Source organism: Podarcis liolepis (genome assembly GCF_965112155.1).
Source record: "Podarcis liolepis genome assembly, chromosome: 9".
Taxonomy (NCBI): domain Eukaryota; kingdom Metazoa; phylum Chordata; class Lepidosauria; order Squamata; family Lacertidae; genus Podarcis; species Podarcis liolepis.
Genome location: NC_139564.1, coordinates 72,465,943 through 72,748,317, shown reverse-complemented (window position 1 = coordinate 72,748,317; position 282,375 = coordinate 72,465,943). Strand labels below are relative to the sequence as shown.

At 47.2% G+C, this 282,375-nt stretch overlaps 12 protein-coding genes and 1 long non-coding RNA gene across 25 annotated transcripts; 6 read left to right on the top strand and 7 right to left on the bottom strand.

Annotated features, from left to right (window-relative positions):
- Positions 1-3,320: 3,320 nt before the first annotated feature.
- On the bottom strand, positions 3,321-14,878 carry LOC310686631 (cytochrome P450 1A5-like). Its single transcript, XM_083460524.1, has 8 exons — positions 14,708-14,878; positions 11,411-12,281; positions 10,623-10,734; positions 9,762-9,851; positions 9,294-9,417; positions 6,694-6,780; positions 3,961-4,564; positions 3,321-3,573 (listed from the first exon to the last, which is right to left on the bottom strand). The coding sequence occupies exons 2-7, from the start codon at positions 12,242-12,244 to the stop codon at positions 4,258-4,260; spliced, it is 1,554 nt and encodes a 517-aa protein (XP_083316650.1). The 5' UTR covers positions 12,245-12,281; positions 14,708-14,878; the 3' UTR covers positions 3,321-3,573; positions 3,961-4,257.
- A 7,852-nt stretch (positions 14,879-22,730) lies between these two features.
- Positions 22,731-29,329, bottom strand: LOC310686666 (uncharacterized protein; the record flags this gene model as incomplete). The annotated part of the gene is made up of 3 exons (XM_083460656.1): positions 29,217-29,329; positions 27,005-27,062; positions 22,731-22,948 (listed from the first exon to the last, which is right to left on the bottom strand). Exons 1-3 carry the CDS (start codon positions 29,262-29,264, stop codon positions 22,731-22,733), a joined length of 324 nt encoding a protein of 107 aa, XP_083316782.1. The 5' UTR covers positions 29,265-29,329.
- An 18,010-nt stretch (positions 29,330-47,339) lies between these two features.
- On the top strand, positions 47,340-59,132 carry LOC310686633 (cytochrome P450 1A5-like). Its single transcript, XM_083460535.1, has 7 exons — positions 47,340-50,405; positions 52,932-53,787; positions 54,807-54,933; positions 55,703-55,792; positions 55,892-56,015; positions 56,517-56,603; positions 57,653-59,132. The coding sequence occupies exons 2-7, from the start codon at positions 52,951-52,953 to the stop codon at positions 57,939-57,941; spliced, it is 1,554 nt and encodes a 517-aa protein (XP_083316661.1). The 5' UTR covers positions 47,340-50,405; positions 52,932-52,950; the 3' UTR covers positions 57,942-59,132.
- An 87-nt stretch (positions 59,133-59,219) lies between these two features.
- EDC3 (enhancer of mRNA decapping 3) lies at positions 59,220-83,628 on the top strand. Of its 4 annotated transcripts, none has more exons than XM_083460536.1 (7): positions 59,220-60,475; positions 62,596-62,773; positions 67,371-67,690; positions 73,656-73,988; positions 79,179-79,332; positions 80,826-81,043; positions 81,857-83,628. In XM_083460536.1, coding segments are annotated over exons 1-7 (1,539 nt in total). In that variant the 5' UTR covers positions 59,220-60,474; the 3' UTR covers positions 82,192-83,628. The 4 variants fall into 4 exon arrangements, with proteins under 4 accessions (XP_083316662.1, XP_083316664.1, XP_083316663.1 ...); XM_083460538.1 differs by having other exon boundaries at positions 60,381-60,479; XM_083460537.1 differs by having other exon boundaries at positions 60,384-60,483.
- Positions 83,629-84,375: 747 nt separating this feature from the next.
- On the bottom strand, positions 84,376-104,195 carry CLK3 (CDC like kinase 3; the record flags this gene model as incomplete). Of its 4 annotated transcripts, none has more annotated exons than XM_083460512.1 (14): positions 84,376-84,890; positions 86,121-86,211; positions 86,524-86,603; positions 87,438-87,520; positions 88,934-89,063; positions 89,408-89,502; positions 89,854-90,020; positions 90,372-90,419; positions 92,755-92,871; positions 93,933-93,999; positions 94,266-94,359; positions 97,309-97,525; positions 98,332-98,483; positions 103,897-104,195. In XM_083460512.1, 13 exons carry the CDS (start codon positions 98,481-98,483, stop codon positions 84,705-84,707), a joined length of 1,527 nt encoding a protein of 508 aa, XP_083316638.1. In that variant the 3' UTR covers positions 84,376-84,704. The 4 variants fall into 4 exon arrangements, with proteins under 4 accessions (XP_083316638.1, XP_083316636.1, XP_083316639.1 ...); XM_083460510.1 differs by lacking the exon at positions 103,897-104,195 and adding an exon at positions 103,399-103,607; XM_083460513.1 differs by lacking the exon at positions 90,372-90,419 and having other exon boundaries at positions 103,897-104,051.
- Positions 104,196-107,495: 3,300 nt separating this feature from the next.
- On the top strand, positions 107,496-141,540 carry LOC310686603 (uncharacterized protein). Of its 2 annotated transcripts, none has more exons than XM_083460442.1 (16): positions 107,496-107,829; positions 108,944-109,286; positions 109,398-109,549; positions 111,152-111,416; positions 112,311-112,408; positions 114,753-114,855; positions 116,809-116,916; positions 117,344-117,427; positions 119,322-119,510; positions 121,089-121,324; positions 124,553-124,775; positions 128,096-128,188; positions 134,240-134,341; positions 136,066-136,182; positions 136,700-136,760; positions 139,483-141,540. In XM_083460442.1, the coding sequence occupies exons 2-16, from the start codon at positions 109,071-109,073 to the stop codon at positions 140,037-140,039; spliced, it is 2,604 nt and encodes an 867-aa protein (XP_083316568.1). In that variant the 5' UTR covers positions 107,496-107,829; positions 108,944-109,070; the 3' UTR covers positions 140,040-141,540. The 2 variants fall into 2 exon arrangements, with proteins under 2 accessions (XP_083316568.1, XP_083316567.1); XM_083460441.1 differs by having other exon boundaries at positions 107,496-107,834.
- A 1,668-nt stretch (positions 141,541-143,208) lies between these two features.
- LOC310686638 (synaptotagmin-5-like) lies at positions 143,209-161,843 on the bottom strand. The gene is made up of 5 exons (XM_083460550.1): positions 161,388-161,843; positions 148,875-149,722; positions 147,243-147,408; positions 146,004-146,170; positions 143,209-144,385 (listed from the first exon to the last, which is right to left on the bottom strand). Exons 1-5 carry the CDS (start codon positions 161,461-161,463, stop codon positions 144,224-144,226), a joined length of 1,419 nt encoding a protein of 472 aa, XP_083316676.1. The 5' UTR covers positions 161,464-161,843; the 3' UTR covers positions 143,209-144,223.
- Positions 154,446-158,002, top strand: LOC310686678. The gene is made up of 2 exons (XR_014516040.1): positions 154,446-156,871; positions 157,037-158,002. It is a non-coding gene; the product is annotated as an uncharacterized lncRNA (long non-coding RNA).
- Positions 161,844-169,242: 7,399 nt separating the features above from the next.
- Positions 169,243-226,638, bottom strand: ARID3B (AT-rich interaction domain 3B). Of its 3 annotated transcripts, XR_014516008.1 has the most exons (10): positions 226,219-226,381; positions 219,492-220,150; positions 204,182-204,253; positions 203,666-203,738; positions 182,382-182,565; positions 181,292-181,551; positions 178,158-178,418; positions 176,525-176,629; positions 175,703-175,999; positions 169,243-174,151 (listed from the first exon to the last, which is right to left on the bottom strand). XR_014516008.1 is itself a non-coding variant. In XM_083460506.1 (9 exons), the coding sequence occupies exons 2-9, from the start codon at positions 220,068-220,070 to the stop codon at positions 175,842-175,844; spliced, it is 1,692 nt and encodes a 563-aa protein (XP_083316632.1). In that variant the 5' UTR covers positions 220,071-220,150; positions 226,219-226,638; the 3' UTR covers positions 169,243-175,841. The 3 variants fall into 3 exon arrangements, 2 of the variants coding, with proteins under 2 accessions (XP_083316632.1, XP_083316633.1); XM_083460506.1 differs by having other exon boundaries at positions 169,243-175,999; positions 226,219-226,638; XM_083460507.1 differs by lacking the exon at positions 226,219-226,381 and adding an exon at positions 226,064-226,084 and having other exon boundaries at positions 169,243-175,999.
- Positions 226,639-230,829: 4,191 nt separating this feature from the next.
- LOC310686651 (actin, cytoplasmic 3) lies at positions 230,830-237,389 on the bottom strand. The gene is made up of 2 exons (XM_083460613.1): positions 237,248-237,389; positions 230,830-231,989 (listed from the first exon to the last, which is right to left on the bottom strand). Exon 2 carries the CDS (start codon positions 231,976-231,978, stop codon positions 230,848-230,850), a length of 1,131 nt encoding a protein of 376 aa, XP_083316739.1. The 5' UTR covers positions 231,979-231,989; positions 237,248-237,389; the 3' UTR covers positions 230,830-230,847.
- Positions 237,390-241,051: 3,662 nt separating this feature from the next.
- On the bottom strand, positions 241,052-243,610 carry LOC310686216 (actin, cytoplasmic 3-like). Of its 2 annotated transcripts, none has more exons than XM_083459409.1 (2): positions 243,489-243,610; positions 241,052-242,555 (listed from the first exon to the last, which is right to left on the bottom strand). In XM_083459409.1, exon 2 carries the CDS (start codon positions 242,542-242,544, stop codon positions 241,414-241,416), a length of 1,131 nt encoding a protein of 376 aa, XP_083315535.1. In that variant the 5' UTR covers positions 242,545-242,555; positions 243,489-243,610; the 3' UTR covers positions 241,052-241,413. The 2 variants fall into 2 exon arrangements, with proteins under 2 accessions (XP_083315535.1, XP_083315534.1); XM_083459408.1 differs by lacking the exon at positions 243,489-243,610 and adding an exon at positions 243,264-243,445.
- An 8,528-nt stretch (positions 243,611-252,138) lies between these two features.
- LOC310686487 (actin, cytoplasmic type 5-like) lies at positions 252,139-260,547 on the top strand. Of its 2 annotated transcripts, none has more exons than XM_083460232.1 (2): positions 252,139-252,211; positions 259,054-260,547. In XM_083460232.1, the coding sequence occupies exon 2, from the start codon at positions 259,065-259,067 to the stop codon at positions 260,190-260,192; it is 1,128 nt and encodes a 375-aa protein (XP_083316358.1). In that variant the 5' UTR covers positions 252,139-252,211; positions 259,054-259,064; the 3' UTR covers positions 260,193-260,547. The 2 variants fall into 2 exon arrangements, with proteins under 2 accessions (XP_083316358.1, XP_083316359.1); XM_083460233.1 differs by lacking the exon at positions 252,139-252,211 and adding an exon at positions 258,174-258,342.
- A 5,680-nt stretch (positions 260,548-266,227) lies between these two features.
- On the top strand, positions 266,228-282,137 carry UBL7 (ubiquitin like 7). Of its 2 annotated transcripts, none has more exons than XM_083460610.1 (11): positions 266,228-266,373; positions 272,328-272,573; positions 273,421-273,540; positions 273,775-273,857; positions 274,007-274,091; positions 275,777-275,834; positions 276,034-276,167; positions 277,195-277,244; positions 279,196-279,363; positions 279,990-280,112; positions 281,518-282,137. In XM_083460610.1, exons 1-11 carry the CDS (start codon positions 266,310-266,312, stop codon positions 281,653-281,655), a joined length of 1,269 nt encoding a protein of 422 aa, XP_083316736.1. In that variant the 5' UTR covers positions 266,228-266,309; the 3' UTR covers positions 281,656-282,137. The 2 variants fall into 2 exon arrangements, with proteins under 2 accessions (XP_083316736.1, XP_083316737.1); XM_083460611.1 differs by lacking the exon at positions 266,228-266,373 and adding an exon at positions 266,443-266,542.
- The last annotated feature ends 238 nt before the right edge of the window (positions 282,138-282,375 follow it).

The following is a 282,375-nucleotide window of genomic DNA, read 5'->3' as shown; positions in this document are numbered from 1 at the left end:
TCCGCTGTACAAGTTTAAAAAGGGAAATGTTGCTCTGCTAAATTATAGAACTTGTTAACACAAGTTGGGAAGGATATAATTAAACAATATATCTCCTGCCTCCCTGAACATTCCCACAACCAACATTTTAAAAATAAATCTGTTGGCCCGATATGTGAATCTTTCTTTCTTTCACCTTAAAATGGATGGGCTTCCTCGGTCGTAAATGTGTGCAGCCTGCACCGCCTACCCTGTTCATACAGTGGTCATGTGTCCTATTTTACAGAGGGCAGTCCTCTGCTTGAAGGTCTGTTACAGGAGAGTCCTCTCTTGGGAAGATTTCTCTCTTTGAAGTCCATGTCCAGTTTCAATATCCAGGGGAAGGGCTACTGCTCAGGGGCAGAGCATCTGCTGTATCCCTGGCATCTCCAGGTAGAGCTGGGAATGTCTGTGGGAATGTTCAGGGATGCAGGAGAGGATATATTGTCTGATTATATCCCTTCCAACTTGTGCTAACAAGTTTTACAATTTAGCAGAGCAACATCCCCCTTTTTAAACTTGCACAGCGGATGCGTTTGCTCAGGCTCACTAAAGCCTCTGTAATGTTATTTGGTAATTTCCCCTTTAGTCCCTCATAAAAGAAATAGACACGGCACAGTCTTCTATAAAAGTATAAAAGAGTTTACTCACTAACATTCTGTTTACAGATGGATCCCAGAAGGCAGACTTAAGTTACAAAAGTAATATACCTGGAATCTATCCCATAAAGAGATAGACCCTTTGTCCTCTTTTGGCTGGAAGCCAAGAGAGCATCTTAGGCTAAGCAGATGTTGCTTCTTCGATGAATATAGTCAGAGAGAGAGAGAGATGCGGCTAGTCCTATGCTTTTGTTACCTGCACAGGTGAGGCCACGAATACATGGCCATCCCTGGTCACGTGTAGAGAAGAAGAAGAAGAAGAAGAAGAAGAAGAAGAAGAAGAAGAAGAAGAAGAAGAAGAGGAGGAGGAGGAGTTTGGATTTGATATCCCGCCTTTCACTCCCCTTCAGGAATCTCAAAGCGGCTAACATTCTCCTTTCCCTTCCTCCCCCACAACAAACACTCTGTGAGGTGAGTGGGGCTGAGAGACTTCAAAGAAGTGTGACTGGCCCAAGGTCACCCAGCAGCTGCATGTGGAGGAGCGGAGACGCGAACCCGGTTCCCCAGATTACGAGACTACCGCTCTTAACCACTACACCACACTGGCTCTCCAAGCCTAGGCCTTCCTTCCAGCCTTCCTTCTGCTGAGACACACCTGTGAGACACTAATCAGTGTGTTGCACCACAGTGATGCTCATGCAGAACCAAAGATGATGTTTCACATCCTCAAAATACCACCTGCCCTCTGGGACTCTGTGGACCATTTGCATGCTCTCCAGACACAATATTGAGAGTGAGTGGCCTCCTGATTTATCCCTCCCTCCACCTTCTCCTGCACTGCATCCTGAAGCTTTTGTCTCTTTGGGACAATCTGTGTGCAAAGACTGGTGGGAAAGACTGGTTTGGTGGTCCTCACCCAGAGGTCTTCTCCAAACTTTGCATGCAGGAAGAAGTTTCCTCTCTGGATCTTCCCAGTCTTATTTCCCAGCCCTAGTCAAAAAAACCAAGCAATCCTACTCTTTTGTTTTCACTCTCTATTATTTTGCACCAGATTAATGCCCTCTGATTACTTGGTTGACCTAGCAAAGGGCTGTATCCTCCAGAAGGGAGCAAGCTGAGGAAGGGAGTGGGTTGGGGCAGACACGTGTTTGTTTTCGTTTAAGAAATGTTTAATTTGCACCGTGATGAGTCATTTGGCTCTGAGCCTGGACAGCTTGCAGTGCTTGCAATGGGACAGACCGTGGCACTGTTGCTTCAGCTTGGGAAATCTCACTCTGCAGGAGGCTGGGAGACAGTTTGGTGGCAATGCTCTATTTCTGGATTTCCTGCATCGAGCAGTGTGTTGGACAAGACGTGATTTTTGTCTCCTCTTACTTAAAAGATAAATGCTCCAACATTTTTTTGGCTCAGGGATGGAGAAACTCACACACTCCATATTTAAATATCTATTTTATTGCAACGTACACATTGTTTCTAAAGTACTTCATTCTAAAATATATATTTTGTAATGCTCTTTGTTACGTCTCCCAAGCTGAGACCTAAGCTGAGACCTCATAATATTCAGAGGGGAAAATTGAATTTTGATCTATTACAGCAGCTACTGGAGTTGCAAAACAGGCCATTTTGCATTGGAACTCACAGAAGTCAACTTTTCTCACTCCCAAGTAAGTGCACATCGGATTGCTGCTTATAATGGGTGTGCTGGACAGACAATATATCTGTTTATTCAGTATAATGGGAAGTTATGATCTATGCCAGGGGTAGGGAATGGGTCAGTGGCGTAGCGTGGGGGGTGCCAAGGGTGCCGGCTGCACCGGGCGCAACATTCGGGGGGGGGCGCGAGTCCAGAGGGAAGGGACAAGTTCCTTCCTCCGCCGGGCTCCCCGCAGTCACCGCCAGCCTTGCGCTCTAGCGCGCGCGCCCCCCGCCGCCGCTGCGGCTGCGCTCCGCTCACTGCTCGCAGGAGGAGCAGCCGCTGCAGCAGCGCCGACGCCGCCACCGACGCCTGACCGGCACGGGCAGCCTCCGCACCCCGACGCGCCACCGGGCCTCGCTGCGCCCTGCGCCCTGCGCTCCCGAAAAACCTCCGAGAGGAAGCCAGTGGGCGGGCGAGGCCCGGCTAAGCCTCTCGCCAGCGGGTTAAGAGGCTTTCGGTTTCGTCAGCAAGTTTGGCGGGCTTGCTCACGAGTAAATGAGTGGTGGATCATCCCCCTAAGGGTGTGTGTGTGTGCTAAAGAAAGGCTTCCGGTTTAAGTTCTTTGTTACGCTGAATGTTTATCTTTTAAAGATACATAGTAATAATAAAAATAAATGTGAAAAACGAAAGGCGTTGGATTTTGCTGTGCATGGTGCCCTTTGGGAACTGGCAAGGTGGGGTTTGAAGCTACTGCTGCAGAGTGGCGTAGCGTGGGGGGTGCAGGGGGGCCCGGTCGCACCGGCCGCACTGGCCGCAACATCTGGGGGTTAGGGTTAGGGGCGCAAATCCACTGGTTAGGGGGCGCAAATTACTTGCCTTGCCCCGGGTGCTGATAACCCACGCTACGCCACTGGAATGGGTAGACCTGTCCATTTAAGTTTCTCTGAGTTTCTTAATTTCCAACCTGAATTTCCATTCTTCCTATTTCGACATTATATTGTGAACCGCCCTGTGATCATCAGGTGAAGGATAGTATAGAAATTTAATAAATAAAATAAGTAAATCAGTTTGAGATTAGATATACATTTAATTCCTTGTGAAAACTCACCAACATTCTTGGGTGAATTTCTCCTGAAATGAACATTCCAGTGCACTTTTCCCCAGCATAATTAATCTTTGCTTGCTTGCTTTTTTTTTTAGTAATAGATGCAAGATGCTTCTGCCCAGGCATGAACACTAGGGCGGTTCATAAAAAAACTTTTTTTTTTTTAATGCCTGCTCCAAAGGTCTTATCTTACTACACTAGGGATTATATAGCTACTGTTAGGATATTTCCGTTCCACCTTAAAAGGGAGCAGGCTTTGTGAGTCAGAGTCTGCGCATGTCCTGTTCACAGGATGTTTATGTTTGCTGTTGCTTTCGTTTCTCTCTCTCTCTCTGTCGGAGACACTGACGCAGAACAGTCATGTCTTTCTTTGTTCTGATCAACGCTGAATAAAAGCTTGTAAATAATGCTCTCCTGGGTGCGACTTTTGCTGTGCATTATCTGCTGATAAGAGTGTGCATGAGCCCTGGAATGTGGCAAGGTATTTCCAGGAAACTCGTGTCGCTAATAGCTCATACTGCATGACTACCAGAGATCGATGGATCGTCCGGCAGCCGGCTTGGGGGCCATGATGGACTTTATCTCCCTGGCAGTATCCCAACAGTATACCTGAAATTTCATGCATATCAGTTAATGTCTTGACCCTGCTCTGCTGAATTGAAATTTCAGCCTTCACGACATAGGAAAACGGCCAAGTAAACAGCTATATTCATGGAGGAGGGTCAAGATATTGACTGATATGCATAAAATTTCAGATATAGATATATAATCCCTAGTGTAGTGTGATAAGATATTTGGAGCAGGCATTTTCAGAAAAAGGTTTTTTATGAACTGCCCTAATGCACACATAGACAGATGTGTTCCTCCCCACCCCTTGCACGGAGTTGTGTCTTTGCCGCTCACTCGTGGCTACTCTGTGGGAAGCGCTGTTTTACTTGGAAGTGCTCGCATCGCTTGTACTTCATGGAGAGGCCATAGCGAGGGGTCATGTCCACCTTCACCCCGTCCGGGATACTGAACTGCAGTTGCTGGAGCAAAGTGGCCAAGAAGAGGAAGACCTGCCACCGGGCAATAGGCTCTCCAATGCACCTCCTCTTCCCCAGGCCAAAGGCCAGGACCTTCTCGCTCTCATCCCGGTTGATGCCCTTCCCGTTGGCAGTCAGGAATCGCTCTGGCTTAAAGGAGGAAGGGGATTCCCAAAGGGTTCTGGAAAAGGAGCATTTTTTGAATGAATGAATGAGCATGCAAACTCCTTGCCTCAAGCAGAGATGAGAGAAAAATATCGATTCGGTTTGCAGAAGGACACTCTGAAACAATACACTAGCTGAAACACAGCCATCCTTTAAACTCACACTTTCCGGAATTTTGTAACACAGTTCTCTGGCCAAGTAGAAAAATGCTTAAACTGGGGTAAAACCTGCCTAGGAATGCATATATTGGTGAGAATGATATAAGCATGCGTTATATCGGGAGGGTTTAGCAAAAATGGGTAGATCAGGCAAGATTTCATACAGATATGTGTCTACAAGGAGAAATTTGTTGAATTATTTTCATGAGGGCATTTTTTAAAAGAAGATTTTAAAAAGAATATAACTGAAAGAAACTAAAATTGGCCAATTCATCAATCCCTAATCTCATGTGCATCTATTTAATATTTCTCTGAACTGGGGTGTGGCGTGGCAGGGCAGGGTGATATGGCCCCGGGCACACACTTTTGAGGGGGTGTCCCCCCCCCAGGGATCCTCATCCTGCCCTGCCTACCACTGGGGGGTCTCTGGGCCCCAGAGCCCAGCCAGGCCATGCCGCCAAGAGCCTAGGCCCCTCGCTCAGATGGCAAGCAGCTACAGGTGGAAGGAGGCAGGCAAGGGATGACTCCAGTGTAGCCTGGCGCTCCTCTCCGCAGGCACTGGGGGGATTCACCTGCCAAGGGCTGTGTCGACTGGCTGGGCTCCGCTGTACGTAGGCAGGCAGGCAGCACAGCTCAGCCCAACTTCTGTCTGGTGGTGAGGGCTGGGCTGGTACAGCAGACTTTGTTCAACTTCCATGCCCGGGTGCCAGCAAACTCCACTACGCCACTGATCTGATGCGGCCAATGTGGTGCCCTCACCTTACCCTTGACCATTAGCTATGTTGGCTGGGACTAAATGGACATTGAATTCAGCAACACCTTGAGTACAACACAAGCCTTATTTTTTGTTTTAAAAAGCTACTTGTTGTTGTTGTTTTTGTTGTTGTTGTTGTTGATAATAATAATAATAAATAACATTCCTTGAGCCAGGGACTAGCTTCACGACTGCCAGAGGGAGCAGCTAACCAGGACTCTCTCTTCTAGACTGGAAACAGGGAGAAGCCCTTGAACTCAACATTTTGAGGAAGGTTGTGATGTCTGTTCAAAAAGGCATAATGGTGAACCCAAAGCTGGTTCGCTGTTCAAGATACATTCTCTTACACACTGCCTCATCTCCACAGCAGTGTGAGATTTCGGGGGTCCAGGCTTACCCAGGGTCTGAGAACCCTTTGGAAATGAGGCACAGAGGAGACTGTGGCGTCTTTAGGGTATATGGTTTCATTTACACATATATACAACCTGCCCCTGGGTGGTGAGACTGCAGAGCAGTCACATCTCAAGAGGGCCTTGTTTCGCCCACGACTGCAGCCTCAGATTCCAAGAGACCCCAAACATCATGTGTGACCCTCTCTACAGGATAAAACAGCCTTGTGCTTTGCCTCACCCCTCCAGCTTGCAAAATGGACCCTTTTTTCTTTTTCGCTTAGCTCATCTCCCACTTCAATCCTGAATGCTTCCTCTCCCATCTCTGGTATGGTCTCAGCAGAGAGTGTTTTGCCTTGAGTTGTTTGCCTTTCCTTGAGGGTTAATAACTGGCCATCATCTTCTTCTGTCTTCCTAATGACCCTCCTTCAGGGAGCTGGTCTGGCTTGTAAACATAAACTAAGCCCAGGGATTTCCATCTTTGGCACAGTTTACTTAAACTTTGATCAATTCTAACTTTTACTGAATCCAAGAATTTTGGGTGACTTGCACTCACAAACTCTGGCACCCAGAACCTATACCAGTATGTCTGTAACATATTCACACTTAAAATCAGGGATGGGGAACCTGCAGCCCTCCAGATGTTGTTGGACTCCAACTCACATTATCTCTGACCACTGGCTACACACGCTGGGACTTACGGGAGCTGGAGCCCTACAATATCTAGAGAGTACCCAATTCCCCATCCCTGCTTAAGTGAGTGCTAAGGAATATAACTGATTGGTACAGTGTGCATGCACAAGGTGTGGGGAACATGTCTTCCCAAGGGCTGAGATACACTTACTCATCATGGTTGACTTGCCACTGGTTGACAAAGACACAGAGGTCCCTTGGGATGTAGTAGCCATTCAAAACGGTGTCTTTGGTTGTACTGAAATGGGAAATAAATGTATTTATTGGGGAAACCCCACAAAGCACCTGAAGGGATGGAAGAGTGGAAGGAAAATCAAATGGAATTTGGGAGGCTGTAGGAATGAAATGAATGCCATGCCATGGGGAAAGGGATGGAGAGCAATAGGGCAGTTTCAGTTTTGGTCTTCTCCAACCCTGCCCATTCCCCCTCTGATCCCATCTGTTTGGTTCCCAGATCTGCCCCCACAGGCTGAAAAAACCCCTGCCCCCTGCTGCAGTGGCCAAGGTCAAGTTATATTAGCCACCTGTAAAGACAAAACAAGAAGGAAGGCGCTCCAATCATCCTAGGTTGCCATGCATTGTCCTTAAAGATTGACCAGTCTCAGACTAAGGTTACCAGATTTTTTTCAATGAATCTGGGGACACAATAAATGAATGAATGAATGAATGAATGAATGAATGAATGTTCAGGACATTGATGCTGCAGCAATAGCGGTGGCAGAGGGGCAGCCACCGCCTTGACCTCAACCACCACGTTCCCCCTTCCTCTGAGGCTTCTTTCTCCTTTCTCCTTTCTCCATGAGCCTGGGCAGCCCCTGAGTTGTTGGTTCTTCGGTGGTGGTGGTGGGGAAGCGGTGTGCGGTGGGTCAGGCATGGAAGGCGGGCAGGGGGCAGGGATCTTTCAGGCAGCGCGTTGCCTCCTTTCCCCAATCCCATTCCTACTTTCGTGCAAGCAGGAGGGGGCGGGGATCCCTCAGCTGGGAAGGAAGGCTTCCCATTGCCTAACTGAGAGATCCCTGTCCCCTCCTGTTTGCACGCAAGCTCTGATAGGCAGCGTGAAGCCTCGCTTCACAGCTGAGAGATCCCTGCCCCCTCCTGATGCACGCAAGTAGGAGTTGGGGGGCTGCTCCAATAGGCAGCATGAAGCCTCCCTTCACAGCTGAGTTGCTGGGGTCAGGGAGAGTGGAGGCAGCCCGGAAGCTGCATCTTAGAGCCCCTGCACCACCATCATATGGGGACTTCCAAGCAGCTCCTGAAGCCAGCCAGAGCCAACTGCTCTGGGCTGCTGAGACTGCAGCTGCTGCATTTCCCAGGGACATCAGATGAAATCCGGGGACATTTCGGGGATGGAATTTGTCCGGGACTTATTCGCAAATCCGGGGACTGTCCCTGGGAAATGGGGACATCTGGTAACTCTATCTCAGACGTTTCTCTCCCTGATCATGAAGACCTGGAGTTTTCTTCATTTTTGAAAGGTGAAAACCCTGAAAATGCTGCTAATTCCACACCAGATGGCCCACCCCATGTAGACGCAAGGAAGGCACAGGCTGAGGGTGAGGCCCCTCATGGACATGAGCTGGGGAATTGGGATGGGTTTGTGTGGCGATCACACAGGGTCCCCGGACGTTTAATGGTCTATTGATCCCTGTGCCACCACTGTGCTCACTTCCCCACTGCCACCAACCCGTTACTCTCTCGTAAAACACTGATTCCAGTCAGTTGTTAAAAGTGAACCAAAAAAACACAAGTTCATTTTACAAACATTAACAAGTTTATGGTTTCTCAGATAATATTCCTGTCAGTATCTTAACTTCAGTTTCTTTACCGGCCTATACCTTCTGACTGATTATCTCAACTGTTTGACTGACTCCTCTTAACAAATTCTGTTTGACTGACAAATTCTCTCACTCTCTCCCACCAGACTAGCCCAACCCACAGACTTATCTTCTCTGTCTCTTCTAACTCCAGACTGTCTTCTGAACAACTCTAACTCACTAAAAACCCTCTGTGCTTAAACCTTATACAGTGGTGCTCCGCAAGACGAACGCCTCGCAAGACGGAAAACCCGCTAGATGAAAGGGTTTTCCGTTTTGGAGGCGCTTCGCAAAACGAATTTCCCTATGGGCTTCCTTCGCAAGACGAAAGCCCATAGGGAAATCTCCGGGACAGCGGGGAAGCGCAGCGCGTCTTCCCCACTGTCCTCGGACCTCCTCCGAAGGCTGGCGGTGGGGCGGAGAGACCTCCTCCCCGCGCCAGCCTTCGGATGGCTGTCCTGAAGACTTGGGGTGGGAGGAGGGTTTTCCTTCCCACCGCCAACATTCAGAATGCTGTTCTGAATGTTGGCGGTGGGGAGGAAAAACCCTCCTCCCACCGCAAGCCCCGGGAACAGAGGAGAAGCACTGCGCCCCTTCCCCTCTGTTCCCGTACCTGTCCTGAAGGCTTGTGGTGGGGAGAAAAGCCCTTCTCCACACCGCCAGCCTGGCAAGCGGTTTCCATAGGAACGCATTAATTGATTTTCAATGCATTCCTATGGGAAACCGTGCTTCGCAAGACGAAAAACTCGCAAGAAGAAAAAACTTGCGGAACGAATTAATTTCGTCTTGCGAGGCACCACTGTACACAGTTAACTCCTCCCCCTGGGTTCCCATTGGTTAGTCATTTTACAATTAGCTACCCCTTTCCCTATGAACCCAGTATGAGGTCACACAAATGCCACAGTTTGCTTGTCTCTTTGGAAGGCTCAGGACTTACCAGTGAGGGATTGTGAAGGGCAGGAAGGAGGAGTGCCTGAACACCTCCAGGATGAAGGCTTCGGTGTAAGGCATCAGGGGACGGTCCGACAGCCGGGGCTTGCGCTCTCGGCCAATGCTCTCATCTACAGGTTAAGCATAAGAACATCAGAAGACTCCACTGGATCAGGCCAGTGGCCCGTCTAGTCCAGCCTCCTGTTCTCTCAGGGCCCAACCAGATGCCCATTCCGCGAAACCGGCAAGCAGGACCCCAGCACAGGAGCCTTCCCCCCTCCTCTGGTTTCCAGCAACTGGTATTCAGAAGTATTGCTGGCTCTGTCTGTGGAGGCAGCCATTGCAGCTAGCAGCCACTGAGAGTCCTTTCCTCCATGAATTTGTCTTTTAAAGCCATCCAGGTGAAAGAGGAGAGAAAGAAACTGGGATCCAGTCTGCCAAAGAGACGTGTGAATTATTATAAACAGAGTTTTACCTATCTCTTCCTGAATCTTTTTTTGGATTTCTGGATAGACAACAAGATACATGAGGCACCAGGACAAGGCTGTGGTCACTGTGTCAAACCCTGGGGGGGAAACAGAGCGGTGGTTTTTAAAAACAAAACAAAACAAAACAAAACACAAAAGCCTTTTTTTAAAAAAAGTGAACCTCCTTTTTTAAAGGTGAATATAATTTTAGTCTGCATCAATTAAATAGTATCCAAGTCTCAATAGTTCCCATCTGAGTGAGTGTGTATATAATTAGACATGTTGTTGAGAATGGGGACACATATCTGTACGTCTCCCAGATGTTCATAATACCAGAGCTCAGGTTCATCCAAAGAAACGGACTGTGGGGAGATTCAAGACAGACCAAAGAGAATTGGGGAGCTACCTTACAATTACAGTGGTACCTCAGGTTAAGAACTTAATTCCTTCTGGAGGTCCGTTCTTAACCTGAAACTGTTCTTAACCTGAGGTACCACTTTAGCTAATAGGGCCTCCCGCTGCTGGCACGCGATTTCTGTTCTCATCCTGAAGCAAAGTTCTTAACCCGAGGTACTATTTCTGGGTTAGCAGAGTCTGTAACCTGAAGCGTCTGTAACCCGAGGTACCACTGTACTTGGTACTGGGAAACCAATTCATCACAGCTCAAGAATCCCTGACAGATGGTCATGCAACCTTCAAAGGAAACCTGTTCAATGGGTCTTATCATCAGAAAGATCTTCTGAATGTTTAGTTGGAACTTCCTTTCATGTCATTAGAATCCATTGGTTCTGCAATGCAAAGCACAAGAAACGAGCTTGCGCCATCTTCCATGGGGAAGCCCTTCAGATATTTTCTCGAAACCTCCTTACCTGCCCCAAATAGGTCATTGACGAGGTTCACTACTTTTTCAGATGAGAGTTGAAGCTTTGCATTTTCTTGGCTTTGGTCGATGAGGGAGTCTGTGATGTCCCGGATGCTGTCCTGGGAAGGAATAGAGACTCAGTTCACAATTATGGTGGTTAGAAGCCAGTTCTTGACTTCCCAGCTTTTTTTCTGGTGCTGCTCTTATGATTTGACAGCAAGGACAGCCTGTATTGTTAAAGCAAGCATGCATTTTCATTGGATTTTAATGGGTACACACTCTTAAAATGAAACTTCATTGAGGTTTTTCTAGTGTTGACTCTGGTTTTGTTTTGTTTTTTAACAACAACCAACCATGTGGTGGCCATCACATACAAGATGAAATGCAATCAGAAGGTGGAAGAGAAGTAACATGGAGGGCATAACGTTTCATGGCCTATCTGGGAAGTCCTTATTTCAGGCATAGGCAAACTCGGCCCTCCAGATGTTTTGGGACTACAACTCCCATCATCCCTAGCTAGCAGGACCAGTCTGTCAGGAATGATGGGAGTTGTAGTCCCAAAACATCTGGAGGGCCGAGTTTGCCTATGCCTGCCTTAGTCCATTATATAGGGAAGAGTCATAGCTCAGTGGTAGAAGATCTCCGGTTCAGTCCCCACTGGCATTGCAGGGAAGGGCTGGAAATATTTCCTGCCTGGAACCATGGAGAACCACTGCTGCCAGTCAGAATGGACAATGGTGAGCCTGAAGGACTTATAGCCCAACCTGGCATGAAGCAGTTCCCTGCATCCCTTACCTTGCTGAAGCTCTCATAGTGCTCTTTGACGATCTTCTGAAGGAAGGTAGTGAAGCGTTGGTTGATGGCCTTAAACTTCTGTATGTTGTTGCTCGGGAGGTACTGGAGGGCAGGGATGTAGTCAGCCGGGTTGCCGGAGGATGCAAACTCCACAAAGTCCTCGCTCACATTCACTATGCTGAGCAGCTCCTCATCTTCATGTCTGTAGCGCTTGCCAAAGCAAATGGCACTGATGACATTGGCCACAGAGACCACCAGGTACCGGTAAGGGTCGAGACTCTTCTTCTCCAGCATCACCTGCTGCAGTTTCATCACCAGGTAGGTGGCCTCTTTGGAGACGTGCTCTTCCAATAGGCAGGTGGAGGAGGAGTCAGGGCTGGGGGAAGCAGCGAAGCTTTTGAGGGCACTCTGGGCCAGTTTCCGGCGCATCTGCCACACCTCCCCAGAGTCTGTGCTGAAAACCAGGCTGTTGCCTCCTGACACGAAGCGGGAGCTGAACAGGTCAGGACGGCCCATGAAGTCTCCTCCTTGCCTCACCAAGGCCTGCTTGATGGTCTCGAGGCCACTTAGCACTACCACTGGCCTCATGCCAATATGGATCTTCATCACATCTCCGTACTTCTGGCTCATTTGCGTCAGACTCAAGTGGGGGTTCTGCCCCAGATCCAACATGTTGCCAATGAATGGGTAGCCCCATGGCCCTGGGAGACTCTTTAGGCCCTGTGGCACCTGCGTCCGGAGGGATTTGATAGCGATGAAGATCAGGCAGAAAACAGCAATGGCGATGAGGGCTTCTGCAGCCGAGATGGTGCCCAGGATTCCCATCAGCGACATGGCAAATGGGGGCAGGGTGGACGGGTAAGAAACCCTCCTGAAATAAGCCAAAGGACAGCCCAGGAGGCAGGGTTAGCAGGCGAAAGTCTGTGTTTGGCTTTGCTGAACTCAGAGAGTTGCAAGCAAAGAACCAAATACTTGCAGATTAAGTTACATCGTGCAAGAGAGTGTGTTCAGAAAGGACTCATTCAGGTGTCCTACATGTCAGGAAATGAAATTCCTGCAGCTCTGTTGTCTAAGGTTGTTAACAGAGAACAACTTAAGGTTTATGTACAGCAGTTGCAATTGGGTTGAACCACAGGTGAAACAGGTTACACGGAAAGGGGGAGGATGTTAGAACATTCCGTTCCACCTTAAAAGGAACAGGCATGATTGTTGTGTGTCACATGCATGTTTACCTTCCAGCACAGCTTGCTGGGAACTTCCGTTGTGTATAGCTTTTGCTTATGCTTCTTGCTTGGACATGAAAGAGGGAAGACATGTTTTTTCCTTTGTCCTGATGTATGCTGACTAAACTGCTTGTAAATACGCTTTACATATGCCTCTATCTGCTCTTCCATTGTGAAGTTTATTTGCTGGCTTGCGTGCTCAGCTTCTGAAAGGCTTCTGAAGCTCTGAGTCACAGTTTTGATGCAGAACCAAGGACTGGAGTTCGGCCGGCAACTGGCCGGTGGGCTGGAGCCAGCTGGGGGCCTGGCCATTGACCAGTCTGACTGAGGCTGATAGGACATGGAGTCCAAACACTCCTGGAGGGCCACAGTTTCCCCAGCTCTAGTCTATAGGGACATCGCTCTATGAGTAATACCAGTTTTCATGCCTGTTAAATCAAACTACCACTCCCTTGGAAGGTGATGAACTCTCCCTCCTTGGAGGTTTTTAAGCAGAGATCGGGTGGCCATCTGTCAGTGATGCTTTAGTTGAGATTCCTGCATTGCAGGGGCTGGACTAGATGACCATCGGGTCCCTTCCAGCTCTACAGTTCTATTATTCTAAAACATCTAGATACCATGTATATGGAGGCAATGCATGACCTTCCTTAGTTGGGGCTGATTCATACGACTATTAAAAATGCATTTGCTATTATTTTTAATTTAACCGCTGCTCCTTTCACAAAGCCCTCCATCTGCTTCTTACTTGCCTTGCTGTTTTCAGTGTCTTTCTGCTTCTCTCTGTTCTCAGAGCTGATTGCCAATGACCTTTCATTACTGGTTGTCAATGAACTTGCAATAGTCAATAAAAACACATTCTCCATCTGCTATATATTTTGGAAAGTTTGAGGAAGTTGTTTGTTTGTTCTGCATCTGGACACTTCTTAAAGTATCATAATTGAATTTTGCATATTGGCTATTCAGATCAAGGAACAGGTTTTTGCCTGTTTGGAGACAAGTAGATGCCAATTTGAATCAAGATTGTGGGCTGAACCTTTCACAACAGAGGTGGGTTTTTTATTTTGGGTTTGTTTGTTTTTTTGGTGTCTCAGAATTGCTGAGCAATGCCAGGTATGAGGCTGCTAGCCTATAATAAATATTCTACATCATAGGAATAGAAATCTATTCTTTGACATTTTCGTGGAGAAGCAGCAGAGACTGTACCACCGTCGCTAACATTAACCAGTTGTAGAAACTTTTCAAATGCCTGTCATAATCTTCCAATCTTCCAAACTGCTTCCTTCTTTCCCCTTGTGGAGAGCGGGGAAACCTTCCCAGATCGCCCCCACCAGCAAAAGTGTGCTATAACTTATGGACAATCTTCTTAAACTTATTTTCTGGGGGATAGGCAGAGGAGTTCTCCTCCAGATTATTTTCTTACATGTATATCTCTACCTTCAGGTAGCCCTGAAGTTTTAAATGTTTGACGTTTTACTTTGTTTTTATATACACTGTAAGCTGCCCAGAGCAGCTGGGGAAACCCAGCCAGATGGGCGGGATATAAATAATGATAATGATAATGATAATGATAATGATAATGATAATGATAATGATAATGATAATGATAATGATAATGATAATGATAACAATAATTCTGCCATACGACACGACTCTGCAGTAAACTTCCGGGCTCTGGCCAGATCCAGTGTCAGCCCAACAATGGCCCCAGGTGCCTTCAGACTACATTTGGGAAAGATAACAGAGTCCACCCAGGCCCCATCTCTGCTTCTGCAGGTTTCCCCATATCCCATCCCTGCTACTTATGGTCAAAATCCCCTTCCCTGCCTGGGAAGGATACACTTTCCCAGCTGGGACCATCTCTATCCTATATCCCCTATACAACAACTAGCACACAGCAGACTTATAGTAAACAGGTAAAATGATACATTGCTATGCTACCTTATAATAGGACGATGCAGAAAAAGGCCTGCAGTGGAAATCTAGGCATGTTGACTTGGAGGTAAATCCCAGCATGTTTTCTGGGGCTTGCCAGCAGGCAATCATGCAAACATTTACAGCTTAGCACACTACAGACCTGTGTCGCTCAGATGGGCGAAGGAACTGGAGTCTTGACCAGTACTGTAGCTAATCCAGTCAGGATTTTCTGTCTAGATCTCTCTCTTCCCCCTGTGGACATGCTGTGCTGAGCAGTTCCAGAGGTCATTTTATGCACTGCCCTCAGATTGGCCAATCCACGCCCTCTTCCGCTGGCCAAATCCGCATCTTCCCAGCCAAGGCTGGACTAACAAACAGCTAGTATTGGAGGAAGCCCAATAAAAACACCCCACTCCATTACACTCCAGATTGTGGTGGAAGCAAAGAACATGTCCCACATCAGCCAGCCACAGCCTTGTTGATTGCCACAAGCACATTCCAAGTGTTCTTGAGCTGTTGCGGTTTTTGCCTTGTCTTGAGTTGTAATGCTGCATTGAATAAAATTGGATTTCATTTTTTTTATCAAAGCAAGCTCTTGGTCATTGCAAGAGAAATTCACCAAACTAAAAAGACTTCTGCTTGTTGAAATGTATAGCTTGCACCAGCTCAGCTCAGCAAGTTGGAACAAAACAATGAGTGGTATTAAACCAGGTTTTACTCAGAGTAAACCCATCGAAATTAATGGGCCGAAATTAGTCATGTTTATTGATTTCTGTGGGTCTACACTTAGCTGAATATCACCCAAATGCAACTGATTGACCTTTCTCCAGTCTTCCTGCCTGAGCCCCAAAGTCCAACTACAAAGGGCAGAGGTTTCCCAGGAGTAAAGCTGTCCAGTTTGAAGACGAAGAATCATATAAAGGAAGGTTAGGGGCCTTGAAGTTGCCCACTGTCCCCAGTTAGCACTTCGACAGCAGACTGAGCAGACATGCAGGGGACTTGGCCAAAGCCCACCCCACCAGGAGAAAGAAGAGGTCTTGTGTTTCTGTTTGAATGGGGGTGATTATGCATTTAATTTAGCATATGCACATCTTATGCAAGGCGAGAAGAGATAGGAGAGCAATCCAAACACCGGAAGGTCTGTTGCCTGGAAGATGGGGCAAGCTTGTCTTCTACTGCTCTGGTGGGGCGGACCCAAACCAGCTGATTCAAAAGGCAAGAAATGTGATTCCAGCTAAAGGCTTGGAAGAACATTTGAGGGTAAGAGTGATCGCTCTGACCTATAAAACCTTAAATGGCTCAGGAGCACAATACCTCAGGGACCGCCTCTCTCTTTATGAACCTACCTGGACCCTGAAATCATCTTCTGAGTCCCTTCTTCATGGGCCTCCTCCACGAGAGGTCCAGAGGGTGGCAACAGAAGAAAAGGCCTTTTCTGCAGTGGCTCCCGGTTTGTGGAATGCTCTCCCCAGGAAGGCTGATCTGGAATCTTTGTTACACCAGGTGAAAATGTTCCTCTTTAACCAGGCCTTTGGCTGCTCGACATCTGATGCCCTTTTAAAATGTCTTATGGAAGGGGGGATAATTGGGTTGGTTTTGTTTTTATAGTGGTACCTCGGGTTAAGAAGTTAATTCGTTCCAGAGGTCCATTCTTAACCTGAAACAGTTCTTAACCTGAGGTGCACTTTCGCTAATGGGGCCTCCTGCTGCCACTGCGCCGCTGATGCATGATTTCTGTTCTTATCCTGGGGCAAAGTTCTTAACCTGGAGCAACCAGTTCCGGGTTAGCGGAGTTTGTAACCCAAAGGGAACCCCGGGAAACGGGGACGTCTGGTAACCTTATGTGGTTGGGTAACCACGAAGGCCTGACCTGAGGCAAGGAGGAAGAAAGGGAAAGGAAGGCCAGTGTTGGTTCAATCAGGTGATCAAACTCCAAAGTCCCTGGTCAGGAGCAGCGCTGCAGCTTGCGACAGGTCAGGCCAAACTGTGGTTAAAGATTGTCCAGCTTTGCGTGAGAAGCCTTTTGGCTGAGCTTCCCATTGTGCCCTGGAGTCCAGCAGGCAAGAGGAATGTGGTGAAAGAAGAGGTCAAGGCAGAGGAGGCTGGGCTGGAAAGAGGGAGCAGCCTTTGGGGTGAATCATAGAATCACGGAACTGTAGAACTGGAAGGGATCCCAAGGGATCAACTAGCCCAACCCTCTGCAATGCAGGAATCACAAGTGAAAGAACCCCTGACAGACAGTGGCATCACATAGGGAGGGCCAGAGGGGTAGTGGCGCAGGGAGCATTTGCTGGGGGGGGCATTTTATTTCTTGATGCCCTGCCAGCCCCAGCCCCTGCACCCCTGCCCACCCATGGCCCTTGGCGGGCACAGCAGCCACGCACCTGAGGAGTGCACTCATGCTGTTTTGACAGCCTGTGTGAGAAGGATGAAACAGACATGGACCCTTCCTTTTCAGGGCGCATGCATGTTGCATTTTTCCATCTCCGCCAAGCTAAGCAGTTGGCTCCTTACCCCTCTCGCCCTGACCTAACCACTGTGATCCACACGACGGTCACCTCTAGGCTTGATTATTGTAACTCGCTCTACGTGGGGCTGCCCTTGAGACTGACCCAGAAACCCCAGCGGGTGCAGAATGCTGCAGCGAGACTCCTTATGGGGTCCTCGCTGCAAGATCACATTCACCCAGTACTATACCGGCTGCACTGGCTCCCGGTGGAGTACAGGATCAGGTTTAAGGTGCTGGTTTTAACCTTTAAAGCCCTATACGGCCTAGGACCCTCGCACCTACGGGACCACCTCTCCTGGTATGTCCCACAGAGGACCTTACGGTCTTCAAACAAAAACATCTTGGAGGTCCCGGGCCACAGAGAGGTTAGGCTGGCCTCAACCAGAGCCAGGGCTTTTTCGGCTGTGGCTCTGAACTGGTGGAACGCTCTGTCACAAGAGACTAGGGCCCTGCGGGACTTGACATCTTTCTGCAGGGCCTGCAAGACAGAGCTGTTCCACCAGGCCTTTGGCCAGGGCACAACCTGACCCCCTCCTTTGGCAATCCTCACAGAGCCCAATGGTTGCCATTAATCTGATTTGAACTGATTTTAGAATGAAATGATTTTAGAATGTTGTATCATTTTACTGTTGTTAGCCGCTTGGAGCCTGGCTTCGGCTGGGGAGGGCGGGATATAAATAAATTATTATTATTATTATTATTATTATTATTATTATTATTATTATTATTATTAATTATTTATTGCTACGTCCTCCTCATGCAGCTTTGCAGCATCACGAAGTGGCACAGGACTGGAAGGCAGTTTGAGTGCGCCCTTTGGGCACATGCTTGTTGCATTCACCAAGGGCCACAGGCAGGCAGGCAGGGACACAGCACAGTCTTACTTAGCGGCGGCAGCAGGGGCTGGGCATGGGCTCCATTCACCTTCTGCGCCTCTGGGCCCGCACCATCCCAGGGGCACAAGCACCTGCCATGTGCGGTGTGCAGCTGCTTACAGTGTGTGGTGTGGTGCAGCATGGCGTGCCAGGCGTGCCATTGTCCCGGCGCAAAAATTTTCAAGGGCACAAGTTGGGTGAGGGATGCTTCCCCACCTCTGAATGTGTTTATTACATTGACGACCCAAACTACAACCCCTGTTTACCTAAAACGGCCATTCGTGTATGCGCAAGGAGGACGACCCAGATGCAAGAGCTCTGTGGGAAGGTGAGGTGAGGCACCTTCTTTGGGGGGCACCCCCTTGCCAGGCTGTTGCCACCTCTGCCTCCTCCTTTGTCCCAGTGTCCTGTGCTGCCCAGTCCTGGAGCCCTGCAAGCTCCACCCAGGCTCCAGAGCTCAAGGCAACGACCAAGGCGACTCTCAAGGGGCGTGCTAGCCTAGGCTCAGTGGGGAAGCCCTTGCTGCATGCAGACGAGCAGGGTCTTCTCCTAAGACAGGCCTGTGTGTGTGTGTGTGAGAGAGAGAGAGAGAGAGAGGGCGCAGCCTGCAGCTGCCAACCCATGATATGCCACTGCTGACACATAGTTGTCTAACCTCTGCTTAAAAACCTCCTCTTTTTTGGTAAACAAAAGAATAATAAATAAATAATAGTTGCAATTGCATGCAAAAATGTGGATATTAGGAGACATGCATGAAAAAAAGGCATACAAATTTATATACAATTAAAAAAAATGAATTGGGGTGAACTGAGCTAAAGATTTGAAAAATGAGAAACGAGTTTGAGAGATGCATTGATTCATCCCTATTTTTCCCGGTGCTGTTCCCATCGCCTTCCAATTAAGAACATAAGAAGAGCCTCCTGTGTCAGGCCAACAGTCTAGCTAGTCCCACATCTTCTTCCCACAGGGGCCAAGCAGATGACCCCAAGGAAATCCTGAAAGCAGGACCTGAGCAGAAGAGGACTTCCAGTGACTGGGATTCAGAAGCACGGCTGCCTACAACCATTGATAGCCCTCACCTCCTCCATGAATTTGCCCAGTCCTCTTTTTTTTATATATATAAAATATTTATTGAGATTTTAAACAATAAAACCAACTTTCCAATCAAACCAAAAAGGAAACAACATTATCACACATAAAGCAAAACAGATAAATACAATAAAAACATATAAAAAGTAAGAAGCAAAGAGAAAAAACATAAAAAAGACATAAAAAAGACATAAAAATCCAAATTTTTACTTATTGTTTTCATAACCCTACTTCCTGACTTCCTCACATCTCCCTTTTCTGTGTTCCTTTTTACACAAATCATATTCAGCAATATCTTACCCTCTTTCAAATCTTAGTCTATATTATGCATTTCAACCCATTGTGTCTCCAATTTTTCCCTTTATATCCTTTTGATTACGTTTGACACAGTGTATTCTAATTTTTTCACCCTTATCTTTTGATACATTTGTTACATACTCCTTTTACTTATATCACTAATGCCACCTTGTCTTTATATCTTGCATCATTTTAGCATTCCAACATTTTAACTTTCCCATATTTTACAATGTTTTTGCAAATAGTCTTTAAACTTCTTCCAATCCTCTTCCACTAACTCTTCTCCCAGGTCTCGGATTCTGCCAGTCATTTCTGCCAACTCCATGTAGTCTATCACTTGCATCTGCCATTCTTCCAAGGTGGGCAAATCTTGTGTCTTCCAGTATTTTTCAATCAGTATTCTTGCTGCTTTTGTCGCGTACATAAAGAAAGTTCTGTCCTTCTTTGGCACCATTTGGCCGACAATGCCCAAAAGGAAGGCCTCTGGTTTCTTAAGGAAAGTATATTTAAATACCTTTTTTAGTTCATTATAGATCATTTCCCAGAAGGCCTTAACCTTTGTTGCCCAGTCCTCTTTTAAAGCCATCCAAGTTGATTGCTATCACTGCCTCCTGTGGTAACAAGTTCTATAGTTTGTGCTGCATGAAGAACTTCATTTTATCTGTTCTGAATCTCCCAATACTGAATCTTCCACTGAATTCATGGAAAAGGCAACTGTTTGAAGCAGGAAGTGTGCAGAGAAAATCCATGCTTGCTTGTTTAGTACCCAGAATTCCGCCATGATTTCGTGCCAGACTCTCCTCTGCTTTCCTCCCAGCATGGGATGTTGACACTCCTCAGATGACAAGGCAGAATCTGCCCTCTCCAGCCCAGGTTAACCATTGCCCAGGTTTGTGTGAGGAGCTTGTTGGATCACTTTCAGCCTCTTCTGCCATCACAAGCAGGGAGAGGGGAAACACAGGCAGATTTTGGGCACCACAACTAGTTTGGCCACACTGGGTGCTGAACTTTGGGCAGGGGTCAGCAAACTTTTTCAGCAGAGGGCCAGTCCACTGTCCCTCAAACCTTGTGGGGGGCCGGACTATATTTTTTTTGGGGGGGTGAACGAATTCCTATGCCCCACAAATAACCCAGAGATGCATTTTAAATAAAAGAACTGTTAACGGAAAAATCTGAGGGCTCTCTTGGACAAAAACAAAGACACCAACCAGGATAACTTGGAGCAAAACAGCAGCCTGTAGGCTTGGCCTTTATTGAACTGTTGCAACAGGGTATTCCCCTCACTCGCAGGAGAGAGGAAAGACCCAGAACAATGGGCTGCAAGACCTTATAAAAACTTTTGAAATTCCCCTCCTCTAGGTCAAGCCCACCCCCAGAAACATCATGCATACATTACAGAAAGGAGGGGTTGACATCATGCATACATTACAGAAGGGGTTGACATCATGCATACATTACAGAAAGGAGGGGTTGAGGGAGGAGTTGTGGTGGTAACCTGAGTGTCCTGTCACCTGGCTGGTTCTTCCTTTCCCCCTGCCCATGAGTCACTTCCAGGAGACAAAGGAGAGTTTGCAGTTTCCTGCCCCCAGAGGGAAGATCTGATCATTGTCCTTTGTTTCAGTCTGTTCTGAATCCACTACCATATGCAAGTTCTTTGTCATTATGATTGTCTTCTGTCTGGGGTTATCAGGGCTCCTGTGGATGTGCTGGTATGCTGAAGAGATTATGGCTGACCAGAAACCAAGCCACCCTTCCTTTGATAGTAAAATAAAAATGGAACAGTGCAAATCTGATGTATGGTTGATTTTCTATGAATTTATAACAGAAATGTGGCGTATGTAGTGTGTGAGTGTGAGTGTGTGTGAAGTTTGTGCAAACAGAATGATTGGGGTGGGGGGGTTCCTGCTACAGAACACATTCTCCTCATGTAAAAACACACTGATTCCTGGACCATCCGCAGGCCAGATTTTGAAGGCGATTCAGCTGCATCCGGCCCCTGGGCCTTAGTTTGCATACCTAGCAGGTGCTGCAGAAAGTCACAACTATGACATAGTGAATTGAGCAGAACAGAAGGTGAGAAGTGTTACCGGAAAAATCTGAGAGCTCCCTTGGACAAAAACAAAGATACCAACCAGGATAACTTGGAGCAAAACAGCAGCCTGTAGGCTTGGCCTTTATTGAACTGTTGCAACAGGGTGTTCCCCTCACTTGCAGGAGAGAGGAAAGACCCAGAAAGATGGTGTGCAAGACCTTATAAAAACTTTTGAAATTCCCATCCTCTAGGTCAAGCCCACCCCCAGAAACATCATGCATACATTATAGAAAGGAGGGGTTGACATCATGCATACATTACAGAAAGGAGGGGTTGAGGGAGGAGTTGTGGTGGTTACCTGAGTGTCTTGTCATCTGGCTGGTTCCTCCTTTCCCCCTCCCCATGAGTCACTTCCAGGAGACAAAGGGGAGTTGGCAGTTTCCTGCCCCCAGAGGGAAGATCTGATCATTGTCCTTTGTTTCAGTCCCTGCTGAATCCACTCCCATATGCAAGTTCTTTGTGATCTTGATGGTCTTCTGTCTAGGACCATCAGGGTTGGCACAGCAACTGGGCAGGGCTCCTGTGGATGTGCTGGGATGGTGAAGGGATTATGGCTGACCAGAACCAAGCCACCCCCCTTTGATAGTCCTTGTCATATGGAGTAAAACGAAAATGGAACAGTGCAAATCCGATGTATGGTTGATTTTTCGATGAATTTATAACAGAAGTGTGGCATATGTAGTGTGTGAGTGTGAGTGTGTGAAGTTTGTACAAACTGAATGATTGGGGGGGTACCTGCTACAGAAGGCAGGTGGAGCCAGATTCTGCATCTTGCACATGGCGCTGCTGAAGTTTGAAAGAGCAAAGCCTGCCCCTGAGGGCACTGGTGGAGGAAGAGGAGTGGGGGGGGAGCGCACCGCCCCCGGCAGCGTGATCCCAATAGGGTGCCATCACGGCTGCCCCCCCCCGCCACCCATGCTTGGTGCCACGCCCCTGCAGGCGGTGTGCCCCGCCCCCAGGACGCATGCCAGCCCCGCCCCTGCCTGCTCTCCAGTGGCGTAGCGTGGGGGGTGCAGGGGGGGCCGGCCGCACCGGGCGCAACATCTGGGGGTTAGGGTTAGGGGGTGCAAATCCACGGGTTAGGGGGCACAAATCCACGGGTTGGGGGCGCAAATTACTTGCCTTGCCCCGGGTGCTGACAACCCACGCTACGCCACTGCTGCTCTCCGCCCCCCAGTGGTGGAGCATGAAGCTCTGCCACTGCCTGATGGAAGGAGCTGAGAAGGCATGGAGGCCCCACTTTCTGGAACCATGTGAAGTGTTGGCACCAGGGTTTGGGAGGCCTTTGTTTAATTATTTAATAAATTTATCTAGCGCCCCTTCATCCAAAGCTCTCAGGGTGGTCTTGCCTGTGAGGCAAGACTTGCTTCGCTGGGCCCACCTCCCTCAGTGGGTCCACCACCACACTGCCGTTGCCAGCTGCCAAACTCCTTATTCTGTTCCATCTTCCTCGTCCCTTGCTTGCTTGGCAGGAAGCCCACAAGCCACTGGGCGTCACCATCTCTTCCTCCTCCTCTGCACCCTTGTCTTGGATTGAGTCTGAAGTGGGGAAATGATTATGTCCATGATGATACACACAATCTAAATCCACATCCAGTGTTGAACAGAATAGGGTTAGTACATAGAATCCTAAAATTGTAGACTTGGGAGGTACGCCCAAGGATCATCTAGTCCAATCCCCTGCAGTGCAGGAATTTCAACTAAAGCAGGCATCCCCAACCTTCGGCCCTCCAGATGTTTTGGACTACAGTTCCCATCATGCCTGATCACTGGCCCTGTTAGCTAGGGATCATGGGAGTTGTAGGCCAAAACATCTGGAGGGCCACAGGTTGGGGATGCCCTGACAGATGGCCACCTGATCTCTGCTTAAAAACCTCCACCATCTTCCGAGGGAGTCTGTTCCACCTGCAGGTTCTTCCTAATGTTTTACCAGAATCTCCTTTCTTGCAACTTGAAGCCATTGGTTTGGGTTCTCCCCTTCAGAGCAGGAGAAAACAAGCTTGCTCCGTCTTCCACGTGGTAGCCCTTAACGTATCTGAAGATGGCTATCATATCTCCTCTCAGTCTCCTCTTTCCCAGGTTAAACATACCTAACTCCCTCAATCATTCCACATAGGGCTTAGTTTCCAGACCCTCGATCATCTTGGTTGCCCTTCTCAGCACATGTTCCAGCTTGTCAACATCCTTCTTAAATTGTGGTGCCCAGAACTGAACACAGGACTCCAGCTGTGGTCTGACCAAGGCAGAATAGAGTGGTACCATGACTTCCCTTGATCTGGACACTATACGTCTGTGGATGCAGCCTAAAATAACATTAGCTTTTTTGCTGCTGCATCACAGTGTTGACTCACATTCAACTTGTGGTCTGCTAAGATCCCTAGATCCTTTTCACATGTACTCCTGGCAAGCCAAGTTTCCCCCATTCTATATTGGTGCATCTGGTTCTTCCTGCCTAAGTGTAGAGGCTTACATTTGTCCCTAATGAAATTCATTCTGTTGGTTTGGGCACGGTTCTCCTATCTTTTAAGGTCATTTTGAATCCTGATTCTGTCTTCTGTGGCGTTAGCTACCCTTGCCAGTTTGGTGTCATCTGCAAATTGGTTGAGCATCCCCTCAATTCCTTCATCCGAGTCATTTATAAAGATGTTTTTTTTAAAAAAAATATTTATTAAAGGTTTTAAACAATATAATACCGTACACATACACAACCCAAAAACAATATCAAAAACACCCTCACCAAAGTAAAAAAGAAAACACACACAGAACATGAAAATCATATTAAAAACATATAAAATAGTTAAGTTTCATATACCCAGTTTCCATAACCCTCTTTTCAGACTCCCTCACGTCTCCCTTTCCTGTGTTCCCATTTACAAAATCATGTTCAGCAGTACTTCACCTTCTCTCAAATCTTGTTTTAGTTTGTACCTTTCCGCTATTATGTCTCCAGTTTTAGCCTTTATTATCAAATATTTAAGTATTTAGACTTGACATAACGTTATTCAAGTTTCACCTTTGTTCTTATAATTCAGTTATTTTCATACTCTTTTCCACTAATTTACTAATGCCGTATTGCTTTTTTAACCTGCATCGTTCTAACATTCATACAATTTGCAGTACTTTTGCAGATAGTCCTTAAATTTCTTCCAGTCCTCTTCCACTGTCTCTTCTCCCAGGTCTCGGATTCTGCCAGTCATTTCTGCCAGTTCCATATAGTCCATCAGCTTCATCTGCCATTCTTCCAAGGTGGGCTAATCTTGTGTCTTCCAATATTTCGCGATGAGTATTCTTGCTGCTGTTACTGCGTACATAAAGAAAGTTCTGTCCTTCTTTAACACCATTTGGCCAACAATGCCCAAAAGAAAGGCCTCTGGTTTCTTAGGGAAGGTATATTTAAATACCTTTTTCAATTCATTATAGATCATTTCCCAGAAAGCCTTAACCTTTGGACACGAGTCATTTATAAAGACGTTGAGGAGCAACAGGCCCCAGATAGAACCATGTGGCAGCGACTTGTCATCTTTTTCCAGGATGATGAGGAACCTTTAGTGAGCCCTCCTTGTAGCTGGTCAGTCAACCAGTTACAAATCCACCTCACAGTTACCTCAGCAGTGAGGAAGTGCTCTGGCGTGAATGAAGAAGGGTCCTTCCAGAGCTTCCTGGAAGAGGAAAGAGAGACGGACTGTGATGGAAGGAACCTAGTTGGGGTTGAATTATCGATCCAAGAGAATCACAGAAATGTAGAGTTGGAAAGAACCCAGGGGTCATCTAGTCCAACCCCATGCAATGCAAGAATCTCAACTAGACCATACATGACAGATGGTCAGTTACAATCAATGACCCTTGGGCTGGAGAGCTGAAGGGCAGCACACTCTGGCTTGTGCCGTTGGCCATGAAAATATATCTCAGTGGCTTACAACAGCATAAAAACCAAACAATAAATCACAAAAAGTTAAAAACAAGTTAACTATCAAAATTAAAATTAAAAACAAGCATTAATAGAGAATTGCAGGAGGCTTTCAGCAGGCATTTAAATGTTGGTGCGGATGGTGCCCACTGAATCTCTAGTGGCAGAGGGTTCCACAGGACTGAGCCAGGGGCACTAAAGGCTCCATTTCTTGTTGTTGTCAAATGAGCCTCGCCAACTCAGGGAACGACCAAAGATATCAAGCAGGCACCTTTGTGGTGCTCCTTTTGGTGCCTGCTAAAAACATTCTTCTCGCGCAGAGAGGTCTGTCCAGATGCTTAGAGAGTCGGTGTGAGTTTTCTTCTTAGCATTTTAACTTTTTGTATGTTTTAAACAGTTACTGTAATTTTTTCTTAATAATTTTGTTGTCTTATCCTTTTTGTTAACTGCTTTGAGTGGTTGTAAATTTTATTTAAATATCTATATAATAGCAAGAATAATAATGAAGAATTGATGCTTTTGAATTATGGTGCTGGAGGAGACTCTTGAGAGTCCCATGGACTGCAAGAAGATCAAACCTCTCCATTCTGAAGGAAATCAGCCCTGAGTGCTGACTGGAAGGACAGGTCCTGAAGCTGAGGCTCCAATACTTTGGCCACCTCATGAGAAGAGAAGACTCCCTGGAAAAGACCCTGATGTTGGGAAAGATGCAGGGCACAAGGAGAAGGGGATGACAGAGGACGAGATGGTTGGACAGTGTTCTCGAAGCTACCAGCATGAGTTTGACCAAACTGCGGGAGGCAGTGGAAGACAGGAGGGCCTGGCGTGCTCTGGTCCAGGGGGTTACGAAGAGTCGGACACGATTAAACAACTAAACAACAACAACAATGCTTGGAGGAGCGTCAATCTGGATGATACCTGTGGGCTCCTTCTAAATCTGGGATCCTGTGCATGTGAGGAAACTTGCTGAAACAGTCAGATCAGGTCCTTTGAAGAAGAAGAGGAGGAGTTTGGATTTGATATTCCGCTTTATCACCACCCGAAGGAGTCTCAAAGCGGCTAATAATCTCCTTTCCCTTCCTCCCCCACAACAAACACTCTGGGAGGTGAGTAGGGCTGAGAGACTTCAGAGAAGTGTGACTGGCCCAAGGTCACCCAGCAGCTGCATGTGGAGGAGCGGAGACGCGAACCCGGTTCACCAGATTACAAGTCTACCGCTCTTAACCACTACACCACGCTGGCTCTCAAATAATGGCCCAGCAAAGTAAAGGGTGAGCCCTGTTGCCTTTCTCCACCTTACCTGGCCGGGTCCTGTGTGGGTTTTGGCTGTTGCTGGAAGCTGGAGACACAGAGACCTGCCTGCTCTGTGCTGGACCCAGAGCTGTGCCTCAGAGTTTCCCCCTGGTGCTATGAGCCCCTCCATCTTCTGCTCAGGAGGTCCATATGTGAAAATAAGAGCATATACCCCAAAGACACCACACTGTCCACTGACCTTCCAAGGAAACTCAACCCTGGCTAAGCACCTGGAACATCTTTCACTGCTCAGAACAATCATAGTCATCACCATCTCCAGCGCCAATCACCTTGCAACTCTCTCATAAGGTTTGCTTGAGATGCCCACTAGGGGGCACTACTGTCAGCAGGACTCACCAGTGAGGAATTCTGAAATGCAGGTAAGAGGAACTTACCATCTGAGAGGCTTCCCATCTGACAGACTGGGCATCCTCTCTCTGCCAATGGCTTGATCTGCGGGGCAGAGAGGAGGAAGGAGATGGGGTTGGAACCAAGCCTTGTAAGAATGGCTTTTCAAACAGTGATAGACGATCTCCTCAAGAGCCACAAGGGCTCTCCAGCTTCTCCCGCCATTTGCAGGTGTAAATTGAATTATTTAATTATTTCCCAGCACAGCACGTATACGTGGTCACATGTGAGTAGAATGCGTGTAAGGGTGTGTGTGTTTGTCATGTGTGCAAAAATGTAGGTGCTGTGGGGGGTGTTGTAAAGTGTGCATAGAAGTTTATATATTAGTGCAAAAGGACGGACAAAAAAACCCCACATTCTTTTACATTGCATTATATACGGCCCTTCATCAAAAGTTCTCGGGGCGATTCGCAAGATAAAAATGCAAGATAAAAGCACAAATATTTAAACCGGAAGCAACAAAACAATGACCCCCCCCCCAGGCACATTTAAAATGTGTTGTTGTAACCTGCCTGGGGGGCTTCTGAAGAGCATATACTAAATTTAAAACAGTATAGAAATATATACAAATGCTCAAAAAGTGGACTCTAGCATTGGCTTACGGGTAATCTACATTTACCAGCCAATGTTTGGGGAGGGTTAGAGAGCTTCCTTTCAGAGTAGCGTACTGACAGCTTCCAAAATCAGTGGTAACTCTTTTGCTCCAATTTCCCCTTCCTGGAATGGCATGAGTTTGATATAATGGAGCACACCAGGAAGGGAAGGGAGCCTCTTGCTGGCAAGACATGTTTATATATATATATATATATATATATATATATATATATATAAATTTTATGTGTATAAATTTTATGAAATAAAGTAAACAATGTAAATTGCTTTGGAGGTAATAGTTGCATGATACCTTACTCTTGAAATAAAAAAGGTAAAAGGTAAAGGAGCCCTGGATGGTTAAGTCCAGTCAAAGGTGACTATGGAGTGTGGCACTCATCTCACTTTCAGGCCAAGGGAGCCGGCATTTGTCCGCAGACAGCTTTTTGGGTCGTGTGGCCAGCAGGACTAAACCACTTCTGGCGCTTGGAAGACTGTGAAACTGGAAGAAGCTGAAACGGACACATTGGCCCATTCCTGGTAGGGAGGCTATTGCCCTCCCTGCAGCTGCTCTGGCTGATGAATGGCTCCAGGCTGGCCTTCCCCTGGCCACAAGGCCCTTCCCCTGGCCACAAGGCCCTTCCTGGTAGGCAGAAGGGTCCCCTTCGCAGGGGCACATGGGCCTCTGGACAACGGGTGGGGCCGGAGTGTGCTTCCCTTCAGCCCAGCTCTTTGGCAGGTAGCCTTTTTTTAAAAAAAGTGTAACAAATGCACCCATCGTGGTATTGTACTGTTATTCAAATAAATAAATAAAAAACACACATTTGTCTTAACATATTGTGTTAAGAGCTTCCATGTCCACTAAGTCTCCAACATGCCAGGGAACTGTAGCTGTTTATCCTCCTAAATTTAGAGCCCAGAAGCTCCAATCAAGCTTAGTAAAGTAAAGGTAAGGTAAAGGGTAAAGGGACCCCTGACCATTAGGTCCAGTCGCGGACAACTCTGGGCTTGCGGCGCTCATCTCGCTTTATTGACCAAGGGAGCCGGTGTACAGCTTCCGGGTCATGTGGCCGGCATGACTAAGCCGCTTCTGGCAAACCAGAGCCGCGCATGGAAACGCCGTTTACCTTCCTGCCAGAGCGGTACCTATTTATCTACTTGCACTTTGACGTGCTTTTGAACTGCTAGGTGGGCAGGAGCAGGGACCGAGCAATGGGAGCTCACCCCGTCACAGGGATTCGAACCGCTGACCTTCTGATCAGCAAGTCCTAGGCTCTGTAGTTTAACCCACAGTGCCACCCACGTCTCTAAGGTAAGGTAAAGGGCAAATCACAGCCTGGAGGGCCACATGGCTCTCCATCTTCTTAAGTGTGCCCCCCAAAACCCAGAGAGAGAGAGAGAGAGAGAGAGAGAGAGAGAGAGAGAGAGAGAGAGAATGGGTGATGTGTGAATGAATAGAAAAATGCTTCTGTGTTTTGTGAATGGGTATGCGAGTGAAAGAGAGGAAAAGGCTGGCTCAATGGATGGCAGATAAATTAAAGGGAGACAGAGGGGGAAAGAAAGCACCTCACCCACTCTTTTGGTTTGGACACTAAAAGGAAGCCAAACCTGGGTCGCTGTGTCTCGCCGCTCAGAGAAGGGGCCTGAATGAGACATGCTGTCACAGTCTGGGAAATTGAGGCTGTAGAAGAGGTGCCTCCAGCACCCAGAGTCAAGAGAGTGAAGGCATGCCGCTGAGAAGTCATGCCCAAGCAATTGCAGGAATGCTTCCTCACACACAAGTCCAGCATGTGCGTGACAACAAGAATTTGGAACAAAGCGCCTTGCCTATGCCAGGCAGGGCTGGGTACCTGCCGTGCCTCCTCCTGCCTGCTGGGTATCAGGTACCATCCTTGCGTGCCAGGAAGCTGTAGCTCTGCCTTACCCACTTGAACACACCCTGCTGATCTCCACCTGGGACTCTGGGCTCTTGAAGATAATTCTCTGCCACGCAAAACGTGCGCCACACTCCTCTCGCAGCAAGAGCAAGTAAACAACATTGAGGGCTCCACTTGGAGTTGACTTGTTTTCTCATGGGTAGTCACTGCAGTCCAGCTGGAACAAACAACCCCTTTCGTGTTCAGTCTAGTAAATCAGGGCCAAAACAGGCATGACAGATTTGTGATCGTATCTCTCTATTCATTAACATGATAGAGTTTCCAAGCTATGGTGAATATTGGATGGCATGCAGTGATGTTTTACTCAGAGTGGGCCCAATGAAATGCATAAGCATGGCTAAGTTGTCCCTTTAATTTCAATAGGTCTACTCTGAGTAAAACTTTGTTAAACACCATCTTTTTTTTTTTTTTTTTGCATGTGCAATCATGTGTTAATTGTTTTCTTATCTGCTGCAAGCTATGACTGAAACATTCAAGGCTGACTGTTCCTGAATGTAACTAAGCCCACAAAAGTGCCTGGCCTCTGGCAACTTCCAGAGAAGGGCCGGGGAGAGGATTCCACGTGCAAGAACCTGTGGCATCTTCACTGGGGCAGAGAAGCCCTCTGCCACTCCCCTGCCAGTCCAGCTATATGGGGGGCTCCCCTCGCGCCTGACCCAGAAGCTGCAGTCAGTGCAGAATGCTGCAGCACGATTGCTGACAGGAGTGAGGCCTCTCCAGCATATCACACCTGTGCCTTCTCCACTGGCTTCCAGTTTGCTACTGGGCCAAGTTCAAGGTGCTACTATTAGTATATAAAACCCTTAACAACTTAAGACCAGTTTCCCTACAAGATCGCCCTATCCCGCCTGTGGCCGCTGGACTGCTTTGATCAGTGGAATTGGCAGAGTTTCAGGTCCCGCACAATACCCTCTCTGCATTTGTAAGAACTCAGCTGGCCATTTAGCATGGCGGCACCTACACTTTGGAACTCCCTGCCACTTGATACGAGGCATTGGCATCTTTGTGACATTCTTTGGATTGGACAACCCTACCCAGACATGTAGAAGGGATGTGAGTTCCAATCTGTTTTTTTTTTAGTTTATTGCTGATGTTATCCTTTGAATGTTGAATCCTTTGAGAAGGGTTGTTTTTTCCTGGCAGTTTTATTCTCTTGGCAAACCGCTTTTGTAGCTATCAAGCGGTTTATAAATTTTAGGATTTATTTTTTTAAGGGCATTTTCAGAAAAAGCTGCTGCTGGCTCTCAGCTGTTCCCTCTCAGCTGCTCGCTCCTAGTTTGTGGGAGGGTGGATTTAAGGCGTGAAGCGGGGGGGGGTTGCGTGCGAAGAAGGGCAACCTCTCCCCACTCCGCCGCTTTGCTCCACCCTGGCAGGCAGGCTGGCAGGCTGGCTACACGCGACGCGCTCGGAGAGGGCCTCCGGATCGTCCCCCGGGCTGGGCAAGGGCTCGTTCTCACGCAGCGGCTGTTGCGCAGCCTCGCCGCCGCCGCCGCCCTTGCTCCTTCGCGTGCAGGGAAAGGCCGCCGGCAGCCCTGGGAGCGCCTCCCTCCGCGCCTTCACACGCAGCTGTGCCAGCCCAGCAGGCGGCTCCCATCCTCCCCGAGCCCCGGCCGGGCTAGCCGGGGTTGTGAGCCACCTGCAGGCAGCCGGGGGTCCTAGCAGGCTCCCTCGGAAGGTGGAGGTTGGATGGCCAGCTGCGAGGAATTCTTAAACTGCGATTCTTGCCTTGTAGCGGGTTGGACTAGATGACCCTTGGAGTCCCTTCCAAATCTAGGGTCCTATGGTAATCCGTGCTCTGGATGATGATGTTCATCTGTTTGCCAGTTTTCTTAGCCTCCTTTCTTTAGAAGAGTCCAGCGTATATGAACAACAGCAATACGACAAAATGCAATCCTTCATAAAACTATAAGAATAAATTTTTAAGCATTTTTGTAAAAAATAGAGAGAGAGAGAAATAATATAGCCTCTTTAAAATTAATCTGAAAAGAGAGAAGTCTTAATCTGGTGCAGAGAAAGATTGGCATGTGGACTCCAGTGGCACATCTCTTCCAAAGTTATTGGTTGGTTTGGCTTCACTCCAAAAGTAACAGGAGGATAATAAAAACCTTTTATCAGGACCTATTAAAAATGGGATAGGCAACCTCAGACCCAGGGCCCTTTGTGGCCCTCCCAGCTTCTATGCCTGGCCCTCAGGACTCTCCTTAGCCACACGCCATCTCACGTGTTGATCAGTTTATTCTGCAAGAGAGATCATTGGTCCTCTTGATGCATTGCAATTCCGAAGTCTCAAGTTGCAGTTTCCCTTTGAAGTCCCCCCCCCGCCCCGCCCCCCCCCCCCCGCTGGCTTTTGAATCATGATGTCAGATTTGTGTCCTTTGGTGTAGAGACTGGCCTGTTTGTCATACAGAGAATGCCAAAGAACACCTGTTGACAGTTGATGCCACCTTGAAGAATGGGCAGCGGGATGACATTGTGGGTGACATTATTAAGTCCCGTCAAAGTGTTGTTGGAAAGAACGTGGAAACAGAGTTGGCCTCTGGAACTCCCTGCAGGGGCCAGCTCCTGCACCCACACCTCTTAGGCATTCTGGTGTTGCTGGTGAGCAATGAGGGGGTCGTTCACAAGCAAAAAATTACTCAAATGAAATAAACAGTACAGGCCTATCGCATTCCTAAAGGCCTGCGAGAGAGAAGGTTCATGGTGTAGGACACGCAGCGGGGAGCCTTTTCCAGTCAGAGGTCCGCATTCCCCTCTGGGACAGCCTTCGAAGGGCCACATGCCAGTCACACACTCCTCTCTGTACTCCCCATCCAGGCAAGCAAGAGACATTATCAAAGATCAAGGACACATTTCCAGCCATGCAAAAGTAATCAAGGAGGGGGCCAAGCAGGGCCACTGGGAGGTTTGGCTTAGAGAAAGGCCTTTACCCCCACCCCTGAAATGTCAGTCCCTCACCCCTGATCTAGGATGGCCCATGAATCACTGGTGATACATTTGAGGAACTGGGTCTGGGAACCGCAAGTGACAACGAGTGATGGCCAGTCATATTCTCTTCCAGGTGTGCTCTGTAATAGATCACTCCTGAGCATCAGTCTAGCCTTGTTCATCTGCTCTTGTTGCTTTCACTTTGTTGGGTAGTTTATTTACTTACTTATTTCATAAAATTAGGATACAGTGGTACCTCAGGTTAAGTACTTAACCGGCCGCCTGCTGAAAAAGTTTGCTGAGCCCTGTTTTATTCCATTTAACCTTGGCAAAGCATGCAATCCTGAACGAAACATGTTATTTGAACTGGTCATGTTGTTCCTCGACTGATGCCTCTCCTCCCACCCTGACTCTGATAGCAGTGTGAGAAAGAAAAACACATCCCACTACAATCCAATGTGATTCAGTCTCTTCATGTTCCTATGAGAAAGAACTATGGGATATACAACATTAGTTCTATTCAAGACAGACTGACTTAGGCTCATTGATTTAATTTTTTTTATTAATTTTCTGTATAAATATTACATACATGCCAAAAAAAGAGTACAGTTATAGAAATAATACAACTTACCGAATACCAAAAAGCTACTAATAAGAAAAAAAAAGTGATACACAGTGAAAAGAAAATAAAAAGAAAGAGAGGAAAAAAATTAAAAAGGAAAAGGAAAATAGAAAAAGTTGACTTCCTTTGACCACTATACAGTTTCTATGATCTCATATCTTTAGTTGTCTGTAATCATTTTGCATTAATGGAGAGACTATTTTTGTTGTTTAGTCATTTAGTCGTGTCCGACTCTTCGTGACCCCATGGACCAGAGCATGCCAGGCCCTCCTGTCTTCCACTGCCTCCCGCAGTTTGGTCAAACTCATGCTGGTAGCTTCGAGAACACTGTCCAACCATCTCGTCCTCTGTCGTCCCCTTCTCCTTGTGCCCTCCATCTTTCCCAACATCAGGGTCTTTTCCATGGAGTCTTCTCTTCTCATGAGGTGGCCAAAGTATTGGAGCCTCAGCTTCAGGATCTGTCCTTCCAGTGATCACTCAGGGCTGATTTCCTTAAGAATGGAGAGGTTTGATCTTATTGCAGTCCATGGGACTCTCAAGAGTCTCCTCCAACACCATAAACTATTTGTTTGGCTGTGGAATTTTTAGTCAAGACCATGCCAATTATAATTTTGAGAACCGACTTTCTTCATATAATTTGTAAAGACATCCCATTCTCTCCTGATTTTTTCACTTGGATGGTTTCTTACTATTTCCGTTAATTTCACCAGTTCGAGGTATTCGCTTAATTTTAATAACCATTCTTCTTTTGTTGGGATTATGTTGTGTTTCCAATATTTTGCAGTCACTATCCTGGTGGCCGTTATTGCATATAGAAAAAATCCTTTATTATCTTTTGGGGTGTCTGTTGTGAATAAACCTAAGAAGAATAGTTCTGGGTTTTTGGTTTTTGTAAAGGTGTATCTTAACATCTTTTTTAATTCTTCATATATCATGTCCCAAAATACTTCTATTCTGGGACATGTCCATCACATGTGGAATATATTCCCATCCTTGTGGTTGCACCTCCAGCACTTACTACTGTGTTTTTTATTCATTTTCGTCAATTTTGATGGAGTGAGGTACCACCTATACATCATTTAAAAAAAAAAATAAATTAAATAGCAGGCTGTGAACTTGATGTCATATTTCCAAAGATTTTCCCATTTCTCTAAATCTATTTTATATCCAAAGTCCCGGGCCCATTTTACCATTACATCTTTTAAATGCCAATTTAATAATAACTTGTACATTTTGGATAAGTTTTGGATAACTGTTGTTTGAGATATTTCATTGTCGAATCCTTTTGTTGTTTTTTTATCATCCTCAAAGATGCCATTTAATTGATGATACTGTAGCCAACTTAGCCCGGTATGTTTGAGTATACAGTGGTACCTCTGGTTAAGTACTTAATTTGTTCCGGAGGTCCGTTCTTAACCTGAAACTGTTCTTAACCTGAAGCACCACTTTAGTTAATGGGGCCTCCTGTTCTCATCCTGAAGCAAATTTCTTAACCCGAGGTACTATTTCTGGGTAAGCGGAGTCTGTAACCTGAAGCATATGTAACCTGAAGCATATGTAACCCGAAGTACCACTGTATCATATTTTTTCAATTTTAATTGGTTATTTTCTTTTATCTCTACATCTGCCAGTTGGTATCTATATTCTTCCTTTTCACCGTCACCTCCTCCATTGGTGATAACAAATAGGGTGTTTTCAGTTCCAGCAGCAATCTATTTCTGTCCCAAACTTTGTATAGTGCTTTTCTGATGATATGGTTGAGAAATCCTTTGTGTATTTTGATTTTATTGTATCCCAAATATCCATGCCATCCTATTCTATTATTGCACCCCTCTATATCAAATATCTTAGTATTTTTTAGGATCATCCATTCTTTCAACCAAACCAGGCAGGCAGCTTCATAGTACAATTTTAGATCAGGGAGTGCAAAACCACCTCTATCCTTAGAATCTGTCAATAATTTAAATTTTATTCTGGGTTTTTTGCCTTGCCAAATTCTTTGAAACAATTGAGTTCATTAATTATTGGAATAGATTGAAAAAGAAACATCATTTTTGGGAGGACAACCATTTTAATTGTTGAAATTCTTCCCCATAGTGACAAGTTTAAGTCTGTTCCTGGATTCCAACTCTTTTTTTAATCTCACCCCAGACCCTTACATAGTTGTCTTTGTAAAGATTAATATTTTTCATGGTGATCCAGATACCCAGATACTTGGCCTTATTGGTCACTTTTAACCCTGTCGCTTTTTCTAGCTCTGCTTTTTCTTGTGTGTCCAGATTTTTACCATTAGTTTAGTCTTCTCTATATTAATTTTGAAACCAGATATGTGACCATATTCGTTCATTTTCTCCAATGTTCCTAAAATATGGGTTTTCGGTTTTTATTATTAAATAATCTGCAAAGGCTTTAACTTTGTAGGCTCTTTGTCCCAGTTTTATTCCTTCTATATAGGCTCATTAATTTCAATGGGTCTACTCCAAGTAGAACATAGCTGGCTACAGCCCTTCATTTTGGCAGCTACCTTGTTGATGCAGATCAGTCCACTCCTGGCATCAGAGAAACCTCCAGGCTGTCAGTGTTTTTAGGGCAGGATTAAATCGCTTTCCAGAACTCTCAGTTTGTGTGCTGAAAGAGGATTAAAGCACACTGTCACCCTAGCACAACATTCCCGCTTCTTGTGGTTTGGAAAATGACAGAGAAATTCTCTGGAAAGTGTGGGGTGAATGAATGGCATGCAAGCAGCTATGTAAAAGAAATCTGAATGAATGGTCACCAAACTGATTGAGGGGATGGAGCAACTCCCCCATGAGGAAGGTTGCAACTTTGGGTGGCTTTTCAGTTCTGAGGAAAGGCGAGTAAGATGGAAGTGTGTAAAAGAAGTATATAAAATCATGCATGACATGGAGAAGGTCCATAGAGAACAGTTTCTCTCCCTCTTGCATAACAACTGGAGCTCAGGCATCCAATGGCTGAAGATTTAGGACACACACACACACACACACACACACACACACACACAGCTGAACGCTGGAATTCCCTTTCCAGGCAATGATGACCACCAATTTGTTTTTGTTTTTTTTAAAATATTTTTTATTACATTTTTTCCAGATAAAGACACCAAGTCAGGTATACAAAGAAACAAGAATAGAAAAAACAGAAAAGAAGAAAGATTCATCATTTCAGAACTTTTTTCAATCTTCCACCGGACTTCCCCACATCCCCCTCACCGTGCATTCTTAACAATAAAAATGTCAGCAAATTATAACCTGGTTTCATGCATTCTTTTGTACTTTCAGATAGTTGCATTTAAGTTTAAATTACTTATTATCCATTTACTCCAAAAACCAATATAATATTATATTTAAACGTTAGTCCTTTCATTAATATAACTTAGTTTCATATACACCCAATCTCGTTGCTGGAGCTAACCTTTCCAAATCCTGCGAATTCTTATGATTCGTATAACTTATAAAGTTTTTGTAAATAGTCCTTGAATTTTTTCCAATCCTCCTCCATTGCTTCTTCTCCCAAATCTCGGATCCTGGCAGTCATCTCAGCCAATTCCATATAGTCCATCAGTTGCGTCTGCCACTCTTCCAGTGTGGGTAAATCTTGAGTCTTCCAATGTTTTGCGATGAGAATTCTTGCTGCTGTAGTTGCATACATAAAAAACGTTCTATCCTTCTTTAACACCTTTTGGCTCAATTTGGAGGGCTTTAAAAGAGGATCAGATCAAAGATGGTGGAAGGCTGTTAGCCATGATGGCTAAGAAATGCTTGTGAAAAGGACATCCGGTGGAACTAAAGACACTATGCCTGTGGCTGAGGATAATTGTTTGAACCCTTCCAATGGATATTGGAAGGGGGGGGGGAGGAAAAATTGTATGGGAAATTTCAAAAAATTGGAAAGAGGTAATATAATGTATGTAAAAATCCCGAAATACAAATTTAAAAAAGAAAGAAATGCTTGTGAATAGCAGCTGCTGGAATGAGGGGAGAACATCACGGGCGTAGCCAGGATTTGTGTTGGGGGCAGGCCTTATGTTAGGGGAGGGGCAGAACTGAGCTGTTAGTTAAGTATTTCTATTTATTTACCGTATTTTTCGCTCTATAAGACGCACCAGACCACAAGACGCACCTAGTTTTTGGAGGAGGAAAACAAGGAAAAAAATATTCTGAATCTCAGAAGCCAGAACAGCAAGAGGGATCGCTGCGCAGTGAAAGCAGCAATCCCTCTTGCTGTTCTGGCTTCTGGGATAGCTGCGCAGCCTGCATTCGCTCCATAAGACGCACACACATTTCCCCTTACTTTTTAGGATGGAAAAAGTGAGTCTTATAGAGCAAAAAATACGGTATTTGATTTAGGGTGGGCAGCTGCCCCTCCTGCCTATCCTTGGCTACGCCCATGGAGCGCACTCCTGTGCTTGAATCCTGCTTGTGAGTTTCCCACTGAGGCATCTGGTCATCCACTGTGAGAACAGAATGCTGGACTAGATGGGCCATTGGTCTGATCCTGCAGGGTTCTCCTTATCCTCTTATGGTCCAATCAGTACAGTTCTGGGAGCCACAATTTAAGAAGGATATTGACAAGCTGGAATGTATGCAGACAAGGGCAACCAAGATGATCAAGGGCATAGAAACCAAGCCTTGTGAGGAATGGTTGAGAAAGTTGGGTACGTTTAGCCTGGAAAGGAGGAGAGTGAGAGGAGATACGATAACAATCTTCAAATATCTGAAGGGCTGTCACATGGAAGATGGAGCAAGATTGTTTTCCGCTGCTCCAGAGGAGAGGAACTGAACCAATGGCTTCAAGTTACAAGAAAGGGACCCCTGACCATTAGGTCCAGTCGTGACCGACTCTGGGGTTACGGCACTCATCTCACTTTACTAGCCAAGGGAGCTTCTGGGTCATGTGGCCAGCATGACTAAGCTGCTTCTGGCAGTACATAGAAACACCGTTTACCTTCCCGCCAGAGCGGTTCCTATTTATCTACTTGCACTTCAAACTGCTAGGTTGGCAGGAGCTGGGACCGAGCAATGGGAGCTCACCCTGTCACGGGGATTCGAACCACCGACCTTCTGATCGGCAAGCCCTAGGCTCTGTGGTTTAACCCACAGCGCCACCCGCGTCCCAAGCTTACAAGGAGGTTAAACAGTATCTTGGTTTTATTGAGCATTTGCCCTGTTTATTTAAAGTGTGGTTGTATCACGTGCATTCATAGACTCATAGTTGGAAGGTACCCTGAGGTTCCTCTATTCCAACCCCTGGCAATGTAGGAATCTCGACTAAAGCATCCATGACAGATGGCCATCCAACCTTCTGATGGAGTCTGTTCCACTGTCGAACAGCTCTTACTCTCAGAAAGTTCTTCCCAATGTTTAGCTGGAATCTCCTTTCTTGTAAAGGGACGTGGGTGGTGCTGTGGGTTAAACCACAGAGCCTAGGACTTGCTGATCAGAAGGTCGGTGGTTCGAATCCCCACAACGGGGTGAGCTGCCGTTGCTTGGTCCCTGCTCCTGCCAACCTAGCAGTTCGAAAGCACATCAGAGTGCAAGTAGACAGTTCTTCTGTCCCTTTCATCTGGTGCTAACATGAACAGGTTCTGGAAGCAGGGTGTGTTCAGGTGTGTGAGACTCAGTCGCTGCCTGGCACGCAAGGCTGATATCTTGACCTCATTAACCCTGGGAACAAGCAGCCTCTCTCGCTTTGGCAGAGATCATGAGATAGACACAAGGGAGCCACTTACAAACAGCTGGCATGTTTGCTCAGAAAGGAATCCCCACTGTTCAGCGAGGCCTGCTCCGAACCAGTTAAGTGTGTGCAGGATTGTAGCCACTGAAGCTAGCCATTAAATGAGGCTGAATGGAGAAAGAGTCCAAAGAGACAAAGTGCTTAACACAGCACACCATGGAACGATGGAACTCACTTCTGCAAGATGTCCTGATGCCTGCCAAGAATGACTTTGAAGAGGGGTTAGATCAGGCATACGCAAACTTCAGCCCTCCGGGTATTTGGGACTACAATTCCCATCATCCCTAGCTAACAGGACCAGTGGTCAGGGATGATGGGAATTGTAGTCCCAAACATCTGGAGGGCTGGAGTTTGCCTATGCCTGTGTTAGATAAATTCATGGCAGGCAAGGCTATTCATTGCTACCTGACATCCTATTAACTGTGTGCTACTTGCAGTGTCAGAGGCAGTATGCTGGAGAACACAAGCAGGAGAATGCTGCTGTACTCCTGTCTCACTTGTGGGTTTCCCCAGAGGCAGCTGAACCAGTGTGGCGTAGGGGTCTGAGTGTTCAACTAGGACCTGGGAGACCAGGGTTCAAATCTGCACTCAGCCATGGGACCAGACAACTGATTCTCAGCCTAACCTACCTGTAGGGATTAAATAAGGAAAGGGGAAGCCATGGAGAAAAATGCGATGAAATAATAAAATTTTAAAACCTGGCTGGCCACAGTGAGAACAGGACCCTGGACCTGGCCGGATCCAGCAGGGCTCTGTTTATGCTCTTCTGCTTTAGAAGCATGGGAGGACTGAGTTCACAGGAATGCCTACTGGCTGCAATGGCTGTATTTGACCTCCACTGTCGGAGGCAGTATGCCCTTGAGTGTTGAATGGTTTCTTTAAATGTAAAGGTTCATCATTGTTCCACTCCATGTGTATGTCTTTAAGGGGCCAGAGCAAGGGCCAGAGCAAGATAACGAGACCCAGCTTTACAGCTGTGTAACATAGCAGGTGCTGCTGAGTTGTATTTGATTAAGGTGTGTCAGCATCTGGGTAGAGTATATAAGGAGCAGCACCTAGCTCTCCCATTACCCTGGAGGATGGGTTGGTGGTTGGGTCATGTTTGTTTTGTTAATATATTTAGTGTAAATGGAGTTTTTGTTTTTCTTATTAAAACCTTTAAGTTACTTTGAGTCCTTTCTTTTTAATGCATGATCTCCCCAGCAAGCTCTCTGCAGCGTCACTATACTGCAAAAAGCCAACATCTTTGGTTATGGGCCCAGCTGCTGAGTGGATGACTGCATATTTTTGGACTCTGAGAAAGGTTTGAAAACTCCTTCTCCTGTTAGCGTAGTTTTTGTGGGACTGGAAGAGTTCCAGAATGGTTGACCGGGTTCCTGAAGCTGAGAAGGCTCTGGTCTTCCCACAGCTGACAGATGAGAACTATAGTTTATGGTCTTTTCGGGTGGAGGCGCTTTTGACCTCTAGAGAAGTATGGACCTATGTAACTGATGACCCTCCTGACCCTGTAACTAATGCTTGGTCGAAAGGAGATGCAAAAGCCAGGGCGATAATTAATTTGGCAGTCAGCGACCAGCAAGTAGTCTATATAAGAAATAAGAAAACTGCCAAAGAAATGTGGGACAGTCTTGCAGCAGTGCATGTTAGAAAAGAGTCAGCGTCTGCATTGACCTTTTTCAAGCAGTTGTACCAGACGAAGTTGCAGCCTGGTGGAGATTTGGCAGCACACTTGAGACGTCTGGAGGCAATACGCGGCGAATTAATTCGAAGGGACATGGAGGTACCTGATATTCAGTATGTTTTTATCATCCTTTGTTCCCTTAATGAGGACTTTGATGGTATAGCTAGCCAGATATCTGCTGTTCCACCAGCACAATTAACTGTGGAAGGGGTAACGGCAAGATTAATGGGCGAGTTGGATAGAAGGGAGGCTTGTGCCATAAGCACTCCTGTTTCCAGAAAGAATGAGGAACGCCATATGCAAACCTGTGGTGATACAACTGCATTTAAAGCTGCAAAGAGTTGTTGGTTCTGCAATAAGCAAGGACATTTTGCAAGGGACTGCAGATCCAAAAGAAAGCAAAGTTCTCCCAAGCCTGTTTCTGTTCGACAATCACGGTCGTCAGCCCAGCAGCCGGCATCGTATAGTAGGGACAGAAACGAGCCGCGAGCTTTTCACGCTCGGACTACAGATCGTAAAAGAATTAAAGGTGCCAAGTGGAATTCTTTTATTGTCGACTCAGGTGCATCCCAGCACGTCTGCAACGATCGAAGCTTGTTTATTTCTTTCGAAGAGGAAATTGGTAATGTACATTTAACCAATTCACAAGTCCTGCAGTCGCTTGGCAGGGGTACCATTAAACTTGACTCTTTAAACATTACAATAGCGAACTGCATTTACTGCCCGTCAGTGGACAATTTATTGTCAGTAAGGTGCTTTGCCCGTCAAGGCATAACTGTGCGTTTCTTAAAGTCTATGTGTGAGTTTTTCGAGGGGAACAAACGTCTATTGTATGCCCAGGAATCTGATGGTTTATATAGACTGTATTTTCGCACCTACTCCCAATCGCCTATAAATTGCAGAGCAGCACAGTTAAGCCAGGGGTTGAGGAATGTAAGGCCACATTCTGGGTGTGTCCACGAGGCGCACAGAATTCTGGGACACCTGAATTTTGCTGATGTAATTAAGACAAAGAATATTGTCAATGGCCTCAACTTAAAACCATGCAAATTCTTTATGCAGTGTCTACCCTGTTGCAAGAATAAGATTAAGGTTGCACGCAAGGGTAGGTGCTCAGATAGGAAAGTAACTGAGCCATTTGAGCGTGTACATTGTGATTTAGTTGGGCCACTCCCACCATCATTAGGAGGTTCTAAGTACTGGCTTACTCTCATAGACCAGTATAGTAGATATTGTTGGACTTATGCAATAGCTGAGAAGTCCCAAGCATTTGAGAAGTACAAGGTTTTTTGCAACTGGGTAAAAACACACTTTAACAAACCAATTAAGAACCTGTTTTCTGACCGGGGTGGGGAATTTGTTTCTGAAGATTTTGAGAAATTCCTGGAAGCGCAGGGGACTACTCATGAGTTATCTTGCCCCCGAAGTCCCTGGCAAAATGGGCTTGTTGAAGTTGTGCAGCGTGACCTGCAGGCAGGGGTTAAAACTTATCTGCACGATGCTAATCTGCCCAAAGACTTTTGGGCTGAAGCACTCCATGCTTTTTGTTATGTTAGAAATCGCAGTTATCATTCTGGTTTAGATGTCACCCCCTATGAGAAGTTGTTTAAAAAACGCCCTAATCTGAAATACCTACGCATTTGGGGTTCAGATGTAATTATGCATTATCCCGCTAAGCAGAAATTGGGTGAACGTAGTGTTCAGGGAAAATTAATGGGCTACCAGCAGGGGGCGTACAGAATTTACATACCAGCAACTGGCAAATTTCATATTACCAGAAGCATGATACAAACTGTAAATTGGAATGGGGTTGCTGTTTTCCAAGATACTGATGGTATAAATGATACTGAGGAAGAAGAGGAAGCAGCAGCAGCAGGAGGAGGAAATGGTGATTCTGAACTAATAGAAAAAGACAAAAAGCCTGTTGAATCTGATAATTTGTTTGATTTAAAGTCACAGGCACCTGAGGGGAGGTTAGATTCTCTTGAGTTTTCTGACCGTGAGCTTAGCCTACAGGCACCTCTTCAGTCTGACAATGATGATTTACAACCTGAAACTAGTAGTTCACTCAGTCCCATTAAGTCTGAGGAGTCTGACTCTCCTTCCGGACTGAGACGTTCAGATAGAAAGAGGCAGAAACCACAACGTTTCGCAGATGAACATTTTAATACTGTGTATGCTAATAAGGTGGTTTTTGAGCCAAAAAGCTACAATGATGTTCAGAATTTACCTAAGCACCATGCTGTAAATTGGTATAAAGCTATGAACTCTGAGATAGCTTCTTTAAAAGAACATAACACTTGGTCTCTTGTACCACAAACCCCAGATATGAGACTTATTGATTCAAAATGGGTTTATAGAGTTAAAATGAATGACAAAAATGAAGTTGTAAGGTACAAGGCTAGTTTAGTTGCTAGGGGCTTTCAACAAATTCCAGGCGAAGATTATGATTTGTGTTATTCACCAAGTGTAAAATATGAAACAGTTAAGTTTTTGTTAAAAGATGCATCACAATGTGGAAAAGCCCACTATGCAATGTTTCTCTGCTCTTAGGAGAGTGGTAATGTACCTTAAACATACCAAACATTATAGGTTGCAGTTTACATCACACATGAAAAACATGTACAAAGTATGCTTTATGTTTTTGTTCCACAATGATGAACCGCAGGGGAAATGTTGAATGGTTTCTTTAAATGTAAAGGTTCATCATTGTTCCACTCCATGTGTATGTCTTTAAGGGGCCAGAGCAAGGGCCAGAGCAAGATAACGAGACCCAGCTTTACAGCTGTGTAACATAGCAGGTGCTGCTGAGTTGTATTTGATTAAGGTGTGTCAGCATCTGGGTAGAGTATATAAGGAGCAGCACCTAGCTCTCCCATTACCCTGGAGGATGGGTTGGTGGTTGGGTCATGTTTGTTTTGTTAATATATTTAGTGTAAATGGAGTTTTTGTTTTTCTTATTAAAACCTTTAAGTTACTTTGAGTCCTTTCTTTTTAATGCATGATCTCCCCAGCAAGCTCTCTGCAGCGTCACTATACTGCAAAAAGCCAACAGCTGGAGGGGGCCACAAGTGGGCAGAGTGCTCTTGCTCTTGTGGACTCCCCTTTGGCGCAACTGGTTGGCCACTGTGAGAAGAAGGGGCTGGACTGCATGGGCCTTTAATTCTTCTGTCCTTATTGGCTGTGCTGATGGGAGCTGGGGGCCAGCAAACTGGGAGGGGGGGTCACAGGTTCCCTATTCCTGTTGTGGTATCATTTAAAGGTATATCATCAATGATAACCAACAGTATATTTAATCAAAATCATATTTATCGAGAATTGCTGACGGTCCTCAGGAAGCCCAAATAATATACTTATTAAACGACAAAGATACAAGTAGATCCCTTGCAGTCGCTAGATACCTGATTAATGTTTTATTTCAGAAGAGGAGAAATGGATCACTGTATGTCTCTGACAGCTTAGCTAAACTTAAGAACCATCAATAAGTGCCAGAACTAAGACGCATACCCCCCAAAATCTGATGGATCTGAATTGTGCTTTACATAGAGGGAGCTTATTGTGTATAGTGTTTACTTAATTGAAGTAAAATTGGTTTTATATGGGTGTTTTAACTTGGAACTGTTTAAATTGTATTGTTTATGGATAAATTCTGATGTATTGTTGTCGATATGGGCCAATGGCCGTAATAAATCTAGCTATCTAATCAAAACTATGTTTGTTTGTTTTTAATTACTTCATCAAAAAAACTATTTCCACCCTAGCAGAAAGGCATTGATCTCTGATGGTGGTTTGGGGGCTGTAGAATCAGAAGAATGCAGCCCGAGCAGTTTGGGACCTGGAGGAGAGAGCCGAGCCTCTAGGTCTGCCAGGGCTGGCCCAGGGGTCAAAGTTTATCAGGCAGCATCCCAGTTCTTAGAGGCCACAGTCCGCCCCCCTCACCCTCGGGTTAAAGTTTGCCCTGGTTTGCGTGAGAAGGCGTTTGGCTGCCGTTCATCAGGTTTCCCGTGCAAACACAAACAGGGACTGGGGGGAAGGGGGAATGGTCCTTGGGGCCGGGGAGGTCACGTTCGGGACAGGACATCGCGTGAGAGGAGTGGAGCAGGAGGCAGGACCAGGGAGGGGCTGTCGGCCTTAGGGAGAACCAAGGCGGGCAAAGTGCTCCCCGCATCAAGGCCACCCAGCACAACAGCCTTCAGCACCAGGACTGGGCTAGAGGTGACGACTTCATGCTTTCTTAGATACATCCTGTAGGCTGCTGCAGATTCTTATTGCAGAGCCAAGCAATATCCTCCAGTTCATTCATTCATTTATTCATTCATTCATTCATTTTCAAATCAATTCTACACCTGCAGTGGCGTAGCGTGGGGGGTGCAGGGGGGGCCGGCCGCACTGGGCGCAACATCTGGGGGTTAGGGGGCGCAAATCCATGGGTTAGGGGGCGCAAATCCACGGGTTAGGGGGCGCAAATTACTTGCCTTGCCCCGGGTGCTGACAACCCACGCTACGCCACTGCACACCTGCGGAGATCAAATGGGCTTTACCAAACAGCACGTTGATGTCAGCTATCCAAACTACTGACTTGGGCTAGTCAGGCTGCAACTCTATGCATGCTTTTCTGGGAGCAAGTCCCACTGAATTCAGCCTGACTTACTCCCGAGTATGAATGGGCAGATAGACAGGTGGATAGACAGGGCTGAGGTGTACAGCATAGCACTTAGAAGTCCCAACGGTTTTGATGAGAGAGTCCTACATGTGCTTAAATCTCTCCTGTTGAGATTAATATCTTTTTTAAAAAATTAACAATTTCAACATAGCAAATTATCAAAACAAATCATCTTCATTATCCCCCCATTTTTTCCCTCCCACTTCCCCAACAAACCCTCCCCCCTACGACTCCTCTCTCTGATTTCTCATCCAATGTTAACTTCTGCATATTATAAAACTGTATACATCCTTATATTATTCTATGTTATCCCTCAATGAATTTGTGTATGTTTATTCAAAACCTGCCAAGGAGTCCAATTCATTTTGTTGTCTTTTTAAAAAAATTGTGAAGCTACAGTTGTCCTTGTCTCGTAATTTGCATGTCAGTTTCACCAGTTCTGCATAGTTCATCAACTTCTCTTGCCACTGTTCTTTTGTCGGGGTTTCCTCATTCTTCCATCCTTGTGCAATCAAGACTCTTGCCGCTGTTGTAGCATACATAAATAAATTCTTTCTTTTCCTTGGTAGGTCTTGTCCTACAATCCCTAACAAAAATGCCTCTGGTTTTTTAAATAAATGTTATTTTTAACATCTTCTTCAACTCATTATATATCATGTCCCAGAATTTTTAAATTTCTTTGCATTCCCACCACATATGGTAAAAGGTCCCTTCCTTTTCTTTACATTTCCAACATATGTTTGACCCCTGTTGAGATTAATATTGAGCAATTACAGGTGCTCTCACACAGAAGCAAGTTCCAGTAAGTTTACCGGCTCTTACCAACAAGTAAGCAGGTTTAGGGCAGCAATCCCGTGTAGTTTTCCCTGCCAGCAAATGCCTCTGAACTCAGGGCACCCCTGGGAAGACATGCGCTTTTAAGATGGGCAGGGTTACTCAAAAAAATGTTCGATTTCGTGACCCCCCCCCCCAAAAAATGCTTTTATTTTTCTCGTGCTTCTTTTTCTTTCATTTTAGAAGGACAATCTCCAAAAGGCAATATTATTATTTCTATTTTTCTTTATCACTAGAGGCATAACAACGGTGGCATGGTTCTGTGGTGTTTTTTTAAAATGTTCCACATTTTGAACTAGTAAAACAAAATGCAATTATTTGAAAGGAGGTTAAAATAATAAAAAAGCCATAAAACTGTAGAGCTGGAAGGAACTCCTAGTGTCAAACCCCCTGCGATGTAGAAATCTTTCACCCACGGTGGGGCTTGAACCCACAACCCTGAAATTGAGACAAAAATCGCATAAGTGATGGAAGCTGCTTTTAGGAAGGGGGAGGGGAACCTAATGTGGTGCTTTCAGAAATTTATGCCTTCGGTTCTTAGTAAAGGCAGGATTGACATCTATGACATCTAGGAACTCTCTGCCAGTTGACACCAGGCAGGCAGGCGCCATTACTGTCCTCTTTTTGGTACCTGCCTGAAACATTTTTGTTTAGGGAAGCCAATTCAGACATGTAGGGTGTTGACAGGCGTTTTTAATCTGGCCATTCGCTTTACTGCTGCTTTCAAACTATTTTTTTACTATTTCAAACCAGGGGTTCCCAAAGTGGGAGGTAGCACCCGCTGGGACGGGGTTACTCCAGGGTGGGCGCCAAGAGGCCATGGCTGCCAACGTTTCCCATTTTTTAAAGGGAAATTCCCTTATTCCGAATAGGATTCCTCGCAAGAAAAGGGAAAAGTTGACAGCTATGCAAGAGGCGGGGGGCGGGCAGGGGCGCTGGAGGTGGATGGACTGACGGGCGTTGCGCAGCTGATTACCCTGGGTCGAGTTCATGACTGTGGTTGAATTAATTCACGTGAATAGTTTTAATTGGGCTTGGAATAAATGTGCAATTAATTGCCGCTCTCTTGAATTTCATCGAGCTATCACCTTCGTTCAAGCCGCTATGCTGAATGCTTCTTATGTGGGTGGGGGCTGGATTTGTGGGGACTAAGGGGTTCCCCCCCCCCCACGAAAAGTTGCGCCTGGGCGCTTCGCTCCGGGCGCCGCTGCCTCCTCCCCGGGGTTGCTTATCTCCGCGCGCGATCTGCCTGCCGTGCCACTTGCGCGCCCCTTGTCACGCCAGCCGGAGCCGCCCCTTTCCCGGATCGCTTCCCGAGTTTGTTTCCAAGGAAAGGGAGCGAGGCCGAGGCGCGCCCGCCTGCCGCGCCGCCTTCTCACGCGAGGCCGGGCGCGCTCCCGGGACACTTCCGCGCTCGCCGCCGCGTCCCCGATCCGCCAGGCTTGCTTAGCGCGCACGTGGCTCTTTGCGCACCGCCAGCCCGCGATCTTCTCCAAGGAGCTCAAGGGGGGGGGGCGCGGTTCTCCCCCTTTCATCCTGCAACGACAACCCCGCGAAGTAGGCGAGGCCAGGTGCCCGTCCACCTTTTCAGACCCAGGACCCACTTGACCCTTTCTCAAGATCTCCCTGTGCTTTCGCATGGCGGTGTGGCCCTGCTGCGTCCCGTCTTGGATCGGGCCACTGTCCACGAGTGGGTCCCGACCCACCAGTTGAAGACCCCTGAGTTAGGCTACCGGTCAGTGGCCGGTCCAAGGCCACAGGCAGGCAAGCCATCAGGGATTTGAACCCAGGTCTCTCCCAGGTCTTAGCCCTATGCTCTAACCACTATACCACACTGTCTTTTCCACTGGCTTAGGTTCCCATTGCAGGGTTGTGGCAGGCATAGCTCTGCTCTCCAACAGTAGGAAATGACCAGGGTGGTGAGATGACTTGGGAGGAGGGCAGGCTTGCCTAAGGCAGGGCCAGCCCTGGAAATGGCCAACTCTGTTTGGAAGGCCAAACTGTTCCACAGCCTGGGTGTAGTCACCAAGAAGGCTCTGTCTCTTGTTCCACTCAGCCATGCCCCCCAGCCATGGCCCTGCCCTCGTACTACCACCCTTGCTGTGTGCTTGTGAAACATGGACCACTTATAAACGCCATCTCCAACTCCTCGAAAGATTCCATCAATGGTGTCTCCGAAAAAATTTACACATCACTTGGGAAGAGAGGCGAACTAATGCCAGTGTACTGGAAGAGGCAAAGATCACCAGTGTCGAAGCAATGATTCTTCAACATCAACTTGATTGGACTGGTCATGTTGTTTGGATGCCTGATTATCGTCTTCCAAAGCAACTACTCTATTCTGAACATAACAATGGAAAGCGTAATGCTGGTGGTCAACAAAAGAGGTTTAAAGACTGTCTCAAGGCAAATCTAAAAAAATGTAGTATAAACACTGACAACTGGGAAACACTGGCCTGTGAGCGCTCCAGTTGGAGAACAGCCTTTACCAAAGGTGTCATGGGCTTAGAAGACGCTTGAACTCAGGATGAAAGGGGAAAACATGTTAAGAGGAAGGCACGTTTGGCACATTTGATCACCCTCACCGTGATCAGCTCCCACCTGGAAACCTATGTCCCCACTATGGAAAGACATGTGGATCCAGAATTGGCTTCCACAGTCACTTACGGACTCACAGTTAAGACCATTTTCATGGAAGACCATCTTACTTGGCTACAAGTGATTGCCAAAGAAGACGAAGAATGCAGAGAAGGGCCTTCTGATGAGTAAAGAGTGGAGAAGATGGTAGGGGAAGAAGCAGTCCCTGAGGTGTCCTGGGCCCTAAGACAGGTAGGTCTTTAGTAGCTAATCACCTATGCTTTGAATTCTGCCTGGAAGCAAAGTGGCCACCAGTGCAACTCTTGAAGGATCCTTGGGACATCCAAGTGATTTATCAGCTCTAGACCATTGTCCACTAGAGGAGGGGCAGCTGAATGCGTGAACTTTCTTGACACCACAAAGAAACAAGACAATATGGATACAGGTAGGTAGCCGTGTTGGTCTGCTGTAGTCCAAACAAACCAACAAACAAAAATTCATTCCAGTAGCACTTTAGAGACCAACTAAGTTAGTAATTGGTATGAGATTTCATGTGCATGCACACTTCTTCGTGAAAGCTCATACCAATAACTAACTTAGTTGGTCTCTAAGGTGCTACTGGAAGTAATTTTTTATTTTTATTTTATTTTGTTAAGACAATATGGAAGTTCTGCCCATGCCTTCATATCAGCGACAGGAGCTCAATCACGCACATAAAAAGTCTTGTCAACAGATAAAAGAACTGCATAGGATGTGCAGAAGTGTGGTGTTTGCGGTGTGTGTGTCAAAGACCCATTACTATTTCTGCAGTGGGGTCTCTGTCTCAAGCATCCTAGAGCCACCCAGCCAGCATGAAAATGGAGCTTTTTATCCACTGTATGCTCGGAGACCTGTGCAGCAAGGCCCGTTCCAGCTGGAGCTCTGCATTCTGGCCTCCATCCAGGAGAAACCGGAGCTGCTCCTCAGATGGGGAGTAAAGTTTGCGGAGTGTGGGGGACTCCTTTGGAGGGGAGGCATAGAATAAAACTTAGTTGGCCATCTTCCAGTTAGCCAGCAGCGCCGCCTCCCTGCTCCTTTCTTTCCCCACAATAAACGTATAAAAAGATCTTGGAATCCTGCCTTATTGCCTCGTTTGCACAAGTTTCTTTTAATATTTCCCTTTATCCCTTTCGTCTCCTTACTTTCCACTTGACCATATCTCCTCAATTGCTTCCTTCCTTTGCCTGGAATACTTGGTTAGTCTTTTTTTAAAATATGCATTTAATAATGAAATCATAAAACTGAGCGCGTGGAATGCTCTAAGGGACATTCCGACGACCGGCATTCACTGAGCGCGCGAACAAGGCTAAGGCAGGATTTGATAAACTTGGAGGCGAATGGGGGAATTTCTTTGCTGTGTTCCCAATATGTTGAAAAGCAATAAAATAAATCATCAATGGTTCCTTTTAGCTTATTCCCATTGTCTGCAGCCGGGGCCAGGGGGCTCGGGACTTAAGCCCACGCCGTCGGGGCGCAACTCCTGGGCAGCGAGTGTCGGAGCGCAGCGACCCGCTTCCCTGCCGCGAGCGCGCAAAGGGTTGCGAGAACCGGGCAAAACAAAGTTTTTCGCTGCGTCCACGTGACCCGAGGGCTGCCGGCCAATCAGAGCCCGAGGAGGCGCTTATAAAGCGAGCCGAAAGCGGTGCTTCGGGGAGCGTGTTCGGAGGAGGAGGCGAGTGAAGGCATCCCATCCGGAGCCAAAGTGGGCATCGCGGGCAAAGCTGGTCTGGACGGAGCGGTGGAGACAGGCTGAAACTTCTGATCGGTGAGCTGAGCACTCCAAGGGGGCTTCTCCTCCTCTTCCAGCCCCAGTGCTTGACCTGGAAAACGGGTCAGATCTTCCTTGCACGTATGAATGTGTGCATGCACGCTTGCCTGCGGATGGGAAGGACCTTTTTTTGCCTGTGGCCAATTTACCTTTTCTCTGGGTCGTCTTTCTAGGGAAAACAATTGCTATGAGAACTTTTTGTTTAAGAGGGAGCTGGTTATTCCTAACCCTCAATGATTATATGTTCCACTCACATTTTTTTTTTTGCTGCAGAACTGAAACCATAGAATCATAGCATTGTAGAGTTGGAAGGGATCTCAAAGGGTCATGTAGTCTAACGCCCTGCAAACGTTGGCTGTGTGCGTGTGTAAGCCCTTATTGATTTAGAGGAGGTTTGACAAAAAATGCCTCTGAGCATGCACAGAATGCCTTCTAGATGCCACTCAAACAAGCCTGGTGGATGCCTCAGATCAGCTGTGAGCCTGTCCCTGCTGCAGTGGCGTAGCGTGGGGGGTACAGGGGGGGGCCCGGCCGTACCGGGCGCAACATCTGGGGGTTAGGGTTAGGGGGCGCAAATCCACGGATTAGGGGGCGCAAATTACTTGCCTTGCCCCGGGTGCTGGCAACCCACACTACGCCACTGCCCTGCTGCACCCCTATTTTAAAAAAGACCTACCACATGCTATGTAATCATTTTTAAGAGAGATTTTTTTTTTTTAGATGGTGCCTTTCCTCAGGGAATGTGTGAATGGTTTTCCATGTATGCGTGATCTGGATGTTCTGTCCTTGCTACAGCCTGCAAGCCTGGTCTTGGGGGAAATCACATTTCCCCAGCACAAAATGAATTGCTGGTGGGAAGATGTGGCTGTTGAAGTTATGAAATTTTGTGTTCTTTTTTTGTGTGTGTCATGGGCACATGTTGGATGGTGACACAACACAGTCTTCAGGTGAGCACCAAAGTCCTCCTTCCCCCTCCCTGGGTCATTTTGAATCCTGGGACATTTTGTTATTCTGTGTGTGCCTCCTCCCAGTGCCTTATGGTTTCCCAGTACTTGTCAGCGCTGAAACAAAAAACCTTGCTTGTACACACACAAGATTATTTCTCACCACTGCAAGACAAGGGGAGATGTGGGGATATAAAAAATGTGGATCAGGGCCTATAGAACTCTTGTGCTGCAATAAAAAGAGATTAAACATATAGAGACGTATAGAAAAGCCATCACAGGCTGTTCCCATTTTAAATACAGAATCATAGAACTGAAGGGTTGGAAGAGGCCCCAAAAGTCATCTCCTCCAAGCCCGTGCAATGCAGGAATCACAGCTAAGTAAGCCAAAATAAAAAAATTTCTTCCAGTAGCACCTTAAAGACCAACTAAGTCTTTAAGGTGCTACTGGAAGGAATTTTTTTATTTTGACTATGGCAGACCAACACGGCTACCTATCTACAGCTAAGTAAGCCGTGATAGATGGCCATCTGAGCTCCCTTTAGAAACCTCCAAGGAAGAAGAGTCCACTACCTTCCAGTTTGTTCTGCTGTCTAACTGCTCTTACCTTCAGCAGGTTCTTCCTAAGGTTTAGCTGGAATCTCCTTCCTTGCAATTTAGATCGGTCAGTTCAGGTCCTACCCTCTGGGGCAGCTGAGAATGAGCTTCTCCACTTTCCCATCAGATATATGTAGAACAGAAGCTGATCATGCGTGCCTCCTCTGAGTTTACTTTATTTCATTGCGTTTCCAGCCCACCCTTTTCTCCAAGGACCTCAAGATGGCACACATGTCCCGCCCCCATTTAATCCCTACAACCCCCCTGCGATGTAGGTTAGGCTGAGGAGCAGTGACTGATCCCCGAGGTCACGTTCAGTGAGCTTCAGGGCCAAGTGAGGATTTGAACCCTGATTTCTCAGGTCCTAGTCCAGCGCTAACCACTGTACCATGCTGGCTCTCAGAGCACGTTTAGCTTGAGCTTGGCTCTGGCAATGAGTGTGGGCAGTCTAAGGAGGGGCAGGGTGAGGGTACCCTGCATAACTTCTCGAGGTTGGTTTCACACCAGTTGGGAATAGGGTGCCCTTGAGATGTTGTTGGGACTCCAGCCGGCTTTGGCCCCAGCCAGCTTGGCCAACGGTCAAGGGTGATGGCAGCCATCTTTCAGCACTGTCTGGAGGGACGCAGGTTCCCTACCCTGCAAAAGAGCCCAAGGCTGCAGTCCTAAGGATGCCCCAGGAGAGGAATTATCCTCTGGCCCTCCAGGTGCTCAGAGAATTGCAGCACCGGAGGGTACCCTGAGGGCCATCTAGTCCAGCCCCCTTGCAGTGCAGGCATCACAACTGAAGCATCCATGACAGATGGCCATCCGTTATTCAGCTTGAAAGTTGAGTTTGGAGGAATTTCAGTCCTGAAAACACTCCTGATGTCGAAAAGCAAGTGCAGTTCAGTGTTAAGATGGCGCTATAACCATCGGATAGTTGGTCCCTGCACTTACAATGTTGTTTCTCTCCCGCTCTTCTCTTTCTCTCTGCTTTTATTAGGACACTTAAATCTAGGAAGATGAAGGCAGTGTTGCTGGGTAGCCAAAGCATTATGTCTCCTTCAGAAATCCTCCTGGCCATTGCGCTTTTCTGCCTGCTCCTGGTTGTCATCAAATCCTTCCGGCAGCGGATCCCTCAGGGGCTGAAGCAGCTCCCGGGGCCAAGGGCATACCCGCTGATCGGCAACGTCCTAGAACTTCAGAAGAACCCTCACCTGGCCTTGACCCAGATGAGCCAGAGATATGGAGATGTGATGCAGATCCATATCGGCACAAGGCCGGTGCTGGTCCTGAGTGGGCTTGAAACTATCAAGCAAGCCCTGGTGAAGCAAGGAGAAGACTTCTCGGGGCGCCCTGACCTCTACAGCTTCCAGTACATTGGGGATGGCCAGAGCTTGACCTTCGGCAGGGATTCAGGGGAAATGTGGCGAGCGCGCAGGAAGCTGGCCCAGAATGCCCTGAAGGCCTTCTCAGCTTCTGCCAGCCCAACCTCCTCCACTTGTCTGTTGGAGGAGCACGTCTCCAAAGAGGCAGACTACCTTGTCATGAAGTTCCAGGAGTTGATGGATGAGAAAAAGAGCTTTGACCCCTACCGGTACCTTGTGGTCTCTGTGGCCAACGTAATCTGTGCCATGTGCTTCGGGAAGCGTTATAACCATGAAGACCAGGAACTGCTCAGTCTGGTGAACCTGAACAATGAGTTTGGGGCGGCGGCTGCTTCCGGGAACCCGGCAGACTTCATCCCTGTCCTCCAGTATCTTCCCAGCCGTGCCATGAAGGCCTTCAAGGACCTCAACCAGCGCTTCACTGCATTTGTACTGAAGATAGTTAAGGACCATTACACGAGCTTTGACAAGGTATGTTTGTGTGTGTGAACCATTCAGTTTGGAAAGTTTCATCCTTGATTTCTGGCATGTATTCCTGGACCGTCACCAACATGGTAGAAGACCGACCAGGGCATTGCAATGACTTGCTTGCCCATAACCTGCTGCAGGGATAGGCAACAGGGTGCCCTTCACCTGCCATGGTCCAACAACATCTGAACAAGTACCATGCTGCCCACCCAGACTTTAAAAGATTGTATTTGTTGACGGAGCCATAGATCTCCACACAGTAGATACACCAGATTGCATGTCAATGTGCAAAGGAAGCTATATGATGCCTGGGAAATGGGCTCATGCAGAATAGAAACCACAACATGAAATTTAGCCCATATTCTGACATCTGAATTACATCCCATGTATCAGCTATGGAACAGGGTGGTGTCTACAGGGTTGCAGATGGTCTCCCATACAGGCAGTGTCTAGACCTCGACCTGCTTAGCTTTAGGAAGATTGGTATGCCTTGAAGCATCCTGCAGCCAGGAGAGCTACAATGAGCTCTTGTACTTGTAGCTTATTCTGTAACAGCTCATGTTAGATCATACGCTTTGCTTGCAGAAGGGTCGTTCCCTGGCAAACCTAGCAAGAGGATCAGGAAGCAGGTGATGGGAGAGACATCTGCCAAAGTGCTGACAGTCAACAGTGGGCTATTTGTTTATTTATTAAATTTATATACCAGCCTTCATCCAAGGACCACAGGGCACTTTACAGTAAAAAAACACAAAAATACACAGCATAATAACAATCGAAACAACATCCCCCATAGTTTAAAAGACCACAGATTGTTTAATTAGCTAAAGGCCTGTGAGAAGAGGCCTTTTTTTTTGCCTAGTGCCTGAAGGTATGTAGGGAAGATACCAGGTGAGTCTCAATAGACAGGTAGCCTGACCTGATATAAGGGAGTTTTATATGTCTGTCTTCTAACTGACCGGGATTGGCTCTGCAGTAAGAGACTTGAGGACTGGCACGAGTTATCCTCTGGACTTGTATTTCAGGAGAACATCCGAGACATTACTGACTCCCTGATCAACCACTGCGAAGAGAAAAAACTGGATGAGAATGCAAACATCCTGCTTTCGGATCAGAAGATTGTCAATATCGTCAGCGATCTTTTTGGAGCTGGTAAGAATCTGCTAATCTAGAGTCTAGAGAGAACCTTTCAACTGTCTTCTCCCTCCTCCACCTCCCATTGAAGTTATCGTGCATGCTGCTTAGCATAAGAGATTTGCTGGATCAGGCCAAAAGCCTATCTAGTTACAACCATTGGTCATTATCATTTGATACGATGTTCACACCAATTCACCAAATACAAGAACAGTAAACCGGGTGGCGCTGTGGGCTAAACCACAGAGCCTAGGACTTGCCAATCAGAAGGTCGGTGGTTTGAATCCCCACAACGGGGTGAGCTCCCGTTGCTCGGTCCCTGCTCCTGCCAACCTAGCAGTTCGAAAGCACATCAAAGTGCAAGTAGATAAATAGGTACTGCTCCGGTGGGAAGGTAAATGGCGTTTCTGTGCACTGCTCTGGTTCACCAGAAGTGGCTTAGTCATGCTGGCCACATGACCCGGAAGCTGTCTGCGGACAAACGCCGGTTCCCTTGGCCTATAGAGCGAGATGAACGTGCAACCCCAGAGTCGGTCACGACTGGACCTAATGGTCAGGGGTCCCTTTACCTTTTTTTAAACCGTAGCTTCAGATCTCTGATCCATTTTGTGAAGTAGCGCATTGGCTCTCCTGTCTCTGTATCTTAACAACTAATTCAGAGTCTGCATGGTTTTGATACCTCAGTACAGAGAATGGAATCTTGGAATTGGGCTCCTAGACATGTTGCATTAATGTTCAATAGTTTTGCACCTGATGCTGAATATTTCCCCACTTGATCCCTGTCTAGGTTTTGACACAGTCACCACTGCTCTCTCCTGGTCCCTCATGTATTTGGTGACGTTTCCAGAAATCCAGAAGAAAATGCAGGAAGAAATAGGTAAATCCTGGCACTCCTAATTCAAGCGTTTCAAAACTGTGTTTGCCCAAAGCTAAATTTGAATCCATCTTACTTTCTGCCTCTTTCTGGAAACTGCAGACCAAACCATTGGCAGAGAAAGGAAGCCCAGGCTGTCAGATCGTTCCGCGTTGCCCTACACAGAAGCTTTCATCCTGGAAATGTTTAGGCATTCCTCCTTCCTGCCTTTCACAATCCCTCACTGGTAAGGCTTGCACAATGCAGGATTGGCAAGGGAACAGTTTTGGCCTGGTATATTTTATTATTATTATTACTATTTCCCATCTTTCCTCCAAGGAGATCAAGGTGGTGTACATAGCACTCCCTGCTCCATTTTATCCTTGCAATCCTGTACCCACTTACCTGGGACTGGGAATGAAGTTGATAGAATATACAGTACTTCCAGACAGGCATATGTATAGGATTGTACCATTAGCAGCTGAAAAGATGATCCATCAATAGTGTCAACCTGTAAATCTGCCCTGTCTCCTAACTTACTGCTTGACTTCCTCCATGCTTGTCTGAACTCTGCTTTCCTAAATCATCTTACTTTGAATTAAGTTTAATTATACTTTATTCCAGAGATACATGCTTTAGGACTGCAGTCATTTTAACATTCAGCCCATGCCACCTTTATCACATAAGAACTAAACACCTGCAGCTTCTTGTGTATGTATAAATTGTGTTCTGGTTTCTCTCCTTGTAGCACAACCAGGGACACAGCACTGAATGGCTTCTACATCCCGAAGGATCTCTGCGTCTTCGTCAACCAGTGGCAAGTCAACCATGATCCGTAAGCATCTCTGGAACCCACTTTGTAATGCATGGAGTAGAGCTACCATATTCCAGTTTGCCCCAAATAAATGGTTTTGATTCTCAGTGCAAACCCTGCATCCCTGAGATACTTGGCTCTGGATGGAAAGGCTGAGGCTGTAACCCAATGGTGTCAAACCTCAGCCCTCCCAGCCTGGCCCTCTGCACCCCCCATCCGAGTTCTCCTTGGCTGGATCGTGTCATTGTGTGCAGAAACTAGCCTACTTATAAATGTTACATTCATTATTCTTCCCACTTTTGTCCTAGCCATCAGTGGCATGAAGCCCTGGAAGGCTGTCCACGAGGAAATATAGCTCACAGGCCAAAAAGAGAGGCTTCCATTCCCCTGCTATAACTCTTCCCAGTTTCAAGCAGCTGGATTTACTATTGGAGACACCAAAATGGGTGCTTTCTCCAAACCTCATATGAAATGAGAGTCTAACCCAGGGATGTCCAAAGTCCGTTTTGGGAGCCTAATCTGGCCTACTGGTCAGTTTAAACTGGCCATTGTGGCAGTTTATTTCTTGGGGTAAACTCCTTAAAAAACCTCAACATCTTCAGTCCTAAAAAAAAAAGGTCAACAACAACTTTGGTTGGCTCTCACGGCCCTTCACTTCATCAATTCTGGCCCTCTTTGAAAAAAGTTTGGACGCCAATGGTTCCCAAAATGGGGCAGTGGAACTCTAACCCAGTGGTTCCTTGGGGAATTACCTGGGGGGGCACCAAGAGGCAAATGGGGGCACCGGAGGTATAAATGACAGAGTTGGAAAAACTGGCGTCACTGGATCAAGTTCATTTTTGTTGAATTAATGAAACTGGACAGTTTTAATTGTATTTTGAATAAATGTGCAGTTAATTGTTACTGCTCTGAATTTTATTGTGTGGCTTGTGCATACCACTATTCCGAATGCTGCTTTTTGGAGGGTAGGGCAGGGGCCACTGGGGAAGTGTTTCTGGAACCAAGGGGGTGGGGCCCCACGAAAAGTTTGGAAACCGCTGGTCTAAAACACCTGCTCTTTGTTTCTTCAGGAAGCTTTGGCGAGATCCTTCTGCCTTCAACCCAGAACGGTTTCTCACAGCTGACGGGACGGGAGTAAACCGAGCAGAGAGCGAAAAGGTTCTGACGTTTGGTCTGGGCAAGAGGAGGTGCATTGGAGAGAACGTTGGCAAGGGCGAAGTCTTCCTTTTCTTGACGACCATCGTTCAGAAGCTGGAGCTGAGTGTGTGCAGCGGGAAGACAGTGGACTTAACCCCTCAGTATGGACTCACAATGAAACACAAGGAGTGTGAGCATTTCCAGATTAGGCAGCGTTTCTAAGAACCAGTGGTGGCATCTGGGAGCAAAGGAAGATTGGGACGACCGGGGAGGAGGGATTCCTACCCTGCCGTATCTGTAGCTTGACTTAGGAGTGGGTTGGTCACCCAGGCTGTACCATGGATTGAGGCTGTATCCAAATAACAAAAGTGGGCAAATTATATAGGTTGGGTAATGGCATGAGGCACTGTAATCATTTTCATTTAAGTGACTTGAAACCAAGTATGCCCTAGGTGGGCTTGTATGGCATGGAATGACTTCTCCGATTTGACCATAATACTGTGGTGGCTTTGGTCATACACTAAGACTTCACTGGAAGAGTCTTTCTAGGATGCAGACAAGTAACTGAGAGGTTATCATGCTTGTTGTACAAACATACATTTAAGAGGAAGTGGCTAGGCATGTATGTACCCATCAAATGTTGCTTCCTGAAGGCCTTGTTAAAAGGGGCAGTGGACTCACACTTTTATAAACCTTTACTACTAACAGAACATTGTAACCAGATAATCACACTTATATATACTAATAGCAAACTCAGCTTCACACTGTGAGTCCTTACATAGCAAAATGGCACCAGCCATGCCTAAGATGAGAAGAACTAGCAAGCTTGGGTTTGGGATCAAGAGTTTAAAAAATTAAAACAAACTTTAGGAAAATCCTTGATGAATCCACAGACAGACAAACGAGAACAGTGTCTGATCAGTAGTCACAGAACTTTGACAGCACGTTGAAAAACTAGGAAGGAGAAACAAAGGAAATATCATTGAAAACTTCAGGAATATACTTTAAAGTGCAACATTTTGTTGTGGGTCTCACTTGTGTTTACTAAATGCAAGTTGTGCTTCATGAATCATTCTCATATAGTTAAGTATTATGATGCTGTACACTGAGAAACTCAATAGTAAAGAAATTAAATGTAATGGTGGTATATACAGGAAATCTGTTTATGGGGCTATCTATAGAGACATAAGGGACAGAAAGGGGGCTTGGTCCCAGAACATCTCTTGTCTTCCTTGAAATCCCTTTTCCTCTGCAGGCACTTTTGATGTGAAAACGGTAGTCTGATCTGACTTCCCTTCAGTTGGGGGTGAGGACTAACTATGTGTGGCTGCCAAACTCTAGGCGGGGACTATATGTGTACAGTGCTGTTTATATTGATGATGATGTATAAATAAAAATAGCTTTCTACAAGAATTTCAGGCTTGCAGTTATCTTTGCTTGATCAGCTTAAATGAAAATGTGCTTAAATAATTTTAAAGGAATTAAAAATCAACTAGAAAACTCTCAAAAATATGTTATTAAATGTATATCTCACACCAAGAAATCTTCCAGTTTATCTAAAACTGTTTTACAAACATATATATATATAAAGCCGATAGAAGACATTTAATGTTTTGCTCAAAATTGAAATTCAGTGATCAATGGCACAAACCCCTCTATATAGAATGAAGACGTGCCTCATCTGGCGCGTAGTCCTTTTAAACATGGTGACAAGGTATTGCACAGAACCAGACCCACCTTGACCTAAACTATTTGTAATCCTAAGGAAACGATCCTATACACAAGAAGTTGGTGTAAAGCAGGCTGGCATGAATTTACACCAGATCCAAATTCCGTTCAGCAGCGGGGCTACTGCTGGCTCAGTCGGCCAAAGCCTGGCAGAGGAAAACAAGCTTTTTAAATAGTGTTTGAGTTACACCATCCTTTCTGCAGGCAGAACTTCTGCCAGGTTGCCAGGTCACAATACTAGGTTGAACGGACTTCGAATCCAACCCAAGTAAAACTCTGCTTTTTCAGGGTTTAGGCCACTTTAAGATCAATATCACCTGCATTTAATATGAGTTATGTTTACACGAAGCAGCTTTTAATTAATTAACTAATTAAGCAGTGTATGAATACTATGGAATAATTGAGTGTAAAAAGCCTCAAATCAGTTTACAAAACAGTAAAAACAAGAAAAAGTCACAACCCTACTTTAAAACATACAAAAGTTTAAAATACCTAAAACAGATTAGAATTACCTCGGTGCACAACGCTGGCATTTTACTGAGAACTGTCCGGATGGATTTTTAACTCCGCTTCTAGTTCCGCGCGAGAACTGTCACGTGATGAAGCGAAGGAACCCCGCCTCCCGCCCTCGCAGGGACCGTGGCGCCGCGCTTAGAGCGCCCGACGGCCACCCGGGAGCCCGGGGTTCGGATCCCGCGCTGGACGAGGCTCGCTCGGCGGTGCCCTCGGGGCCAGTGGCCGCCTCGCTCAGCCTAGCCTGCCTCGCAGCGAGGGCTCCTCGGCGGGGAGGGAGAAATGAACGAGCGAGAGAAGAGACAGCAGGGCCGCCGTCGCCAGAGCGGAGCAGCTGCTCCCCCGCGGCACGCTCTGCGCATGCCTGGATGAAAAGCCCCGCGTGCGCAGCGGCGCAGGCGCATTCCCCACGGACGCTGCCTCAGAAGTGCAGCAGCAGCGGACGGAAGTGACGTCGGGACGCCTGGCGCTTCCGGTGTGAAGAAGAAGAAGAAGCTCTGAGGGGGCAGAAGCGAGTGAGTGAGTGAGTGGCCGACCGACCCGCCGAGTGGCCTCCCTACCTTCTCGCTTCTCGCCTCTCGCCTCGTTACCGGGAAAGGCCGAGGGAGGGAAGCCGGGGGGGGGCGTGACTCTGGCTCTGCGGGTGGGGGGAGAGGAGCGCCGGGGCCTCTTTTGGGGCCCTTCGAGAGCAACTGACGGGGGGCGCGTGAAGGGGAGGGGCCGCCGTCCCCTGCCCCCTCCCTCCCTCCCCCCCGCGCGAGCGGCCCCTGCAAGCCAGCACAGGGGGGTTAAAGGGAGTAGGTGACGTCACTTCCCCTCCCCCCTCAGCCCCTGGAGGGATTCATCCTGTCAGTTCTTTCATTTCCTTGTTTGCCCTCAGTCTAACGTGGGCGCCGTGGGTGTCCCTGAAGCCTGGCAGCAGTTAGGGAGGCGCGCGAGAAAGCTGAGAAAGAGGAGTTCCCTGCCCCGAGGAGCTTACAAAACGAGCGAACTTGGTGACGTTCCCTTTCTTCAGGTTGAGGGTTAGCTGTTTTTTGTTGTCGTTTTTGACCATGTTCATGGTGTTTCAGAGGGAGAGTGATGTAGGCGAAGCGTACAGGTAAGCTCGTGCCGCTATGGAGCTCTGCCCCAAGGAGCTAACATTGAAACAAAAAGTGGTTGGTCCTTTGGCTGCTCCTGGGGGAGAGGGCTATCGCCACAGTGGCTCTGCTCTGCCTGCACGTTCAGAGGCAGTAATGCTTCTGAATCCCAGTTGGGGCTTGTGGGTTTCCCACAAGAAGGATCTGGTTGGCCACTCTGAGAACAGGTTGCTAAATTAGATGCCTCCCCCTCCAATTGGCCTGATCCAGCAGGGCTCTTCTTATGTTTTTATAGAAACTGGGAGGGGAAGGTGCCGTTATGCTCAGGTCTCGTCTGTGGGCCTCCCATTGTGACATCTGGTTGGTCATTGTAAACACATAATACTGGACAAGACGGGCCTTTGGACTGATCCAGCAAGGCTCTTAAGTTCATTCAGGTCAAAGGATTCATAATACAGTGGTGCCTCGCAAGACGAAATTAATTCGTTCTGCGAGTTTTGTCGTCTTGCGATTTTTTTTGTCTTGCGAAGCATGGTGTCGGGAAAGTTTTGGAAAAGCTTCAAAAATCACCAAAGTCTTTAAAAACCTCAAAAAAGGCTACCACACCGCGTTCTATGAGTTGCTCCTCGAAGTCAAGTCGCAACTGTATTAACGGTGTTAAGAAAAAGGAAACAAACTTGCAAGACGTTTTCATCTTGCGAAGCAAGCCCATAGGGAAAATCGTCTTACGAAGCAGCTCAAAAAACAAAAAACCCTTTCGTCTAGCAAGTTTTTTGTTTTGCGAGGCATTCGTCTTGCGAGGTACCACTGTAATAATAGTAATAATTAATTATTGATAGCAGGGTATGATGTTAAAACAACTTAATAATAATAATTTTATTATTTATACCCTGCCCATCTGGCTGGGTTTCCCCAGCCACTTTTATGTGCAGCTTACAGCACATAAAAAAATTCCTGATACAGGAGTTAAAAGTGTTTCAGAGCAGGAATGACTTGACTGTTTGGCCCTGAAGGCTAAAAAAAAAGGAGCCCCTTGAGTTTTCAGCCACAAGCCTGGCCTCTGCAACTGAAAAACCCTTGTCCTCTGTCCCAGCCAGCCACACTCCTGAAGGTAACAGGACAATGAGGAAGACCTCTGATCATCATTAATGGCCAGCAAACTCATGTGGGAGAAGATGATCCTGCTAATAACCTGACCCCAAACCACTTACAGGTTTACAGTTAATCACCAGAGTCTGGAAACTAATTGGAAACCAGCAGAGATCACATAAGATGCCTGAAGAACTGAATAAAATGTGAAGGAGGAAAAAAAATAATTTTAACTTTTATTTTTAACTTGACTAGTTGGTATTGTATCCATTCTGGTTGCTCAGTTTACATATATTGTATTCATTCATTGTAGTGATATTTAATGTTCTAAAGTACTGAGAAAGTACAAAGGAGTGAAAGCCAAGCCTAGGAGTGGTGGTCAGTGTTATGATGCCAAAAAAAAAAAAAAAAAAAAATCAGACTACAACAGCAAACTTTATCCCATCTTTTTGACTTTCATTTTGCAGTGATCAGGGAAAATATGGCTGCAGATTGGCTTGGAAGCATTGTCTCAATCAACTGTGGAGAGAGCCTGGGAGTCTATCAGGGAAGAGTGTCTGCTGTGGATCAGGTCAGCCAGACCATCTCCTTAAAGCGGCCTTTCCATAATGGTGTTAAATGTTTGGTACCAGAGGTCACCTTCAGGTAAATGGCCCATCTGTATGCTTTTTCTAGACTCTGACCATTTAAGTGTTTGAGTGTTCGGAACCAACCATGAAAAACTGCCATGAGCTGGTGGGGGGGGGGCACTGCTGATATGTTGTTCACAACCAAATTTTCTTATTCCCAGGATTCTGGCTGATGATGCCAAATCAGTACATAAACCAGGAGCTGAGGTGTTCTCAACCTCCAGGCCAGATTAGGCTCATCGCTGCCATGGTGCAGTTTCTCCACTGTATCTGCAATACCTCTGCCTTGCTGTCTTTTCTGTCTGCCTGTCTGCCTCCCTTTCATATTCTCCACATTGCAATCCAGCTGTCACAAGAAGAAAATGAGAGGGAGAGAGACCTGGAGCCTGGCAGGTGCACACGCATGTAGGTCAGAAACCCAACCATGGAGCACAGTATCCTTGGAAAAACCCTTTTAAGTGCTGTTGTCCATGCTCTGGCCCCAAGTCCACATGTTTTCTGCCTGGCTATCAGTCTCTCTCATTCTCTTTGCAACAACTGGATTGTAAGTTGGGTGGGGGAAGAAACAACAACTTCTGATGCCTCTATAAACAGTGAAGACTTGCAGGGATTGTAGGGAATGATATGGGACCAGGAGGATTGTTACCAACCCCTTTCATATGATTGGATGTAAGAGAGAATGAATGGATTATGTAGCAGCGGATGGGTGAAGTAAGTAACAGGGAAGGATTGGCTAAGACGCTGCCCACTTTGGCTTCAGCCCTGCCCATCACTGTCATGCAGCCCCCGAAAGATACCGTATTTTTCGCTCTATAGGACACACTTTTTCCCCTTCAAAAATGAAGGGGAAATGTGTGTGCGTCCTATGGAGCGAAGACGCCATAGCCCGGTGACCCTCTCCCGGCTGGAGAGGTGACGTGCGCCTATGGCAGGAGCCTCCATAGGCGCGCGTCACCTCTCCAGCCGGGAGAGCGCGCGCGGGGCTAAAGCAGCCCCCTGCGACCCTCTCCAGCCGGGAGAGCGCGCACGGGGCTAAAGCAGCCCCCTGCGACCCTCTCCTGGCTGGAGAGGTGACACGCGCCTATGGCAGGAGCCTCCATAGGCGCGCGTCACCTCTCCAGCCGGGAGAGCGCGCGCGGGGCTAAAGCAGCCCCCTGCGACCCTCTCCAGCCGGGAGAGCGCGCACGGGGCTAAAGCAGCCCCCTGCGACCCTCTCCTGGCTGGAGAGGTGACGTGCGCCTATGGCAGGAGCCTCCATAGGCGCGAGTCACCTCTCCAACTGGGAGAGCGCGCGCGGGGCTAAAGCAGCCCCCCCCCCGGCGACCCTCTCCCAGCTGGAGAGGTGACGCGCGCCTATGGCAGGAGCCTCCATAGGCGCGCGTCACCTCTCCAGCCGGGAGAGCGCGCGCAGGGCGAAAGAAACCCCCCGCGACCCTCTCCCAGGTGACGCACGCCTATGGCAGGAGCCTCCATAGCCGAGCGTCACCTCTCCAGCCGGGAGAGCGAGCACGGGGCTAAAGCAGCCCCCCGCGACCCTCTCCCGGGTGGAGAGGTGATGCACGCCTATGGCAGGAGCCTCCATAGGTGCGCGTCACCTCTCCAGCCGGTAGAGCGCACGCGGGGCTAAAGAAGCCATAGCCCCGCAACACTCTTCCAGCTGGAGAAGTGACGCGTGACTATGGCAGCAGCCTCTCTGCTGCGCCTTTCCGCTGCTCCCTGACCTGCTCTTTGGGGCTGGTGGTGGGCTTCCCCCCGCCAGCCCCAAAGAGCAGGTCGAAAGGAACCTGAAGCCTGGAGAGCGAGGGGGGTCGGTGCGCACCGACCCCTCTCGCTCTCCAGGCTTCCAAGGTAGCCGCCTGAACGCACCTTAAACGGCACCTTGTTTTAGAGGGGGGGAACAAGAGGGGGGAAATTCTCCCACTCTCTGCGCAGCGCCTCCTGCCGCTTCACTGAAGGGGCGCTGGGCAGAGAGCGGAAGAATTTTTTTCCCTTGTTCTCCCCCCTCTAAAACAAGGTGCGTCCTATTGTCCGGTGCGTCCTATGGTGTGAAAAATACGGTAATCCCCAAGGAGCTTTGCTCCTACTCCAATGTAAAAAACATTTTGTTTTATTGGAATATTTTTTTCTGAAATGGGTACATATCACATTTGAAAAACTGGAGCCATCTCTTAAAAGATCTTGATATACTGGCTGGTAACTGGCTAGACAGTTAAAAACAAATCTTGGTGATGATACTTGCATGCCTTCTTGTTCATAGTAGTTGTTTTTCCCCTTTTTAGCAAACTCTTTTAAAAAATCCACCCCAAACATACTGAATTTCCTTCGCACTAACAAGTGTGATGGTTGGGGGTGCAAAGATGTTCAATGAGCCAGATGCTTCTGGCTGATTCCTTGGATACTGGTATCTACAGTTCCTCCTGGCAGCCCCCTGTGCTTGCTAGAGATCTTGAGTGAATTTTATCTCTCTTTCGTAACACTATGAATGTCACCCAATGCACCTGAATGTTGGAAGATTCCAACTCTACAATTTTATAAGTCTTTTCTTAAATTGTGGCATCCAGAGCTGGACACAGGACTCCAGGTGTGGTCTGACCAACGCGGAACAGAGTGGGACTGTTATAGTGGTACCTCTAGATACGAACATGATCCGTTCCGGAGCCCCGTTTGCATCTAGAATTAAACGTAACTAGCAACGGCGCGTCTGTGCACGCGCGCGTCGCTTTTCACCGCTTCTGCGCATGCGCATTACATCATTTTGAGCGTCTGCGCATGCGCAAGCAGCGAAACCCAGAAATAACGCGCTCCGTTACTTCCGGGTTGCCGAGGAGCGCAACTCGAACGCGCTCAACTCGAAGTGTATTCAACCCGAGGTATGACTGTACTTCCCTTTTTTGCTGCTGCATCACACTGTTGACTCATGTTTAGCTTCTGATCTACAAAGGCCCCTAGATGTTTTTCACATGTACTACCAGCAAGCCAAGTGTCGTCCTATCGTATATTTCTGCAGCGGGTTCTGCCTGCTTAAGTGTAGAGACTGACATTTGTCCCTACTGAAATTCATTTTGTTAGTTTTGGCCCAGTTCTCCCATCTTTTAAGGTCATATTGAATCCGGATCCTGTCTTCTCCGGCATTAGCAACCCCTTCCAGTTTGGTGTCATCTGCAAGCTGGTTGAGCATCCTCCTCCTTCCTTCATCTAAGTTATTTATAAAGACATTGAACAACATTGGGCCCAGAACAGAATTTGTATTTGTATACAGTGGTACCTCGGGTTACAGATGCTTCAGGTTACAGACTCCGCCAACTCAGAAATAGTACCTCGGGTTAATGACTTTGCTTCAGGATGAGAACAGAAATTGCAGAATGGCGGCACATCTAATACATGTTAAATTTACAAAAGGCCACAATAACAAGTGTTCCGTGGTGAAATGAAATTTTTGTACCAAGAAGCAAAATTCTGTGGCAAGGTTTCTAAACTATTGTCATCAGAATGCTACAACTTGCTTAGCGTTTAGACAGTTATGTCTGCTTTGCCTGCATCTTGATTTTTTTTACCCCTATCTTTGCTCTCCTAAGGACTGCAAACTTAGTAATATTAGAGAAAAGGAAAAAAGAAAGCTAATATACTGTGAATGATGAATTGGTTTCCCAGTACCAAGTACCTGTGCTGAGTGCCAGCACGAAATTCACACAACCCTTGTAATGCTCCACCACCAATAATACCGAGCTGAAGATACCAGTGTGATAGTCTGAAAGCTGAATTTTTAGACTGAAATGGGAGAAGTTGTTATACTTTTCGTTATTTTCCTCCACCCACTTGGATTTCTTCCTAATGTTTCATTTTTTACTTCCAATCTAATGAATGTGTCTAAAATTTCAGCTGTGAAACTTCTATGATGATAGGCAATATCCCACTGAATGCCAGTCACTGGGTGGAAACAACCAGCTCAGTTATTGCCTTCACACCTTGTTTCTGAGCTTCTCATGAGCCTCCTGTTCATCTCTGTGGGAAATGTGTGCTAGGCTGGATGGGCCTTTGGCTAGCAGGGCTCTTGTATACTCTTTCTCCTTCCCTTCCTTCTTGTCCCCAAATATTAGAGTAGTTCTACCAGGGGGTATTGACTGTATGGTATGATGCATTGATGTGCATTAAAAAATTGCTAATAATTTTTCAGCATTTATAATATAACTGATGGCTTGATGAAGCCTGCTTATGTTTCATGATGTGATCAATTTGAAAAACTGGCTCTTTTCTCATATCTGCTTAGCACATGCCAATTCCTGAAAATTTGATGGTACTTAGTTTTTTGCGGTTATTGCCTCTTGTGTAACTGAAGTATCTGTTCTTACTGGCACAGCTTCTAACACATTTTTACACCTGCTAAACTTGTCAGCTAGCTGGTTTTGTGGTGCAATAGATTAGGGCTGGGGAAGATGTCCAAGATGATGTTGGACCCTTATCTCCCATCAGTGTTGGTTAACATGGCCGTAGGTCTGGAATGATGGGAATTGGAGTATCTTGGTATCTGGAGGATCACAGCTTCCCTATGCCTGATGTAGAGGTAAGCACTATTGCAAAATCACACCTTGTTTGGGCCTCTTCCTTTCGTTTAGGGCAGGTGACATTACTGAACTGAAGATCCTGGAGATTCCAGGCCCTGGTGATAATGGGCAATGTGGAGACTTTCAGCACACTGACCTTTGTATTCCTGGCATTGGATGTCCAGGGGGTACCAGCCAGAATGGCCCCGGCAAATTGCTGAAGAAACCTGGTGCTTCTAGTAGTGCCCCACAGAATATTCCCAGGCGAACAGACGTTAAAAACCAGGAGGTTGCCATTTCTCCCCAGCAGCAGCAGTGCTCCAAGAGCTATATGGACCGGCACATGGAGTCCTTGAACCAATCCAAAGGCTTTCGCCGGAGGCACAACTCATGTGAGTACATTGGCCACATAATACTCTTCTTTCTCTTTGTCCTGAGCATGGATTGTTACTGCCATTCTTGTACCCATTTCCCTATCTGGGAGCTGAGATGGGGCCTGTAAGCTGGAAGTACATTTAGAAATCAGGGTATGAAGCTTTGTTGCTTAAACTGTTTTTAATTCTGAATCTTAAATTGTTTATTTATTTTATTTGTTAGGTTTATATACCACCCTTCATCAAAAGTTCTCAGGGCGATTCGCAAGATAAAAATGCAAGATAAAAAGCACAAATATTTAAACCAGAAGCAACAAAACAATGACCCCCCCAAGCACATTTAAAATGTGTTGTTGTAACCTGCCTGGGGGTCTTCTGAATAGCATATACTAAATTTAAAACAGTATAGAAATATATACAAATGCTCAAAAGGTGGGCTCTAGCATTGGCTTACGGGTAATCTACTTTTACCTGCCAATGTTTGGGGAGGGTTACAGAGCTTCCTTTCAGAGTAGCGTACTGACAGCTTCCAAAATTAGTGGTAACTCTTGCGCTCCCATTTCCCCTTCCTGGAATGGCATGAGTTTGATGTAATGGAGCACACCAGGAAGGGAAGGGAGCCTCTTGCTGGCAAGACATGTTTTGACTTACCTGCCAGATTCCAAAGATGTGTGCAGCTGTCCTGAGGCTGGGCATGTTAGCAAGGAAACAGGACCACATCATTCCCATGCCCACTAGTCCCTCTTTATTGTCTAGCCTTCCATCAAGAGAAGACTTGGGATTGCAGTACTCGGATAGGAAAAGGGAGCCTTCCCTTTGCTAGTGCCCACCCGTCTTCCAAAGGTGACTGAGCAGCTGTACCAAGACACATTTAAAACATAATGTCTGCCATTCTCTTTTGTGTCATGCCCCACGCCACCAACATAAAAACCCCCACCCTGTTCCAAGTGCAGAGAGAAGGATTTAACAGCTGTGGGATGGAATAAGAGAAGGCAGTTCTGTGATAGATTTGCCCATTCTGGCTGTAATGAAATGCCATTTGTGAAGCTAGGCCTGTTTTCTTTGCAGATGTCCTAGGACTCTTCCTGACATACTTGATGAGGCTTTTATGATGTCATCAACTTGACCATAAAGGCTCATTAACATTTGCCTTGTGGGCAAATAGTCATGCTCATAGTATTCCTGCTTGCAGGAGTGTTTGGTCTGCAGTGGCTTAAGTGAGAAATGCCAGGTATCAGCTATTCATGTTTCATGCTCCTGTAAACGGCCATGACCGTAATGCCTTCAGAGCAATGGCTTTCATTACTTTAGTAACTGCCTTTTTGTTAATCCTTCACTTTGAAACTGCTCTTCCCTTTAACTTGAATCTTACTTCTAGTCAATGCTTGAATGTTCCTTAACTGCAGCCAGCCACTGCAGATTATAACCACCAATGTGTGTCTGTACCTACCTCTGCAAATGCGCCAAGCTGTGAAAACCAGATCTCGCTTCTTTAGTTTAAACTTGTTTGTCCCAGTCTTTCTAACTTGAATCATTTGCTTACTCTAGTTTCCTAATAAGTTCTATAAAACTGAGTTTGAAGGGAAGAAAATCTGGATCCCTTTATATGTTCTCTAAAAACCTCTCATCCATAGTTACTGTCAGCCAAATCAGAAAGGAAAGTTTAACTTAACATTAAGTTTAGTTTAGCAAGATTACCTAGTGAGTTGGAGTGCAAATGCTTCACTGACAATTTCCCTATGTTCTGCCATTGCTGCAACTTAACCACTTGTGGTAAAAAAAACCTTTTGATCAAAGATAACTCAGGAATGACTCTCATATTGAGCACCAAAGAAATGTGTTTATTCATGTGGGGGCTGTAACATGACTGCCTTGAGATGGCGCAAACATTAAGCCTAAACTATAACCTTGTAAATTAGATTGCTCTAAGAACAGGTGAGGGACAGTTAGGACAATGCAGGAAGGGACATAATTCACAGGGAGAATGTGTGCCTTAACCGCAAAGAATAAACAGATTTATTCCTTGGCATCTTTAGATAAAAGGATCTTTGGTAATAGACAGCTATCTAAGACCCCATAAAGCTGTTGCCAGTTAGAACAGCAGATGCTGCGCTAGGTGGAACAGTGACCTGGCTAATCTATGGCAGCTTCTTATACTTATTCACTTCTCTTTGGTCCTGTGGTGAAAATAAGCAGTGTTTCTAGATCATCACCAGTCAGTGTTGGATGGATGGATCCTGTCTAGTTTCCCGACTATATCGCCCAGTCAGGGTTGCCTAGCTTTCAAGGGAGAAAAACATTTAACAGGTTGGGGAGAGCACAAGCTATGCAAATATCCAAAGACTGGTTCAGCTGTTTTATTTGCCACCTGTACCTGCACTGTGTATCCTCGTTCTAGGCTAGAATCTTGGGCATGAGGTTAAATAGATTAGAAGATGCTGGCTGTGAAAACCCAAGGAAGGTGATGGTGCAGTGTGGCTGAGTGTTATTATTGTTGGAGGTGGTGCCTTGCATTGAGTGAGCAGCTGTTGACCTTTAGATGCCCTGTAGCGTGCATACTGAAGGCAGGGGCAAAGTTACCTCTTTATAATGCTTGTGCAAAAGGAATCAATAAATAATAGCATTGGGGTTACACAACAATGAGTTGCGTGCAGGGCTGGTCCTGCCTGCCTCAGACTGGGGTTGGCAGGGCAGCCTTGGAAAGGGTTTTGCAGGAAGGCAGACGGCTTGCCAGAAGCTTCATGTGCTCGGCTTGTTGTCTGTAATGACTGAATCTGTCTGGGAGCCCTTGTTTACCTTTTCCAAGGGAGGGACTCCTTGGCTGCTGGCAGGTGGCCAAACTGAATTCTCAGCTGTGCAACATCTGACATTACAACCAACTGTTCTAGAGGCAAGCTAGTCCACAGAGGAAATGCAAAAGGCCCACTGAAGGCAAGCCCCTGTGAAGTCTGCTTATCAGCCCATCTACTGTTTTGACTGTGTTTAGCTTGGCTTAGAGGTTTTTTGTTGTCCCAGCATTTTGACTGATTGCATTGTGCTGTGTGGAAGAGGCCCAGCTTTACCCACTCTTAGTGGTAGGCCTGCTGAGCGTGCGCAGGCTACACTTGGAGTAGTGTAACATAGCCTTGGTTGGAACACCACATCACACACCTCTTGAAGTCCTGAGTGGTGTAGGAAGGTTGTAAGTGCTTGCTCAGAGCAGCCATTCCTTTTTCTGCCCACTGGATATAATAGTATTGGTAGGGCACTTCATTGCTAGCTACTCACAGTGGATCCCTTGGTTTTGTGGCATAGCTTCCAGTTGAGAAAAGAGCATGCATCCTGTTTATTAGATTACTCACTCCAATTGCTTTTCCTTATGTAGACCCAAAAGCTTCATGCAACCACCATCCCTGTCCACCTATGTCAAAAATATAAGCCCTTTCAGAGCTCGACTGGTCCTTCAGGGACGTAACAACATATTTATGGTGGCCAAGTTATGCAAGTGATGTCACTTTTGGTTGCAGCTGTCAGCAGGTTTTCAGAACTGGCTGTCAGGAGGGTGGATTACATGGCTGACCTCCACAATCACTGTGTATTTAACTGGTGGAGCTGGAGCTTGGCCTTCATTCAGGATGTCTCATGGGAGCCCATAGAGAGTGTTCTGACTATTGTTTTTCCTGCTTTTGTGGCTTGTTTTGTTCTGTCAGCATTTAGACTCCTGGCAGGCTGTCCACCCATACCCTTTGGAATTAGCCACTGTGGGTGTTTTTATGTCCTTGTTTTTTGAGGGGGTGACGGAGCTGTGAAGTAGAACACAGTTTATTTGCAGATGAGTCTGGAAATATCTAAACACTCAGTTTGGAGCTGGCAGCAGCAGAGTATACAGGCAGCCCCCCATTTACACAGGTGTTAAGTTCCGAGGCACCGCATGCGTCTGAAATCATGTATTGAAACCCATTGAAAATGCCTGCAAACATCCCACCCTGCTCTTTTAGTGATGTTTCAGTGTCACCTTTATGATGTTTCTGGGTCACTTCTGGGTTCAGTGCGATGCATGTATACAGGCCTAGGCAAACTCAGCCCTCCAGATGTTTTGGGACTACAACTCCCATCATCTGTAGCTAACAGGACCAGTGGTCAGAGATGATGGGAGTTGTAGTCCCAAAACATCTGGAGGGCCGAGTTTGCCTATGCCTGCACGTATACATAGTTGCACACATTTTGAATGCACGTAAACAGGGGGGCTGCATGATTGAGCTGACCTCTTTCTATCAGGTGCCTCCATGGGTGACTGTGCTTTGCTTTTCTGAACTCATGCTGTTGGATGAGGTAAGGGTGGAAATTTAGGGGCTGGAGAGACCAGGCAAGGTCTTCCTGGAAAACAAGTGTCAAACCGTTTCCTAGATGTCCATAACTTTTGGTTGGCCTTGGTAGCCAAGCCAAAACTTGAGTTTGCTAAGATCTTTCCCTGTGCCATTCCCCCATGTGATAATCCCCTGCTCTTTTCCCATTTGAAAATTGGTACTAGAAAGAGTGGCAGTGGGCTTCTTGGTTTAGCTGTGTGCCATCCATATGCTCTAAATGTCTCTGGCAGTGACTCCCAGAGAGCCACTGGAAGAGCAAGACAATACAGAGCAAGATCAACAGTTTTTCATTGATAGTGTTTGAGTCATTGAGGCATAGTGAACTATGTTCTGAAAGAAACAAGAATAGGCTGGTCAGACAGACAAGTCTCATGCAGTGTTAGAAACTCGGATGTATAAGCTAGGCGTCAAATAGCATCCTAAACCTAGGTTACGGTCCCCAGGAAGTTAGACTAGATGACCCTCAAGGCCCTTCCAACGCTACAATTCTATGATTTTGTGATGCCAACTACATTGCCTGACTGTAGTTTGCTCTTACAACAATTCACATGTCCATTGTATGCAAGGAGAAACACACACCGTGGAAATGGAAATGGTGTAAGCTATAGACTAAGGCAGAGGTTTTTAAAATGTTGTCTGAGTTCCACTTGGGTGTCCTTTGGAAAGGTTGCAGAACAGTCAAATATCTTTGCACTCAGCCCTGCACTTACTTTCCTTGATGTGATGATAGAGGACTGAATTGTCAAAAGCTTAACAAGGCTCTAGCCCAGGCCTCATAAGGCAGTGCTGGTTTTGATCATGATAGGAAAAAAGGGGAAGGGGCAGCTCTTCCTCAAGGAAGAAGGGTAGGGGGGTGCAGGGTGGCACCCACATGAAAAGTGGGTGGGGCCACCCTCACACTACAGTTAAGTGGACCTGGGGAAGCCGAGCCAAACCTGTGGCAGAGGCGTCTGTCCTCCAGTGCACCTCGAAAGAATGTGCCACAGCTGCCCTGATGTACTGCCAGAGCCCAGCCTGGCCCTGCAATGGAGAAGCGATTCTCAGGGTGGCCTGGGTGGCCCAGCGTGGCTGTTTTGAGGCACCGAGAAACTGCCTCATGAGAGATAGGTACGCAGGGCTGAGGAAGCTCGGCAATGTAGGCCCAAGGAGAAACATGCTTTGCCCTCTTTCCTCCTAGGCATGTTTTCTTGGAAGTAATCCCCTCCATGTCCAGGGGAGCTTTCTTACCCTCAAGAAAGTGTGCCTAGGATTGCAGCTTGTGCAGTAGCACAGAAGCAAAGTTTGCTACCATGCGAGCTAGTTAATTCTTGTGGGAGTACGGAAGAACAATATGTGCATCTTTTGCTGCGCATGAATCAGCTGGCTCGTTGGAGATGTCAGTTGCCAACCTTGTGCTCAGAAATCTCCACCTGGTTACAATTGGACCCACACCAGTAGAAAAATGCACCTGGCGCTTGGGAAATTTCAAACACTGGCCTTATGGGCAGTTTGAAACACAATGTGGTGGGTGGCTTTGCATCACTTGGCAAAATAGTCTAGAATCCATCTTGTGCAGTCAACAGTTTGTGTTCTTTGTTTTCATAAACATCTGCTTTCCTTGTTGACTAATCCTTGAATTGCCGTGTCCTTTACTTCAGGGTCCTCCAGTAGCCGCCATCCAAACCAGGTGACTCCAAAGAAGAGTGGTGTGAAGAACGGGCAGATGAAGAACAAAGACGATGAGTGTTTTGGGGACGACATTGAAGAAATCCCAGATACAGATTTTGATTTTGAAGGGAACCTGGCCCTCTTTGACAAGGCAGCTGTGTTTGAGGAGATTGAGACTTACGAGAGGAAGAGTGGGACTCGCTCAAGAGGCACGCCAAACGAGAGATCGGCACGCTATCGCCATGATGAGAATATCTTGGAATCTGAGCCCATCGTGTATCGCAGAATCACTGTGCCCCAGGCAAGCAAAGAATTCTGCACTGGTATGCTGGCTTTTTAAAATTGAACACAGCGGCTTCTTTGAGGGATGATTTGAAAGGGAATGTCTGTTTAATACAAATGTGGCTGTTCTGGTTTTATCTGTGCTGGGCCACTTGCTCTGTGCTGCACGGCCCTTTTTCTATCATGGATTGGATCAAAAACACTCCGTCTCCCACATAGGTAGGTAAGCATGCAAAGATGTGACTGTTTATGAGTGTTTGGCTTTAATATAGAACTTTCAGGGCTTCACATATATTCACGTAATCTTTACAGCAGCTCTGCAGAGCAGGCCAGTAGCACCCCACATTGCAGGGGCTGAAGGGGCGTTGGCTGATGAAGAGGGATAGTGGGTTTGGATCAGGCCATGCCGTGACTTTCATGGCTGAGGTGAGACTTGAAGGACTGGCCTCTTGGTTCACAGGTCATGCCTTTAGCCACTGTGCTGCCCTAGCTTTTCCTTTTCTGGGCGTCTGTCCTTAAAATACTTGCATTCATTGCAACTTTACTGCCATAGTGGCTGCTGATATTTGGATTGGATTCAGCTGTTTTTGCCACCTTCACTGAGCGAGGTTTGAATCCAGGTCTCCCTGGTCCTAGCCTGACAACTTTAGCTCACACTTTCCATATGTTGTCGGACTCCAACTCCCATCATCCCCAGCCAGCATGGCCAGTGGTCAGAAGGGATGGAAAATGTACTCCAGCAACTTCTGGAGGGTACCAGGTATGCAGTGGGAGGGCAGGGTGCAATTGCTACGCCATACTGGCTGTCAGTGCTGGACCCAGATGCATCCCCAAACCCTGAACCTTGGTGGCCCCCCAAACAGTTAGACAATGGTGACACTGACCTCCTTTGCAAGCTACTGGAAGGATTATTGCAGCCAATAATAATAATAATAATAATTTTATTATTTATACCCCGGCCATCTGGCTGGGTTTCACCAGCCATTCAGGGCAGCTCCCAACAGAATATTAAAAGCACAATAAAACATCAAACATTAAAAACTTCCCTGAACACGGTTGCCTTCAGATGTCTTCTAAAAGTCAGATAATTGTTTGTTTCCTTGACATCTGATGGGAGAACGTTCCACAGGGCGGGTGCCACTACTGACCAGGCCCTCTGCTTGGTTCCCTTTAACCTCACTTCTTGCAGTGAGGGAACTGCCAGAAGACCCTTGGAGCTGAACCTCAGTGTCCAGGCTGAACTATGCAAGAAAGTGTTTCTTATAAAGGAAGAATGATGCTTCTGCTTTGTTACTCTTGCTTGTAACTATTAGGTGGCATTGATGGGGACAAGGCAAACCCCAAACAGCACAGCACTTCACAAGAGGAAAAGGAAATGAGCAGCCATGAGGGTGGGAGGCAGGGAAGGAGCAGAACAAGGAAGGAGTGGGCAGTGTCCCTTCCAGTGTTCTACACCAGGCTGTGTGAGCTTGATCTGCTTTTATTACCTTAATTATGGAATAATACAATCCACCTTCTAACACAAGTGTAATTTGAGTCTGGCTTTGGTCCAGCCCTCATTTGCGGCACTATTGTTGTTTTCCAGAGTTACACGCTACCTCTTAGATTGCCTTCCACCCTGAGTTTATTTAGCACGGTCTGGTCTGGTTTTGATAAGCCGGTCTGACAAGTTGTCCTTTGCGTGAGTGAGGAGAAAGGAAGTCCTCTTGGTACTTGCACGCTCATGCCAAAGATCAATTAGGGCAAAGTGTAACAGAGCTCTTGCTTTGCTGGGATTGCATGCAACAATGCTGTGTAATCTCACACCTTATCTCCCTCCACTTCAAACAACATCCCCTTGAATGGGGGAGAGCGGAGCATGGAGAGTTCCCAAAGGCAAACAGACACTAGCAGAGTGGGCACGTGGTGACCTCTTCTCTTGCAGGTTGGGGTGCCCACCCAGCGAAAACAAAATGCATCCTTTAAATGTGTGCAATCCTGCAAAGAAGTTCTACACACAGAACAGTCCCCTTATGCAGCTCCTATTTATTTCAGCAGATCTTGCTCAGGAGAACATCTCAATGTGATGGTACTTCTGTCATCCCTGTTCGGATGTTTCCTTGAAATAAGTTGATCCAATAGTGCATAGAACTGGTCTGTAGATTTCTTAGAACTATTTGAAGCTCTCTCTTGAAAACCTTCTCTCTTATCTGTTTTCATGCCTTCATTCAGCCTTTCTGGAACTTGCTACTACAATATGTGATGGCTACTAGCTTACAGAAAGTTTTGAAAGGGAATTGGGCAAAATTTAGGATAGATCTGAGCAGCTACTGGCTGTGATGGGGCCATGAAACTTCCATGTTTGGAGGCAGCACTGAATGCCAGTTGCTGGGCAGGGCTGTTGCATTCTTGCCTTGCTTGTGGGGCTTCCTGGAGACATCTGGCTGATCACTGGAGGAAACAACACTGGTCTAGATGTTCTGTTCAGATCAAGCAGGGCAAGGCTACTCATTGCTTTATTTCTAAAAATACTTATATGCCATCACCGTTTCTAAAATGTTCAGAACACAGCTTCTTTATCAGCTTTGTTGCAAAGTAACTGAGCCGGGGGGGGGGGTTGATTACTGTTACTAAGAAGGAAGGAATATTCCACATGGTATAAGACACAGAAGTTGAAAGGATCTGACAGGAGTTAGCCAAGGCCTGGTTAAAAAACTGTGTTACAAAACTTGAAAATCACCTCTGTGCATCACAGATCAGGTAGTGTGAGTTCAAACCTGGGAATATGTTGCCCGCCCCCAAGACATAGCTGTCCCTTAAGCTATTGCTATGAGAGTCTTTGCTTACAAGCAAAACACTACTGCTGAACCTTGTTTGAAAAGGAAGGAGGCTGGTGGATGCTGTGAGACTAGATTGACTTTGAATGTTCTGGGTTTTTTCTCCAGACTATGGACCACCCTGAAGCTGGTTAAAATAACACACTAGCATTAACATGGGTGCTGCATGCAATAAAACTGATTAAGGTAACACAATTATCTTAATTGGTTCTTAACATGCAAGGTCAAGTTGTGTAAATCAGTTTGCCTCTCCCATCTCGGTCACAGGGGTTGTTAAAAAAACCAAACCAAAACCTTGACATTTCAACTTCAGTTGGCCCTCCGTGGAGTGGGACTCCGCAGAGCTCTTTGTTTATGTAGAGCAGGTGTAGCCACCGTGGGTGGACTGCCAATCCCATCAGCCCCAACCAACTTGAACAATGGTAAAGGACGATGGGATTTGCAGTCCAAGAACACCTGGAAGGAACCCTGTTTTTGAGTGACTAGCCGCTTTTCTCGCAGGACTGATACAGCCTCATTTAAGGATTCTGTGTTGCTATGATGACCTAACCATCCTTGACTGGAAGAATGTTCCACTGATTTCAGTAGAATGCATACCCAAAGAAGGGTAGATAAAGAGGATGTGTGCCGTGTGGCCACTGCCTGTCTGAGCAGACAGCTCTGAGCTAGATGCAGCAGTACTCTTTCCCTATAATAACTGCATACACTGGGGTCATCCACATGGCTGTGAGAAAACACACTCCTGTCTACTTAGATTTGGGACTCTGATTGTACTTTGAGGTGAGTGTTTCTAAAAACATGTGCATGCGTGTGTCATTGCTGAACATCTGTTGCGCTAAGCACAGCTATACTGAATCTTTATGGTGAGAAGAGCTAGAGGAAAGCACAACAAAACACATATTTATGGAGAGCCATGTCTCGGTGGTAAGAACTTAAGAGCCTACTGGATCAGGCCAGTGGCCCTTCTAGTCCAGCACCCTCTTCTTGCAGTGGCTGAACAGTTGCCTGTGGGAAACCTGCAAGCAGGATTCGAGTGCAGGGGCTCCCCTCCCCTCGTGGTTTCCAGCAACTAGTATTCAGAACCATTGCTGCAGCAAACTGGAGGCTGAGCATAGCCGTCATGGCTAGTAGCCATCAATAGCCTTATCCCCCGTGATCTTGTCTAATTTTTTTAAGTCATATGAGTTTGGTGGCCATCACTGCCTCCTGTGGGAGCAAGTTCCATCGCTTTAACTCTGCAGTGCACGAAGGATGACTTTCTTGTATCCCTTCTGAACCTTCCAACACTCAGCTTCATTGGATGCCCACAAGTTCTAGCATTAGAGGTAGAGGGCTTGCTTTATGTGCTGAAGGTCCCAGGTTAAGTCCCAGGCATCTCCAGTAAAGTAAAATGTATAGATTATATTTGCTTTCTTGTATTGCACTCTATTACATCCCACCTTTTTTCCATCATTGAACCCAAGGCAGTGTGCCTGTGGCGCCCGATCAGATCCCCTGTTCAGGCACTTGATCAGACCTAGACATGCTTTGTTCCAGTGAGGTGGTGGCCTCTGGTGCCTTCAGACCCAGAGCCCTTGGAACACGGATAGCCAAGCTGGGAAAGGCCACCTGAGACATTGGAGTGCCCAGTGCCTTTCTAGAGTAGATAGTGGGCTTAGATAGGTTTGGATATATGGCAGGGAAGGATCACCACTCAGTGGCAGAGCAAAGGTTTATTCCTTGCAGCTCATGCATCCTGCCCTGGGGATGGTTCACTGTCTGAGACCAGGCAGTACTGATCAAGGTGGGTCAACAGCTGGGCTTTATATAAAGCAGCTTCTTCATACTTCAGAAGCTTCCGTTTACATCTGCATGAAGTTACAAAGGACTGATGAGCACAGATTACCATAAAGCATATCATGCTTCATTTCTATAGAATTTTGGATCTTGAAGGTTTCATCAGCATTTTTTTAAAAGACAATTCTAGGCACACTTCAAGGTGTGTGTGTGTGTGTGTGTGTGTGTGTGTGTGTGTGTGTGAGCTCACCAGAAACTTTGCATTTTGAATGTTACTAGATGTTACCCTTCTGTCTTCCCCAGTTTGCTGCACTAGCCTTTGGTTTCCTATAATCCCAAGACGTGACATGCACACTTACGATGCAAACCTCTCTCCTGTAGACTTGTTTCCATGCTGGTGTATAGAAATGGGATCGCTGACAGGTTAACTGAAATTTATGTGAGTTATACAGCAGTTGGTTGTGTCTATTTGTCCTGAAGCCTCTGGGCAGTTGGGTGACCATGTTTAGAATGGTCCAGTTCTTAATGCAAAAACTGAGCATGTGAGTGCTGTCTCAGGCTCAGGCTCTGGGCCTGAAGAGCAATGCTGTTTTTGCCAAGCATCTCCTAACAAATGGCTCCCTCCCTTCTTCATTTCAGACTCTGGGCTGGTCGTTCCAAGTATCTCCTATGAGCTTCACAAAAAACTTCTTTCGGTGGCAGAGAAATATGGGCTCACCCTTGAACGGAGACTGGAAATGACGGGGGTATGTGCCAGCCAGATGGCCCTGAGTCTGCTCGGAGGGCCCAACAGGTAAAACACCTTTCCTAGAAAGTAACAAACCTCACTGGATTTTACATGCTTCACAGAATGCTAAATGACATGACCTGTCGTGCTGCAAGCCAGTCTAGCCATATGGCTATTATTGTGGATTGGAAGCCTGGGTCTTGGCTTTCAGCTGTTCTTGGTTCCCTGCCAATCAGACGCAGGAACTGTGTTCAGAGTGTAATTCTTTGTAGTGCCTGGGATGGTTTTCTTTGTGAGGCACCTGGAGCTGATTTGTTAACTCATCCAGTGTCATCTGCCTTGTTAGCTCCGGCTCATGGCAGGCCTTGGCTTTGTGGATGAATTTCTACAAGGGCTTGAACTTACAGAGAGTGTCCTTGGGGTCCTTACACCTCTGTCATTCTGTGCTGGGCGTTTGGATCTGAAAGAAACTAGCCAAGTTAGGGCTTTGTCCCTAAGAACTGACTCTTGGTCTACTTCCTCTGGAGAGCAGTTGTTCCAGTCCCTCCATGCAAGATTACCTCAGAGCGACCTGACCCAGAAACTTGTTTGGCAGTGATGCAGCCTGGCTGATTGCAAAGCAGAAGAGAAAACTGGAAGTTACACAGGGATTGTGAGATTTAAACATTAGATTTATATCTCCCTTGATCATCAAGAAAACATTGTTATTCCAGTATTTTAAAAACCACTAAGCAGTTTCATTATTTTAAAACCTAGCTTCCTAATCGGCAATGCTGCGTTTTGCTAACTCATGCCCTTGTGACACTGCAAACCTTTGCATGCTTAGTTGGAAGAAAGCTGCATTTGAATTCAGTGGTGTTTCTTTCTGAATAAAGAGAGAATTGTTTGGGAAATTATGGAGTGATTGAAGAGTTATTGTGACTCTTGTATGTCTTAACTTCTGAGCCTTGGTTGCATGCATCTTACCATATTTTTCGCCCCATAGGACGCACCGGCCCATAGGACGCATCACTTTTTGGGGGGGGAAATAAAGAAAAAAAAATTTATTTCCCCCCCCCCCAGGCGCTTGTGGGGCAGGCAGCGGGGAGAAGCGCTTTTCTCCCCGCCGCCCGCCTTGAGATCAGGTCCGGGGACAGCAGGGAGACGCGCTGCGTCTCCCTGCTGTCCCCGGAGTGGTGGGGCAGGCAGCGGGGAGAAGCGCTCTTCTCCCCGCCGTCAGCCTCCAAACCACTTCGGGAGACAGCGGGATGGCGGCGTTCCGCCTCCCTCTGTCCCCCGACCTTGTGGGGCTGGCGCTGGGGCTCTCCTGAAGCCTGGAGAGCGAGAGGGGTCGGTGCGCACCAACCTCTCTCGCTCTCCAGGCTTCAGTGAAAGCCTGCATTCGCCCCATAGGACGCACCCACATTTCCCCTTCATTTTTGGAGGGGGAAAAGTGCGTCCTATAGGGCGAAAAATACGGTAAATATTTTGAAAGTATCTCCTCTCCCATTAAGAAGGCAAGTTTTTGTTCGAGGAAACTGCTTTTGATGTTTAAGACCCTTTGTACATCTAACTTTCAGGTTGAACCCAAAAAACATTCACCAGCGACCCACGGTTGCCTTGCTGTGTGGCCCTCACGTGAAGGGGGCCCAGGGAATCAGTTGTGGCCGGCATCTTTCCAATCATGATGTGCATGTCATTCTCTTCCTCCCCAACTTTGTCAAGATGTTGGAATCGATCACCAACGAGCTGACACTTTTTAGCAAGACCCAAGGCCAACAGGTGTCCAGTGTCAAAGGTGAGCCGGGTACAGCCATGGATAGTTTTTCTAAATATATAGAAATAACAATTATTTGCTATATTGCCAAAGCCTCAAGTCAGCTCAATAAAGAAAGATAAAAGTGTGCACTGGCCCACACCATGTATCCTGCCAAGCTAAATCATGGCTGCTTAGCTCAAGCACACAGCTTCCCAGAAAGGAAACAGCAGTTGCTTTTCTGTTAGCAGAAGAATCTAATACTGCCATCTCCCCTCCCTGGGGACTGAAGTGGTGTACTTTTGCCACTGCATCCTGGCTTTGTATAGGTTCTGGGGGTCAAGTGATGAAGTGGGACAGGGAGTAGATGCTAATGTGATCTTTGTGGGGCTGTGGAGGCAACCTCTAATGCAACAGCGCCATCTACTGGCAAGGAGCTAAGCTATTTTTATACCCACTGGACTTGTAGGGAACACTTTAGTTGGAAAGAGACGAGTTGGGTCAGTTGCACGAGCTGCTACCCAAATCCTGGGGCTTTGAAATACATGCCTATTTTAGACTTTATTCAAAAGGAGCTTTGAAAAAGTTGTAGAGGACAGATCTATGGGTGGGTGTTAGTCCTGCTGTCTGTAAGGGACATTCCTGTTCATAGGCAGCCTGCCTTTGGGGCCCAGTTGCTATAAGCAGGAGAGGAGCATTGCCTGCATGTCGCCTTCTGTGAGCCTCCTAGAAGCATCCTGCAGGGCTCTGCTGACGGCTGGTCAGCCTGCTAGAAGAGTCTTGGGGAGGCTTTCCTAAAGTCCCTTATAAGGTTTCTACTTGACAAAGTGCTCTCTTGTTCCTCCCGCTCCCCAGATCTTCCAGACTCACCAGTTGACTTGGTGATAAACTGCTTGGATTGCCATGAAAATGCCTTCCTGAGGGACCAGCCTTGGTACAAGGCTGCTGTGGACTGGGCCAACCAAAACAGAGCCCCCGTCCTCAGCCTGGACCCCCCGGTGAATGACATGGAGCAAGGGATCGACGCCAAATGGTCTCTGTCCCTGGGGCTGCCACTGCCCCTAGGTGAGAGGGCTGGGCGCGTGTACCTGTGTGACATCGGCATTCCACAGAAAGTCTTCCAGGAGGTGGGGATAAACTACCACTCGCCTTTCGGCTGCAAGTTTGTCATCCCTTTGCACTCTACCTAAAGTGGGGGGGTGGGCTTTGGCCCCGAAGAGGAAAGGGGGGCAGAACCGCCTCGAACCGCACGACTGATCCTGACCATATTAAAACTCTTTGAAGCCTTAAGGATGTTGGAAGTTCTCAGCTGTGTTTCTTTCAAGAGAAATATCAGTATTGAGGAGAACCAAGAGGGCTCGTGCTCCTCTGAGCGTTTGATGCTCTCCTGATGCCATGAAGGAACGCAGAGGCAGCTGGTGTCTTCAACCAGCTCGGCAAGTTGGTGGTGGGAGGGCAGCGTGCGTGCTTGCTTACACGTGCAGGTGCCCCTGCCCGTTCAGATATGCAGCTGACAGTATGGTTTCATTTTTCCTTTCCCCCCAGGACTGGCAGGGGACATGTGTCCCCCTTGCTGATCATGTGGGAATGAGGGCTGTCCTGCTGCCACCAGGGCACCCCTCTCTTGTGCAGCTACAGCCCCGTCTCTCAAGCTATATGGTACCTTGGCTTGCTTAGCCTAGGCAGGTGGTGGGAGACACCTGCTTCTCCTGCTGGCAGCTTGAGAGTTTGTAGAGCAGCAATTGTGTCTCTGAGCCACTGCCAGCACACACTTGTTTCCTTTTTGCTTATTTGAGTGAATGATAATGTGGTTGCAATACTTGTGGCTTAAAAGAAGACTGAGGAAGCAGACTCATTGGTGCTGTTACCTGTGCTTCTCCACAAGTCGTGTCCTGCCATCTTACTGTAGAATTCACGTTGCTGGCGTCTGCTCCTTTTTTAAAAAAATACCTACTTCCCAGGGCCCGTGTGTGTGTATGAGAGAGTGTATGAGAATATTGAGACTGTCTAGCTGCCACTGGATTTGAAACCCACAGAAAAATTCATGTTCTTGATGGTGGCACTGTCCTGTTCCCTCTCAATATGTCCAGAACAAGCACATGGCTACACTTTTAAGTGAAGCAATGAAATGTGAGGGGGCTTTGTCTAGTGGTGCAGAACAGTTGCAAAGTGGCACTGGAACAGAAGCGGCTTAAGATTTAAAGGCCTGTGGAGTGAGGCAAATGGCCAAGCAAAGCCGCCTCTTCCTGCATGTTGCTTTTGCACCGACGTCAGTTCCTCTTGTGCTTCAGGCATGAGCTTGTATAATGACCCACTGGTGAATTGTGCATCTCAGCTACTGCCTCCCTCTCCCAATGTGCCGTTCTTCAGTGGGAAGGGCACAACGTTCTGTTGCTCTCTGGGGACCAACTCATTGCTGTCACTGGCTTGTTCTTATTCTGAATGCTGCCAGCAGAACATTTTGGTTTGTAGCCAGGCTTTTTCTGGAGTTCAGGGGTGCAATACACTGTTACGTAGCTGAATACCTGTTAGCTCTGAGAAATTAGCCATGCTTGACCTTCTTGTCTCTAAAGGTGCCATACAGAACTCTCTCACAAATCACAACGATTAAAATGTGCAGTAAAGCAGTTGCTCTTCTGTGTTTTCATTTCTAGAGTGCAGAAACTGGTTTTCTTGGTTTGCAAGTGACCATAGTTCATTCACACTTTCCTGCAGCCATCTTGGGTCCAAAAGAGACAATCACAAGAAGACTTAATCACTTTGACTTAAAGGCATAATTATTATCTCAATGTATTTGAGAAAAAATAGAATTCACTTCAATATTTAAATGATTTTGCTAATTTTATTTCCTAAAAACTCCCAACTACAGTTATACTGGAAAATGCAGATTCACTCTTCCAAGAACCTTCCATTCATGCCAAAACATTTTAAAAGAGAACCCTGTACCTCTAGGAGAAAAACAGATGTTTATTACAACCACTGAGAACCTACACTGACGAAAGCTTTACTATTAGAATTGATCAAGCCAATTATCTGCCCTATATCCACCTCTGATTTACCAAAATGGCAGGACAGCCTGCTAGATGTCCAGAACAAGCACATGGCTTTTTGCAGGCATAATTCAGGCCATAAAGCCTTCCAAACAACTGCCCAATTTAAGCTCCTCCAAAACTTTGAAGTGATCTGAACAAGCACATACCTGTGACAAAATGCAGGCAATAGCTAAGATTGCATTACCCACACAATATGAAGGAAGCAATTGGGGGCGGGGGGAACAAACCTCCATCCTCTTTCCCTCCTTCATGCAGGTTTCTTGTAAAGGAAAGATGGCTGATAGCACAGCAAGGAAGAAACTACTTTGTAAACGCCCAGCAGAGATTGGTGGCAAGCTATAAAACCACTATTTTATTGTTAACAGAAAAATTCAGTAGGGCAGGGAGCAAAAATAGCTGGACACAGTCATACAAGTAAATTATCAAACAATATGAAACACTTTATTTGAACTTTACAACATATAAATATATGAGACAAATCTGTGCTTTTGGGTTGCTGTCTCTCCCCCACCCAGGCCCAGGGTCCACCTGACATTGCACCAACCCCTTGGAACGCTGCTACAGAAGGGTCTCTGGAGTCTCCACAATAAATGTCAGGCCAGTCTTGGAGTATGTACACATCCTGCAGGAATCTCCATGATCCCCATCTGTCATCTGCTCAGGTCCCGGTTTGAATCCCGGCAACTAAGCCGCCTTTCCTCTGCAGATAAGCCAGCGAAGAACGGGTGGAGCAGAGCTTCGCCGAACGTGATCCGCTGGGCAGGATCAAACGCTAACATTTGCCTCATCAGACTGAACAGCTGCATGTGCTCAGCAGAATCGTGCAGCATGTATGTCTAGAAAAAGGAATAAGCAGGGGAGGAATTAGACCTGATATGGAGAGAACCAGAGCATAGGGTCATGAAGAGTCGGACACAACTAAACAACAACAAATGGAGACAACTGGTTTAGTATTGCCCTGGAGTATTAAAGGAAATCAAGTTATGTGATTACAATAGTGCCAAGCTCTATTATTTTGGTGTAAGGTCTAAATAATAGGGAGTTTAATAAGTCGCTCTCCCAGGACTTTTACTGTAAAACTAGTAGTGGCAGAGTAGCAGGCAACACAGAAGTGTCCCAAGTAGTCCTAAGACTACCCAGTGTAGTCCTGTACCAGCAGGGCTGCACCTGCAGCATGGCTGTCTGAAGCACACAGTGCCAGAGGAGATCAACTTTCATTGTTAATGCAGTTCTAAGGGCTTCTGGCTATGGAGACATACCTTGGCTAAGAGAAACAGGTGTGCAAAGAAGCACCTGCCAATTGATCAATACACACAATTTAGGAAAGTCAAAGCATTTGGGGTTTCTCAAAAAAGGGACAAACTGTATATCATCAGTCACCACTAGTAGCTCCTTTTAGGGATGGGTTGACTAATTTCTCCATGCAAGCACACATTCACAAAATCTGCCCAGCATTATCAAGCCAACAGGGTGCTGTGGTAGACTTGTGAAGAGCTATCCTGCAACCCCCCAGAAGACAAAACTCTTCTTTAGGGTGGGACAACTGCTTACAGACAGTACAGGCTGGCTTGCATGTTTTTTGCTTTTACTTATCAATACAAGCAGAATTACACAGGTTATAACTGCATCAAAAAGTGGTAAGGCTTAAGAGTTTTGGGGGAAAGTAAACAAAGCTCTTTCCACAAAATAGGAGACCAGGAGCTCAGTTGACAAGAGTCCCCTTGCAGCCACAAAAGTGAAGTGTCGTCCTCATGAAAAGCTCCTACCTGGTATGTGGAAAGGTGTGGTGCAGAAAAAATGGGATGGGGAGAGTGGAACATAATTATTCCACTCTGCATTCCCACAAGCAGAAAAGATGGAAGCAGATAAAAGAAAGGTCCAGTATATTCAGAAGATGGTGTTTCTAATGGGCTTGGCTTCCTGTTTCAAAGGCCTTGCTGAGAAGCAAGCAATGCGGATGAACACAGATGAGAGTAATTTAGCTTTCAGGTGCTCGGTTACAAACAAGTATTTGCATAAAGAACTGCTTAATGCATTCTGACCAGAGCAGATCAAGTGGTTCTTACCTGCAATGGTTTGCAGTTTTCCTGGACATACCTCCCATCAGAGGTGTTCTCATCCCATACCAGACTTCCCTTGTGAAAATACTTTTGTTTCCTGAGTGAGGAGAGAGAGCTCAAATTGAACACATGTACTGGGCTGAGTTAGGCAAAAGAAATGGCATCTTCCCCCCCAAGCAGTTGAATAAATCCATAGACTGCCTCTAAAAATGTACAGAGCACTTGAGTTGCACATCTAAACATGTCATCTACAGGCCTTGCTGACTCATGTAATTTTTTTGAGAGCATAAAACATAGGAGAGTCCATATTAAATCATCAACAGATCTCACTGACCTGGTTTATTTGCCCAAAGTGCCTCTCTCTAATTTGGGGACCACCTATTTACCAGTCAAAACCAAGCATTCCTACCGTGTTTTGCGGATCATATGCTGTGGGATTGGGCCAAGGATCTTCTCCATCATCACAAGATGCTCTCTATTCTCATGAGTCTGTAGAGAGAAAAATATATGCTGAACTTAGCAGGGCAGGTATGGGGCTTCAAGCAGGAATCTTCAATCCCTACCTGGAGGTGCTGGGGATGGAACCTGGGACTTTTCACATGCAAATCATGAGCTACAGCCCTTCCGTAGGCATCTGGCTGGCTGGTGTGGGAGACAGGATACTGGACTAGGCATGCCTTCGGTCTGGTTCAGCAGGGCTCATCTTATATGCCTCTTGGGAAATGGTCACTCCATAAGGAGTGAAATGTATGACAGCATTTCCAGGAAACTGGGAGAGGTGACCAGGCCCACTGGTCTCTCCAACAACCCCAGCCTTGGGGTTTTGAAGTAAGTAGCATGCTCATGCCTAAAATGCCTATTTGTGATAGTGATTTCTCCAGCACTTTACAAGGAAAAGAACAAGCAAAGACCCCTTAAACAGAAGGGGAAAACATTCCGGTTAATGTCTTCAAGAGCACAACTAGATCTCTAGGTTGCAGAGCAGGAGCTGAACTGCAGAAAAACCTGGCAGGCAGAGCAAGGAACTGTAGCCATTCAAGTAAAACCGCTTGGCTGTTATAAAAAACACCATAGGGCCTGCGTCCTGGTGGCGTCCTCCCTTTCAGCAAATACTGGACTATGTGGGGCCATCTCTATCCCTTGGTGTAGCCAGGCCAGCTTTTGGGGAAGATTCAGTAATTTTATTCTGCTCTCCGCAAAGCTCTTTCCACCGAGCAAAAACCAATAAACTATATTGTACCAAGAAGTACGCAGTAGGTTATTCAGAAGAAAGCAAACCACTATGCTGAATTGGTCCAAAAAGGAGTACAGCAATTCCTGTACCTGAAAGAGTGTGAATCCACGGTAGTACTCGAAGAGGATGCAGCCGATGCTCCAGACGTCACACGGCTGTGACCAACCCAGCTCTGCAAAGGAGAATACAGAATGAAGACTGCCGTTCTACTCTGTACCCAAATGCCACCATTTTGTTCTTCAGTTGCTAAGTAGGGCTTTCCTGCTCAGCAGCCAAGGAAAACCTGTCAGTGGTTTGCCCTTTAAAAGGGGGCTGAGGGAATCTACCAAAGGAAAAAACCACCAGGAAAAAAACCACTGCAATTGGGATATCTGCTGAGCTCAGTGAAAGTAGATGGTAGCACATTCCTCCTTATGCAATCTCCCCCTTCCTGCCCATTAGCGGAAAAAGGTTGGACGAGCAATGATGCCATCCTTCAGCTCCATAAAAGAAAGGAGCTGCTGCTCTGTCTTACACAAGGTGAGTCACAACAGAGTTTGGAAAGAACTGCAAACTGACAGTGGGTTGGAATTCACATGCTGATGTGCATATTCAGCGGAAGAGGGCAATGCGGGTCAGCCTGCATGTTCAGGAGGTGGCAGGCGGTCTCTGCGCAAGGCTTCAGGGCACAGCCTTTCTCCTGCATTGTATGCAGACTGTGTAGATATGCTCTGGCTACTATGCCCTCTGCACATCTTGGGGACTGTGCCCCCTACTGTTCAGCAACAGCAAGTGTGACTAAAGGGTGAATGCAATTGTAGGGGGGGGGAAGAAACACCCCCCCAAAAATATATTCTTTGGCCACTTTGTGAGAATGTCAGTGGGTTTAAAAAGGACTGAGGAGGACTAAGTTCCCTCCACCCATCAAATGTCATCATGGTTAAATCAAAATGATCTTTAAGTTACCATTTTTGTTGTTAAGTGCCCTCCCATTTCTGTAGTTGATAAAGGACTGATTTTGTGCAAAATCACTTAGGGGTGAAAGTGATGCAAGCTCTTACCCAAGAGGCCACGGGTTAATTTATAGTGATACTGAAGTGGGGATTAGCAACATCTAAACTAGCACTTGCCTCTTAACCCCTTCAAGTTTACTCCCCACTCATCAAGATTATTTAAATGTGATGAAGTCATCACTTGCCCTCTTGAATGGGTCGCATGGAGAGACCCTCATTTGGGGGAATAAGCAGAGACTGAGTTCCTTAATCAGAGGCAGCAGACTAGAGTCTCCAGTTCATCTGCAGGCCACGAAGAGTGCGCAAACTGCTGTAGTGAAGGTACAGATACCCCCCTTACAGGGCTAGCTCACCCAAGCAAGCTAAAATGAAACTATTTGCTTTGAAATATGTTGCCCCCTGTTGAACCTTGATGCCCAGTTGCTTCCCTCCTTTTCATTTCAGGCATACTCCTCCCCACAAGCCCCTCTGACATGTAGGTTCCTCTTCTTGCTTATGCAAAGCAACCCATTTTGAAAGCTGAGCACTCACCCACCGTTTTTTGAACTGCTACACTCGACTCCCAAGCGCCATAGTAGTTAATGCCAACTCACCCAAGATCACTTCTGGTGGGCGATAATGCCGAGTGGCCACAATAGTGGTGTGATGCTCATGATCAAACGTGGCACTCCCAAAGTCCGCTACACGGATGCACGTGTTTCTGATAGACTTTTCCTCGCAGCTCTGTAACGCAGAAGACACACCCATGGTTACTGAGCTGCCTTTGAAAAGGTGGAGAGTTCCAGACAGAAGGCCCTACAGCCTTCAGTGGGCCTTTCCTTTCAAAAACGAAGGAACTGTAAGTCTACAGACTTGGTGGTGTACGTTCAAAAAAGCCAACGCACCGCGTGCCAAGGAGCCCACATTTCAGAAGTTGGAGGGTGTAACCCGTCCCATTCTCCAATTTCTGGGTGATCTGAGATGCTGAATGTCCCTCAGCTGCGCCCACTTCCCAATACTCCTCCCCTATCTTTCATTCAAAAAGGGCAGGCTATTCTGCAACTTCTATGCTCTTAGGTGTAACCCACCTTTTTCTCGTTGTACAAGGTATCAAATTCTGAGTTTACAAACAGTATGTTTTCAGGTTTGAGGTCAGTGTGAGTTAGCTGGTTGTCATGAAGAACTACAGAAAAATGGGAGAGAGAAAAAGAGGTTTTAAGAGGCCTTACGTTCCTGCTATACACTTTGGCTCTCAAGCAAACCCTATCTCAACAGATGTTAAAATAGGACTAAATAGAAGTATAGAATCAAGATTCTGCAGACCCGAATGTTCCAGTGATTTATATGGGTATATAAATGATTTAAATAAATGCTCATAAAAGGTTGTGGGAAGGCAATATAAACTTTGCCTTCAAGTTTATATTGCCTTCCCAACTTCAAGATACCGAAACAGCATTAAGGTGGAAGCGAAGAAACTTTCGAACAGGCTCCCCCCCCCCTTTTCCCAAGCAAGCAGAGCACATGCCATACTTACACTTCAAGGCATGGCACAGCTGGTAGGCCATGTGTCGGATGTGGGAGAGAGGGTATGGCTGGAAGTTATTCTCCTTCAAGAATTCAAATGTGTTCTTGCCCAGGAGTTCAAAAGCAATGCACATGTGACCATGGAAGTTGAACCAATCCGACATCAGGACACACAGGCTGGGCCAGTGGAGAGAGAAAACACACAGTAGCTGTAATTGTGGCTCTTGAGGTCACACTGCCCATTCCCTTCCCTCGCTGAGGCTAGACTTGGGGGCCACATAGATGATTGCCTGTCTCACCCTGTTCTAGAATCATTTGGAGTTGCCTTTAAAATTCCATCCTCAGGCCACCCCTCACCCAGCAGGGCCCAACACACAACAGCACAGCCAGCGGCCCCATCAGTGTGAGTGGCAGGCCTGGGGGAAATGGGGGTGCAGGGAACACAGGTATCAGGGGATTCTTCCTTCTCTTAAAGGAGGATAAAGATGTACATAACAGATGTATAACAGAGAATGTTAATGTTTGCACCTGCTTGAAAATCCATGAGTCTGAGAGTGGAAGCCCTGTTGAAAGCATCTGGGTAAGGATAGAGAGAGAAACAAAAATGACATTGTTGTGGCAGTATACTACAGACCTCTCAGCTGAGCAGAAGATATGGGTGATGCTTTCTTTAAACACATTACAAAATGGCCACATAAGTGAACAATAGCAATAATGGGGGATTGCAACTATTCTGGCACCCCTTGGAAGTCTAACTCTGCTAAGAATGGAATGTACAATATATCCTTGCCATGCCCTGCCAACAATAGCATCTTTCAGAAGGCAAAGAAAGGAACAAGGGTATTATAATTCTGGACTTTATCGTAACCCACAAGGGAGAACTGGTTGATGGAGTGAAAGCAGCAGGAACCTTGAGGAGAAGATGACCAAAGCATCTTGGAATTTGTGATGGCAAAGGATGTAAAAATTGAGAGTAGCAGATTTCAAAAATCAAAGAAAGAAATTGGGTGGGAATTCTAAAATCCATGGCTAGAAATTCTAAAGGAGGGAGGGGCTCCAAGAGGCATGGGGCATTTAAAAAACTGAAATACTGAAAGTACAACAGCAAACGATTCCAATGAGAAAGAAAAATGGGAGACATCTAAAGAAGCCAGTGCGGCCGCACAAGGAGCTTTCTCATTATCTGAGATTTTAAAAGGACACGCTTCACTTGAGAACTGGAAATATAAGCAATGACGAAAGTGATACAGTAGCATGTAGTAGCATGGCTAAAGCCCAGCATTGCCTGAGATCTACAATGGATGCTAATGACATTTTTAAAAGGGCTTTTTGGCCACATTCAGAGCAAGAAGAAAAAGAAAATTTGCTGCTTGAGAGCAGACAGTGAGGTGTTAATAGGTGACAGAGTTAAGGTAGAACTACTCAGCTTCTGTTCCGCCTCAGTCTTCTCCTGCAATGGGAATGTTAGAACAAATGATAGGAGGAGGAACAAGCAGCTCAGGGTAAGTAAGGAGATAAGAGAACATTTAGCTACTTCAAATGAATTCAAGTCTCCAGGGTCACATCCTGAAGGTGCTTGCTGATAATTCTTTTGAGAATTCTTAAAGAACAGGCCAGTTTCTGAAGACTGGGAATGGGCAAATGTTGTTGCCGTCTTCAAAAGAGGTGGCCAGCCTAATGCTGAAACTAGGCAAAATTCCAAAAGCTGGTCTGTGAGTCTCTAAAAAAATATGCACTGATTACGACAAGCCAGCATGGGATCAGTACTGTTAAAAAAATTTAAATATGACTCGAAGATGTAGAGGGAATGCTGATTAAATTTGCAATGGCATGAAGCTGGGAGGGTCAGCTATCATCACCAGCAAACAGAATCGAGATTCAAAAGTATCTTGCCAGGCTGGAACACTGGGCTGAAACCAGTAAGATGAAATCTGAGGTCCGTCCTCAAGTTTCACTTAACACGTGTTCAGATGAATGCCTGCACATGGCTACAGTTCCAATATATTCTGCACTGGTCAGACTACACACCTGGAATACTGTCTCCAGTTCCAGGCATATTTTAATGAGAAATTAGAGCCTGTCCAGAGGAGGGCAGTCAGGATGTTGAGGGGGTCTTGAATCCAAGCCCTATGAGTGTGGGGGGAAGCTGTGGTCCCCTGGCTAACATTGAAGTACCACCCTTACCATCCCTGACCACTGGCCATGCAGGGGGCGGGGCGCTGATGGGACTGAACAACATGGGGAGGACTGAAGGCTTCCCCAGACCTGTCCTACAAAGAATGGTGGAAGAAGCTGGGGACGTTTAAGGGGAGACAGGATAGCTATTTTCAAATATATAAAGGGCTGCCATGCAGAAGACAGAGCAAGCAAGGGGACGAAACTAGAACTAGTGGGTGGAAACTGCAGGGAAGGAGGTTTGGCTGAACATGAGAAGAAACCACTTAAGAGCGACAGCTCATAGGCAGTGGAACAGGCTGCCCTGAGAGATGGAGGGCTCTCTTTTGTGGGAGATGCTAATCAGATGCTTGGGTAGGCATGTGTCAGACATGAGCTAGTTGCATCCTGTACTACAGATCTTGCATTGAGCAGGGGTTGGACTAGACAATGTCTATGTACGTTCCTCCAAAACTGAATTTTCATCCTGTGACTTCCCGCTCCCCCCCGCCCCGGATGCATAAGCACCAAGCCCTAACCCAGGCAGTTAAATATCTATGTTTCAAAGCAATTAACAGAACTGCACTAACCAGTTCTAGTTGCCAACTATTCCTGAGGGAAGGTGGTGATCCTCTGCTTCCACTGCAGTTGCTTTCATGTTCTACCACATTGAGCAGACTGACCAGAGTTCACCCCTGGACCCTTCCTTTAGGAAAGGAGTAGCCAACCTCAACCCAATCCCAATGGCAAGACTTACTGTTTATTTTCTTTGTCTTTTTCTTTAATTTTCTTTAGGACGTTAATTTCTAGTCTGGCCGCTTCACGGTATTTGCCAACATTTCGAATAATTTTCAGAGCTACCAGAGACTTGCCTCTACAGAAGGGGAGGCAGGAAGGGGGGGAAATGGAGCAATGAGACGCAAAGAACAACAGAAGATCTCTGCAACAGAATTCAAGCCTAACTCTTGGTCACACAACAAAATCCTGAAGGGAGAGGAATCAACTCCAAGCCCTTCTTTGTAATTGCTCCCCATGGAGCCAAAGATTAAAGAAAGAAAAAAGTAAAACATTCATCATTGTATTCTCTATTAAGGTTGTGGATGTGACTACAGTTTGAAAGAAGGACCCAGGCTTTAACTTTCTCTCCCGCTCATTACTCATGGGTTGGATCCAGACTAAGTGAGCTGAACTCAGTTCCCACTAAAATCAATGAAACAAGTTAGCCATCAGTCCTACTGATTTCACTGGGCATTCAGTTCAATTAACTCAGTCTGGATCCAATCCAATAGGGTCACATCTGGTACAGCCAGGCCTATAGAGCTTAAGTGAGCCAGGGAACATATTTCATACCAACCTAGGCACACTCTTTTCATGGCAGGGAAGCACTTGCAGATGGAATGAGAACGGATTATTGTCCAGGTCCTCATGCCACTTGCAACCACTGACCTGCCACAAGACAGGTCAAGGGGAAAAAAAAACTTTTTTGCTCAGAACTGTTACACACAGTTTGTGTTATTGTCTTGGTTGTCTAGGGTTTGACTTGGTTATAACATATACAGCTGATCCGCTGTTTTAATGTTGCTCTTTGGTTCTATTTGTTGTTTTAATAAGGATAATCATTAGGCAGGAATTAAAAGCAGTGCAGAAACAGTGCACAAGGGGAGTGGGAATCAACCCAGATATTCTCTACCCCCACCATTCAACTAAGTTTTATTCACAGTAGAGTCACTGAAATTTATAAACCTAATTTTGTCATGTTCATTAATTTAAATATGTTCACTACCCACAATTCTTACCTGGAAAGGGCTCATTAACTATCTACCCCACACCAACTTCTCTCAAGTTCTGGAGCTCGGGGCCACAATCCTCTTTTAGCCTCAAGCCAAACCAATAAACCCCAATATTCCTTGACATAAGATCACCAGGACAGCTTACCTGGCGTGGTCCACACACTCCACAACTTTGCCAAATGTGCCTTCGCCCAGGCTCCCCACAATTTCATCTAGGAGAGAAAACAAAAGCAGATGTGAGCCCTGGAGACTTAATGAGTGTGTGAGGTCCTGCAATTTCAAAGCATTCAAGTCTCAAGAAAGGCTCTCACTGCTACACTCTTTAACACACAATTGTCTACTTCCTGTTTCAAGTATTTACTGTTCAGTCCATTTATAAGCAATAAACACTAGAGACCCCTCCCGTACACTGAGAGCGATCTCGTCTAACATGGGGATAGAAAGTAGAGAGGTAAAGTTTTACGAAAGGTGGCTGTACATCGCTCATGGAGCCAATCGCCGATCCTGCACACCAGGTGACCTTCTTTGTCATCTTCCACGCTCCTGCTGCGCTTATTGCTCTGTTGGCTTCTCTGCACACACCGCCCCCCGAAACGCCATCCGACCAATCGCACACAGCGGGCAGTTCCGATTGGCAGATTGAGTTGTCATTCAGAGGCGGAGAGACGACGATGCGTCGGTGGTTGGATTTTCCAGATCCCAGCATTTCATAAGGCACACAGCATATATAACGATAGGGATATTGCAAGGGACACGTCAAGACACAAACCGACTTCAAAACAAAAGTTTAAAAAACAGCTACAGGTATGTAAAGAAACTCTGATTAGCTATGGAAGGCAGGCAGGCAGGCGCAGGAGCCTCGCAGCAGCAGCAGAACCACGCGGTCCTCGTGTGGGGAGCAGCGGCTGGGATGCTCCAGCCCCTGGTCACCCTCCTACCACAGAGAATTACCATCCCTTCTTAACCACCAGGGAAAGACACAGCAAGCAGCGCAGAGAGGAGGACTCAAGGACAGTAGCTTCTCCACCAGCATCTGGGACGGGCAGCCCAAAGGCAGTTGGGTCAGCAGAAGTCTAAGCAGCTCCCTTCCCCACCCCAGGCCACCTCCTCCTCTTCCTCCCATGAAGCCTCTCTCCCTGCCTGCCAGTTTCTGTAAAGCCCCTCTGTTTCCAGCATGATCGGATTTGGGTGTCGCTGCCTGAAAGAAACCACTACAGATCTGACCCTTCTATGTGCTTGCAAGTCTGACCTGTGCCAGATCAGTTTGCTTTCACTTCTGAGCTGGAATCAAGCCTAGAAGAACTCTAGAAGCAGTGGCTGTGTCCTGATTTGGAATCAAGTATGTCTTGTGCTGCTGACAAGCACTGTGCGAAGCATCAAAATCCAACTGCCCCCCCCCAGGAAAACATCTCGCTTTCTCAAAGAGAAGGAGGGGATGAAAAATCAACCTGGCATTGCTACTCACTTCTACTGAAGTGGGGAAGGTGGGGGAGAACAGTCAAGTAACCTGAAGGGTTCCACTACCGTGAATAATTATTCCAATCCCTGATTCCCCCCCACTCCACTTTTAACCTTTCAAAATGCAATGAATTGCAGTCTCTCAAGGCTGAGTTGCAAAAATAGGTTACAGACTCCAGGCCTGCACTTCCTTTCATCTCCCATTCCCTTCCACTGTAGAACCAACCACATACAAATCCTAAAAGAGACTGTCTGAAATTGAGAGAAGTTGAGACAAGACCCTAAAATAAGGTGTACGATACTGAAACAGTTTAAGCCACGCCAACCAAAATCCATACCCTTAGCACTGTACAAACATAACTTTGGGATAAATTCCAAGACCAGGAATGAGGGCGAAAAAGTGGAGTTAAATGAGATTAACCTCAGCTTTACAACATAAGCAAGCTTAACTGAAAAACAGAGGAACGGAAGAGACTGTAGTGTGTTCCAGACCAACAACAGAACTCATATTACATCAACGTGCATAAAATTGCACATTGATTAGAGCACTGACAGGTCTGTGACTCTATGAAGCAAAACTGGGCGTGTGCTTCAAGACTCATTCCTCTTGGGTTTCTTCCCAATTTTTTCTTTGTGGTTGGGGTGAGTGAATGGGCAAGGTCTGTGAGCTGCTTGGAAATGCTAACAAAAAAATTATATTAACAAAGGAAGATGATATGTGTATGTGCTGCAATCCAAAAATCCCCAACACCCCCCCCCCACCTGAAGCCAGTACAATCTGCCATCCAACAAGTCAGATGCAGTCCACCAGCCATATATGGAGACCTGCCTGGTACTCTTCATGTCCCCTCTCTTAGGGGTGCATTCAGCCTCTCTCGGGCTGCCATATACAACTTGTGGGCTGCAGCGACACAAGTTGTGCACACTGGCTACCGTGTGAGGAAGGCACCATCTTATACCAGAACTGTTCACCCATGAAGGGTCTTAGAGAGGAGAGGAAGGTCTGTGAGCTTAAAAGTCCTGAGAAATTAAGGTTAAACGGGCCAGACTAAATGGGACAAAAAGGACTGATAACCCCGGGACCAGGGGGAGGGGACGCTGGAAGAAGATTGGATTGTTTTTATTCTCTTTTTTTATTGTTAGAAATGTTTTTATGGAAGTTGCAATGTTGAAATGTTGAAATGAAATTATTAGGCTCTTCTAAGAATGTTTAAAGAATTAGGTAAAAAGGTAATGGTTATGAGAAGCTGGTAAAAATAAGATTTAAATTTTAAGTTGTAAGGTTTTATATAAGATAAGATGAAAATAGAGCAAGGTAATGTATTGACAGAATATTATGAATTATGGAAAGGATTTGCTGTGACAATTATCAATTAAGATACAAGAGATGGGAGGAGGAGGTGGTCATGGAAAGAAGGTAAAGAATGTGGAGAATTTGAGAATGATGGTTTTATCTTTTTATTTTTTATCCCTGTTTTGTCTTTTTTCTTCTGTAATTTTGTTTTTTTCCTTTTTGTGATTTTAAAAATTCTTGTTTTAATAAATATCATTAAAAAAAAAGTCCTGAGAAATTAGTCTGACGCAGCTTGACCTGGCCCTAGGAAGGAGAGGGTGTTGGCAGAAATGCCTTGCTGCAGCTGCAAAGGCAAGACTGCTCTGTGCCCCTGAACACAACCGCTGAGCAACACAGGATGTGAAAGTTGAGAGCAGAGGGTCATGTGTGCAAAACGAAGGGTGTGGCACAGCCATTCTGAGCCATGTGCACAAATGTCCCCCCTCACCCCCACATTGTCACTGATGCCATATTTGGCTTCTCCCCCTCCCAATGCATCCTGAGAAACACACACGAGTCTCAGACGCTAAAATTATTCACAGCTGCATCGTCAAGACTAAGAACAGCTAATATAGCCAGTTATCACACAAGCAGAAGAAAAACTTAACTCTGCATTGAGGAGAAAGACAGGGGATTAGAAGTACTCACCCAGTATGATTCAAAGCTGGAAAAAAAGCTACAAGTTAGTTAGGCCCTGACCAATCCTGATCTCATTTTGGATGATACTCACCGAGGAGGTACTGCTACAAGACCTGGTCCTGCGTTTCCGGCAGCGATGCTGGTGCTTCCTTGTCCGGTGGCGCTCTCTGTCTCGAGATCTCCGGTGGTGCCGTGAACGGCGTGCAGCGTAATAGTCTTCTCCAAAAGATGAGCTCCGCTCTTCAAACCTGTAGACATCACTGTCATCTCTGTCTCTGTATCTTCTCTGGTAGGGCATTCTGTCATGGCTGTGTGACAAATAAAAACCTGTGATTAGGAAATGGGAAAGGTGCCCTGGGGGTGGGGGGGACAGAAATCTGTGCAGCAACCCCAGTGCAGTGCTGTGTGTAACCTGTGTGGGTGGATTTTCCCCCTAAATTGATTTTTGAATACTGAATTTATTGTTATTTATGTTTTATGCTGTTTTTTGTTGCGTCAATTAAGTGTTTTAAATTTGTTGTTAGCCACCCTGAGCCTGGTTTTTTGAACCGGGAAGGGCGGGGTATAAATAAAATTTTATTACAGTGGTGCCCCGCAAGACGAATGCCTTGCAAGACGGAAAACTCGCTAGACGAAAGAGTTTTCCGTTTTGGAGGTGCTTCGCAAAACGAATTTCCTATGGGCTTGCTTCGCTAGACGACAATGCCTTGCGAGTTCCTGCGGGTTCCCCCCCTTTTTCTAAGCCGCTAAGCCGCTTATCAGCTGATCCGATCAGCAGATAAGCAGCTAAAAGCCGCTAATAGCGCTAATCCGTCAATGGGCTTGCTTCGCAAGACGAAGAAACCGCTAGACGAAGAGAATCACAGAACGGATTCTTTTCGTCTTGCGAGGCACCACTGTATTATTATTATTATTATTAACCTGCACTAGACACTGCTTTCTGTCATTTCACTGCAGGGCACAAAGAGAGTCTTGTGGTAGCTGCAGAGGTAGCTACACAGGACTAGAAGGGATCTGGATATCTACAATCCCAATTTAGAAGGATTATTTAGTACCAAAGCAAGCATTCACCATGTGGGTATGACTGCTTGTTCCAAGATAATCTCCTGCTCACCTTCTAGACCGTGACCTCCTTGACAGATCCCGGCGAACTGGGTATCGTGTTCTTCCATCGTGTTGCTCCCTGCTGCAAGACCGCCTCCTCTTCCACCTGTGGCTCATGTAGGGCTCCTGCTCTGGGGAGCGGTAGCGCTTACAGTGATGCATCTAGACATGCAAGGAAGGCACCTGTATGAACACCAGAACAACCTCTCCAGCAAAACAAGCTCATCCCGGCAGTCTTCAGCAATCTTGGCCCACAACATTTCACCACCTTTTACAAGCCTCCCAAATCTTGCTGTATCTTAAACATCATGTTTTAAAAATACCTATAAGAGAACCAGGCCGGTGTGCTATGAAACACAGGAATTTCAGTGGCACTAAAAGGGCCTTTGTGACATAATCAACAGCTTCACCAAGAGCTATCTAGTTAAAGGAATACTACCCATTTACTCCCAATCCATTTAGAAAAGCCATAAACAAAGTATACATGGGAAAGGTCAGTAAGAGAGGCATACTTTCAATCTGATTGTCGTAAGATGAGCAGTGCAAAGGGCTGCCACTTTGGAATTCATTTCTCACTAGCAATCCTATTTTAGAAGTTATGCTTATGCAAAGAGCTTTTAGGACTGCAGGTTAGATCAGGTTTGTTACTGCCTCTACCAGCTTCTGAGAGCATTTCTTACGAACCCTGCAAGACTGATACTGCCAAGCCTCATGAAATAAAATAAACTGGATTTAAAGTATTTTTATCCCAGCTATTTTCTCAGTATTATTTACAGCATATTGACAGATTGAACAAATGTATACCCCACCTTTCCTAACAGTTCAAGAGGTACAAAATGATTGTTCATTTACAGCCCTGCAGTCCATGCACATTTCTCAACATGGGAGGTTACACCATAATAGTATACGTTGCTAGAGATGGGAAGGCCTGGGGGGGAAAACAGAAAAATTGGGGGGGGGGATCTGTGTTTTTTACATTTCCCCCCAAAGCCGTTTTCCTCCGGAAAAATTGAAAAAAAAAAAGTTTGATATAGTTTGAATATTCCACCCCCCCCCAAATGTTTCTGTTTTTTTCTAGGCCTTCTCATCTCTATGTTTGACATCTGTAAATTATTGAGTTTCAAATTCTTCCTAACCTGAAATTTTGTGTTTTGCTAAACAAGATGAAATGCAAGTGTAAATTGTAGATAGATTCTACTTATTAAAGGGTGTGAAATAAGTTGTCTCTTTTAAACACAGCACTTGTTTCACTTTCCACACTATCTAGCATTATGTCATCTCTACGAAGTTACCAGAAAATAAACGCTTGAGCAAATATTAAATAGATGCCTGAATTGGAACACATGGCAAAAAAAAAGTTCAGTTCCCACTCAACGAGGATATGCTGGTCACAAAGGGCGGTTCTTTAGTTATCAATATATGGTAACTTAGAAATCTAATGTCTGCCCAAGTACATACAATTGGAGTTCCTATGTATGTGCATTAGCATCCCAAGCGAACAGAATGTTGGCTATAGAATTTAGTAAAATTTTGAATGTTTCCTTGGGCAACTTCACTTAATGCTTTGAGCCTTCCCATCAACTTGTGTCCTTTCCCTCTACTGGCTATTTTTGTTTAATAAAGGTGAACCTTTAATAATGAGTGGAAAATCAATCTGCTTTAATTTAAATGATTGCCATGGCTACTTTATAGATGTTTCTACATTCAAAAAATAAAATGTTTCTCAGTAAGATTATTTATTAAAAAATTATATACTGCTAATTTACAAAACATATCAAAGCAGTTTACAACATTAAACGATAAAAGCCATACAATAAAAGCACAAAAAATAAAAAACAAGTTAAAAGCAAAAAAATGTTAAAAGCAAGTATCAACAAACCATTGTGGGAGATGTACTCTTAATTGCCTGCATAGGCCTGGCGGAATAATAAAGTTTTCAGCAGACATTTAAAAGTTGGCATAGAAGACACCCACTAAATCTCTGTTGGCAGGGTATTCCACAGGATAGGGCCGGTGACGCTAAAAGCTTGGTTTTTCACTGTTGCCAAACAAGCTTTGCCAACTTGGGGAAAGACCAAGGAAAGATGATCCTGCAAATTGAGCTGGGCTATAATCAGACCTGAGGTACCCTGGACCTAAGCTGTTCATGGCTTTGTAAATTAATACAAAAACCTTGCACCTGGCTCAGTAGTAAATTGTCAGCTAGTGCAGCTGTTTAAACAATTGTGTCTCATGTTCTCGGCCAGAGGCTCTCCATCAGCAGTCAGGCCACAGCATTCTGCCGAATCTAGCTCAAAATTAAGAAAATGGATGCAAGGGGTATTTAAGAAAGCTTGCTGCGCTTTTAGGCGATCTAGAATATTTCCTTTGTGATCTTTTACTTTTACTGCTATCACCTATGATTTGAACTTTTTATTAAATAAGGGCTGGAAAAAACACCTTCCTATTTCCCTTTCTTAGTGATCTTGCTTTTCAAAGTGAAATGGCTCTAGCAGTACCGTATCGCAATGCTTCCTTTCTTGCTTTGCCTTCATTTCTTCTCATAATAATATTTTTGCTGGCTTGCCCCCTTTTTGGATTCTGCTGCATTTTTTTTTCTAGGAATGCAGGTTGAGCATGAGGATGGCGAGAGCACACTGGAAATTATGACAAAAAGGAGCATTTTTGCAGGAGGGGTTCCTTCCTGTGTACCTGCCCATTCTGAAGTTTGATTGTGCTTATCTGTTGGCATGTTTAGTATGAAGGGAGGAGTGTAAGTAGAATAAATATTCTTCTATCTTGAAATATACAATAAAACCATTCTGGTCTAGTTCTTGGTGTCTTTCTAGCCTTTCCTTTTTTCACTAGCAGCCTCAAGCATTCCTGTTTCACATGTTTTCATGTGCAGGAATAAACTTTTATTTGGGTGAGATGGGTTCAAAATTGAAGCATTTGGGGTGGGAGGGGTATTCACAAATTAAAACTTATCTCCTACATGCATTTCTAAAGTGACTAGCAATATCTGCAATGGCAATAACACTGTTCTCTACATAGTTCAGAGGTGATCATTTTCCATTCCATTTACAGGAGTGCTATGTGAAACCCAAGTATATGTATCCCTTCATACCAAAGTATGCATGTGCTTGAATTTCACAGAACACCTCAGTGGATGGCGTGTCCCAATAACAGACAGTTCTGTGAGCCAACTCTTTTTTATCTTTTAAAGGAAAACGGCCTTGCCAGGTAAGATTGACATAACAACATTCTATCAGCAGCAGCCCCCAAAAAGTTCATCAGGAGGGCATGAGGATGAGGATGGCCACTGCTCGTCTGCTCGTCTCCTGCATCTAGTCATCAGGTATGCTGCATCTAAACACACAGGCCGATTTTTAGCCAGGACAAGCAACAGTCAACCTCTCTCCCATGAACTTGTCTTTTAAATGCCACCAGAGCTGGTGGCAATGATTCACAAGAAAAAAACAACAGCACTACATCCACACACACAAAAATACTTCCATTCTTTCCCCAAACTCTACCATCAACTTCATTAGATACTTGCAATTTCTAGCACTTAGAAATGAATTCTCCCTCTTTATCTATATGTACTTGATAAAATATTTTAAAAATTATAAACTATTTTCCTGGTTGCCATTGACTAAAAAGTTACTGACTGTAGTTCACATTGATATACTGGCCTTGAAGAACCGATCCTCCTCCCTCTACTCCCTTTCTCTTGCACGGCCAGTCTTTCTAGTTTTAAGTCTGATGGGAAGAATGGCCTGCCTCTTTCTCATCCTCTCTCTTAATTGATGTGAGTCACAATAGAAGGCAATAGTTGTCTGAGGTGGGATAAAAATCTAGCAAAAGTACAGTGGTACCTCTGGATGTGAATGGGATCCGTTCCGGAGCCCCGTTCGCATCCTGAAGCGAACACAACCCGCGTCTCTGCGTGCTGCGATTCGCTGCTTCTGCGCATGACGTCATTTTGAGCATCTGTGCATGCGGCGAAACCTGGAAGTAACGCCTTCCGTTACTTCTGGGTCGCCACAGAGCGCAACCCAAAAATGCTCAACCCGAAACTATTTCAGCCCGAGATATGACTGTAATAGAATTTAAAAACACCCCTAAAATTGCATTTATCAAAGGGCAATGGATATGCCCTACCACCAATGACCCCGATGACCACAACTCCCAGACTATTTAATCACCAACTTTTTATAGGACTATATTTAAAGGGTTGTATTTTTATTTAAAAAATCCCACTCCTTGTTTTTGAGCAGTTGTATTGAAACGTAAGAATTTTTTTGTGCTAAGCTGGTGCTCAAATTAAGGGCTGAGGGAGGGCTCCAGTGACAGCCAGACCATGGAAAAACCCTCTTCTCCCTTCGCCGCTCTCACAATTTTGATTACTGGGTTATTACTAAAAGCACACCAGATTTAATACACCCCATCCCACAGTGACAAGTAGATCAAGTTTCTGAAAGGCAGGTAGGAGCAGGGTAAGGCATTTGGCTGTCCTCCAGATATTCCTGGTCTACAACGCCCATCACTCATCCTCCTCCTCCTCCTTGTCCATTGGCCATGCTAGCTAAGGAATGAAGGGAGATGGGAATAAACCCCGGAGGAAGGAGAGGAAGGCTGTAACAGGCCGTGATAGAGCATCTGCTTTGCGTGCACAAGGCCCCAAGTTCAGACCCCTGGTGGGGCTGGGGGAGTTCCTTGCCTGAAACCCTGGAGAGTTGCTGATACCACACCGTGCAGACAATACTCATAGCTGTCAACCTTCCCTTTTTTGCGGGAAATTCCCTTATTCCAGTGCCCTTTCCCACTGCTATCCCGGATTGTTAGATATCCCGTACACTGTCCCTGGGACAGGTGGGGCTGCTGATCCCCATTTTCGAGGCTGCTGATCCCTTATTTTCAAATCTGAAAGTTGACAGCTATGACAATACTGAGCCAGATAGATCCAACAGTCTGACTCGGAATAAAGCCCCTTCCTGCACTCTCGTTTAAATCGGCCCCTTCCTCAGATCCTCGAGGACTGGAGCCTTATTTTTGAAAGAAGGGCCATCGCAAAAGAGGCTGTCCCTGTTCCTACTTGGGAAGGGCCGCAGCTCAGCAGCCGATCATCTGCTTCGAATGCAGAAGGTCCCGGGTTCGATCCCTGGCAGCATCTCCAAGTAGGGCCGGCCATCTCCCTGCCGCCAGCCAGTCAGTGCAGGGCCACGGGGCCGGAGCCTTGCTTCCAGGAAACTCGGGCCAAGGCAGCGGCCTGGGCTTCCTGCGTTCCAGCCGCTTCCCGAAGCGGAGCCGCAGAGCCACGCCCAAGTCCCGCGAGACTTCCCCCTGGCACCGCGAGACCGCGCGGCCTAGAGCCAAGATAGCCGCTCGCCCACCGCCCAGAGGTGGTCGGGACGAGGGGAGAATAATGGCGAGGCCCGAGGGGCGTGGCTTACTCGAAGCCCCTCCCCCTCCGCACAGACCGCAAAGGCTCGGCCCGACCCGACAAGGCCCGACGCAGCGGGGCCTGAGGCCTTCCTCTCCCGTCGCTTCTGGGGCTCCTTTCACCACCACCACCCGCCCCTCCGCCCCTCACCGCTGTCCCGCGGCTCCTCCGGCTCTCCTGGTCCCGCTCGTTCTCCCCTTAGCAGCGGCGGCGGCTGCAGCGACAGAGCGGAGGCGGCGGCGACGCAAACGGCACCCCGCGCATGCGCACTCTGCCGTCCTATGCGCCGAAGGGAGCCGCCGCCGCGCGGGCTAGAGCGGCCGACGCTTCTTTTTCCTCCTTTCCTTGACGCGACGGGTCTGAGGAGCGTGGGCCGCTCTACCCGCGCGACTTCATGGTGGAGGAGGAATGCGGCAAAGAGAGAGATTGACCGGAATTACGTGGCGGCGGCTATAGGAAGTCCAAGGGGATGCGGGCTAAAGAGGTTGCTGCGGAGACTTCCGGTTCGCGATTATGCATTAAAACCAGCAATTAAAAATACCCTAACAGGCAATTATGTTTAAAAAGGCAAACAAATTTACATTAAAACCACAGTTCCCCAAGCTACCTGTGTCGTGTGCCTTCTACCTGTCTGCCCCACCTCCCACCCCATAGCGCCCCTGACCCAGAGGAGGAGGGATCAGTTGGACCAAGATCATCCCTATAAAAGGGGGGGGGGGGAGCAGCTGGACAACTTATTGCAGGCTTCTTCAAACTCGGCCCTCGAAATGTTTTGGGACTACAATTCCCATCATCCCTGACCACTGGTCCTGCTAGCTAGGGGTCATGGGAATTGTAGGCCAAAAACTCTGGAGGGTCGAGTTTGAGGAAGCCTGATTTATTGCTGCCCCAAACTGGACTCTAGCACTTTCAGAGAAACTGACCAATGAAGGGAGTCAAAGCTGTAGCTGGAAAGTGATTCTATAGAGACACAGCATCCCTTCATGTGCAACGGAACATCAACTACAGTGGCATCCACAGAGCTCGCTTGTGCAACTTTGGAGCAACATTTCCCCATAAGAATGCAATTGTTGTTGTTGTTGCTGTTGTTATTTTATTTATACCCCAACCACTTTTGGTGGCTTACAACATATCTGTATTCTGGGGGAGTTGGGTGGGGACAGAAATATTTGTTAGAAGCAGATTATGGTTTCATGTTCTTTTGGGGGAAAAAATTTCAAGTTACAAAAATCAAATAATCCAATGTCATTCATCTCCAGTTGTTAAATGTATGGCTTGTACATACATTGGGTTAACAGACCCCTGACCATCCCAGTCGCCATCCAGTGTCCAAATTCCAGTGCACAAGAGTATGTTATTAATTAATTTAATTAATTTAATTTGTATACCACCCTTCAACATAAGATCTCCGGGGCAATTCACAGAATAAAATACAAAACAAAAATACAAGTAAATAATCAAAACAAAATGGTGAAACAATAACACACACCCTTTCCATAGGCACATATTAAAAGGCTAGAATATTAATCAGTCAAAGGCTGAAGAGGAACGCTTTTGCCTGGCGCCTTAAGATATATAATGAAGGTGCCAGATGAACCTCCCTGGGGAGATCATTGCACAAACAGGGAGCCATTGCAGAAAAGGCCCGTCCTTGTGTTGTCACCCCCACCCCCCAACCTCACATGGAGGAGGCACATGAAGACAGGCTTCACCTGACACCTGCACAGTCTGGGTCAGTTTATATGGCCAGAGGTGGTCCTTGAGGTATTGTGCTCCTGAGCCATTTAAGGCTTTATAGGTCAGATCCATCACTTTGAATTGGGCCCGGAAGCTAATTGACAGCCAGTACATGCAGGCCAGGATCGGTGTAACATTCTCAAACCATATTGTCCCAGTGAGCAACCTGGCCACTGAATTCTGCACCAGCTGAAGCATCTGAACAGTTTTCAGAGGCAGCCCTATGTATAACGCGTTGCAGTAATCTAACCTATTGGTTACCAGAGCATAGACAACAGTAGTTAGGCTATCCCTGTCCAGATAGGGGCATAGCTGGGCCACCAGCCAAAGATGACTGAAGGCACTCTGTGCCTCTGGGGCCACCTAAGCCTTGAGTGACAAACCTGCTCCTTCAGAGGAAGTGTAACCCCATCAAGAGCAGGCGACCTCCCACCCATCTGGTCTAGGGAACCACCCATTAACAGTGCCTCAGTCTTATCTGGATTGAGCTTCAGTTTGTTGGCTCTCACCCAGTCCATTACCAAGGCAAGACACTGGTCTAGCACTTCCACTGCCTCACCTGCAGATGTAAAGGAGAAATAGAGCTGAGTGTCATCAGCATACTGCTGACAACATACTCCAAACCTCCAGCTAACCCCACCTAGCGGTTTCATGTAGATGTTATGTTGTTGTTGTTGTTTAGTCATTTAGTTGTGTCCGACTCTTCGTGACCCATGGACCAGAGCACGCCAGGCACTCCTTTTGTCTATGGAGTTTTCTTGGCAGGGATACTGGAGTGGCTTGCCGGTTCCTGCTCCAGGTGGATCACGTTTGGTCAAAACTCTCCACTATGACCTGTCCATTTTGGGTGGCCCTGCATGGCATAGCTCATAGCTTCTCTGAGTTATTCAAGCCCCTTCGCCACGACAAGGCAGTGATCCATGAAGGGGAGATGTTATGTAGCAGGGAATAAAATTGAGCCCTGAGGAACTCCACAACGAATGCTCCATGGGGCTGAAAAGCATTCCCCAAGCATCGCCTTCTGGGAGCGACCATCCAAGTAGGACCAGAACCACCACAAAGCAGTTCCACCCACCTCCAACTCAGGCAGCTGCTCCAGAAGGATACCATGGTCAATGGTATCGAAAGCTACTGAGAGGTTGTTATGTACTGAGTTGAATAGGATCCAAACTGCAGCAGTCTGATTGGTCCTAGAACAATAGGATTCAGAATGCAGCAGTCTGATTGGTCCTAGAACAATGCAGCAGTATGATTGGTTGGCAGGAACCACCCAATCCTGCTCCAGATAGAAGTGAATCCACAACCTGATTGGCTTACAGTAGAATTCCGGAATTAGCCAATCATGTGCAGCCCATTGTGTAAATAATGTATATAAAGCAGATACTGTGAGGGGACTTTCATTCATTCCTCCTCACCACTATGAGCTGAATAAAGAGCATGAAATCACTTTGCGACTCTGAGTATATTTCAGAGGTCAAGAAGAATTAACAGGGACAAGTTTCCCTAGTCTCTCTCGCGATAGAGGTCATCATACAGGGCGACCCAAGCAGTTTCTGTGCCAAAACCAGGCCTAAACTCCAATTGAAATGGATTTTTTTTAAAATTCAGTTTCCTCGAAGAGCATCTGGATCATAGCTGTCAACTTTTCCCTTTTCTTGCGAGGAATCCTATTTGGAATAAGAGAATTTACTTTATAAAAAGGGAAACGTTGACAGCTATGATCTGGATCTGAAGCACAACCAATTACCGTATTTTTCGCTCTATAAGACGCACCAGACCACAGACGCACCTAGTTTTTGGAGAAGGAAAACAAGGGGGGGAAATTCTGAATCTCAGAAGCCAGAACAGCAAGAGGGATCGCTGTGCAGTAAAAGCAGCAATCCCTCTTGCTGTTCTGGCTTCTGGGATAGCTGTGCAGCCTGCATTCGCTCCATAAGACACACACAAATTTCCCCTTACTTTTTAGGAGGGAAAAAGTGAGTTTTATAGAGCAAAAAATACGGTATCTTTGTTTTCACCTACAGAATGTTCAAGGGTGTGTCATTTCTATTCACACACACAAACACCCTTTTCTGTGTTCTTCCTTTCTCCTCCCTCCTATGGCGGCTCCTCCCTTTCTGAGAGGTGACCCACGTTTCACAATGGCCAATGTATTAGCAGGCCAGAAGCAGGCACTGCCTCGTTGCCACCACAGTTTCCATAGCAGCAGCTGCCCTGCTTTTTGTCTTGGCATGGGATATGTATTTCCCCACAGCAAGCTGGTGCATAGAAGAGAAAAGAACGTATTTGCAGGCCTCTCTCTCAGCACTGGGAATTCAGAGTCACACCAGCATGCTTTGTGAGGAGGTACGGTAAGTCTAGAAAAGTCCCAGAGTTCTGGACGCTTCATTGCTGCAAGCGATTTCTCCCTTTAGAATGCAACTTGGGCTCACTTACTCAGAGCAGCTGACCTCTGGATCAGCTTACCCGTGAGAATCTCTAGATGGGTCCCAGAAGGGTTTGGCACAAGGATGACCCTGTCTTTGCAAAGGCAGTTGAACTGCCACTATTTCGAGTGGGGTTCAGTCACATACCAATAGATTCAAGTGGCACAGTTCTGGTTCCTTGGGAGATCTGATTCCCTGACCTTTTGCAGTCAGGAAAGTGACAGGAAAATACACTGGGAAGTGTGGGATAGCACTTCCTTTGATGCAATGTCAGTGTAAAGCACCCCTCCAGGAATTGTAGTTTAGCCTTCCCAGAGCTACAGTGCCCAGCAGCCTTCACAAACTACAGTTCCTAGAATTCTGAGGGAGGAGGGGAGGGATATGAAGGGATCGTATTTAACTGCCCCTCAAACAAATCAGAATGACTGCTCAGTAGGCAGGTAATCTGCAAGTGCCCTCACCTTCACAAGCTGATTCTTGCACATCATTATTCTGCTATTTGCGACATCCGTTGGATCGCATGCTGTTTGAATCCCAGCAGGAATTGATTTCAGGATGTCAGTAATAGATAAGCCCCTGCACAGTCCTCTGGGAGGTTTCAGAAAGACAGCACTCACTCATTATTCTTTAAAGTGTTTTGCAATGCCTTTGAAACCCACAATTTTAACCATTGTGCAATTCCAAAGAAAAAACAAACACAAACATTTTAAATTGTCTTTAAACAGCTTTTTTCATGCAAATTCTAGAAATATGCCTTTGAAAGAGTACCAAATCTGACATTTTCAGTTCCGCATAGGTAAGTGTATCAGGTAAAGGAGATAATCAAAATTCAGGGGTGGTTCCAGCAATGTGGATTCTGCAAACACCCTGATGCTCAGCGTCTCTCAGTGTTGAACAGCTTAGTCATAAGGATTTCCCAAATTCCAGGATTGTGGAAGAATCTCTATAGGCTGGGAAAGACACAGGTTCGTGAGATCTCTCATTATGATCTTTTTTTTTTTTTTTTTTGCTATGTTTGGTAATGCGTCTTTTAGATCCCATGATCTTCCTGGATCTTCTGTCTTTAACTTGGATCCATAGATCCCAATTCTGGATCTGTGTCTAAATCTACACAACTGGAGACAGACAAAAAGACTGGGCTGTGACCATTCAACTCTTCACATGTTGCTCCAGAATTGGAGAGGATTTGCAGGCTTGCCCTCCCAGCCCTGTCCTAGCAATAAACATTTCCCACATGGCTTCGCAGAAATCGAGTCCTTGGGATTGCCCAGCAAAGTTGCAGAAAGTTCTAGAAGAAGCCATCAGCCCTCTCAACCATTTTCTGCAGCAGAGCTGAAGAAGATCAACATTTCTCCAAAAGTTCTCTTTCCATCAAAGGTAAGAGAGCACCTTTTCTGCTGGGGCTTAGACTGTCAGGCTTATCCGAGGTGTTCCTGGATCTCAGTCAGCAACCCACCTGCCTCTTTCTTTCTTTTTCCTCTTGATCAGAGAGTTGTCAATGGGGCATCAGGACCGCTGGAGCTCAGCAGCTCAAGAGGCCGAGTGGAAGAATACAGCAGGGAACCCCTTCATCCCAAGCATCCCCAGAGAGCCAAGTCTATGAGTCCGCCACAAGTGCTCCGCACGAAAGGCAGCAGAATGTACGTGTGTCAGGCAAGGTGAAATATACTCGGAGTCCTGCAGTGATTTCATGCTCTTTATTGCAGCTTGTAAAACAGTGATTGAATTGCCCCCCAAACCTCAGGCTTTTATATACATTATTTACACAACGTCTGATTGGCTGATTCTGCTTCCCTCCTGGAGCCTGATTGGTCTTTTCCTGCAGACCAAATCAGTTGTTGCATTCTACCATCCTACTTGCCTATTGTTCTAGGATCCAAGTTTAGTACACAACACAAGGTCAAAGTTCTGCTTTCAAAATCCTTCTTAGGAAAGGAAGCATGAGGTACAAGATGTCGTGATGGCCAGCAATTGAAGTGGCTTTAAAAGAGGATTAGACACTGAAATATACTCAGAGTCGCAAAGTGATTTCATGCTCTTTATTCAGCTCATAGTGGTGAGGAGGAATGAATGAAAGTCCCCTCAAATTATCTGCTTTATATACATTATTTACACAATGGGCTGCACATGATTGGCTAATTCTGGAATTCTACTGTAAGCCAATCAGGTTGTGGATTCACTTATATCTGGAGCAGGATTGGGTGGTTCCTGCCAACCAATCATAAAATTGGAGGAGACCCAAAGAGTCATAATAATAATAAATCATAATAAAAATTATTTATACCCCGCCCTTCCCAGCCAGAGCTGGGCTCAGGGCAGCTAACACCAATAAAATCAAAGTAAAAACATACCGTATTTTTTCGCTCTATAGGACGCACTTTTCCCCCTCCAAAAATGAAGGGGAAATGTGTGTGCATCCTATGGGGTGAATGCAGGCTTTCGCTGAAGCCTGGAGAGCGAGAGGGGTCAGTTCGCACCGACCCCTCTCGCTCTCCAGGCTTCAGGAAGCTCCCTAGGCTCCCTAGGCTTGTGGATAGCAGCCTGCATCTAGAAGCCTGGGGCGCGCTGCACAGCACGCCCCGGGCTTTGGTTCCCCGACCTGCATCTAGAAGCCTGGTGCTTCTCCCCGCCGCCAGTCCCACAAGCTCAGAGGACAGCGGGGAGGTGGAACGCCGCCCTCCCCCTGTTCCCCGACCTGGTTTGGGCTTCAGGCAGATATCCGCAAGGCGTGGGAGCCCGGCGGGAAGTCGCGCCGGTCTCCCAAGGCTTGCGGAGATCTGCCTGTTCTAGGGGCTGGGGTCGGGGGAAGCTCGGGCTTCCCCCGCCCCAGCCCTGCGCCTGGGGGGGGGGGAGAATAATTTTTTTTTCTTTATTTCCCCCCTCCCAAACTAGGTGCGTCCTATGGACCGGTGCACCCTATGGGGCGAAAAATACGGTAATGGGGGAGGAACGGGGGGGCAGAAGAAAAGAAAAAAAAAACAATTTAAAATACAGGTTAAAATACAGCCTCATTTTAAAGTAGCCGATAAATCAATACCATAAGGGGAGGGAAACATAAGGGTCAGACCGAGTCCAAACCAAAGGCCAGTCGGAACAGCTCTGTCTTGCAGGCCCTGCGGAAAGATGTCAAGTCCAACGCCCTAAAATGAAGGAATGACTCTGGCAGGCCACTTGTTGGACTAGATAGGCCTTTGGGCCTGATCCAGCAGAGATCTCCTTATGTTCTTCCTTGTTCTTCTCAGAGATATACCAGATGGTGCAGAACACAACAGCTCAACCGCCGGAAGAAGGCATTATATCTATCGCCTCCCAAACTGGAATACAAGGGAGGATAGTCCCACACAGCCACTAGCTAGAAGGAGACAGAGCTGCTCAGAGTTGGACCTGCGATCATCTTTACCAGAAGAGCTGCCAAGGAACATTGAGGCGGGAGAAACCTGGTCTGTGAGGAACCTTGAGCTGGAACTCAACATGATGCACTTTGAGCTGCTCTCCCTGAAGCAGAAGGTAATGTGGGGTGTTGTGCACAGTTTTGGATGCTGTGCCTCAGAAACGAGAGAGATTCAGAAAAGGGCAACCAACGCAAACAGGCAGGTAGAGTGAAATATACTCAGAGTCGCAAAGTGATTTCATGCTCTTTATTCAGCTCATAGTAGTGAGGAGGAATGAATGAATGTCCCCTCAAAGTATCTGCTTTATATACATTATTTACACAATGGGCTGCACATGATTGGCTAATTCTGGAATTCTACTGTAAGCCAATCAGGTTGTGGATTCACTTACTTATATCTGGAGCATGATTGGGTGGTTCCTGCCAAACAATCATACTGCTGCATTGTTCTAGGACCAATCAGACTGCTGCATTCTGAATCCTATTGTTCTAGGACCAATCAGACTGCTGCAATTTGGATCCTATTGTTCTAGGACCAATCAGACTGCTTCAGTTTGGATCCTATTCAGCTCAGTACATAACATAGAGTAACTCCTCTCTGGGGAAAATTTGGGCTTTTCAGTTTCGGGGGAAAGCCTAATGTGTAAGATCATGTGAGGTTTGGAGAAAGAGGCTAGGGAGACATTTTTGGAGGCCATCTGTAATGGATGCCTTAGTTGAGATTCCTGCATTGCAGAGGGTTGGACTAGATGACCCTTGGGGTCCCTTCCAACTCTGCAATTCAATGTTTCTATGGTCCTTTGAATGTTGGGATATTCAGAACAGGTAGAAGAAAACACTTCTCCATGCAGCACGTAGTTAAACTATGGAATTTGCTCCCAGGAACCGTAGTGATGGCTCTGCAAGGCCCTGGCTAAGTGCCTCTCACCTGGGAACACAGTCTGGGACCTCCTTCGTTTCATGCACAGTTTGCCTCTGAAATCTCCTCTGATCCCTTGCCTTTTCCACAGCAGATGGAGAGCTCTTTCGCTCACATAGAAAAGGAGAAGCAGTGGTTGGAAATGATTTGCTCAGAAGACAGGAAGCACAAAGGAGACCTGGATGATAAGTGAGTAGGGTCCTCCCGGGGCGTGACCTCAAGAAAACTGGTGCACAACAAACTTGATGAAGCTAAGCAGCGTGGAGGGGAGTCCCACACATGAGTTCCATGGAAGAAAAGCAGGATATAAATACATTTGAGTTGGAAAAAAACAAAAACGAGGGAATATAAAATCATAGATTAGTCTGAATTATTATAGAATCACAGAATTGGAGAGTTGGAAGGAACCCTGAGGGTCATCTAAGTCCAACCCTCTGCAATGCAGGAATCTCAGCTAAATAACCTCTGACAGATGGCCATCTATCCTCTGTTTAAAAGCCTCCAACGAAGGAGAGCTTTCCGAGGGCTCCATTCTACACTTGAACAGCTCTTGGCACCAGAAAGTTCTTCCTAATGTTTATTGTTAATGGCTGATTCCCTTCCAGGAAAGAAGGCTCGCATGGCCAGTTGACGCTGGTCCATTACAGCAAGTGGGGCCCTTGCTGCCCCTCTAAGCTTGGTCCTCAGTAAGCCCCTGCCTCCCTACTTACTATTATTATTGCATTCATTCACATCCTGTCTTTTTTCTGACAGGGACTCGAGGCAACTTATAGAGAAAACAGAAAGAGCTAAAAGCGTAGGAAAAAAGGAATTGTTAAAAAACAATTAAATACAGTGGTACCTCGGGTTAAGAACTTACCGTATTTTTCGCTCTATAAGACGCACCAGACCACAAGACGCACCTAGTTTTTGGAGGAGGAAAACAAGAAAAAACATATTCTGAATCTCAGAAGCCAGAACAGCAAGAGGGATCGCTGTGCAGTGAAAGCAGCAATCCCTCTTGCTGTTCTGGCTTCTGGGATAGCTGTGCAGACTGCATTCGCTCCATAAGACGCACACACATTTCCCCTTACTTTTTAGGAGGGAAAAAGTGAGTCTTATAGAGCAAAAAATACGGTAATTTGTTATGGAGGTCTGTTCTTAACCAGAAACTGTTCTTAACCTGAAGCACCACTTTAGCTAATGGGGCCTCCTGCTGCCGCTGTGCCACCGGAGCACGATTTCTGTTCTCATCCTGAAGCAAAGTTCTTAACCCGAGGTAATATTTCTGGGTTAGCGGAGTCTGTAACCTGAAGCGTATGTAACCTGAAGCATATGTAACCTGAGGTACCACTGTATTAACATATCTAAGATCTATTAAAACATACAGTGGTACCTCGGGTTACAGACTTCAGGTTACAGACGCTTTAGGTTACAGACTCCGCTAACCCAGAAATAGTACCTCAGGTTAAGAACTTTGCTTCAGGATGAGAACAGAAATCACGTGGTCGCGGCGGCTTGGCAGCAGCGGGATGCCCCATTAGCTAAAGTGGTATCTCAGGTTAAGAACAGTTTCAGGTTAAGAACGGACCTCCAGAACGAATAAAGTTCTTAACCCGAGGTACCACTGTGCAGATAATTACAATAAAAACATCACAGCACCAGCCCTTTCCTTAAAAACAGTCAGTTCCCAAAGGCCCTGTTGGAATATAACAGTCTGTGCCTGCCAGCAGAAGCTGGGCGTAGCGTCAGTGGCGTAGCGTGGGGGGTGCCGGGGGTGCCGACCGCACCGGGCGCAACATCTGGGGGGGGCGCGAGTCCAGAGGGAAGGGACAAGTTCCTTCCTCCGCCGGGCTCCCCGCCGCCACCGCCAGCCTTGCGCCCTAGCGCGCGCGCCCCCCGCCGTCGCTGTGGCTGCGCTTCGCTCACTGCTCGCAGGAGGAGCAGCCGCTGCAGCAGTGCCGACGCCGCCACCGACGCCTGGCCGGGCACGGGCAGCCTCTGCACCCTGCCGCCGCCGCCATCCCCTCGGCCCAGCCACAGGCGGCGGCTGCTTCTGCCTCCATCCTCCTCTGGGCAAGCAGCGTTGTTTGCGCGGCAGCGCCAGCGGCAACTCGCAGGTTAGGGGTTGGGGGGGCGCAAATTACTTGCCTTGCCCCGGGTTAGGGGGCGCAAATTACTTGCGTTGCCCTGGGTGCTGACAACTCACGCTATGCCGCTGCGTAGCGTGGCGAGGGCCGGGGTGGAGTGGGGGGACGTAGTCGCATGGTTTTGAGGAGCCTGAGTCAGGCACTTCTGCGCAGGATTCCCTGCCCTGCTTGCCATCAGGGGTCTCTGGGCTCCCCCTGAATGGATGGGCAGGCAGGCAGCGCAGCTTCGTGAAACCTCTGTGCCCAGCGCCTGCCCAGTACTTCGTGCCTGTCCCTATTTTCATTGGAGAAATGTTGGAGGGAATGATTTCTGCAGAGCATGTAAATGGTATGTTCTGGGTACTGCAAACCTAGGAAACAGGAATGAACTATTCTTAGCATGTATGGATGTGTCTGCTTTTTAGGCTCTTCAGTTTGGAGACAGAGCTGGTAAAGGCCAGATCTTCTCTAGGCATAAGGAACCATGGATCGCTCTCATCCCCGGGCTCCAATCAGAACGCCACTGTGGTAAGCATGGCTTCCTAAAATTGACCTCAGCCGGGCTGTGTGGGTATGTCTGGACCTAGCATAGGATCGGACATAGATAGGTTATCATGTTTAAAATTGCAAGAATTCACAAAAGGTGGTGTATGGGCACAGAATTTAGTGTCCTAGGAATCACAGCTTTCAGTTAAAAAACAAAGTTTCTAGTCTTAATGAAAGCACAGATATATTTGAAAGCATCTGAGTGATGCCTCTTGAAATCTAAGAAGGCCGATTCCCAGTTGTTGGAAGGGGGCGGCTTTGGTGCCTGCATAACTTCTTCTTTTTTTAATAAGATATTTATTAAGATTTTCAAAGTATTACAAAAGAAAAAAGAAAAAAAGGGAAAAAATACAAAATAAAAAAAATGGTTAAAATCAACTCCATGTTTCCATTACTTATTTTTCATTAGCTTATTTCCCGGACCTCCTCACGCCTCCCTTTTTTGTATTCCAATTCAGTTTGTTGGTTCAGCAAATCCCTACCCTCTTTGTTTATCCTAGTCTTTAATTTTAAAATATTATGACATTAAGTTTTTACCTAAATAATCCATTTTTCATATTCCCTTATAATATTACAGCTGAAAACCGCTTAATTTCTATCCAACATCATCCTAGCATTCATCAATTTTACAATATTTCTGTAGATAGACTTTAAATTTCTTCCAATCTTCTTCCACCGACTCTTCTCCCTGGTCTCGGATTCTGCCAGTCATTTCCGCCAGTTCCATATAGTCCATCACCTTCACCTGCCATTCTTCCAGAGTGGGTAGCTCTTGTGTCTTCCAGTACTTTTCAATAAGTATTCTTGCTGCTGTTGTGGCATACATAAAAAAAGTTCTGTCCTTCTTTGGCACCGATTGGCCAACTATGCCCAGGAGAAAGGCCTCTGGTTTCTTCAAGAAGGTATATTTAAATACCTTTTTCATTTCATTATATATCATCTCCCAGAAAGCCTTAATCCTTGGGCACGTCCACCAAAGGTGAAACAATGTACCTTCAGTTTCTTTACATTTCCAACATTTATTATCGGGCAAGTGATAGATTTTTGCAAGCTTGACTGGGGTCATGTACCACCTGTATACCATTTTCATAATATTCTCTCTTTGGTGCCTGCATAACTTCTTACCCCCTCCACACAACAACCAAAACCAGAGTGAATGATGAAAATAAGAAAGATTGCTTACTGAATTCAGATCACAGAATTCATCCCTGTTAGGATATAGTTCCGTTGTACCTTAAAAGGGAACAGGCATGACTGTTGTGTGTCACATGCCTGTCTACATTCCAGCAGTCTGCTGGGAACTTCCGTTTTGTATATTGCTTTTGCTCTGCTGTTTGCTGGACACAAAGGGAAGCAGACATGCTTTTTCCTTTGTTCCTGAACTGAATAAATGCTGTAAATATACTTACACTTGGCTCTGTCCGCCACTTCTGTTGCGAGAAGATTTATTCACTCTGCTGATAAAGTGTGCCAAGTCTCTAAATGTATCTGAGGCTCGTGTCGCTGTTTGATGCTGTTCCAAGGGAAACCGGTGATCGCCCGGCTGCTGGCTGGAGCCATCTGGGGGCCTGCCCGATGCCCCCGTCTCCCCAGCAGTATCCCAACAATCCCTACTCCCATGCAGAATTTGGGTTGCTTGGCAGCATAATTTTCATTTTCCTTAGCACAAAATCCATGCAGCCCTGCTCATCAAGGTCAGAAGCCCCATTGCTACAAATATAATGTCCTTATTGATGATGGATTAAGGTGTTAGGGGTTAATGTGTGATGTTCTATTGTGTTGTTGCGGTTGTTGTGTTTCTGTATATTCAGCTGGAAGCCCTGACTGGGCAACCCAGTCAGATGGTCGGGGTACAACTCATCATCATCATCATCATGATGTTTCAAATGTATTTAAAAACCACAGAAGTCATTCAAATGCACTCTTGATTCCCAGGAAGAACTGGTCAGCCTTCAGAGCAGCCTGTTGGCTCACGAAAGCCACATCAAGGCCCTAGAAGAAAAACAGGAGGAGGTGGGGCAGAAGCTGGAAACTGCAAAAGAGGTTTGCCAAGGAGACTGCAAGTCCCCTCTAGGGCTGGGGAGTAGCTAAGATATAGAGTTGCAGAGGGACCCACACCGTACATTTCAAGCACACAACTTCCCCCAAACACTCCTGGCTCCTATATTCTATTAAGGGGGCTGGGAATTTGCAGTTCTGTGAGGTGGGGAACTATAGTTCTCAGGGGCCAGGAACCACAGTTCCCAGGATATAAAGCCACATGCTTTATACACGTGTTAAATGTGCTTTAAATATATGGTGTGAATGTGACCTATGCTTGGGGAAGGGCATGTTGCCTCCTTAGTCCCCTGCAAAAGTACTTTTCCCTAATTCTGCAAACATTGGGGTTCCCCCAAGTATGCACTCTTCACTCTGACGAAATATGTTTGAATGACATTTTGAGGGGGAAATGTGCTGGTTTGCCTGACAGGAGAAGGATCGGCTGGAGGAGAAAGTGAGGGAGCTTAGCCTGAAGTTGGAATCTGCCCTTTCTGTCTGGGAGAAACTCCTTCAGGTAATTAATAATAATAATAATAATAATAATAATAATAATAATAATAATAATTTTTTATTTATACCCTGCCCTTCCTGGTTTAAAACCGGTTTCAGAGCAGCTAACAACAAATTTAAAACACTTAATTGTAAAAGCAGCAGGGTCTGGGCAGGGCTGTAGCGAGGGAGAGTTGAGGTGGGCCCCTGCCAGGGGCGCAGGCGATGGGGGGGGCACAAAATTGGCTAAAAATATGTCTATAAATATAAATAATTTATTATTGCCTCATAAGAAATGGTTTTAAATAGAGGGTGAATTGAATGGGTGGAAGGGAGGGGGTTGGAGGAGAGGCAGAAAGAAGAGCTAATTTGTCCGTGGCGAGGGGGTGCAATCTGGATGGTTCTGCCAGGGTCGCAAGATCACCTAGCTACAGCTCTGGGTCTGGGGAGAGGGCAGCAGGTAGGTGTCCAGGGAGAAGGGGGCAGGGCAGACTGGCCTGGCCCCAGAGGGAAAGGATAGTGAGGAGACAGAGGCCAAGTGAGCAATCTGCTTGATCGGGAGTCTGTATTTGCATTTTGGAATCCGGGGTATTCATAAATTATTTTATGAATAAATTATTTCTTTTTTAAAAAATGCCTGCTCCAAAGGTCTTATCTTACTACACTAGGGATTATATAGCTATATCTGAAATTTCATGCATATCAGTTGATATCTTGACCCTACTTCACTGAACTGAAATTTCAGCCTTTGGCATAGGAAAATGGCCAAGTAAACAGCTATTTTCATGGAGGAAAAAAGTTTTTTATGAACCACCCTAATCCGGGGGCTTTGGCACCTCCTCCTTATTACAGTCATAGAGTTTGGAGGGTCATCTAGTCCAACCCCCTGAAATGCAGGAATCTCAAATAAAGCATTCAGGACATGGCCATCCAACCTCTGCTTGAAAACCTCCAATGAAGGAAAGTCCACAACCTGCCAAGAGAGTCCATTCCACTGATGTTTAGTCAGACTCTCCTGTCTTGTAACTTGAATCCATTGGTTTGAGTCCTACCCTCCAGAGCAGGAGAAAACAAACTTGCTTCCTCTTCCATGGCACAGCCCTGGAGATATTATGGACTGTCCCATGAATCCGCTGAATGAAATAGCAGAAGAACGTTGCCTCAGGAGAGTGAGGAAAATTCTAGGGGGTGATTCACACCCTGGCCAGCACTTTCTTGATCTCCTGCCCTCAGGCAGAAGATATAGAAGCACAATTAGTCACACCAACAGGGTAAAGAACAGCTTCTATCCGTGGGCTGTTAGGCTGCTGAATGAAAAGATAACAACAGGGCAACGGACTTTCGGGTTTGGTGGGTGTGCGTCAGTAAACGAGGGGAATTAAGACTAAGAGAGAGCTGAGTGAAGGGTGCTCGTGTAATCTCACTGTATACAAGTTGTACAAGTGACAATAAAGTATTTCAATTTCAATTTCATTTTGAAGAGGGCTCTCCTATCTCCTCTCAGTCTCCTCTTTGCCAGGCTAAACATGCCCAGCCCCCTCAACTGCTCCTTCTAAGTCTTGGTTTCCAGACCCTTGATCCTCTTGGTCGCCCACCTCTGCACATATTCCAGCTTGTTGATATCCTCCTCAAACTGAGGTGCCCAAAACTAGACATAAGCCTCCAGGTGGGTTCTGACCGAGGCAGAGCAGAGCAGCACCATGGTGTCCCTTGACCTGGACACAAACGCACGTTCTCATGTTCCTAGTGCCCTTGGTTTGCTGCCATCTGATGGGGCAGCATAGTTTCCTGTGCTGCTTTGAGTACTGCAGTCGTGTGTTGAGCGTTAGCGTTTCGATCCTGCCAGCCGCTTTGCTTTCATTTTGATGAAGAAGAGTGAGCCGTAAACGACCATAACAACCATAGCAACTGTCTTGCAGGAGAAGGTGGCTCTCCACCAGGAGGTCCAACATCTCACCTTGGAGCTGGAGCGTGCACGGAAACAGCAGGAAGGCTCCAACGACCAAGTTTCAGCCCTCCATTCGGAGCTTGTCTGTGCCAAGACCCAAGTCAACCACCAGGACAAGGAGAAGGTTCTCATGGAGGAAGAGCTGGAGTCCACCAGACAGGTGAGTTCCCCCATTCTGGCCCATTCTCCAGCTGTGGGTGGGATCCATGAAACACCTACATCACTCTCAGTTCCTTGGAGAAAAAGGTGGGATAGAAATGTAATAAAGGTAAAGGTGAAGGGACCCCTGACCATTAGGTCCAGTCGTGACCGACTCTGGGGTTGTGGTGCTCATCTCGCTTTATTGGCCGAGGAAGCCGGCGTACAGCTTCCGGGTCATGTGGCCAGTATGACTAAGCCACTTCTGGCAAACCAGAGCAGCGCACGGAAACGCTGTTTACCTTCCCACCGGAGTGGTACCTATTTATCTACTTGCACTTTGACGTGCTTTCGAACTGCTAGGTTGGCAGGAGCAGGGACCGAGCAACGGGAGCTCACCCCGTTGCAGGGATTCGAACCGCCGACTTTCTGATCAGCAAGTCCTAGGCTCTGTGGTTTAACCCACAGCGCCACCTGCATCCTGGAAATGTAATAAAGGTAAAGGTAAAGGTACCCCTGCCCGTACGGGCCAGTCTTGACAGACTCTAGGGTTGTGCGCTCATCTCACTCTATAGGCTGGGAGCCAGCGCTGTCCGCAGACACTTCCGGGTCACGTGGCCAGCGTGACGAAGCTACTCTGGCGAGCCAGAGCTGCACACGGAAACACCGTTTATCTTCCCGCTAGTAAGCGGTCCCTATTTATCTACTTGCACCCGGGGGTGCTTTCAAACTGCTAGGTTGGCAGGCGCTGGGACCGTACATTATATTAAATTACTTCACCCACTTCTGTCTCTGGCCACGCACTACTGGCATGCAGCCCCTCCCCTGGAAAGGAATGTGGGCCTCACACGGAAAAATGTTCTCCATCCCTGAAAGATTACTATTATTAACTGCAATTTATCACCCGCCCTTCGTCCTAAAGTCCCAGGACAGGTTATAAGAGTTAAAACACAGCAGTAATATTAATGTACAATATCACACAACTTCAAAAACAATATCAAAAAATATACATATGAATCAGCTCTGTATAGGTACACTCAGTGGAGACGCAGCAGAGGGCCTTCTCAGCGGCTGCTCTCAAGCAACTTTGGAACTCCCTGCCAAGGGAAGCCAGACTGGCTCCCTCCTTGCTGCCAGCAAGTGAAGACTTCCTTGTTCCAAAAAGGTCTTTGGGGAATGACTGTTTTTAAGGAAAGGGCAGGTGCTGTGCTGTTTTTATTGTAATGATCTGTATGTTTTAATAGGTATCACACACACACACAAACACTCACACACAATTTTAATTCTAATTAGTGTTTAATTGTTTTTTAATGATTGTGTTTTTCTGTTTTTAGCTATTTCTATTTTATCTGGCATCTTAAGTCCCTGTCTGGGAAAAAGCTAGGCTATATATTATATTATATTACCATTTTATATTCTAACAATATTTTCATAGGTGGACAGTTGTGGTTAGGTAGCGATCTGGCCCTGTGCCCAACTGTTCACTAGATCAGCAGTTCTACCCTGAAGGTCTTGAGTTTAACAAGTGGCCGTGTGCATTCACCTGGAAGGGTCTCCGGGCTAAGTGAACAGAGCAAAGGCCTTGCAATCTCCCTTGCAGGCGTGCAAAACGCTCTCTTCCGAAGCAGCCGAGAGCCGCCAGAGGCTGGAAGCCTCTCTGGAGAAGCTCCATTGCTCCGAAGCAGAGAAGAAGATCCTTGAGAGCCGCATCCAGGCGCTGGAGAATGAGCAGAGCCAGAGGCTGAAAGAGGCGGAAGGAGCCTCTCTGAGTCAAGAGGACAGGAGGAAGCTGGAGGAAGAGGTGAAGGCTCTCCAGGAAACCTGTGCGAATCTCAGGTACTTGGCAGGAAACACTGGGAGTTAGCCTTTTTCCTGAGCTGCTGCTTTTCTCCAGTTAACCACTCCAGTCACAATGTTTAATATGGCTTTTATTTGGTCAAAGCAACAGCAGCTGTTGGAAACCCTCCAGGAGTAGAGTCCAAAGGACTGTTAGCCACACAGACTTCCAGAGAGGCATTCCCTCCCCTTAGCTTTGCATGTGCACAGGAATTAAGTCACGTTCCAGAGGAAAAGTGTGTCTGTATTATCAGAGCTGGATGCCTGAATTAGCAAGAAGAATTTGGTGTCTACTTTCCTTTTTTTATAATATTTTATTAGGTTTTATCAATAAAGAAATTCAAAAGAATACAAAAACAGAAAAATACAAAGTTACAAAATACAAAAATACAAACATTAAACACAAAAAAGACAGGAAAAGAGAGGGGGGGAAACACATAAAAAAGAAAACAAAACTCCCTCTTTTTAAATTTCACTTTAGTTAACTTATTTTCCTGACTTCCTCACGCCTCCCTTTTTTGTATCCCTTTTCTTAAAATTTAGTTCAGCAAATTCATATCCAGTTTAACTTGTCTATTTATCAATCCCATCTTACATTTTACCTTGGTGCTAGAACCCCATCAGTTCATTTCAACGTCATCAGCATTCAAAAATTTTACAATGTTTCTGTAAATAAATTTTAAATTTCCTCCAATCTTCCTCCACGAGCTCTTCTCCCTGATCTCGAATTCTGCCAGTCACTTCCGCCATTTCCATATAGTCTATTAGTTGCATTTGCCATTCTTCCAGGGTGGGTAGTGTCTACTTTCCATCAGTTTGGCTCAAGGCTGAGTTTTCCCTGCACAAATGTCCTTGACGCATCCTTAATACAGTCTGTGGAAGTATATTCTCTCTTTTTTTTAAAAAAGATATTTATTAAGGTTTCAAAGAAAAGAATTACATGAATTAAAAAGAAGAAGAAAAGAAAGACAAAAGAAAAAATAAAAGAAAAAATACAAAATACAAAAAAAGATAAAAAACACTTAAAAAAATACATCAGTCTTTCCATACCTTACATTCATTTCCTTGTTTCCCTGACCTCCTCACACCTCCCTTTTTTGTATTCCAATTCAGTTAGTTAATTCAGCAATTTCTTTCCCTCTTTGTTTTTATCTTAATCCTTTAACTTAATCTATTATAACTTTGGTTTCTCACCTGTTAATAATCCATTTTTACATACACCTTTATAACATTGCTGCTTAAACCACTTAACTTCATTCTGACATCATTCTAACATTCATTAATTTTGCAATATTTCTGTAAATAATCTTTAAATTTCTTCCAATCTTCTTCCACCGACTCTTCTCCCTGGTCTCGGATTCTGCCAGTCATTTCCGCCAATTCCATGTAGTCCATCATGTGGAAGTATATTCTCTTAGCTGTAGTTCCCCTATCAGTATATATAGCAGAGCTTTCCAAACTTTTCCTGTTGGGGGCACACTTTTTAGACATGCATCATTTCGTGACGCAGTAATTCAGTTTTATTAGCAAACTGAAGGTTAAACTACCCCCTTTCCAGCTCTGGGAGGAGTTTGGGGAGCAGTCATGCGACACACTTGCACACTGCAGTCAACACAATGACATATCGTGACACACAGTTTGGAAAGCTCTGGTATACAGCAATTTGTTGACCTGCTACAGTAGTAAATATTAGAAGGTGGCAGAGATCCTGCAGCCTGATATTCTGCTTTTCGGGGAGTGTTGTTTTTTTTTTTTGTACATTCCTCTGTCACAAGAGGGCAAAGTCTTGTTCTCTGCTGCCCAGAGGCGGGGATGGGGCAGAAATTGAGTTCATTTTTTTAAAAAAAAATATTTATTAAGTTTTACAAGAAAACACACATAACTACCACAAAAGTGAAAAGAAACAGAACATAATCAAAGATACATATAAGACAAATCAGAACAATAAAATACAAAAAAAAGATTCCACCCAACAAAGTATAAAACATAAAAACTCCCAACTTTTAAAATCATATTTAATTAGCTTCCTTTCTTGACTTCCTCACACCTCCCTTTTTTGTGTTCCTCTTTACCCAATCAGATACAGCAAATCCTTACCCTCTTTCAGATCTCATTTCTAATTATTAGATTCAATCTATTATGTCTCCAATATTTCCTCCTTATACATAAACACCTTTAAGATGTTATTGACTTTCGACATAATATAACTTTAGTTTTTCACCCTTTTCTGTAGCCTTTTTGCATACTTTTTTTTTTAACTATATCACTAATGCCATATTATTTCCAAATCCAACATCATTTTAACATTCATAAACTTTACAATGTTTCTGCAGGTAGTCCTTAAACTTCTTCCAGTCCTCTTCCACTAATTCTTCTCCCAGGTCTCGGATTCTGCCAGTCATTTCTGCCAACTCCATGTAGTCTATTACTTGCGTCCACCATTCTTCCAAGGTGGGCAAATCTTGTGTCTTCTGGGGCAGAAATTGAGTTCAATGTAGCTTAGACTGAGAGAATGATTCAAGGTCATGAAGTGAGCTTAACAGCCAAGTGGAGGTTTGTAGCTTCTATTTGGTTATTAGTTGTTTATTTATTAAAGTGTTATACACAGCAAAATTGTGAAAATAAAACCTCAAAGCTGTTTACAAAGAGACTAAAATGATAAAATTACCTGTTAAAAACAGCTCTTAAAATCAGTCAAAAGATAAACTCAGCAATTGACTAAAAACAGATTGAAACTTTCATCAACTTTCTAAACATCTGCCTAAGCAACAATATTTTTAGCAGGTGCTGGAAAGAGTACAGTGAAGGTTCCTGCCTGATATCAACAGGCAGGGAGTTCCAGAGATAGCGTTCTTACAATTGTAGAATGGGTATTACGTGGCAGGTGTAAAAACGCCAGTTCCAGCAACTGAAGTAGTCAGATACAGGGGGGCTATAATTGGGGATATGAGGAAATGAGATCTCAAGTCGTTCAGGATTTATATACTAATCGTAACACCTTGAACTTGGTCTGGTAGTAAATTGGCAGGCAGTGCAGATCTCTGAGCACAGGGGCAATATGCTGACCAGACCTCCCCTCTCTCAGCCGTAACCCTTCAGCATCTTGCACTGACTGCAACTTCTGGACCAAGAGCAAAGGAAGCCCCACATGGGGCTTGAAGTAACCCCTGTCACCACGAGGTCAGAAAGCGAGCGAGTGCCTGCCTTTGTCCCCTCTGGTTCTTGCAGGGAATCCTGGAGGCTCGTACAGAGAGAGAAGGACATGCTGCAGGCTCGTACCCTGGAGCTAGAAGCAGCTCTGCACGCCGAGCAGGAGGAGGTGGGCAGCCGGCTGGACAGCCAGGAGCACATGCCCCAGGACGGGAGAGGTTGGCAGGGGCAGAGGACGGCAGCCGCGAAGACCAGGGAGGAGGAACTGCAGAACATGGGTGCCCCAGGCCTCTCTGCCAAGGTGTGGGGCTGCTAGGGAGACGACACCCCGCTAAGTCTCTTGCCTTTTTCTTCCCTTTTGCTACTGCACGGGTGGGGAACTCCAGGGCAGTGGCGGACCTTGGGGGTCAGCAGTGCCCTGTGCAACTCCTAAATTTGGCACCCCCCCAACTCTTGTGCTCCATGCAAAATCAGTTGCGGCGCCCTCTGCAGCGCCCCCAAGGCTTGGCACCCAGTGCAACAGAACGGGTAGCGCTCTCCTAAATCTGGCTCTGTGCAGGGAGACTTCTGGGGGGCTTGCTATCGAGCCACCAGGACTCTCTGCAAGCCAGGCCTCTCCCTGGCCCTGTCAGGAATCTCGGCCGCAGTCAGAGGTAACTGGCCTCACACTCCAGGCAATCGGCTGAGATCCTTGTTGACCTTCTTGTCTGCGTCTCCCGGCAGGGACAGGCAAGGCCATAAATCGGCGGTCCTCCTCAAACGTGAGAAGAACACACCCTCCTCCTCTCCCTCCCTGCATTCCCCCAGGGAGGGGAAAAGAGACAGACAGGAGTCCTATTTACATGTCTTTTATTCCTGTCATTCAGCAGTACAGAGAAACGTGTCTGTACCCTCCAGACTCCGGCAGTAGACTCACAGCTCCACCCCTGTACTTCCAGTACAGGTCAGATGACACTCTGAGCTAACATCCGGTGCTCAGTACAGAGCATAGACTGCCCCTTTTCCCCAACAGTACAGTTCCACACATCAACATCCTGTTTTGCATTCCAGAGATCTGCAGCTGGCTTTTGCATTGCTGCTTTTTCCTGACAGGCCCTACTTCACAGCCTCTTGGAGCCGGCAGGTCCAGCTTTTCATACCAAGTGGGCCTCAAGAAGGCTTTGACACAGAACCCTGCAGGCTCTTTCTCTGCCAGAGACATCGCACCTCTTTCCCAAAGCCCAGCGCCTCCTTACCAGGCTTTGGGAAGGTAGCATTGGGGCTGGGGGAGGTGTCAAATGTTGCCAAGGGCCATCCCAAAAGGCCTCGAGGCCTGCATGCTGCCCTCAGGCCGCGTATTGGACCGCCCTGTCCTGAAGTGTTTTTGTCTAGCTGGAAATATGTCCTGGAGCTCTGCCCCTGCCTTGTGCTTGAGTGTGCCAGCTGGGCAAAGGAATAATTTGCATCTGTTGCTCCACCCACTTTTGCTTCAGGCCCCGCCCACCACTGGCATGTGGTCCCCGGAAGGTTGCCCCACGGGAAGGCAGCCCTCCGGCCCTAAAGGCTTCCCTGTCCCTTTAGCCAGAGCCTGTCTTGTTGAAATCTGAACGGGTGAAGCTTTTCCGTTCTCTCTGGCCCCAGCCAGGCCATGCCTTGAAGCAGACAGCTTCCCCCACGGAGCCCTTGGAGCTGTAGTTTCCCCACCACAGCGCTATAGTTTCCAGCACCCTAAACAAATACCGTTCCCAGAATTCTTTGAGGAGCTGTGTAAGGCATGGATGTGACCAAGGAAAAGCTTCCTTTGCTTTTAAGTCATAGAACTGCAGAAATCCTTTAGGCCAGCCTGCAGCAAACTGTTAAGGAGGCAAGGAGCGCCATGTTTTACTAGGAGTCATCAGTAGCCCTCTCCTCCATTAATTTCTCCAGTACTCCTTTACAGGCAGCCACCACTGCCTCATGTGGCAGGGAGTTCCATAGTTTAACTGTGTGCCATGTGAAGAAATGCTGCCTCCCTAATCCATCTTGAATCTTTTCCAACATTCAGCTTCATTAGATTGCTCATGAGTTCCAGGATTATGAGAGAGGGAGGGAAACTGTCCTCTGTCCACTCTCTCCATGCCTTGCATTATTATTAGTATTAGTATTAGTATTAGTATTAGTATTAGTATTAGTATTAGTATTAGTATTAGTATTTATTTGTACCCCTCCCATCTGGCTGGGTTTCCCCAGCCACTCTGTGCGGCTTCCAACAAAGATGAAAAATACATTAAAATGTCACACATTAAAAACTTCCCTGAACAGGGCTGCCTTCAGAGCACTGTGGAGTACTGTGTCCAGTTCTGGGCACCACAGTTCAAGAAGGACACTGACAAACTGGAACGTGTCCAGAGGAGGGCAACCAAAATGGTCAAAGGCCTGGAAACGATGCTTTATGAGGAACGGCTAAGGGAGCTGGGCATGTTTAGCCTGGAGAAGAGGAGGTTAAGGGGTGATATGATAGCCATGTTCAAATATATAAAAGGATGTCACATAGAGGAGGGAGAAAGGTTGTTTTCTGCTGCTCCAGAGAAGCAGACACGGAGCAATGGATCCAAACTACAAGAAAGAAGATTCCACCTAAACATTAGGAAGAACTTCCTGACAGTAAGAGCTGTTCGACTGGAATTTGCTGCCAAGGAGTGTGGTGGAGTCTCCTGCTTTGGAGGTCTTTAAGCAGAGGCTTGACAACCATATGTCAGGAGTGCTCTGATGGTGTTTCCTGCTTGGCAGGGGGTTGGACTCGATGGCCCTTGTGGTCTCTTCCAACTCTATGATTCTATGATTCTATGATTCAGATGTCTTCTAAAAGTCTGGTAGTTGTTCTTCTCTTTGACATCTGGTGGGAGGGCGTTCCACAGGGCGGGCGCCACTACCGAGAAGGCCCTCTGCCTGGTTTCCTGTAACTTGGCTTCTCGCAGTGAGGGAACCGCCAGAAGGCCCTCAGAGCTGGACCTCAGCGTCCGGGCAGAACGGTGGGGGTGGAGAGGCTCCTTCAGGTATACTGGGCCTTTGAGGCCGTTTAGGGCTTTCAAGGTCAACACCAACACTTTGAATTGTGCTCAGAAACGTACTGGGAGCCAATGTAGGTCTTTCAGGACCGGTGTTATGTGGTCTCGACGGCCGCTCCCAGTCACCAGTCTAGCTGCCGCATTCTGGATTAGTTGTAGTTTCCGGGTCACCTTCAAAGGTAGCCCCACGTAGAGCGCATGGCAGCAGTCCCTAGGAACCTCTGCCATGTGGCGTCTTCCTCGCCTTCAGGAAGGGGTCTCTCGCAGTCCCACCAGGAGATACCTGTGGGGACAGAAACTGGGACCTTCTGCTTGCAAGGCAAACACGCTGCCGCTGCGCTGTGTCTCTTCCCTCACCTTTAGCCTGTGGGGCCCCCAGGTTGTCCTTGAGGGCTTTGGGAAGGCAGGTGCAGGGCAGGGCAGGGCAGCTTGGGAGGGTTGCTGTGGCTGGCACAGCACCCAGCTGGGTTGCTGAAAACCCCGAGGCTTCACCTCCCACTTCCAGAAGCCGAGATCCGTGAAAGAGACGGGAGCTAGAACAGGGCCCTGCCATCCTCCGGCCTCGCTGCCCACACAGGTCCATTTCCTCCCCCAGGAACAAAGTCAGGACTCGGAAGCAAAAGTCACCAGGAGCCCCCAGGGAGAGCAGGAGAGCCTGAGGCGGCAGCAGCAGCTGGTGACCGAGCAGGTAGGCGTTACCTCTGTCATCGCCCCTCCTCACCTTTGCCTCTTCCTCCCTGACTCACCATCTTCTTCACGGTTCTTTGGAGAGCCAAGGAGGAGGGAAATGTCATCCTGGGAGCGTTCACAAGGTGTGTGTTTGTGGGTGTACTGATGCTCAAGAGCCTCTTTTGACTCATCTGCCCACCACTTCCTGCTCTGAAGTATGAGCATGAGTCCACTTGGTGCTATATTCATTGTTTTGTTTAGTCGTTTAGTCATGTCCGACTCTTTTTTATTATTTTTATTATTTTTTATTCAAAATTGTAACAAGGCATATTTTCAAAAAACATATCATCCTTGTCCCCCCATTTTTCCTCTCTCCCCCCTCCCACACAAAACCCGCACCCCACCCCATTGACTTCCCTCAGTTCCAGTCTTTGGTTTCTCTAAGAATGCTGTTTTCTGCATGTTACAAAGTTGTATAGATCCTCAAGCTATTTAGCTGATTATTATCAATAAAAAGTTTGTGAATGTTTATTCAAAACCTGCCAAGGAGTCCAGTTGGCTTTGTTGCGTCTTCAGATACTTTGTAAAGGGTTCCCATTTATCCTTAAAGTCACAGTTATCCTTGTCCCGTAGCTTATATGTCAGTTTTGCCAGTTCTGCATAGTCCAGCAATTTTTCTTGCCATGATTCTTTAGTTGGGGTTTCTTCAGTCTTCCATCCTTGTGCTACCAGAACTCTCGCGGCCGTTGTCACATACATGAAGATGTTTTTCAACTTTTTTGGCAGGTCTTTCCCTACAATCCCCAACAAAAATGCCTCGGTTTTTTTTATCAAATGTTAAATGGAACATTTTCTTCAATTTGTTGTATATCATTTCCCAATTTTTTTGATTACCTTACAATCCCACCACATATGATAAAATGTCCCCTCCTTTTCCTTACACTTCCAACATATATTTGAACTAGTTGTGTCCGACTCTTCATGACCCCATGGACCAGAGCACGCCAGGCACTCCTGTCTTCCACTGCCTCCCGCAGTTTGGTCAAACTCAGGCTGGTAGATTCGAGAACACTGTCCAACCATCTCGTCCTCTGTCGTCCCCTTCTCCTTGTGCCCGCCATCTTTCCCAACATCAGGGTCATTCCAGGGAGTCGTCTCTTCTGATGAGGTGGCCAAAGTATTGGAGCCTCAGCTTCAGGATCTGTCCTTCCAGTGAGCATTCAGGGCTGATTTCCTTCAGAATAGAGAGGTTTTATTGAAAGTCCATGGGACTTTCAAGAGTCTCCTCCAGCACCAGAATTCAAAAGCATCCATTCTTCGGCGATCAGCCTTCTTTGTGGTCCAGCTCTCACTTCCATACATCATATATCCATAGGGTCATAGAATTGTAGAGTTGCAAGGGAAACCAGTGGTCATCTAGCCCAACCCTCAGCTAAATATATGGTTTTGAACGACACTTGCTTTCATTTTGGAACCCAGAGCAGCCTTTGCCTGCCTGACATCCTCTAACTGATGGGCATCGTAGTTCAAAGTGTGTTGAAGGCACCAGGTTGGGAAAGCTTGCTAGAAAGCTGCCCTGATATCGAATCACACTTTTGGTTCATCTGGCCCAGGACTGGCCACGCTGAGCGACAGCGGCTGTCTTGACTTTAAGGTGGGGGGAGGCACTTCCTAGCCCTGTGTGGGGATACCAAGGATCGAACCCTGGACCTCCTGCATGCTCTGCAACCTCTGGTCTCCATCTGGAGCAGGGCTGTTATCTATTTAGAGCAGTGAAGTCGGGTCATCATCATCCCCCATGCATTTCACAGCTCTTCCCCAACCCCCGGCTTCAATTCATTTATGTTTATGTACACTATGCAACACATTGTTGGACTGCGGAACTCCCTCCCACAGGAGGCAGCAATGGCCACCAACTTGGATGGTTTTAACAGCGGTTTAGAAAAATTTATGGAGGAGGAGAGAGCTACTGATGGCTATTAGCTACAATGGCCACACTCTGCCTCCGCGGTCAGAGGCAGAGATGCTTCTGAATACCAGTTGCTGAAAGCCTCAGGAGGGGAGAAGGCTCTTGTGCTGGACTAGGTGGACCACTGGCCTGATAAAAGAAACCCAGCACTGGAAACGCAGTGAGTGCATGGGAAACCAGAGTGGAAACACAAGGAAACACATCCCTGGCCCCGTGATGCTGTGGAGCACTCTTCCGACAAATTCAGCAGGCATTCTCCCTTTTGACTTCCAGGCGTCTCTTGAAGACTTCCTTCTGCTGACAAGCCTGTGTCTGTGTTTAAAATGTCCTCGAGTAGCCAGACATTTCAATTATTGTGTTGCACTGCTTTTAATGGGTGGGTGGGTGTTTATACAGTATTGCTGGCATTTTATGAGAAGGCACCAAATCAGTGCTTGTATAAGCAATCAAACAAACCAACAAACTTGGGGAAGGGCCATAGCTCAGTGGCAAAAGGGTCTGCCTGGCTAGTAGAAGGTGCTGAACTTATTTCCCTCTGCTACCTCCTGGCAGGGTTGGGGGAGACTCTTTGCCTGAAACCCTGGGGAGCCTCTGCCAGCCTGTGTAGATAATAATAATAATAATAATAATAATAATAATAATAATAATAATAATTGTCGGAATTCTCAGCCTCAGTCAGAGGTAACTGGCCACTCTCCAGGCACCAGGCTTAAGATCCTTGTTGACCTCCTCGTCTGCGTCTCCCGGCAGGATACAGGCAAGGTCATGATCGGCGATCCCACTCAGCGTGAGAGGGACACACCATTTCTCCCTCCTCAGGGAGGGGAAAGAGACAGACAGAAATGTATTTACATGTCTTTATTTCTGTCATTGCAGCAGTACAGAGAAACACGTCTGCACTCTCCAGTCTCCGAACAGAAGAGTGATAGACTCCGCCCCTGTACTTCCAGTACAGGTCAGATGACACTCTGAGCTAACATCCGGTGCTCAGCACAGTGAATAGACTGTCCCTTTGTTCCCACGGTACAGTCCCAAACATCAACATCCTGTTTGGCTTTCCAGCCAGCTGCAGCTCGCTCTTGCATTGCTGCTTTTATAATAATAATAATAATAATAATAATAATAATAATAATAATAATAATATTGCCACTCTGGGCGGCTTCCAACAAATGATTAAAAATACATTAAAATACAAGCTAGATGGACCCGTGGTCTGACTCAAACACCTTCCAGTGTTGCTCAACCAAGCACAGCCGGGCAAGCGAGGCACAGGAACAGATTTAAAAGGGGCGTCAGGCCTCAAAGGCCAGAGTCCAAAATTACCCAGCTGCAGCACAGCACCATAAAGGTTAGGCACCCAACTGTCAAGGTGGTGTGAAATTCTACCCTCTGCTGCATTGGCTTAAGTGCATGCAGCAAAACGAATGTTTGAGCTGGCATGGGGCCAGGTGACGTGACATTGCACAGGCGCCAGGAATGCCCCTGGCAGGTTAAACTTCTCATCAGAGGAAACTTTGTTCCTGCACCAACAAAAGGAATCCTCTCCATGTGACTGACTTGGGGACTCCTCCAGAAATACAGATTATGTAGCACCAATCCTGATTTGTTTGCAAAAAGGGTACAAGGCAGCTAGACTCTGCCTGGTCTTTACCGAGCATTCATTCTGATTTCTTTGTGTGGCAGTTACCGCATTTTGCGCCCCATAGGACGCTCCGGCCCATAGGACGCACCTAGTTTTTTGGGGGGGAAATAAAGAAAAAAAAATTATTTCCTCCCCAGGTGCGGGGCTGGAAGAACCAGGTCGGGGAACAGTGGGAAGGCACGCTCTGCCTCCCCGCTGTCCCCCGAGCTTGTGGGGCTGGCGATGGGGAGAAGTGCGCTGATCCCGGGACTGCAGGCAGCTCTGCGCCGCCATCCGGAGCAGGGCGGGACTTAGCGCTCCGCTCCCGGTGGCCGCGCAGAGCTGCACTGATCCCAGGACTGCAGGCAGCTCTGCGCGGCCATCGGGAGCAGGGCGGGGCTTCAGCCCCGGCTCCCGGTGGCCGCGCAGAGCTGCGCTGATCCCGGGACAGCAAGCAGCTCTGCGCCGCCATCTGGAGCGGGACGGGACTTAGCGCCCCGCTCCGGATGGCGGCGCAGATCTGCCTGCAGTCCCGGGACTGCAGATGGCAGGCGCAGATCTGCCTGCAGTCCCGGGTCGGCAGGCTGCTCTGCGCGGCCATCGGGAGCGGGATGGGGCTTCGCCCCTGGCTCCTGGTGGCCGCGCAGAGCTGTGCTGAGCCGGGGACTGCAGGCAGCCGGTCTCCCGAGGGTTGCGCAGAGCTTCCTGAAGCCTGGAGAGCGAGAGGGGTCAGTGCGCACTGACCCCTCTCGCTCTCCAGGCTTCAGCGAAAGCCTGGATTCGCCCCATAGGACGCACCCAGATTTCCCCTTCATTTTTGGAGGGGAAAAAGTGCGTCCTATAGGGCGAAAAATACGGTATGTGAAAATGAGCCTGTGTCCTGAGCTGCTTGTGGGGCGTTTATTACACACGTTCCTGTTTGTAATCTGTTCACCCCACACTTTTCAATGTGTTTCCACTGTCACTTTCCAAACCACAAAGAAGTCTGTGTTGTTGCTGCTGCTGTTTTTTCTTCTTCACAAAGTGAATTTGTTGTACTAGGGGCAGCAGAACACTTTTAATCAGCTTTAAAATTGCATACATAAAGTTGATTCATTTATTATGTTTATATTCATCTTTCTTCCAAGGAGCTCAGGGTGGCGTATGTGGCTGTGCCCACCTCCTCATTTAAGCCCCACTGCAGCCCTGTGAGGCTGGTTAGGCTGAGAGCGGGTGGCTGGCCCAAGGTCACACCCCGTGAGCTTCCTGGCTGAGACAGGATTTGAACCCCGGCCCTAGCCTGACACACTCACCACTATGCCACATGGGCTCTCAGTTTTAGCATGAGCTTAATTCGCTCCTGCAAAACACCGACAGCCCAGAGGCACCCAAAATATGTAATCCAAATTAGCAGTGTTACTGTTTAGGGGGCTCTCCTGTCTTTGGGTGGGTGGGGGTATTCTGCAACATGTTACTGATGGTGCATCAGAATGAGGAAACCCCGACCAAAGAATAGTGGCAAGAGAAATTGATGAACTATGCAGAACTGGTGAAGTTGACATGCAAATTGTGAGACAAGGACGACTGTGGCTTCAAAGAAGAAAGGGAGCCTTTTACAAACTTTTTAAAAAGACAACAAAATGAACTGGATTCTTTGGCAGGTTTTGAATAAACATACACAAATTTATTGAGGGTTAACATAGTAGACAGATAATATAAGGATGTATACAATTTTATAATATGCAGAAGTTAACATGGGTTGAGAAATCAGTGAGAGGAGCTGAGGGAAGTCTTAGTGGGGAGGGAGGGTTTGTTGGGGAGGTGGGAGGGGGAAAATGGGGGGGAAATAATGAAGAAGATTTGTTTTGATAATTTGTTATGTTGAAATTGCTAATAAAATTTATACACACACACACACACACACACACACACAGTGGTGCCCCGCAAGACGAATGCCTCGCAAGACAGAAAACTCGCTAAACGAAAGAGTTTTCCGTTTTGGAGGTGCTTCGCAAAACGAATTTCCTATGGGCTTGCTTCGCAAGACGACAATGTCTTGCGAGTTCCTGCTGGTTTTTTTCCCTCCCCCCCCCTTTCCTAAGCCGCTAAGCCGCTTATCAGCTGATCCGATCAGCAGATAAGCCGCTAAAAGCCGCTAATAGTGCTAATCCGCTAATCCGTCAATGGGCTTGCTTTGCAAGACGAAAAAACCGCTAGATGAAGAGAATCACAGAACGGATTCTTTTCGTCTTGCGAGGCACCACTGTGTATATACACACACTACACACACACACACACACACACACCAGACCGTCCACACAGCACTCTGCTTTATGTGTTGCTCTGTGATGCTTCCCCAGCTGTTGCCAGGAAACTTGGAATATACCATGGCACAGCTCAAATATTGCATCTAACCCAGATTACCAAATTTTTCATAGCTGCTTTTGGCAATCCCTGCTGGCTAAGCTCAACCCTGCATCTGTTTTCTGCCCTTCTGACAGCTGAAAGAGCTTTTCAGGCAGCAGCAGGCAGGATACAAGAAGCATCCCGGAGGGCCAAAGGAAGAAAGCTCAGTGGCGCCTCTGAAGTCGCAAGGGATGCTGGTAAGAAGTCTTCCCTCCCTCCCTCCCTGGTGGGTTTCTTGTGGAGTAACACTGCAGTTGGGTGTTGAGAGTGACAGGAGTCCCAAAATTCCCCACATTTGTCAGAGGAATGGTGGGGAGAAAGAAAGAGATGAGGCTGGGGGCAGGCCTATATGGTGTCCTCCAGACATTACATAAGAACCTAAGGAGAGACCTGCTGGAAGATAGGAAGATTCAGAGCAGAGAAAAGCAAGTCCTTCTTCATGCAGTGCAGAGTTAAACTGTGGAACTCACTCCTGCAGGAGGCAGGGATGGCTTTAGGAAAGGTTTGGACAAATTCACAGAGGAAGGAATTGGCTTTCTCTGGTTCAACAACTTGCCCAAACCCTTTTATTTGGGGGGGAGATGTTAGAATTCCTGCTCCGTGATTGCAGTCATGGGATTGTTGTCTATCACATGACTGTATGTTTTCATTCCACAGTGTGGGAAGTAACGGAGACAGGATGTTTGTGTTACTGTGTTCCGTGAAGTGGGACTATTGTCCTTTGTTCTTTTTCTCTTTGCTGTCTGATGCTAGAGAGAGAGAGAGCCATGTTGCAGTGCTCTGTGTGTGTTTATATGTAAATAAAATAGATTAGCCAAAATGCTGAGTTGCTGAGGTCTGTTATGCATGAGCTGCAAAGATTCTGCTGATCCCTAAGTGTGCCGGTGTCGGTTGGCATTAGTCGCTGTGATTGTTCGGGCTGAAGAAAGCTTATGAAGCTCCCAAATGAAAGACCAAGAGGGAGAGAACATGCCAGTTGGGCATGTGTCTCTGCCAGGGTCCTACTCGAGTGTAGGCTGAACTCCTGACAGAAATGACTTGCCCCAGCACTGTATGGGGGGCACTTATTCTTTAAGGGCAATGGAAGCATCATTACATCACTCCCTCTGCCCCACTATTTTTAGAGCAGTGGAGAAGATACAGAAGGACCCTCCATCCAAATGTGCTTTTCCAGGGGAAACCCTTAAGTGTTGAAGGCAGGTGTGGACTATTGGCAAAATCTATTGGTGTTTTGCAACTTTCTGACTAGTTGCAGGACCTTAGCCAGACCTAGCAGAGTGAACGCAGAATCCACGGAAGCAATTGGCAACTTGGCTGCAGACAGGATAGACGAAGCAGGAACCAGGAACTTGTAGTTAGGTGTTTATTATATACAGTGGACTATTTACAGGAACAGAACATGGATCTTTTGCTAGCTCTCTCTGACATGACTCACAACTTCTACACTGATACACAGAACTCTGAACCTCTGAACTAACACATTCCAGTTAGTAGGCCATTACATAATTATCACTCCTTTGAGAGAGCTTGACCAATCAGGGAGCTGTCTCCATGTCTCTGTTATCACCAGGCAGACTTACTCCTTCAGATTGCCTTCTGGCTGTCTGCCAAACCTTAATTGACTCTGTGTGAGTAGCTGCAGGTACACGGTTTCCCAACATGGACAACCTAAGCCTCGCGGACAGCTTGTAACCCTTGGATGCCCTCTGTGTGCCCAGCCCACCAAACCTTAATGCTTCTGCCACCATCGCAATGGGAAACAGAGTAGCTGGCTGGAAGGGGGAACCCAACCCCAGAGCACAGAGCCTAGTTTGTGGTTCCTACACCTCTCCGGGTGCATGATATCTGTGGTCGGGTTTCAGGGCATGGTGCCTCTGGAATTTCAAGGAGTTCTATAGCCTCTTCTTTGTGCTTCCTGCAGACTGTAGCCAAACCCATCAGGCTTCCTGAGGAAGGTCAGGCAGAACTTCAGGGTGTTCCCGGCACCAGTGGAGAAGCCCAGAGTCGACAGCAGCAGCTGAGAGAGAAAACGGAAATAGTAAGGAAGGAAGACTGCTGATGGGGGTGGTAGGAAAATGCCAGGGGTTCCTCCTGCTCACTCGGGGGCAGACCAGCCTGCCTCACCGCCTGAGGCAAAACAGGGAGGTGTTGCCCTGGGCGCACACCTTGTGCACCGCCTGCCCCCCACTGCTGCCTTTGCTAAAGCCTCGCTTCCCAGGGTCCTGAGGCTGTAGCCTCCAGTTCCCGGTGAGATCTCTCAAGGCCTCTGTGTGATCCCACAGGGCTCTCGAGAGATTTCTCCTTACCTCTGCTCACCGCAGAGCAGCTGCCTCAGTCCACCAAGTGGACGGGCCGGCACTGCTCCTGCCACCCATTCAGAGAGGCCACTTGACAAGTCCACCTTCCCGATCTGATGAAGCCGGCGTTTGGAAGGTTCAGGTCACATGAAAAGAAGTTCCCCAGGAATTATTTGGTGGATGCCGCGACTGCTAAACATGATGTATGGTGCTGATGTGGCAGCCGCCCCTCCCCTATAATTCATTTCTCCCTTCCAGATCACCTCCATGGCCTCAGAGATCCAAGCTCTGAAGCAGAAGAATGAAGCCTTAATGAAAGGTAGGAAGGATGAGGATGATGATGATGATGATGATGATGATAGGCACCTGGTTGTCCACTGTGAGAAGAGGATGCTGCTGGACTCGGTAGGCCTTTGGCCTGCTGTAAGGTGTTAAGAGACCTGCCTGGCATGCAGAAGGTGCCAGGCTCAGTCCCCGGCATCACCAGCTAGGACTGGGAAAGATTCCCCGGGTAGTGTAGACAAAGCCCACTTTGACAGAATCCTCTTTTTTCCTTCCACATTATTTAAGAAGAAGTATTAATCACTTTTTTGCCGCAGCAACTCAAAGTGACTTACAGTATGTTAAGCAAAAAACACATACAATGCTACCTCGGATTACATACGCTTCAGGTTACATACGCTTCAGAGTCCGCTAACCCAGAAATAGTACCTCGGGTTAAGAACTTCGCTTCAGGATGAGAACAGAAATCGTGGCGGCGCGGCAGCAGCAGGAGGCCCCATGAGCTAAAGTGGTGCTTCAGGCTAAGAACAGTTTCAGGTTAAGAACGGGCCTCCAGAACGAATTAAGTACTTAACCCAAGGTACCACTGTACATCCATTGAAAGCAGCACATATATTTTTGAAACACCTACAGTGGTGCCTCGCAAGATGAAAAGAATCCGTTCTGTGATTTTCTTTGTCTAGCGAAGCAAGCCCATTGAAGGATTAGCGGATTAGCTTTATTAGCGGCTTTTAGCGGCTTATCTGCTGATCGGATCAGCTGATAAGCGGCTTAGCGGCTTAGAAAAAGGGGGGGAGGGGAAAAAACCAGCAGGAACTCGCAAGACATTGTCGTCTTGCGAAGCAAGCCCATAGGAAATTCGTTTTGCGAAGCACCTCCAAAACGGAAAACTCTTTCGTCTAGCGAGTTTTCCGTCTTGCGAGGCATTCGTCTTGCGGGGCACCACTGTACATTAAAAAACACATGCAAGAAGGCCATAGATAGTTATAAAGCTAAAGGCCTGACCCAAAAGGAATGTTTTCTGAAGATATATAAGGAAGGGTCAAGATGAGCCTTCCTGGGGAGAGTCTCCCACCCTTGGGAGGCCAACTCAGAAAAGGCCCTGTTCTTGTGTGGCTACCCATGAAGAGTGGCTCATGCAGAGAAAAAGGCTTCAGATGACAATTGCAGGACCCAGGTTGGTTCCTGTGGAGAGAGGCGGTCCTTGTGGTATTGTGGTCCTGAGCTGCCAAAGGCTCTGTGGGTGAAAACCAGCTCTCTGAACTGAGCCCAGAGAAGAATCTACAGGAGTGTCAGGCAGAATTAGTGCAATGCGCTCAGACCTTCCGCTCCCAGTCAATAATCTGGCTGCTGAATTTTTGCACCAGCTGTAGCTCCTGAACTGTTTTCAAAAAGAGGTCTGTACAGCGCATTGCAGTAATCTAATTTGCATTGGCATAGCTAATTTATTATATTTGAGACTGTAAGCATTGTTTTTGTGTTACTGGTTCTTATGTTTCTGCTTGTTTGCTATAAGCAAGGCTCACCAGCCCTTTTTGGACCGGTGGGCATTCTTAGGCGCCGGGTTCTGCCCAACTTTTTTGGGGGGGCCAGTGCATGTGCGTGGCATCACACAGCGGGAGGAGGCAGTGAGACCAGATGGGGACCATCGCAGGCAAAGGGAGGCCCAACAGTGTCTGCTGCAGCCATGAGAAGGCCCAGTGATGCCCACAGGAAGGCTGGTGGGGCCCGGACCCCTCCTTGAATCTTTTGGGGGCCCTCGGCCCACCCTAGATGGTGCCCCTGGTTGAGAAACTGCCATGGTTGCCTGTCCCAAAATGGCTACTGTGAGGGCATGATGCAACACAAATTGGCTACCACATATGAAAGAGTGGAAGAAGAGAGGCAGGGCAGGAATGGCCCAGTCAATGGAAATGAGAACAGAGGAAGAAGAGGAAACAGTTCCACATCTGTTGCGGATCTTTGAGGGGAGCTTTACTGAGGACTTTCCCAAGCACCTTCGGACATACTGCAGGGAGTGGGGCTGTGTTGGAGACCCCTGGCATAAGCTTTATGGGAGGGAGAGAGAGTTTATGCTGAAATAAATCTATTAGTCTTTAAGGGGCCACCTCACATCATGGTAGCATTTTCTTGCAAGGACTTCTTAGACTTTGGAGCAGTTGAGGTTGAACCTTTGGTAGTTTTCCACCAATGCTTAAATGTTATCGAAGAACTTAAAAACCTAAGAAGAACTTAGCTGCTGGATCAGACCGAAGGGGACCCATCTGGAACAGCATCTTGTTCTCACTGTGGCCAACCAGATGTGCCTTACAGTTTTATATAGGTATTAAAAAACCCCTCACAGTATCTGCTTTATATACATTATTTACACAATGGGCTGCACGTGATTGGCTAATTCCGGAATTCTACTGTAAGCCAATCAGGTTGTGGATTCACTTCTATCTGGAGCAGGATTGGGTGGTTCCTGCCAACCAATCATACTGCTGCATTGTTCTAGGACCAATCAGACTGCTGCATTCTGAATCCTATTGTTCTAGGACCAATCAGACTGCTGCATTTTAGATCCTATTGTTCTAGGACCAATCAGACTACTGCATTTTGGATCCTATTGTTCTAGGACCAATCAGACTGCTGCAGTTTGGCTCCTATTCAACTCAGTACATAACAACTTGCTGCCCTGGAATCTTTTGGAGCTGAAAGTAGGGGAGATAATATTTCTTTACTAAATCTCTGCTCCTGTTTCTCCGCTCCCCAAACAGCCAAACTGAGGTTCCAGCAACAGATCCAAGAGATCTGCAGACTTTCGAAGCAAGGACCAGAAAGGAGCAGGGCTGAGTGTTTGGTTCCCCAGCTCTCCGCTAACCCGGACCAGGATGCGCAAAGCGCTCATGGTTGCAACAGCCCTGTGCCTTCGCCCCAAAGGAATGAACTCACACCCTCCATTGGCGGCAGAGAGAACTGGCCTGCGGCTGCACCGGACGCTCAGCTCCACTCTAGTGCTGAAGAAGAGCAAAGCTGTGTCGCTTCTGACACGTGTGTCGCACATTTGTCAGTCACAAGCTCTGCTGCCTATGGAAATCTCCTCTCTGCATGGCCTCTCCCCTCGCCCCCAGGGTCCTCCAGCCCCACTGTGCCTTCTGTAATGCTGTCGTTGCCCCCCACGACTTCCCACCAAGAAGGCCAGGGCCACCTTGAGGGCGAAGGGACCTTGCCCAGCCCCAGGAGCTCAGCTCTTTTGTCCCCGAGGCCATTTGGGTCCCCAAGACCATGGTCCCCCTTTAAATTCAGAGGGAGCCCCGAACCTTCAGAGGACTGAACTGAAGGAGAGCTGGAGAAACTCTGCCATATTTGAACATTAGGAAATTCAATGGGAAGATCACTTAGATCAGGGGTAGGCAACCTAAGGCCTGTGGGCTGGATGAGGCCCAATCGCCTTCTCAATCTGGCCCCCAGCAGTGTGTTTTTACATGACTAGAATGTGTCCTTTTATTTAAAATGCATCTCTGGGTTATTTGTGGGGTCTGCCTGGTGTTTTTACATGAGTAGAGTGTGTGCTTTTATGTAATATAGAATAGAAATAGAAATACTTTGTCACTGTACCACTTGTTTACGGTGAGATTAAACGAGCCCCTCCACAATCTCTCAGTCCTTGTTACACACTGTGTGTTGTCGTACGACCACCAACCCTGAACATCAGCTGCAATGTTGCTGTTTTCCTTTCAGCAGCCTCACGGACCATGGGTAGAAACTGTTCTTTAACCTGTTGGTGCAACTTATAATGATTCTATATTTCCTGCCCGAGAGCAGGAGATTGAAAAGGTGCTGGCTAGGGTGTGAGTTGTCCCTGAGAATGTTCCTTGCTCTTCTGAGGCAATGGTCTCCTGCGATGACATCTAGCAGACTCAGGGGACAGCCCATGATATCGTGTGCTGTCTTCACCACCCTCTGTAGGGACTTTCTTTCAATGACTGTCAAACCAACGTACAACACCGTAATACAGTATGAGAGAACTGTATTACAGTGCATCTCTGGGTTATTTGTGGGGCATAGGGATTCTTTCATATATATTTTTTCAAAATGTAGTCTGGCCCACCACATGGTCTGAGGGACAGTGGACCAGCCCACAACTGAAAAAGGTTGCTGACCCCTGGCTTAGATCACCTGGGGAGAGTCTCTTTGCAGTACTGTGCCCTGCAGGGTGTCACAGGGCGGTGACTCCCAAAATGGGCTTTTCTGCTGTCGTCCTTCCACCACGAAGCAGCACCCAACTTGCTGAGACACCCCTTCTTCTCCCCCAGGCTCTCCTGGAGCATAAGGCCGGTTTTTATCTGTAGAAATTCCCTGAATTCTTGTTTCTGCATGCTTTCATACTACTTTTTTTTACTGGTTTTGTGTGGTATTTTTGTAGGACTCGTCTTATTTTTGTGGTTAAATTGTTTTTCATATTGTGTTATGATCTTGCAACCTGCCCCGGAATCATCCCAAATTGTGGGCCTACAAAGGTCATTTTATGCAGGGCGGCGGAGAAGTTTGAACCCTCCCAATCTGCCCTTCCCACCTGGCTTTGCTGGAGCCCTGCACTGCAGAATTTGAGGCTGCGTTTCAGTTTGACCCTCGTTTCACAAAGTGTGAATTGGTCCGGTTCACCTCTAAGTTATATAACCTTTAGGAGACATCTGAAGGCAGCCCTGTACAGGGAAGCTTTTTGAGGTTTCATGTTTTACTATGTTTTTATATATATGCTGGAAGCCACCCAGAATGGCTGGGGTAACCCAGTCAGATGTGCGTGGTACAAATAATAAATAATGATTATTAAATGTATGGGCACTCTCTTGCACAGGCTCCTGTTTCTGCCTTTGAGCCATCCTCTTGGATCTTAGCTGGCTTTATAGAAGATAGGCAGACACCGATTATACCCCCCCCCCTTTTGGGTTATCTGACATGATCATGACATGTCCAAATGGCCCAAGGGGGAAGCTCAGGATCCCTCCCACCTGCTGAAATCTTTCCAGTCACCACCATATAGAGAAGAACACACACACCTAGCTCAGCTGCAGCAGGGCAAAAGCTTGTCTCCTGGCAGGCAAAGGGCAAGAACAGTGGTGCCTCGCAAGACGAAAGTAATTCGTTCCGCAAGTTTTTTCTTCTTGCGAGTTTTTCGTCTTGCGAAGCACGGTTTCCCGTGGGCCTTCCCCTCTGTCTCCGGACATGTTTTAAAGCAAGGGAAGGGGCAGCGGGGAGAATCGCTTCTCCCCGTTGCCGCCCCTTGGTTCAAAAGGGGTCCGGGGAGAGAGGGGAAGGTGCGCGCGCCTTCCCCTCTGTCCCCTCTTTTGAAGCAAGGGGCGGAGGGGAGAAGATCGCTTCTCTACATTGCCGCCCCTTGGTTCAAAAGGGGTCCGGGGACAGAGGGGAAGGCGCGCGCGCGCCTTCCCCTCTGTCCCCGGAGATTGCGGGGCTGGCAACGGGGAGAAGCGATCTTCTCCCCGCCGCCCCTTGCTTCAAAAGAGGTCCGGGGTGCGGGGGCAAGCTTCGTTTTGCGAAGCAAGCCCATAGGGAAATTCGTCTTGCGAAGCAACTCGAAAACGAAAAAACCTTTCGTCTTGCGAGTTTTTCGTCTCGCGAGGCGTTCATCTTGCGGGGCACCACTGAAATTTGTGGCAAAGCGGACTGAGCCAGTGAGCTGCAGGGGTTGAGCTGGAGTGGGGAACCTGTGGCCTTCGCAATGGCACTGTGCTCCAAATCTCATTGAGCCTCAGGGCCAATGGGAGCTGGAGCCCAGTGACCCCTGGGGGTCGAAGGTTGCCTTTCCTAAAAAGGACTGAATTGGGAAGGGAAAAGAGAGGAGGGCAACCAGGATGACCAAGGGCCCAGAAACCAAGCTTCATGAGGAATTGAGGATGTTAAGTCTCCTCTTAACATGAGGCGACATGAGAGCAACCTTCAAATACCTGAAGGGCTGTCACAAGAAGGTGGCGCAAGCTTGTTTCCTGCTGTTCCAGAGGGTAGGACCCAAACCAACAGATTCAAATGACAAGAAGAACTTCTTGATGGTAACAGCTGTGCAGCTGCAGCAGACTCCCTTGGGAGGTTGTGGGCTCTTCCTTGGAGGTTTTTAAGCAGAAGTTGGACAGCCATCCGTCAGGGATGCTTCAGTTGCAATTCCTGCACTGCAGAGGGTTGGACTAGATGACCCTTGGGGTCCCTTCCAACTCTAGAATTCTGTGATTCTCTAAGGACCATAACTCAGAGCCACCTGATTCAGAAGGTTCAGTCTGCAACAGCATCTCCAGGTGGGGCTGTGAGAGACCCCTGCAGGGATCCCTGGAGAGCCTTTGCTGCAGGTCGGTTTGGACAATATTGAGCTGGATGGACCAAAGGATCTGACTAAGTACAAGGCAGCTTCTTGCATCCCTCATAGTACAAGAAACTAGAGTTCAAATCCTTGCTCAGTCATAAAGTTTCTGAGGAGATTTTGAGCTGGTAGGTCAAAATAAGTTTATTGTACTAATTGAAGGCCATGACAATTCCATACAATCATAATCAGTTTAAAATATGACTCGGACACCTGCAAATAAAAACAGCGAACATATAATGTGAGATATCTGATAACAGGGATGCCCCTGTTTCAGTTCAGTGCTCCAAATTCCCCTCACTTTTTCCAGCTATTTTACCCAGGTGCTTCTTCTCGATCTAGTTCCCAGTGCAGTGTGGTCCCTCAACAACCCCTGGACCCTCTCACTCAGAGACAGCCTGCTATCCTGCACAAAGGCTGTTAATGGGCAATGCATGTGCTTTATACAGAGAGGCTCGCCTTGCAGAGCTCTGTCCATCACAGCCTCCAGCACAACAACCGTTCCAGGCTGCCTTGCAGCGATGCCACCAGCACCTTCTGTTCTGACATTTCTGTTTGCACCCAGCTGCCCCAGTTCAAGTTCCTCCTCATTGCAACAGCAGCACGAGAGCAGTGGGCACCCCACCTAGAGCAGCACCATGCCTTTGAGCGCCTTCCAAATCCAGCTTTGCTGAGGCAGTTTCCAGTTCTCTTTTGTTATGGCCGGCAGCCAAAAGTTATGCAGATAATGTTGCTGCTGTTGCTGCAGTGGATCTTAGATCTGAGGTCAGCGTGCCTGATGGATGTGGGGAGCATTATGGAGGAAGAAAGCTTGATCCACCTGCTCTTTCTGCCTTCCTTGGCTGTCCTGGAGAGCTTGCAGTCGACTTTTCAACCCCAGGGTTTCCGAAGGACTCCGAGAAGCATCACCTCTCTTTGGACAAAAAGTCCCTGCCTTGGGAGGACTTGGAACTGGCTTGGATTTCTCCAGCTGGACTTCCTGCAGTCCTGCGTACCTTAAAGGTGTCGCAATGCCAAGTTCCCCTCAAACCTTCCCTGGCCTCCCATAGCAGAGGAAGGCCATTTCTCGCAGGGTGCCATTGCTTTGGCTGCCATCCTTCGCCATGGCAGGCAGACGACTCCCCCGCAGGAAGCTCTGGACGTGAATCTCAAGGGCAGAGCTGAAAGCCTTCTGACTGAATGGCATGCCAGCGAGCAGATTCCATGTTCCCCCGGCTGCACATCTCCTTCCAGTGGACCTGCCCCATCTCAGGGGCCACAGGACCGATCAGCACTCGGCCAACAGCGCAGCTGCGGGTGTAGAGGCGAGCCTGGGACGAGATGGAGGGGCAAACAGAGTCAGGAATAGTTGTGTGGGACCTTAGAGCTGCCCTATAGCAGGCCCAGCCCATCCTGAGACGGACTGAGGCAGCCATCGCGGGAGGTGGAATCCAAGCCCTGCCACCCCCACCCCCCGAACGAGTGAAGAGAACTGACTGTGGCTTCCAGCAGGGCTCTCTTGCTGGTGGCACCCCTCCCATGCACCCTCCCGCTGCTGCCAGAGAAGCAAGGACAAAGCGGCAATGACCTCCAGGTTCCGGCAAGATCCCCCAGACCCCATCAGATCCCACCAGAACCTAGAAGCCGCCACTGCCACCACGGGACCCTGGCAAGCAAAGTTGGGCAGAGGGGCACGGCAGCACCTTTCCATTCACCTCAGGGGTTTTTCTTGCCTATAGGAAATCTCAGCCCAAGCTTTTCCACCTACAAATTCCTTCTTGAGGAAGTGCACCCTCTTGTGTAAGTTGGCACAACAACAAGCAGGAATCGATGCATTGTTTTATTTCCTCCTTGGGCAGAAAGGATTCACTAGGTTCTCCTCCTTCTCCTCCTTTTATCCCTACAACAAGCCTGTGAAGTAGGTTAGGCTGAGGGTAAGTGAGCTTCATGGCAGAGTGGAGATTAGAACCCGGGTCTCTCCTAGGTCCTACTCTAACCACTGAACCACACTGTATTTCTAAAACCTCATTTCTCTTTAGCTCAACTCAATGGCTTAAGACATACCTCTTGACCCCAGCTTTTGACACTCAAAGAGCCTATTTTTAGGACCCCCAATATTTTTGTGACTGTAAATTGTTTGGAACTGTTTTTAACATTGTGTTTCAATGTTGTGACCTGCCCATGGACCTTAGGGTGAAGGGAGGACTTAAAAATCACAATAATAGATAAATAATAAATCTATACATTTGTACAACTGTTCAGCAAGTCCAGAAGTGTGGATCCAGAGTGGGCTGGGCTCAGCACTCAAGATCATTTGGGCCCAGGGAATTACCTGTGTGCCTGCACCTTTCAGGCCAACCCAGGATGCAAGCTGCTCTACCTTTGCTTACCTCTCCCCCACCCCACAATGGGCTAGGACAGGCTTCCTCAACCTCGGCCCTCCTGATGTTTTTGAGACTACAATTCCCATCATCCCTGACCACTGGTCCTGCTAGCTAGGGATCATGGGAGTTGTAGGCCAAATACATCTGGAGGGCCGAGGTTGAGGACGCCTGGGCTAGGAGAAGGTAAAGGGACCCCTGACCATTAGGTCCAGTCGTGGACAACTCTGGGGTTGCGGCGCTCATCTCGTTTTATTGGCCGAGAGAGCCGGTGTACAGCTTCCGGGTCATGTGGCCAGCATGACTAAGCCGCTTCTGGCAAAACCAGAGCAGAGCACGGAAACGCCGTTTACCTTCCCGCTGGAGCGGTACCTGTTTATCTACTTGCACTTTGACGTGCTTTCGAACTGCTAGGTTGGCAGGAGCAGGGACCGAGCAACGGGAGCTCACCCCATCGCGGGGATTTGAACCGCCGACCTTCCGATCGGCAAGTCCTAGGCTCTGTGGTTTAACCCACAGCGCCACCCGCGTCCCTAACATACTTTGGCTCAGATCTTCCATCCATTACCTGCATGACTGTGAACTCCAGGGACAACTGCTGTTCCTGGATGTCTCCGGCAGGTAAGCTGAAGAGGAACGGGGCATTCCACACGGGGTTGTAGCCCGCTATGGACTTGGTCTCCTTTGTGTCAATGACCTTTCCGTCGTGGCAGAGGTGGATCAGAACATAGTGGTCTAGAAAGAGGAAAAGCAGAGGACAAGGGATGGGAGATGCAGGACTCCTCAAGACGGACAGGTTTGTGCCTGACGGCTGGAAGAGGCACAGATGGTGACCCTTGGAGTCACTTCCAATTCCACCATTCTATGAAAGAAGGGAAACGAGAGAGATTCCTCTCCCCCCCCCAACTTTGATAGGTGGACAGGACTGCCACCACCTGATATAACCTGTCAAAGTTCAAAGAAAATTGCTGATTGGCATTAACAGCTGTCATCTTTGGAGATGTGCTTTCAGTGCCCATCTGTTGATCAGGAGCAGGGCCTGCAAGAAGCTCCCTATAATGGATCATCACCTGATCCATCAGTCCCAGGGAGCCCCTTGGTAGCCTCTGTGGAGGGAGAAAAGCTCCCCTAAGCTAGCATTTCCCACTCTGCAAAGAAAGGAGTTTCAAGCTGCAATTTCCAGAGTGGCTTAACAGTCCTGCCCTCTTCCTGGAGAACTCTGGGAAATGTAGTACTGTTAAGTACAGAAGAGGAGTCTCCGAACAACTCTCAGCACCCTTAACAAACTGCAGTTCCCAGGATTCTTTGGGGGAAGCCATGTGTGTTTAATGTGGTATCCTAATGCTTTAAATGCATAATGCAGACGGGGTCTGAGAGATCCCCATCTTAATTTGCTCACAGATTTTTAAAAAATGTGTGTGTATGCATACAGATTAAAATATGCAAATTTTGTGAAAATTTGTGTCCTGAGTCCTGTACCTAAATCTGTTAAGGTACTGAGCATTACCTGCACCAGATCCCAGTTTAAACACAGAATTATTACATGTGGAGATCACAGAGGAAGGCATATACAGGGAAGGGCCATAGCTCAGTGGCAGAACATCTGCTTTATATGTAGAATGTCCCAGGTTCAATCCCCGCTGGCTCCTCCAGGTAGGTCTGGCAGGGACTCCCTGCCTGAACCCTGGAGAGCTGCTGCCAGTCAGAGTAGACAACACTGAACTATAGGGAGCAATGGTCTGGCTCAGCAGAAAGCAGCTCCCCATGTTTGTGTGTTCCTATACATGCGTTGGTACCTGCATCCTACCTGGTGTTCCCAGCATCCGGCTGACGCGTCCCAGGTTCTCTGCTTTGCGGACCAGAACTTTGATGCGATTGGCCAGAGCTTGATACTGGAGCAGGAGGAAAAGCTGCCCCAGGGACTTGGGCTGGGAGAGCCAAGAGGCGGAGCTCACGTCCTGGGAACTGTGGCACTGAAGGAGGAGAGAATGAACACGTCATGACATAGATATACACATACACATACAGGAGATAGCCAGCTCCAGTTTTATATTTCACATGGATTTAAGAACCTAAGAAGAGCTGGATCAGGCCAGTGGATGCCCATCGAGTCCAGCATCCTCTTTGCACAGTGGCCAACCAGAAGCCTCAATGGGAATCCAGGAAGCAGGGTTCCAGAACAAGAGCAACTTTGCACATGTCACTTTGCGCTGCTTACGGCCTCTTTGTTGGAATGCCTGCGTGTCAAAGTCACTTGCCTAAGGCTTTAAAATGCTGTTTAGTTACAGTGATACCTCAGATTACATATGCTTCAGGTTACAGGCGCTTCAGGTTACAGACTCTGCTAACCCAAAAATAGTGCTTCAGGTTAAGAACTTTTTTTTCAGGATGAGAACAGAAATCGTGCAGTGGCAGCGGGAGGCCCCATAACCTAAAGCGGTGCTTCAGGTTAAGAACAGTTTCAGGTTAGGAAAAGTCCTCCGGAACGAATTCAATACTTAACCTGAGGTACCACTGTATTTCACTTATATAAAACTGCATGAGCCTGCCCTTCAGGGGCCCACATACCCCCCAGGGCAGCAGCCAACAGGGGTTGGAATCCAATAACATCTGGAGGGCCAGTTTCCTAACCCTGCTCTAAAGGGAACACCCACCCACCCACTATGGGCGTAGACACGGGGGGGGGGGAGCTGCCCCTCCCTAAATCAAGTAAATCATTACAAAATACATAACTAACTGAGGTTCTGCCCTCCCCTGGAAATAAATCCTGGCTACGCTCATGACACACATGCATACAAATAAAACCAGCCCTTACCCATCCAATGCAGGGTTTCTGCCTGGACACTGAGGGCCAGCGCTGAGAGCCTTCTGGCGGTTCCCTCGCTGCGAGAAGCCAAGTTACAGGGAGCCAGGCAGAGGGCCTTCTCGGTAGTGGCACCCGCCCTGTGGAACACCCTCCCACCAGATGTCAAAGAGAACAAAAACTGCCAGACTTTTAGAAGACATCTGAAGGCAGCCCTGTTTAGGGAAGCTTTTAATGTTTAATAGGTTATTGTATTTTAGTGTTTTGTTGGAAGCCGCCCAGAGTGGATGGGGAGGCCCAGCCAGATGGGCAGGGTATAAATATATTATTATTATTATTATTATTATTATTATTATTATTATTATTATTATTATTATTAAACTGTGCCCCATGGGCGACCAGCGGGATGTGAGCATTTGTGGTTGCAGGTGACCCACCCATCGCTCGGAATATTGGGGACTGGTTCTCAATTGCCTTTCTGTTGCTCCTTTTATTTCTTATATTACAATTTGAATTTTAGGGAACTACCATTGCTGCCCCAAGACCCTCAAGAGGTCCGCAGGCGGAGCGGGAATTGGGGGTCCCCGCCGGGCGGGAGGCGACGACTCCCTGGCCTCTGGGCGACGCGAGCCTCACCTTCCTGAGCGACAGCTCCTGGGCGAGCGCCGAGGGCGAGGCGCCCTGCTCGCCGGCCACCTGGGCGCAGGGGAACAGCACCTCGCCCACGAAGGCGTCCTTCCGACGGGCGAAAGCCCTGGCGTACACAGCGAGGCGCAGCGTCAGGCCCGGCAGCTCTTGGCGGGCGCAGCCGGGGAAGCGGAGCTGCTGGTGGAACTCGGGGTGGAGGCTCCTCCGGCGCCGGGCGGTGCGCTGCGGCTCCGCGGAGCCCGGCAGCAGGCGCGCCTCGACGTAGCAGCTGCGGCTGGCGCCGAGGCCCCCGGGCAAGTGGGCGACGCCGACGACGTTCACCGTGAGCGTGGCCTCCGGAGGAGAGTAGCCGACGGCGAAGTGCAGGCGAGGTCGCGGCTTGGCCTGGGCGGCGGCGGGCAGGAGCCCCGCGACGGGGCGCACGGCGAGGGGGCTGCTGTCTCCCGCGGCAATGGTGCTCCGGCGCTGCGGGCCCCGAGGGCGCTGGGCGGGCGGCGCGCTCAGCCCTGGCGGGACGACGAGGCTGGGCAGGGAGGCGCGGCCGCGCAGGAGGGCCGTCGGGGGGCTGCCGTCGGGCGAGGCCGGCGCACGAGCAGCTGCAGCAGGCAGGCTCTCCAGAAGCTGCCCCGCCAGCTGGGCATACTGTTGCTGGATGGGCACCGCCGTCGTCGGAGAGGGCAGAGCGGGGCCCAGATCCACCAGGGGGCGGCCCGACGCCTGCGCCTCGCCGCAATCCGGGCGCCGCGTCCTCCGCCGGTGCCAGCAAATCGCGCAGCCGAGGAGCAGGCAGAAGCAGAGCAGGCTCAGCCCGACGCCCAGGAATACCTGCAAGTGCACTGAGCAGAGGAGAGGAGGAGAATCATAGAATCTAGATTTGTAAGGGACCCCGAGGGTCATCTAGTCCAACCCCCTGCAATGCAAGAATCAGATCTACGCTGAAGCATCCCTGACAGATAGCCATCCAACCGCTGCTTAAAGCCCCCAGGGAATGAGTGTGCATTCCTTTCCGAGGGAGTCTTACCACCTGAAAGTTACTCAATGTTAAGTCCGAATTTTCTTTCTGTTTGCAGAAGAGGGTCGTATTGTGGGAAAAGCAACTGCAGAGCCTCAAGGGGGCAGGTCCCCGTTTCAGGGGAGGGCTCATCATGGGTCATCTATTTAATATATTTACTGCATTTATACCCCCACCTTTTTCTGCAAGTAGCTCAAGTTGGCTTACCTGGTTCTCCCTGCTTTCGAACCCTGGTCTCCCAGGTCCTAGTCTAACACTGTAATCTCTGCACCACCACTGGATCTCCATCTATGTTCTCACTTCTCCACTCACAAGTAAGGATGGCCAAGCATGTCCATTTGGGTTTTGCTCGGTTTTGCTTTTTTGTTTTCATTTGTAAGTTCTGTTCACATGTCCACATAAAGTTGCAGGTTTTTGAAGTATAACAAGACACCTTGAAAATTATTATGCAATCTGTATGCAGTTTTGCCTAACATGCACATTCCAAATGCAGCCAAATAAAGCTAAAGCTAAAGGGGCCCCTGACCGTTAAGTCCAGTTGTGGACGACTCTGGGGTTGCTTTACTGGCCAAGGGAGCTGGTGTTTGTCCGCAGACAGCTTCTGGGTCATGTGGCCAGCATGACTAAGCTGTTTCTGGCGAACCAAAGCAGCCCATGGAAACGCTGTTTACCTTTCCACCGTAGTGGTACCTATTTATCTACTTGCACGGGAGCTCACCCCGTCACAGGGATTCAAACCGCCAACCTTCCGATCGGCAAACCCTAGGCTCAGTGGTTTAGGCCACAGCACCACCCACGTCCCATAGCTGCACCATAGATCTGTATAATGACATTGCACTATCACTATCGGCAGCTTTGGAATGTGTGGATTAGGTAGTATCTCCTTTAAGTGTGAACTGGATTCCTCCCCATCTCTGCTCACAACAGCTGGAGCAGATTGGCAACAACAACTACCACTAAGGCTCAGAAGCGCAAGAGGGGCAGCTCAAAAGGAGAGTAGAGAAGGCAGGGAAGGGACCCCATCCCGACTCCCGCTCTCTCCAAAAGACGCCTGCAGAGCAGCTCTGGCCTGATGACATCAGTTCGACATGTTTGCTCAGGAGCTAAAATAAAGCCAGACTCTCCTCAAACCAGATAAACCCCAGGGAAAGAAAAGTTCTGCTTATCAGGCCTGCAGTTTTGCTGACACAGGGCTGTTGTGGAGCTAAGAGGCCCTTGCCTAGTCAAACAGCCCTTTGCAAAGCACTCAATCTGTGCTTGGCTTCCAGGTCAGTTGGCAGCTCACCCCAGAATATGTGTGTGTGTGTGTGTGTGTGAGAGAGAGAGAGAGAGAGAGAGAGAGAGAGAGAATGTTGCATTGTCCCGTGAGATGGGAGGAGGGAGGGCTGCAGCGCAAGGCTAGAGCGCATGTTTCGTATGTAGAAGCCCCTGGGCCAATCCCCTGCACCTCTAACAAAAACGGGGAAATAATTTTAGGGCTGGAAGGGATCCCAAGGGATCCCACTCAACCCCCGGCAGTGCAGGAACTTGCCAATGTTCCTTTCTTCGTCTCACATCCAGAACAGAGATCAGTCCAGAGAACACCGATAAATAGTGGCTGCTGCTGCTCCTGTTTGCAGACTGTGGCCCCCAGGATGTTGCTGGACTGTCTAGCTCTCATCAGCCCTGAGCACTGGGCACGCTGGTTGAGGTTAATGGCAGCTGGGAGCCTCACAACACCTGGAGATCTGTGTTAGAAGGCTGCCTTTGATTTTTAGAGCATATGACCCACAGCTGACTTTTTAATGCTTTCCTGCTCCCTGAAAAGGGATGGGAAATAGAACCAGATACCGTAAAATCATAGAATGGTAGTGGAAGTGTAAAGAAACTGAATGTACATTCTTTCACCTTTGGTGGACGTGCCCAAGGATTAAGGCTTTCTGGGAGATGATTTATAATGAAATGAAAAAGGTATTTAAATATACCTTCCTGAAGAAACCAGAGGCCTTTCTCCTGGGCATGGTCAGCCAATTGGTGCCAAAAAAGGACAGACCTTTCTTTATGTACGCCACAACAGCAGCAAGAATACTCATCACAAAGTACTGGAAGACACAAGATCTACCCACCCTGGAAGAATAGCAGATGAAGGTGATGGACTATATGGAACTGGCAGAAATGACTGGCAGAATCCGAGACCAGGGAGAAGAGTCGGTGGAAGAAGATTGGAAGAAGTTCAAAAATTATTTACAGAAACACTGTAAAATTAATGAATGTTAGAATGATGTTGGATAGAAACTAAGTGGTCTTTTGCTGTAATGCTATAAGGGAATATGAGAAAATGGTTATTAATAAGTATAAAAAAATTAATGTTATAATATTTAAAAATTGAAGATTAAGATGAATGAAGAGGGGAGGGATTTGCTGAATTAACAATTGGAACTGGAATACAGAAAAGGAAGGCGTGAGGAGCTCCGGGAAATAAGCAAATGAAAAATATGTGATAGAAAGATGGAACTGTTTTTTAACTATTTTTATTTTGTATTTTTCTTTTTTCTTCTTATTTTGTATTTTTTTTGAAAATCTTAATAAATATCTTATTTAAAAAAACACCATAGAATGGTAGGACAGGAAGGGAACCCAAGGGTCATCTAGTCCAACCCCCTGCAACGCGGGAATCAAATATCCTAATGCCAACAATGTGATGTAGTAGCAACAGGCCCCACCTGCACTATACTTTGAAAACAGTATGGTATCCTTGACAAAGCAAACAAACAGCTATGACTTCCACCAAGGAATCTGGTAGTTTGCTAAGGGTGCTGAGAGTAGCAGGCAGCCCCCTCCCTCCGCCCCCTCACAGAGGTGCAAGTCCCAAAGTGGTTTAACAGTCCAGCCCTCTTCCTAGGGAACTCTGGGTCGGACCCATCTGGGGCCTTATCTACCTTATACCCTTGAAGCAATATTTTTGAGGAGCCATGGAAACCCAAACAACCCTGGGAATGGCAGTTGGCTCAGGGTGCTGGGGCTAAAGGTTAGACCGTGTCCATTTTTTTACTGAGCATTGATTCTAATTTGTTTAGACTGGTGACTGGGAGTGGCCGCCGAGACCATATAACACCGGTCTTGAAAGACCTACATTGGCTCCCAGTACGTTTCCGAGCACAATTCAAAGTGTTGGTGCTGACCTTTAAAGCCCTAAACGGCCTCGGTCCAGTATATCTGAAGGAGCGTCTCCACCCCCATCGTTCTACCCAGACACTGAGGTCCAGCACTGAGGGCCTTCTGGCGGTTCCCTCACTGCGAGAGGCCAAGTTACAGGGAACCAGGCAGAGGGCTTTCTCGGTAGTGGCGCCCTCCCTGTGGAACGCCCTCCCACCAGATGTCAAAGAGAACAACAACTACCAGGCTTTTAGAAGACATCTGAAGGCAGCCCTGTTTCGGGAAGCTTATAATGTTTGATGTATTATAGTATTTTAATATTCTTTTGGAAGCCGCCCAGAGTGGCTGGGGAGGCCCAGCCAGATGGGCGGGGTATAAATAATAAATTATTATTATTATTATTATTATTATTATTATTATTATTATTATTATTATTTACAGGGTGGTTATATGACAATGACTGCTCACCCTGATTTGCTTGCAGGGTGGGTGGTCTCTCCATTAGTCACTTGTTCATCCCACACACTTTGCAATGCATCTTCACACCACTTTCCAAACTGCCCAAGGCCAGAGTGCTTTAGTCCCCTTTCAACGCACAAAGCTAAGACACAAATCCCTCCTCCTGCAAAATGCTGTTGCTCCAGATTCACCCATACAAAGGATAATCATCCGCAGAATGCCCACCCCACAGGCTTAAAAGGCACTTTTGTGCCACGTTAGCAGCCATGCCTTCTCCCAAAGAATCCTGGGAACCGTAGTTTGTTGAAGGTGCTGAGAGCTGTTAAAAGATAAGATAAGATAACCATTAGCTCCAGTCGTGGCCGACTCTGGGGTTGCGGCGCTCGTCTCGCTTTATTGGCCGAGGGAGCCGGCGTACAGCTTCCGGGTCATGTGGCCAGCATGACTAAGTCGCTTCTGGCGAACCAGAGCAGCACACGGAAACGCCATTTACCTTCCTGCAGGAACGGTACCTATTTATCTACTTGCACTTTGACATGCTTTCGAACTGCTAGGTTGGCAGGAGCTGGGACCGAGCAACGGGAGCTAACCCAGCTGTGGAGATTCGAACCGCCAACCTTCTGATTGGCAAGTCCTAGACTCTGTGGTTTAACCCACAGGAGACCCCTATTCTCACAGTGCTACAGTTTCCGTGTGCTGCTCTGGTTTGCCAGAAGCGGCTTAGTCCTGCTGGCCACATGACCCGGAAGCTGTACGCCGGCTCCCTCGGCCAATAAAGCGAGATGAGCGCCGCAACCCCAGAGTCGGCCACGACTGGACCTAATGATCAGGGGTCCCTTTACCTTTTTTACAATCTCCTTAGGAAACTATAGTTCCCATGATGCTTCGGGGAGGGGGTGAGGATGAAGGAGGAGGAGGAGGGCATACTCACCATGCTGATGTTTGTCTAGCAGTACCTGGACCAGCAGCCACAGGAAGAGGAGGATCACCAACCCTTCAATCATCCCCTTGCAGAAGAAAAAGATGATGGACTGGCAGAGGGAGAGAGCTGGGAAGATGTGGTCCTTGAAGAGCGCCATCCCCTGCCTTGCCCCAGATGGGAGTGAGAGCCCCAGGAGGGTCCTTGCTCACCTGAGCCAGGCACTTGGGGCGGACAGAGGAGGACAGTGGAGATCAGCCATGGAAGAAGAGCAGGGCGGCAGCAGCAGCCAGGGAGAGCTCTGCGGCAGAACCTGGCAGGCAGGAGAGGTAGAAGCAAGGTCCCTGGGGGGACGGAGGAAAGGGGCTCGTGGGGCGCAAAGGATCTAGCATCCCCGGAGCCTGCCTGACAGTGTGCAAGTCAACGCGTCTCTCTTTAAATAATCCAGAGCTCTGCAGGCAGATCCTCCGGTTCACACCACATCTATTCCGGTCCGCTTGAGGCAACCGGCAGTGACCCCCTTTCCTTCCTCCCCCCCGCCCCATACGGGTTGCCATTCCGCATCAGGAGCAACAAGACCAGCCACGCAGAATGTCATCTGCCTTGCAGGGCAGGCACATTATTGGAAGGCCCATGACCTCCCCAAAGGTGGGCTCCTTGCGAAACAGAGAAGGAGGTATAAATAGATCCAGGGCGAGAGATGCCGTCCGCTTCGTAGATCTTGCAGGCAAGAGATGGTGATGTGGTAAGACAGCTGTGAAGATCAACCTCGCCTTTCTGATAGGGAAGGCAGCTCTTTGATCTCTCACTTTTGTCTTTGGTGTTGAGAGAGCTGCCATGTAGATGATCATGCGCAGGGGGCGTTTTACTCCACAGAGATTACTCACCCGAGCAGAATTAGAATGGTAGTTGAACATGTAACTTCATGTAGGGATATCTTGTACTGCAATACCTGTCCCTGCAGTGCTTCCTATAATGTTCATCAAAGCCCATGCCCATCCAGCGAAGGCCCCTTGCAATGTTAGTTAAAAGCTTCCCATTTGCAGCTTCTACCCCTTTTGTTGGGGGGCAACAGCATGAAAGATGAATAGCTTATTGGTCCCTCGCATCATCCATTAGCCCCTGTTTCTGTAGCAGGGGTGAATTACTGCTTTCCACTATGTTTTGTTTGTTTGTAGTGAAACAGTGTTATTTCTCATCTAAGAATGAAAACCATTTTTCACTGCACCCAGGAGGAGGCCCTGAAAGGGCCTCACTGCATGGCCCCAATCCACACTGAACACGTGATGCCTGGGGGATGTTGCGCATCATCTATGTGTGACGCAAGTGTGTCACAACATCACATGTCTCCCGACACTACGCAGCCTGGTGCAGCCTTCTGCAATGTTCTGCCAGCCCCCCCTCAATATTGAGGGGCTGGGCCCCCTTCAAACAAATATTAAGGGGGCAGGAGACACCTCCGCCCCCTAGAGCTGGCATACCTGACCTCCCGGTAAGCAGCAAAACGCCACCAAACTCTCAGTCCTTTGCAGGAGGGATTCAAGTGCACAGCAGAACTTTAGGTTTGTGCGTTTCAAGTGGATGCAAGCTGAACAGGGCATTTTGCGGAATAGAGAGTGGCAGGGAAATGCCCTAAAAAGTGTGGAGCAAATGAATGACTAAGAGGAAGCAAATCGGGATGAAGGCAGGACATATTCGCGTTGTGTGCCCTTTTCACAAAAAATCATAATGCTCAGTAAAAGACAGGGCAAGCTTTGGGCCAGCAAATCAGGGTGGATGCTAAGAAACAGGTACTAAGGGAACGTATTACCTCTCAGGGTGGGGCTGCCTGCTAATACAGACACTTTGGGGACTGGTATCCTCAGAAATATTCAAAATAATTTGGGAGCTCCTGCAGTTCTCCCTCCATTCTTGTTTATTATGCAGTGGTACTTTGGGTTACAGATGCTTCAGGTTACAGACTCCGCTAGCCCAGAAATAGTACCTCGGGTTAAGAACTTTGCTTCAGGATGAGAACAGAAATCGTGCGGCGGCAGCGGGAGGCCCCATTAGCTAAAGTGGTGCTTCAGGTTAAGAACAGTTTCAGGTTAAGAACAGACCTCCAGAACGAATTAAGTTCTTAACCTGAGGTACCACTGTACCTCTTCAAAGGCTCGTCTCTCTTTAGCTCAAACCTGGAAGGTCTTAAAGGACCCACCCCCAGATTTATGGCCCAACAACGTTTGGCGAATGGCCATCGCTGAGAAAATAACACTCGTTTTAAAGTGATAAACAGAAAAATGGATAAACTTTATGCACTATGATGGCCTTTTGTTCTCCTGGAGAAGAAGAGGCTGAGAGGTGATCTGAAGGTCACAGGACAAGCTTGTTTTCTCCTGCTCTGGAGGGTAGGACCAGAACCAATGGATTCAAATTGCAAGACGGGAGATTCCAACTAAAGATTGGGAAGAACGTTTGAAGGTAAGAGCTGTCGGGCGTTGAAGTGGACTCTCTGTCATGGGTGGATGGCTGTCTGTCGGGGGTTCTTTTCCGACAATTCCTGCGTTGCACTGGGTCAGGCTAGACGGCCCTTGGGTTCCCTTCCAGCTCTACAGTTCTCTGATTCTATTTGCTTATCATCCGCAGGGCGAAAGGCTCCCCGTCCTGGCCTACTGGATTGCAGCAGTGGGGGACACGGCCAAGGGCATGCCAGAAAGGGTGGCTCAGAGCCAAGAAGTCTGACGCTGGCATGTTTCCGCCGCCTTGGCTTTTCCAAGGGCGTGTGCAGACCAGCAGCCGAGGTGCAGGTGCCCTTTTTTCAAATTTTAACTAGTAGATTTGTTTTATTCCTATTTAATTTAAACCCTGCCACTTCCCCAAATTTCTGAATATTTTCTATCACTTTAGGGAGTGAAGTTTTTGGATCTTCTACTGTTATCACTAAGTCATCTGCATATGCTTTTAGTTTAAACTCACTTTCCCCAGTTTTTACACCTGTGATCTCTTTATCTGCTCTTATGTTTCTGGCAAGTACTTCCCGTACCAGGATGAACAACAATAGTGATAGTGGGCATCCTTGTCTAGTTCCTTTTTGTATCTGACATTCGTCCGTTATCACCTGATTTATAATTAATTTTGCTTTTTGTTCCGAGTAAATTGCTGGTATTCCCTATAGAAATTTAGAGCCACATTTAATTTCTTCAAGCAGCTTTGTCATGAATTTCCAAGAGACGTTGTCAAAGGCTTTTCCAGCATCTATAAACATCATTGCTGCTTCCTTTTCATTTTTGACCTCTAGGTATTCTATTATATTCACAATATTCCTTATATTCTCCTTCATTTGTCTACCTGGAAGAAACCCTGCCTGATCTTGATATATATACTCATTTAACATTTTTTTCAATCTGCTAATATTTTTGCAAACAATTTGTAATCATTGTTCAACAGGGAAATAGTAGCGCCTGAGCAGTGGACAATGGTCCGAAGCAGAGCCCATTTATTTTTAGCTTATCTGAAAATCTACAACCATACAGATTAAGATTGTCAATGATTGTTCCCGTGTGCTCCGAGGCCAAGAGAAAATGTTCCAATAAAAAAGATATTTCACTTGCAGTTTCCAAGCTGCCGCGGTGGCAACGTCCTTGACTGGGTCTGGAGGGCTGACCTGAGATAACCCTGGGCCAGCTTTCCCTCTACGTCCTGCCCCTCCCTTGGGCTGCTCTAGGGGAGCATGATGTGGGACATGTCATGGTGACCCCAAGGACCTTTTCATCCATCCCTAATGGAGGTGGAGGAGGAGACCGGAGAGGAAGAGCACTAGTTCCACAGCATCTTCAATGTGCCCAAACCCACATTGGGCCCCTGACCATGAGGTCCAGTCGTGACCAACTCTGGGGTTGCGGCGCTCATCTCGCTTTACTGGCTGAGGGAGCCGGCGTACAGCTTCCGGGTCATGTGGCCAGCATGGCTAAGCCGCTTCTGGTGAACCAGAGCAGCGCACGGAAACGCCGTTTACCTTCCCGCCGGAGCGGTACCTATTTATCTACTTGCACTTTGACGTGCTTTCGAATTGCTAGGTTGGCAGGAGCAGGGACTGAGCAACGGGAGCTCACCCCATCGCAGGGATTCGAACTACCGAACTTCTGATCGGCAAGTCCTAGGCTCTGTGGTTTAACTCACAGCGCCACACGTGTCCCTGAAGTACAGCTATTAATCCCGTGAAATAAGCAGACAGGGCCAGCCCGCCCATGAGGCAAGGTGAGGTGACTGCTTCAGGCAACAGGGGTGGCAGATCCAGCCTCCAAGGTGTGCATCACTCGCTGCCACTCCTTGGAGGCTGGAACTGACTCCTCAGCAGCCCCACCTGTGCTTCCTCTACAGCACCTCTAGGCAAATCGGAGGCACTGCTGGTCCGAGGGAAGATATGGCAGGGGCTGCTCTCTGGGCTTCCCTGGCTTTGCACCCAGCCAGCATGATTCAGAGTGGGTCCCTTTCCCTTCATACTAACAATGGCCTTTGATTTCCACTTCAGCTATCAGGTAAGGTTGATTACCTAGTGGTGCAGCAATAAAATTGCTAGCCCATTTTCTAAGCTAAGCAGGGTCTCTGGTATGTTTTAAAATTGGATAAGTGGCCATGTGTAATTCTATGGGGAAGAAGATGAGAAAGGAGGAGGAGAGGAAATTTCCCCACGGTGGCCAGGAAGATCGTTTTGGGAGGCCCACATGCAGTCCAGGAAACCAGCAAGCCTCTCCTGACCTGGCCAAGGGTAAGGTAAAGGGACCCCTGACCATTAGGTCCAGTCGTGACCGACTCTGGGGTTGCGGCGCTCATCTCACTTTATTGGCCAAGGGAGCCGGCGTCCAGCTTCTGGGTCATGTGGCCAGCATGACTAAGCCGCTTCTGACGAACCAGAGCAGCGCACAGAAACGCCGTTTACCTTCCCGCCGGAGCGGTACCTATTTATCTACTTGCACTTTGACGTGCTTTCGAACTGCTAGGTTGGCAGGAGCAGGGACTGAGCAACGGGAGCTCACCCCGTCGTCACAAGTCCTAGGCTCTGTGGTTTAACCCACAGCGCCACCCGCGTCCCCTGGCCAAGGGTCCCCTGCAGTAAATTGCCTCTGAACCTGGATGTGCTATTTAGCTCTCAGGGCTAGGAAGAACAGTGACTTTTTTATTCCTGAATTTATATGCAGCTGAATTCTAGATCAGTCCCTAAGCGTTTTACGAAAAAAGACAACAAAATCTGTCTGTCTGTGTCTATGAATGATACACAATGGGGACCCCAGACTACGTTTTTATTGTGCTTTTGTGATTGTGCTCGGGATAGTTTTGAGGCAGTTCAGCATGATCCCATTTTGAATAGTGGGCTCCTCTTCTTTGGAGGTTTTCAAGCAGAGTTTGGAGGCCGTCTGTCAGGAATTCTTTAACTGAAATTCCTGCATTGCAGGGGGTTAGACTAGATGACCCCTGGAGTCTCTTCCAACTTTACAGTTTCATGATTCCATCAGGATCACAAAACAACTGTTAAAGCGGAAATCATGTGTGGGCGGTCTGGAATAAATCCATCAGTCCCAGAGGTCCCCTATCCGTGCTCTCATGTTGGGGCCTTGTGACCTCAACATTCTCTAACCCCCTACAGACCACACACACAACTGATACACTTTTCCTTCCTCCACCGATAATTCTGAAAACTGCAGTTTGTTAAGGATCCTGGAAATTATAGTTCTTTGTGTGGGTGAACTACAGCTCCTTTTTTGGAGGGGAGGAAATGTGCTTTAAATGTATGGTGAGTGTACAGGAGTAAGAAGGTATGGGAGAACTGAAACAGATTTGTGTCACTTGTAAGTTTGTGATATTAATTTATTACATTTGGTTTGGGTTTGAAATTCTGCTCCTATATGTTTGGCTGCAGATATGCCTCTGTTTTTGTTTTAATTAGCATCTGGTATTATATTTTGTTGTGTTTTCTCATAAGTAAATATATCACAAGTAAATAATAAGCAAAAACCTGGGGACCCCCCCCCTCAAATTAATAAATAACTGTAGGGTGCTACCGCTGCCTCCCAACTTGCCTGGGATCCTGCAGCCAGCAGCAGCCTCTTGGCTGCAACCCCTCTGCGGCCCCCTCCTTCCCATCCCTCTGAACAAAGCTCCTTGCTGTTCTGCTGGGAGAAGGGCCCTGCTCTCCCCACAAGCAAACAAAAGAGGCTCAGAGAGGAAATCAACTGGCCTCCTGCAGCCGCTCCTCAGCATCCCTCCTCCGCTGCCCACCTTTGCTGCAAGGGGAGGGCTATAACTCAGCGCTGGAGCACCTGGTCTGCATGCAGGAGGCTCAGTCCCCAGGAGCAGAATCTCCAGGTGGGGCTGGGAAGTCAGTCCCCTGCCTCAAACCCTGGAGAGTCGTTGCTGCCAGCTAGAGTAGACAGCACTGGTCTGAGTCCGTATCAGGCGCCTTTAAGTGAGCTACAAGCAGGCTGGTGACACTGTTTCGGGGTCTCTGAATTTTTGCTTCCTTGGTTGCAAGGCAGTTCTCCAACCAACTACAGTGGTACCTCGGGTTACATACACTTCAGGTTACAGACGCTTCAGGTTACAGACTCCGCTAACCCAGAAATAGTACCTCGGGTTAAGAACTTTGCTTCAGGATGACAACAGAAATCGGGCTCCGGCGGCGCTGCGGCAGCAGGAGGCCCCACTAGTTAAAGTGGTGCTTCAGGTTAAGAACAATTTCAGGTTAAGAACAGACCTCTGGAACGAATTAAGTTCTTAACCTGAGGTGCCACTGTAAAATCCTGGTGCACTTTTCACGTAACTCAAATTCTTCTTTCTTGCAAAGTGATGTGGAAAACAGAACCCAAGAGTGGAAAATGGCCCAAGGCCTTTGCACTTCATTTGAAAAGAACCTTGTGCCCCAATAAGGGTCGCTGCCCTTCCTCTCCCCCATCCGCCCCCCACAATGCCCCGCAAACCAGGCCTGTTAGTTCCCACTTACCTGCCTCCACAGCCTTGCTCCCAAAGTGAGCTGGGAGGATGGAGGCGTCCTGGAGCGGCCCTGGCAGTGCTGGCATGGAGGCGCCTGGCAGGAACCAAGGGAAAGTGCCCAAAGCGTCACTGTGGAGAGGTTGAGGAGGAAAAAGAAAGAAGTGCTAGGTCCCCAGCTGGGAGCCCCTTAGAACTGGCAGTAAGGTTTGCAGACGGCAGGTGCCTGTCGCTGGCAGCGCTGGAGAGCGGGGTGGCATTGGCAGGGTTGATAAACAGAAGCCAATAAAGCTCTCTAAGCCCACAAAGCTGAGCAAACAGGTGGAAAAAAAATAATATTCTGGAGTGTTTACTCCCCTTCTAATCCAGGGAAAGGGCGGGCTCCCAAAGCAGAGGGTGGGAGGGAGGATGCCAGAACAGCGGTGGAGTCAAAGCCCATTCTTAAGTGTTTGCTGCCAGGGAATGTGGTGTTTGAGAGGCAGGATGGCAGGAGGGGCAGGCCCAGCGCGAGGGGAATGCAAGAGGGCAGTGGCCAGTGACGGACAGGCCTGTCCACTTGGGTTCTCAGTTTTCCAATCTTCAATTCAGTTTCTCCACATTTGTGCAGCTACCCGGCTCAATCAGCTCTGCTCTGCCTCTGCAGTTGGAGGTTGCAGTGCTTCTAAATACAGTGGTACCTCGGGTTAAGAACTTAATTCGTTCTGGAGATCTGTTCTTAACCTGAAGCAGGTTCTTAAACTGTTCTTAACCTGAAGCACCACTTTAGCTAATGGGGCCTCCTGCTGCCGCCGCGCACCCATAGCACGATTTCTGGTCTCATCCTGAAGCAAAGTTCTTAACCTGAAGAACTTTTTCTGGGTTAGCAGAGTCTGTAACCTGAAGCATATGTAACCCGAGGTACCACTGTACAGTGATACCTCGGGTTAAGAACTTAATTCGTAGTGGTCCGTTCTTAACCTGAAGCACCACTTTAGCTAATGGGGCCTCCCGCCGCCACCGCATGATTTCTGTTCTCATCCTGAAGCAAAGTTCTTAACCCGAGATACTATTTCTGGGTTAGAGGAGTCTGTAACCTGAAGCATCTGTAAACCGAGGTACCACTGCTGGAAACCACAGGAGGGAAAGTGTTGCTCACGTCTTGCTTGCTGGTTTCCCTTTGGGACATCTGGTTGTCCACTGTGAGAACAGCATCCAGGACTAGGTCGGCCATTGGCCTGATCTGGCCGGCTTTCCTTATGCTCTTATATGTGTTTTAAAGTCCTTGTGAAAATGCACCAGCATCTTAGTGCACATTTCACCTAAAAGGCACATTTTTTGGAAGCAATTTTGCCTAAAGCACATATTTTTGCAAAGCACCCCCCTCCTGCCAAATATACCGTATTTTTCGCCCCATAGGACACACTTTTTCCCCTCCAAAAATGAAGGGGAAATCTGGGTGCGTCCTATGGGGCGAATGCAGGCTTTCGCTGAAGCCTGGAGAGCGAGAGGCATCGGTGCGCACCGACCCCTCTTGCTCTCCAGGCTTCAGGAAGCTATCCGCAAGCCTTGCAAGCCCGGTGGGAGTACTCGCGGGCTCACAAGGCTTGCGGGCAGCAGCCTGCAGCCCCCGCGAGTGTCTGCAAGCCTCGCGCGCCAGGCAGGAGGTCCCGCCGGGTGCGCGAGGCTTGGGGCGGCAGCCTGTCGTCCGAAGCACGGGGAGCCCTCCGGAGGGCTCCCCCTGCTTCAGGCGAGTGTCTGCAAGCCTCGCGCACCCAGCAGGAGGTCCCACCGGGTGCGCAAGGCTTGGGGCGGCAGCCTGTCGCCCCGAAGCACGGGGAGCCCTCCGGAGGGCTCCCCCTGCTTCGGGCAGGTGAGGGCAAGGCTTGGGGCGGCAGCCAGGGCTGGGGGGGGAAAAATAATTTTTTAAAATTCATTTCCCCCCCAAAAAATGAGGTGTGTCCTATGGGCCGGTGCGCCTTATAGGACGAAAAATACGGTAATGCATTTTTGGGTACCGTATTTTTCATTCCATAAGACGCACTTTTTCCCTCCTAAAATGTAAGGGGAAATGCGTGTGCGTCTTATGGAGCGAATGCAGGCCGCGCAGCTATCCCAGAAGCCAGAAGAGCAAGAGGGAGAGCTGCACAGCGCCTCTTGGTCTGCTGGCTTCCCAGCGAAGCAGGATGAGGGACGGAAGGGGCTCCGTGTAAGGTCTCCTTTCTGTCCCTCACCCTGCTTTGCTGGGAAGCCAGCAGACCAAGAGGCGCTGCACAGCTCTCCCTCTTGCTCTTCTGGCTTCTGGGATAGCTGCGCAGCGTGCTCTGGCTTTTCAGGGAGGTGGGAGAAGGGATGGAGGGCAGCCCGTCAGTCCCTTCTCCCACCACCTGGAAAAGCCAGCAAGAGCCACTCTATCTTTAAAGAGCCACGCCGAGGGAGCGTGTCTGCGGCTCTTGCTGGCTTTTCTTGTTTTCCTCCTCTAAAAACTAGGTGTGACTTATGGTCGGGTGCGTCTTATAGGGCGAAAAATACGGCATGTTATTTTCACCCATAGTTTCATTTTTCTGCACACTTTAACCTAGTGCATACTTCTGTGTACACACCTGCCTGGCTGGAGAACTGCACTGCAAAATTCAGAAAAGGGCAGATCACGAAGGACGGCTATGCTTCAGTCTGTGGATTGTTTGAGATGGTGCAAATGAGGCAGGTTTGCCTTTCAATGTGGAAAGAGTCAACTTTCTCCCTGATCTCCAATAATGGGGCATTACTGGAAGGAGATCTTGGGAGGGCCACAATTGGGGACTGTGCCTTTAACAGACCCCCCTCAACTTTCTGAGTGCATATTGCATGCAGAAAGAAAAGCTGGCAAAAGGGCAGGGTGGGGGGTGTTCCATGCTGGTCCCAATTCTCCCAGCCCTCTTTTTGCAATGCACCCGTTTGCTTCCATAGCAAACTCTCCACTGGCTCATTACTGAAAAAAGGAGGCACTAATTTGCATAAACTTTGCATACGCTGATGTATATGTACTGATGCAAATTTAGAAATGGCTATAATTTATATATCAGCATTCGTCCAGATTTGAGCACATAAAGCTTACACAGAGGTTAGATCAGGGGTAGGCAAACTAAGGCCTGGGGGCCACATCCGGCCCAATGGCCTTCTAAATCCGGGAATCAACGTGTTTTTACATGAGTAGAATGTCTCCTTTTATTTAAAATGCATCTCTGGGTTATTTGTGGGGCCTGCTTGGTGTTTTTACATGAGTAGAATGTTTGCTTTTATTTAAAATGCATCTCTGGGTTATTTGTGGGGCATAGGAATTTGTTCATTCCCCCCCCCCCCAAAAAATAGCCCCCCCATAAGGTCTGAGGAAGAGTGGACCGGCCCCCTGCTGAAAAGGTTTGCTGACCCCTGGGTTAGACTATCTCTGGTCTTTGAGTTTTGACTTGTTTGCAGGAAGGTCATACAACAAGGGGTGCTCATTCAGCACTCACCCCAATTTCCCTTTTGATATTCATTCATCCCACGTTTCAATCTATTTCCCTGTCACTTTCCAAACTGCAAAAAGAAAAGCCAGCTTCTTTTTAAAAGTGGATTTACTGCACAATTACTGTAGTTTTAGTTGTTGTTAATTCATCGTAAGGTCCCAGGGCAGGATACAACATTAAGACACAGTATTAAATTAATTGTGGGGGTTAAATGAGGAGGTAGAGAATTATATACACTGGTACCTCCGGTTGCGGATGGGACCGTTCTGGAGCTCCAGTCGGATCCCAAGGTTTCCGCAACTGGAGGTGCCTGTTCTGTGCATACGTACAGTGCAATAGAGCGCTACTGCGCATGCATGCGCGGTGAACCTTGAAAATATACTTCGGGGTTTGCCACGTGCGTATCCCGAAGGATACATACCAAGAGGGGCACGTAAATAGAGGTACCACTATACTTGAGCTCCTTGGGAGGAAAAAAGGTGGGTTAGAAATGCAACCGATCAATTCATAGAATCATAGAATTGGGACCCCGCAGGTTATGTAGTCCAACCCCCTGCAAATCAGGAATCTCAACCAAAGTGTCCATGATAGATGGCCATCCAACCTCTGCTTAAAAACCTCCAAGGAAGGACAGTCTTCACTGGTCACCACCTTTATTGATTCAAGCAATCTTGATTAATTCAATCAGTCAAGGGAAGAAACATGGGTGCAAAAAGGAGTAGCACTCCTTGCTGGAGTTCTTTTAACTTCCTCGCCAGTACTGCCATCTAGTGATAAGCGTAGAGAACTGCCAGCCAAGAGGGCTTCTAACATGCTCTCAAATTGATCAGGGAAGAAGGCCTGCAAAGAGCCCAAGGTCACTGGTTCGAGGTCACTCATCGAGAGCTGTGCAGCCATGTGGGGTTTCTGAACCAAGCCTTCCACATCCCCTACAAGTCTCTTAACCACAGCACCGCAGGGACTCATATCTGTGTTTCCTTATTGACACTTTTTTTTGGGGGGGGGGGTAACTGTGCTCATCTATTTACAGAAATGCAACCAAAACATCAGCAGGCAATAAAGCCTAAGGCATGGGTAGGCAAACTAAGGCCCGGGGGCCGGATCTGGCCCAATCGCCTTCTAAATCCGGCCCGTGGATGGCCTGGGAATCAGTGTGTAGAATGTGTCCTTTTATTTAAAATGCATCTCTGAGTTATTTGTGGGGCCTGCCTGGTGTTTTTACATGAGTAGAATGTGCCATTTTATTTAAAATGCATCTCTGGGTTATTTGTGGGGCATAGGAATTCGTTTACCCCCCCAAAAAAAATATAGTCTGGCCCACCACATGTTCTGAGGGACACTGCAGCTGAAAAAGTTTGGTGACCCCTGGCCTAAGAGAAAGAAGCACAACCCTCTATAGCAGTGGTTCCCAATTAGGGGTCCGGGGACCCCTGGGGGACCATGAATCCATCCTTTGCCTCTTCCCAACTAATATTTTTTTGGTCATTTTTGCATGATATTATCACAGATTTTATTGGCCAAACTCTGTTTTGAAATCCCACTGCAATAACAATTTTGACCTGCCAATAAGCAGCAATATATCGCTCCTCTCGTGAGGGAGAGTGGGGCGTCCAATTTCAAGGCATCACCAGTATCACACAATGATCTCAGCCAATAACACTGCTGATCTGAGCTGCCTTCCCTCACAGGGCAGCTGGCTGCCCTCACTTCAAGGCACCGTGGCACTACCTTCCCCTGGCACTGAGGTGGAACAGCTTTTCTCAGCCAGCAGGAAAGCAGCCTCCGCTGCAGTAGACGCAGCTTGAGGCACCCACATCCCCGTGTGGTGGAGTCGACTACGCTGCTTCTCCTTTTCCCACTCACCCAATCTCTGCAGCTGCTCCTTCCTTCATCTCCACGCCTGATCTCCAATTTGACATTGTGATATACAGTGGTACCTCGGGTTACAGATGCTTCAGGTTACAGACTCCGCTAACCCAGAAATAGTACCTCGGGTTAAGAACTTTGCTCAGGATGAGAACAGAAATCGTGCTCCAGCGGCACGGCAGCAGCAGGAGGCCCCATTAGCTAAAGTGGTGCTTCAGGTTAAGAACAGTTTCAGGTTAAGAACAGACCTCCGGAACGAATTAAGTACTTAACCCGAGGTACCACTGTATTGGAATATCACAGTTTAACTGCTGATATAGCACGATACTGAAAACGTGGTACCACTCAGCCCTAGTCTGTTTTTTAGTACAGTGAGGATGAATTTGATGAAGGGCCGTGAGGACCGACCAAGGGGCCAACCAAAGTTGTTGAGCTTTCTTTAGGATTTTACCCCAGGAAATAAACTGCCGCAGGGGCTGCCGGATTACACCCCAAAATGGACTTTGTACATGCCTGCTATAAAGGAAGTCCAAGTGATTTCTATGAAATATCTGGGCCTTATTTCAGCTCACCAATCACAAAGGACATATCAGATGCAGTAATTCGAGGTGCTCTCTTTCCCCCAGTATTTTTACTGGGTGTTTTTATTTACTGACTTTAAAGTTGTCAGCTCATAAGAAGTATTTATAGGTCAACAATTTTGAATAGAGATAGCTCTCTGCTTAGTCTACCTCATAGGTTTGGTGTGAAGAGAAAATGGGTGGGAAGGGGGAACCCTGGGCGCCACCTAAATTTCTAAATTTCCCAAGCACAGGGCTAGGGAGCATGTGTCCATCCAGGCCATGGGCAAGCAAACTAAGGCTCGGGGGCCGGATCCGGCCCAATCGCCTTCTGGACAGTCTGGGAATCAGCGTGTTTTTACATGAGTAGAATGTGTCCTTTTATTTAAATGCATCTCTGGGTTATTTGCGGGGCCTGCCTGGTGTTTTTACATGAGTAGAATGTGTGATTTTATTTAAAATGCATCTCTGGGTTATTTGTGGGGCATACAAATTCGTTCATTCCCCCCCCCCCCAAATATAGTCCAGTCCCCCACAAGGTCTGAGGGACAGTGGACCGGCCCCCTGCTGGGTTTGCTGACCCCTGGTCCAGACGATGCTGGGCTCAAACTCCTATCCTCACTGGCCACTGGCTATGTTGGCTGAGGTCCAACAACATGTGAAAGCCCCTCCCTCTCTTCCTAAGAGCGCAGAATGCAAATGCAATAGAGAGCAAATCAAGAGGTAGCAGCCCTGGCCATCGCTTCCTGGATGGGAGACCCCTTTGGGCCTCTATGGCACCTTGAGCTTCACGAAGAAGAAAGCAGGATGTTCAGTGCCTGGGAGCAGAGAAGGGGACTCATTTCTGTCCAAGACCCAGCTGTCAAAGCAAGCCAGGGAAAGGGAACCTGTGGACTTTCTAGATGTTGCCACCATCCCATCATCCATGCAGAGAACGTCAATCCTGGGCTGACTACACTGGCTGCCAGTTAGTTTCTGGGCCCAATTGAAAGTGCTGCTTTTGACCTATAAAGCCTTAAGCAGCTCAGGACCACAATACCTCAAGGACCACCTCTTTCCATAGGAACCTACCCGAGATGATCCTTTGAGGTCCTCCTTTGTGTGCCTACTTGTCTGGAGGATGGCAACATGAGAACGGGCCTTTTCTGTGGTGGCTCCCCACTAGTGGGACACTCTCCCCAGGGAGGCTCGCCTAGCACCTCCGTTACATATCTTTAGGTGCCAGGCAAAAACTTTCCTCTTCAGGCAGGCCTTGGGCTAATAAAACAATTTACGGCCTTTTAAACTGTGTGTATGGGTGTGTTTTGTTTTGTTTGTTATTACATTATGTACCGTCTTTTTCGCCCTATAGGACGCACCGTCCCATAAGGCGCACCTAGTTTTTTTGGGGGGGGAAATAAAGGGGAAAAATTATTTTTCCCCCAGACGCAGGGCTGGGGCCCTGGAAGCCCGAGCTTCCCCCGACCCCAGCCCCCAAACAGGCAGCTCTCTGCAAGCTGTGGGAGCCCAGCGCTGGCTCCTGCTGCTTGCTGAGAGGTCCGCGAAGCCTGGACACGCTGAACTCAGTGCACGGGGGCTTCAGCATGCAGGCAACTCTCCGCAAGCAGCAGGAGCGCTCCCGCTGCTTGCGGAGAGGTCCGTGAAGCCTGCTTTCGCCCCATAGGACGCACACACATTTCCCCTTCATTTTTGGAGGGGAAAAAGTGCGTCCTATAGGGTGAAAAATACGGTATTTTAGGTTCTGTGTTGTAAACTGCCCTGTGGTCTCCTGATGAAGGACAGTACATAAATTTAAATAACAACAAGAACAATGTCCACTTCCTGGAAGGGCTTTTAAATCCTTTTCCACAACAGGATTCTGCCCAAGTGTTGGAATGGAAGAGCTGCTGTTTGGCTTTTCAGGGAGCTACAAAAGGGGAAGCAGCAGTGGGGGGGAAACAAACGAAAAACGGCACAAAGAGGAAGAAGTGCATAGCTGTTGTATGAAGAGGTAGAAGTTTATTGGAATATAAACATTCAGATAACATGTAAGATAGAAAAAAAAACCCCACCAACAACATATACAGACACTTGCTGGAAGGAAACATCTGAGGTATTTATTTATTCACCATCTAGGCTATCACATTTTATTTCTTCCTTTAAATAGTTAAGAGAGAGAGAGAGAGAGAGAGAGAGAGAGAGAGAGAGAAAACACCCCTAGCTGTGCAGCTGCTGCAAAAGTGGTGGCAGATCTTAGAACCACCTGTCTCCTTCCCTCCTTTGGATCTGCCTGGAAGAGGCAGCCGCTAAGAAAGGGCTCTGTCTGTCTGTGTGTGTGTTGTCAAGTCCTATTTGCTTGGGAGGACCCAGAGCGCCTCTCTGGGACAGCAACCCCACTTCCACCTCCACGGCTGAAGGGCCTTGTCCTGGAGTCTTTGGGTGCCACCTGAAAAGCACTGGGCCCTCTTTCCCAGGGCAACAGAAAGGAGGGGTGTTGTTGTTTTTTAAAGACTTTGTGAGAGAGGGACCGTAGTTCCGTGGCAGAGCACAGACTGTGTGCAACCCTTTGCACAATCCAGAGCTAAGCCAGGGGGGGCCTGGAGGATCCTTTCTTGTGGGGATGCACCTCACCCACAAGCCCAGCATCTCTGCTGTGGGGTTTCGTGCTTGAGCTGGGGGTGGAAAGGAAACTGCCTCTGCAAATGAAACTAAGACCAGGGTGGAGGAGCAGCCCTTTCTGTCATATCAAAAGCCCTGAGCGTCATACAATCTTTCAATATTCAGAATTGGGTAAGGTGGAGTGAATGCTCCACCTGCACCTCACCAAGCCAAAAATCTGCTGCTGGTTTCTCCACCGACCTCCAAAGCCTGGCAAAGCACAGCACAAACAGCAATACAACCCTGCCCATCCAAAAGAGGGGAAGGAAGGAGATGGGGTGGATTTCTACAACCTGAAATGGCCAACCCAGAAAACAGCCAAGGGCCTGAAGTTTGAGGCTGCAGCTTATTTTAATGAGGTATATACTTATATATGTCGTTACAAATCCCAAAATCTACCCTTTTCCCTGAACTGGGTTCAGAACGACCCTTTAGCTCCCTGGCTGCTTTCAGTTTAGGTGAGTGAGGAAACTGATGGGCCTGGAGGGCAGAGGCCACCCCAGGGCTCCAAGCACCTTCCTGTGCAAGAAATGCAAATGGTATCGAGTGCAATGGGACCAAACTGGACAGAGCAGTGAGAGACCCGTCGGCGGAAACTCAGCTCTGCCTGAAACTCCAGGTAATGCAGATGACTGGGAGGAGTGGGCTCCTTTTTAAATCAATTGGGGCACATGGGTTTGGAGGTTGCCCCACAGTTTATCCTTCTTCCAAGCCACTTCCCATCATCCTCCAGCTGTTCCCTATGCCCAGAGCCAAACTCTGACACCCAGGAGAGTGTGGTTGAGAGGAAAGTGCTGGAGGGTGAAGGTTCATCTCCCAGTAACTGTATGAACTTTTATGCTTTCAGTGATTTATTATTAAATCAAGCCCCTTATCCTCCCACGCCTGCTTCACACATAAATCAGAACAGACCCAAGTTCTCTCTGCCACTTCTGTGTCTAGCTTGGTACACATTAAAGCAAGAAATCCCAGAATCCACTGCTGACAGAGCTTGGGGTGGGGGGAGAGAAGGTGTTTAGGAAAAAGCCACCCCTCCCAACTTAGAACTCTGCACTAGGGTAAAAAAGAAAAGAAAAGCTGAAGCCACAAGTTCTGAAACCAGGAAACCGAGTAATGCAGATCAAGCAACTCTGCACAATATTCACATGTTTATATGGTTACAGGATTTTGTTCTGTGTGTTCCACTTGGGTAGGGATTGGGAGAGGAAGTGTCAGAGTCACGTGAGTGTTGGGGAAATTTGTGCAGGAAAGGTTAGAGCCGTATTAAATGCAGAAACCATACTGGACACCTTCAAGTGCTCATCCACCACCACCAGCCCCCAAAACTGAGGCCTGGAAACCTACGCTTACAAGACAAAAGCAGTCTTATCAGGATTCCTTAGAATTACTCAGCGGATCTCAACTTCCTAATGGAAGGGGAACAGCTCAGTGCTGCAGCACCTGTTTTGCCTGAGGCCTGCCTGAAACCCTGGAGAGCTGCTTCCAGTTGGTGCAGAGGCTGCTGAGCTCAATGGACCCACGGCCTGGCTTTGTACAAAGCAGCCTTGTAGGATGCTAAGCTGGAAAACAACCACCACTGCAAATGGGACAATCTTCCGTTGCTGGGAGTGGTGGTGGGGGAAAACACACACACACAATAGAGAAAGAAAAGAATTAGCCAGCAAAACACCCGAGAAGATTCACACCCAACCTGGGTTGTGGTGCAGTTTCTGCTTAAAGGCAAAGGAGGCCTGAGGCAATGAGCCAAGAGACCGATGGGGACAAATCTCATGCCAACTTTGGCAACCTTCCTGCCAGCTAGAATAAAGTCAGCCAGCTGCCTTTACAACCAGACCATCTCTGCCAAAGGAAAGCAGGTGGACTACAGGTTTTACTGCTAACAGATACTTTAGCTCCTGGCTCCTGGCGGAGGAAACACCCAGGAGGGCAAAATGTTTTTGGCTGGGGGCTTCCAATGCAAATGGGAGCAACAAGCAATATGCTGTTGTGGAAAGCTGAAGGCAGCCTTTGGATTTTCGACATCCCAGCCTCCAGATGCCACTACTCCTACCTTCTCTGTTTCAAGAGGTGGAATAGCCATACTCTTGACAGTAAAGGAGCCAAGTAGAATCGCAAGGGGCCCTGAGAACTGGCCACAGATAAGGCCTTATCAAGTCAGCTGGGGGTGGGGTGGGGGGTCGCTGTTGCTGCAGGGGACAGAGCTGGATTTTGCTGCACAATCCGCAACACACCTTAGCGTAGTCAGGTCTGGGATATTATTTGCAAAGCCCCAAACACAAAGAGAATGCTATCCTGTGGAATCCCCATCACTGAGTATGCAGGGAGAATTCCAGCCACATGTTTCATTCAAATCCAGCAAGGTTGTGGCAAGGGAGGAAAAAAATATGTTTGCAGACTATTCGGTCCACAGCTGGCCAGATCTGACCCAGGCTTCTGTGTTCCCTAGAGCAGGGGCCCAGGGGCCAGAGGTGTGTTTTGACACACTATCTGCCCCGAATCATCCAGGACGAATGAGTGTCACAGTTTGGAAGCCATGCAGTCACTTGGGATAAGGCAATCAGTTGGGGGAGGGGGGCAGAATTGCTTCACAAAGATCTGCAGAAGAGGTAGCTTGGGTGTGGAGCTTTGTTTTTCCCAGAATCTGCATGAGACAGCAATGCAATGAAATGGGTAGGGAATCTCCTACAGTAACAGCAGTGTAAAACCTTTATCAGGTCAACTAAAACACCCCAAATATGAGCAAGCTTTCAGTTTCAGCAGATCTTTTCTTCAAGGATTGTTTGTATTCTGTGACAATGTAGTAGCAGGATTATGCTGCTGTTGCATTTTTTAAAACAAGATTCAGATGGACCGACTTGGATCTCTGCAGTTTTGGTCTGCTGGAAAGCATCCAGTGTCCCATTGCTTTTCCAAGCAGCTGTTGGCTGAAGAGAGATAACACTGAAGCGTGGAATCTCTTTCTCTCCTACAAAGGCTAGACTTTGTACAATGCCTTGCTTGAAGTTTGGCAGGGTGGCTGCAGGCCAGGAAAGAATGCTTTGCAGGCCACATCTGGCTTGCCAGCTGAGCCTCCCTGGTGCAGACTTGAGGCCTTCCAGCAGGAATGGCGTCTTCTCTTGCTCACGTCCCCTTTGATAAATCTGATTGGTGGAGGGACGAATGTGGCGTCACTTGGAAGGATGTGTGAACTTGGCACCACAGCAATTTCCTTGGCCCAGTGGTACATGCTCACATACACAGCGGTTAGGAGTGCCTTGGGTAAGTAACCGCAGAGGAACACGCCTGGGAGAAACATACTGGACCTAGAAATCCAGCATTTTTTTAAAACGGAAAACCTGCAGGACCGAGCACCATCAAAGACTAATAGAATTGTGGTGTTGGATGGGACCGTCGAGTCCAGCCCCCTGCAATGCAGGAATCACAACTAAAGCATCCCTGACAGGTGGCTTTCCGGCCTCTGCTTAAAAAACATACAGCCAAGGAGTCCACTGCCTTCTCTGGTGGTCCATTCTTGTGCTCAAAGATGTGTCCAGAAAGGAACATTCTTATTTATTAACTCATAATGCATTTAAATGCACCCTTCAAATACAAATAGTTTCCCTCCCAAGAGCGTATTTTTCCTCTGCAGGAACTTGTCCAAAAGCAACATCGTCGAAGGAAGAGGATTTAGTGCACGTGTGTCCCCTAATCTATTTCTTGTAGCCGGGGGGAAAAAAAAACATCACTTCAGCCATTCCCAGTAGCTTCACAGTTACAGATGTGCCTAGCTTTTCCAAGCTGGGGGTTCTGCTTTCTCTCTGAGGGAGCCTTTAAAAAAGAGGGGAGGGGAGAGAAACACCTAGCTGAGAGGGCCTAGCTGCCTCCAGAGCTCCGCCCACCGTGCAGGATTTGGGCTAGAATCCCATGAGAACCAGCGAGCTCCCAAGAGGCCAGAAATAATCAGAATTGCAGCCCAGGACTTTACTTCAAGGGTAATAAGGAAACAAAGTCCTCTCATTGTTCTGGGAATGAGATGCACCTAACATGGATTGTTTTGAAAATCCTGAACAACTAATAAGCCCTTCGAGGAGAAAACAACATCAAACCAACGAGAGGGAAAGAGAGAAAGTCAGCCTGAGAAATTAACCTGCATCTTCCACCACCACCACCTATTACCCCATGAGCCAAGTGCTTCCATGCTATCTTGAGGACATCAAAGGTTTCTGATCCTTCAACTCAGGGGGCTCCTTTTTTTTGGTGTGTCTTTGGTGCTACAATATATAAAATTTAAAATAAAAAGCAGTCAACAAGACATATAAAAAGAAGCTTTAACATATGCAAATCCTTCCAGAAGAGAGAAAGAGGAAAAAAAAATCCCAACAACAACACAGCAATAAGTACATATTTTTGAGGTATTTCATCTGCTCAGGAGAAGCTGATGCAAGATCTGTAGCATGACTGAGACTCGCCAGGGTAGGAGAGGGAGGGCGGATCCCTGTTGGCAAGGAAGTGGGGGCTGCCGGTGCCACAGGCAGGCAGCGGGCTTCTGCTACAAGGAGGAAACAGAAACAGGCAGAAGTTCAAGGGGGGAGGTACAAGGAAGTGCTAGGTGTGTGCACAAGTGTGGAGGGGGAAGCAATTGAGGAGTTCATCTGTCCTGAGGAACAACACATGGCTCCCTCATCAAGATTTTAGAAGGGAAGATGTGGGGGAAGGTGCTCAGAAGCCCCTGGTTGTTCTAGGGCTGTGGGGCAGTCAATTAGGGCTGGCCCCACCAATGCACAAGGAAGCAGCCAATCCGCCTTTGATAGGCTGGGATCACAGAGGATTCTCGGCAAGTGTTAAGTGAGTGGACACAGGCAGCAGCAATGCAAGAACAGCTTTGTTCTTTCAGCATCAAGGTGCCCAATCCCAGATACATTTGGGGGAGGGAGGACAGGGAAGCAAGGGTGGGTGGAGCATAAAATGTGTCTGACCTAGATGAGCCCCTTTCACCTTTAGCTTTCTGACTGGTAGAGTTTTTAAAATAAAATTTAAAAATTCCATGCATCCCCACCCGCCCCTGAGGCAGAAAGAATGGAGAAACAGAATTGCACAACTTGGACCTCATGGGGAGGCTGGATAGGAGTGAGGCTGTGGAAGAACCTGCCAATGCCGGCGCCTGAGCCCCAGTTCTGCAGGGAAGGCTGGGCAAAGCTGCGAAGGGCAGCTGGTGCAGATTCCTCCAGAGGCCTGTCCAGCCTCCCAGGGGCCTCGCTCAATGCTGCAGAAGCCGCACGAAAGGGAACTTCCATGCTGTCAGACTCCTCCAGAGGAAGCTAGCAGGCCAAACCCAAGGCCAGAAGGAGAGAGGGAGGCAGGAGATGCACTGGCCCTTTGAGTCAAGGCTGGCTAACTGGGAAGAGGAAAGAGACCCAGTAAGACCTGCACATTAACACACAGAGGGATCAAATGTGGGTTTGTGTGTCTCTGTGTGTAAAAGCAAGCTGGAGAGAAGAATTAAAGGATGTGGGAGTGGTATATGAGAAAAGAGAGCTATGTTCCCCCCCTGCCTCTGGGGGGTAGGATTGTCAATACACTGCAGTCACGTTAGGGGGGGGGAGTTGTTTGAAGCATGGAAAAATGGGTTTCTTGCCTTCGCCTTTTGCTACAGTGGCGATGCTCAGTCATCTACAAAAACTCACACAGCCCGTCCAGAGAATCCCTGATTGAAACACGCCCTGTGTCCCCTCCCGCCCCCCACCCCCGCCCCCTTGCCCTCCTTTTCCCACCGAGGACACAGCAAGACCTGAAGAAAGGTGAGATGGGCAGCAAGAGACCACCTCGGCAGGATCCTTGCCAGCACAGGATTTTTGCTTCTCTGCCACTGGCTGGTCTTCTAAGCGGGCTCCTCGAGGCGAGGTCACCGGCAGGACCGCTTGGGGCCAGGGAGAGAGAGAGCACCTCCTCCCTGCTTCCCCCTCAGAGAGACCAGCTGGTTGAGGGCTCTACACCAGGTGTGCCCCTGGAGGAGGTCGGGCTGGGAGAACAGTGGGAGGAACTGCTGCTGCCGCCGCCGGTGCTCTGCGTGCTGGATCCGGCAATGAGGTGGACGACAGGCTTCTGGGCAAACAAGACCCCTGCGGGGCAGAGAGAAGGGAGGAAGATTAGCAGGCCAAGGATAACATAAGAATGCAAAAAGAGATCTGCTGGATCAGGGGACCAATCTAGTCCAGCATCCTGTTCTCACTGTGGTCTTTCCTGATGCCTGTGATGCAATCAGGATCCAAGCACAAGAGCCCTCCACCCTCCTGTGGTTCCCAACAACTGGTATTCAGAAGCCTTGCTGCATCCATCTGTGGAGACAGAAGCATAGCCATCCTGGCTAGGAGCCATCGATAGCCCTCTCCTCTCTTAAAGCCACCTACATTTGTGCCCGTCTCTGCTCTGGCTTCCTCAGAGCGGCAATGGCATATCAATAGCCGTGTGTGTGTGTGATCAGAGGATTGTTCTGAATTGTTCTCCAGAGACCAGCCATTCCGCAGCTTGGCAGAATGCTCAGCCTGAAGCTGGATTATTCCAAATACTGGGTGGCTGATTCCAAGGGAATCTCCACCTGCTTCAGTCCCTTGTCCCATTTCAGAAGTGGACTCTTTGTCTCTCACCAGCATAGATTGTGCCATTGATTTCCACAGACATATTAATGCTTCCAAAGCCAGACGGGGTCCAGTTCAGTGCTGCTGATGTCGCTGCTGAATCTGATTTCTCCTCTGGTGGGGGAGGAGAAAAGAACAGTGTGAGTTGTGTTATGCTCATCCCACTACATAGGACAGACCTGGCTTGGGCATTTCTCTCTCTCTCTCACCTCCCCAGAACTGATAGTTGGTCAACTGGTAGAGATTTCACCTTGCTCTGCACTACGCCTTGATCCACCATTAAAATAAATGGAAGGGAACAATGGGCCCTGAATGGCTCAAAGTACCAGCTGGAGAAACACTGGACACGGGAAGTCATGCACAAGGGGTTTAAACCAGGGATGGCGATTTTTCTTGCTTGGACTGAGGGTCACATCTGGCGTGGAAACTGTTCAGCATGCAGGCCTGATCCCTGCATCTGGAAAACACCACATCCCAGCTGGCAGTGGCATTTGAGACTGGGCAATGACCCCCAGCACCCTCCTCCTCCAACATGCAGCTGACTGTGGTAGACCCTGTAGACCTGCCGTTCTCTCCACCCCTTTGGGTCCCCTTCCAACTACCATTCTGTACTCATGCCTCTGTGGCTGAGGTGATGAAGACGCATCAGTGGCAAAGCAAGTCCAGTACATCTCATGAGACTTCTGACATGCACCTCATCAGTGCTATTTTCCTAGAAAAATTGGTGCTGGAACGCATCAAGAACATCCCCCTTGTTCTCTTAGAATGGCAATGGCACCCACTTGAGAGGTGCCAGAACTGAGTTCTGGCTGAAAAAAAGTCCTGCTTGCACAGATTGCCAAGCCAGCTTTATTGTGAAGGGACAGCACAGCAATCTCGTCCACTCCAAGGGGGTCAGGAGTGAGAAGTAGGAGAAGCCGGGTGATTCTCAAGGGGTAAAAACTCCCATGAGGCCAAATGTGGTCTGAGGGCTGTGGTTTGCCCATCACTGGTTTAAACCAAGAAGTTGCACCTATCTGCCCACATCCCATTCTTGGGGGTGGGGTGGGGGTGGGGGAGGCCAGGACATTGTGATGAGTACTGTGCTTCCCTCATGCATCAAGTCCCTACCCTCCAAAAAGCATTATTCAGAATAGCAGTCTGCACAGCCCACTAAGGAAGATAATAACACAATAAGATTCAAAACAGTAGCAATTAATTGCACTTTTATCCAACATCCAATTAAAGCTAGTTCCATTAATTCAGCTTAACTGATGAACTTGATATGAGATAAGCCTGTCAGTCACTGAACAAGTCTTAGATACCGCATTTAGTCATGGCTTCACTGTTCAGCAAACTCTTAACGCGATGGGTGGGCTTGATGGTGACACCTGTTTCCCAATGTCTGGTTTAAGGTCACTTAGCAGGAGATTTAAATCAGCACCTCCAGTGCCCCCCTGCGGCCCCCTTGCCTCTTAGAGCCCCCTAGGGAAACCCCCCCCCCCAGGGGATGCTACCACCCACTTTGTCGGCCAGTTTTAGACTACGACTCCCATCAGCCTTTGCCAACCTGACGCTCTCCAGATGCTTTGAACTACGTGCGCTCGCTGTGGCCGATGGGAGTTATAGTCCAAAGGTTGCAGCAGAGCGAGGGCGGCCTCACCTCGGCCGTTGATCTTGATCTTCATGGGCAGCTGCCGGGCCATGCTGAAGAGGTTCCGCTGAAAGGCCTGCTGGATGAAGCGCTGCTCCTCCTCCGTCATCCGCGCCACCTTCTCCGCGGGCTCCCCAGACTCCAGCCTCTCCCTCAGCTGGTCCAGGGTAGCGGTTCGTGCCGCTGCCGTCACAGCCGCCTGCTGATTCGCCAAGGCCACAGGCATGGCAATGCGGTTTGGCGTGGACACGGTCAAGGGGACGCCGTCACCTAGGAAAGCAAACGGGCCACTCAGGGACCTCGAGGCAAGCTGAGGCGGGAGCCATGGCTCAACCGGCAACTTGCCCAAGGCTGGAAGCACCATCCTGACAATGCTATTAGTAGCACTGCCCTTCCCTTTCCCCTCTAAGGCAGCAACTGCTTCATCCCTGGCACTGACATCAAAAAATTATGTGATCTTTGGGCGTAGGGCAGTATATACGTTAAATAAATCAATAATAGGCCAATGAGGAAAGAGACCGTAGGGGTTCTGGGGACAGGGAAGAGCTGGGTCCAGGTGGTCTGAAAGAAACCAGTAGGGTCCTGCTCCCTGTTTTTCTCCTGGCACAGGTCATCCATTGTGGTGATTAAAGTGTTTTTGGAAATAGGTCCAGAAATTCAGTTTCATCTGACACAGCACAGTGTTGCCCAGCCACCACTTACTAAGTATGCTGCTGCAGAGAAGGACGCTTGAGACTGGCTGAGAGCAGTTATAACTCTCTGGCCCAAAGGATAGGACTCAAATCAATGGATTCAAATGACAAGAAAGGAGATCCTGGCTATATGTTAAGAAGAACTTTCTGAAGGAAAGAGCTGTTTGACAGCAAAACAGTTGTGCAAGGTAAGGATTCGAGTGAAACCGACCACCTGTCTCCTTGATCCTTGCCCATCCTAGCTAATAAAAGCGAGCCCGGAAGGGCTGGTGATGGACTCTGTGGGGTGGTGAATGCTTTCCTCTACGAGGGAGTCTTCCCAGACCCAATGAAAGAGGAGGTTATTAAACCGCTTCTTAAAAAAACATCTTTAGACCCGGCCAACTATTGCCCAGTCTCAAATCTTTCATTCTTGGGCATAGTGATTGAGCGGGTAGTTGCTGAACAACTCCAAGCACGCCTAGAGGATGCGGACCATTTGGATCCCTTCCAGTCAGGATTCAGGCCTCACCATGGGACTGAAACTGCCTGGTCAATGGCTAGGGACAAAGGTGAAAGCTGTTTCTTGGTTCTGCTGGATCTCTCAGCGGCCTTTGATACCATCGACCATGACATCCTTCTAGACCGCCTTGAGAGGCTGGGAGCTGGGGGCACTGTTATACAGTGGTTCCGCTCCTTCCTCCTGGGCTGTGTCCAGAAAGTGGTGTTGGGGGATGAGTGCTCAGACCCCATGGCTCTCACTTGTGGGATACCTCAGGGTTCTGTCCTCTCCCCCATGCTTTTTAAGATCTATATGAAGCCGCTGGGAGAGATCATCAGGGGTGTTCATCAGTATGGAGATGATACCAAGCTCTACCTCTTTCAAATCGGAACCAGTGTTGGCGGTGAAGATCCTGTGTGAGTGACTGGAGGCAGTTGGAGGATGGATGGAGGCTAACAGATTGAGGTTGAATCCTGACAAGACTGAAGTAGTGTTTTGGGGGGACAGGAGGTGAGCAGGTGGGGAGGACTCCCTGGTCTTGAATGAGGTAACTGTGCCCCTGAAGGACCAGGTGTGCAGCCTGGGAGTCATTTTGGACTCACAGCTGCCCATGGAGGCACAGGTCAATTCTGTGTCCAGGGCAGCTGTCTACCAGCTCCATCTGGTATGCAGGATGAGACCCTACCTGCCCGCATACTGTCTGGCCAGAGTGGCACATGCTCTGGTTATCTCCCACTTGGACTACTGCCATGAGCTCTACGTGGGGCTACCTTTGAAGGTGACCCGGAAACTACAACTGATTCAAAATGCGGCAGCTAGACTGGTGACTGGGAGCAGTTGCCGAGACCACATAACTCCGGTCTTGAAAGACCTACATTGGCTCCCAGTACGTTTCCGAGCACAAAGTGTTGGTGCTGACATTTAAAGCCCTAAATGGCCTCAGCCCAGTATACGTGAAGGAGCATCTCCACCCCATCGTTCAGCCCGGACACTGAGGTCCAACTCAGAGGGCTTTCTGGCGGTTCCCTCCCTGCGAGAAGCGTTACAGGGAACCAGGCAGAGGTCTTCTTGATAGTGGCACCTGCCCTGTGGAATGCCCTCCACTCAGATGTCAAGGAAATAAACAACTATCTGACTTTTAGAAGACATCTGAAGGCAGCCCTGTTTAGGGAAGTTTTTAGTGTCTGATGTTTTATTGTATTTTTAATATTTTATTGGAAGCCTCCCAGAGTGGCTGGGGAAACCCAGCCAGATGGAAATAATTATTATTAATTATTATTATTATTATTATTATTATTATTATTATTATTATTATTATTATTATCATCCCCCACCCCGGTTGTACTTGGCAGGGAAGGGATGAGACTTGTTCCCCCTTCTTGCACTAAAAGGAATGTAAATGCTTCAGGGAGATCACGAGCAGGCAGCTGAACCTGCTAAAACTAGGAGAAAAGAAGAGGGGGCAGAAGTAAATAAGTTTAGTGTAAATGAATTCAGGGAAGGACTGCACGGTTATGATGGAAATGGCTAAAAAGTGAAGGAGTCAAAATGATGAAGAATGGTGAAGAGAGGGAATGAGGCAGAGAGTAGGGAGGGAGAACACATTTAGGGGTGAAAAAAGAAGTTTATTCTGGATGCACGAGGAAAGGGGAGCCAGTCAATGCAGCTGAGGAACAACTAGGAAGATGGTAGCCACCCTTCCCCTCCGTACACCAGTCCCAAGACCAGGCGACAAACTTTGCTGCCTTCGCTCACATGGCTCTGACCCAAGAACACTAAAAATGGTGGATGTCAATCACAACCAGCTGAAATTCTCACATCTGTTGGAGGAAGTGGCCACTGTGAGCCACACCGTGCATGCATGTATGTGTGTGCAAACACACCCTTCACCCACTGTATCCATCTGACTGCTAAACCTGAGCACCTGGCCCTTCAGGCCGCCCAAATGGCGAACCAGGTAAGTGGCTGACCTTTCCTGAGAGCGCCTGCTGAAGACAGGTGAGGGTTGCTGGTTCCGCCACCAGGGGCGAGGCTAACGATGGGGAAGCGGATCTTTGGAGGGCACAGGAGTGAAGGAGGCCCCGTGGCAGCAGGGGAGTAGCTGAACAAGGAGGAGCTGTAGCTGGGCCGGCGGCCTTCCCGCCTGTTGCCGTCAATGGCAGCCTGCAGCTCAGCGGGAGAACTTAAGGACTTCTTCTCACATTCATAGGCGTAGAGGTACTTCATATACCTAGAAAAACAAAACAAAGAACAGGAGATGCAGAACCAGACAGAATGCTGCATTTGGTACAGCAGAGATGGACTCAGCCCAGGCCCAGTCACAGGGCTCATTCAGACATCAAGCCAAACCATGGTTTGTGCTAACCATAGTTACAACAAATCCCACCATAATTTGAGCTGCTTGTCTGTTTAGTTCTCATCTGATCAGGACTCCGCTCCTGTAAGTTTGTGTTCATGTCTTTGTGCCCTGTCATTTGCCAATGATCTGCGGATCCAAACATAACAATGAACCACAGTTAGCACAAACTGTGGTTTGACAGGCCAGCTTGGAAGCTCTTTTTAAAGCATGGTTCATAAGCAGACAAAATTTCAGATATAATGCCAGAACATTTCACCTGACTGCAGTTATACTACATAGGGGCTGCGTGAGAATAAATGAGATAAAAGTAAGTAAAAAATGGCATTATGGAAATGCTATTAAAAGGGTGGAGGGAGAAGGAAATGGCAGGCTTCAATTTGGTGATAACTTCAGTAAATCAACAGTTCTATCAGCTGCTGGAAGAAGGCACAACCCAAAATACAGAAGAAGCTAAGCAAAATAGTATGCTTTTTTATAACTACGTAATTACAGCAGGAATGTAGAAATTTCAGGGTTCTGAATCACAGTTTACTGAGATGGGGGAAAGTTGTGATGGGCCTAGGATTCAGGTGTTCCCTGTCTCCTTTCCTAGGGTAGCTGCAAGGAGCTTCCAGTCTACACCGTTTAGAATTCAGCCACAAACTCTTAATCTAGTTCTAGACTGAGATATCACACAGGCTTGTGGAAGGTCCAGGACTTACTGGGTGCGAAGTGTAAATGCAGCACTGGTGATGGAGGTGGGTAGGTTAAGGCCTTTGGTGATCTCCCTCCAGATCTTCTTGTTGATGATTTCCACCAGCCCTCCCTTGTCGGTCACCAGCTTGTAGAGCATGTAGAGGTCGAGGATCTGCTTTGCCATGATGGGGATGCGGTTGATTGGCGTCCCTGCAGCCAAAACGAAGGAAGCAGGAAAGAAAGAAAGAGAAAGGGAAGAAGAGAATGAGGGCAAGGAAAAGCCACTTAAGACTCCAGCTGGACTACCTCTGTGATCCCACAGCTCCTGTAAAGCCTTTGCCTCAACCACTCAGTCCCCTCCTAAATCTAAATCCAAGTATGTGCAAACCCAAGTGCACGTGTATTCTTCTCATCTCCTCTCTCTCTCTGTTTTTCCTCCTTCTGTTGCCCTGCTGGAGCCGAAGTTAAGATAGTAAGTTGCTGTGGGCAGTGACTGAGAGGTGATAGGCTAGCCATCTTGAAATATCTGAACGGCAGGCGAGGGCCTGGAAGATGGAGCAAGCTTGTTTTCTGCCACTCCAGAGAGGGGGACCCTAAGCAATGTATTTAAACGACAAGAAACAAGATTATGACTAAACACTAGGTAGAACTTTCTGGTGGTAAGAGCTGTTCTAGAGTAGAACAGACTGCCTTGGAAGAAGGTGGACTCTCCTGCAACGGAGGTGTTTAGACAGAAGTTGGATGGTCATTTGTCAGGGATTCTTTAGCTGTGCTTCCTGCACTGCAGTGGGTTGGACTAGATCATAGAATCATAGAACTGTAGACTTGGAATGGACCACAAAGGTCATCTAGCCCAACCCCCTGCAATGAAGGAATCTTTTTGCCCAAACCAACAACCCTGGGATTGAGGGTCTCACACTCTACCAACTGAGCTATCCCTCAGATGATGACCCTTGGGTCCCTTTCACTTCTACAGTTCTATGATCCTATGAGTGACCTGTCCTTTGCCTGTTACTCAAAGTGCCATTCACACTGTTGGTGCTGTGTGCATTCTATAAAATATAAGAATATCCCCACCTACCCAGCAAGAAGAAAAGGGTCCCTAATTTGTGAAAGAAGTGCAGTAACACCACTAAAGTTCTCCTCCTGGCACCCGCTTCCCCTTAGGGCAAGCAAAAACACCCGGCCATACCGAAGAGATCTGCACCTAGGCAACGGACAGAGAAGAGGCCCGGCTTAGGGGAAGAGGAACAGCCGGCATTTTTATGTTTAGGAGGCCAAGGTGTGAAAACCCAACAGTTTTGGCTCATGCGCAAGATTACTATGGCATTTCTGAGCACAATTTTAATGCTCTTCCTTAGGGGTTCCCATGTACCAGTACACCAGAGATGGGCAACTTTTCCTGTATTTATTGTGGTTTAAGTTTTGCCTTCCATTTCCCTGACCGTGGAAGAAGTCAAATTGCAACCACTAGGAATTGCATGGCAGTTCTGCAGCACTCACAACCTGGAATGGTGACACGAGGGGGGGGGGGAGAGTGAGCAAGCGAGCTGAAAGCACTTTCATTTTAGAAATGGAAACAAAAACAAAATATTTTGTTTTTTGAGCTGGGGTGGGGAGGGGAGAGAAAAGCGCCTGGCCCTCTTCTTATTTTTATATGTAATTAAATACTGTATTTCACTACATAATCACCACCACCGCATAATAGTCAAACCCCTTTTTTCAGGCCCTAAAATTGATCCCAAAGTTTTCACCGCATAATCGTGGCAGAAGGAACGCTGTGCTGCCTACTGTGCCTGTATAAGTGTCAAGTTTTTGAGTAGCACAGCTCAGGGGAGAATACAGTCGTATCTTGGTGTTCAACAGCTTAGTTCTTAGTCCAGAACAGATTCAATTCAACTTCCAAGGTGGTGTTTTGTTTCTGATTTGCTTCATTAGGAAGGAGTGTAGAAGAGAGGTTTTATGGTGCAATAGTACTAACTATCTGAACAACTCGTTTGAAGTCTGGCCATGGTGCCGTTCCGGATCTATTTCCTAACCACTCAAGACTTTGGCAACCAAAATGACGCATTTATTTCCCACCCCGTCATGGGCAGCCGGCGAGCATGCAACATCTTGGTCTCAACACTGACTGGAGGCTGCATGTTTTAGGGACGTTGCCTCTAACTTTCCTTTCTGTTCCAGCACAACTTCCTTCTGTCAGCCAGCAAATCTGGTCTTGTTAAGTCTCCTAATATTTTGAAGATGGAAAGAACAAGCCAAGCATCCCTCCCAGAAATGTGAAAATGGAACACAGGCCAACACCTTTGTCAAGGAACAAAGCTCAGCTGACATGCTGGAAACTAGGGGGCCAAATTCACAGTAAGGTTTGGCACATTTTAAAAACACACACGCAAGGAAGCAGAATTCAAGTGATATATACCTAACGAATAGAGGAACACTACAAAACCCTCAAACGGAAAGAAGAGCTCTTTTCAGCAGGTCCTTTTTGCTGGATGGATTAAGAACACAATGCATAGCTGAAACAGAACTCCCAATCTATGGTTCTCAAGGAAGCCCAATACTGGGCCTGGAGTAGAGGCTGGAGCTCAATGGATGCATTAGAAAGGCGGATCATTATCTCTTGCCACCATAACTGTGTTTATTTTGGGGTGGAGGGTAATATGGAGTTGAGAAATGCCCCTCCCATGCCATTGCTTCTTTGTCTAAATTCCCCATCTGCTTTTCTGGTGCCTTTGTTTTTGGAGAAAGAGGTGCCAGGACACTTTCACACAGTTAGACCCAAAGCTTTAAATCAAAACTTCTTCCTAACCTGAAAGTTTGCAAGCAAGAGATTTCTTGGCAACATTAGCAAACCCCATTGTGTTATATGGCAGTTCATAAATGGCAAGCCATGGTTTCTTTAATGAGCATAAGGATTCTTGGGTTCAGGTACTCCCTCTTTCCCTCCCACAGAGAGATTTCTCTCCCTCCGATCCTGGTGTGAAACTAACCATTGCCAGTTTGTAAAAAATAGCAAACTATGGCTTACTTCAAGCCAAAAAAATGAGTGGGAGGGCTGACAATCATGAGAGGGCTCCCGAGTTCCAAGTATTCTGGCTGCTCACTCAAATAATGCCAAGCCAGGCTGTGGCATCATTTCTGAGCTGTCTTCACCTGTCCGACAGAAGCAAAACACTTGCTTACGGAAGTCTTAGCAGCCCATGTTGCTCCCAGATAATTAATAAGGGTCTGAGACACGTACACATTATTAAACTAAGTGTTCCTTAATATTAAAAGAAAAGGTCAACTTTATTACACCACCAGGCCAAAACATTAAAAAAAGAAACAGAAAACTCCTAAGTTGGCTTTTCAGCCTAAGCACTGCTGAATAAAATCAGTCTCCCAATAATTAAGCTAAAGCTTTAAATCAATCAAGCTGATTAAAGCATGGATCTCTCATTTTGATTGTTTGAGGCAAGCGAAAAACGGCTAAGAATAAAAAAGTGTCCTTGATTTGAAGGATTACTTTGGTTTTTACAACCTCAGGAGTTTTAAGCCTCTGTAAGGAAATTCCTCTTCTGGCAGGGATGTTTTTAAAAACTACTTTATCACTTCTGAACTTAAGATTGCTCCTTTTCTTTTCTTTTCATATACATTGTAAACAAATCTAGGCAATGGAATACAACAAAAACAGGCAGGCAAGGCAGAATAGGAAATGCCACAGTGGGTAGATCACATATTAAGGGCCAGTTTGACAGGAAAGGGCAAGAATCCCCAACCAAAGATGACAGATGCTGCCCAGAGGACAGATTTCCTGCAAAATGTTGTCAGGCTCCGCAGCAGAAAACATTCATAATTCTTGGGAGTTTGCTTTGCTGCTCTTCCTAGGATAAACAAAAGTTCCTATTAACCAATTCTCTGGAATTCTTTTATGCCACATATTTTTAATGTCAAAAAGCCTGACAAGTTAACAGGGTGTGTATGCTTGTGTGCGTGTTTCAACCTTTCATGGGTGATTTGCAACTAAGTAGACCCACTGGAATGAATGAACTGGACTAGGTTAGGTCCAAGAGGTCTACTTTGACCAAAATATAGTTGACTACCATCCCATATGCTTAAAATGTAATACTCTGGGGGCTGCAGCAGCCTTACTGGTGCAGAATAATGGTTGCTCCAGCCTAGTGGTTCGTCCTTCCAAAAGTTAAGAGATCCAGGTGTTTCTTGCTGCTTTTATGGGTCTCAAAGGCAGCTGAGTCCCACAGTCAGGCCAGTGACCCATCCAGCTCAGAACTGCCTATACTGACTGATGGTGACTCTCCAGGGCTTCAGATGAGACACTTTCCTAGGCCTAACCTGGAGATGCTGAGAATTTTTAAGCCTTGTGGCCACTAAACAAGCAGCATGACCTTCCTCACTAAGCTGCAGCCCTAAAAGAAATGGTCTGCTGGATCAGACGAACAGCTTCTCATTTCTGACAGTGGCCAAGCAGCACCTTCTAGGGACCCAACAAGCAGAGTGTGAAGGCAGCAGCCCTCTCCCTCTGCGGCAACCTTACTCAGCCACATACCTCCTCAGTGGTACTCTTGAGGAAATATTCCCAACATTACACTTTTGTACAGACAGGGCCATAACATTTGAAGAAAGACTAATAAGAATCAAGGAGAGTAGTTAGCATTTGTACAGTGCTGCTGAATGTTGTACAGAGCTTTATGTACACTTTTGGAATGTGATCTTTGCAACAGGGCAGGAGAGTATCATCACCTCCATATTGCACATTGGCTTGAGACAGAGAATTCACCTTGCATCAAACAACTTCATGGCAGAGGTAGACACACCAGGCCAGTTCTCACATACAAGGATACATGGCTTTGGCCTAAAACATAGTTTGGCTGAGATGTTCTCCTTCCAATACATACACCAGTACCAAAAATGCAGAAGCTGCAGTTTGTGCAGAACATTGCAGCATGATTGCTGACACAAGTCCGGCTTTGTCAGCATGTAACGCCTGTGCTCAGAGATCTCCACTGGTTGCCAGTTTGCTACCAGGTCAGGTTCAAGGTGTTTCTATTAGTATATCAAGCCCTTAAGAATGTGGGACTACCTGAGAGATTGCCTTACCCCATAAGCATAAAGGCTCACTTGACCGTTTCAATCAGCAGAACTGGCACTATTACAGGTGCCACAGGTGTTCCGAATTTGTAAGACATGGATCATTTAGCATAGCAGCACCTGCACTCTGGAACCACCTGCCTATTGATATCAAGCAGATGCTGTCACTCTACTCGTTCTTGTGTAGACAAACCTACCCAGATGCTTGGAAAGTTTAGATTAAGCTTTAGTATTTATGTATGTTTTAAAGTATTGCTGTATGTTTCTTGATTTTCTTGTTTTATATTTTTCAAAATCAAGCAGTGTATAAATTTTATGAAATAAATAATACATGAATAGGGGAATCAGTTGTGAGAACAAAGAGGAATCCAGCCTCTGTATGAAATGGTTTTACAAGTATCCGACAGACCTCCCAATCCTCTGTTGAACCAGTTTTATGGCAGCCCACTTAACATCTGTGCTAGTGGCTCCGTGCAAGACATGACATGATTCAAAAGGCACTGCAGAGCTTTGCGGAGCCACCAGCTAAAACTGCAAATAAAGAACAAGGCCAACTACCCATCCTCTTGCTTTCACAAAAGCAGAAATAAAACTGATATGCATATTTGTGTGTGCAAGTGTTTCCTTTCACTGATGGGTGTCATTCTTCTGCCCTGGTAAATTCTCTGTGAGAAAGGCAGGAGAGAGCTGGGTGCGTGAAAACATTAATAAAGATTAAGCCCAGAATGCATGCTTTGCGTATCCAGTAAATGCACTTTTACACTCCCCTGGGGCCTCCTGTGGGACTAATTACCCACCCACTCTTCCCCAATCCAATTTAGCGTATGGTATTAACTTATCCCTAAGCATGCTTGATCCAGTGACCAGATGGGGAAGGCAGAGAGTGAAAGGGGAGGTAACTAACAAATTTTCCAAGGGAAATGAGGGGCAGCATTGAAGGCTGGTCTATGTAACCAATGGATAGGTGTAAGGTGGCTGCAGGAAGACAGCTTGGCAAGTCCTGGGTCCCTGCAATATACATTGGATGCCACGTGCAGAACATACTGTCAAATGCTCAAGACAGCAGAACTTACATTGGGATGCCAGAAGTGGAAACCTGAGTTTGCCTGCACTGATATGATTTCAGAGGTGGTGCTCTACAGTTTTAAACTGTTGTGACTTTCTGAATGAATGGGAAGTTGAATGTGGGCTATGTTGTTGGCTTATTTGCGTTATTATAGTTGCATTTTTAGAATATGTTTGCATGCTGCCCTCAGACTGCGGATCTGAAGGCATCTTGCCTATGAGGCGCTTCCAAACCTGGACCCAACACCAAATGCACAGCGTACAAACACTGAGTGGGGCATTGTTATTATTTATTATATATATATTACTACATTATTAGATTTAGATGTAGATTTAGATTTATTATATTTGAATATCACTCTTCATCTCAGGGCAGTTCACAACATAAAACAGCAATATATGAAACACAAAATACGTAATAAAAATAAGAACAAAAACCAATAATCCCCACTCCCACAACACATTCAATCAGCCAAAGGCCTGGTTGAAGAGAAATGTTTTTCCCTGGTGCCTAAATGTGTATAATGAAGGCATCAGCCAATCCTCCTTGGGGATAGCATTCCACAAACGTGGAGCCACTGAAGAAAAGGCCCGTTCTCGTGTTGTCACCCTCTGGATCTCTCGTGGAGGAGTCACACAAAGAAGGGCCTCAGAGGATGATCTCAGGGTCCGGGCAGGTTCATATGGGGAGAGGCAGTCATTGAGGTATTGGGGTCCTGAGCTGTTTAATGCTTTATAGGTCTACACCAGCACTTTGAATTGAGCCCAAAAGCTAATTGGCAGCCAGTGCAGTTGGACCAGGATCGGTGCAATATGCTCAAACTGTCTTGCCCCAGTGAACAAGCTGTCTGCCATCTGTACTAGCTGAAATTTCCAAACCGTCTTCAGAGGGTAGTTAGGCTGTTTTACAACTTCAGAGTGTTGCTTCTTCCAAGGAGTGGGGAAGTCAAATTCACATTGATGAAACAAGATGTTGAGGACATAGCCTCTCTCACACTTGCAAAGGGCCACAAAATGAACAAGTGACCAACTTAAAAGACAATGGCAGACATCCTACCAACAGTCTATATGAGGGGTTCCCAAATGTTTTTGGGACACTACCCACTTGGTTCCCATAAACTCATCCCCAATTCAAAACAGTAACAATGAATTGCAATTTTATTTAAATCCAATTCAAGCTATTTAGTTTAATTCATTCAACAAAACTGATCTACTGAGACCAGCTTTTCAAAGTTTGATAGTCATTCATACCTCCAGCACTCTCCTGCCACCCCTTGCCTCTTACCACCCACCCTAGGTAACCCCAACGCTCCCCAAGGACTGTTACTGCCCACTTGGAGAACCACTGGTCTATACCCTCTTAGGGGAAGAAACCCTTTTTTTACATGGAGAGCTAAAATTAAAGACTCTAGTGCGCGCATGTGTGTGTGTGTGTGTGTGTGCGCGCGCATGCACCCACCCACCCAAAAAATCCATTCAGAAGGGACCTAAGTTTTATTTCTTTGGGGGGGGTGTAGAATAAGCCAGCCCTATCTGTTTCCTGTACTCTTTCTAAAAAATCTACAAATCTGCCAGCTCCTTGATTCTTTAATCTTAAAATCATTACTCAAATAGGTTAACATCATTCTCAACTTTCTTTGCTCTAAATGCCTATGCCCAAAGAATATAGTTCTGCAACTAAAGTGGCATATTTCAAGATAAGTAGGTGCTCCAATCAAGGGGGCATTTATATTGCTCTGTTTACCCTTCCAAAAAGCTTTCCAGAATTACCCAGTTTCCTGATACGATACACTAATGGCTTTGAAAGTTCAAAACCCAATAGAAAGTGTAGTCATATATTATATTTAAAATATTTACATCCCACCCTGCATCGCATCATCTCAGGACTGGGTGCAATAAAACAAGTACTTAATACCAAACATACAAGCTAGTAAAATTAATCTGCTTAAATCCCTCTGTATGATGCTCTGTATATTCTGTGGTGCTGTATGTCCCGAGCACAAAGAGCAGCATAGCCCACATTCATAAAATGAAATCTAGCCCTGTTTACTTCCTGTGCCTGACTCTCTCACCCGTCTCAAAAAGTGGCTTAGGTTTTACAGCACAATCCTATGCATATCTATTAAAAATAAGTCTGAATGTATTCAGATTTGCTCCAAGGTGAAGTGCAGCCTTGGCTTCACAGCAATTCTGTGAGGTAGGCTAGGTTAGTCATTAATAGAATCATAGAACTGTAGAGGTGGAAGGGACCCTGAGGGTCATTTAGTCCAACCCCATGCAATGCACAAATTTCAACTAAATATGGCCATTGAACCTCTGCTTAAAAACCTCCAGTAAAGGAGAAAATATCCGAGGCAGTCTGTTCCACTGTCAAACAGCTCTTACCATCAGAAAATTCTTCCTAATGTTTAGTTTAAATCTCCTTCCTTGTAACTTGAATCTATTGGTGCCCAGAACTGGACCCAGGACTGCAGGTGGGGTTTGATCAAGGAGGAAGAGAGCAATACTTCACAGAGCTGGCGTGACGAATCTGTGCCGCTCCAGATGTTTGTTATTGGACTACAGCTCCTACCAGCCTCAGGCAGCTTGGCCCAATGGTCAGGGATGGTGGGAGGTGTAGTTCTAACAACAGATTCCCCACCTCTGGCCTAGAGCATTTTCTGCGGCTGCCCACGTGGATGGAGTTGTGTTTTTTGAGAGCCGCTAAGCAAAAGTGCAGCCTGCCAAGAGCTATCAGTAATAACAGAAATATGTAATACCAAGACTTTTCTTTTTAGCTAGGCTTTTAACCTCCATATGAGGCAGTTTAGTTTTATTTGTATCATTCTTCCTGGTGAAATTATACATTTCCCCCAGAGCTCTCTGCTTTGAGAACTTGTCTTCGTTTAAGAACAGATGTAAAAACAAACAAACAAACAAACTTGGGGCTGATACACTGGGAATACAGTGGTACCTTGGGTTACCGACGCTTCAGGTTACATACGCTTCAGGTTACAGACTCTGGTAATCCAGAAATAGTACCTTGGGTTAAGAACTTTGCTTCAGGATGAGAACAGAAATCGTGCAGTGGCAGCGGGAGGCCCCATTAGCTAAAGTGGTGCTTCAGGTTAAGAACAGTTTCAGGTTAAGAACAGACCCCCAGAACGAATTAATTACTTAACCTGAGGTACCACTGTATACTGATACACTGCACCACAATGCCTTATGCTTGAAATCTGAATTTTATGTTTTGCTGTTTTCATACCATTTTTTCAATTGAAGGATTGAATTAATGTTACAAATGTGGTTTTTAAAAAATTGCTTTGGTGTTCCCTGGGGTTGAAAAGCAGTCTATAAACAAAATACCAATCAGCCAGCCACCAATACAGTGGTGCCTCGCAAGACGAAAAGAATCCGTTCTGTGATTCTCTTCGTCTAGCGGTTTTTTCGTCTTGCGAAGCAAGCCCATTGAAGGATTAGCGGATTAGCGCTATTAGCGGCTTTTAGAGGCTTATCTGCTGATCGGATCAGCTGATAAGCAGCTTAGCGGCTTAGAAAAATGGGGGTGGGGGAAGGAAAAAAAACCAGCAGGAACTCGCAAGACATTTTCATCTTGCGAAGCAAGCCCATAGGAGATTCGTTTTGCAAAGCACCTCCAAAACGGAAAACTCTTTCGTCTAGCGAGTTTTCCGTCTTGCGAGGCATTCGTCTTGCGGGGCACCACTGTAATGCCTAAAAAAACCCCATCTGAAATCAGAGGAGGTCCAAGGATATGTTTGTGATTCAATGTCTTTGTGGAAGTTGCTGCTCCCTCTGACTAAATAAATAAGGACCAGTAAACATATGCAAATGTTATTTGTTAGCACTGCTTCTTTGTGCAGAACTTCTATCTAATAATAATAATAAAAGCCGAAAGCAAAGCCCAAATAGCACTGCTCATTTTTAAAGAACTGCATCCGTATTTGCTTGGCCTTGGGTAACAGATGTGAACAGTGCATTAACTTCCTTGTATACAGTGAATTTTAGAAAAATAAACCACATGGGCTACATGCGTATTTGAAATCCACGATACAAATATGTGTTAGGAAAATAGGAAGTTGCCTGCACAGAGTTATAGCCATGTGTCTACACCAGGGTTGAGGAACTCCAGCCCAGGGGCCAATCTTGGCCTGCCAGGGAGTCCAGTCTGTCCAGCCGATTTCCCCCACACCACACCCACCTGTCAATCAGCTGATGTGGGGTGGGGTCAATTATGTGTTGGCTGCCCCAGCCAGTTCCCAACAAGGAAGTAAGCAGCAGACAGCCAAAGCAGGATTTAACCTCTGTCTCATCAGCTGATAAGCGGGCATTAAATCCTGCTGGATGCTGTTTCTCCAGCACATGCCTGGCATCTGCTTGCCTAGGTTTTTTGGGGGGGGGGGCGGGGGTTGAACAATTTTATTTGACAATTTTATTTGATCGGTTTTATTCTGGTATTTCCTCTGCTTTTAGTGCTGGTTTTCCAGGTTTTAATACCGTGCTGCATTTACTTAACATGAACTGCTTAATTTTAAATGCACAGTTTGGTGCTCATTTGAAAGGCTGGACAAAAGCCATTTAAAATATATTTTAAAAACAGATTTAACAGTAAAGGGAAAGCAGACTCCATTTTCCATTCCAGTGCTGTTTTGGATGCTCGAGCCTTTCACAGGTGGAGACTGAGAGAAGCAAACAAGACACAGTAAGGGTGGAAAGGTTCCTCGTACAGCCCTCAGCCGCTTCCCCTCCCAGCCCCCTGGTAGGAAGAGAAAGGCGTTAAGTCTTTATTGGAAGCCCCCAGTGCTGAACAGGAAAGGCTGAGAAATGAGCATCATGGGACAGAAAGAGAGAGACAGAGGCTGAGCAGATCCTTTCACGGCCGGCTGCGAGGCTTGTCAGGGCCCATGATGGATTACTGTCATCTGGCAGTGGGGGGATTAATGATCTGGGGGTCAGAGGGGAGAATTCCAGAGGGAAAGGTCACTGACCGGGGGCACAGGGCAGGACTTGTTGCCTTTTGATGGCAAGCTCGTTTCTACTGTACTTTCCAGTGTCTCTCTCTATTCCGACAGAACGCAGGGACCTCTTAAATTGTGGCGATGCAGACAGAGGGCCCACCCTCTTGCCAGCAAAGGGAGTGGGCTGTTTCCTCTGTCCTTACATTCTGCATGCACTTCCCCTTTTCACTAACAGAGGAACCCTCCCTGCTTCACCCCTGCTGCTACATGATCCCAAGCCACCTCACCTCTGATACAGGGTAATCAAAATCAGATGGAGCCCTGGGCACAGATAATAAACAGCAGCCCAAGGAGTCTGCTTTCAGGCGCAGGGGACTACAGAGGCTTTTCTGAGTCCAGAACTGGAGATGACAAAATGTCTATAGCCTGGAGAGAGGAATAATTCTCCAGGGCTCTGTGCCAGCAATTTAAAATATAAACTGTCCTGGGCTCTGCGTTCATCATCCGAGCCCCTTCTTTGTGTGCCTCCTCCAGGTGAGATTCGGAGGGGGGCAACATGAGAAAGGGCCTTTTCTGTAGTGGCTCCCTGTTTGTAGAATGCTCTCCCCAGGGAGCTTCAGCTGGCACCTTCATTACACACCTTTAGGCACCAGGCAAAAACAGTCCTCTTCAACCAGGCCTCTGACTTATTAATAGTCTAAAAGGTAAAGGTACCCCTGCCCATACGGGCCAGTCTTGACAGACTGCGCTCATCTCACTCTAGAGGCCGGGAGCCGGCGCCGTCCGAAGACACTTCCGGGTCACGTGGCCAGCATGACGAAGCTGCTCTGGCGAGCCAGCACCAGCGCAGCACACGGAAACGCCATTTACCTTCCCGCTATAAAGCAGTACCTATTTATCTACTTGCACTTTAAAGGTGCTTTCGAACTGCTAGGTGGGCAGGAGCTGGGACCGAACGACGGGAGCTCAACCCGTCACGGGGATTCGAACCGCCGACCATGCGATCGGCAAGTCCTAGGCACTGAGGTTTTACCCACAGCGCCACCCGCGTCCATAATCTACACCCTTTCAAATGTGTCTGTGGGAAGGGTGGTGGTATTGTTTTGATGTTGTTTTACTTATTTGTTTTTATCCTGTATTTTATTGTGCGAACCGCCGTGAGATCTTATGATGAAGGGCAGTATATAAATCTAATCTAATCTAAAGAAAATAAATGGAGCTCAGTTGCTGCAACAGACTTGCATGCATGCATGACTCCCTGACCCAAATCGGCATGTTTGGGACCATGGTAGAAAGATCTCCAGGACGGCAAAGGTGCTACTTGAGCTGTGGTGCTTGGTGCCCAACTCCAGAGCTGTCACAAGCAAACAGGCTGGTGGCAAATATTGTGCACCCAACAGGATGTCCCCTGCCAAATAAGGTGGCATGTCTGTGGTTCCTAGGCAGCTGCCCATCCAGGCAGCTTAGCTTTGAGACCATGACTCTATTTTAAAGGAAAGGAGATTCCGGTGGCTAGGTGACCCTATCCAATTTACAGCAGAATGTAAGAACACAAGCTAATTACCACACGCTGCTATGGGGTAGCCAATGTGCTGACTGGTGGATGCTGTGGGCCTACACCTCCCATCCAACCCAGCCAGCACAGGCAATGGTCAAAGGAGATGAGGCAGCAATATTGGGAGGGCTTCGTGCTGACTGCACCTCTGCTAAGCAGAGGGGCGAGGCCTGCCTCTTGACAGACATGTATTCAAATCCTACCTTTGCCATGAGCTCTATGCATGGCAGCCTGGTGCCCTCCATACCATCTGGAGTACAATTTCCATCAGCCTTGACCACTGGCCTTCATGCATGTGGCTGATAGAAACTGTAGTCCAGCAACAGCTGGAAGGCACCAGGGTGCGGAACAAGCATATCAGGTCTTGGGACAGATGACTCTAGCCATCTGCCAGGGATACTTTAGTTGAGATTTCTGCATTGCAGGGGGATGGACTAGGTGACTCTTGGGGTCCCCTTCCAACTCTACTATTCTATGACTCCCTCTGACCTCCAAGTATCCATCCACAAAGTACAAACACAGTTATGACTGCAAAATGGTCCTAGAGAGACGTGGTAACAAAGGCCTGATAGTCCTATCACCATAGGACAGAAAAAAAAGAAACACTGATAACACTATGCCCTTCCTTCTCACTGCTCAGCAGCCTACACACTTTGCTAGAAAAATAAAAATAAACTTCCTATTGAATCTCAACACTGGCTAGGAAGAGAGTGTGGTAGTATTAATGGGCATCACGACCAGGAGACCTGGATCCTTTGCTCTCTGTGAGCCTGAAAATTTACCAAAACTCCGCTCTTCTGCTCTGTGCCACAATTCTGCCTCCCCAAAATGGAGTCAATGTCATAGTACAATCAAGTCTTACACATATTAAACTTGCACAATTTCAGCCAGACATGGTTATTATTATTACTATTTACTGAATTTATATACCGCCCTATACCCAGAGGGTAAATGTTGTTAGTTGAAATCCAGCAAATTAACACAAGCAAGGCAGAGGACTTAAAAGTTATTTTTGCTCCAGGGTTTCCTGGTGCAAAATAGCTTTGCTGGGATGCTCTTGCGAGATCTCGCAGGGCCATCAGAGCTTCTGAAAGATGTCACACAAGCATCCTTAGCCTTCTGGAGCAGGTGTGCTGAGCAGCCCTTCCCAGCAAGCATGGTAAAGAGCTTAAATACTCTTTTTGCACTGGGAAAACTGTCTCAGATAGATTTAAAAAAGAATTAAGCAAACTGTAGTCAGACTGGCCTATCAGTGGCTACTCTAGCTAAGACAGAAGCTCCATATTCAGAGCTAGTGTACCTCTAAACACCAGCTGATGCAGTAGGGAGACAGTTATGGTGGCGGGGGTGGGGGCTAGGGTCTTTAATTCCTGCTTGTGGGGAAACTCTTTCTAATTTGTCACCTCCCAAATCTGTTGTATGCCCCAACCTTGCAGGATACCTTGCTGATGGGAACAGCTTTTCAGTGGCAGCACCCCAATTTTGCAGTTCCCTTCCAAGGGAAGTTGGCCCCATGCTAGACCCCGTTTAGGTTTCCCCTCCCTCCACTTTGAATGGTATGAAAGTATTAAATTCTGCTCGTCTTTGTTTTAACACTCTGGTTTATTTCAAGTTATTGTTTAAAATTTATATTTGTGATTGGCTTTTAAAATAATCTTGGGGGTCATTTGGGCCCAAATGTGGTTTTGAAAAGCTTTAACAAGAAATGTGGTGCTTGGGGGAGGTGACTGGAGGCCCTGGAGGAATTGCCACCATCTGGTTTTACCAGTTGCTGGAAACCACAGTAGGGGAGAAGGCTCTTGCACTCAGGCTCAGCTTGCTTGTTTCCTGGAAGAGGCATCTCTTTGGCCACTATGAGAGACTGGATGGGCCACTGGCCAGACCCAGAAGGCTCTTCTTATGTTTTTATGTCACAGGTGGCAAAGAGCAACCAATCCTGCATACTTTTCCAGTATGCAGGAAATAACATACCTCAATGTTTCAATAAAGGGCCAAAAATGTTCCAGATCAGCCTTCTACAACCTGGTGCCCTCAGATGCTCCGGACTTCCACTCCCATCAGGCGCAGCTGATGTCTGTTGCCAGAATCTCTGTGCATGTGGCAAAGCGAGAAGTTACAGGCTCTGCCCTTAGGACTTGTTTGAAAGGTAAGAAAATACAGTCCGGAGAGAAAGAAGCCCTCTCTGCCTGTCTGCCCCCCCCCCCGGCCATCCCATAGAAGCCCTCATCACTCATTCCATGCCCCAAGCCCCTTGTCTAGTTCCACAGTGAATCTTCACACCTCCTGATGTGATAGTCATTACCTGATCTGCTAACCTGTGGGCCCTCACATATGTTTATCAAAGCGGGAGCTGGGAAGGAGAGCAATTAATCATGTTCTATTTGATGTGAGGCCCAGTTCTTATCTGCACCCATGGAAATGCCATTGGGCTCTGCTTCCCCTTCACCCCCTGAATAACGCAAGACTGACAGATTGCTTCTGCTTATTAGATGAGCTGCCAAACTGAAGGCTACTTAACAGGCACATGTGTCCTTGTGTCAAGGCGACCCACCCAGTCAAAGTTGCCTAATCTGCCCCAATGCGCCCACTGTGTCTCAACACTACTCCCTAGGCCTGTTCTCATGGAGTTTGTTCACGTTAAGCCTCGCTAGTGCTCAGTTGCTCGATGGCTACTGGCACAGCTGGGTTCAATATACTTCACGCTCATAACATCTTTACCAGATGTTCAACAGCTCTGCTACTGGTGGGGTTCTCACCCCTCTGACCCTTGAACTAACTCCCCCAGCGATCTCTGAAGCAGAAACACAGTTTTTCAAGAAGTAAAAGAAGATCCATTGATGTCTTAAAGGCTTAAATGGGAAGGCTTGGGCCCACTGGCTTCAGATATGAAGCAAAGGCCTCCACCGGCATGTTGGCAAAGAGGCCTGCTTCTTCCTCCGGCACTCAGGAGACTTGGCCTCATCGTGTGGCCTGAGTGCCCAGTATTAAACTAGTAAAGCACATTAACTGAAGCATCTGAACAGAAGTCACCGGCTCTTAAGCTGGATGGGGAAAGGGCCCAAGGGCATCTCTGGCAAGACAGGAAGATGGAAGTATCTTCATGTGACTTACCTTAAAGAAAGCGAAGTGTGGATGAATGGAAGTTCAGACTCATAAGGAGCTATGCTAACGTAAGAGGTACATTGCTATGAAGTGAAACAGGGCACTGAGATTTCTCTGATGAGCAAGGGCCCACAAATTTGGAAGACTGGCAGTCAACAACAACAACAACAACAACAACAACAACAACAACAACAACAACAACAAAATGCACAGTCCTGTGAGCTTCAGAGAAAGGTGGGAGATCTTGCTGGTATGAACCATTGATACCCTCTCCAAAAGTCCTCCCTGCTCGCACCTAATTCACACTTGGAAAGAGATTGGCACGTCTACATAGTTATAAAAGCTCCTTCTGAGGGAAATTCCAACAAAGAAGGAGTAGGCTGTTTTACAGCACTCCATTCTGTATGTTCCTTCATTCTTACTTAGTAATTAAAGTATCCGAAAGCTGGAATCGGTGAATGGCTTAACTCTCTCTGAAGCCGTGACTTCCTTTCCAAATTCCTCAAGGCAGTGCCACAGAAGGCTCCACAGACAAAAGCCTAATGGAATAGCTTCTTCCAAGCTCAGAGATGGAAAATGTAGCCAATAACAGTGTATATGGTAAAAGAAACCTTCCCCTTTTCATCAGTATTCATCTCCTATCTTTTCCATACAAACAGAAATACTCCAAGTTCATGATATGGACCAATTGCCCACAGCAGCAAATAACTGAATTTTAGTGTCACAATAGTTTGGAGCTCAGGGGTTTGAAAAGGCATGGGAATTTTTCACTATTTTTAGTTCAAAGCAACAGAGCACAATTTCCTTATTTCTTTGCTCATCACTAATCTCCTCCAGGACCCGCAACAGAAAGTCCACAACACCATTGTAAGGAATTTGTAAAATGGACTTAGGGTAAACATGCTCCTGTTAGCTCACTTGATTTGGCCTGCTATTGAAGGAGAAATATCGGCAATATTCGGACTCTAGGATATCCTCCAGGTAGCAAAAACTTAGCGGTAAAGCTGCAGGAAAGAAAAGGGGGGGGGAGGAGGTATTAAGGGTATTCCCTAGATAGGCTTGATAAGTGCCACTGCTGCCTGGAGATAAAAGAACCCCCTGCCAAACGCTTTCATCAATATCAGTATTTGCTGCAAGCTTTCCCACATCTGAAAACATGCAGATAAGGGGCATACAACAGCAGGAAAACATTAAAACCACACGCTTGGGCTTACAAAGCCTCTTCTATGTATATATACATCAAACTCAGAACGGACAAGCCATCTGGGAAAACTAAGGTCACGTAGGAAACCTTGAGCAGCAGCAGAATGGCACAATCAGAAGCTTTTTATGAGATCTTCACAAAGGAGGAACATAAATGAACAAAACAGTTTTCCTGGCTACAACACCATTTGCAATCCAGCATCCTTGCCTTCTTGAGAATTGATGCACACCCATATTCCCTATGTAGCATAGTTTATTCGCCTGGAAAACAACCTACCTTTTTCAGAAGATTTCTAAAGAAATCCAGACAATGGTCTTCTGATATAATGGATCTGTTGGACACTGTGAGAATAAGATGCTGAGCTAGCAGAAGAATGGAAGGGGAAAGCTAATGCTGTCAGGCCCTTCTTCACGTGTCTCCTCCACAAGAGGTCCAGAGGGTGGCGACACAAGAACAGGCCTTTTCTGTGGTGGCTCCCCACTTGCGGAATGCTCCAGCCAGGGAGGCTCACCTGGCACTTTCATTACATATCTTTAGGGCCCAGGCAAAAATGTTTTTCTATAACCAAGCCTTTGGCTGATTAAACATTCTATGGCTTTTAAAAAGTGTCTTTTTTGGGGTGGTGGTGTTATTTTGTTTGTTCTTGCTCTTCTTTCATTATGCATTTTGTATTTTTATGTTGTGAACCACCCCATGGTCTTCAGACGGTAAAGGTAAAGGTACCCCTGCCCGTACGGGCCAGTCTTGACAGACTCTAGGGTTGTGCGCTCATCTCACTCTAGAGGCTGGGAGCCGGCGCCGTCCGCAGACACTTCCGGGTCACGTGGCCAGCGTGATGAAGCTGCTCTGGCGAACCGGCACCAGAGCAGCACACGGAAACGCCTTTTACCTTCCCGCTATAAAGCGGTACCTATTTATCTACTCGCACTTTAAGGGTGCTTTCGAACTGCTAGGTGGGCAGGAGCTGGGACCGAACGACGGGAGCTCACCCCGCCGTGGGGATTCGAACCGCCGACCATGCGATCGGCAAGTCCTAGGCGCTGAGGTTATACCCACACCGCCACCCGTGTCCCTTATACCGCGTCAGACGGTATACAAATTTAATAAATAATAAATGAACACAAATTCTATAGCTTGAACCTAAGACTAATTTCACAGGATGTGGAACTATCTGCCACTGGAGATGCTTGCTCCCATTTCCTCTCAAAGCCTACTGAAGAAGTTTAAGCAAACTGACAGCTTGCCTGCTGAAATTTGAGGCATTGGTCCCTGTTGCTTAGACTATTTTTATGGTGCTTGTTTTACTTTAATTATTTGTTTTATTGTGTTCCTGTTTTTACTATATGATTACTACATGAGCCACTCAGAGCATTTCCTCAGATGTGGAAAGACAGGATAGAAATATCTTTCACAAATAAACACTCGATTTATACTCAAATAAACATTAGCTACTAGCCATGATGACCATGTTCTACCTCCAGCTGATGGGACTTACAAGCGGGGAGATGCCTGGAGCACCTAAGTCCTGCCTGTGGACTTCCCATAGAGGCATCTAGTTGGCCACTTTAAGAACAGGATGCTGGACTAGAGGGGTCTGATCCAGAAGCCAGGCTCTTATATTCGTACAATGAATTGCCTTGTTTAAACTTTGAACTAGAGCTCAAGTTCCGTCACAGGCAGCCTCGATAAGCAGAGGAAAACAGCTGTTGGGGCGCATGAGTATAATAAGTGAGCTCCTAAAGTCATGATCATCACAGTTCTCTCACACAACAGCCACCAAATCATCCAGGAGGGTTGTAAGCAGAAACTCTCTCCCCCATGCCCCACCTCTAAAAATCCCTACTTGACATAGAATGCTGTGGGGAAGACAATACTAGGAAGGGGGAGGCTGCCTACACAATTTTCGTGGAGGGTCTAACAAAGTCTGGCCTTTTCTCTCTCCTTAATAAATTACTTTTATGGCATTCTCCCTTTCTGCATTTATTGTGTACTTTGAGAAACAAAGATTCTCTGGCAACAGCTCTCTGACAAGGGGAAGTGTATGACAGCATTGGGCACTATCAGAAGGGCTGTCACATGGAAGATGGAGCAAGCATGTTTACTCCTGCCCCAGAGGGTAGGACTCAAACCAGTGGCTTCAAGTTACAAGAAAGGAGATTCCTACTAAACACCAGGAAGAACTCTCTGACAATCAAGAACTGTTCAATAGTGAAATGGTCCCCCTTGGGAGATTGTGAACTCTCCTTCCTTGGAGGTTTTAAGAAGAGGTTAGATAGCCAACTGTCTTGGATGTTTTAGTTGAGATTCCTGCATTGCAGGGGGTCAGACTAGATGACCCTTGGGGTCGCTTCTAACTCTACAATTCTATAGAAACAGAGGGGACCACGAGCATCATCTAGTCCAACTCCCTGCAATGAAGGAATATTTAGCCCAACATGGGGCTTGGACCCATGACTCTGAGATGAAGTGTCTCATGCTCTACAGCAGGCGTAGGCAAACTCGGCCCTCCAGATGTTTTTTTAAGACTACAATTCCCATCATCCCTGACCACTGGTCCTGCTGGCTAGGGATGATGGGAGTTGTAGTCCAAAATCTACAGACTGAACCATCCAATTTGAATGATTCAGTCTTTCCAGACAGAGCCCTATTACTTTGATCTCCTTCTTGTTTCCTCTCACTCAGTCATTGCAGGATCAATCCAGACACCAATGAAAAGGAATCCACCATGATAACTCTCATTAAGCTTGTATAGCAAATCCCTCCCTCTTTTCTGGGATGCAGCCTGTGCCTGCGGGTGGGTGCGCCAGGTAGCAGTAGCTCCACTCCTCTGAAATTTGTTGTTTTAATCCATTTTTAAACTCATGTAACTTTATGCACAAGGGACGAGGACGTCGGTTGCTTAACCAAACCTTAGCCATAACACCTGAATAGCTCTCAGGAAGTCTGCTGGCCCTAAAACAGATGAGAGTGCTTTTGCAGAAATGCAATTCTCCAAGGCAACCTTTCATCTTCAGGACAGCCCAAGAAAGGGACGAGGTCTTCATGAATCCAAAACAGAGTCCTATAATTTGAAGGCATGGGCTAAAGGTTGACGAACCAGCTCCATTTTTTCTCATTTCTCTATTTTAGTGTCACAGAGGGGGCAATCTCCCCCCTCCCCAGTGTGTTAAAGCCTTCCTCTCCTCTCTCGTCATTACTGCCACTGAAGAGGCATTTTATCACTTGCAGGTGCAGCTGCTTTGTGGCAACCTGCTGTGCTCAGAGGAGGCCCGCACATTTGATCTGCATTAGGCCTGATGCAGCAGGGCACTGGACACAAATAGCCTGTCAGGGGATGGTATCCAGGGCCAGGGCTTTTCATCCTCAACTCTTTTTTCAGGAGCTCATGCAAAATCTGCTGTTTGTCTTTCACACTGGGCCTCCAAGATCAATCCTCAACTTACCAGCCTGTGCTGATTCAACCTTACAATACTGGTGCCACCTAGGAAAGGATGAGCAACTTGTTCAGAAATCTATCTAGCGCTAAAAGGGCCTCACAGCAACCCTGAATTTTGTGACTGACGCAAGCAAAACACACTACAGACAACAGAGGTTATGTTTTTGCTTCCAAATTTAGTGGCACTAAGCAGGGAGGAGATTTGTTGTATTTATTTGACAGTAACAGAAAAACCTGTTTTTTATGGGTTGCCTTAGCTGCTGAGATTGTTTAGAAGCCTCTCTCTCTCCCCGCCCCCCCAGCTCACGCTCTCTCTCTCTCTCTCACACACACACACACAAGCAGCTTCTTTTCTTTGCTCCATTAAGAACATTTGCTATTTTAATACTTCAACATACCATGAGGACAAGAAACTTGTGGTTGCAGAGTGAGGCACATTTCCCTAACAGACCTCTTGCTTCTACTTGGGTTGGCGTAGGGGAAATGGAAACCCATGTATGCGCAAATGCTGCCATTCCTGCTGTTTCCTTTCCTCCTATCCTCTTTCCATTCCCGCTGTCAATGTTTACACTGCAACCGCCTCATAACAGGTCTCAATAATAATGAGTCTATCCTTGTTTCAAACCAAGTCTGGAAGGGGGGGAAACGACAGTATCTCTTTTACTTCAACTTCAACTAAGCTGTCTGTTTCATGGGATTCTCTTTCATAACTCTCCACCTATGAAGCAGCAGGTACTGTTTCATCTCCTCCCCACCCACCAAGAAACAAAATCTCTGAAGCCAATCCAAGCAGCAGCTTCATTAGAAGGACTCCAATTCCAGCATAGGACACCAGCAGGTGTATTCCTCTCTGTGACTTTTCAGGTTATCGAAACAAAACTCAGCGTAAGAGTTCTACTCACCCCTCTTCTGCATAAAAATGAAGAGGTCATCCAAGAACTTCTTCCGTTCAGGATCACCATCCAGTTCATACAACTGGGGAATAAAGCAAGTAGATTATAATTCATGCTGGGTTGGGTTTGGAGGGAAAAACAAGGCAACCCAGACATATAGTTAATTTGGGTTGTATCTTTGGACCTTGAAATCTAGTTTGTTGAATTCTCGTCCAGCTGCAGAACCATACCAGGGATCAACACATTCTTCACTGCAACAGGCTGCATTGAGCACTGCTGTTTGTGTAACAGGACTACCCCTTCCTCTTATCCTCCCCTGAAGCCCACCCCACCAGTGCCCCCTCAAATTCTGCTCCAAACAGATTTTGGGGTGCATGGGGAGCTACAGTGGGGAGGAGAGGATAAAGTCTTGTGTGAGTGAAAGCAGGCTCGACGCAGCATCAGATACACCCTAAAGAATGCAACTCAAATGTTGTTTTCCCACTAGGCTCAAATGTACACTCAAACTCAAGCCATTGTACTGACCTTGGCAAAGTCTCGGGATACCTCTCTTCCTCTGCTGCCATCAGCTTCTTCGTTCCAGCTCAGGCTCCCATTCTAAAGAAGAAAATGAACAAAGAGGCAGTGATTAAAAGGTAGAACGCTAATGGGTTATTTACAACAGAGGAAGCATTTAGGTCAAGAAACAGGAAATCCTAACTGCTACAGCCACCTTCTGTGGGTCAACATCAGCAAGAACTAAGAGCTGAATTCAGAGAAGACCTCCCCCTGCTCAAGGAAGGGCGATTTCTGACTCTGTTCTGGAACAGTGCATATGAAAAGCAACTGTTTTTTTTCAATTTGCACAAACTCTTTTCAAGCCCTTTACATGGCCTGCTAGCGTATATGGGTCCCACTGTAATGGAACCACAAGACACGGCATGTGCACCTTGCTTCAGCCCTATATTTAACATCTTATGCTCAAGCAAACCCCTGAACACCGTTTAACATGTACCCACTTTGTGATTATGTGAACCTTTAACTTCATGGGACGGAGGTGCAGTTGTCCTCCCACTAGGGTCTGCTCCCACTGCAGACACGTTTCAATGAGAAACTCATCATCCCAAGGAGTTGCCAGAGCAGGAAGAAGTGGCCAAGCAGAATTTGCTTCTAATGGTTGTGGGAATGGAAGGACAAATTCTGCTGCCATCTGAACTGCAAACACCACAGGGTAAAAGGTAGCCTGGGCAACAGACAAAAAGCGAACCGGGGGAGGTCAAACACCACCGGCTGGTTCAGATCACCCACCCACCATCTGGTGGTGAGCACATAGGATCTTAAATCAGATAAAAAGCTACTGAATTCACGAAGGGAATTCCAAAGAAAAACAGTTTTTAATTAGAGCCACTTTAGTGTCTACAGTCTTAGTGTCATCTGGTAGTGACACATACACTGAATTACCAAGATGAATAGTCCCTGTCAGAGTCAGGCAAAGCTACATTCTCCCTTTCGAAACAGCAGCAGGCTGCCCTAATGCCTGCTGATTTAGTTTGAGCCAGTAATTCCTGCTGGAAAGTCAATTATCCGGTGAGCCCCATCAGCTGAAAGATATTTAATGGAGGATTATTGCCACTTCTGTTATGTCAGCTGTTTATCACAGCACACTGCTTTCCCAGCCCTTCTTCAGAAAGAGCTCAGAAAACAAGCTTTGTATATATGGAAGGATGACCACTCATCTACCCTTTGTGCAGAAATAATGCACACCTTTCTTCCACGCTCATCTGCACCATTGGTCAACAGATGCTCCAAAATGTACTGGTAAGCAAGTAGTTTACGACTACCATCACCCTGTGAGGACTGTTTGACACACAAGCTGGAGGAAGATCCCCCATCCCCACCCCAAAATAAACAGCAGCTGAATTGTTCCTTCGTTTGTGGACTGTTGGCATCCGTCTGTCTTGAGAGACAATGGGAGTGCACCTACAGGGGTGAATTCAAACCGCTGTGTTAGCAGCATCAAAGTAACCTCCCCTGGACACAATCCTGTGCAGTTAGTATGAAGGTCCCAGACTACAGATCAGGACTTTAAACATAAACGTCTAAAACTGATCAGCAGAGATGCACGAAGACATAGTCAAAGGCAGTCAATGAATGCTCATATTTTACTGGTGAAGAACACAGAGGCAGAAAAAGGCTCGTTCACGTCTCACCATAGTTTAGCGTGCCATCTGAAGGCAGCCACTGAATTAAAACCTGCTTTTCTTGTTAAAAGTGGGGGAGAGAAAGAATGGGGGGGGGAATATTTGTCTTGGGTTAAAGGTATGATGCAACTGGGCGTGCATTAATTTTTTGTATTGTTAATGTATTTATTGCAACAAATTGAAAATATGCATTATTCAAACAGACAGCATGGACATTTACTTTCCATTTCACTAGAGAAAACACTTTTGCTCACTAACACTACGCCTTGTTTCTGTAGAGTTCTGGGCACTTAGCCCAGAATCCAGCACTTCCAATGTGTTAGTAGCACTTATCCTTAAATAAGTGATCTTGCTTAGTGTCCTTATGTATATAGAGAGCCAAGAAGAAATATATGAATTTTATAACTGCACCCCTTGTTACTAAGCAGAAACAACTGTGCAGTGGCAAAAGGGTTGTGAACTGCAAAACCAGAGGTTTTAGTTCATGCTCCTCAGTAATATAAAAGTTCCATTTGGTTGCAAACAACTATTTTGAATTGTTACAGCAACCACAATTATATAATTCTACGCACTCATATTCAGGGAATTCATGAATCACAAAAAATTGAAACTTTATTTATAGCATATGAATCCACCAATCCACTCTGACTTCCAGCAGGTGGGAAGGCTTCAGGGCAAGACATGGCTGCTTGCTCTTTCCCATGACTGGCAGAAGGAAAATATATAGATGTATGAAATAGTGAAAAAGCAGAATTATACAGAGAGAGTTGTCAGACAAACTTGCTTCATTTACCTAAATCGTACATGTTGCAGAATTTACTTAATGGTATAGCGTTGGGAGTATTTGGCATTATATTAATCATAGAGTTGGAAGGGATCCCCTGAGGGTTCATCTATAGAGTCCAACCCCCTGCAGTGAGGGAACCTCAACTAAAGTATAAAAGACAGATGGCCATCTAACCTCTGCTTAAAAACCTCTAACAAAGGAGAGTCCACCACCTTCTGAGAGTGCTCATTCTACCTTCGAACGGCTCTTACCCTCAGAAAGCTCCTCCTAAAGCTTTCCCTTGCCTGTATAAAATGAAACACAATACAACATGATCACTTCCTCCCAAGTTTCAGAGTATTTCCACTTCGTCAATCAGTTCTTCTCTGTTGGTGAGAAACAGGTCCAAGATGGATGATCCCCTTGTTGTTTCTCCCACTTTCTGGGAAATGAAACTGTTGGCAAAGCAATAGAAAATTTTGTTCGACCTTACATTCTTGGCAGAGTTTGAGTTCCAACAGATATAGGGGAAGTAGAAGTCTCCTATGACTACTATATTGCTCCTTTGTGAATGTCTGGTAATCTGTTGTAGGAAGGCATCATCTAAGTCTTCAGTCTGGCTTGGAGGTCTATAGCAGACACCCACAGTAAGGTCACTGTTGTTTCCCTCTCCTACCATTTTTATCCATATATTCTCAATCTGTCTTCTATGCTCCAGGTCATGGATCTGTTCACAAGTGGACACTTCCTTTACATACAATGCTACTCCTCCTCCCTGCTTGCTTGGTCTATTCATTTTGAATAGATTATACCCCTCAACTTCTACATTCCATTCATGAGTCTCATCCCACCAGGTTTCAGTAATACTTATTAGGTCATATTTGCCATCCTGTATTAAGAGCTCTAATTTGTCTTGCTTGTTTCCCATGCTCTGTGCATTAGTACAGACAACTGAAACCAATAGTCTCTCTAGCTGCTTCCTTATTGTAGTTTCTTGCCCTCTGACAGGTTTTAGGAGTACCACCTCAGTTTCCTGTGCATCAATGAAGCTATTATCTCCAGAACCAGGTGTTCTTCTGTCATCTGTAATGTTGTCTCCTTCCCTCTCAAGATCTAGTTTAAAGCTCACCTGATCAGGTTTGTGAGACTCTTAGCAAACATATTCTTGCTACCCCCTGTGGGGTGCAGCCCATCTCTTGCCAGAGGTCCCTCCTCAAGGAACTGGAGGTCATGATCCAAGAAGCCAAACCTTCCTGATGACACCACCTACACAGTCAGTGGTTTACCTCCAGTATTTTCCTCTTCCTTCCTGGGCCATGACCTTCAACAGGAAGGAGTGATGAAAATACCACCTGTGCCCCAAGGCACAGCTTCTGCCCAGAGTCTCATCGTCCCTAGCTGGAAGGCTGTCTGTGGCAGTATTGTTTGTATCCACATGAATCAGAAGGAGCGGCTGTGGTCAGGGGGCTTTATAAGACTCGGCAACTTCTCTGTCACATCGTGAATCTTTGCACCTGGAAGATAGCACACCCCCTGGCACATCCTGTTTCCTTCACACACTATTGCCTTTTTCCTCCTCAGCAGGGAGTCACTTACCACCACCACAAGTTTCTTCCTCCTTGGGGGAATGGCAGGAATCGTTCTATACAGTGTGCCTTGGAATGTTCTAAGGTCTGCAACTGCTGTTGAGTCTTCCCCTCTTGTATATTGGAGCTTAGCTGGATATTATTGGGATAGGTTACAAAGCCAGGAGCCTAATGGCTCAAGTACTTGCTGCTACTTCCTCTCGGCTTGTCTTCTTCAGACTGCAATTCTCTTTCTCAGAGTTCATTTCCTTGAGAGGTAGCAAGTGGGTTATCATCATACTCATCCACATCTGAAGAGTTAAGGTCAAGAATAAAAATGACTCCTCCAAGTCCATCTCCTCCTGTCTCTTCGTCTTCTGGGGGGTGGCAGGAATCATTCTGTGCACTGTACCTTTCACAGCCACTTTGGTATATTCTGAGGTTGGCAACTGCTGTCCTAGCTCCTCAGGCCTGGAATCGGTGTCTGAGATGAGAGCATGAAATTGCTTTTGCAGCTCCAATGACACAGCATGGACCCCGACAGTCCTACTTCAGTGTGTCATGTACTTCCAGGGGATTGTCTCTTGCAATGGGCAATCTTTCTCCTCTGTACGGGCACCCCACCTGTGCTGCTGTTCCAGCACAGTCCACTCAGCTCTATCAAGAAACTATGCATCTTGTCCTACAGCTCAAAGTGTGACTAGGTGGGCCTCAAGTTGCTATACCTTCTCTTCCAGCAAGGCAACCAGTTTGCACTTGCTACAAGTATATTTATGTGTTCTCCAGACAAATATGGCACAGGTGCTGCAGGTTACTGAAGCACTCTCACCCTTCATGTTTCTTGGTCCTTTGCACAACATGAGACACCTTAATATTTATTATTATTAATCATACACAGAATACAAAAAGCCTTGGCACTAACCAGGTAAAAAAGGTCATACATTCCTTCCCCAGACACACAAACAGTAGCTTCTGGACTTCCTCTCCCAACCGATTCACCCTAGCAGTCATTTCCCCTGCCTGCCTCAAGCAACTGAGCAGGTAACTGAACTCCTGCCTGGTCCTCCCCATCTTGTTCTTGCTTAAGTCTTTGCTCCCATCTGATCCTGGACCACTTGCTGCACACCGGCAACTTGTAGTTACTCTAGAAGTTTCTTTTCCTGCATATTTACTAGAATACATACTTGGCTATGGTGCATGCTAGCTATGGTATGTTTTGGATCAACACCAGCAAGGTTTTACAAAGCAGAGGGGTGGTGGTAAATGCTGTGTTCCTTGTGTTCACCTGAAATCTCTAACAGACATATCACAGATAAGGATTCCTCTCTCTCTCTTTCTCTCTTTCTCTCTCTCTCTCTCTCTCTCTCTCTCTGTGTGTGTGTGTGTGTGTGTGAGAGAGAGAGAGAGAGAGAGAGAGAGAGAGAGAGGAGAAAGAGAGGCAGCTTTAGGCCTTAGGGGCATCCCCAAAACCTGCTGGCGACATTCCCCTTCATCTCTGATCCACAAACACACCTTCTAAGGTTAGTCAGCTATCAAAGCATGCCAGGGAGCTGTTCCTCCCCAGAGATTGCAAGCCTGACTTTACAAAAGCAATTAAGAGCTGGAGCTATTTTAGGATTACTCCCCAGCCACCTGGGACATCTTATTAGAGTGGAATTCAGATGTCCAAAACAATTTCAGTTTCCCTAGTACTGCCCACCCCCAAAGCCACTTAACCCTTTCCTGAAGTGGAAATTCCTGACACAACGACACTTCTCCATTTCTATTTCTTCAGAAGCCAAACTTGTAAATGGTTGGAGGGCCCCTCCCATGGGGCAGCTTTTCCCACCAAAAGGATGAACCATTTCTTTCATTTGTGCACCATGGGCCCTGCCTATGCAGAACTCTATCTAGTCTTCAAAAGGCTGCCTTTGGGCAGGGGATGTAGCAGCACTTAAGATCTCTCACATCAAAGTCCTATGACACCTTCATTCTGGAGGAACATGCCAAGGACCATCAGAGGCATTTATTACCGTTATTGCAATATTTGCTGCTGCAAGCCTTATAAAAACTGGTGCAACAGAAAACTGAAGCATAAGACAAAAACCTTTTGCCTAATACTGTGCAACTCTTTCAACAACTGCTGTCAAATGGGCAGCCGCCCTCGGTTCCATTTCTCTGTTGGTGCTTCCCAGAACTGCTTTCTTCCATGCACCTACTCCACAAAACACTTTGGTTCCTATTATTTATTACACTTGCAGTTAATTTTATCTGTGAGACTCTATATCCTGCCCCAGCCTAAAGGGGGGGATCACAACCACCTGAAAACAAAACTAAAAGAAAAAGATAAAAATCTAAAGCACGTCATCCAAGTAAAAACTGCACGAAAACCTAAATATAAGGCTGAACTGACAAACTCCAGACTGGCTTAGCTTCAGCCACCAAATGCCAGCCCGAAGAGCAATGGTTTTGCAGCACCTCCACAAGAAATTCAGGCCATGGAAAAAGGATTCCAGCACTGCTAAGCCTTTACCAACAGCACCCACACAGGAAAACTTCCAGTGGACTGTGCCCTTTGGGCCCAGATATGATTGTAATAGAAACACTCAATCTTTCAGAGAGGGAAGTAATTTCAGATATTTGTGCACTAGATTCTTATAAAATCACTCCAAGAGCTCAAAGCAATGTCTACAAAGGCATCTGATATTGCTATATGCTGCACCCAAGCTATTTAGGGCTATAAATGTCAGAAACAAACTTAAGAGCAGAAAGGCTGCAAACTGCAACCCTGCAGCTGCTTCAGTTGCTGTAATGCGTTTCACCCTGTCAAAGAAGTGCCATGGCATTTAATGCGGGACAACCTGTGACTAGTCTTAGAATCATAGAATTGTAGAGTTGGAAGGGACCCACGAGTCATCTAGTTCAACCCCCTGCAATGCAGGAATCTCAACTAAAGCATCTATGATAGATGGCAACCCAACCTCTGCTTAAAAACCTCCAAGGGAGAAGAGTCCACAATCTCCTGAGGGAGACCGTTCCACTGTCAAACAGCTCTGTCAGAAAGTTCTTCCTGATGTTTAGTTGGAATCTCCTTTATTGTAACGTGAAGCCATTGGTTTGAGTCCTACCCTCCAGAGCAGGAGAAAACAAAGTTGTTCCCTCTTCCATGTGACAGGCAACCCTTGATATATTTGAAGATGGTTATCATACCTCCTCTCAGTCTCCTCTTTTCCAGGCTAAACATACCCAGCTCCTTCAACCATTCCTCCTAAGGCTTGGTTTCCAGACCCTTGATCCTCTTGGTTGCCCTCCTCTACACCCGTTCCAGTTTGTCAACATCCTTCTTAAACTGTGGTGCCCAGAATTGGACACAGTATTCCTGGTGGGGTCTGACCAAGGAAGAATAGAGTGGTACTATTACTTCCCTTGATCTGGACATTATACTTCTGTTGATGCAGCCTAGAACAGCATTAGCTTTTTTTTGCTGCTGAATCACATGGTTGACTCACGTTAAGCTTGTGTTCCAGTGAATGTAGGACCATTTGAAAATGTGAATGCCGTGAAAATTAAGAGGTTCAGCCATATCTGACGATGGCTCTTCAAATCACAGACTAACCATCTTCATTATTTTAGTCCTCTTTGATTTGTAACCCCCCCCCGCCCTTTTCTATTCTATTTATTTAGAAAATAGCAAGGCTTGAATATCTAAAGTGGTGGTTTCTCCAGGAATAAGCACTCATTTTGAGACAAGGAAAAGTTGACCAAGGATCTGTTCTGGTTTTGCCCACCAGCTTTGCCACACACACACACAGAAGTGAGAGAGGTGGTGGTGGGGGTATTTGAAGATTACTGGGGAAGCAGCAGAAATTCCTTCTGTGGGTGGAGAGAGGAGCCCTCGGAAGTGAACCAGATGCTGTTAAAAAGAAAAACTGTTGTAGTACAACACTCTGATAAGATCAGGTTTACTATCCTGTGCTGGAAGCTCTTAAGTACTAGCAGAGAAGAATGCTGCAGTAATTCTCTCTCCCACACATGTACACCTTCTATTGCCTGTTATACTTTGCATGAGCTGCCTTGAGTTCCTTTCTGGGGAAAAGGCAGAAGATAAAGAAATAAGTATAATAATAAGAGCTGGGAAATCCTACTCCCCCCCACCAGAAAGTGGTGTGAAAGCTCCTGTGGCTTTCTAAATGCTTAAGAAACATGAAACCAATCAAGGTTAAGTGTGACAAAAAAGGAAATACACTAAATTTTGCATGTGTAGTTGACCAGTTGACTCTTTCGTTAGACTTCCTTAACAACTTTAAAATCCATGGTTAGGCAACGCCCCAGTTGGGACCAACCAAAATGTCACAAAAGTGTGGCAAGCTGCTTAGTTCTCCAGAACTCTTCAACACACAAGTTACCCAGAGTGGGCAGGTCAGCAGTGGGGGCAACAAATCCTAGGTTTACGCTGTAACCATGAGCTCAGCTTGGAGACTCATTTTCAAAATGAAGCCTGACTAAGTCCCTCCCAGATGCTACACATATCAGATTACACACCTATGATAAAACCATACAAACTAGACACTCGTGGCAAAGACCCATTTAACCAGCTGGAACAAAAATGTCTCCAATTGTTTCTGGAAAGTGCAGACAGTGGGTGCCTGTCTTATTCTGACAGGAATACTATTCCACAGAAAAGCCCTGCTCCAGGTTACTATGGAGCAGGATTCTGAAATCTTTGGAACTTGCAGGAGAAACTGTCCTACAGACTGCAACTATCCCCTGAGCATTTAAGGGATAAGGCAGTTTCTCAAGTAACCTGGTCCTGAGCAGGTACCAACAAAGGGTACCAATATATTGGTACAAGCACTTTGAACTTTGCCCAGTAGCGGATTAGCAACCAGCACAAATCCTGCAAGCAGGCTGAGGTTATTTTGCCCCCCGCCCCAGCAACCTAGTCATTTGGTTTTGCACTAGCTGCACCTTCCAACTCAGCCAAAGGCTGCCCCACACATGGTCCATTGTAGTAATCCAACCAAGAGGTTAGCAATGCATGGACAACTGAAGGCCGTAAAAGGCACTCCTAGCCACCAAGAATGCCTGTGCATTCAGCAACAGAATTGGATCCAGGAGACCTCTTAACTATGCACTTACTCCTTCAGGGAGAGGCCGACCCTATCCAGCACAGGTGTCTGAATTACTTCCTAGACCTGGGAACCACTCACCGACAGAGTGTCCATCCTGTCAGGATCCAGACGTAGTTTATCAGACCTTATCCATCCCACTACTGCATCCAGACACCAGTTTGATCACACATCTTTGCACACACATCCCTCACTTTCCACAGCAACCACTACAAAACTGAATCTAGGATGTAGCTCATTAGACAGAAGCAAGGTTGGCTTTCAGGGACTGGGACCACTCATGTCTCTGGGACAGGGCACCTGCCTCTACCCCAGCAGTGCTCCAAGTACCACCACCTCTATTATTTTCTCTCAAGTAAGTAAATAGTTGCTGTGCATCTCCACACTTAATGGCATTCTTGGTTACAATCAGTGCTATTCTTCTAGAAAAAGAGGTGCCGGAACTCACCACAGACACCTTCCTTGTTCTCCTAGAATAGCAAAGGAGCCCCCTGAGAGGTGCCAGAACTGAGTTCCAGCGAGTTCCGGCTGAAAAAAGCCCTGGTTGCAATGAAGGCTGGACATGCTGTCCATCCTTAATACTGACCATTGGGATAGATGCAGGTGTCCTGTCCCAGAGACACAAATGGCCCCAGTCACTCAGAATCAACCTTGCTTCTGCCTGCTTAGCTACATTCTAGATGTTTTAGTGACAGAACTTTGCAAAGAGTGCAACAAACAAGACAGCAGTTTCTGTCCCAAGCAGATAAAAATTCATATTATCTAAACAAATGGACTTGGGACACCAAGAGAAAATAAATAACAAATTTCAATGCATGGACATGACTATTTTGAACACTGTCCTAGGAGCACCACATTTTCTCCTCCAGCCATAAATTTATGTGTGTGAGAGCATTCAGAGATTTTATGTTCATGGCAGAGATGTTTCAGATTCCAAATTCATCATCAGCATCTAAACCGAGCATTGCGCTGCATGTGCAAGGCTTAAAATAATAATAAACCCATACCATACCACATTCAGATTCCGAACTTCAAGACTGTTTCTTCACTTTTGACCTCAATCTGACACATCTTAAATGGATCTGATGGAGAACTCAAACATCCACAAGTGTACACATATTAAGATAAACTTATCTGCTTGAAAATCTGTGCCACTGTTTCTATGCAACAAAGTCATATAAATGTAAACACAGGCATTTTAAACATGCAGTGGAAGAGTTATGTAACTTGCTGTGAAATGTTACCCCAAGTGAACAGAACTTGCTGCAATTCTCTCTGCACTTCTTCTTCTCCCTGGTAACCTGAGAAAGTATTCAGCTATGCCTACAACTGGAGAGGGGCCCACACCTCTGCAAGGAACACCCTTCCCCTGCAAAGTTTTCATTTCTCCTCTGCTCAATTGCAGCCGGCCATAATAACCTTCCTACTGTAGCCGACTGAGCCCAGATGGATCCGGGAAGCTTAGGGGAGATAAAAAGCCGAAATGGCTCCCTCTGCTTTCCTTTGGGGATTTGCCAGTCCCTTGACAAGCGGCCAACCCTTCCCTCCTCATTTTGTGCTGACAAGATTCTCACCGCCCCTGTGTCATAAGCTGAGCCAGCTCTTTTGTCTGCAAGGGTGCTCTACAATTATTTACTTGACTGTGGGAGGCTGAATGGAACTCCAAGCAGCCAGGCATCACCACCTGCCTGCCTTCCAGTAGTATTTAGCAACTGAAAACAGGACTTGCCTACAGTGGGATGGAGCTCGAGTTTTAAAATGAGGTTGAAGTGGTATCATGCCAAAAACACATTTTGGTTCAGAGTGTCAATTTCAAGTGAAGTTAATGCAGCAGAGAGCCATTTTTAGATCAAACATATGTACTGGTCAATGTAAAACACCATTTAAGGAGAACTTGCTAACTATCTGACAGAAGAACATTACCAAGAGAGATCAAATGATTCCATTTCTTCCACCTAAACAAGGGTAAGCATTTGATGTTGTGGGACCACAATCTCATTAGGCTCTGCCAAGGGTATGGGGTGAGGGGAGCTGGTCCACCAGATGCCTTATGGAAGCCAATAAGCAGGGTATGATGGCAAAAGCTCTCATCTTTGCCTCCTGATCAACTTCTAAATCAACCTGGAGTTTACATATGACCAACAGTCAAAGACAGATGTTTCCTGCGAATTTACCTAGCCTTCTTTCAAATCCAACTAAGCTAGAAGCCATCACTATATCATGTGGCCATGAATGCTCTGGAGCGACTGCCCACCAGAGCCTGAAACAGGGTGGGTAGCCTGTGGCTCCTTCAGATATGGGCAGATAACCCCCATTTTCCCAGATGAGTAGCCATGATGGCTGGGGCTGCTGGGAGAGGGAGTCCCAACAGCAGGTGGAGTACCGTAGGCTGACCAGTCCTGGCTTGTAACACTGTCCTCCTTGAGACACATGCCTCATCAAGACTGGATGACTGGTAACAAACTCCACGCGGGCTGATTTTGGAGGGCATTCAGGAACTTCAGTTATAGCTGTGAAAAGTGCTGACCAAACCCAGGCCTTGAAGCATGTTGCTCAACCTGTGGGTCTATTTCCAAGCACAGCTGAAACTGCTCAGTATGACCATTAAAGTCTTAAGCAAGGTGGGCTTAGGAAACGGAAGAGAACCAGCTTTCCCCATGCACACCAGCGGTCCACAGAAGTCAGTGAGAGAAATCCTTCAGTGTATCCTGCCTCCATCAGAAGCACAGCTGGTGGGCACACAGGGAAAGGCCTACTTGAGTGCAGTGCCCAGATGTGGCTAGAAACCACGTCTCATGAGGCTACATGTTTCACCTGGAGAAGAGGAGACCAAGGTGGTATGTTCAAATGGTTAGAGGGTTGTCCCATGGAAGATGAAGCAAGCTTGTTTTCTCCTGCTCCAGATGGCAGAACCAAACTATTCAAATGACAAGAAAGGAAATGCCGACTAAAGAACTTGCTGGCTGTAGGAGCTGCTCAACAGTAGAACGGACTCCCTCAGAAGGTGATGGGCTCTCATTTCTTGGAGGTTTTCAAACAGAGGTTGGCTGGTCCTGTCAAGAACTCTTTAGCTGTAATTCCCACATTGCAGAGAGTTGGACTAGATGACCCCTGAGGACCCCATCCAACTCTACAATTCAACGATTCTGTTAAATTTGCTTAGCCCCCTCTCTGGACCATCCAATGTAGGCTGAAGACCTTTTCATTTTTGTTTGTTACTAATGTGACACTCTCCCTAGTTTTCAGTTTGCCTGATATCTGCTATTTTATTGTTTAGAATGTTTTTATTTTAAAGGTATGTATTGTTTTTAACTAGATAGGAAAACTCTGTAAAGTAAAATGCCAGAATAAAAATCCCAAAATAAAGCAAACAAACAAACAAACAAACAAACACACAAACACCTAGTGGTGCAGCAATAAAACTGCTAGCCCATTTACAAAGCTAAGCAGGGTCCAGTATGGTTTCAAATTGGATGGGGAACCCCGTATTGAGATTCCTGCATTGCAGGGGGTTGTACTAGATTACCCTCGGGGTCTCTTCCAACTCTACAATTCTATTGTTCTAAGTAAACAAATAGGAATGCAAACCGCTGGCACCCAGCACCCCCTTCACCATTGGCTATTTATAACATTAAAGGCCAGGAATTTCTGGAATTATTTAGGGACTGCTCACATTGAACAGTCAGCACAGCATCTTCACATAGCATGACAGAATAGTGACAGAATTCACATCACACTATTTACAATGACACAGATTGCACACCTCTGTCAGGGTCGGCTTATATCGAGCAGGTTGTGATATGGCAGAGGGTACTTGTCCAGTAGGATTTCTATACAACAAAAGCTCAATTGAGCTGTGCGGTTTATCTGAGGAGGGCCAATGATCATTTGCCAGATGGCTTGCCACCACCTGACTGACACTCCCCCTGCTCCTTTGGCAAATGTGCTCACTGCAACACCAGTTACTGCTGTTGTGAATGGTCATGGGACTAATCTGTATACATTTCATCCATGCACAGAAATGGCAGAAGCTGAACCTATTGCATGCTATGACCTTTATTGTGTTTTCTTCCCATATGGGTACACAGATCTCTCTCCCTCTGTGTGTGTGTGTGTGTACACACGTACACACACACACACACACACACACACACACACACACACACTTCTGTCATCTGTCTCTCTCACCTGAGGATGACATTTCATCAGGAGCAAGAAATAGACTATACTTCACAAACACTGATGCTACTGCAAAACTGCTCAACTTTAAGGTACCACAGGATTTTTTCCTTTTTTCTTTTGCAAGATAAAGGTAAAGGGATCCCTGACCATTAGGTCCAGTCGTGACCGACTTCGAGGTTGTGGCACTCATCTCGCTTTATTGGCCGAGGGAGCCGGCGTACAGCTTCCGGGTCCACTTCTGGAGAACCGGAGCAGTGCACGGAAACACCGTTTACCTTCCCACTGGAGTGGTACCTATTTATCTACTTGCACTTTAATGTGCTTTCGAACTGCTAGGTTGGCAGGAGCAGGGACTGAGAAACGGGAGCTCACCCTGTTGCGGGGATTCGAACCGCCGACCTTCTGATCGGCAAGTCCTAGGCTCTGTGGTTTAACCCACAGCGCCACCCGCGTCTTTTGTACTTGCTGTAAAATACCAACGTGCTAATTCTCTAGAACCATTTAGAGTAATCACTCCTCAGCAACAAGCAAAGAGGATGTGCAACTAAAGGTCAGTCAACCCCCATGCAAGATGGTACATGAACACCTAGAGACCAATTTACAATTGACTCAGCAGGCTGGCTGAACTTCTGCCAGTTGCATCACGCTGCATGATTTGAATTGCAACACCCGAAAAGCTCTTTGACCACAGAAGAGTCACACGTAGCAGTATAGAGTGCCCATTACTCTCCAGCCAACAATACCAAAGCTGCCAGCATTAGATGCAAACGGAAACTGTTAAGGGAGCAGGGGAGACTTCCCAGGGTGTGCTCAGAGGGTTCGCCACATTCCTGCCATGCCCTTCACCTTCCCTTCCTGGGCCCACAGGGGCAGGCAGGAGCTGCAAAAAGCAAAAGGCTTCCCTTCTGTTTTTGAAAAAAGCTACAAAGGGGCTACTTGATAGCCCACAGGTACCAGCTGCACAAATATAAGTCGGGGGACACCTGCTAGAAGTAGATGTGAAAAGGATCTAAGGGTCTTCGTAGACCATAAGCTTAACACGAGTCAACAATGTGATGCAGCAGCAAAAAATGCTAATGATATTCTAGGCTTCATCAATTGAAGTATAATGTCTAGGTTAATGGGAAATTATAGTACCACTCTATTCTGCCTTGGTCAGACCACATCTGAAATACTGTATCCAGTTTTGGTGCACAATTTAAGAAGGATATTGAGAAGCTGCAATGTATGCAGAGGAGGGTGACCAGGATGAGAAAGGGTCTTGTGAGGAATGGTTGAGGGAGGTGGATGGGCTTGGCCTGGGAGGGAGGAGACTGAGAGGAGATATGGTGGCCATCTTCAAATGGCTAGGGGGCTGTCACATGGCAGATGGGGCAGGCTTGTTTTCTCCTGCTCTGGAGGGCAAGGACCTAAACCAATGGATTCAAGAAAGGAGATTCCAACTAAACGTCAGGAAGAACTTTCTGACAGCAAGAGCAGTTTGACAGACTCCCATGAAAGGTGGAGGTTTTTAAACATAGGTTGGAGGGTCATGTGTCCTGGATGCTTTAGCTGAGATTCCTGCATTGCAGAGGGTTGGACTAGAGGAACCGTCAGGAGTCCCTTCCAACTCTACAATTCTATGATTTACCTTTCCCGCTTTTCAGAACTGACATTTCTCAAGGGATTGGACTGCAATAGCCTTCACCACAGTGCTGCAGTCTTTCCTATTATTTTATAGGCAGGTAAACTACTTGATCTGCCCTTATGCTGGTCTATGACCGTAATAAAGATTTAATTGATTGATACTTGATCTGCCCAAGACAGTCATTTGGCAAGCTCTAACACAGCTTTCTGCCAACCTACTACCTGCAGATGCTTTTAGACTACCACTCCCATCAGCCCTGACCAGCTGATGGAAATTGCAGTCCAAAACATCTGCAGGGCACCCGGTTGGCAAAGGCTGCGCCAATGGAATCCCTCAAGGGAAGTGCCTGCTTCCAGGACCACCAACAGTCAACCCGGGTGGCAGGGGTAACAGCCACTATTACTGACCTGCTTGAGCTGCTCATCCAGCCTCCAGGCCTGCCTTCCAGATGATGAACCACAATATGGAGGGTTGGCCGACTCATTACCCTGCTCATCCTTTCCCTGCTGTCCCCGCTGCCCCCCTAGAATAGGCAGAGGATTAGAGGAAGAAGCCACTCTTTGGTTGTGGGGGGCAACTTTGGAAGCATGAAAATACTTCAAAGCGGAACATGACTCTTTCCCAGTTCTTGGCGCATCATCCTCAAGGTCACCATCTTCCAAATCTTCTTCTCCTCCCTCCTCTTCCTCCTCCTCTTCTTCTTCTTCCTCCTCCTCCTCCGAGTTCATACTGCTCTGATCAAACGTCTGGGCAGCCCCAAGCACAGGTGGGACTCGGGCGGAAGGACCAAGGAGGGGGCCACCTGGAGCCTTTCCAGATGTGGCACCGAGAGCAGCTTGCTGCACCGTCAGCTGCTGGGCATAATGCAGCTGGGTTTCCCTCATCTGCCTCTGTTGCCTCTCCCTGGAATCCATCTGCAGAGGGGCTGCTTGCTGTTGCTGCTGCTTCTGCTTTTGCAGCTGCTCCACCACAGCCTCCAGTTTCATCCTGCTGTTAACATGGCTGCGATAAGGTGAGAGTTCTGCTGGAGAAGACTCCAGCCAAAGCCTTTGGAGAGCAGTGGAATCTGAAAAACAAATATTGACCTGTGTAAGCTACTTGCCGCTGTCCTCCCACCAGGAGTCCTCCCACCAGGACAAGAAGAAAAAATGCAAAGCTCATATTCCCCCGCCCCCTGAATGAGAAACCATGCCATTCAGTCCCAGATTTCACTGCATATTTGGCACCTTTTCATTTACAGCTCCTCTCCCTAATGAAGTGTAGCCTCTGAAGCAGCTTCATGATCTGTGCAAAAGGAACATCCTCCCATCTTGTCAAATTTACGAGATATTTGAGTGTTAGATTTTAGCCTATTTTTTATTAAATCCATACATCTTGTCATCTCTCCACAATGAGCCCAAAATACTTACATTTTGCACAATTAAAAGCAAACAAAATCCAATTCAAGTAGTAAAAAGCAGCACTGAGACCTATTTAAGTACTCAAGAGTCCTATCCTGAATCAAGTGCCCCAGATGACTCTTTATTCAGAAGCTTATTTGCATACAAAATAAACTTTTTCCTTTGCCTGCTATTTTACTATGGACTGATCTGATCAGTCAATAGTATTTAAGGAACATAAGAAAATCTGGAGCTTTGTTTGTATGCATTGGCAGTCAAAACCCAGGCAGGAGCCTTTTAGACTCAACGAGGGGCTAACAGGGGCTGTTTTAACTCTCTCTGTTCCTTTTCTCCAGCCTCCAGTTTTGTCAGTGCATCAGACCAGGCTAGCCAAAGCCAGCGTGGTGCAGAGTTTGGAGTATGGGCCCAGAAGTGAGGAGGCTTGCTTGGGTACAATCCCACACTGAGCCACAGAGTTCCCTTGGTGACACTGGACCAGTCACTATTTTGCAACCTAACCAATCTCACCAGTTTAGGATAAAATGGAAAGGTGGGAAGAACACGCTCTGAGCTCCTTGGTGGGAGGATGGGATAAAATGTCATAGATACGTCTGAATTCCATTTGCTAGAAGCCAACAGAGGGGAGAGTGCTATTGAGTTCAGGTCCTGCTTACAGACTTCCTATAGACTTCTGGTTGGCGATTGTGAGAGCAGGATGCTGGACTACATGAGCCACTGGCCTGATCCAGAAGAGCTCTTATTATGTTTTTAAACAAGAAACTACCTTTGCATCAGTTTTGATTAGATCAAAGATGTGGAAACATCCTTAAGGTGATAAGGCATCAGACACAAGAGTTTGTGTGCCCAATCTGCACACTCTGAATAGGGCCAGTTTCATTTTTTTCAGCAGCTTATTGTTTACGTGGGACGCGGGTGGCGCTGTGGGTTAAACCACAGAGCCTAGGACTTGCCAGTCAGAAGGTCGGTGGTTCGAATCCCCGCGACGGGGTGAGCTCCCGTTGCTCGGTCCCTGCTCCTGCCAACCTAGCAGTTCGAAAGCATGTCAAAGTGCAAGTAGATAAATAGGTACCCCTCCGGTGGGAAGGTAAACGGCGTTTCCGTGCGCTGCTCTGGTTCGCCAGAAGCGGCTTCATCATGCTGGCCACATGACCCGGAAGCCGTACGCCGGCTCCCTCGGCCAATAAAGCGAGATGAGCGCCGCAACCCCAGAGTCGGTCACGACTGGACCTAATGGTCAGGGGTCCCTTTACCTTTACTTATTGTTTACGTGACTACTGTACATGCTATGGAAGTGAGAGCTGGACCATAAAGGCGGCTGATGGCCGAAGAATTGATGCTTTTGAGTTATGGTGCTGGAGGAGACTCTTGAGAGTCCCATGGACTGCAAGAAGATCAAACCTATCCATTCTGAAGGAAATCAACCCTGAGTGCTCACTGGAAGGACAGATCCTGAAGCTGAGGCTCCAGTATTTTGGCCACCTCACAAGAAGAGAAGACTCCCTAGAAAAGACCCTGATGTTGGGAAAGATGGAGGGCACAAGGAGAAGGGGACGGCAGAGGACGAGATGGTGGGACAGCGTTCTCGAAGCTACCAGCATAAGTTTGACCAAACTGTGGGAGGCAGTGGAAGACAGGAGTGCCTGGCGTGCTCTGGTCCATGGGGTCACGAAGAGTCGGACATGACTAAACGACTAAACAACAACAACAACTGTACATGCTAGGGATTTCACTACTTTTGTATTCACACAATTATATACTCATTTGGACTCTGTCTCCAGTTGCAAAACTGTTGCAGCAACAGGCCCCTCATTCATACAACTTGGGAAGCAAAATGTGTGTGAAAAGGGATGGGGGGGGGGGAAGAAGAGGCGAGAGAAAAGCCTCAGCACTATCAATCAACAGGGCAGCAACAACAGGGTGCCAAGAAAGAGTTCCACCCTCCCTTAGCAACTGCCCCAATAATAGTAAGACCTGCCTCACAGTTTTGGATGCAGGAAAATACAGCACCATAGCAACCTGTGAATATCAAATGGTTCACAAGATACACCAAGAAAACTTGCAATTGGTAATTATGTGATCAACTCTCCTCAAGGAAAGTTACCTCCTGATCCAGAACTAAGCTAGCGATTGCAGGTTTTAAATGTAATAGTGGTCCTGGTGAGATCCCTTCTCTACAAAGGTAAACATAAGGTAGACATGAAGCCCCTTTCCTTGTCCCCTACTGTAGCTGTGCCTGATACACATAGTTGAACTAAATGTATTATGCTCCCATTTTCTGCAATACTTCAATTTTCTTCCCCATATCAAATTTTACATTAGAAAGTATAAGAGGAACAACCTGCCAAAAGTGCCATATGCAATGATGGCACTTTATGAAAAAAATTCACCTCCCTGTGTGAATTTTGTACACATCATTTTTACAAGGCAAGAGGGATAGCCAGGAAACAGAATTTCAATATACAAGGCGGCAAAATGCAAATAGCAACTGAACAAAGTGTTGACCCTTTCCTCCCCCCGCCCATCTACTGAAACTTTAAAATAAACTTGCTTCTTTTTCTTTGCCTCTTAAGATTGTATTCTGACATTTAGCAAAATAACTTCTCTCTAAATGAAAGAGGTTATTTTGCTAAGACTAAGTATGCAGTTTCAAGAACAAGTAGAACAAGCCCATATCTCATTTTGGAGAACACCAAACAACCAAAAGAAGACCAAGAATTTCCAGTGTGCGTCTCAAATGTTCTGCTGAGCTACAGTAAATCAAAATCAAACTAATCCCTTAGCTATAAGTCAGGGAGAAATGCTCAAGAGCTCATAGTGCAATCATCCCATCAATCCCAACCCCATGCTTTCAGTTAGATTAGAATGCCACAAGCAATCTTGTAATGCCTGAACTAGTACTTGACATACTGTTTACATACTGTTTATAAACTGCAAGGACAACTATGGATTTTGGATAAAAGAGCTGTGACATCTATAAAATCTCTACTTTTCTTGGAACATGATTTAAGGACATTACTGTATGTTGTCTACAGTGCCACAGGTGAAGATCCACAAAAGAACAGACAGGGAACATGTGCTACAGGTCCAATACTATAATTCATGACCTGGCATTCTCTTGCTGGGTCCAGTAAACACTTCAGGTGTGGGAACATTTGCTGTGCTCTCTCTCTGGTTCCTGCAGGTCTCACCCAGGTCCAGAACAACTCTACTTGGCAGGTTCCAGCAAGACGGATGCATCCTTGCCGAAGGCTACAATTAGGCATGAATGCAAAACCCTACCAGCCTCCATTGCTAAAGAAAGGGACCTGAGCAAGGGCAGCCACACCTTAAGTATTCAGGCAACCATCAAATCCCTATCATAGCAGTTCAGTCCTGAGAGTGCTTCCCCCAATTTTCAATGTGCACAATCAATTTCAGATTGCATGTGCTTGCCATACCCTTTGTTTCATTGAAATATCCCTGTCCCCAGCAAATACAGGTTGGATTTGTGGTGTCCATTTGTGGACATCCAGTTGCATCTGCATTTCAATGTTTGAACAGTATCTATGCACTGACTTTAACCATGCTTATGTGCAGAGTAAGCCCCACCAAGTCCTGCATCCTGATAGAGGTACTTCAGATTGCAGCCTTAAAGGAGAAAGAAAAGCCTGCTGACGCCGTACCGCCACTTCTTCAGTGTATACCATGCAAGACCCTAAAGATCAAGATACATTCCCCAATATACTTTAAAAAACCCTCTGCACAACGTTCTGAGAAAAACACACCCAACATCACTGCCCATTCCAATTAATACTCTAGTATCATATATGTGGGGATGCGGGTGGCGCTGTGGGTTAAACCACAGAGCCTAGGACTTGCCGATCAGAATGTTGGCGGTTCGAATCCCCGTGATGGGGTGAGCTCCGGTTGCTTGGTCCCTGCTCCTGCCAACCTAGCAGTTTGAAAGCACATCAAAGTGCAAGTAGATAAATAGGTAACGCTCCAGCGGGAAGGTAAACGGCGTTTCCGTGCGCTGCTCTGGTTCGCCAGAAGCGTCTTAGTCATGCTGGCCACATGACCCGGAAACTGTACGCCGGCTCCCTCGGCCAATAAAGCGAGATGAGCACCGCAACCCCAGAGTCGGCCACACTGGACCTAATAGTCAGGAGTCCTTTATCATATATGTGTGTACTTGTTTCCATCACTCACATCCCCTTCTTCATGTAACATGTAATCAAGTTGACTACTAATGATGAATAAAAATAAGAAAATTCACTAACAGTATACATTATCTACAAATGTGTATGTTCAAAAACAGCAGCTCACAGCCAAAACAGTACTAACGAACTTGGTAAAACCAGAGCTTTTGTCAGGGGGTACTCAAAGGTGTGCAGTACCAGCGTGTGCGCACACCCCACCCACTATCTCTCTCTTTTGTTAAAAAGCGTTGCACTTGCTGTAACAACTTCATGGTGAGTACAGGCACCTTTTCTTGTTAAAAACTGACACTTACTGCAACAACTTCTTGGTGAGTACCAGCCCCTATTTTTCGGGGGGGGGGGGAGAGAACTGGGTAAAACCACACCTGAAAAAATATATGTGGAGGTAAGAGTCACTGCTGCTTGCTGGAAATTGAGCTACAATGGGATTGGATGTACACATAACTGGGCTGCTCTGGTTTTAGGTGTTCCGGTAGAAAAAGCCCTGTTATTCTTAACCTTTTCCATACCTTCTCTCCTATAGTCAGCTGTACCCACATCTGATGAATTAATGGTTTGTATTGGCACAACCAGAGCATTCAACAGTCACTTCTCCATAGACTTCTCTGTGCTGCACCTAAATTAGCTTCTAATCACAGAAGCTTTATAATGTTATAGGTCTATAAAATTACGGCCACAACTAAAAACAGTTCTCTCACCCCCTTGACACTAGATCCCAAGTGGAACTGAATTGGTGGCAGCAGATTCAGGACATGGTGTATTTCAACTGAAGCAGAAAACACAACTAAGCATCCAGAATACTTCAACTTCAAACTGTGGCAATGGTGAAAGTTTGTATACTTCCCTTCCCAGAAAAGGCATTACTTACACCCTCTGAAGTTCACTACGAAATTCTATGCTTTCCACACAAACAGACACAAACAAACCCTCTCAGAGAAAATAAGTCCCACTGTAATAAATAGGGGGCTACTAGAATCGTGTGCAGGATCTCTTTTAACTTAGCTGTTTTTCACACAGACTATAGAGAACTTTCTTATCCCTCCTCAAAAGCGGCTCCCGATAGGAACGACTCTTCAAGTCAGTGGGAGGTGGAGCAGCCCAAAGGCGCCCCGCGGCCCTTCCTCGAGAGTAAGACCGCGCAGCAGCATGGGATTCCTCTCAGTCAGGGTCGGAAGATAACGCGTGGCGGAGGGTGCAGCTCCTGCCCCGCCGAAGCGCGCGGCCTGAGGCTGCGGGCGAGCCCCGTTCCCCGGGGGCGCCCAAGGGCCCCGCCACGGTCCTGAGAGAAGCCCCGCCGAGACCGCCAGGTCGACGCGCGCCCGGAGCCACCAGCAGCTGCTCTGCAGCCCGAACCTGAGGGAGGAAGGGCCGCCGGCTTACTCGCGAGGAAGACCCTTCTCGCCGGGCGGAGGCAGCGCCAAGACGCTCCCCGGAGCCAACTCCGCGCCTCACGAGCGGCCGCCGCCCGCCGCGCCAACTCCCGCAGCCCCGCGACTCCCCTCACTCCCGCCCCCGCCGACAGGCCGCCTCTTTACCTCAGCGCGGCGACCACAACAGCCAGGCAGCCCAGGAGGCAGGCAGGCAACCGCCCGCTCCGGCGGGGTCTCGCGCGCAGCAGCAGCAGCCGCCGCCTCAGCCGCGCCCCCAAACACCCCCGCCCCGTCCCGTGGTCCCTCCCTCCCTCCCTCGGCCGGACCGGAAGCGGAGGACACAGGCGATGCGGGGGACCTGTTTGACAGAGCACCGGAAGTAGCGTCACAAACGGGGACTCGGGTGGCGAGCAACCACTTCCGGGTTGGGGAGGAGAGACGATTATTTAAATTATTAAATGAATAACAAGATAATAGGGGGGAAAGGGAGGATGGGAGGCCCGTTAGGCTAAGTGGAGCTTATTCCAGTCCCTGCAAACGGAACGGCTCGAGAGGCGCGTCACTCGACTCCGGAGACGACGCTCTGTTCCGTTTCTCTATGGCTCGCTCTCCGATACACTCCGGCCCTTGCCATCTCCATGCCTCTCCCGCCATAGAGACGGCAGCTAGAGTGACACCGTCTGCGGCCATAGACGGGACGCTTCCGACCGAAAGTTTGGACTAAAATGTGTAAAATGTTCGCTATTTATTAACTCCGCCTGAGGGTTTTTTTGTGTAATTATTCTCTGTTTCCACAGGAAAAAGTGAGGGGAAAGGAAAATGTAGGTGGCACTAAAAAGAAAAAGTGGGAAAGATCCCCACCGAGGACTCAACCATAGAGACTGAGAGTGCGGGGCAGGCGCCTCTTTTTGCGAAATCACCATAGCAACCGATAAGAAGCGAGCCGAGGAGGGAGAAGGGCGGGGCCAAGGAGAGGACGGGCGGAACTCCATAATCAACAGCCAATGGGCGTCAGGATGAGTCCGTTCCGGGAAATATGAACAGCTCGTGGCGCAGCAGCGTTGATAGCCGCTCCTCAGAGGTAGTGCGCACGCGCGCCAGTAGCTCTTCGCTCAGATTATGGCGCCCCCTTTCGTGGGCGGCCATGACCTGGAGGCAGAGCGCCTGAAACTCGCACTTGGAAGGCTGTGGGTTCGATCCCCAAGAGGGAGAGAAAGATATGCGATGCTAAAAGGCCCGGCACGGAGGGCAGCTAGGATCAGCCGGTTCGGTGTTTGCAGCCAGCATGTTGTCCAGCTGATTCCTGCATTGCAGGGGGTTGGAATATTGACCCTGAAGATCTCTGACTGTAGGACTCCCGCAGATCATCTAGTATTCCAATACCCTGAAATGCAGGAATCACAATACTGTTGTTGATAGGTAGCCGTGTTGGTCTGCCATAGTCAAAATAAAAAAATTCCTTCCAGTAGCACCTTAAAGACCAACTAAGTTAGTTCTTGGTATGAGCTTTCGTGTGCATGCACACTTCTTCAGATATACAGTGTATCTGAAGAAGTGTGCATGCACACGAAAGCTCATACCAAGAACTAACTTAGTTGGTCTTTAAGGTGCTACTGGAAGGAATTTTTTTATTAATACTGTTGTTGTTGTTGTTTAGTCATTTAGTCGTGTCCGACTCTTCGTGACCCCCTGGACCAGAGCACGCCAGGCACTCCTGTCTTCCACTGCCTCCCGCAGTTTGGTCAAACTCATGCTGGTAGCTTTGAGAGCACTGTCCAACCATCTCGTCCTCTGTCGTCCCCTTCTCCTTGTGCCTTCAATCTTTCCCAACATCAGGGTCTTTTCCAGGGAGTCTTCTCTTCTCATGAGGTGCCCAAAGTATTGGAGCCTCAGCTTCAGGATCTGTCCTTCCAGTGACCACTCAGGGCTGATTTCCTTCAGAATTGATAAGTTTGATCTTGCAGTCCATGGGACTCTCAAGAGTCTCCTCCAGCACCATAATTCAAAAACCATCAATTCTTTGGCGATCTGCCTTCTTTATGGTCCAGCTCTCACTTCCATACATCACTACTGGGAAAACCATAGCTTTAACTATACGGACCTTTGTTGGCAAGGTGATGTCTCTGCTTTTTAAATGAAATAAATAAAATGTGCCCCGTGGCTATTAGAGACAGGGCCTTTCTGTTGTGGAACCCAAATTCTGGGGCTCTCTCCTTGCACCTATTCTCCCAGGTATTTATTTTCATCCATTTCACCAGTTTGCACAGCAGACTTCACCCTTTTTTAGAAAACGGTGTTCTAGTAAGGCAAAGAATGTATGGCGGTTTATAAGAATTTGTCTGTTTAAGTACTTTGGGGGCACTTGTTAAAAGGCAGATTAAATCCAGCTAATAAACAGATATCGCAAGGTGGGTTTGAATTGGATGGATTATGACGTTTGAGATGAATAAATGCAATCTTTAATAAATAAACTGCTCAATGATGCCGACTATTGACTCACATGGAGCTTTATATTCTGGGTTACCCCCCTAAAGGTTGGTACTTCCTCCAGCTGCTGCCACCTTGCCCAGTAATCAGGAATGATGGGAGCCAGAGATCATATTCATAAGTTAGGCCTCCCCTTTGCTAAATTCACATCTTAGCATTCATTTTTATCACATTCTCGAATTTTTAGAGCAATCATGTCTCAGATTAAAGCTGGGGAATGTGAGGCGTGATCCCTTTAGGGAGCAAACTGCATTGGGGAGATTGCATTTGCAGCCGTTGTAACCCTGGGAACTTCCTTAGAGTAAGCCCTGGCTCAGTGCAAACAAGTGAGCCTTGGTTACAGCTCGTGGTCTGTTAGGAGCGAGACCAACCATAAGGCCCGTGTCCAGAGGCGACGCTGAGCCAAAAAACCACTCAGCTTGACCACCAACTTTAGGATTCAGGGCAAAGCCTCACAATGGATGCGTTCCTTTCTTTCAGGTCAGGGACAGAGGGTGACGCTAGGGGAGGAGTTGTCGCAGCACCCCTTGGTGTGTGGAGTGCCGCAGGGCACAATCCTCTCCCTGATGCTTTTTAACATGTTTAGGCACATCCTTCCCCAGCTTGTCTGGAATTTTTGGCTGGGTTGTCATCAATATGTTGATGACACCCAGCTTTATCTGTTGATGGGCGGCCATCCTGACTTGGCCCCGGACACACTGACCAGATGCTTGGAAGCTGTGGCTGGATGGCTGCATGGGAGCCGGTTGAAGTTAAATCCTTTGAAGACAGAGGTCCTCTGGCTGGGTCGGGACATGGGATTGGGGGGCCAACTCCCGTCTCTTGCGGGGGCTCAATTAGTGTCAGCGCCTTCCGTAAGGAGTTTGGGTGTAACCTTTGACACCTTCCTCTCTATGGAGGCGCAGGTTGCAGCTACAGCAAAGGCGGCATTTTTCCACCTTCGCCATGCTAAGCTGTGGGTCCCTTACCTTTCTCGCCCTCATCTAGCCACAGTGATCCATGCGACAATCACCTCCAGGCTCGATTATTGTAACTCGCTCAACGCGGGGCTGCCCTTGAAGCTGACCGAGAAATTCCAGCGGGTGCGGAATGCTGCTGCGAGGCTCCTTATGGGGTCCTTGCTGCGGGACCACATTCATCCAGTGCTATACCAGCTGCACTGGCTCCTGGTGGAGTACAGGGTCAGGTTTAAGGTGCTGGTTTTAACCTTTAAAGCCCTATGTGGCCTAGGACCCTTGTGTTATGGGACTGTCTCTCCTGGTATGCCCCACAGAGGACCTTACAGTCCACAAATAATAATATCTTGGAGGTCCCTGGCCTCAAGGAGGTTAAACTGGCCTCAACCAAGGCCAAGGCATTTTTGGCTTTGGCCCCAGCCTGGTGGAACGCTCTATCACAGGAGACTAGGGCCCTGTGGGACTTGACATCCTTCCGCTGGGCCTGCAAGACAGAGCTGTTCTGCCTGACCTTCGCTCTGGGCCCAGTTTGACCCTATGGGACTCTGTAAGTTACTTCTTTGGCTCTTTTATCGGCTCATGTGGGACCAACATGGATAGCTGGCCCTGATAAATACTTGAGGTCTCCAACCCCATGGTTGTAATTCATGGGCAGTCATTTAATTTTATCCTGATTCTAATTTTTAAGCTGTATTTTAATCAATGGTTTGATTGTGTTTTAATGTATTTGATATTTGATAGCCACCCGGAGCCTGGTCTTGACCAGGGAGAGCGGGGTATAAATAAGAATTTACTTATTTACTTACTCACTCTGGACGCTGTGGCAGCAGGACATGGGGACAAGTGAAGCAGAAACCACAAGTGTGGCTCTCTGTACCCCCAATCTGTCTCGCTGCAATGCTGAGCAGTAGATTGGCTTCATGTTACGTGTTAGCTCCAAAAAGTTGTGGTTACCAAGAGAGTCGTTTACTACAAGAAGCACACCAATTTTTACTTTATTTAGCATGACTTTATTGCCTTGTTTTGTTTTGTTTGACAGAGAAAATGGATAGTAATAAAGTACTGAACTCCACATGAATCAGAAAAAAGAAAAGGCAAAGGTGGTACACAATCAATCTGAGTGGCTGGAGTAGAAATTATATATTATTATTATTATTATTATTATTATTATTATTATGAGTGCAGCTGTGGACAAGCCTTGGCAAAGCGGTGGACAAAGGTTGCCCAATGCAGGAGCCAGATCAAGAACTGGATAAATACTAAATATCCTGCAAGAGGACAGAATTCAACAGATAAAAGCAAGGCCCCAATATATATGGACTTGGCCAGAAGAGGTTGGCTGCTTGGATTGTTAGAAGCATTTGCGGTGGACGATGGATGGGCCAGACTCATCGTACTCCTGCTTGCTGATCCACATCTGCTGGAAGGTGGAGAGAGAGGCCAGGATGGAGCCCCCGATCCACACCGAATATTTGCGCTCTGGTGGGGCGATGATCTTGATCTTCATCGTGCTGGGGGCCAGGGAAGAGATCTCCTTCTGCATCCGGTCAGCAATGCCGGGGTACATGGTGCTACCACCAGAGAGCACTGTGTTGGCATACAGGTCCTTGCGGATGTCCACATCGCATTTCATGATGGAGTTGTAGGTTTCCTCATGGATGCCAGGCAACTCCAAGCCCAGGAAGGAGGGCTGGAAGAGGGCCTCAGGGCACCGGAAGCGCTCGTTGCCAATGGTGATCACCTGCCCATCCGGCAGCTCATAGCTCTTCTCCAGAGAGGAAGACGAGCTGGCTGTGGCCATCTCCTGATCAAAGTCCAGGGCCACGTAGCAGAGCTTCTCCTTGATGTCCCGCACTATCTCCCTCTCGGCCGTGGTGACAAAGCTGTAGCCCCTCTCAGTCAGGATCTTCATGAGGTAGTCAGTCAGGTCACGACCAGCCAGGTCCATGCGCTTGATGGCGTGAGGCAGCGCATAGCCCTCATAGATGGGCACCGTGTGGGTCACCCCGTCCCCAGAGTCCATGACAATCCCGGTGGTGCGGCCAGAAGCATAGAGCGACAGTACGGCCTGGATGGCCACGTACATGGCTGGCGTGTTGAAAGTCTCAAACATGATCTGTGTCATCTTCTCACGGTTCCCCTTCGGATTCTGGGGGGCTTCCGTGAGCAAGACTGGGTGCTCCTCGGGGGCCACACGCAACTCATTGTAGAAGGTGTGGTGCCAGATCTTCTCCATGTCATCCCAGTTGCCGACGATGCCATGTTCGATGGGGTACTTCAGGGTGAGGATGCCCCTCTTGCTCTGCGCCTCATCCCCCACATAGCTGTCCTTCTGGCCCATCCCCACCATGACCCCCTGGTGCCTGGGCCGCCCCACGATGGAGGGGAACACGGCCCGTGGAGCGTCGTCTCCCGCAAATCCCGCTTTGCACATTCCGGAGCCGTTGTCCACGACCAGAGCGGCAACCTCATCCTCCGCCATTTTGAATGGATCTGTAGGGAATGCAAGACGGGACAGACTTCAGGCAGCTGTTTTAGGACAAGGGTGGAGACACTTTAGACAAGAGAGATTAGAGACAAGCTATGCAACACTAATGTATTCTCCAGCTTCATCCACCTTGAGAGTGCAACTCTCTAAAAATGCACTTTAGAATTATCCATATGAGTAAGAAGTAAGAAACAAGTCAAGCTAAGAAATCTGCCAAATGCAAACAAAGCTGGCGTTTAAGTACATACACATAGAAAAATTTTTTACTCCTTGGAATACACGTCAACTTTACACATTTAGAGAGGCTTGCCTGACGGAGAAAAGTGCCAGCAGGCCCCGAGAACAATACAGCAACGGTGCCTTCTGGTGTCAATACGAATTAAGATGGCACCGCTCAATTTGCCCCTGGTTTGCCCAAATTACCCAGCACAGACAGATGCATTTTCCCTCTCCCTGATAAATCAGTGCTGCCTGTTTTCTCTCTGCATTGCCATTTTTGCCCAAAGGCAAGGCAAGAAAGCTGCTATTTCCCCTTTACGGCCACCCATTCTCATGAGTGAGGAGTGACAGTGCTTCTCTCCCTAAAACTATTCTGCAGTCACTTTCAAACTTGAGCCCATTCTAAAGAACCAGAGGTTTGATTTTCTGAAAAAAATTCACATCACACTAACAAGCATTTTCTTTACCAGGTTGTTCCACCATTTTAGGAAAAGAGCACGTGTATTTTTTTACAACAACTCAGCTCAATCAGTAGAGCCTGAGATTTTGAATCTCGGGGTTGTGGGTTCAAACCCCACATTGGGCAAAAGATTCCCGCATTGCAAGGGGTTGGACTAGATGACCCTTGCGGCCCCTTCCAACTCTACAATTATATGATTCTATAAAGCCGTATTTGCCCCATCTGTTACATTTGTATGCAGTCATTTCAATTTTTCTTGAGTAGCCAGTCATTTTCCTTGGGAGGTGGGTGGCACTGTGGTCTAAACGACAGAGCCTAGGGCTTACCAATCAGAAGGTCGGTGGTTTGAATCCCCGCGACGGGGTGAGCTCCCGTTGCTCAGTCCCTGCTCCTGCCCACCTAGCAGTTCGAAAGCACGTCAAAGTGCAAGTAGATAAATAGGTACCGCTCTGGCAGGAAGGTAAACAGCGTTTCTGTGCGCTGCTCTGATTCGCCAGAAGCGGCTTAATCATGCTGGCCACATGACCCGGAAGCTGTCTGTGGACAAACGTCGGCTCCCTCGGCCAATAAAGTGAGATGAGTGCCGCAACCCCAGAGTCGTCCGTGACTGGACCTAACAGTCAGGGGGTCCCTTTACCTTTAGCCAGTCATTTTAATGATAGTTCTGAACTGCTTAATTTATTACTATTTTAAAAACCTTTTTCTGTTGCTGAAGTATTTGATATTTCTGTCCTATGAGAAAATAGCATTGGGGCCTTTTTTGGTTTAAAGAAAGAAAGAGGCAACACGATAGACTTCTAACAAATTGTGCATAGCGTGGAGAAATTGGACAGGAAACGTTTTGCTTCCTCTCTTGTGACATGAGAATTTGTGGACTTCCAACGAAGCTGAATATCGGAAGGTTCAGAAGAGAAAACAAAGGATTTATTTGATGAGAGGAGGGTGGCGGTATATGAATAAATAAAAACAAATTGGAAGCAGGGGTAACTAGACCGCACAGTTTCACTGTTGCATGTTTGCTAAACAAGACCAGATGTTCCAAATTAATGAATGTTAGAATGATGTCAGAATGAAATTAAGTGGTTTTAGCAGCAATGTTATAAAGATGTATGAAAAAAAGGATGATTAATAGGTGAGAATTTAAAGCTATAATATATTAAGTTAAAGGACTAAGACAAAAACAAAGAGGGAAAGGAATTGCTGAATTAACCAATTGAACTGGAATACAAAAAAGGGAGGTGAGAGGAGGTCAGGGAAGTAAGGAAATGAAATGTAAGATACGGAAGGATAAATTTGTTTTTAAGTGCTTTTTAAAAAAATTTTTCTATACTTTGTATTTTGTATGTTTTTTCTCCTTTTTTCTTCTATATTTTCCCTTGTCTCCTATGTAATTTTTTGTTTATGAAATTTTAATAAATATCATTTAAAAAAACAAAAACAAAACAAGACCAGATGTTCCTAGGGGGCCACTGGCATCTTGTTTTAGAAGACATGGTGCCAGATCTTCTCCATGTCATCCCACCTGCCTCTTCAGAGGGTGTGCAACTCCATCCAGAACAGGTAACTTGCCAATTTCCCGAACATGGGAGCTACCTTTGCATAGAGCCCCAATCTTCCCAGGAGTCAAGCACAGATGATGGGCCCTCGCCCAGTCCACCACTGCATCCAGACACCGGTCCAAAGCTTTCTCCTGATCCAGATGTTATGTTGGACCAGGACTAGGAAGATCTGGGTTCAAATCACTGGATGACCTGGAGACAGTCACTGTCTCTCAGGATAATTTACCTTGCAAGGTTGTTGTGAAGATTAAAGCAGGGCAGGGAGCACATATGGCACCCTGTTTTTTCTTTTTCTTTTTCTAAAATAATTTTATTAAGTACAAATTAAAAAGACATACATATTCACAACAAAAGAAAATACAAAAGAAAAAGAAAGTACATCTAACCATGGAAAAAGAATTTGAGAATATTTTGTCTCTTTTCGTATTTACAGTTATTTATACCTCTATAAAATGCTGTTTACAATAAAGCAGTGATAAAGGTAAGATATCGGAAAAAAGGAAAAAAGAACAAAGAAAGAATAAAGAAGTAAAAGAAAAAGATCATATGTGAAAATTTTTTAAAGTAGATAAGTACTCACAATACATAGCCGTTTCCCATCTCTATTTATATTCAATTGTATAATTTCATCTTGTCCTTATCTACCTTAAATAAATTGTTTCTTTTGAAAAGGAAATAAGACTTCCACCGTTTACCTCACGCGTTTTTAGTAATCCGTTCGTCAGAACCTCTGTTCTTCATATTTTCCCTTTTGATTTCCTTAATGTCTCACTTTGTATTTTTTATATTACGCACAAGATTATTCTAAATACAACCAGATTTTTGTAGTTGAGCCTTGGTTTTGTAAATAATAATTTAAGCACTCCCATTGCTTCATAACCATAGTTTTGGATTTTCTCCTTATTATATCTGTCAATTTTGCTAATTCCAGGTACTCACAAAGTTTCCCCAACCATTCTCTTTTTGTTGGGATGCTTTCCTCTTTCCAATAGCTAGCAATCAAAATTATTGCTGCTGTTGTCGCGTATAGAAATAAGTTACTCTTATCTTTTGGGATATCTTTATCTAGAATTCCTAATAGATATGCCTCTGCCTTTTTTGTGTGTGATGTCCTTATCAATTTTTTAATTTCGTCATGAATCATGTCCCAAAAGGTTTTAATCTTTGGGCAAGTCCACCACATGTGGTATAACGTACCTTTTGTTCTGTTACATTTCCAACATTTGTCGTTGTTCCTTTTATTTATTTTTGACAGTCTGTCAGGGGTTAAGTACCATCTGTGGTGAATTTTTCTGAAATTCTCCCTTAATAAATCACACACAGTAAAATCTATGTTTTCCTCCCAAAAAGTTTTCCATCTTTCCAGATCTATCTCATATCCCAAATCATGCTCCCATTTTAACATGTTTTCCCCTTTCGTCTCTTGTTCTAAGCTGGTTTTCATTAATAATCTATACATTTTTGCAAGTATTTTTTGATCGCTCTGCAATATTTCCTTTTCTAATTTTGAGGTTTTATTTTCAAATCCCCCCTTTTTATGTCTTTTTCATATGTTGCTTTTAATTGATAATATTGTAACCAATTTATTCCAAATGTTTGTAATTGTTCGTAAGTTTTTAATTTAGTATTTCTGTCTGCATCCTCTAATATTTCCCTATATGTTGGCCAAGTCTCTTTTACATTACTCTTTAATGTTGTAGTTGCTTCCACTGGCGAAACCCATTGGGGAGTTTTCTCAATAATTTCCCCTTTTGTTCTTTCCCAGACATCCAATAGAGCCTTTCTTACTATGTGATTTGTAAATTTTTTATGTTGTTCTTTTTTGTCATAGAATAAATAGCTGTGCCAGCCGTATATTTTGTCCCAGCCCTCTAATGTTAGGACTTCATTATCTTTTAATAATATCCATTTTTTTATCCAACACGCTGCCTCAAAATACTTTCTTAAATCTGGCACTGCGAATCTTCCACTTTCCTTTGGGCCCATCATTACTTCTAATTTTATCCTTGCTCCCCCCCCCCCCGCCATATAAAATTTGCACGTATGGCACTCTGAGCTGCTTGAAGGAAAGGGGGTATATCCGTGAAATAAATAATCATGACGGGGTAGCCTATATGGGGCTCAGCAGATGTTTCTGGACTATAGTTGCCCTCATCCCGGACTACTAGTTGTGCCAGCTGGAGTCGCTGCGAGTTGTAGTTCAGCAGCATCGGGTGGGTACCCCATTTCCCTGGAATGTAAGGTGGGAAGTTGAGGGTCTAGGGAAGATGGTGACCATTTCTCCAGTTGCTCCTGCGCAGCTGCTCAGTCCTACAGCTTCTTGGAAATGATTCCTGTGTTCCGATTCAGACCACAGGCTCCGTCCCTGAGCTACAGCTACTCTCTAGCAAAACTCTGCCCATAGACCAAGTCTGGTCGTCAGTCCATTTAGCCCACAGCATTGCTTACCCTGACCAGCAGCAACTCTTGGGTCTCCGGACAACTGCTACTTTCCACCTGGGGATGCCAGGAACAACCTCTGCGCTCTGCTGCTGCGCCAAGGCCCCTCCAACTGCCCAGGCTGCCGTTTTGAATTTAGCCTAGGAGCTCAAAAAGGTGCCTTGTATGAGATCAGACCTTTGGTCCATCTGGCTCAGGGTGGTCCACACCGGTGGGCAGCCGCAGCTCTCCAGGATTTTAAGCAGGGGCCTCTCCCAGTCCTATCTGGGATTGAACCCAGGACCTGTGTGCAAGGCAGGTGCTCTCCCGTTCAGCTACAGCCTTTCCTTTCCTCCCTCACCCAGCCTCCAGAACAGCTCACCTTCCCTCTGATCATAAGCTAGAGGTTTTTTAAAGAGAGGTGGGATGGCCAACTGTCAGGGATTCTGTAGTTGTGATTCCCGCATTGCAGGGGTTGGACTAGATGACCCTTGGGGGTCCCTTCCAACTCTACAGTTCTGTCATTCTACAGAGTAGAAAGGAAACAAACAGAACAGGAAGGATCAGGCAGAGAAACCGTGGGTGCTGAGTCCTGTATCATACTTACCTGAGGGATATGCGGTCGCCTTTGCTGTTAATCTCACGGGGATCCCAGTAAACGCAAAATCTTTTCCTTCCTCGTTCCACTTACCTGTTCCTATCCAGTCTGCCCCCTGGTCTTATACCTCAGCTTATCTGTTGAAAATTGTTTTATTGGAAACCACGTGTGCAGTAAAGAAATATCATAAATACACCTCCCGTAGCCTCTCAGGGCAAAGAGCAAAGGGGCTGCGTTTTGCAGTATGGCCAAATATGGTCAGATTGAAGCATCTCTGGTCATATTCTAGCAGTTCATTGGTGTGTCTTTAAAAAAAGTCCTTCTGCTGACTCAACATGTGGGAGCCGGTTGAAGTTAAATCCTTTGAAGACAGAGGTCCTCTGGCTGGGTTGGGATGACATGGGGTTGGGGGGCCAACTCCCATCTCTTGCGGGGGCTCAATTAGTGCCAGCGCCTTCTGTCAGGAGTTTGGGTGTAACCTTTGACACCTCCCTCTCTATGGAGGCGCAGGTTGCAGCTACAGCAAAGGCGATATTTTTCCACCTTCGCCATGCTAAGCTGTGGGTCCCTTACCTTTCTCGCCCTCATCTAGCCACAGTGATCCATGCAACAATTACCCCCAGGCTCGATTACTGTAACTCGCTCTACACGGGGCTGCCCTTGAAGCTGACCCAGAAACTCCAGTGGGTGCAGAATGCTGCAGCGAGACTCCTTATGGGGTCCTTGCTGCGGGATCACATTCACCCAGTGCTATACCAGCTGCACTCGCTCCCGGTGGAGTACGGGGTCAGGTTTAAGGTGCTGGTTTTAACATCTTTCCGCATGGCCTGCAAGACGGAGCTGTTCTGCCAGGCCTTTGGTCGGGGTTCAGTCTGACTCCCTCTCCCCTTTCATAAGAACTTGCATGGAAGTGGCCTCCCAATTTTTTCTCACAGGCCCATATAAGTTCAGCACAAACAGTTGGGCCTGGTGAGCATTTAAGGTCCCCAACCCTAATCTGCGGGTTGCCAACCGATTGGATTTTATTCTGATCCTGATCTGATTTGAGGATGTATTTTAATTGATTGTCTGATTTTATGTTAATGTATTATACATTTGATGTTAGCCGCTCTGAGCCCGGCTTCGGCTGGGGAGGGCAGGATATAAATAAATAAATTATTATTATTATTATTATTATTATTATTATTATTATTATTATTAAGCCCTATGCAGCCTAGGACCCTCATATTATGGGACTGCCTCTCCTGGTATGCCCCGCGGAGGAACTTATGGTTCACAAATAATAATATCATGGAGGTCCCGGGCCTCAAGGAGTTTAAACTAGCCTCAACCAGGGCCAAGGCCTTTTCAGCTTCGGCCCCAGCCTGGTGGAACACTATCACAGGAGACTAGGGCCCTGTGGGACTTGACATCCTTCCACAGGGCCTGCAAAACAGAGCTGTTCCGCCTGGCCTTCGGTCTGGGCCCAGTTTGACCCTATGGGACCCTGTAAGTTACCTCTTTGTAAAAAGGTTTAACAGTGGTTAAGAAAGTGAAATACCTGGGGATTAACATGACAGCAAAAAATGGGAATCTATTCAAAGACAATTATGAAAAATGCTGGGCTGAAGTGAAAAAAGACTTAGAAATTTGGTCAAATTTGAAGCTTTCACTGTTAGGCCGTATTGCTGTGATAAAAACGAATGTATTGCCTAGATTGTTATTTTTGTTTCAAACACTGCAAATTTTGGACAAAATGGATTGTTTCAAGAAGTGGCAGAGAGATATCTCTAGATTTGTCTGGCAGGGCAAGAAGCCTAGAATAAAATTTAAAATACTAACGGATGCAAAGGAAAGAGGTGGATTTCCCCTGCCAGACCTTAAACTTTATTATGAATCAGCAGCTTTTTGCTGGTTGAAAGAATGGCTGCTTCTTGAAAACACAGACATTTTGGATTTAGAAGGTTTTAATAATGTATTTGGATGGCATGCATATTTGTGGTATGATAAGGTCAAAGCACATAAAGCATTTAAAAACCACATTGTCAGGAAAGCATTGTTTAATATCTGGATAAGATATAAGGATCTATTGGAAAACAAAACCCCAAGGTGGCTGTCACCGATGGAAGCGAAAGCTCAGAAAAAGCTCAATATGGCCGAAATATTGGGAAATTTTGGAACAAGAGGGAGATAGACTGAAATTGCAGAGTTTTGACAAATTAAAAAACAAAGTGCGAGACTGGCTTCATTATTATCAGATAATGGAGGCATACAATTTGGACAAGAAAATTGGCTTCCAGGTGGAAAAATCAAAATTAGAAACAGAACTGCTAGAACCCAAAACTAAGATCTTGTCAAAGATGTATAACTTGCTGTTGAAATGGAATACACAGGATGAAACGGTGAAATCTGTTATGATTAAATGGGCACAGGATGTTGGACATAACATAATGATGGCTGACTGGGAACAGTTATGGACCACAGGTATGAAGTTTACGGCATGTAATGCCTTAAGAGAGAATATTATGAAAATGATATACAGGTGGTACATAACACCAGTCAAGCTTGCAAAAATCTATCATTTGCCCGATAATAAATGTTGGAAATGTAAAGAGACTGAAGGTACATTCTTCCACCTTTGGTGGACGTGCCCAAGGATTAAGGCTTTCTGGGAGATGATTTATAATGAAATGAAAAGGGTATTTAAATATACCTTTCTGAAGAAACCAGAGGCCTTTCTCCTGGGCATGGTCGGCCAAATGGTGCCAAAGAAGGACAGAACTTTCTTTATGTATGCCACAACAGCAGCAAGAATACTTATTGCAAAGTATTGGAAGACACAAGATCTACCCACTCTGGAAGAATGGCAGATGAAGGTGATGGACTACATGGAATTGGCAGAAATGACTGGCATAAATCCGAGACCAGGGAGAAGAGTCGGTGGAAGAAGATTGGAAGAAATTTAAAGATTATTTACAGAAATACTGCAAAATTAATGAATGTTAGAATGATGTCAGAATGAAGTTAAGTGGTTTAAGCAGCAATGTTATAAAGGTGTATGTAAAAATGGATTATTAACAGGTGAGAATCCAAAGTTATAATATATTAAGTTAAAGGATTAAAATAAAAACAAAGAGGGAAAGAAATTGCTGAATTAACTAACTGAATTGGAATACAAAAAAGGGACGTGTGAGGAGGTCAGGGAAGCAAGGAAATGAATGTAAGGTGGAAAGATTGATGTATCTTCTTTAAGTGTTTTTTTATTTATTTTATTTTTTTGTATTTTGTATTTTTCTTTTATTCTTATTTCTGTCTTTTTTTTCTTTTCTTTTTATCTTTGTAATTCTTTTCTTTGAAACCTTAATAAATATCATTAAAAAAAAAAGTAAGTTACCTCTTTGGCCCTTTTATCGGCTCATGTGGGGCAAACATGGATAGATGGCCCTGATGAATACTTGAGGTCTCCAACCCCATGCTTGTAATTCATGGGCAGTCATTTAATTTTATCCTGATTCTAATTTTTAAGCTGTATTTTAATCAAAGGTTTGATTGTGTTTTAATGTATTTGATATTTGATGTTAGCCACCCTGAGCCCGGTCTTGACCGGGGAGGGCGGGGTATAAATAAAAATTTACTTACCGGTACTTACTTACTCACTCTGGACACTGTGGCAGCAGGACATGGGGAAAAGTGAAGCAGAAACCACAAGTGGGGCTCCCTGTACCCCCAATCTGACTCACTGCAAAGCTGAGCAGTAGATTGGCTTCATGTTATATGTTAGCTCCAAAAAATTGTGTTTATAAAGAGAGTCGTTTACTACAAGAAGCACACCAATTTTTACTTCATTTAGCATGACTTTATTGCCTTGTTTTGTTTGACAGAGAAAATGGATAGTAATAAAGTACTGAACTCCACATGAATCAGAAAAAAGAAAAGGCAAAGGTGGTACACAATCAGAGTGGCTGGGGAAACCCAGCCAGATGGGCGGGGTATAAATTATTTATTATTATTATTATTATTAAGAGTGCAGCTGTGGACAAGCCTTGACAAAGCGGTAGACAAAGGTTGTCCCATGCAGGAGCCAAATCAAGAACTGGATAAATACTAAATATCCTGCAAGAGGACAGAATTCAACAGATAAAAGCAAGGCCCCAATATATATTGACTTGGCCAGAAGAGGTTGGCTGCTTGGATTGTTAGAAGCATTTGCGGTGGACGATGGATGGGCCAGACTCATCGTACTCCTGCTTGCTGATCCACATCTGCTGGAAGGTGGAGAGAGAGGCCAGGATAGAGCCCCCGATCCACACCGAATATTTACGCTCTGGCGGGGCGATGATCTTGATCTTCATCGTGCTGGGGGCCAGGGATGTGATCTCCTTCTGCATCCGGTCAGCAATGCCGGGGTACATGGTGCTACCACCAGAGAGCACCGTGTTGGCATACAGGTCTTTGCGGATGTCCACATCGCACTTTCTGATGGAGTTGTAGGTTTCCTCGTGGATGCCAGCCATCTCCAAGCCCAGGAAGGCGGGCTGGAAGAGGGCCTCAGGGCACCGGAAGCGCTCGTTGCCAATGGTGACCACCTGCCCATCCGGCAGCTCATAGCTCTTCTCCAGAGAGGAAGACGAGCTGGCCGTGGCCATCTCCTGATCAAAGTCCAGGGCCACATAGCAGAGCTTCTCCTTGATGTCCCGCACTATCTCCCTCTCGGCCGTGGTGACAAAGCTGTAGTTCCTCTCAGTCAGGATCTTCATGAGGTAGTCAGTCAGGTCACGACCAGCCAGGTCCAGGCGCCTAATGGCGTGGGGCAGCGCATAGCCCTCATAGATGGGCACCGTGTGGGTCACCCCATCCCCGGAGTCCATGACAATCCCGGTGGTGCGGCCAGAAGCATAGAGCGACAGTACGGCCTGGATGGCCACGTACATGGCTGGCGTGTTGAAAGTCTCAAACATAATCTGCGTCATCTTCTCGCGGTTCACCTTCGGATTCATGGGGGCTTCTGTGAGCAAGATTGGGTGCTCCTCGGGGGCCACACGCAACTCGTTGTAGAAGGTGTGGTGCCAGATCTTCTCCATGTCATCCCAATTGCCGATGACGCCATGTTCGATGGGGTACCTCAGGGTGAGGATTCCCCTCTTGCTCTGTGCCTCATCCCCCACATAGCTGTCCTTCTGGCCCATCCCCACCATGACCCCCTGGTGCCTGGGCCGCCCCACGATGGAGGGGAACACGGCCCGTGGAGCGTCGTCTCCCGCAAATCCCGCTTTGCACATTCCGGAGCCGTTGTCCACGACCAGAGCGGCAACCTCATCCTCCGCCATTTTGAATGGATCTGTAGGGAATGCAAGACGGGACAGACTTCAGGCAGCTGTTTTAGGACAAGGGTGGAGACACTTTAGACAACAGAGATTAGAGACAAGCTATGCAACACTAATGTATTCTCCAGCTCCATCCACCTTGAGAGTGCAACTCTCTAAAAATGCCCTTTAGAATTATCCATATGAGTAAGAAGTAAGAAACAAATCAAACTAAGAAATCTGCCAAATGCAAACAAAGCTGGCGTTTAAGTACGTACACATAGAAAAAAAATTACCGTATTTTTTGCTCTATAACACGCACCCGGCCATAACACGCACATAGTTTTTAGAGGAGGAAAATCCGTAGGCATGGCACCCGTAGGCATTCCCTCCATAACACGCACAGACATTTCCCCTTACTTTTTAGGAGGAAAAAAGTGAGTGTTATGGTGCAAAAAATACGGTACTCCTTGGAATACACGTCAACTTTACACATTTAGAGAGGCTTGCCTGACGGAGAAAAGTGCCATCAGGCTCTGAGAACAATATAGCAAAGGTGCCTTCTGGTTTCAATACGAATTAAGATGGCACCACTCAATTTGCCCCTGGTTTGCCCAACTTACCCAGCACAGACAGATGCATTTTGCCTCTCCCTGATAAATCAGTGCTGCCTGTTTTCTCTCTGCATTGCCATTTTTGCCCAAAGGCAAGGCAAGAAAGCTGCTATTTCCACCACAGCTCACCTTGCTTCTGATCATAAGCTAGAGTTTTTTTTAAGAGAGGTGGGATGGCCAACTGTCTGGGATTCTGTAGTTGTGATTCCTGCATTGCAGGGGTTGGGCTAGATGACCCTTGGCGGTCCCTTCCAACTCTACAGTTCTGTAATTCTACAGAGTAGAAATGAGACAAACAGAACAGGAAGGATCAGGCAGAGAAACCGTGGGTGCTGAGTCCTGTTTCATACTTACCTGAGGGAGATGCAGTCGCCTTTGCTGCCAATCTCACGGGGATCCCAGTAAACACAAAATCTTTTCCTTCCTCGCTCCACTTACCTATCCAATCTGCCCCTGGTCTTATACCTCAGCTTATCTGCTGAAACAGGTTTTATTTTAAACCACATGTGCAATAAAGAAATATCATAAATACATAAATACATCTCCTGTAGCCTCTCAGGGCAAAGAGCAAAAGGGGTGCATTTTGCAGTATGGCCAAATATGGTAAGATTGAAGCATCTCTGGTCATATTCTAGCAATTCATTGGTGTGTCTAAAGTCCTTCCGCTGACTTAACATGTCCTTTATGTTGCCAGATTTCACTAGCTTCCTCTGGAAATCCATTTAAAGAGGTGATTGATCCAGCCTGCTCTTTGGAGATTGATTATTGGTTCCCCTTGCAAAAACGTCCTCCAGGCTGTGCCTGAGGTGCCAAGTAAAAGATGGGTTTAGGATGCAACCCTGTCCACACCTGTTTAGAAGTAGGGGCAGGGGAGAAATTTGGTGGCTTACAAAATCACAAAACAATAACAGCATGAAAAATCTACAGTACTTTAAAACACACAAAAAGTTAAAATACTGAAACAGGTTAAAATTCACACCAACCTTCTAAGTATCTGGATAGAATGTTTTTAGCAGGTGCCGAAAAGAGCTCCGCAAAGGCGCCCGCTTGATACCAATAGGCAAGGAGTTCTGAAATGTAGGTGATGCCGCATTCAGCGATCTCATTCTTACAAATGTGGAACAGGGTCTTACGTGGCACCTGTAGAGTGCCAATTCCACCGTTCACAGTGGTTCAAGAAGGGAGATGTGGGCACATGTAGGGTTGGTTTTGATGGGTGCTGTGAAGGTTTGACAACTGAGCCATTCGCTTGGGCATTGCTTCACTGTCAGCCTTGGTTTGTTTTAAAATTGTACTGAAAAACTTTTTCGCAGCCCTTGGCCTGTTGTTGGCATCCGTCTGTCTTGAGAAACCATGGAAAAGTGCACCATCAGGGATGAAGTCAAACTGTTGCAGAGTTACATCACTTTCTGTGGCTGTAGAGACTGATACATGAGAGACAAGTTTTCATCTGCAGCTGGGGCAGAGGAAGGCGTCCCCGTTGTGCGGACATTCCTCCTCTGGTCACTGCAATGGATGCACGACACAACTGTCGGAACCGTGGGATGGAAAGCCAGCTGGACAGATCCCAGCTGGAGCGTCTCCCTTCTCAGGCTTGCCGCTGCGGAGATCCATCAGTCACCCTTCTCCGATGGGCGTCTGCAACTCATTCTGCTGTGCATGAGCACACGTTACTCAGCAGAGTAAACACACAACAGATCTGGCTTGAGGCGTGGATACTGTTGTTGTTTAGTTGTTTAGTGGTGTCCGACTCTTCGTGACCCCATGGACCAGAGCACACCAGGCACTCCTGTCTTCCACTGCCTCCCACAATTTGGTCAAACTCATGCTGGTAGCTTCAAGAACACTGTCCAACCATCTCATTCTCTGTTGCCCCCTTCTCCTTGTGCCCTCCATCTTTCCCAACTCAGGTTCTTTTCCAGGGAGTCTTCTCTTCTCATGAGGTAGCCAAAGTACTGGAGCCTCAGCTTCAGGATCTGTCCTTCCAGTGAGCACTCAGGGCTGATTTCCTTCAGAATGGAGAGGTTTGATCTTCTTGCAGTCCATGGGACTCTCAGGAGTCTCCTCCAGCACCATAATTCAAAAGCATCCATTCTTTGGCGATCAGCCTTCTTTAAGGTCCAGCTCTCACTTCCATACATCACTACTGGGAAAACCATAGCTTTAACTATATGGACCTTTGTTGGCAAGGTGATGTCTCTGCTTTTTAAGATGCTATCTAGGTTTGTCATTGCTTTTCTCGAGGTGTGGATACTAGGCTACGTTTATTGTACATATACCAGGACAAAGAAAACATGGCTTCTCTCCTTGTCGTTCTTCTCGGAGAGAGAACACAAACGCAATACAGAGCGGATGTTCTGCTCACAAGACTCCAACAATCTGTGCTGGAATGTAAACAGACATGTGACATGTAACAATCCCACACATCTGCAGCACGGGAGGAATGGAATTCTCCAGGCACAGTGGTTGTCTGCAAGGGATTCCCACCCGGCGGGGTTGATGTTGCCAGCCTTCATGTCATATTTGCAAACATCTCTGTGATACAGAGTTGGTCTGCCAAGGGGCCTGGTGCATGAAGCCAGCTCCCCATAGAGCACATCCTTTAGCATCCTGCCATCTTCTGTTCTGTTGACATGACCAAGCCAGCATGGACATCGCTGAGACAGGAGTGTGAACATGCTGGGAATGTGGGCTTGGGGGAGCACATCTTTGTTTGAGACTCTGACCTGCCATGTGATGCTCAAAATATTCCTGATGCAGCACATCTGGGCACCATTGAGGAGTCACTTCTGACGGTTGTAAGTTGCCCACGACTCACTTCCATAAAGCAGCGTCCTCAACATGCAAGCCTGGTAGACCTTCATCTTGGTATTGGCTGTTGGCATCACATTTTCCCATACCCTTTTGGAAAGGCGATTGCCGTAGCTGCCTTACCAATATGCTTGTCCAGTTCGGCATCAATGGAGAGATTGTTCGTTATGGTGGAACCCAGGGAGACAAAATAGTCTTGCCCCTCACCAGTGCTGATGCATGGAGTGTCGTTGACTTCCTGCCCCAATATATTGTCTTCATCAGGCTGATTATCTCCTAATATACACATTTTTGTGTTCTAATTCGCTTAATAGTCATATTTTTGCAAAGAAATTTCCCCTGATAGAATGCATTTAAATATTGCATTTAGGTATCTTTTCCTATATGTATTTTCACATATGCATTTGCATGCACACTTTGCCCGGGTATATGCATTTCTGTACTTAACTGGAAAGCTGTATTGCAAAATTTGTAGAAATGTCAACTTTGACGGCTGTGCTTCAGTTCACCTCTTGTTTTGGAAAGCGCAAATTAGCTGGGCTCACCATTTATTTATTTTTATTAAAGTTTTATTGGTTTACAAAAGTATGTACAATGTCTCTTTTTTCAAGTTATGTTTTCTGCAGGTCAGTTTCATTTGTTGTGAGACAGTAGTGTTACATTAGTTTTTCTAATAAGGCTGTTTCCCATACTATTTGATACCATTGGTCTATGCTTACTCCTAACAGCTCTCTCCAGTATCTGGCTATGATGCTTCTGAGCTCTTTGTGATGTGAGTGGGCATTATTATCTTGGAAGATGTTTAGTAGGGCCAGTTCTGGAGTGACTTGCTTAGTTATTTTGCATTATTTCTTGCATGATTGATGTCCAGAAGAGTTGGATTTTAGGACATTCCCTCCACGTGTGGAGGTATGTGCCTGTGGAGGTGCACTGTGCTAGTCCCGGGGGGAAGGTTACCGTTGTCGTAGTCAAAGTCCAGTCCTGAGTCACTAGCCTGGAAACAGTTCACAAGGAGCAAGGCGAGGTCCGAAGCAGGAAGCCGGGCGAGGACAGGAACACTGGAAGGTCCGAAGCAGGAAGCCGGGCGGGGACAGGAACACTGGAAGGTCAGAAGCAGGAAGCTGGGCGGGGACAGGAACACTGGAAGGTCAGGTCTGGGTCCGGGTAGGAGCAGGTACTCAACGACAACGTTGCTTCCGCAACCTGGGACCGGGCTGACTGGTCTTTATCTTCTCTGAGGCCAGGGGCGGTCCCGGCCCCCAGGAGACCCGCCTCTCCTGGCCTTAAGGCGAGCACTCCTCCTGGGAAAAACCAGTTCCCTTCACCTCTCTGCCCTGAGGCTCTGCAGTTCTGGAGAGGCTGAAGGGTTACTGGGCCCAGGGGGAGACTCACCTGTAGGCACTGAGTCCTCAACCACCTCTGGAGCCAGAATGGATTCACCTGGTGCCTGCTCCTGAGGATCCGGCACAGGTGTAGGCGCCTCAGAATAAAGGCCCTGCCCCAGTTCAGCCGGCCCTGGAGGCGGGGACTCCTGTGCAGGCTGGGATTCCTCCGGTTCATCCTCTGAATTGGATTCCCAGGCCATCACATGCGCCCTCTCCAGCATTTTGGTGAGGTTCCTGGGCGTATTAGTGCTAGTTCCCGTGGTGTTAGTTACCACCTGTTAGTGAGTTTCAGAGTAAGTTCTTTTCGCTGATATGGATATAAAGGGAGGTTTAGACCACATTCTGGTCCACTGGATGGGGTTGATCTCATAGCCTATGTCACCCTCCCATTGTTTTTAGATTACGTCTAGGGGGGTTGTGGGATTTTGGAGTAGTATTTTGTATATTGTGGATACCATCCCTTTGCTGTGTCCCTTTGTTGTTAGGAGGGGTTTTTCGAAGGTTGTCAAGGGCCTAGTTGTTGCTGATTTCACTACTGGATTGTTTAAGATGGCATGTACTGTATTTTTCGCCCTAAAAGACGCACCTTTCCCCCTCCAAAAATGAAGGGGAAATGTGTGTGCGTCCTATGGGGCGAATGCAGGCTCCTTGGCTTCAGCGATAGCAACGCGAAGCCTCTGAAGCCTGCGCTCCGGAAGCTTCGCGTTGCTTCCGCTGAAGCCAGGAGAGTCTGCTCTTTGAGGCTGGCGGTGGGGGAAAGCAGCGCTTCCCCCATCACCAGCCCCAGAGGATGGGGGGCAGCGAGGAGGCGCGCGACGCCTTCCCGCTACTCTCCAACCTGGCTTTGAGGCTGGCGGTGGGGGAAAGCAGCGCTTCCCCCATCACCAGCCACAGAGGATGGGGGGCAGCAGGGAAGCGCGCGACGCCTTCCCGCTACTCTCCAACCCGGCTTTGAGGCTGGCGGTGGGGGAAAGCAGCACTTCCCCCATCGCCAGCCCCAGAGGATGGGGGGGCACAATCTGGGTTGAAAAGCCCACAGGAGCTGCGCGCTCTTTAAAGAGCGCACCGCTCTTGGGGGCTTTTCCCCGAGGAGGGACAAGGGACTGACTGGCCGTTTCAGTCCCTTCTCCCTCCTGGTCGAAAAGCCCGCAGGAGTCGCGCACGGCTCCTGTGGGCTTTTGTGGGAGGTGGGGGAATTCCGCCACCTCCCGCAAAAGCAGGGAGAAGGTCTTGGAGTAGCGCACAGGCTGCGTGCAGCCTGTCCGCTGCTCCCAGAGCTGCGGGGGGGGGGATAAGATTTCCCCCCTTGATTTCCCCCCCTGAAAACTAGGTGCGTCCTATGGGCCGGTGCATCCTATAGGGCGAAAAATACGGTAATCGGTGGGGTGTTAGCCCAGGGCATTTGAGTGTCCCCTAGTTTGTCTTGTATTTCTTGTGTTGATGTGGATTTGTTATTTCTGTAGAAGTCTGTTAGGCTGTATAAGCCTTTGGTTGGCCAGGTGTTTAACTGGAGGTTTTGTGTTGCATGGTGGAATAGTGGGTGGTGTGCCAGGGGAATTAGTGGGGATGGGGTTGGGAACAGTTTACCTACTTCTTCTTTTCATGCTGTAAGCATGGTCTGTGTGAACCTGTTTAAGTGTTGTGGGTATTTTCCTTAGTTTGTTTGGGAGGAATGAGTATGCTGTGGTGTGGGTATTTTCAATTGTGTCCCTCTCCAGGTGTACCCATTGTTTTGTCTCATCTTCTAATGTATATAATATAATATACAGTGGTACCTCGCAAGACGAATGCCTCGCAAGACGAAAAACTCACAAGATGAAAGAGTTTTTCGTTTTTTGAGGTGCTTCGCAAGACGAATTTCCCTATGGGCTTGCTTTGCAAGACGAAAACGTCTTGCAAGTTTGTTTCCTTGTTTCCTTTTTCTTAAAACCGTTAATACCCAGGGTGCATTGCTTGAAGAGGTGCGGTCGCGACTTGACTTTGAGGAGCAACTCATAGCACGCGGTGTGGTAGCCTTTTTTGAGGTTTTTGAAGACTTTGGTGATTTTTGAAGCTTTTCCAAAACTTCTTTTGCAGCCATTTGGTAAGTTAAACTTTTAAAACTTTTTTGGTTTTTTTTGGATTTTGGGTTGGGGTGTTTGGAATTCAAGGACTTGGTGTTGGGGAGGGGTTTGCAAGAATCTGGAAGCTTGTGGGTTTTTTCTGCATTTTTATGATTTTTTGTGACCATTGGGGCACTCTGCTGTTATTAAAAAAAAAGATTTCTGGGTTTGGATTTCTGTGTGGTGGGTGGCTGGGGGGGTGTCAGGGAATTGTTGAGAAAGGGTTTGCAAGAATCTGGAAGCTTGTGTGTTTTCTGGGAGGTTTGGTGCTTTTGAATTTTTTGGATGTGAAGCACTGATTCTTTTGGGGGGGGGGTTGCGAAGGTAATGTATGTACAGTACACTTTGGTGATTTTTAAATGCCTTTCCGTCATGTTTAGAAACTTAAATTATTGTTCCTTCAATTTTTGAAATGCTCTTTACAGTATGTGTGACTTTAAAGAGCACTTAATAAATTCTTTTTGTACCAAATTTGGCTTGGTTTGGACTTTTTTTGACCATAGGAACGCATTAATTGATTTTCAATGCATTCCTATGGGAAACCGTGCTTCGCAAGACGGAAAATTCGGAAGACGGAAAATTCGCAAGACAAAAAATTCGCAAGATGAAAAATTCGCAAGATGAAAAATTCACAAGACGAAAAAACTCACAGAATGAATTAATTTCGTCTTGCGAGGCACCACTGTATACAGGATAATAATAATAATAATAATAATAATAATAATAATAATAATAATAATAATAACAATAACAATAACAATAATAATAACAACAACAATAATAATTTTTATTTATGCCCCGCCCTCCCCAGCCAAGGCCGGGCTCAGAGCCGCTTACAAGAAATAATAAAAACAAGTTGAATGATTACAACTTAAAAACAAAATTAAAATACAACATTAAAATATTGAAACATTAAAATATTAAAATGTAGCCTCATTGCAGGAGGAGAAGGAAAAGAAAAAAGAAAGAGAGGGAGGGAATCAAATTGGCTCCAAGCCAAAGGCCAGGCAGAACAACTCTGTCTTACAGGCCCTGCGGAAAGAAATCAGATCCTGCAGTGCCCTGGTCTCATGAGGCAGAGCGTTCCACCAGGATGGAGCCATTGTTGAAAAGGCCCTGGCTCTGGTTGAGGCTAATCTGACTTCCTTAGGACCAGGGATCTCTAGGGTGTTGCTATTTATGGACTTTGAGGCTCTCCGTGGGGCATACCAGGAGAGGCGGTCCCGTAGGTACGTAGGCCGTGAAGGGCTTTAAAGGTCAAAAGCAGCACCTTAAATCTGACCCTGTACTCCACCGGGAGCCAGTGCAGCTGGAAAAGCACTGGGTGAATATGCTCCCATGGCAGAGACCCCGTGAGGAGCCTCGCTGCAGCATTCTGCACCCGTTGGAGTTTGTGGGACAGCTTCAAGGGCAGCCCCGCGTAGAGCGAATTACAGTAGTCAAGCCTGGAGTTGACCGTCGCATGGATCACTGTGGCCAGGTCGGGGCGGGAAAGGTAAGGGACCAACTGCTTGATGCGGCAAAGGTGGAAAAATGTCGCCTTGGCTGTTGCTGTAACTTGCGCCTCCATGGAAAGGGAGGCGTCAAGGATTACACCCAAACTCTTAACGGAAGGCAATGGCACTAATTGGGCCCCCGCAAGAGAAGGGAGTTGGATTATGTGGCATATTTGGTTGGCAATGTTATAGGCTTCTGTGTTGGGGATTCCCCATCCTTCTTCTGAGGTGGGGAGGTGCAGGTATTTGGGGCTTATTCTTGTTTTTTTGTGTGAGAAGATAAATGAGTGCAATTTTTTCTGCCATTTGCGAAGCTGGGCTGGGGAAATCCAGATTGGGATCAGGTGGTTAATTTTGGGAGGGTGATCATTTTGATCATGGCTGTTTTGTCTGAGAGAGTGAAGTTGGTGTTGTTCCATCCCTTCAGGTCTTTGTTGATTGTCACCACAAGGAGTTGTGGAGGTATAATTTGTTGAGCTTTCTGGTTATTTGTACCCCATGGTATCTGAACTTGGTATGGCAAAGTTTTATCTTGCTGATGTTGGTGAATTGAGGGTGTTGTTGAAGCATTTAGCCTCAGACTTGGCAAAATTTACCTGAAGACTCGACACCATTGCAAATGTGTTGAGTTCTCTGATTAGGGAGGTTGCTGTGTTTATGGGGTCTGGTGTTGTGACCATTAGGTCGTCTGCAAAGAGCCCTAATTTATAGGCTCTACCTTTTATTTCCACTAGCTGGGCTCACCATTAAATGCAAACGAATTTTTCCTCCATCCCTACTTCTAAACAGGTGTTAACAGCGATGCATCCTCAGCCCACCGTTTACTTGGCCTTTACAGAGGCACAATCTGGGACACGTTTCTGAGCAAAACCAATAATCCATCTCCAAAGATATGTGGGAGGCTGCATCAGCTTTCCAGAGAGAGCTCGTAAAATCTGGCAACGGAAAGGAGATGTTGAATCAGCAAGACTTTTTTTTTCAAAGCCACACCCATGAATTGCTAGAATATGGCCAGAGATGCTTCAATCTGACCATATTTGGCCATATTGCAAAATGCTCTTTGCCCTTTTGCTCTTTGCCCAGAAAAGCCACAGCAGGTGTATTTATGATACTTTTTAATTGCACACATGGTTTCCAATAAAACTTGTGTCAATAGTGAAGCAGAGATATAAGATCAAGGACAGATTGGCCAGGAACAGGTAAGTGTGATGAGGAAGGAAAAGATTTTGTGATTACTGGGATCCCCGTGAGATTAACAGCAAAGGCAACTGCATCTCCTTCGTGTAAGTATGAAATGGGGCTCAGCACCCACGGTTTCTCTGCCTGATCCTTACCTGTACTCTTTGTCTCCTCTCTTCTCTGAAGAACCACTGTAGAGTTGGAAGGGACCCACAAAGCTCATCTAGTCTGCAATGCAACGTACGCAAAACACCAAATTGGCTAACCCGTCATGATTATTTATTTCATGGAAAGCCCCTTCAAGCAGCTCAGACTGCCACACGCACCCCTACTTTGCTTTAATACAGTGGTACCTCGGGTTACATACGCTTCAGGTTACATACGCTTCAGGTTACAGACTCCGCTAACCCAGAAATAGTGCTTCAGGTTAAGAACTTTGCTTCAGGATAAGAACAGAAATCGGGCTCCGGCGGCACGGCGGCAGCAGGAGGCCCCATTAGCTAAAGTGGTGCTTCAGGTTAAGAACAGTTTCAGGTTAAGTACGGACCTCCGGAACGAATTAAGTACTTAACCCGAGGTACCACTGTAATCACAACAACCTTGCAAGGTAAGTAACACTGAGAGACAGCGACTGCCTCCAAGTCACCCACTGATTTGAACCCAGATCTTACTGTTCTTGGTCCAACATAACATCTGGATCAGGAGAGGCTGTGAAAGACATGGACCGGCGTCTGGAGGCAGTGGTGGACTGGGTGAGGGCCCATAAACTGTGCTTGACTCCTGGAAAGATGGGGGCTCTTTGGGTAGGCAGCTACCATGTTCAGGAAACTGGCAAGTTACCTGTTCTGGAGGGGTTGCATGCTATCTGAAGAGGCAGGTGCACAGTTTATGGGTACTTCTGGATACATCTTGGTCACTAGAGGCCCAGGTGTCCTGTGGTTGAGGAGGCCTTTTACCAGCTTTGTCTGGTTCACCAGCTATGGCTGTTCCCAGAGAGGGGTAGCCTAACCCCTGTAGGCCATGCCCTGGTAACATGAGGCACTCTTGTTAAAACAGCTGCACCGGCTGCCCACCTACTGCTGAACAGAGTTCAGGCTCCTTGTGCTGATTTACAAAGCCTTGAACCACAGGGTGCCTGAATCCTTATATCCCAGCTTGATCACGGAGATCAGCTTCAGGAGCACCACTGGCTGAGGCTCACTTGATAACAGCAAGAACTCAAACCCTTAGTGCCACCAGCCCACTCCTGTGGAACTCTCTGCCACTAGACATCCAGCAGGTGTCTTCCATGCCAACTTTTAAAGACCTGCTCAAAACTCTCCTGTTCTGCCAGGCCACTGTAGGCAGTTAAGGGTGCATTCCCCACAGAAGTCTACTGATGTTTGTTGCAAATTAGTTTAACTTGCTTTTAACTTTTTAGGATTCTGTCAAATTATAGTTTCAGATTGTTGTAAGCTGCTGTGATATGTTTGTATGGTGCAACAGTACATAGATATTTATTCTCATAGCCTAGGGGTCTGCAACCTTTAAGACAAAAAGAGCCACTTGGACCCGTTTCCGAAGGAAAAAAAACTGGGAGCCGCAAAACTCGTCATTATAAAAATAACTTTTTTGTCACTTTTTATTATTTCTTTGTTTGACCCCTCAGAATTACTCCTCCTCATAGAAATAAACGTTAAATTAACAAGTTACCTTTTTGTGTGTGTGTGTTCTTCACTCCCCTTCAAAACAGTGACCAGCGTACATGCCCCCTTTCAATGCAGTGACCAGCGTATACATGCCCCTTACAATGTAGCGGGCAGGCGGGCGGGAAGGTGACGTCGGGACGGTGCGTGACTAACGCATGCACCGCCCCCATGCGACATCACAGCCAGTACAGCGCCCGCCACAGTGGGGAGTGTCGGGGCGCACAATGCGCCTCCTCCCCTCGCTAGTATCCGCCCCGGAGCCGCGGCAAAGGTGTAAAAGAGCCACATGCAGCTCCGGAGCCGCGGGTTGCAGACCCCTGTTATAGAGAGTATCCTATATGTAGTCATATAGGTGTTTGTTAGGGGTATTTTGGGCTATCTGGCATTTAGCCAGTTGGCCCTGGGTCTCAGCTGGTGTGGATGGCCTAGTTCAGGGGCAGACCATCCTCCCTGTCGTTTGCGATAGGGGGTGGTCAGTGAGACGGTGTTAAGCGTCTTTGTGACGCCAATGTCGGGTATAGGGTTCATAAGCAGTGTTGCCAGTGTTATTAGCAACATGTTATTAGCAATATGTTGGGGTGGGGATGTGGGTGTTGGTACACTCTGGTGCCGCCATTGTGCTGATTGGGTGTCAGATTTTAGCCTGTTTGTGGGTTGTTGGGTGGTGGGGAATATGGTTTGAAGTCATCTGGACTGGCGTTGGTGGAGATGCAGGGCTGGGGGGGGTGCTGATGGTGTTGGCTATATTTATGGCCTAGGGGGAGGGGGAAGGAAGGGGGGAATCACCAGTCCTTCAGTTTGAGGTGTTTTCTGGGTGCTTCATTCAGCTGTGGTTGTTGTTGTAGGGTCGTCCATCTGTGATGTGTTGATTTGGTTGATCCTGGTCTGTTGCCTTGCGCTGTATGTTCGGCAGGATGCTTCTGTGTGTGGTGGTGGTTGGATGTGCTGGTTTGCATTGTTGTGTCGCTTCTGTTGCTTCTTTTTCCTCTTTACTGTTGTCCAATTGTTTGGTTTTGTTTCCTTGTGGTGGTCATGACTGTCACTTGGTGGGTCTGTCGGTTGCCATTCCAATGGAGGGCCGAGTTCGAGGTTCTTCAGTAGTTGCAGGGCTTCAGGTATGTTGGTAGCCGTGTGTTGTGTTGTGTTGTGTTGTGTTGTGTTGGTTGGACATCTTTCCGCAGGGCCTGCAAGACAGAGCTGTTCCACCAGGCCTTTGGTCAGGACGCAGCCTGACTCCCTCCTCTGGCAATCTGCACAGAATTTTGCTTAATGGTTGCCACCAATTTGATTTTAATTAATTTTTATAATGAAATGTTTTTAGAACGTTGGATTATTTTGATTGTTGTTAGCCGCCCTGAGCCCAGCTTCGGCTGGGGAGGGCGGGATATAAATAAAATTTATTATTATTGTTGTTGTTGTTGTTGTTACTATAAGGCGGAAGGGGAAGCCCCATCGGTACTTGATCCCTGCTTGTTGGAGGCGCTGGGTGCATGGGCGTAGGTTTTTCCTCCGATTTAGGGTGTCCTGAGATAAATCCTGGGGTTGTCTCCATATCGAAGGCTTGTTGTTGAGTTTCTGAGGTTGTTCCATACCTCTTCTTTCTTTTTGTAGCATGTGAAGCATACAATGATGTCTCGTGGGGGGTCGTTGGGTTTCGGTATAGGTTTTAGGGCTCTGTGAGCCCTCTCTAGGTTGTCTACCTCGAGTGTCAGGTTTGGGATTGTATTTTTCAGCCAGCATACAATTAGGTCTGCTGGGCTTTTCTCCTCCACTTTTTCAGGAAAGTTGCGGAAGCAGATGTTGCAGCGTCTACTACAGTCTTCTAAGTCTGCCAGTTTGATTTTCATGGCTGTGTTTTCCATATCTACTATTTCCAGGTGGCTTTCCAGTTTAGCCACTTTATTACTGATACGTGTGTTTTCCTCTGGGTACTTCTCTATTATTCTTTCTTGTATTTAGTTCTTCTTTTCTAGAGTTTCCACTTTGGCGGTCATGTCACTGAATGCTTTGAGTAGTTCTGTTAGTCTCATTTTCACTTCCTTCAGTTCTTGTTTTGTTGGGTCGTTGTCATCTTGGGGGGGGGTGTTGTGTTCTTGGTGCTGTTTGCCATCTCCCTGGTTGGTGTCATCACAGTCTCGTTGGTGTTTTTGGTTTCAAATTTGCTTGGCATCCTCTTGGAGCAGGGCGTGTTGTGGTTAGGAGTTGTGGTGATTCCTGGGTGTTGCTGATCTGTTGAGCTGAACAGGCGTTGTTGACTGGTGGCTTAGATTAGGCAGTCATTAGTGTCCCCTCTGGGCTGTGCTTTAAGAGCTTCTCTGGGGTTCCTGCAGTCGCCTCAGCAGTGTTGCGGGGGGGGGGGGGGGAACGGGACGGGACGACAGCCAAGCAGACAGATGAGTAAGCCAACAGACAGATGGTTCACATAAAGGGGCTGGTAGGCAGGGGTATGAGAGATTGGTGGGGTGGGGTCAGAGGGAGAGTGTATGTTTGGGGGGGTTATTCGTGGGTGCACCTGTGTGTACATGTCTGTGCACGGATCCTCACGAAAGGAGTATTGGGGTCCAGTCGAGGGTGGAGGGAGGGGTTAGGGGTTCGTAGTAAAGAATTAGGAATTTAAGGTTGGCAGGTGTTCAGGAACAGAACCCAGCAAAGCAGTATAGAGGTTGAAGGTGAAAAAGGAGGGGAGGAAAGGGGGAGAAGCAGGGGAGGGGAGGGATGGAAGTGAGAGTAAAGTAAAGAGGGGAGAGAGAAAAGGAAGGAAGGAAGGAAGGAAGGGAAAAAGGGGGGAAGACACAAGGAAAGATGAAAATGTTTGGTTGCAGTGGTGGTTCTAGTAATAGTATGAGGTAAGACCCCGGGGGGGGGGATTGTTAATAAAAGTGTGTGGGGAGGTATGTGTATGTAAATTTTAGGGTTAGGAGGGTAAGAGAGACTAGAGAAGCAGACTAAATCAAAGAGGGAAAGTGGGGGGGGGGGGACATGGGGGCGGGAAGGTGAGAGATCTGAAGATGTTGAAGTTGTGATGCCTGGCAGTATATCAAATGCCAAAGGTAAAAATAATGTAGAAATGAAAATGTATAGAGAGCCCTTTTGAGAGATGCAAATTTAATATAATGTGTATGTGTTCTTTTTAAAAAGGAGGGGGGAAGGGGAGAGAGAGAAGGAGAGGGGGAGGGGGGAGGAGGAAAGGAAAAGAAAAGAAAGGAAAAGAAAAAGGGAGGGGGGAAGGGCACCAGTGGCAATAGCAATTTCCAGAGAGGATGGTAATATTGTAGTTGCAGGACAATGGGGGAAAGGTAAGGCTCCCTCAAAAACAGGCAAACTAAGAAACTAAAGGGGGACTAAGAGGAAAAGAGGAATAATAATAATAATAGTAATAATAACAAAAAGGATTTTTAAAAAAAAGTATTAATGATGATAAAAAAATAGTAATTAAAAACAAAGTGATTCCCCCCTTTTTTAAAAAAAATAGAAATGGGGTAGAGACTGGGGTAAAAATAAAACAAAATACAGAAAATAGGGAAAATATGATAGTGAGGGGCGGCTTGTCTGATAAAAATAAAGTAAAAAATATTGGGAGAGAAGGAAAGAGGACAACAGCAACAGCAAAAGTCCCCTCCCTTTTGGGGGAGGGTGGAAAATGTGTTTTTAGGTAATATATGGAAGTATTTTAAAAATGGTGGTAATAATAATTTAGCGAAAGGGCTGAAGATTTAGGGAAGGGGGGAAGGAAAAAAAAGGGGAGTTGTTTTTTTAAAAGGGGGTTAAAAATATATGAAAAGGGGGGGGGAGTTTTGTGTATTAAAAAAAAGTAGAGGATAGAGTTAATGAGAATAATATAATATAAAAAAGTTGCTTGGTAATTTGTTTTTTTAAAAAAATAGAAGAAAAAAAGGGGGGAAAGTAAAAAGCACTCGCACACAAAAAGGAAGTAAAAAAAAAAATAATTGAAAAAAGCAGGACAGGGTTTTGTGCAGCCTTCCTCTTGCTTTCTTCCTGCTTGGGGGGAAAACTCGGGTCAGGCTCAGCCACGCAGTGTTGCAGATAGCAGCAGCAGCAGGTGGGGCTCTGTGTTTGTTTTTTGGTTGTTCCCCCCCACTTCTCTCCCCTCTCTTCTTTCCTGGCTTAGGTCTCCGATTGTCCCAGGGCAGTCGGCCGGGTGGCTGAGTGTCCTGGCTTTTGTACCTGGCAGCTCCCTCAGTTGCTGTGCTGGGCTCACCCGGTTCCTTGTCGGTTCTGGCGGCAGCAGCAGCAGCAGTCCCAGCCAGGTAAACCCAATTGATTCTGGCTGGCTTCAGGAGCTGCTCGCTGCCGTGGCTTCCGCCATGATGCCTCGCCGGCAGTCATAGGACATAGATATTTATTATTAAAAAAAAACCATTACCAACAAAACCACGAAATGGAGTGGCTACGGAAGGAGACCTTGAATTAGGAGAACTGTTCTAGTGGCAGTTGGTTCGGGTCACTGAGATAGCTCCTCCATGCGTCCTTCCTGTTCTCCAAAGATTGGCAGGGGAAAGGGATGGAAATGGAGAGTTGAACATGGGGTAAGCAGTCTAGCTCTGGTTACGTACTTACCGTATTTTTTGCACCATAACACTCACTTTTCTCCTCCTAGAAAGTAAGGGGAAATGTCTGTGCGTGTTATGGAGCGAATGCCTGCGGGTGGCGGGGGGATCTGCTGCAGTTGTGAGCAGAGGATCCATGGTTCCCCTTCCTTCCCTCCTCCGTGGTTACAAAGCATGGATCCACATGGATCCTCAGGATTTTTGCATTGGGCTACTCCAAACTCACTGTCAGATCACATGTCTGTGGCCACAGCATGAACCACAAAAATCATTCACCCACTTTCGTTTAGAATATTTTTTTCTTGTTTTCCTCCTCTAAAAATTACGTGCGTGTTATGGTCTGGTGCGTGTTATAGAGCAAAAAATACGGTAATTCATTCCGGAGGTCCCTTCTTAACCTGAAACTGTTCTTAACCTGAGGTACCACTTTAACTAATGGGACCTCCCACTGCCGCCGCGCCGCTGGCACACAATTCCTATTCTCATCCTGAGGTAAAGTTTTTAACCCGAGGTACTACTTCTGCGTTAGCAGAGTCTGTAACCTGAAGCGTTTGTAACCCAAGGTACCACTGTACTTGAAAATTGTTTATATGAGCACATTTCCTCCCTTGCAGTGAGTTCTGGAATATTCAAAAACCCCAACATGAATGTTATCTGCGGGGTAAACAACTCTTTGCTTATTTCCTGCAGACTTGCTCCAAATGGCTGAGAAAGGGGCTGCCACTCTGGTCATTGACAATGGCACTAGGACATGCAAAGCAGGCTTTTCAGGAGAGGACGCCCCCCGGGTGGTCTTCCCCATGGTTGTGGGGAGGCCCAGAGACCAAGATGCCATGGCAGGCTTAGGGCAGGACAGCTACGTGGGGGCTGAGGCACAGAGCAAGAGGGGCATCCTCACCCTGAAGTACCCCATCGAATATGGCATCGTCAGCAACTGGGATGACATGGAGAAGATCTGGCACCACACCTTCTACAACGAGTTGCAGGTGGCCCCTGAGGAGCACCCAGTCTTGCTCACAGAAACCCCCGATAACCTGAAGAACCACCGTGAGAAGATGACACAGATCATGTTTGAGACTTTCAACACGCCAGCCTTGTACGTGGCCATCCAGGCCGTGCTGTCGCTCTATGCTTCTGGCCGCATCACCGGGATTGTCATCGACTCTGGGGACAGGTTGACCCACACGGTGCCCATCTATGAGGGCTATGCCCTGCCCCTCACTCAGAGGCCCATGCCCTTTGGGGGCCATGACCTGACTGACTACCTCATGAAGATCCTGACTGAGAGGGGCTACAGCTTTGTCACCACGGCCGAGAGGGAGATAGTGCGGGACATCAAGGAGAAGCTCTGCTACGTGGCCCTGGACTTTGATCAGGAGATGGCCACAGCTGCCTCCTCCTCCTCCCTGGAGAAGAGTTATGAGCTGCCGGACGGGCAGGTGATCACCATTGGCAACGAGCGCTTCCGGTGCCCCGAGGCCCTCTTCCAGCCCCACTTCTTGGGCTCGGAGTGGGCTGGCATCCACGAGGCAACCTTCAACTGCATCATGAAATGCGATAAGGACATGCACAAAGACCTGTTTGCCAACACGGTGCTCTCTGGAGGTAGCACCATGTACCCCGGCATTGCTGACCGGATGCAGAAGGAGATCTCTTCCCTCGCCCCCAGCACGATGAAGATCAAGATCATCGCCCCGCCAGAGCACAAATATTCGGTGTGGATCGGGGGCTCCATCCTGGCCTCTCTCTCCACCTTCCAGCAGATGTGGATCAGCAAGCAGGAGTACGATGAGTCTGGCCCGTCCATCGTCCACCGCAAATGCTTCTAACAATCCAAGCAGCCAACCTCTTCTTGGTTGGGGCCTTGCTTCTTATCTGTTGAATTCTGTCCTCTTGCAGGATATTTAGTATTTATCCAGTTCTTGATTTGGCTCCTGCATTGGGCAACCTTTGTCCACCGCTTTGCCACGGCTTATCCACAGCTGCACTCTTAATAATAATAATAATAATAATAATATATAATTTATACCCCGCCCATCTGGCTGGGTTTCCCCAGCCACTCTGATTGTGTACCACCTTTGCCTTTTCTTTTTTCTGATTCATGTGGAGTTCAGTACTTTATTACTATCCATTTTCTCTGTCAAACAAAACAAGGCAATAAAGTCATGCTAAATGAAGTAAAAATTGGTGTGCTTCTTGTAGTAAACGACTCTCTTGATAAACACAAATTTTTGGAGCTAACACGTAACATGAAGCAAATCTACTGCTCAGCTTTGCAGTGAGTCAGATTGGGGGTACAGGGAGCCACACTTGTGGTTCTGCTTCACTTTTCCCCATGTCCTGCTGCCACAGCGTCCAGAGCTGAGCGGTAGTTTGGCTGAGCGTCCCCTCTGGACACGGGCCTTATGGTTGGTCTCGCTCCAAACAGACCACGAGCTGTAGCCAAGGGTCGCTTGTTTGCACTGACCCAGGGCTTACTCTGAGGAAGTTCCCAGGGTTACAACGGCTGCAAATGCAATCTATCCAATGGAGTTTGCTCCCTAGAGCAGGGGTAGGCAACCTAAGGCCCGGGGGCCGGATGTGGCCCAATCCCCTTCTCAATCTGGCCCGCGGACAGTCCGGTAACCAGCATGTTTTTACATGAGTAGAATGCGTCCTTTTAATTAAAATGCATCTCTGGGTTATTTGTGGGGCCTGCCTGGTGTCTTTACACGAGGAGAATATGTGCTTTTATTTAAAATGCATCTCTGGGTTATTTGTGGGGCATAGGAATTCATTCGTTTTTTTCCTTCAGAATATAGTCCGGCCCACCACATGGTCTGAGGGATGAAAAAGGTTGCTGATCCCTGTCCTAGAAGGATCACGCCTCACATTCCCCAGCTTTAATCTGAGACATGGTTGCTCTTAAAATTTGAGAATGTAGTAAAAATTAATGCTAAGCTGTGAATTTAGCAAAGGGGCGGCCTAATTTATGAATATGACCTCTGGCTTCCATCATCCCTGATCGCTGAGCAGCAGCTGGAGGAAGTAATAGGAACCTTTGGTTTGTTTATTAAATGGATTTAATCTACCTTTTGACAGGTACCCCCAAAGTACCTTAGAAGGCCAATCCTTATAAACCACTATCAATTTTGTGCCTTATTAGAATTTATTCGAGTGTTTTCTAAAAAAAATGATGAAGACAGATAATGATCAGAGCATGATAAAAATGGGTGCTAAACCCAATTACTGTATTGGACCGAATATAAGCAGCCCCTACAGATAAGCTGCACTTTTAAAATTAAGGGGGCGGGGAGTCAATACCTGAATATAAGCCACTCCCTTAAAATTCCGCAGGCACTCACACCCGTAAATGGCAAATGTAGAAGAAAATACTACGGGTACCATTCCCCCGCGCTCCTAGTCTGCTTCCTGGGAGGGAGCCACACCACTTTGCCGGCGGCCTTCCCCCCTTCCCCCTTCTTTCCAGCAGTTCTGGGGAGGCTTGTGAACAGCGGTCCGGACGGGCATTGTTGGCCCGCACCGCCAATGGTCCTCGTGGTGGCATCCTGGGGGGCAGGGGGGGGGCCACGCTCTCCATTTCAGCCTTGGTAGGCAAGGCACGGCCACAGACCTAGGGCAGCTGTTTCAGCAACGATATCATAAAAGCCCATTTTTGTAAGGTCGCAAATATAAGCCGCACTTTAAATTTTCACAGTCAGAATTTGGAAAAAAAAAAGTGTGGCTTATATTTGGGTCAATACGGTAAATGGTCCTAAATACCACACATGGGAGGACAAGAATAGGTGCAGAGTTTGGGTGCTGCAGCAGACAAGGCCCTGCCTCTTATAGCCACGAGGCATATTCATTTATGTCATTTACATACCCTCCATCATTTCTCCGATGAAAATAGGAATGTCCTAAGGAAAAACAGTGATAGGACATTCCAGGATCAAATCAGAAACCGGCCCGACTTCTGTAAATCTGGAACTGTCCCTGGAAAATAGGGACACTTGGAGTGTCTGAAAATACCTGTACCAAATGAAGGAAAAGAAGCTGGCCTACGAATCCCTTCCTATAGTTTTGAAGAAAAAGGTCACCAAACCACTTCAAATTACTAAATTGCAATGCTTCTTCAGCCAGCCATTTTTTAGGAATCATGGGGAATGTTTATTCCTTTCTTGTAAATGGAGCCTGACACTCGGAGAGTCTGCATTTATTCTACAGTGTTGGGATTCTTGCATTTCAGGGGATTGGACTAGATGATCCATGGGGTCGGGGATGAATGTGCGTTCGAGTTGCGCTCCGCGGCAACCTGGAAGTAACAGAACGCATTACTTCCGGGTTTCACTGCTCACGCATGCGCAGATGCTCAAAATGACATCACGTGCATGCGCGGAAGCAGCAAGATGTGTCGTCACGGCTTACATTGCGTTCAGGATGCGAATGGGGCTCTAGAACAGATCCTGTTCGCATCCTGAGGTACCACTGAAAGGGACTTCAGAAATACAGACCAGGAATGTAAAAATCAGGCAGCAAAGTTTCTTAAAGAAGATTTTTATTTGGTTTTGTCAGACAAAATCAAATGTGGGTGCATTTAGGAAAATGAGAAAATGCCCACCCTCTCCTTGGGGGCAGCTTACCTATATACCTTTCTGCAAAGCATAGTTCAGCCCCTTGGCATCCCTTTAGCCAATGATTGACAATTTCCTATGGTCATTGATGCATATTCATTAAAGCTCAACCAATGAATAAATTGGTGTGTCCTTTCGGTTCCAAGTTGCCTATTCCACTAGGTGGCGCTACTGGCTTATAATCTACTTAACCTCTTTACTAGTTCCAGGAAGTGCCCCTGAACCCCCTGCTTCCAAGAAATGTACTTGTGGTTTAGCCACTTCACACCTAAGAGTTATATCTGGACCCTGGCGGTCAGCAACATCCTGCTACTTGCCTTTGTCAGGGGTCGTTTCTCAGAAATGGCTTAACCTCAACTGGCAAACTTCCTGCAGGGGCAAGCTAGCTGCACCTGCAGAATCTACTTGCTGTTTGCAAAGCTTGCTGTTTGCAAGGCAAGAGAGAGAAAAATAGTTTTAGCTGCTTGCGTTTATGAAATGGCTTTTAGAGGTTAAACCTGGCTCTGGCCTGGCTCTCAACTGGTCATTCTGACCTTCACCCCTCCACCACTGTATATCCTACCTTTCCTCCGAGGGGCTTAAGCTTGCATGCATGTTCTTCCCATTTTATCCTCACCACGTGTTGCCTCCTTTTTACCCTTGGGTTAGTCTGAGGGTGAGCAACTGGCTGTACATAATAAATTAATAAATAATAATAATAATTTTTATTTATACCCCGCCCTTCCCGGTTCAGAAAACCGGGCTCAGGGCGGCTAACAACAAATTTAAAACACTTAATTGATGCAACAAAAAACCAGCATGAAATACAGTATAAAACGTGAATAACAATCAATTCAGAATTCAAAAATCAATTTAGGGGGAAAATCCATCCAATAAACATTAGGTGATCACCAGGGCTAGCTGGCTAAATTGGTCCTATTTGGGCCAGCGAGGAGACCAGGGGAGAATTAGCTGTGGGATCCCAGAGTGGGTAATCTTTATAAAAAGGGGAAGGGGAGGGAAGGAAGGGGAATAAAAGATTAGGTTAAGTTCAAATTGAAAGCCAGGCGGAATAGCTCTGTCTTACAGGCCCTGCGGAAGAAAGTTAAATCCTGCAGGGTCTGGTCTCATGGGACAGAGTATGCCACCAGGTCGGAGCCATCACTGAGAAGGCCCTGGCCCTGGTGGAGGATAATCTGACTTCCTTAGGGCCCGGGACCTCTAAACTATTATTATTCATGGACCTTAAGGTACTCTGCGGGGCAGACCAGGAGGGCCCTAAGCCACAAAGGGCTTTAAAGGTCAAGACCAGCACCTTAAACCTGACCCTATACTCCACTGGGAGGCAGTGCAACTAGTAAAGTGCTGGGTGAATATGCTCCCATGGCAGGGACCCCGTGAGGAGCCTCGCTGCAGCATTCTACACCCGCTGGAGTTTCTGGGACAGTTTCAAGGGCAGCCCCCCGTAGAACGAATTACAGTAGTCAAGCCTGGAGGTGACTGTCGTATGGATCACTGTGGCCAGATCGGGGCGGGAAAGGTAAGGGACTTAAAAGAGGCCTGCACTTAATTGTGTGTCAGGATTGGACCCTTCACCCACCCCTTTGTTACGAGGTGCAAGCAGCATCTCTGTGACAGCAGTTGATGTGCCTTTCCCCTCGGGACAGGGGCATCTGGCGCTCCTCTTCTTCCGCTCTTTATGATGCTCCACCCATTGTGCCCCCAACTCTGTCAGCGTTTTGTTACTCCATGGCCCAGCAGCAACCATTTTGTTACTCTCCCCCGTGGAGCTTTCTTCAAAGTCCAGCTGCACCCCCGCCCCGTCCCCCGCGCTCCCTGGCCACCCGCTCTTGTCAGAACATGCAAACATGTGACGAAAGAGAGGAGGGGCTGCCACCCACTTTTCCGGGAGAGGGCAGGAAAAGAGGCTCCAGCCTAGGCTGAGGGAAGTGGGCATGGGAGGGTGTTTGCCCCCAGCCTAGCCCACTCACTCTGCGAACCGGGCATCTGCAAGGCCGGGTGCTGGAGGGCAGTGAGCTGCCCCTGCGAATGGCACAAAGGCTGCGGCGTTTGCAAAACAAGATGCATTTTATGCCAGTCAGTGATTTGTAAAGACAATCCTTGTATGAGTCAAGACTTCGTCCGTTTTGGAGCTGCGCTGTATCTTTGTACAGGGGTACCTCTGGTGGCGAATGGGATCTGTTCCGGAGGCCCGTTCACAACCTGAAAGGAATGCTCCCCGCGTCTGTGTGTGCACAGGTTGCGATTCACCGCTTCTGTGCATGCGTGTGACGTCATTTTGCGCATCTGTGCATGCGCGAGCGGCCAAAACCCGGAAGTAACCCTTTCCGGGTCACTGCAGGATGCAAACTGAAAACGCTCAACCTGAAGCAAACGCAACATGAGGTATGACTGTACTTTTATTTTTATTAAGAACAGGAAATCATGCAAACAATGGGAACTGGTCACCAGATATAATATGTTTGTGCCTTTGTCCTTCTAGGCTGTGGTGATTCATGGTTCTTTCTTTCTTTCTGTTATATGGTATAATCTCAGAGTTGGAAGGGAGACCCACTCGCCTGCAACTCAGGAAAGTTTGCGCACTTAACATATAGAATAAGAGAACAAGAACATACGGTTAAAGAAGATTGGAAATTTTTTATTGAATATATGGGAGGAAATTGTGTACACTTGAGTTGGCAGCATTAGGATAAATTCAATAATTTAAATAAGTTTTGATGGATGTAGTAACTGAATATTGAATGGTTTAGTTTATGTAAAATATGCAGGAATTTATGATATGCAAAATGAACCATGGAAAGAGAAGAATTTCACTGATATTTTAAGGATGTTTAAATGAGTATTCTAAATAGTAAAACAGAATAAAATTAATAAAAATTATATATATAAAAGGAAAGCTTGCACTCTTCCAACTCCTTTAAGCAATCACTAATGACATTAAAAATAAAAGCAAAACTCATTTCAAGGACGAAAGGCGCTAGACCTCCAACTACCGTAACTGAGGAAGAGAAGCGCCTTAGAAACATCGCGCGCTCAGATTCTTTCTAAACTCACGGCAGCTCCGAATTCCCGCCGGCCTATTGGCCCCTCCTGGCACCCTCCTCTCTTCTGATTGGCTCGGGCGCTTAACGTCACGACGCTGCTCCATCCCGATCCACGGGCTTCAAGTGTCTCCCCCTCCCCCACCATCCGAGCTGGGACCGCCGCTCCCAGGATGCCTTGCGGATCGACTGACGAGGGGGCGGAGCTTACCGTCGCTCCTCCTCTTCCCTCTCCGGCCGCCCAGGCGAGAGACGCGAGGCCGCTTCCTCCGCGCGGACTCCACTCCCCAGCATGCCTCGCGCGGGGTCAGGGAAGCGCTTCCGGTTGGAGGAGACCGTCGGCTGTAAACATCCCGGTAGGCAGAGCGAAGAGGGGGGATTTTTATAGGGAAATGGGCGTCTGTTGCTTCTGTTGCTGTTGTTCTTTACGGCATTTGTGGCCCACCTTTTCCTCCAAGGGCCTCAAGTAGGACAGCCGAACGCCTCTCCCTCCCCGGTTTATCCGCGCCACAACAACCCTGCGAGGTGGGCCAGGCTAAGAGGGGGAAGGGGCTGCCAGTGGGCCAGTGTGGTGTAGTGGCTAAGAGCGGTGGACTCGTAATCTGGGGAACCGGGTTCGCGTCTCCGCTCCTCCACATGCAGCTGCTGGGTGACCTTGGGCCAGTCACACTTCTTTGAAGTCTCTCAGCCCCACTCACCTCACAGACAAAATAAAAAAAATTCTTCCAGTAGCACCTTAAAGACCAACTAAGTTAGTTCTTGGTATGAGCTTTCGTGTGCATGCACACTTCTTCAGATACACCTCTGAAGAAGTGTGCATGCACACGAAAGCTCATACCAAGAACTAACTTAGTTGGTCTTTAAGGTGCTACTGGAAGAATTTTTTTTATTTTGACTATGGCAGACCAACACGGCAACCTATCACCTCACAGAGTGTTTGTTGTGGGGGAGGAAGGGAAAGGAGAATGTTAGCCGCTTTGAGACTCCTTCGGGTAGTGATAAAGCGGAATATCAAATCCAAACTCTTCTTCTTCTTCCAGCCGCTGCCCACCTCCTCCAGCCCTAAAGAAAGGTCAACCACTCGGGGAAAGGGGGGGGGGGTGCCGGAGGGATCTTTGCACCACGGCACCGGATATGCTTAAGACGGCCCTTGGTGGGAGAGTGGATCAACAGCAAAAGAATATTCAATAGGGACAGGCCCTAAAAGACTGAAAGCATAAGATTTATCTATTTAGTGGTGGTGGTGAAGTAGTGTGCGGTCAGGCATGGAAGGTAAAAGAGGGCCAAGAGTGGCATTCCTACTCGTGTGCAAGCAGGAGGGCCGGGGATCCCTCAGCTGGGAAGGGAGGCTTCCTGTTGCTTAACTGACTGATGCCCGCCCCCTCCTGCTTGCACCCCAGCTCTGATAGGCAGCGAAGCGTCCCTTCGCAGCTGAGAGATCCCCGTCCCTACTCCTGCTTACACACAAGTAGGAGCTGAGAGTTAGTGTGGGTGTAGTGGTTAAGAGCGGTAGTCTCATAATCTGGTGAACTGGGTTCGATTCCCCGCTCCTCCACATGCAGCTGCTGGGTGACCTTGGGCCAGTCACACTTCTCTGAAGTCTCTCAGCCCCACTCACTTTACAGAGTGTTTGTTGTGGGGGAGGAAGGGAAAGGAGAATGTTAGCCGCTTTGAGACTCCTTCGGGTAGTGATAAAGCAGGATATCAAATCCAAACTCCTCCTCTTCTTCTTCCGTGAAAACTTCAAGGACTGGGGTGGGGTGGGGGGCAACTGTAGGGTTGCCGCCTTTGTTCTGGCAAAATACGGGACAGGGTAGAGGCAATTATATTTAAGACCGGAGTGCCTGCCTGGCGTGCTCTGGTCCATGGGTTCATGAAGAGTCGGACACGACTAAACAACAACAACAACATACAGTCATACCTCAGGTTGAATGTGCTTTGAGACGAGCGTGTTCGATTTGTGCTCCACGGCAACCCAGAGTGCGTTACTTCCGGGTTTCGCCGCTTGCGCATGAGCAGATGCTCAAAATGACGTCATGCGCAGAAGTGCCAAAATGTGATGCGCGGGTGCGGGTTACGTTTGCTTCTAGATGTGAATGGGCCTCCGGAACGGATCCCGTTCACATCTAGAGGTACCACTGTACATAAAAGGTAAAGGGACCCCTGACAATTAAGTCCAGTCGCGAACGACACAGAGAACAATTTTGGAAGACTGGAAGTACAGAGGCGAGGTCTTTATTCCAGGCATTTCCCCAATAATCCCATCACATTGAACATCCAGGCTTTTAGCTGAGGGATAGGGAAAGAAGCATTAAAAGAAATTAATGTTATTAACTTGCAAGGTTTATATCCAGTGGTACCTCGGGTTACATACGCTTCAGGTTACAGACTCCACTAACCAAGAAATAGTACCTCAGGTTAAGAACTTTGCTTGAGAACAGAAATTGTGCTCCGGCAGCATGGCAGCAGAGGGAGGCCCCACTAGCTAAACTGGTGCTTCAGGTTAAGAACAGTTTCAGATTAAGAACAGACCTCTGGAACGAATTAAGTTCTTAACCAGAGGTACCACTGTATACATATACATAAAAGGTAAAGGGACCGCTGACAAGTCCAGTCGCGGACGACTCTGGGGTTGTGGCGCTCATCTCGCTTTACTGGCCGAGGGAGCCGGCGTTTGTCCGCTGACAGTTTTTCTGGGTCATGTGGCCAGCATGACTAAGCCGCTTCTGGAGAAACCAGAGCAGCGCATGGAAACGCCATTTACTTTCCCGCTGGAGCGGTACCTATTTAGCTACTTGCACTGGTGCGCTTTCGAACTGCTAGGTTGGCAGGAGCTGGGACCGAACAATGGGAGCTCACCCTGTCGCAGGGATTCAAACCGCCAACCTTTGATCGGCAAGCCCAAGTGGCAGAGTGGTTTAACCCACAGTGCCACCTGCTTTTCAGTTATATACATTTCAATAGCTTTATAATCATTCTAACATTTCAAAACTCGATTTCCTTCCTCCTCTTTGTGCTGTTCCTTAAATTTATTTTTTTTACATTTCCTGCATATTCTAAATTAACTTATTCTTTTATTCATCTACTTTAAATATATGCTCTTATAAAACTGCAGATTATTACTTTAGATTGATGGATCGAGGGCGGTTCACAGAAAAGATCACAATATATAAAATCGAAACAATAACCCAATAACACCCATCCAAAAAAGAGTCACATTTTAAAAGAGCATAGGAGGCCAATCAGGTCAACCAAAGGCCTGGTTAAAAAGGAACGTTTTTGCCTGGCACCTAAAGATGTATAACGAATCCTGCCAGTGTCCATATCTGTTTACTGTTTATAAATATTCAACATACCATTTCTATTCTTTTATAAAAAGTTTGTTATCTTGATTTCTTATTTCACCATTTCTGTAAGTTTCACCATTTCTGCATATTCCAAAAGTTTTTGTATCCATTTTTCTTTCGTTGGGACTTCTTTCCATTTTGGGGCAAGTAACATTCTTCCCGCTGTAGTCACATACATGAATAAATTTCTATACTGTTTAGGTAGTTCTACCCCTATAATTATCAAAAAGAAAGCTTCTGGTTATTTTACAAATGTTATTTTAAACATCTTTTTCAGTACATTGTATATCATTTCCCAGTAAGCTTTAACCTTACTACAAGATAAATATGCATTTTCTCTTTGCATTTCCAACACTTATTTGATTTTGACAATTTACCCAGTGTTAGATAACATCTATATAACATTTTCATGCAGTTTTCTCTTAAACCATAGCATGCTGTAAATTCCATAAATTCTATTGCAGCCTAACAGTATGGCCACTCTGGAATTTGCCACACTCAAATACACACACACACATACACATGAATTTGTAATCTGTCTGTGCTTGGCCATCCGGAGCTGAAATACATGACATTTCACACACCCTTTCAAACTCATGTATTTGGAAAGGATCCCTAACTTGGCAGAGAGAGAGAAGACCTGAAATACAGGACAAAACTGTATCCATACAGGACATAGTATTAAAATGAAATTGAAATAGGAGACAGTCCTGTATTATACAAGACAAGTGGCAAACCTAGGCGACTAGAGCCCTGGTCTCTCCTAGGTCATAATAAGACACGCTCCCTGCAGTGCCCAGGTCACATTTTAATAGAAAAAAATAATAAGTGGGTTTCTTTTGCAGTTATGTGGTTCCTTTGGGAAGAGCCACAGCTCAGTGCTAGAGCACCTGCTTTATATGCCAATGGTCACAGATTTAATCCCTGGCAACTTCATTAGGGCTGAGAGAGACCCCTGCCTGAAACACTAATTTTTGAACACCCCTAACTGTAGCTAGTAGTGAGGCATAGAATAATAGAACTTTAGATTGATAGGAACCCTGAGGATCATCTAGTCCAACCCCCTACAACGCAGCAATCTCAATTAAAGCATACAGGACCATCTAACCTCTGCTTAGAAACCTCCAAGGAAGGAAAGCCAACCACCTTCTGAGATGGTCCATTTCACAGTCAACAGCTCTTACCCTCAGAAAGTTCTTCCTGAACTTCCTTATTGTTAGAAAGTTCTTCTTGATGATTAGTTGGAATCTCCTTTCTTGTAACTCTGTAGGGTTTGAGTCCTACCCTACAGAGCAGGAGAGAATAAGCATGCTCCCTCTTCCATGTGACAGCCCCAACTCCCTCAACTGCTCCCCAGAAGGCTTGGTTTCCAGATCCTTGACCATCTCGGTTACCTTCCTTTGCACCCATTCCAGTTGACTCATGTGAAGCTTGTGGTCTCCTAAGACCCCTCAATCCACTTGACATGTATTACTGGCAAGCCAAGTGTCCCCCACCTGATATTTGTGCAGTTGGTTCTTCCTGCCTAAGTGCTGAACCTGACATTTGTCCCTACTTAAATTCATTTTGTTAGTTTGGGCCCACTTCTCCAAAGTGTTAAGGTCATTCTGTTCTCTGTGGCATTAGCCACCCCTCCCAGTTTGGTGTTATCTGCAAATTAGATAAGCACCCCTCAATTCCTTCATCCACGTTGTTTATAAAGATGTTGAACAACAATGGGCCCAAGGCAGAACTCTGCAATAACCCATTTGTCCCTTTTTTCCAGGAACCCTTTGTGAGCACACTTTGGGTTCTGTCAATCATCCAGCTACAAATCCACCTAAAAGTAACCTCATCCAGCCCACATTTTACCAGATTCTTCGCAAAAATACCATGGGGGACTTTGCTAAAAGACTTTCTGAAATCAAGATACACAACGTCCATGGTATTCCCATGATCCACCAATCTTGTAACTATCCAAAAAAAGCAGTGAGATTTTTCTGGCATGACTTGTTTTTGAGAAACTCATGCTAGGCCTTAGTAATCACAGGATCCTTTTCTAAGTCTCATAGACCAAGTTGGGCACTACCGTGGTGCCCCGCAAGATGGAAAACTCACTAGACGAAAGAGTTTTCCGTTTTGGAGGTGCTTCGCAAAACGAATTTCCTATGGGCTTGCTTTGCAAGACGACAATGTTTTTTTCCCTCCCCCCCCTTTTCTAAGCCGCTTATCAGCTGATCCGATCAGCAGATAAGCCACTAAAAGCCGCTAATAGCGCTAATCCGCTAATCCGTCAATGGGCTTGCTTCGCAAGACGAAATAACCGCTAGACGAAGAGAATCACAGAACGGATTCTTTTCGTCTTGCGAGGCACCACTGTACTTTCCTTTTGGGTGAAGACAGAGGCAAGGTAGTTGTTGAGCAGTTCTGCCTTCTCTCCGACCCCCAATAGCATTTCTCTGTCATCTTCACAGAGAGGACCTGCGTCTTGCTTTTTCTTCCTCTTGCTTTGAAAGTAGCCTGAGAAACCTTTTAAAAATTATTTTTAACCTCTCTTGCAAGCCTGAGCTTATTCTGAACTCCTGTCTGACCTCCCGGCAGCTGGGTGTTCAGTCAGGTCTGCAACTGCTGTCCTTGTTCCTCTGGCCTAGAATTGATGTCCACGGTGAGGGCATGGAATCAGTTTTGTAGCTCAGGTGATACAGTTTGCAGCCAACCAGTGCTAAGGGCAGTTGGGAGGGAGGTTACACCATGGTTAGTGGTGCCCCTTGGAGGAGACATTCCTTACGTGGAAGGGCTGTAGCGTAGTGGCAGAGTACCTGCTTTGCATGTAGAAAGTCCCAAGGTCAACCCCGGCATCTCCAGATAGGCAAACCCCTGCCTGAAACTCTGGGGAGCTGCTGCCAGGCAGTGTAGGCAGTACTGAGCTCAATGAGCCCATGGTCTAACTCAGTAAAAAGCAGTTCCCTGTGTTCCTTTTACAGATTCCGCTTGGAGCTCAGATTGGGGCCTCACTGGACCAAGTCCTCCCAGGGAATCGGACGCCATGGCTCTCTCTGAGTGCTACATCGCAGTCAAGCTGGCAGATCAACCGCTGGCTCCCAAGTCCATTTTGCGCCTGCCAGAAACGGAGCTGGGCGAGTGGCCGTTGGGGGGCTGCAGCATCTCCTACCTGAAGCAGCTCATCACAGGGAAGCTGCAGGAATCTGTCCCCGACCCAGAACTCATTGGTGAGCTGCTGTTCTTAACTTCCTGCCGTACCATCATCACCATCATCAGAACTCAAGGTCATGAAATGCCCTGGCCACACCTGCACCGCACATTTAAAGCGGTGTCATGGCTTCCCCCAAAGAATCCTGGGAAATGTAGTTTGTTCAGGGTGCTGAAAGTTGATCAGAGACCTGCACCCCATTCCTTTCACAGAGCTCCAGTTCCTGGAGTTCCAGGGAAGAAGAATCCAGGTCTCTCAGAGACAAGGCTAACCACTCTGTTTTGTGCAGGTGTAGCCGTTGTTGAACGCCAGCTCCCACCATCCCTGACCACTGGTCATGATTGTTGTTGCTAATGGCCGTTGGACTCCAACAACGAGGCCAAATCCAAGGTGTTACTACAAAGCACTTAGCAATTAGGGACCAGTGTGCCCATTAGATCTCCTTGCCCTGCACGTGCCCATTCAACAGCTTTGATTGGTGGAATTCACCCTATTACAGGCGCCACATAAGACCCACTCCACATTTGTAAGAACTTGATCCTTTAGTGTGGCAGCACCTAAACTCTGGAACTCCCTGCCTATTGATCTCAAGCAGGCACCTTCACTGTATTCCTTTTGGTGTCTGCTAAAATATTCTTGTAAATTGTAAATTTATCTTGATCTTATGTTTACCTTTTTGCAAAGCGCTTTCAGGGTTTTTTCTTTTTACAATCAACCCGTGTATTAATTTTTATGAAACAAACAGACATCTGGAGGGGGGCACCATGTTGTCCAGCTCTGGTTCAGAAAATGGTGCTGGTACCTCCCCGGCCTACAAGCCCAGCTTTTTCACGTGTGCCATGCTGCACTGCCTGCCTGCCTTTCAGATCTGATCTACTGTGGACGGAAGCTGCGGGATGACCAGACACTTGAATTCTATGGCATCCAGTCCGGCTCCACAGTCCACGTTCTCCGAAAGTCCTGGCCAGAGCCAGAACAGAAGCCAGGTAAGCCAGGATGGGACCAACCACTTTGGGAACCACTGGTCCGGTGCATGAAGGCCAAGATGTCCCTGCATCATCAAGTCCCTGCTCCGTGTCCCCTTCTGGCACCTCAGACAGTGGAATTGCAGAATATGCTTGACCCTTGTCTCATGGATGCCTGCTGCTGCTGCTGTCGCCTTTTGCTGACTGATTCCACCGAGTGGGTCTGATCTCTTGCTCTCCCCCTCTTCCCCCCAGAGCCAGTGGACAAAGCTGCTGCAGTCCGGGAGTTCCGGGTCCTGCACACCGCTCTGCACAGCAGTCCTGTCTTCAGGGATTCGGTGAGCATGGCTGATGCTGCCCCTCCTGGGCCCATTGCGCCCCTTTCGCAGGGGAGTGGGAAGCGTCAATATGTTGTGGCTGCTGTTCTCAGAGGTAGCTTGTGGCTTTCTCTGTCAGCCTTGCTGATTTCTCTGTGTCCCCCACACAGGTCTTCAAGATGCTGGGGAACAAGGAGTCGCTCGATCAGATCATTGTTGCTACCCCTGGCCTCAGCAGCGACCCGGTCGCTTTGGGTAGGTAGGCTTGGTGTGTAGGCAAAGACACTGCCATTCTGCATTTATCTCAGGCTGTCATACCAGAGCTGGCAAAAGTTTGACACTTAGGATTTAACTGTGTGAGGTCAACCCGTCTTGTCTTCTTCAAACCCCTCCTACCACCTACTGCAGGTACTAGAAGCATTGCAATCAGACCTGCCAGCCTGCCTTCTGTCTGTCTGGATACTGCCTTCAATTCACCTTATCATCCAATTTTCTGACTCCCTTCCCAAACCTGGTGGTCAGTCAGTATGTTATGCTCACTGAGCATGCTCAGTCCACATTGGGCTGGCTTTTTATGGGGTTCTCCCCGCCAAAATGGACTTATGCATACCCTGGGGTTCCTCTGAGTCTTCTTGGACTTCCCCCTTGTTCAAGAGTGGTGCCAATTTGGTGGGTGATGGCAAAGTAAGTGACAGGGCTCTCCCTCTGTAGACTGGAAATAGAGGGGGTGATGATTAGATGGAACCCTTGAATACAAGTTCAGGGAGGGGGGCCGGGACCAGTGGGGTACACCCATTTGGGAAGTAGGATTTTGGAAAAGGAGGACTTTTGATTTGATCCAGGAGTGTTTCTGCTGTATCCTCAGAGGTTAGACGGCCATCTGCTGCGGATTCTTTAGCTGTGATTCCTGCATTGCAGGGAGTTGTACTAGATGACCCTGCAGTTCTATCATTCAGTGCTCTAATCCTCAGTACTTTCAGTTGTAAGGAAGTCCTTGTGGTTTCATTGGATCTTCTTTCCAAGTAAATGTGCTTGGGGCTGCAGCAAAATGTTGTTGCACTACCCCTACCCCTAGGAAAACACTAAATTAATGAGATTTCCAATCATATTTGGCTTCCTGACTGATAGGATTGATTGCTTCATGCCAAGTCAGTTTAGGTCTGTTTTGCTTACAGGCTTCAGGTTTGCGCTTTTTAAGGCAGGGGTTTCCTCTGCGGTTTCAGACAGGGCTCACAGATGGTGTTTGAAACTCCCATTGTTCTAGGCGCATTTTGCAACAGAGAATTTCATTAGTGTTAGTAGTTTCTGAGCTCTGACCACGGTATTGCAGGTTTAAACTGCAGAGTGGGAGGAAAGGGGGACCTTTATCTGCCTCCCCACTTTCAGTTACTCTCTGAAGTCTGGAGAAGAGACTCTCTTAAGAATATTAGAGTAGTGGGCAGGGAAAGAACTAGACCACGTGAAAAATGAACATAATACTTTAGCTGCAGTTCATTCATTTTCAGCTTTGTATTCGTGTTATAAAAAAGTGTGCCTAGACATTCCATTGTTGCACCCATAACCTAGGCTCATGGTGACATTTAGCTCCTAGCTTTCATATACAGTGGTACCTTGGTTTACAGACGCTTCAGGTTATGTGTTTTTGGGTTGCGCACCGCGCCGAACCCGGAAGTACTGGAACGGGTTACTTCCAGGTTTTGACACATGCGCAGAAGTGCAACATGTGCGTGCATAGATGCAGCACTGCGGGTTGCGAACATGCCTCCTGAGGTTCCACTGTATCAGTTTCTAACACTGCTCACATATTCCTGTTCACCACCCTGAGATCTTCTGAAGTATATAAACTCTGCAGTATGTAAATTTAATAATAATAATATTTCTTGGTGGATAGGATGTTACAGATTTTTCTTGTTGAATACAATAATTTCTTTGTTTGACAGGTGTCTTGCAGGATAAGGATCTTTTCTCTGTCTTTGCTGACCCAAATATGTTGGACACGTAAGTTTTTGCTTAAACATCATAGACCTGAGTCCTGGTGTCCTCCTGAGTCACTCCAGAGAAAGATTTTCACAGACAAAACAGATTTCCTGTTGTAGGAGCTGGTTTCTGCCATTGGTGGGGCCAGGGTAGATGTCCTTGGAGGGTCCTGTGGCTGTTGGGCCTCCCCCAGCTTACTTGTTCTTGCCACTCTTTCTAGGCTCATCCCATCCCACCCTGCCTTAGTGAATGCCATTATCCTGGTTCTCCACTCCGTGGCCAGCAGCACCCCCTTGCCTACGGGAGAGACCTCCTCGCGCAGCATGCCTTCCAGCTCCTACCGGGATATGCCAGGTGAGCGAGGCGCTCCCGCTTGGGGCACAGATCTCTGAGGGGCTGAGAAACAAATGTAATAATAATAATAATAATAATAATAATAATAATAATAATAATACCTTTATTATCAATGAACAACCTGTGTACAATGAAATTAACCAAGCCTCACCCTCCACCCCACGAACACTCGATCTCATTGCACTCTGTGTGCTTGTCGCACAACACACCAAGCCTGAAAGTCAGTTGCACTATATTATTTTCTGTTCAGCAACCTAACAGCCCATGGATAGAAACTGTTTTTTAGCCTGTTGGTACGACTAACTATACTTCTGTATCTCCTGCCTGAGGGTAGAAGATTAAAGAGGTTCTGGCCGGGGTGTGAATCGTCCCTGAAAATTTTTCTCGCTCTCCTAAGGCATCGATCCCTTGCAGGCTCAGGGGACAGCCCATGATATCATGTGTTGTGTTCACCACCCTCTGTAAAGACTTTCTGTCCGTGGATGTCAAGCCAATGTACCACACTGTGATACAATATGAGAGGACACTTTCTATTGTGGACCAGTAGAAGGAGGTCATCAATTGTTGTATAAAATTGTTCTTTCACAAGACCCTGTGGAAATGGAGTCTCTGTTGGGCCTTCCTAACCACCTGAGTTATATTGTTTTTCCAAGAGAGGTCTTCACTAAGGTAAACCCTCAGGAATTTAAAGGAAGAGACTCTCTCCACACAACCCCCCAATATACAACGGGGCTAGTTCCTTTTTCTTTCTCCGAAAGTCCAACACCATCTCCTTTGTCTTGCTAATATTTAGGTGCAAGTTATTCTCGAAGCACCATGTAGATACTTTTTGAACCTCCCCCCTGTACACTGATTCATCTCCACCTGTAATTAGACCCATTATGGTAGTATCAAGTGTAGTGCATTTCTGATGTTTTGTAATTCTAAAATGGGGAGTTCGCACATCAGAATTTGTGCCGTCGGTATTGAATGGTACCTGAGTTTGAGGAGAACCCTTTCCTTCCCTCTGGTCTCTTTTCTTGGGCAGGTGGCTTCCTGTTTGAAGGTCTCTCTGATGATGAAGACGATTTCCATCAGGTAATGTTGAAATGACCCAAGAGTTGCGTTGTGTGTCCCTGTGAAGGACACGAGGCCAAAGGACCATCCAGTCCCGCCTCCTGTTCTGTTAGAATTCCTGCTCCATGATTGCAGTCCTGGGATTTATGTCTATCACATGACGGTGCATGTTTTGATTCCACAGAGTGGGAAGAGACAGAGGCAGGATGTTTGTGTTACTGTGTTCCGTGAAGTGGGACTATTGTCCTTTGTTCATTTTTTACTGTCTGATGCTAGAGAGAGAGGAGCCATGTTGCAGTGCTCCATGTGTATTTATATGTAAATAAAGTAGATTAGCCAAAATGCTGAGTTGCTGAGGTCTGTTACGCAACTGCGAAGACTCTGCGGATCCCTAAGTGTGTCGGTGTCTGTTGACATCGGTCGCTGTGATGTTTGGGCAGAAGAAAGCTTTTGAAGCTCCTGAACGATCGACCAGGAGAGAGGGAACATGCCAGTTGGGCAGGTGTCTCTGCCAGGGTCCTACTCGAGTGTAGGCTGAACTCCTGACATGTGGGAAACTACAGGGCCAACAAGATGCCTCTTCTGACAAGCCCACCCGCAGGACAGGAGGGCGACTCTACTCAACCCAATTGTGTTGGCCATCAACTGACATTTGGAAGCGTACGGCCTCTGTTACCAGAGTTCATCACACAGTTGCCCTGGCAAATAGCCATTGGTAGCCTTATGTGTTGAAATTGTTCAAAAAGCTGCTCATGTTAGCAGCAATGCCTACCTCTTACAGCAAATTCAGTAGTTTCACTCTGCTTGGAGGGCTTCCTAATGTTTCGTCTCATTTTGAACTGCTCACAATTCAGTATCATTGGATGGTTATGGGATTGTGAGAGAGGGAGAAAAGCTTTCTGCACTATGCCTAATATTATGCCTTGATCATGTCCCCTCTCCTTACCTTTTAGTTCAAAAAGTTGAAATATGTCATCTATTAATGAATATGCAGCAAGACCACACATTGCCTTGAAAAATACGTTGGGGTTGAATTTGATATGACTTGTAAGCTTTGGGAGGGAGCTGTCAGTTTTTTATATTTTGGAGCACCTTTTAAATATTAAGTGCTACTTAGATTTTTCAGCACTGAATGGGAATATCTCAGAGCGAAAACATACGCCCCCGACTCTCAAGTTCTTGAGCTGCCTTGTTCAAAACACAGCCTATACCAACGAATACCAGGTGCTTGGGGTAAAAACAGCCTTCTTGGTGGGCTTCCCAGGGGCTGCAGGTCTGATCCAGAAGGGCCTTTCTTACGCTGGGCAGTTGGCAGGAGCTCTGTATCGACTGGATTTGCAAGGATGCAGCTGAATTGCACTCAAAAATAGCAAGAGTCTAGAAGCTGATTCCTCCTGTTGTTTGCATCGTGAGAGAAGTGAAGCAGGAGCAGAATGAACATTAAAATAGCCCTGCAGAATCAGGCCAGTGGCCCACCCAGTCAAGCATGCTGTCCTCACTGGCCCACCAGATGTCTCTGCGGGAAGCCACAAGCAGGATCCGATCACAAGAGCCTCTCCCCTTCCAGCAACTGGTATTCAGAACCATTTACGGCTCCCAACAGTGGAGGCAGAGTGACTTGGAGCCACTGATAGCCCTCTCTGCCATGAATTTCTCTTAAGTGCCCTGAGCGCTTCCTGGCTTATCCTGATGTGCGAATGCAGCCAATCTATGAAGTCATCCACAGATCTCCCGGAACTCTGCAGTATTGCCTTTCTAGAGAGGAAGCAGGTGTCTCTGTGTCAGGCAGAGACTCCTCTCGTGGGGATTCTGAATGTTCCCAACTGGTTCAGAAATGGAATCACTCTTTAAAAAACGGAACCCGGAGGCCCCGCTCCTGGTCTCTGCTCGCTTGGGTTGGGGAGTCAGCTGTGCAGTTGAAACAAACCTTTTTGTGCAAGCAGTAAGCAGCATTTCCTATTTGCTCTTGCAGAGCACAAGGACCACGCCTTCCAGCAGCACCTCTGGGTCCCGCCCGGCGTCCCTTGGCTACACTGGGGCAGCCGGCCCCCGGCCCATCACCCAGAGCGAATTGGCGACGGCCCTGGCTCTGGCCAGTACCCCTGAGAGCAGCTCCCACACTCCGACCCCCGGGACCCAGGTAAAAGGGAAGCATGGGGTGCAGCTGGATGCTGCTGGGCACCTTCCAGAGCCATTCCTGGGGGTTGGACTAGATGACCTTGGGAGGGCCTTCCAACTAGGATTCTATGGTATTAAAAAGACCTGGGGTGCAGGCCCGTTTTGTGCCCATGCTGTATACACACATGTGCTTCTATGCCAAGGGTGAGGGGTTTATTCTCCAGCTGAGGGCCACATTCCCCTCATCGACAACGTGCTGGAGGCCGGGGTGGGAGGGGCCTGGCACAAGAAGCCCTGGGGCTTGGGTCCTGTGGGCCACCTCCTTACAGTGCCCTCTGGGACACAAAGCACTGCCTTAGTGGTACAGGAGCATCAGAGGGGAATATTCTGCTCCCCCTGCAAGAGGGATGAGGCAGCTGTGGCCCTCGAGGGGTTATTGGTGGCCTCCAGCTCCCATTCACCCTGACCATTGACTTTGCTGGCCCTGGTTGCTGGGCTGGGAGTCCAATATGGCCTGTAGAGCCACAAGTTTCTCCACCCCTGCGGTAAAGAGACCTATAATGGGAAATCCTCCATTCCCTTCTATGTACCAAAAGCACCTCCTCCTCCTCCTCCTTCTTCTTCTTCTTTTTCCTCTTCCTTTCCCAGGGGCATTCTTCAGGCACGTCTCCGATGTCCTCCAGCGTCCAGTCAGGAACGCCCATCACCAATGACCTCTTCAGCCAGGCCTTGCAGCACGCCTTGCAGGCTTCCGGGCAGCCAAACCTTCAGGTCCGTAACCTTCAGGCGCACCTGCCCACCCCAGTGGCGCATTCGGCTTGGCCGATGCCTTCCTTGCTTTTGTGGCCTGGGCAGTGCACTGCGCCCACAAGCCACTTTTACAAGGAGGGCTCCTTTGGGAGAAAGTGGGGTGGAAATGTACCGTATTTTTTGCACCATAACACTCACTTTTTTCCTCCTAGAAAGTAAGGGGAAATGTCTGTGCGTGTTATGGAGCAAATGCCTGCAGGTGGCGGGGGGGATCTGCTGCAGTCGTGAGCAGAGGATCCATGGTTCCCCTTCCTTTCCTCCTCCGTGGTTACAAAGCATGGATCCACATGGATCCTCAGGATTTTTGCATTGGGCTACTCCAAACTCACTGTCAGATCACATGTCTGTGGCCACAGCATGAACCACAAAAATCATATATCCACTATTTCGTTTAGAATATTTTTTTTCCTTGTTTTCCTCCTCTAAAAACTACGTGCGTGTTATGGTCTGGTGCGTGTTATAGAGCGAAAAATACGGTAATTAATAAATAAATCAACCTGGTGACATTACATCCTCTTTAGCCACCCTACGCAAGATGGGTTAGGCTCAGGGCTAGCAACTTGCCCAATTTCTTTATCTCTCCCCTACTCTGTCTCCCCTGCTTGAAGCTAATTCAAGTGAGCATTTAGTTTCATGACAACCCAGCAGGGCCAGGGAAGCCAAGCCCGAGGCTGCCTGAGGTGATTGCAGGCAGACCTGGATTTGCCCTGGGGATTTCCTGTGAGTTAAGCCTAGTCTTCTTCAGCCTCCATGTGCCCCCTCCTTCTCCCTGAGAAGCTTTATGAGGTGGATCAGGTAGACGATTATCTTGATTGATTGATTAAGGTCCCAGGGCAGGTTATAGCATTAAACACAACATTTAAAACAATTTAAAACAACTTGCAACCATAAAATTAAGGTGGGTCCTAAAAACATACACCTTGAGTATTCAAAGCCAGGGATACAGCTGTGTCTTCAGGATCCACCGGAAGCTGTGCAATAAAGGTGCCAGGCACAGGTTTGGAGAAAATCGTTCCACAGCTTGGGCCATCACAGAGAAGGCCCTCTCCCCTTGTCCCCCATCCCTGCAGGCAGAGGAACTGCCAAGAGGGCCTCCTCTGCTGATTTCAGCACCCACCCAAAAGTGCCTGTAATGGAAGGAGGTGGCCTCAGGTATTTGGGGCCTGAGTCATTTAGGGCTTTCAAACATTCACCTTGAATTGGGCCTGGGAATGACCTGGCAACCACTGACTTGCCCAAGAGCACTGTACCAACTTCTGCAGCCCCGGCTCTGGTTCTCTCCCACTGCCCCTCCAAATCCAGCCATCCCACTTGACTGCGTTGGGACTTGGCCTAACTCTGCTCCTTCCCTCTCTTCCGCCTACAGAGCCAGTGGCAGCTGCAGCTGCAGCAGTTGCGGGACATGGGCATCCACGACGACGAGCTGAGCCTCCGAGCCCTCCAGGCCACTGGGGGGGATATCCAGGCTGCTCTGGAGCTCATATTTGCTGGAGGAGCCCCCTAATGTCTCTGCATGCTTACCCGCGTGCCTCTGACGGAGAGGCCTTGGACCCTGGGAGGTTATTCTATTGCGCTTGATCCCTGTCCCCTCTGAGCCCGTCCTTGGGCACCCGGCACCCATCATTGCCCTGTTCTCCATCCACGCTGCACTGGGCCAGCCCAGAATCTTCCCCACCCTCCATTTTCCTTGTCGGAAGAAAAGCCTTTTTCAGGCAGAGGGGCTGATGGACAGCAACAAGGCAGAAGCTCTGACTTTGGGATGGATTGTGATGAACCAGCAGCTGCTTCCAGGGCTGGGTGAAAAGACTCTGCACCCCAGACAGCTGGGTGCCCATGTTCCCCTGTGGGAAGAAGATCGGGCACTGCCCTCTCTGAAGGGATCCTCCATCGTTCTGCATAACTTGCATGCTTTTTCCTCCTGTGTTCATGACTCTTGTCTAGTCTGTATGACTCTCAGGCACCTTAATTAAAGCTGCCCTTCTCCCAGCAGGCTGTGCTTCTGTTGTCCTATAAGGTTTTGAGCCTCTGGTGCCCAGCTGACAGCCGCCTAGTGCTCTCATGAAACAAGGGTGGAGATCCAACAAAGCTGAATGTTGGAAGATTTAGGGCAGCTTAAAAACAGGACTTTTTCATGGAGTGCACAGTTGAGGCTTGGAACTGGCTCTCCCAAGAGGCAGGGCTGGCCACTGGACAGCTTTAGAAGAGGATTGGACAAATTCATGGA

What these genes read in the sequence shown, in the direction of transcription:
- LOC310686487 (XM_083460232.1), top strand. Translation starts at nt 259,065, where the DNA reads ATGGCTGAGAAAGGGGCTGCCACTCTGGTCATTGACAATGGCACTAGG.
- LOC310686216 (XM_083459408.1), bottom strand. Translation starts at nt 243,348, where the DNA reads ATGCAGGAATCACAACTACAGAATCCCAGACAGTTGGCCATCCCACCT. An exon ending in AGCTTATGATCAGAAGCAAG is followed by an intron (nt 242,556 to 243,263) that starts GTGAGCTGTGGT and finishes CATTCCCTACAG; the next exon opens with ATCCATTCAAAATGGCGGAG.
- LOC310686603 (XM_083460442.1), top strand. Translation starts at nt 109,071, where the DNA reads ATGTTGCTCCAGAATTGGAGAGGATTTGCAGGCTTGCCCTCCCAGCCC. An exon ending in CGCACGAAAGGCAGCAGAAT is followed by an intron (nt 109,550 to 111,151) that starts GTACGTGTGTCA and finishes TGTTCTTCTCAG; the next exon opens with AGATATACCAGATGGTGCAG. An exon ending in CCCCAGGCCTCTCTGCCAAG is followed by an intron (nt 124,776 to 128,095) that starts GTGTGGGGCTGC and finishes TTCCTCCCCCAG; the next exon opens with GAACAAAGTCAGGACTCGGA.
- UBL7 (XM_083460610.1), top strand. Translation starts at nt 266,310, where the DNA reads ATGCCTCGCGCGGGGTCAGGGAAGCGCTTCCGGTTGGAGGAGACCGTC. An exon ending in CAGCGACCCGGTCGCTTTGG is followed by an intron (nt 274,092 to 275,776) that starts GTAGGTAGGCTT and finishes TTTGTTTGACAG; the next exon opens with GTGTCTTGCAGGATAAGGAT. An exon ending in CCGGGCAGCCAAACCTTCAG is followed by an intron (nt 280,113 to 281,517) that starts GTCCGTAACCTT and finishes TTCCGCCTACAG; the next exon opens with AGCCAGTGGCAGCTGCAGCT.
- LOC310686631 (XM_083460524.1), bottom strand. Translation starts at nt 12,244, where the DNA reads ATGTCGCTGATGGGAATCCTGGGCACCATCTCGGCTGCAGAAGCCCTC. An exon ending in ACTATGAGAGCTTCAGCAAG is followed by an intron (nt 10,735 to 11,410) that starts GTAAGGGATGCA and finishes ATTCCTTCCCAG; the next exon opens with GACAGCATCCGGGACATCAC. An exon ending in AAAGATTCAGGAAGAGATAG is followed by an intron (nt 9,418 to 9,761) that starts GTAAAACTCTGT and finishes CTTAACCTGTAG; the next exon opens with ATGAGAGCATTGGCCGAGAG.
- LOC310686638 (XM_083460550.1), bottom strand. Translation starts at nt 161,463, where the DNA reads ATGCCAGCACTGCCAGGGCCGCTCCAGGACGCCTCCATCCTCCCAGCT. An exon ending in GAGCAAGGCTGTGGAGGCAG is followed by an intron (nt 149,723 to 161,387) that starts GTAAGTGGGAAC and finishes TCCTCTGCTCAG; the next exon opens with TGCACTTGCAGGTATTCCTG. An exon ending in TGGAGTTCACAGTCATGCAG is followed by an intron (nt 144,386 to 146,003) that starts GTAATGGATGGA and finishes ATCTCGTCCCAG; the next exon opens with GCTCGCCTCTACACCCGCAG.
- EDC3 (XM_083460536.1), top strand. An exon ending in AAGCAAAGAATTCTGCACTG is followed by an intron (nt 73,989 to 79,178) that starts GTATGCTGGCTT and finishes TCTTCATTTCAG; the next exon opens with ACTCTGGGCTGGTCGTTCCA. An exon ending in CTGCTCGGAGGGCCCAACAG is followed by an intron (nt 79,333 to 80,825) that starts GTAAAACACCTT and finishes TCTAACTTTCAG; the next exon opens with GTTGAACCCAAAAAACATTC.
- LOC310686633 (XM_083460535.1), top strand. Translation starts at nt 52,951, where the DNA reads ATGAAGGCAGTGTTGCTGGGTAGCCAAAGCATTATGTCTCCTTCAGAA. An exon ending in CAGCGATCTTTTTGGAGCTG is followed by an intron (nt 54,934 to 55,702) that starts GTAAGAATCTGC and finishes ATCCCTGTCTAG; the next exon opens with GTTTTGACACAGTCACCACT. An exon ending in CCTTTCACAATCCCTCACTG is followed by an intron (nt 56,016 to 56,516) that starts GTAAGGCTTGCA and finishes CTCTCCTTGTAG; the next exon opens with CACAACCAGGGACACAGCAC.
- LOC310686651 (XM_083460613.1), bottom strand. Translation starts at nt 231,978, where the DNA reads ATGGCGGAGGATGAGGTTGCCGCTCTGGTCGTGGACAACGGCTCCGGA.
- ARID3B (XM_083460506.1), bottom strand. Translation starts at nt 220,070, where the DNA reads ATGAAACTGGAGGCTGTGGTGGAGCAGCTGCAAAAGCAGAAGCAGCAG. An exon ending in TGGATGAGCAGCTCAAGCAG is followed by an intron (nt 204,254 to 219,491) that starts GTCAGTAATAGT and finishes TTTCTTCTTTAG; the next exon opens with AATGGGAGCCTGAGCTGGAA. An exon ending in GATCAAGATCAACGGCCGAG is followed by an intron (nt 176,630 to 178,157) that starts GTGAGGCCGCCC and finishes CTCCCCCACCAG; the next exon opens with AGGAGAAATCAGATTCAGCA.